This window comes from Ovis aries, chromosome 24, assembly GCF_016772045.2.
Source record: "Ovis aries strain OAR_USU_Benz2616 breed Rambouillet chromosome 24, ARS-UI_Ramb_v3.0, whole genome shotgun sequence".
NCBI classification, from domain to species: Eukaryota; Metazoa; Chordata; class Mammalia; order Artiodactyla; family Bovidae; genus Ovis; species Ovis aries.
Genome location: NC_056077.1, coordinates 36,871,686 through 37,142,680, shown reverse-complemented (window position 1 = coordinate 37,142,680; position 270,995 = coordinate 36,871,686). Strand labels below are relative to the sequence as shown.

At 43.0% G+C, this 270,995-nt stretch overlaps 6 protein-coding genes, 1 non-coding gene and 1 pseudogene across 14 annotated transcripts; 4 read left to right on the top strand and 4 right to left on the bottom strand.

The window, feature by feature from the left end:
• The first annotated feature begins 13,494 nt into the window (after positions 1-13,494).
• On the top strand, positions 13,495-53,399 carry LOC114108597 (cytochrome P450 3A24-like). 4 transcript variants are annotated; one of them, XM_004021288.5, is made up of 13 exons: positions 13,495-13,664; positions 17,782-17,875; positions 19,732-19,784; positions 22,111-22,210; positions 26,051-26,164; positions 26,410-26,498; positions 31,744-31,892; positions 39,529-39,656; positions 40,715-40,781; positions 45,685-45,845; positions 48,240-48,466; positions 50,732-50,894; positions 53,191-53,399. In XM_004021288.5, the coding sequence occupies exons 1-13, from the start codon at positions 13,594-13,596 to the stop codon at positions 53,284-53,286; spliced, it is 1,512 nt and encodes a 503-aa protein (XP_004021337.4). In that variant the 5' UTR covers positions 13,495-13,593; the 3' UTR covers positions 53,287-53,399. The 4 variants fall into 4 exon arrangements, with proteins under 4 accessions (XP_004021337.4, XP_042096185.1, XP_042096187.1 ...); XM_042240251.1 differs by lacking the exon at positions 13,495-13,664 and having other exon boundaries at positions 17,814-19,520; XM_042240253.1 differs by lacking the exons at positions 13,495-13,664; positions 22,111-22,210 and having other exon boundaries at positions 17,814-17,875.
• A 13,763-nt stretch (positions 53,400-67,162) lies between these two features.
• LOC101110202 (cytochrome P450 3A24-like) lies at positions 67,163-127,122 on the top strand. The gene is made up of 13 exons (XM_004021036.5): positions 67,163-67,326; positions 73,378-73,471; positions 77,606-77,658; positions 87,025-87,124; positions 91,088-91,201; positions 91,449-91,537; positions 95,086-95,234; positions 109,874-110,001; positions 111,084-111,150; positions 117,437-117,597; positions 120,787-121,013; positions 123,363-123,525; positions 126,914-127,122. Exons 1-13 carry the CDS (start codon positions 67,256-67,258, stop codon positions 127,007-127,009), a joined length of 1,512 nt encoding a protein of 503 aa, XP_004021085.2. The 5' UTR covers positions 67,163-67,255; the 3' UTR covers positions 127,010-127,122.
• A 12,491-nt stretch (positions 127,123-139,613) lies between these two features.
• LOC101110727 (cytochrome P450 3A28) lies at positions 139,614-172,285 on the top strand. Of its 5 annotated transcripts, none has more exons than XM_060405684.1 (14): positions 139,614-139,816; positions 142,932-143,020; positions 144,481-144,574; positions 146,399-146,451; positions 148,704-148,803; positions 152,117-152,230; positions 152,493-152,581; positions 153,887-154,035; positions 160,524-160,651; positions 161,747-161,813; positions 164,877-165,037; positions 167,448-167,674; positions 170,006-170,168; positions 171,763-172,285. In XM_060405684.1, exons 1-14 carry the CDS (start codon positions 139,814-139,816, stop codon positions 171,868-171,870), a joined length of 1,545 nt encoding a protein of 514 aa, XP_060261667.1. In that variant the 5' UTR covers positions 139,614-139,813; the 3' UTR covers positions 171,871-172,285. The 5 variants fall into 5 exon arrangements, with proteins under 5 accessions (XP_060261667.1, XP_060261666.1, XP_011959957.3 ...); XM_060405683.1 differs by having other exon boundaries at positions 142,728-143,020; XM_012104567.5 differs by lacking the exon at positions 142,932-143,020 and having other exon boundaries at positions 139,614-139,768.
• LOC114110699 (small nucleolar RNA SNORA70) lies at positions 143,814-143,913 on the bottom strand (annotated as a pseudogene).
• A 23,443-nt stretch (positions 172,286-195,728) lies between the features above and the next one.
• LOC101104468 (olfactory receptor 2AE1) lies at positions 195,729-197,393 on the bottom strand. The gene has a single exon (XM_027961545.3). The coding sequence runs from the start codon at positions 197,264-197,266 to the stop codon at positions 196,400-196,402; it is 867 nt and encodes a 288-aa protein (XP_027817346.2). The 5' UTR covers positions 197,267-197,393; the 3' UTR covers positions 195,729-196,399.
• A 10,498-nt stretch (positions 197,394-207,891) lies between these two features.
• On the bottom strand, positions 207,892-226,296 carry TRIM4 (tripartite motif containing 4). The gene is made up of 6 exons (XM_004021042.6): positions 225,706-226,296; positions 220,405-220,500; positions 219,497-219,727; positions 218,468-218,490; positions 218,115-218,212; positions 207,892-212,330 (listed from the first exon to the last, which is right to left on the bottom strand). The coding sequence occupies exons 1-6, from the start codon at positions 226,096-226,098 to the stop codon at positions 211,744-211,746; spliced, it is 1,428 nt and encodes a 475-aa protein (XP_004021091.1). The 5' UTR covers positions 226,099-226,296; the 3' UTR covers positions 207,892-211,743.
• TRNAV-CAC (transfer RNA valine (anticodon CAC)) lies at positions 223,637-223,709 on the top strand. Its single transcript has one exon. It is a non-coding gene; the product is annotated as a tRNA-Val (tRNA).
• Positions 226,297-228,553: 2,257 nt separating the features above from the next.
• GJC3 (gap junction protein gamma 3) lies at positions 228,554-237,275 on the bottom strand. Its single transcript, XM_012104861.4, has 2 exons — positions 237,194-237,275; positions 228,554-232,200 (listed from the first exon to the last, which is right to left on the bottom strand). The coding sequence occupies exon 2, from the start codon at positions 232,197-232,199 to the stop codon at positions 231,369-231,371; it is 831 nt and encodes a 276-aa protein (XP_011960251.3). The 5' UTR covers position 232,200; positions 237,194-237,275; the 3' UTR covers positions 228,554-231,368.
• Positions 237,276-270,995: the final 33,720 nt, after the last annotated feature.

Below are 270,995 nucleotides of genomic sequence, written 5' to 3'. Positions count from 1 at the left end.
ATCTCTTGAGAAAATCATATGGTTTTTATCTTTCAATTTGTTAATGTGGTGTATCACATTGATTGATTTGCAAATGTTGAAGAATCCTTGCATCCCTGGAATAAAGCCCACTTGGTCATGATGTATGATCTTTTAAATATGTTGTTGGATTCTGTTTGCTAGAATTTTGTTAAGGATTTTTGCATCTATGTTCATCAGTGATATTGGCCTGTAGTTTTCTTTTTTTGTGTGGCATCTTTGTCTGGTTTTGGTATTAGGGTGATGGTGGCCTCATAGAATGAGTTTGGAAGTTTACCTTCCTCTGCAATTTTCTGGAAGAGTTTGAGTAGGATAGGTGTTAGCTCTTCTCTAAATTTCTGGTAGAATTCAGCTGTGAAGCCATCTGGACTTGGGCTTTTGTTTGTTGGAAGATTTCTGATTATGGTTTTGATTTCCATGCTTGTGGTGGGTCTGTTAAGATTTTCTATTTCTTCCTGGTTCAGTTTTGGAAAGTTATACTTTTCTAAGAATTTGTCCATTTCTTCCAAGTTGGAAAGACATAATTATTAACCCTCATTCTACATATCAGGCAACTGAGGCTGAGCGGGTTTAAATAATCCATCTAAGGCCTGCACATCAGTCACATACTATGGATGCCTTCTAGGCAGCTGTGTACACACTAGAGAGAATAGGTATCTTGGAGCCCAGAGAAACCTCCGGGACCTGGTGGACCAGGTTCCCAACTACACCCTTTGCTTGCCCTCTCCACTTCTGGCAAATTATCACAGATTATTAACTAACAGTGGTAGCACAAAGTCAAAATCCCAGAAATTTTACTACATCACAACAACTGGGATGGTTTTTTTTTTTTTTTTTTTAAGTAAAACAAAAGAGGACGTAGAGGAACAGTTTGGCAGCTCTTCAGGTCATTGAGCATAGAACTACCAGCAACTGCACTCCTGGGTAGATTCCTAAGAGAACTGAACACAATTTGTCAAGCAAAGACACACACCTGCATGTTCATAACACCACTATTCACAATAGCTAAAGGGTAGAAATAAGGCAAACTGTGGTTGAATGGATAAACAGATTGTGATGTATCCATAGAATAGTTTTTTCTTCAGTCATCAAATATGTGAAGTACTAATACAGGGTACAAGAGAGATTAACTTTAAAAATGCATAAATGAAAGAATTCACACACACGAGACCACACATTACATGATTCCATTTATACGAAATATTTGGAAGAGGCAAATCCATGAAGTCAGAATGTACATGAGTGGTGGCTAGGGGCTGGGAGAGGACAGAGTGGGGAGGAGCTGCTTATGGACTCAGGAGTGCACTCTGGTGGAATGGGAGCGTGCTGGAACTAGAGGAGGTGGTGGCATGACACTGTGAATGTGCTAAATGGCCCTGAATGGTTGATGTTATGCCGTGTCAGTGTGACCTCAGTAAATGTGTTTAATCTCACGACTGTACCCTAATGAATTCAAGACAGGTCACTGTAATACCAGAAAGCCATGTGGCTTTTTTCCCCAGATGTCCTGCACACCCTTCACGTCCCTGCTGAGCTGTCCAGGCTGGAACCTTGATCCTAGAATTACAGGATCCCTAACTTGGCCTGTAATCTGATCACTTCATTATTAGCAGTAATAAAATTTGGTTGATTTAGACACTGTGTTTTGCAACCAACAAATAAACATACTCAGCAATGATAATGATAAGATGAACTATTCTCACAGCCTAGAATGCCCTCTCACCTTCTCTCCTTAGGCAAATTTTGCTCTGTCCCTAGTACTTCAAGCAATGTCACCTCCTCTGGAAAGCCCACCCATCCCTACAGAGGCTCTGGATTCCACTCCTCTCCACCTTTCCCATCCTCCCAATGCCTTTGGAGGTGTCTGCATGCATGGAGCACCCCACTTAGGTAAGTGCCCTTTGTGACAGTCTTGTTCACACTTTGTCCCCATGGTGCTTCTTCATAGCTCCAGACACAGCAAAGACCAGTTCAGACTGACACACAGGGCATACTACTGCTACTACTACTAAGTCGCTTCAGTCGTGTCCGACTCTGTGCGACTCCATAGACGGCAGCCTACCAGGCTCCACGTCCCTGGGATTCTCCAGGCAAGAACACTGGAGTGGGTTGCCATTTCCTTGCAGATAACTGTGTGCCCAATCAGAATAGGGTATCTGCTGGGATCCAGCCCTGGTGGATACAGGGTAATTTGAAGCGGGGATGGAGTCAGCGATTGATTTAGAGGGTGGGATGATTTGGGAGAATGACATTCTAACATGTATACTATCATGTAAGAATTGAATCGCCAGTCTATGTCTGATGCAGGATGCAGCATGCTTGGGGCTGGTGCATGGGGATGACCCAAAGAGATGTTATGGGGAGGGAGGTGGGAGGGGGGGTTCATGTTTGGGAACGCATGTAAGAATTAAAGATATTAAAATTAAAAAAAAATAGAGAGAGATAAGGAAAGAATGTTGTAGATAAGAAAATAGAGGAGAGAAAGAGGCTTATATTCCTTGGTTTACATAGAAAGCCAACAAAACCCCCAGACAAGGAATTTGCCCTGTTCACGGAGGCCACAGGTGCCCTCCCCGTCTCCCCAGGGAGTGAAGATGCAGAACATCTTCCCATTCAGGTCTTAAAAACCTGGGCAGATACGTGAACACAGGGAGCCTCTATGCTCCAAGGGATCAGCCTGAAAAAGAGAGAGAGAGAGAAAATGATTGACACGGGGTGACCAAGCTTCTTTGAGCAAGGCCCATTACTTTTATTTTCAAAAAGACTTTTATACCTTTCCCACAAATGATGTTGTGTACATTATCTTCTGGCCTTGGAGGCCTGTGAAACATTTTATGACCCTCCTTTGATAAACGCTGCTCAACCAGAAAATTTATTTTCCCTTAAAGTGTTTTTTCTTTATATTTCTAATCTATGTTTGCCTCAGAAAGTATCAAACAGTTACATTTTCACGAAGCAAAGGTACAGCAAGTTACAACAAAGAAAGAACCAATTAGCTCAAAGGTCTGATGTAGTTAGTTTCAAGGCTACAATTATTTTTCTTACATTCTAACTATGTTAACAAATGTACTCCCAAGTGCACAGTGGATAAGGGATATGGGAACTTGGCAGCAAGCACTGGCTCAACAGTGAAATCTTACACCAGCACTATTCTAACAGCTTTTAACTCTTTGAAAAGCTCTATGTTTTAGGCTTTCCATGCCTCTCACAGTTGGGGGTCTGTAAACAATCACATGCGTAGTTGTAGAAGTCTGGGTAAGGCAAGTTAGAGATCCATCAGAGGGGTTCGAGCTGAAACACTCCTTTTATATGCAGGAGGCTGTTAACTGGAACTCTAAGTTAACCTTTTCCAGAGAAAGGTGGTCGGGGATAGCCCCCCTGTAATGTCAGAAGAATAGGTGGAAAGCATAATGCAGTAAGGCAGGCAGACTCTGGTTTTGGGGGTAGATGCTCAAGAAAGCCCAGGGGGTTTTCCTCAAGGCCTGATCTCGCCTTTGCATTTTGTCAGGCCCCTTTCCTCATGACCTTTGCCACGGGTGGGATTCCCCACACTGGCTCCCGGCAGGTATCTTGTGTTGGAGTCCAGTTGTGGGCTTGAATTGGCTGGGCTAGGCCCCTGGAAAAAGTCACTTGACTTGGCAGGCACATGGTGACTTATCTACTTAGAAATCTCTTGGAACTGCATGCAGTAATGAGGATTTGTTTATTTTTGGGGGATTTGGTTTATTTTTTCCATCTGATTATCACAGGACCTGATGTTGTAACCAAAGGTGAAGAACTCAGCATTTGAACTTAGTTGATCTCAGTTGAATGAACCCACTGAATGAACCCATGTTGGTCAGTTCAAACAGCCTCAAATGTTCAAAAATATTTAATTTATGCAGTGATGTTTTCAATTGTTCACCTGGGATCTGCAAGCTGGGTTTCTGACAAAAACAAGTATTGACATTCTTTTTGTTTCCAGCATAAAATTAATTGATGGGAGTTTATATACTTAAAGAGTGTTACAACTTTTGAAAAGGCTGTATGTGCTTGTGGTAAAATAGCATAAGCAGATAATGCTTTTATACTATGAATGATGTTTTGTTAGGTGATTTTGGTAGATACTTTTATCACATTAAGGAAATTCCTTGCTATAGTAGTTTGCATTCTTCTTCTATCATAAATGATATATTGAATATTAACAAATGCATTTTCTGAAGCTAGTGGGATGATAAGACGTTTTTCTTTTAATCAATTAACCTGATAACTAATATTTATATTAATTCTCTGTTAACCACCCTTGAGTTCCAGGGTAAAATCCAACTTGGTCATGGTGTATCATTGTTGCTGGACTTGACTGGCTTTGTTTTGCTCAGGTAAGTGAGTGAGACTGTCTCACTCATGAAATGCAGTCTTTCTTTCTTGTCCCATTTTTATCCTATTTGGATCAAGTCCATACTGTCCTCATAAAGTGATCCGGGCATGGTTGAATTGATTTTATGTGACAACTCAGAATCTTAGCTTCACCTCTGCGATGACATCCTCTCAGCTGGCCGCCAATGGCTCTGCCTGCTAGCACTTATGCCCCATTTAACCCCCTCCCACTGGTGAGGCTGGGATAGGTGACTCGCTTCTGATGAGTAGAATATTAATTGGGTGCCCCCCTCACTCCCTCCCTCTGGGGGAAGCGACTGCCACGTTGGGAGCTGCTCTGTGGAGAGACCGGTGGCAGAGATCTGAGGGGCTTCTGGGCCACAGCCAGTGAGGAACTGAATCCTCGAGCTTGTGAGGATCTGAACCCTGCCAGACCACCTGGAGGACCTGAAAGTGGGTCCTTCTCCAGTGAAACTTTGGATGAGAGGCAGCCCAGCCTGATAGCAGGAGAAAGCTTGAGCCAGAGATACCCAGGTAAGCCACATCTGAACTCAGCCCAAGGAGCTGTGACACAGTCAATGCTTGTTGTTTCAAGGGGTTGCATTTGGGAATAATCTGCTAGACAGCATAGAGAACTAGTGTACATGCCCTGATCTCTGGCCCTGCCACACTACAGGGGCCATCTTTATACAGATTCCAACTGAATTTGTGCAGTGAAGCCTGACTGTGCCTCTCAACCTAGCAATTCTGTAATACAGAAGTTTTAGAGAATTACTTTTCTGTAGGAGGAACATTTTCCCAAAGGGAGAGGGAAACCAATGAATACCCTCTTCCCCCTTCCTTCCCTTGGATGGGCTGCATCTTCTGAGTGGTCATATGGCCTCTCAGAAGAGGTCAGTTGATCAAAGATTTGGTTACTTTTGACACGAAGTGTTGACCAGGTTGGTTAATGAATCTTGTATTGATTCTCCTTTCTTGCTTTGTTCCTATTTTCCTTCACTCTTCCTCCCCTGGATCAAATTCCCCAGAAGTAGTAGCATGGAAGCCTGCATTTCAGGCTCTCCTTTCTTGGGAAAGCAGGCTAAGATATACGTTTTCCTTGAAGGTTACCATAAAACTATCTGGATGTGATTTTTCTTTGTGGGAAGGTAACTTCCACTTATTTTTAAAGGAGTTTTGGGACTATTTAACTTTATATTTCTGTTTGGCTGGTGTTGGTCAATTATATTTCCCTAGGAGCCAACCTATTGCTTTTAATGTTTCAACTAATATTTTCTACAATTCTTAGCAACAATTGAATTCATAGATAAGATTTTTCTTGAGTTTTACTTCAACCTATCAATTTCAGGTATGCAGGTGGGCCCAGGCATATGTAGTTTTTAACATTCCCCTGCATTTGAAATATAATGAATCTCATGGTCTGATAGTCACTATGTTTCTACATGAGAACTGGGATCATGTAGAAGTGGGACCCTCCCCACCACCTACCTGTTAAGGACAAGGCTCAGTGGGGAAGATGGTGGCCTGGCTGACTCCCAGAGGAAGTCCAGGAATTCACCAGATGAAAAATGGATTGGATCCATTCTAGATGAAAGAAGAGTTGTGCAGACTCAAAAAAACCCCAGTCATCTGAGGAGCTTGGGTATGGCATATCATACCATTTTCTTAAAACATCATGTTTACACTGGACGTGGACTGAGACAAGACTGTAGAAGTCAGCTGTGGCCAGATGCACACGGGTCTTTTTTCACCTTTTATTTATTAATTTATTTTTAAATTATTTTAAGAAATTGAGTTCTAATTAACATTGTTTCTGATCAGTCGCTCAGTCACGTCTGAGTCTTTACAACCTCATGAACTGCTGAACGCCAGACTTTCCTGTACATCATGAACTCCCGGAGCTTGCTCAAACTCATGTCCATTTAGTCGGTGATGCCATCGAACCATCTCATCCTCTGTCACCCACTTCTCCTGCCTTCAATCTTTCCCAGCATTAGGGTATTTTTTAATGAGTCAACTCTTCTTATCAGGTGGCCAAAGTATTGGGGCTTCAATTTCACTGTCAGTCCTTCCAATGAATATTGAGGGTTGATTTCCTTTATTATTGACTGGTTTGATCTCTTCATAGTCCAAGGGACTCTCAGGAGTCTTCTCTAGCACCACAGTTGAAAAGGATCAATTCTTTCATACATGACTACTGGAAAAACCATAGCTTTGACTATATGGACCTTTGTTGGCAAAGTAATGTCTATGCTTTTTAATACACTGTCTAGGTTTATCATATCTCTTCTTCCAAGAAGCAACCATCTTTTAATTTCATATCTGCAGTCACCATGTGCCGTGATTTTGGAGCCCAAGAAAATAAAGTCTGTCACTGTTTCCATTGTTTCCCCATCTATTAACATATAATGTTGTGTTTGTTTCAGGCATACAGAAAACAAATAGGTGGTTGCCCCAGGGAAGGAGGGTTGAGGGACAAAGAAAATAGGTGAAGGGAATTAAGAGGCACCAACTTCCATACATGTTATATTAGTTTCAGGTATACAACATAGTGATTCCATATTGTAATACATTACAATTTCATCACCTCAGTAAGACCAGCAAGCATCTGTCACCATGTACATTTGTGACTGTATTATTGACTGTATTCCCTATGTGAACATTACATCCTAGTGACTTATGTATTTTCAATCTGGAAGTTTGTACCTCTAATTCTGTTTACGTATTTGGTCTATGAATATTTATTAGAAGGATTGATGCTGAAGCTGAAGCTCCAATAATTTGTCCACCTGATTCAATGAGCTGACTCATTAGAAAAGACCCTGATGCTGAGAAAGACTGTAGACAGGAGGAGATAGGGATGACAGAGGATGAGATGGTTGTATGGCATAACTGACTCGGTGGACATGAGTTTGACAAGCTCCAGGAGATGGTGAAGGACAGGGGAGCCTGGCATGCCGCAGTCCATGAGGTTGCAAAGCGTCAGACATGACTGAGCTACTTAATTAACTAATTCCCTTCCTTGTGGTCTTCTGAAACAACAAATAAATGAAATTATACAGTAATTGTTTTTTTAAATCTGACTTATTTCACTTAGCATAATGCCCCAGGTCAATGTTTAAAAACCAAACACTTTATTAAAAAGTGGGCAGAAAACCTGAATAGACATTTTAAAGATGGCATGCAGATTGCAACAGGCACGTGAAAATATGTTCAGAGTCAACTCATCATCAGGAAATGCAAGTCAAACCCTTAATGAGACACCACCTCACACCCATCCAAGTGACAAATCATCAAGGAGACAAGAAACAATAAATGTGGGCGATGATGTGGAGAAAGGGGAACTTTCCTGCACTGTTGCTGGGAATGTAACTTGGTGCAGCCATAGCAGAAGACAGCGTGGAGATTTCTCAAAAAGCCGAAAGAGAGCTACCATAAAATCCAGCAGTTCTACCTCTGGCCACTTATCTCAAGCAAGGGCTACTTTGAATATGTGACGCTATGCTCAATGCAGCACTGTTTATAATAACCAAGATATGAAAGTAACCTATATGTCCAACATGGGTCTTGAATTGCTGTCCCACGGCATTTGGGTTTAATTCTGCAGATGATGGATGTTGGTTAGAGAGATTTGAGCAACAGAGGAATAATGCATGACTTGTGTTTTACCAGGCTCTGTCTGGTGGCAGAGTAGGGAATTTCCTGGGTGAGGCCAGTCTAGGGTTGAATAAAACTCCTTAGCAGGTTGCTGCACTGATTAGGAGAGACGGCCAACACTTTGCTCCTCTTTTGCAGCTAATCTGTGATGCTCATCTATTCCCTAATTTTACACCTCCTGTGTCATTAATTCCCTTCATTATGGTCTTCTGAAACTTGTCCCCCTCCTCTGATTCCTCCTTCACTCCTTGGTTTCATTCATCGTTTACTTCCTACTTTCTCGGAAACCCAGATGGTTCTGATTGTGACATGTCAGGACTATTTGCAACATCCTTTATCTGCTGACACCATGAGTTCATGAATACATAAAATTTAGTCTGGTGCTCTATTTTTTTTTGTGGCCACTAACAATTTTAGCACTAACTACAAGAATAGTAGCATGATGAATAGTGTGGAAGGAGATATTTATCCCATAAGAGGTTGACACAACCTGCCAGGTTATTTCAGGAGGCCTCTTGGAATCCAGGCAAGCATGTCTCTGGCACAATTTAGAATGATGAAATCTTGTTCCATGCCCTGCATTCATGGTTTAATGTTTGGGCAAGATTCTTCCCCACCCTGAGCTTCTGTTTTTACATCTGTAAAGTGGGAATCAAACAACCCCAGCACTGCTTATCTCAGAGTTTTAGAGAAATCAGTTAAGAGAGATGTGAAAGAACTTTCTTGGCTTCCCTGGTGGCTCAGACCATAAAGAGTCTGCTTGCAGTGTGGGAGACAAGGGTTTAATTCCTGGTTTGGGAGGATCCCCTGGAGAAGGACATGGCACCCACTCCAGTATTCTTGCCTGGAAAATCCCATGGATGGAGGAGCCTGGCAGGCTACAGTCCATGGGGTCTCAAAGAGTCAGACACAACAGAGTAACTTCACTTTCCTTTTCCTGAAAGAACTTTCTAAGGTGTACTGTGCAGTAGAAATGTTAGTGATTCATTTATCAAGAAAGAGAAACTCAGAAATGGAGTCGAAAGTGAGTAGCCATGAGGTCCTTCTCATCCCTTTGCTGTGAAGTCCATGGAAGTGCATCTGCTTAAGGGCACGAGTGTGTGTTTCTTCATGGTGGGATGTGTGTGGGTCAGGAAGAACATCCCCGTACCTCACCCCAGCCCCTACTGACTGGCTTGCTAGGGGCTCTCACCTTGTCTCTGTGTTGGGGCAGTGCTCTGGTCACAGACCCGTGATCTGTGAGACTGGGATCTAACACACAACATTATTCCAGAGCAACACGGCCTCCCCATACTGTGAGCAATTCTCTCAGCCAGTGGACAGGCTTCCCAGAAGAGGAGTCACCTCTAAAAGGAGAGGAATAGCAGACTGACGGGGCCTTTTGCATCACTGAGGCCCTGACACCCTGCTCACCTCTCCTGATATCTGAGCTTAATGCGCAACTCCATGAGTGTTCTTTGATTTCCATCTCTGACTGATTGCTACAGTCTGAAAAGATAAGCCATGTATCTCTGATGAGGACACTGTGTTTTCAAAACATGTATAATTAGTTTACTTTGGCTGTACTATAACTATTTCTCTCTATTTTCCACCTGAGTAATATCTGGCTCTTAGTCACATCTGCACATGAAGCAGTTGGGAGAGAGCTTTGACCATGCCGAGGCCGTCGGTACACAAATGACCAGATGAGAGATGTGAGGTGTGGGGTGCTCTTCAGGCACACACGTCTTCCTTCACAGTTTTCGTATGTGAGGTTTTTCAAGTCAAGTGTGTCTGGCTGTGGAATGAAGGGTACAAAGATCATGCCTTTTGTTACTTTCCCTTGCAGAGCAGGCCATTTGCCTTTGCTAAGACGTGGCTCTGGCTACACATTTTCCCCAGGAATGGCTAGACTATTGACACTAGAGACTCCAACCAGCTGGACCAGGCCCTGAGGTGAATTGGGAAGGTGATGGCATGTAAGGCTTAGTGAGAAAACCATCATATCGGCATATGCATTTTGGAGGAAGGTGAAAGTATGTAGTTTCCACAAGGATTTTGTTTCCAAGAAGAATAAGAAAGGCTGTGGGTTTAGCTGAGTGAATTAAGTTGTCAGTAGTTATCAGATGATGTATTTTGTGTTCCTCTCAGTGAGGAATATAGACAGGTGGGTCCTCAGGACAAGCACCTGTCCTTGTTCCTACTGAGGTGCAATGAAGTTCAGGGTCTGCAGACCCATGGGGGAGCCCCTGGGCAGGGGTAGACATGGAGACAGAAGCCAGAATTGTAACCAAATTGCTGCTTTAGCCTTGAGTCTCACTGTTTCACACAGTGACTCTCATCATGAAACAGCAAACGCTGAATATTGGCATTTCAGAGCAGAAGATTTGCCATATTTCTTCACATTATTTATAACATGTTTTGATCAATAGCTGTTGGGAAGCCACTTGCAATCACTAAGCCTCACTTTCTATATCTGTAACTAGAGGATTGTAGCATGACCCTCTTTAAAACTATGCCATGTGTGCGTGTGCTTAATCATTCAATCATGTCCCACTCTTTGCAGCACCTTGGCAGTAGTCCATCAGGCTCCTCTGGCCATGGGATAATCCAGGCAGGAATGCTGGAGTGGGTAGCCATTCCCTGCTCCAGGGGACCTTCCTGACCCAGGGATCGAGCCTGGGTCTCCTTGTACTGGAGGCAGATTGTTTATAGTTGGGCCACCAGGGAAGCCCTAAAGGTACCCAGGGAAGGTACCAAAAGGGAGCAGAAATGTACCAAAATTCCTCGGACTTTCTGACTTTCCTTGAAGATCCTCTTCCAGCTTCCCAGGTCTGTCCTTTGTTGATACTCAAGCTGCCATCCATTTCTCTCCTTTGCTGCCTCTCTCTAGGGCTCCATTTCCTCAAGGATTCCAGAGGCATGCCCCATACTGAGCTCAGTTGTGTGTCTCACTCCCTCCACCCAGAGGCTGCTCCCCAGGGAGGGGACTGTATGGCTTCTAGCCCACAGTGCAGCACAATACTGACTCCTGAATTAACTCACTTGGATTGAAGCAATGGACAGATAAATGTGTTCAGACATTTCAATTCTCATTGGAATTGTGGATTTTAGCAGAGGCCTCCTGGAAGAAGTGAACCCTAAGATGACAGACTCTGATGGTAGAAACTTCATGCTCCATGAGAAGCTCCCAAGGAAATAGAAGAGTGCAGGAGAGGTAGTTTGGACTTACTGCATTTTACTAATGAGACTTCCACCCACTCTGGCCAGTATGGGACAGGCAGGGAACTCTCAGGCCAGATTGAGGGATGTGTGTGTGTTTCTTCATGGTGAGATGTGTGTGCATCATAAAGAACACCCCTCTACCTGACCCTAGAGGTTGCAAGAGATGAGTATCACTTTCTGCAAAGGAGTGAAAGTGAGAAAGGACAAAGGGAGAAGGAAGTGCACAAACACACGTCTTGTGTTTCTATTAAGTTTTAAGAACATTTGAGATTTTGTTTTTCACATAATCCATGGCTATTCAGGTCTCGCAGACACAGGACATGATTTAAAGTACTGATAATGAGCCAATGTAATTTCTTGATGCTCAGCCCTCATCCTGCTCCCATCAGGAATTCCACACGGGTAGAGGGAGGCCTGGGCTTCCCAGGTGCTCCTAGTAGTTAAGAACTTGTCTGCCATTGCAGGAGACATAAGAGACATTGGCTTGATCCCTGCATTGGGAAAATTCCCTGGAGGAGGGCATGGCAACCCACTCCAGTATCCTTGCCTGGAGAATCCCATGGGCAGAGGAGCCTGGAAGGCTACAGCCCATGGGTCACAGAGTCAGATATGATTGAAGTGATTTCAGTGCACAGGGGTGGCCTACCAGCAGGTGATGCCAACTGCTACTATAGGCCTCCTCAGTATCAGCTCCTTGTTATCCAACAAAAATTCCCTGTCTGTGCATGCTAAGTTGCCTCAGTAGTGTCCAACTCTTTGCGATGCTGTGGACTGTAGCCCTCTAGGTTCCTCTGCCATGGATTTCTCCAGGCAAGAATACTGGAGTTGGTTGCCTTTTCCTCCTCCAGGGGATCTTCCCATTCTAGGGATTGAACCTGTGTCTCTTAGGTCTCCTATATTGGCAAGTGGGTTTTTTTTCTTTTACCACCAGTGCCACCTGGGAAGCCCCCAAATCCTCTATGTGTCCAGAAGTGGGAACCCATCTGCTCTGACCCATCAACATCCCACATACCCCACAGATAACATGCCCTCACGTGATCTTTTTGGAATCCTATTGCTGTACGTGCCACATTACTGGTGGCTAAGCACATTGGGGTCCTCTTGGCCATTGGGCTGCTTTTTTCTCTCTCTTTTACACCCTTTGATCTTGGATTGCAGCCTTTCCAGAGAGAGGTGAGCATTCTTTGATCTAGAATCTGACTTGCAGGATACTCTGAGGATGGGACAGGAATCATCCTGAATTGATACCATTGGTGCAGCCATCACCCTCTCCTCCATGTCCTGCCTCTCCTTCTGGGGCCCTCTTGTCAACAGGATCCTGGTGGATCCTCCTGAAAACACAGAGACAGTGACCAAGACCCAGCCAGGCCCTCTTGGTGTGTCAACAATTCGGGAAGATGGCATGGCCACCAAAGAGCCACAGGGAGAGGGCACACAGGTGCCCAGTGGTCTCACCTCTACCAATTCAGTCCATCTACCTTTCGGGATGTGCACTCTGCAGAAAGCAGTCTGCTAGGTACCTGGTACATGACTTGGGCATGTGCCCAAGCTCTTGATCCACTGAGGGGACTAGGTGTGGAAACTGACTGTGGTGTGGGAGATAGTAGGATTGTGTGCAGGGGACAGTTCCCCAGAGGACGAAATTGTTATATCTGCTCGAGGAGGCTGGTTTGGGAAATCTCTAACACAGATGTTCTGTCTGAGCTTTATTTGGACGAATAGTTAAGAGCCTACAAGGGACACAGGAACATTTCTAGGCAGAAGAAAGAATTGTATGAGTAACAGTCAGCACAGCTATCTTGTTTGACTCCGTGGAGGAGGAGATGGCGCCTGACTCCAGCATTCTTGCCTGGAAATCCCATGGACAGAGGAGCCTGTTAGACTGCTTCCATGGGGTCACAAAGAGTGGGACATGAGTTAGCAACTAAACCACCACCACCATCTTGTTTGAAGGATTTCAAACATTTTGGACTGCAGGCAACCATAGAGATGGGGCAGTTTAGAGGAAAATTAAAGCCAGTGGCTTTATTTGAGTTTCTATAACCTTTGGGCTTGCTGATAACATTGATTGAGTTGTTTATTGATTTCCTACAGAATATGAACTCAAGGGAGGTCAAACTGTAATGTGTATGATGCTCGGCCAACTACTAAGGCAGAGAGGGCTCCTGCAGGTGGAGCGCAGGTGGCCTTTCTGTTGGTTGCAGCTCCACCTCCACCTCCTTTCTAAGCACATAAATCTCCCAACTGCACTAAATCTCCACATGAAGTGAACAGAAGCTCCACACTCAGAGGCAGGCAGAGAGCAGCACACGCAGCTGAAAGGAAACTCAGAGGAGGGAATCGCCAAGAAAAGTGGCCATGGAGCTAATCCCAAGCTTTTCCCTGGAAACCTGGGTTCTCCTGGCTACCGGCCTGGTGCTCCTCTATCTGTGAGTAACCATCAGGCTCATCTCCTCTATAACCTGGGTCTTGGGGTGCTTAGCAGGAAAGGGGGTTCCCTTAGTTTTTTAAAGTTCAAAGTAAATGGAGGGGAAGTTGCTCAAGCATTGGGTGCTATGGGCACCAAATGGGTTATTATTGATCTTACCCACATCTGTTGAAGGAGTTAGCTTTACTCCCGAGTTGCTGTTAGCATAATTAGGAGGGGTTGTGATATTATTTGCTCCTGAGAATGACCCTCTGCCTGACTACCAGTTTGCATGGACCTAGAGTAGTCAACCAGAGTCCATCAAGGGCAAATTAAAAACAACTGGCCCATGTGCAGCATAGTCCTCACTGATTCCCATGGCTGGGAATCCTGGAGGCAAGGAGCAACGTGGGTTTTTGTTTCATTCTCTCCGACTTGGATTCTGTACCTGCTGCAAGAATCATGAGGAATGTTTGGCCCCTTTGTCACTCAGGAGTTCCTGCTCCAGACCCTCTTTCCAGGTGTCATTTACACAAGGCACGGGGTACACTCTGACTTTGTTTGGAGGCCTGAGACCGAGCACCCTTTTTTTCATACTCATCCCTCCTCCTTTTCTGCGCCCCTCCTCAGGGCATCCATTCCTAAGACTCAATTCCTGCACCCTGTACTCTGCAGAAATTATCTAGTTTCCAAATGAGAAAGCTTAAGATTGGAGGAGAGTTTGTAGAAACTTTGAAATTATATTCATTTTTTTCACCTTTTCTTTCAATCTCTGGATGAGTTAGAATCGGTGTACAAATTTATTTTCCCTGTGATTTGAAATCTACTAAGCCTACAAGTCCATTCTGAAGGAGATCAGCCCTGGGATTCCTTTGGAAGGAATGATGCTAAAGCTGAAACTCCAGTACTTTGGCCACCTCATGTGAAGAGTTGACTCATTGGAAAAGACTCTGATGCTGGGGGGGGATTGGGGGCAGGAGGAGAAGGGGACGACAGAGGATGAGATGGCTGGATGGCATCACTGACTCAATGGACGTGAGTCTGAGTGAACTCCGGGAGTTGGTGATGGACAGGGAGGCCTGGGGTGCTGCGATTCATGGAGTCGCAAAGAGTCAGACACGACTGAGTGACTGAACTGAACTGAAGCCTACAAGAGGCACAAGCCCGAGTCCAGTTTGGATTTTAAGTGATTTTTCCCTAATAAGTATGGCACAGGAGGTTGAATCAAAACCATCTAGCAGAAAAATTCCTTTCAATGTTGAGATTCTGTTATCATGCATTAGGTTGGGACAGGAGTTACTTCCAATGAGTGGTTAGAGATACCCCTACAAATCACATTTGGATTCTGTCAATTTCATTTTCACTAAGTGTAGGGAATCATGATGACATGAACGTGGGTAATATTAACCTCATTTTAATTACTTTAAAGAAATATTAGGAAATTAAGGTATTGCAGCAATATATTTTCTGTCTGATATTATAAAATAATGTGGAACAGTTTAATTTCATTCTATTTAGGACTAGATTTTAAAAATTGATGTGAGTATTTCCAGCATGTGTTTCTTCCCTGAAGGATAAATGAGGACTGTTGTCCAGTACCTAGAAAGGTATGTAAATAAATTCACCCTCTAGAATAATGCCTTGAATATGAATCTAGTGTAATAAAATATTCCTGTGATATATCTTTTTAAATATACATGTCCAGCAAGCTATTTTAATCTTCAGGGCAGATGAGTATACAGGCCTGGGAGCCGGTGATGATATGAGAGGGATCCAGAAAGAGATTGGGATGGAGGGGAGAATATTCCTCTTTCCTCAGAGCAGACCCCCCTCCCCCTCCTCCCAGAGATTCTCCTCAGACCCGGTCCCACAGGAGGTCAGCAGGGTTGCTGTCACATCTGCTTGAAGCCTGGGGTGAAGACACAATCTCAGTCACACTGTGTGTGGTCCATCTGACAGTGTGGCTGGTACTAGCTAGTGTCCCCACCAGGCAAACATCCCTGTAGTCTGAGAAGGTACTGGTGCAGCCAGGAATCAGTCGCTGCAGGCAATGCTCTCGTTATGCCGACACAATGTAAAGGCTATAAAAATGTTGGCTTTATCTTTAGCCCCTTCCTTTTTACCCAAAATAGCATTATTGCATGAACCAAAAAGTGAACAGCTAGAAAGAAGCCAAATAATTCACTCAGTCCACCTGCTACCTTGGTGGAACCACGTGAGTTTAGACACTAGACCAGAGCTTTCTGTGGGACCAGTGTTGCCAACATGGTTACTCAACTGCTTGGCATCGCTTTTGAGTTCGTGTAGCACACTGAAGGTTCAGAAGCAGACATTGACTTGCCCTGTTTGTGAAGAGAAACAGGAAAGGAAGACAAACAAAAGGGGAAGCAACTGGGGTGGGAATAGCCAAGGCCACCCCTTTTGTGGCAGTTGGTGCCCACACCTCAACCACTTGCCTTGGAGGAGAGAGAGAGAAGCCAACTGCGCTTGGTCAAGGTACCTCTGTGTGCGCTTCCAGCATAGGTCCGTCCATGAAATTTTGGGGGTTTCTCTTATCACATATTGTAAAATTGCTGGATTTGTGCAGAAATTTGAACCTGTGCTACCTTAAAGGTTACCTTCCAAAAAGGAGAGACAAGATCTTCATTTAATATTCTGAAGTTTTTTATGGTCACTCATTTTTTGTCACACAAAGTGTCTTTTGCTCTACATGGGAAGGTAACAGAAGACTGGGAACCCCGATATCTCTCTGCTGAAGTGCCTGTAGGGCATTATGAACACACACAGCATGTTTTCAACCATACCTTACTAATTTAACTCTACAGAGTTAGCCTCGGAGGCCTAGCAGGTTCACATTTAAACCATAGATGGCAGTCTCTTCCTTCAGCCTCTCTTTTCCTACACTTTGTCATCTCTTAGCAACACCAGAATGAGCAGGCTTGCAAAGATCTAGAACCTTGAGTTGTGGGCTTGCACACATAATACATGAAGGATAACCTTCAGGCAGGCCTGTGATAGGGAGCACCAGCTTGATTGGTTTTTAAGATAGTTGAAGTACAGAGGCTTTGTGATTGAGCATCTTTAGAAAAATGAATGTAAATCAGGCACTGGGCTTAGCAGGTGGTTGGAGGACCTAATGCCATGAGTTGGGGAGTGGTCTGGAGACAGATCCTTTAGTCATTGATTCATTTATACAGTTTCAGGGAACAAAAGAGTCAATCACTGCAACTTATTTGTAGTTCAAGTCAACCAAATTGAACACAGAGCCATGGGTGTAGCTGAAAGGTGCTCAATTTCTATGATGGCAATGGAAGCCTTGAATGCAGTTTTCATTCTACAGACAGGAACACTGTGCTTGCTTTAAATCCTGCTCTTGAAGACAGAATTAAGAAGAATCAGATCTTAAAATGAGGTCAGATCATGGAGGGAGCTCTGATGCATTGGCCACTTGATGGGAAGAGCTTACTCATTCAAAAAGAACCTGATACTGGAAAAGATTGAGGACAGGAGAAGAGGGCACAGAGGATGAGATTATTGGATAGCATCACTGACTCAATGAACATGGGTTTGAGCACACTCCAGGAGACAGTGAAGGACAGGGAAGCCTGGCATGTTGCAGTCCATAGGGTCACAATGAGTCGGAAATGACTGAGTGACTAAACAAGAAAACATCAGAGGAAAGGAGAAGGATGAGAACAAGGCCAAGGCAGAGCCTAGGAACTCTGTCATTGAGTGGATGTAGAAAACCAAAATCTCAGGTTTGATACAGAAAGAGAAAGTTTCCCTTTGTATCTAGAATGAGAATCTCTAAACCATGGAAGAATCAACTTACTAATTACATATGAATGTTTTTTGGGGGAGAAATTATAGCATAAACCTCTCAGGAGCTCCAAAATTATAACATTTATCAAGCATCCACTCTAGGATTGGGACCATCAAGATTTCAGCTGCTATTTATGGTCTCACTGTGGAGGAGGGAAAGAAGATGAATGAACGTAATTATTGCTTTTGGAATTGCTGGTATTTATTGCCTACATGTTTCTTCTCTAGGCTGATGGTTCCAGTTCTGAATCACTGACTAGCCAGCTCCAGCACTTATTCCACAATCCCTGACCTGGATTTTCTCTTTCACTTCATAGATATGGAACTTATTCACATGGACTGTTTAAGAAGCTAGGGGTTCCTGGCCCAAGACCTCTGCCTCTTTTTGGAAACATTCTGTCCTACCGAAAGGTGTGTGTTGTTTGATGTCCCTTTTTTGCTTCTTATGGTTGCAAATCCCAGCTGAGTTGCATAGTAAAAATTCTCCTCCTCAGTAGGCAGTTGTCAGTTTTCATATTTCCCAGAAATGGCATCGTAGGCCCCACACACACATGCCCTCTTTATCCCAGGCCTCTATTGTCAGCTGTTAAGAGCCTCAGGTTTGCCTCCTCAGACAGTCAAGCTCTCTTGGCTGAGTCAGCATAGGACTTGAAGTTCCATCTTATAAGCTTTGTGAAGAGGATCTTCTCTCTGCCAGGTGCAGATTCCCAGCAAGGCAAAGTCTTACTAATTATCAGGAGAAAACCATGAAGGGATGCCTGGTCGTGGCTCACTAAGCAGTGTACAATATAGTTAGATGAGTCCTGTTGGTAGCATCAGCTCTGGGTTCCCTTTTTTCTCCTTTCTCCTGAATTACTTGGATGCTTCAGTTCTAATGTATCAGGTAATTTGCACATACTTGGATTTTCTCAAGAACTGCTAATGCCTGCAGGGTTTGTTTGTTTGTTTGTTTTTGCATTTTCTGCTCTACCTCTTGCTACACATGACATCTTTTGGGATAAGAAAAATGGAACAAAAGCTTTCTTCTTTTCTGTGCCTTCAAAGCAGGCAACTCATGGATGAATTTGAGCAGGGAATGAGTGTAACTGCGGCAAGGTTGTCTATTTACTTCAGATATTTAACCACTAAATAAGTTGTGGAGGTTTTTAAAAATAAGGCAGAATCACATATACAAAAATCACTAAAAAGGATATGATTTGACAAAATTATTAGCAGTTTAATTTAACTGAAAGGAATGTACCAGGTGGCAGATGGACTGTGAATTCTGATATTCATTCCTCTCTGATGCCTCCCCAGGGCCCTGCCCCTGAACTGGAGGTTGTGAGCTGTGTTCAGATGTGCAGGGGCAGAGCCCTGTGTGCAGGCTGCTCTCTGGCTCAGATTTCCTGTCCTGCAGACATGAGGCTTGTTTCTCAGATCCTGATTCTCCCAACTGAGGTCTTCACTGTCTCATTACTGCCTCAGAATTTCCTGAATGTTTTTCCATCTGAAGAAGCAGTGATTTCCTCTCCACCTTTCCCAGGTGAACTCCTTAGGAGATGCGCCCCAACCCACAGTTCTTGAGACCTCCATTTACTTGTTAAAGCATTAAATATCATGATAGAAACTTAGGGACAGGCTTTTTTTAAGTTACAGAAGTAAAACCTCAGGCCAGATGTTTAAAACGCACTGTTCTTTATATATCTGTGGCATCGCCCCATCTTTTCTGTGTTGAGCTGGAAAACTAGAAGGTGAGTCCACTTTATCATGCATTCACTCACTCACTCACTTTCTCACGGAGCACACACCCCTTAGACGTCTTTTAAATCTGCAGGATTAGAAGACATTACTGGTGCTTTAACTTCCTTATTCTGCTGAAATTCTAGAAAGAGCTCATGAGATAAATGAAAAGGCTGTTAAACTAGGAGATAAAAGTGTGTGTAGGAAACCCTTACTTCCCTCATTTCCAGTTTTGTCACGTGTCCATGGTGGATTAGAGATTAAGAGATTTTAGACAACACACGCACAAGCAAAAAGCCTTCAGAAGATAAGAAGTAATTGGTATTCACTGTCAGGGGTAAGTGCTTAGTATCTATAATATTCAAAGAAAATTCAAGAGTGGTTTTAAATTGTCAGTTACAAATATCTCCTCTATTTTCTCTCCTTTCCCTTAAGACATTTGTGAATAAGGACTTCCCTCCAACTGCCAGTGAAAAGTAGTAGTTTTGTGAATTAGAGATAGAGTTCAATACAGGATGTTAATAACATAATATTGTTTTTCCTTATAGGGTGTTTGTGAATTTGATGAAGAATGTTTTAAAAAGTATGGGAAAATGTGGGGGTGAGTATTCTGAAAACTCCATCGGACACACTTGTTGTAATAATCCTGCCCTCCCCTGATGGTGTGGAGGGCACTCTCAGTCCAGAGCTTCTTGGAATGAAGTCATTTGCTGTAAAGCTTGCAGGCTTGTTCTACCAGAGATCCCAGAGGCCGCAGGTATCCAGGTCCACAGTCTGAACAGGCCTGGGGGGTCACAGGTCGTCACTTTTCTCCAGACTTTGAGGCCCAGTGACTCCTAGCATCACTTTCTGTCCAGGATCTCACTCTTCCTCCCCTTTTCCATTTTTCTCTCTTTAGGTTACCTTTAATTGCATAAAATGCATTATCTCAGAACATTCTAATATGTGCTCATAAATGTATCTTATGACCCTTTTCCACATGATTCTCTTTTAATTTAAACCCAATATCCTTTATTTAAATTCTGGATTTAATATGTCCTTTTGGAAAAAGAGATGAGGGTTATAGGTTAACATAATGGGAAATCATTTCTGCTCAGCTTTTTGCTTTCTCTACATCTATGGAGTTGCTTTGTTTGTTTAATTTTCAGGTAAGATTTTCCAATAGAATTGTACTCAATGATTGTTTTATCTACTGTTTTTCTCCGATTGTGAGGAGATGTAGGGTATATATATCTAACCCAGAGTGTGTCAGGTGGGCTTTAGGAGCTGTTGGAGGTTTGGTGAGAGCAGAGGGAGAAGTGTCTTGTGGTGCTTCTTTGCCAACAGCAAGTGGCAGAGGCTCTACCTGTCCAGACCTCTTCCTCTTCTCTCATGAGGCCCTCAGAAACTGTAGGAATCTGTGAGTTGCCATCGCCCCAAATGTCAACCTGGTTGAGTGGAAATAATACATAGCACTGGGACACTACTGGCCCAGCTCCAACTGCCCCGCCAACAGTTAGTACCTGTGAGCTCTGGATGCAGTCTCTTTTTCATGGTGGATCCCAGTTCTCTTTTAGAAAATGGTTCTCATGCTTGGATGTATGAGGAGCACCTGGGAAAGCTTGTTATAGAGTTTGACCCCATTCATCAGTACACAGAATCACTATGATCTGAAGTGAGTTCAAATATCTGAATTGTGATTGTTACTGAGAGAAATTATTAAGGCGGGAGTGACATCATGAATATAAAGGGTCACCTGAAACCACTGTCTCTTCTCCACCCAAGTGTTGTTGCAAAACTGTGATGGGAAGAAGGGAATCGTCCAAGTAATATGGTCAGTCAGGTGGAAGAGCAGATTAAGCGCCTCCCCAATCTCTCCTGTCACTGCTTCAGCACTAAGTGCTCTTGACACCCACTTACACCCTCTGAGTTTTATAACAGCCTTTAGAAATGGGCAAAAGTAAGTGCAGTGTTTCTCTGCAATTTTTTATGTGATCACAAAACGATTTGGAATTCTCCTGTGGAGTTAAAGGAGGAACAGGGAACATGTGGAAAATCTTCCAATTTGTTCTAGCCATTGCAAGTGATTGACAGTGAAACCAAAATGTCAGAAGACAGTAAATAACTCAGAGTAAACCTCATGCCAGCGGCCCATTCCCATGAAGGGACATCCTGACAGTCAGGAGATGAGGTCAAACGGTGACGTGCCACATCTGAGGAGTCAGCTTTGTGTGAGAGGTGGGTCAGACGTGGGCCTGCCGAGCTGGTGATGGATGTCATCTACATGGAGCCTGAGGCCCGTGGGACCCATATAATGAAAACAAAATACTTAAAAGATGAATTGTACATGCTTTTCTGATTTTTTTCATTCTCTTTTTCCTTTTGTTCAAATTATCTTGAACTTGATGCTACCAAGGAGAGATCACTATTTAAATTTTTTCCTTTAAAAAATATAAACTAACAAGCAAATTTTAGAAAATAGGACAGAAAAGAAAATCTTTCATAATCTCACTGTCAGTTGTGGAGCATTCCAAATCTTCTTCCATTTGCAGATATATTGTTACATATTTATGATAGATGTGTCTACAGTTTTCATCTAATATTATATGCATTTTCATGCTTTGGGTATATCTTCAAAAATGACTGAGTAGATGGTCTCTCCTTAATTATTTTTAAATTATCAGATAATCTACTTTCTTCAGTTATTTACTAACCTAACTTCCTTCTTGATAATGAAATACATTAAACCTACAAAAATTATGGAAAATGATATAGGAAATACCCATATACCTACCGCCTAGAATTCGCAGTGTTTTCATGGTACTTTTAATGATGACCTTAGAAGGATGGATTATGTAATGTTAAGATAAATATCTGGACTTCTAGGTATGGCTCCAGCTGCAGAAAATGGCTCCTTAAATTTAATCAGCTCTATTTTCCCTACACAGGATTTTTGAAGGTAAACATCCTCTTTTGGTTATCACAGATCCAGACATGATCAAAACAGTACTAGTGAAAGAATGTTACTCTGTCTTCACAAACCGGAGGGTAGGCATCCATTTTTTAAATTTGCAATTTGCTTATTAGATATGCATTTTGAAATATGTTATAAATTAACAAGATGTTGTCAAAAAAGAAAAACACAGAGAGGCTGGATGTCATGTACCTTTCATCCTGATTCCTCCAATGGCAATACACTGATTAATTAGACTACAACTTCAAAGCAGAAAATTGACATTCATACTATCCACAGAGCTTATTGTGATTTCTTCAGTTTCATGCTCACTTATTGTGTATGCTTTGCTCTATGAAAATGAGTCCTAGATGTAGATTTTGTAGCTACCACGACAATCAATGTACAGAACTGTTCCATCCCTAAAGGCTCCTTCTTACTGTTTTTTTATATTTGCGGCAAGTAGCTTGTTTTTTCCTCTTATCAGGATCTTTAGCATAGCAAATACTGCTCTTTAAATTTTGATGAGAGATTTATCAGTTTTCCCTTTTATGGATTTTGCCTTTGTTGTCAAGTCCAAAATATCTTAGGCATTGCAGATTTTCTCCTATTTTGTCCCTAAGCATTAAATCATTTTATGTTTTACCTTTAAGTCTATAATCCATTTTGTATTAGTTTCTGTGTAACATGTGAGGTTAAGTTTTTGTTTTTTTGGCATCTAAATGTCTGATTTGCTCCAGCACCATTTATGGAAAGACTATCCATTTAAAATAATTTATTTATTTAATATTTATTTATTATATTTTTAGCTGTGCTGGGTCTTCATTGCTGTGCTCAGGCTTGAGCCTGGCAGTGTGCAGGTGTGTGGCTGCAGAGGTTAGCTGTGGACGGGTGTGTCAGTGCAGTCAAGTGACAGTAGTAAGGACTGGCTTTAGGCATCTGAGCATCTGCAGGGGCCTCTGATGGTGTTTTGCACATGCGCATCAAAAAAGATTGGCTGCTGGTGTGGACCCTGGGTCTTGTAGCATCAGTGGTGGCACTAACTGGGCAGCTCTAGTGGGGCTGGAGGCAGTAGGGTAGAGCTCATGTAACTGCCTTAACATCATGAGTGTTGAATTAAAGGTGGCTAGTTGATCAGTTCATTGGGAGAAAGGCTACAAGCACTGGTCAGTTTCAGTGGGATCAGAAGCTGCACATGGCTCTTCCTTTCCCTTTCCTGCCCCTTCCCTCCCCTCTCCTTCCCCTGCCTGACATCTCTTCCTAGACATTCCAGTCCTAAACCCAAAGAGGGGCCACAGTAGGTGGGGAGCCTCACACATCAAGGGGTGGGGCCAGAGAAGGAGGACAGTGGCTCCAAGTCAGAGCCTGAGTGGGGAGGGGAGGGTGTCCACAGGGATGGCAGCCGGGCACTGAAGTGAGAGTGCAAGTAGCTCAGTCATGTCCGACATGCTGAGACCCCATGGACTATAGAGCCCATAGAATTCTTCAGGCCAAAGTACTGGAGTGGGTAGCTTTTTCCTACTCCAGGAGATCTTCCCAACCCAGGAATTCAACCCAGGTCTCCTGCATTGCAGGCAGATTCTTTACTAGCTGAGCCACAGAGAAGCCCAAGAATCCTGGAGTGGGTAGCCTTTCCCTTCTTCAGGGGATCTTCCTGACCCAGAAATCGAACCAAGGTCTACTGCATTGCAGGCGGATTCTTTACCAACTGAGCTATCAGGGAAGCCCCTTTCACTTTCACTGGTAAGGGAACCCAAAATACTCACTTGTGGTGGTGGCTCATAGGGTGAGAGGGCATTGTGAGTGGAAAGGGATGGATTGTGGATTCGCTCCATAAAGGAGGATTGATCAAGTAATAATACAGAAAGGATGATGGAAGCCGGCATTCTCACCATTGGAGAAGAAGTCACAGGTTCAGAGACTGAGAAACTTGACTAAACCTTGACTAAACCTTGTGGAGTCACCGACTGAATTATCAGTGTAAATCCACACTTTTGTATGTAGATAGATGATAACAGGCCAGATGATATAGACAGATGACAGATAGATAAAGTGTGTGTGTGTGTGTGTGTGTGTGTGTAGCTACGGAAGCACATTATACGTGCTGCTTTCCACTGATGTAGTGTAGACACCTGAGCAGCTGCAGGGGTCTGGGATGGGGTTTTGCACGTGTCCAGCCCAAAAGATCAGGGCTGGCAGCTGGTGTGGATCCTGGGTCTCAGGACGTCACTGGCTGGAGCAGCTCTTTTGGGGGTTGAGGGGAAAGGCAGGACTTAGGCAATTGGAGTCTGCTAATGTAGAACCCGGGAGAGTGATCAGCACCAAAATTGTCAGAGGTTTTCCAGTGACTATGCTGGCACTTGGTTTCATCATAGCAAAGTTTCTGGGGTTTTCTGCAGAGCAGGGTACAAAGAACCATAGTCACCCCTGCTGCGTGGTTGACACTGGTAGTCCCTGCCCTTCTTCTTTGTTCCTAGTTGTCTCTAGATGTCTTGGCTCTGCCCATCTCTGGGTGGGGTGAAAGCAAAGCAGGTCATTTGTGCAATGTTCTGAAAGGCTGGAGAAACTGGTCACTGATCCTGTTGTCTCTTTTAGTCTTTTTTTTCCCAGCAAGGGAAAATGTCTCAGGCTGCAGAATTTCCTCTTGCTGCTGAGCAGTGCTGGCCTAGGCGAAGGGATGATGCAAACAAAATGTAACTCTTCTTACTCTTTTTGTGAGCTATTTTCAAGTGTGCTCTGTTGCATTGCTGATGCTTCTTAGACCTATTTTCATTTATTGTGAGCTGTCTAATTGTGAGACAACAAAATCTGGAGTCTCCACTCTGGTGCTGAGTCTCCTGTCTTGGAGATGTCACTTTGGTATTTCATCATTAAAGTGATATTAGCTGTAGGTCTTTTTGTAGATGCTCTTTATCAAGTTGAGGAAATTTCTTTGTCTTCTTGTTTTGTGAGTTTTATCATGAATGAGTATTGGAGCAATCTATTTTAAAACAAAATATAAATTTGAAAGATTGAGGAAGTTTTCAAACAGGCTGGCTTCATACGTCTGTCCCAAGCTGAGAAATAGAATTGTCTTCTCCTTTCCATTCCTGGGGGAAAATGTAGGGGAAAATATTTTCCATGTCATTGTGCAATTTTTTTCAGAATATGAAGTAGATTCATAAAATTTTGCATAATTAGTACTTCTTAAAAAGCCCCGACCATATCAGCACATTCCTTTCTCCAGTTGATCAGGCTGTTGCTGCTGCTAAGTCGCGTCAGTCGTGTCCAAGTCTGTGTGACCCCATAGACGGCAGCCCACCAGGCTCCACCATCCCTGGTATTCTCCAGGCAAGAACACTGGAGTGGGTTGCCATTTCCTTCTCCAAAGCATGAAAGTGAAAAGTGAAAGTGAAGTCACTCAGTCGTGTTCGACTCTTAGCGACCCCATGGACTGCAGCCCACCAGGCTCCTCCGTCCATGGGATTTTCCAGGCAAGAGTACTGGAGTGGGGTGCCATTGCCATCTCCATGATCAGGCTGTAAATATATGTAAAGACAGAAGTAATCTGAGGCAAAATGCAGTCTGTCAAGGTTATCTGGGTGGCTGTCACCAATCCCTTTCTTCTCTGCATAGCCCAGGAAGATGAACTAGATGTTATTCCCTTCTATCCCCCTGGAAGAACCCTTTCTGTACTACATAGGTCATTTGCATTTAAAAAGAGATTAGAATATGAAGGCTGGAAACCATATCAAGTGGCTGAATGTCTCTTCCACATTCATAGGAACCTAGACATTCAGGATAAATGTTTATTGTGCATCTAGCATAGGGCCTGGTACTACACAGATAGTCACTAAAGATTTGTTGAATACATTGTTCCCAAATTATTAACACATTTTCCACAACTGTTGAGACTTCCAACACTTAGGTAGGGTTAAATTTGCTTTCAACTCTAGGTTTTTGGTCCAATGGGAATTATGAAAAATTCTGTTTCTGCGGCTGAGGATGAACAATGGAAGAGAATACGGACATTGCTGTCTCCAACCTTCACCAGTGGGAAGCTCAAGGAGGTAAGAAAAGAGAGTTTTCCATTAGTAGCTTAAATATTAGGATAGAAAATAAATTCATATCCCTGTCCAAGAGTGGTATGCCAAATTTGAGTTTCCTAAAATGGTTCTTATCTTCACATCCTAAAGGAGACATCGTCAGATTCATAATAAAATGTCACTTATGGCTGCATGCCCCTGAAAACCAGGTTCTTCTAAAACTTTAGTCTCCACATTTAACTTCCAGTGCTGTTGTGTTTTGTGTCTAGATGTTTCCTATCATTGGGAAGTATGGAGACGTGTTGGTGAGGAACCTGAGGAAGGAAGCAGAGAAAGGCACGTCCGTCAACATGAAAGAGTAAGTAGGGGTGAAGCTGCTGGTCCTCTGAGCTCCATGGAGACCCTTGTGTTTCCTGCCTTGGAGCCAACTTCCTACTGCTGAGTTACTCTAGTGACCAGACAGAAGTAGGTGTATGGTGTTACAACTCCGACTGGCCGGCCAGGCGTATGAGTGTTGGCTCATCAAAATATCAGAAGGTATCTTCTGTGTACATGAGCCAGGATTAATTTATCTGATTAAGTGTCACCTTGGGTATTCCGGGAGACAAAAATACAGTTTGGTCTGAAGTCAGGGGGCTTGATGCCTCCATCTCTGTTGGTTTTTTCCAAGATTGCTTTGGCTATTTATAGTCTTGTATGGTTCCATATAAATATGAGGATTATTTGTTCTAGTTCTATGTAAAGTAACACAGGTATTTTGATAGGGATCATGCTAGATCTATAGATTGCTTTGGGTAACATGAACATTTAGGCAACATTAATTGTCCCAATCCATGTACACGTGATATCTTCCCATTTCTTTGTATCACCTTCAATTTCCTTCATTGTTGTATAGTTTTCATAGTATAGGTCTTTTACCTCCCTGGTTAAGTTTATCCCTCAGTTTCTTATTCTTTTTAATGTAATTTTAAACAGAAATGTTTTATTATTTTCTGTTTCTGATAGTTCTTTATTACTATATAGAAAAGTCCCAGATGTCTACAAATTAATCATGTACCTGTCACTTTACTGAATTTATTTATTGTAGATTTTTGGTGGAACTTCCGGGTTGCCTATATAAAATATTATTTCATCTGCAAATAGTAATAGTTTCACATGTTCCCTTCCAATTAGGATGCCCTTTATTTCTTTTTCTCGTCTGATTCCTGTGGCTAGGACTTCCCGTAGTATATTGAATAGAAGTGGAAAGAGTGGGCATCCATGTCTTGTTCCTGATTTTAGAGAGTACTGGCACAAAAGAGACACATATCAATTGAATAAAATTGATAGGCCCAAAATAAACTCATATACTTAGAGTCAATTAACCTATGATAAAGAAAGCAAGAATATACAATGGAGAAAAGACAGTCTCTTCAATAAGTGTACTGGGAAAACTGGACAACTACATGTAAAGAATGAAAATAGAACATTTTCTCATACCCAATAGAAAAACTAACTCAAAATGAATTAAAGATCTAAGTGTAAGTCTGGAAACCATAAAAACATAGAAGAAACAATAGGCAGAATGCTCTTTGACATAAATCACAACAGCATGTTTTCGGATTTAACTCTTAAGGCAAAGAAAACAAGAGCAAAAGTAAACAAATGACCTAAATTTTTCAGTTCAGTTCAGTCGCTCAGTCATGTCCAATTCTTTGCAACCTCATGAATTGCAGCACGCCAGGCCTTCCTGTCCATCACCAACTCCCAGAGTTCACTCAAACTCATGTCCATCGAGTCGGTGATGCCATCCAGCCATCTCATCCTCGGTCGTTCCCTTCTCCTCCTGCCCCCCAATCCCTCCCAGCATCAGAGTCTTTTCCAATGAGTCAACTCTTCGCATGAGGTGGCCAAAGTACTGGAGTTTCAGCTTCAGCATCATTCCTTCCAAAGAAATCCCAGGGTTGATCTCGTTCAGAATGGACTGGTTGGATCTCCTTGGAGTCCGAGGGACTCTCAAGAGTCTTCTCCAACACCACAGTTAAAAAGCATCAGTTCTTCAGTGCTCAGCTTTCTTCACAGTCCAACTCTCACATCCATACATGACCACTGGAAAAACCATAGCCTTGACTAGATGGACCTTTGTTGGCAAAGTAATGTCTCTGCTTTTGAATATGCTATCTAGGTTGCTCATAACTTTCCTTCCAAGGAGTAAGCGTCTTTTAATTTCATGGCTGCAATCACCATCTGCAGTGGTTTTGGAGCCCCCAAAATAAATCTGACATTGTTTCCACTGTTTCCCATCTATTTCCCATGAAGTGATAGGACCAGATGCCATGATCTTAGTTTTCTGAATGTTGAGCTTTAAGCCAACTTTTTCACTCTCCTCTTTCACTTTCATCAAGAGGCTTTTTAGTTCCTCTTCACTTTGTGCCATAAGGGTGGTGTCATCTGCACATCTGAGGTTATTGATATTTCTCCCGGCAATCTTGATTCCAGCTTGTGCTTCTTCCAGCCCAGCGTTTCTCATGATGTACTCTGCATATAAGTTAAATAAGCTGGGTGACAATATACAGACTTGACGTACTCCTTTTCCTATTTGGAACCAGTCTGTTGTTCCATGTCCAGTTCTAACTGTTGCTTCCTGACCTGCATATAGGTTTCTCAAGAGGCAGGTCAGGTGGTCTGTATTCCCACCTCTTGAAGAAAATTCCACGGTTTATTGTGATCCACAGAGTCAAAGGCTTTGGCATAGTCAATCAAGCAGAAATAGATGTTTTCTGGAACTCTCTTGCTTTTTCCATGATCCAGCGGATGTTGGCAATTTGATCTCTGGTTCCTCTGCCTTTTCTAAAACCAGCTTGAATATCTGGAAGTTCACGGTTCACGTATTGCTGAAGGCTGGCTTGGAGAATTTTGAGCATTACTTTACTAGCGTGTGAGATGAGTGCAATTGTGTGGTAGTCTGAGCATTCTTTGACATTGCCTTTCTTTGGGACTGGAATGAAAACGGACCTTTTCCAGTCCTGTGGCCACTGCTGAGTTTTCCAAATTTGCTGGCATATTGAGTGCAGCACTTTCACAGCATTATCTTTCAGGATTTGAAATAGCTCAACTGGAATTCCATCATCTCCACTAGCTTTGTTCGTAGTGATGCTTTCTAAGGCCCACTTGACTTCACATTCCAGGATGTCTGGCTCTAGATGATTGATCACACCATCATGATTATCTGAGTCATGAAGATCTTTTTTTTACATTTCTTCTGTGTATTCTTGCCACCTCTTCTTTTTTTTTTCCCTAATACTATGCATTTATTTATTTATTATTATTATTATTTTTTAAATCTTTAATTCTTACATGCGTTCCCAAACATGAACCCCCCTCATGCCACCTCTTCTTAATATTTTCTGCTTCTGTTAGGTCCATATCATTTCTGTCCTTTATTAAGCCCATCTTTGCATGAAATGTTCCCTTGGTATCTCTAATTTTCTTGAAGAGATCTCTAGTCTTTCCCATTCTGTTCTTTTCCTCTATTTCTTTGCATTGATCGCTGAGGAAGGCTTTCTTATCTCTTCTTGCTATTCTTTGGAACTCTGCATTCAGATGCTTATATCTTTCCTTTTCTCCTTTGTTTTTCACTTCTCTTCTTTTCACAGCTATTTGTAAGGCCTATTGTCTATTTGTAAGCAAAATAGATAGCTATTTTGCTCTTTTGCATTTCTTTTCCATGGGATTGGTCTTGATCCCTGTCTCCTGTACAATGTCACAAACCTCCGTCCATAGTTCATCAGGCACTCTATCTATCAGATCTAGTCCCTTAAACCTATTTCTCACTTCCACTGTATAATCATAAGGGATTTGATTTAGGTCATACTTGAATGATCTAGTGGTTTTCCCTACTTTCCTAATTTTTTACTTTTATCTAATTGAACTTAAAATTCTTTTACACAGTAAAGTAAAATATTGATAAGATGAAAAGACAGCCTTGTAAATGGATGGGAGAAGTAATTTGCAAATGATGTGATGATAAGAGATTAGTATCCAAAATATGTAAATGTCTCATACAACTCAATATCTAAATAACAAACAACCCAATGAAAAAAATGGGCAGAAGATCTTAATAGACATTGTTTCAAGGGAAGATATACAGTTGAAAAGATGTTCAACATTGCAAATCATCAGAGAAATGCATATCAAAATCACAAAATCATCCAAAACCTGTAAGTTTGGGTGAGGATGTGGAGGAAAGGAAACCCTGGTACAAGGTTGGTGGACTGTCGATTGATGCAGCCACTGTGGGAAACCGTATGGAGGTTTCTCCAAAAGCTTAAAGAGAACTATTGTCTGTGTTCCATCATGTCCCACTCTCTGTGACCCCACAGACTGTAGCCCACCAGGCTCCTGTGTCCATGGGACTTCCCAGGCAAGAATACTGGATTGGGTAGCCGTTCCCTTCTGCAGGGGATCTTCCTGACCCAGGGATCGAACCCAATCTCCTGCATTGCAGGCAGTTTCTTTACCACTGAGCCACCCAGGAAGCTGAGAATTGTCATATGATCCAGCAATTCCACCCTGGGTATACATCCAGTGAAAATGAATACACTAATTTGAAAAGGTACATGCACCCCAGTGTTTATATCAGCTTTACTTACAGCAGCCAAGATACGGAAGCAACATAAGTATCTGTCAGTGGATGAACGCTTAAAGATGTGCTGCATGGCTGTATACACACACACCCACCAGAGATATTACTGAGCCATAAAAAGAATGAGACTGTGCCGTTTACAACATGCATGGACCTAGAGGGTATTATGCCTAATGAAGTAAGTTAGACAGAGAATGACAAATGTGGTATGTTATCATTTATACATGGAATCTAAACATGAAATGAATAAATATCAATATAACAAAACAGAAACAGACTCACAGTGTGGAAAACAAAGTGGTGGTTACCAGTGGGAAGTAGGAAGGGGAGTGCACGATAGGACAGAGGATTAAAAGGCACAAACAACAATGTATGACATAATTGTGCCACAGGGATAGATACATAACAAGGAATCTATTCAGTATTTAATAATAACTTTAAATGGAGTATTTAAAATCGCTCTTCTACACCTGTAATTAATGAGATATTGTATATCAACTCTGGTTTTGCTCTAAAAGGGAATCAGCTCTGAGCACAGGTTCTGCGGTGAGCTGAGACCCAGATCAATGTCCCCTTTCTTGACTCCCCAGGAAGAGTGAATTTACTCCCTTTGCTCTGCTCAGACACAGTCCTTATACACCTTTTATTGCCCATAGTCAAAGCACACTACTGTCCTTTGTCTGATTGTGGGTTCTATCCTTCTATGACTGAGCTCCTTGAGTTTGGCAGTGGGGGCGTCTAACTTGCCTTAGTGTCCCCATCCCCCCAGCACAGGGGCAGTTGCATCATTCACACCTCAGGAGTGAGTGATAGTGGCAGGCAGTCTTCCGTGATCCAGCAGGTGGTTCTCAGAGAGTGTGGCTCTTGACCTGTCTTGCCTGGGCATCTGATTTTATATGATTTTATTGTTGACTCTGTTGGATATGGATAGTCAGCTGGTCCCGATTGTAATTGTCTGTGTTTATCTTTCTCTACTCAGCGTCTTTGGGGCCTACAGCATGGATGTGATTACTAGCACATCATTTGGAGTGAATATTGATTCCCTTGGCAACCCACAAGATCCCTTTGTGGAGAATGCCAAGAAGCTCTTAAGATTTAATATCCTCGATCCATTTCTTCTCTCAGTAGGTGAGTGTCCTACTACATTTCTTTTTCTGTATTTCTTCCTCCGTCCCTTCTTCCCTCTTGTTCTTTCTTCCCCCCCTTCCTCCTTCCCTCCCTCCCTTCCTTCTTTTTCACAAGTTTATTGAGATATAATTGAATACATCAATTCACTGATTTAAAATATACAATAGAATGGTTTTTACAACCTAAGTGTCCACGGATGGATAAATGTAGAGGGAAAATGTAGTGTGTACACACACACACACACACACACACACACACACACACACACACACACACACACACACCAGAATACTATTCAGCCATGAAAAGGAAGGAAATCCTGCCATTTGCAGCAATGTGTCTGGACCTCAATGGAGGGTATTATGCTTAGTGAGATAAGTCAGACAGAGAAAGACAAACACATGTTGAATCAAAGGAAGAAATCCAAACACATAGAAAACAATGTCAGAGTTTTGGTTACCAAAGATAGGGTTTGGGAGATAGAATTGGATGATGGTGGTCAAAAGGTACAAATTTCAGTTATTACTTAAATCAATACTCCTGGTGTAATTTGCTTATAGCTATCCTGTTGTCTCAGCACCACTTATTGAAAAGACTGTTTTGTCTCCATTGAGTGGTCTTAGAAACATTTTCAGTGTTCAGTTGATCATAGGCATGTGGGCTTATTTCTGTACTCAAAACTCTGTTCCATGAATCTGTATATCCATCCTTAGGCCAGAACCACTTTGCCTTGATTAATGTAGCTTTATGGTAAGTCTTAAAATCAGGAAATGTGAGTCTTTATAACTTTTTTTTTTTTTCAGGAATGTTTCATCTTCTATGAGCCCCTTGCAATTTCATATAAATTTAATCTAAGATAGTTAATTTCTTCAAAGAGGTCAGCTAGAGTTCTGAAAGGAAATGCCTTGTATCAGTCAATTTGCCATCTCGACAATGTAAATGTTCTGATTCACGAACATGGCATGTTTTTTATTTACTTACATCTTTAATTTAGTTCAACGAGGTTTTGTGGTCTTCAGAGTGTAAATTTTACATCTTTTATTTTATTCCTACTTATTCTATTCTTTTTGATGTTATAAATGAAGTGTTTTTTCAATGTGACTTTCATATTATTTTTTTGCAATGTACAGAAATACAATTGATTTTGTATTTTGATCTTGTATCTTGAGACCTGGCTAAACTTGTTTATTAGTTCTAATAGGTTTTTAGTGACTTCCTTAGGATTCACTGTGTGCAAGATCATGTTATCTGATGATAGAATTTTAGTCTTCATTTCCTATATGGATATATTTTATTTAATTTTCTTGATTAATTCTTCTGGTTAGAATGTCAGGTACAGTTTTGAGAGAAGTGGTGAAAAGCCTTCCTTGTCCTATTCTTTTTTTAAATATAAATTTATTTATTTTAATTGGAGGTTAATTACTTTACAATATTGTATTGGTTTTGCCATATATCAACATGAATCTGCTAGTTTTGGGTAGAAGTGGTGAAAAAGGCTTCCTTGTCTTACACTTAATGTTAGAGAAACCATCCAGTTTTTCATATTAAGTATTAGTGTTAACTATGGGTTTACTTAAGTTGTTAACTATGGGTTTTTCATAGATTCCTTTTATCAAGTTGTTGAAAGACCCTTCTGTTCCTGTTTTCTGAGAGTTTTTTTAATCACAAGTATGTATTGGATTTTTGTCACATGCTTCTTATGCACATATTAGATAATTGTGCGGTCATTGTTTTTAACTCTGTTGAAAAGGCATATTATATAACCTTGCATTCCTGGGATAAAGTGTACTTATATATGAGTATACATCTTTGTATATATTAGTAGGTTCAGTTTGCTAGTATTTTCTTGAGGATTTGTGTACCCATGGTCGTAAGATACATTGATCTGTTGTTGTTTTTTTTCCTCTAGTATCTTACTCTGTTTCTCACACCAGGTTAATACTGATCCTGAAGAATGACTTTCAAAGTATTCTGTCATCTTCTATTTGTTAGATGAGTTAGTGAAAAATTGATATTAATTCTTTAAATATTTGAGTAGTATTCAGCATTGAAACCATCTGCACCTGAGCTTTTCATTGTCAAATTGTGGGTAGCTTCTTGATTATCAAATCAAACTTTGTATTTCTTATAGGTCTATTCACATTGTCTATTTCTTTTTGAGTAGTTTCTGTTTAATATTTTTTCCAATTAATTAATTAATTTTAATTGGAGGATAACTAGTTTACAATATTGTGAGGTTTTTGTCATCCATCAATATGAATCGGCCACAGGGATACATGTGTCCACCCCATACTGAATCCTCCTCCTACACCTCCCTGTACCCTATCTTTTTGTACACTCAGCTTTGGGTGCCTTGATTCATGTACCAAACATGCACTGGTCATCTGTTTTACATATGATAATGTACATGTTTCAGTGCTGTTCTCTCAAATCATCCCACCCTTGCCTTCTCCCACTGGGTCCTAAAGTCTCTTCTCTACATCTGCCTCCTTTGCCGACCTGCACGTAAAATTGTCGGTACCTTCTTTCTAAATTCCATATATATGCGTTAATATACAGTATTTTTCTTTCTCTTCATGACTTATTTCACTTTGTATAATAGGTTCCAGGATCATCCACCTCATTATAACTGACTCAAATGAATTTCTTTTTATAGTAAGTAATATTCCATTGTGTATATGTACCATAATTTCCTTATCCATTCTTCTGCCGATGGACATCTAGGTTACTTCCATGTCCCAGCTATTGTAAATAGTGCTGCCATGAACATTGGGGTAGTTCTTGTTTCTTTGGGTTGTATGCCAAGCAGTGGGATTGCTGGGTGGTATGGCAATTCTATTTTCAGTTTTAAAGGAATCTCCACACTGTTCTCCACAGTGGCTTAGACCAGTTTGCATTCCCACCAACAGTTTATGACAGTTTCCTTTTCTCCACACCCTCTCCAACTTTATTGTTTGTAGACTTTTTGATAATGGATATTCTGACTGGTGTAAGATGATACCTCATTGTGGTTTTGATTTACAGTTCTCTAATAATGAGTGAAGTTCAACATCCTTTCATGTTTTATTAGCCATCTGTATGTCTTCTTTGGAGAAGTGTCTGTTTAGGTCTTTTGCCCAGTTTTTGATTGGGTTCTTCATTTTTCTGATGTTGAGCTGCATGAGCTGCTTGTATATTTTGGAGATTAATTATTTGTCAGTTGCTTCATTTGTTTTTATTATATTCTCCCATTCTGAGGGCTGTCTTTTCACCTTCATTATAGTTTCCTTCATTTGCAAAAGTTTTTAAGTTTAATTAAGTTCCATTTGTTAATTTTTGGTTTTATTTCCATTACTCTTGGAGGCCAGTCATAGAGGATCTTGGAGTGATTTATGTCAGAGAGTGTTCTGTCTTTGTTTTCCTCTACTTATAGTTTCTGGTCTTTTATTTAGGCCTTTCATACATTTTTAGTTTATTTTTGTGTATGGTGTTAGAAAGTGTTCTAGTTTCATTCTTTTACACATAGTGAACCAGTTTTCCCACCACCAGTTGTTGAAGAGACTGTCTTTTATCCATGATATATTTTTGCCTCCTTTGTCAAAGATAAGTTGTCCATGCTGCTGCTGCTGCTGCTAAGTCGCTTCAGTCGTGTCTGACTCTGTGTGACCCCATAGATGGCAGCCCACCAGGCTCCGCCGTCCCTGGGATTCTCCAGGCAAGAACACTGGAGTGGGTTGCCATTTCCTTCTCCAATGCATGAAAGTGAAAGTGAAAGTGAAGTCACTCAGTCGTGTCCGACTCTTCACGACCCCATGGACTGTAGCCTACCAGACTCCTCCATCCATGGGGTTTTCCAGGCAAGAGTACTGGAGTGGGGTGCCATTGCCTTCTCCTAAGTTGTTCATAGGTGCATGGATAAGTTGTCCATAGGTGCATGGATATATCTCTGGACTTTCTAATTTGTTCCATTGATCTACATTGATTTCTATCTTTGTGTCAGTATCATACTGTCTTGATGACTGTAGCTTTGTAGTATAGTCTTCTCTGGTGGCTTAGACAAGGACTCTGCATACAATGCAGGAGACCTGGGTTCAGTTCCTGGGTTGGGAAGATCCCATGGTGAAAGAAATGGCTACCCACTCCAGTATTCTTGCCTGGAGAATCCCATGGACAGAGAAGCCTAGCAAAACTATATACCATGGGGCCACAAAAAGTCAGACAGGACTGAGCAACTAATACTCTCACCTTCTTTCAGTATAGTCTGAAGTCAGGAAGGTTGATTCCTTCAGTTCCATTCTTCTTTCTCAAGATTGCTTTGAAAGCGTTTCCTTTAAAATCAGGAGCAAGACAAGGGTCTCTACTTTCACCACTACTATTCAACACAGTTTTGGAAGTCCTAGCTGCAGCAATCAGAGAAGAAAAAGAAATAAAAGGAATCCAGATTGGAAAAGAAGAAGTAAAATTCACACTGTTTGCAGAAGACATAATCCTCGACATACAAAACCCTAAAGATGCCACCAGAAATTAATATAGTAAAGTCTCAGGATATAAAATTAATTCGCAGAAATCCCTTGCATTCCTATATACTAACAATGAAAAATCAGAAAGGGAAATTAAGGAAACAATCCTATTCACCTTGAAACGAAAAGAATAAAATAGTTAGGAATAAATTTACCTAAAGCAACAAAAGTCCTGTATACAGAAAACTATAAAACACTGATGATGTTGAAAAGATGCTCAACATCACTCATTATCAGAGAAATGCAAATCAAAACCACAATGAGGTACTATTTCACGGCAGTCAGAATGGCTGCTATCCAAAAGTCTACAAGCAATAAATGCTGGAGAGGGTGTGGAGAAAAGGGAACCCTCTTACACTGTTGGTGGGAATGCAAACTAGTACAGCCACTATGGAGAACAGCGTGGAGATTCCTTAAAAAAACTGGAAATAGAACTGCCATACGACCCAGCAATCCCACTTCTGGGCATACACACCGAGGAAATCAGAAGTGAAAGAGACATCTGTACCCCAATGTTCATCACAGCACTGTTTACAATAGCCAAGACGTGGAAGCAACCTAGATGTCCATCATCAGATGAATGGATAAGAAAGCTGTGGTACATATACACAATGGAGAATTACTCAGCCATTAAAAAGAATACATTTGAGTCAGTTCTAATGAGGTGGATGAAAATAGAGCCTATTATACAGAGTGAAGTAAGCCAGAAAGAAAAACACCAATACAGTATACTAATGCATATATATGGAATTTAGAAAGATGGTAACAATAACCCTGTATGCGAGACAGCAAAAGAGACACAGATGTATAGAACAGTCTTTTGGACTCTGTGGGAGAGGGCAAGGGTGGGATGATTTGGGAGAATGGCACTGAAACATGTATATTATCATATGTGAAACGAATCACCAGTCCAGGTTCAATGCATGATACAGGATGCTCGGGGCTGGTGCGCTAGGATGACCCAGAGGGATGGGATGGGGAGGGAGGTGAGAAGGGGGGTTCAGGATGGGGAACACATGTACACCCATGGCAGATTCATGTCAATGTATGGCAAAACAATGCAATGTTGTAATTAGCCTCCAATTAAAATAAAATAAATTTATATAAAAAAAACTAAAATCAGAGTCAGCTAAAGTAAAGAAAAAATTTAAAAAACAGTGATGAAAGAAATCAAAGATGACACAAATAGAGGGAGAAATATACTATGTTCTTGAATTATAAGAATCTGTATAGTAAAAATGAGTATACTACCCAAAGAATGCTCAAACTATTGCACAACTGCACTCATCTCACATGCTAGTAAAGTAATGCTCAAAATTCTCCAAGCCAGGCTTCAGCAATACGGGAACCATGAACTTCCTGATGTTCAAGCTGGTTTTAGAAAAGGCAGAGGAACCAGAGATCAAATTGCCAACATCCGCTGGATCATGGAAAAAGCAAGAGAGTTCCAGAAAACATCTATTTCTGCTTTATTGACTATGCCAAAGCCTTTGACTGTGTGGATCACAATAAACTGTGGAATTTTCTGCAAGAGGTGGGAATAACAGACCACCTGACCTGCCTCTTGAGAAACCTATATGCAGGTCAGGAAGCAACAGTTAGAACTGGACATGGAACAACAGACTGGTTCCAAATAGGAAAAGGAGTACGTCAAGGCTGTATATTGTCACCCTGCTTATTTAACTTATATGCAGGGTACATCATGAGAAACACTGGACTGGAAGAAACACAAGCTGGAATCAAGATTGCCGGGACATACCACCTTTATGGCAGAAAGTGAAGAGGAACTAAAAAGCCTCTTGATGAAAGTGAAAGAGGAGAGTGAAAAAGTTGGCTTAAAGCTCAACATTCAGAAAACGAAGATCATGGCATCTGGTCCTATCACTTCATGGGAAATAGATGGGGAAACAGTGGAAAGAGTGTCAAACTTTATTTTTGGGGGCCCCAAAATCACTGCAGATGGTGGTTGCAGGCCTGAAATTAAAAGATTAAAAGGTTTCTCAAGAGGCAGATCAGGTGGTCTGTTATTCCCATCTCCTGAAGAAAATTCCACAGTTTATTGTGATCCACACAGTCAAAGGCTTTGGCATAGTCAATAAAGCAGAAATAGATGTTTTTCTGGAACTCTCTCGCTTTTTTCATGATCCAGTGGATGTTGGCAATTTGATCTCTGGTTCCTCTGCCTTTTCTAAAACCAGCCTGAACATCAGGAAGTTCATGGTTCCCGTATTGCTGAAGCCTGGCTTGGAGAATTTTGAGCATTACTTTACCAGCGTGTGAGATGAGTGCAATTGTGAGGTATTTTGAGCATTCTTTGGCATTGCCTTTTTTTGGGATTGGAATGAAAACTGACCTTTTCCAGTCCTGTGGCCACTGCTGAGTTTTCCAAATTTGCTTATTGTCTCTATTTCATTAGTTTCTGCTCTTGTCTTTATTACTTTCTTCTTTCATCTAGATTTAGGTTGAATTTGCTCTTCTTTTTTCAGTGAGTTAGGGTGGAAAGTTAGGTTCATGACTTGAGATCTTTGTTCTTTTTAAAATGTAGACATTTATAGCTTTAAACTTTTCCATGAGCAATGTTTTTCCTATATTCCATTCATTTTCATAAGTAATAGTTTCATCTTTCTTTATTTCAAAGTAATTCCTGGTTTCATTTTTTATATAGTATACAGCTCATTGGTTATTTAGGAGTATATTAATTTCCATTATTTGTGAATTTCCCAATTTTTGTTATTGATTTTTAATTTAATTCCATTATGGCTGAAAGACACATACTGTTTTATTTCTATTCTGAATTGTTATCTTGAATTGTTGTTTGAATGAAATGGTTAATTAGAGTAGCAGATTATTGTGGTTTATCCAAAGAGACTCTAATCAAATAGATAAAAAAACTACCAATTTAAGCAATATAATTCTATTTCCTTGATCATTCCAAAAGGCAGAAGGGACTACTGATTTCACTAGTATAGTGAAGGCCCCATAAGTGGACTTGGCCTTGCTCAGTCACTGGCTTGGAAGTCTGAGCAAAGGTCACAATGGGAGTGATTCTGATCTTTCTCTGATAGATAGAGCAAATTATACTTGCTGTGTAAATTTTGATTTTTTTACTATGCTTTTCTTTTATGTTTTCTCTTCAGCACTCTTTCCATCCCTTATCCCAGTCTTTGAAGTATTAAATATCAGCATGTTTCCAAAAAGTGCTGTGGATTTTTTGGCAACATCCGTAAAAAAGATAAAAGAAAGTCGCCTCAAAGATATTCAAAAGGTAAAATCTGGTGGTGGTTACATGAGGGTGTTCACTTTTTGAAAATTTATTTACCTCCACACATATGATTTGTGTACTTCTCTGCAGTTTTAAAAAGATAGGTAGAGAAGTATAGATTTTAGAACTGGGGAGTTATTAATATATTATTGTGGAGTGATGAGGAAGGTGGAGGTTGGGGAAGAAATAAGAACATGAGCCAGAGAGTGTTGTTTAAATTTAATTATATGCATGCATATTAGTATGTCATTGCATGAATATTGTTGAGATAAAAGTTTTACCACTTACATTCAATAAACTGTTGAAGGATAAGAATTAAAAATGACTTTACTGATATTGTAATTTCCCCAGTGTTACACTGGTAAAGAATCCACTTTGATTCCAAGACTCCTATTTTATAGATTGTGCAATGGAAAGCGCCATCAGTCAGTTGGTGGAGTGACTTCTGTGTTAAATTGCAGCCCTCTCCTAGTCTGGCATGGGCAGGGGTTTTCTCTGGGCTGTGAGGCTGCAAGCTGTTTAACCCACCTTTGCCTCCATGAGGCCTGAGACACAAGCTTGTCTGCAGGTCAGGGGAACAGAGGGTTCTGTACCTAGGATGTCACTGAAAAGGATCAAGGCCTTGAAGATGCTTCTATAACAGCTGCCAATATACTTTGCACCTGTGAGGGGATTGATTTGTGTGGTAATTCATTAGGAATTAAAATTGGAAGGAAAAGAAGGATCCAAGTTATGGACTTTCTCCTGAACAAACAGGTGTGACAGGAGAGACAGCAGGCAACTCTTTGGCAAGGACGCTATTTCAAAAGCCAGAGAAACCAAAGATCAGAGAGAGTGAGGACCAGAAAGCACTGACATGATGGCGGGTTTCTCTCTGGGAAACGTCATATTCTCCAAGGTCTGTAGGTGAATAGTAGTTCACTGAAGACTCAGGCAATACTAGTCAGACTTCTGCTCTATAAGGGGCCATACTCTCAGGAAAGAGGTTAAATACTGCACTCCTGATTTGTCTATGACTTCACAAGTAACTTTCTTTTATAGAAATTTCTTTCTGCTTACAGCCACGTGTGGATTTTCTTCAGCTGATGATTAACTCCCAGAATTTCAAAGAAACAGACAATCATAAAGGTAATCAAGGAGAGCTTCAGAGGGGCCATAGTGGGGAGATGCAGAGGTAGGGGGCAGTTCTGAAAATGTGCAGGAAGTTTTCCAGGCAGATGGGAATTTAGGCCAAATTGAAGAAGGACACTTGTGCAGAAAGAAAGAGTAGACCGTGGCATTTCCCAGAAGTTTGCAGGCACAACTTTGTTCAGAGCTTGAAGGGCAAGTATAACAAGGATGTCATGCCCAAAAGTCAGTTATGGTGTGGATCACTTCAGCTGAACCTCTGGGGAGCTTAGTTCCAATATCAATTCTCAGGCTCCTCCAGACCCACCAGGTCAGAACCTCTGTCTGAATATTTGCATCAAGGCTTTATCCCTTCATTCATCAGGGGGCACATTGCCCCAGTGTTGGTGACCTTAACTGGGAACACTTTTAAACTTGTTTTCACCAGCTTACTCTACTGTAAAGTATTATTTTTTCCCCTTTGTTGTTAACACGTAATTTCTGGGAGAAGACTTTGAGACTGTAAATATTCTATTCCTCTTCAAGTTGTCACCCACTGGACATTCATGGATGGCACCCATTCGTGGATGGCTTTTGACCGAAACCATTGTTACTATGATGATTAAAACATGCCTTTCTAAACCCATCATTCTTCTGTATTTATGAGCTGATGTTGTTTCATAGGGAGAGCTCTCCATTCTCCCGCAATCATTTATTTGTTTATGTTAGTATATCTCATGAATAGCTAACTTACTCTCTCACATCACTCTTCATTGTGATTACAAATTTGCTCAGGTTTGTCCACTGGAGCCCTTTCAAGTGGGCTCCTATATACATACTACTTTTTTCTCCTGAAAAATGTTTTCAATAGGCCATTTTATTTTGGCAGAAATTAAAAAAATCTTAGTTGAAGAGTACAGAGTTTCCCAATATTCATTCTGCCCCCACCTACATATAGCCTTCCTCAATATCTGAAGCCCATACTGGAGTGATACACTTGTTATAATCAATGAACCTACACTGATACATTATTATCACCCAAAGACAATAGTTCACACCTGGATCCAATCTTGATATTGTACATTCTATGGGTCTTGATAAATGTATGATGATGTGTGTCCACCACTGTGGTATACAGAGTATCCTGTATCCTTTTCATTTATCATTTTCCAAGAACTTCTTCACTTCCTAATGCAAGGCATTCCAGCTTTCTCTTCTATTTCCCCTGGAATCAGCCATTTCTTTAAGAAGTTCTGGTTCCATTTAGTGAGAAATGGTATTTAGAACCCAAAATTTGGATTCTCGAAATGCTCATTGCTACTAGGGTTTCTTTGCTTCTAGATCATCGGTGGACAACTTTCAGAACATCATCTATTTTTTACCCAGGTGTAAAAATAAAAAAGATTTCTATATCTACCTCAAATCACTGATATAAACATGTTCTCTCTCTCTCAAACAAAAAGACCCTGGTGTGTTTTAATTCCATGACATGAATACTCATATATGATTAATTTGAAGCTACCAATGGATTGATGATAACCTCACAAAATTTGTGATAACTTGTGATAACCTCACAAAATTATTAATTTTATAAAATTGGTTCTTGAAAGCAGGGATAAACTGACTCCAGCCCATTCTCAATATGTCTATTCCTGTATGTACACCTACTTATATCTACCTATTATTATCATTTATCATTTTTCCAAGTACATAGTTCAGTACAACGTTCTGTGATGAAGGATATATTCTACATCTGCTCTGTTCAATATAGTAATCACTAGACATAAGTTTCTGTTGAGGATTTGATATGAGACTGAGTGAGTGAATGTGAAGTCACTCAGTTGTGTCCTACTCTTTGCAACCCATGGACTGTAGCCTACCAGGCTCCTCTGTCCGTGGGATTTTCCAGGCAAGAATACTGGATTGGGTTGCCATTTCCTTCTCTAGGAGATCCTTCCAACCTGGGGATGGAACCTGGGTCTCCTGCATTGTAGGCAAACGCTTTACTATCTGAGCCACCAGGGAAGTCCAGTGACATGTGACTAGCACTACTGTAACCTAAATGATAAGTTGTATTTAATTTTAATCAATTAAAACTTGAAGACTCATATGTTAGACAGCACAACTCTAAACTTTGAGTATTTTGTGGTTTATGCCAACTGGAGAATGAATTTGATGGTTGAATTTATCCATGATAACATCACACATAACATCATTGGGGAACTAGAACTGTCTAAATCTTTATTACACTCATTTTATTGTTAGTCAGTTGGTTGGGGCAGGTACCACATTGAGCTGAGTGCTCTAAGTAACAAAGGTCCTACTTCAGTCCCATCAAATAGCTGAGAGCCTGAGCATGTTTGGTCTCTCGGGAGAAAATAAAAATGGGGACCAGTGTATAATCACAGGGCTGTTTGATAAGAATAAAGAAGAGCAGAAAGAGGGGGTGTATACTGAGAGGATGACCTTCAGGCTGGAGTTGAATCAGCATTGCTAATTCTACTCCCTGGACCTAATTTTTCTGTATTTCACACTGGCCTATGTCCTTATAGGCACACATTCTTTCTTCTGCTATTTTAACGCCACTGATTAGACTAGGATCATCACAACTCTTTAAGCTTTTTGTTGATTTCTGTAGCTTCTATACATATCTTGATCATCCTCTTGAAGGCTTGTGCCCCAGGTCTTGTATTACCTGATGATTCTCAAGGGCATAATCCATACTTCTCAGGCTACATTGTGTTCATACATCTCCACATCTCATGATTGGAGTTCATATGTTGTTTCCATAGTTCTGAATTTGTATTAGGCTTCTGGATCCTGCTCATGCTGCTGGTCCATGGACCACTCTGTGAGTACCAAGAGTTTAACTGTAGCCCAGTATTGTACTCTCATGTTCCTGGAAATGTTTTGATAAAATATAATTCAATTTCCCCTATCATATAGCCTTAGTATCATAAATCTCTTAAATCAAGCTGCACCTTAACTAGAATAATTTAAAGTATTCTAGAAGGCCAAAAGTCCTCTCTACACATCTGTGTCTCTTTTGCTGTCTTGCATACAGGGTCATCATTACCATCTTTCTAAATTCCATATATATGTGTTAGTATATTGTATTGGTGTTTTTCTTTCTGGCTTATTTCACTCTGTATAATCGGCTCCAGTTTCATCCATCTTGTTAGAACTGATTCAAATATATTCTTTTTAATAGCTGAGTAATACTGCATTGTGTATATGTACCACAGCTTTCTTATCCATTCATCTGCTGATGGACATCTAGGTTGTTTCCATATCCTTCCTATTATAAACAGTGCTGAGATGAACATTGGGGTACACATGTCTCTTTCTATTCTGGTTTCCTCGGTGTGTATGCCCAGCAGTGGGATTGCTGGATCATAAGGCAGTTCTACCTGCAATTTTTAAAGGAATCTCCATACTGTTCTCATAGTGGCTGTACTAGTTTGCATTTCCACCAGCAGTGTAGGAGGGTTCCCTTTTCTCCACACCCTCTCCAGCATTTATTGCTAATAGACTTTTGGATCGCAGCCATTCTGACTGGTGTGAAGTGGTACCTCATTGTGGTCTTGATTTACATTTCTCTAATAATGAGTGACGTTGAGCATCTTTTCATGTGTTTGTTAGCCATCCGTATGTCTTCTTTGGAGAAATGTCTATTTAGTTCTTTGGCCCATTTTTTGATTGGGTCATTTATTTTTCTGGAGTTGAGCTGCATAAGTTGCTTGTATATTTTTGAGATTAGTTGTTTGTCAGTTGCTTCATTTGCTATTATTTTCTCCCATTCCGAAGGCTGTCTTTTCACCTTGCTTATATTTTCCTTTGTTGTGCAGAAGCTTTTAATTAAGATGGTAATGATGACCCTGTATGCAAGACAGCAAAAGAGACACAGATGTGTAGAGTGGACTTTTGGACTCTGAGGGAGAGGGAGAGGGTGTGATGATTTGGGAGAATGGCATTGAAACATGTATACTATCATGTAAAAAACGAATCTATGTTCGATGCAGGATACAGGATGCTTGGGGCTGGTGCATGGGGATGATCCAGAGGGATAATGTGGGATGGGAGGTGGGAGGGGGGTTCATGTTTGGGAGCTCATGTACACCCGTGGCGGATTCATGTCAATGTATGCCAAAACCAACACAGTATTGTAAAGTAAAATAAAGTGAAAATAAAAATTAAAAAAATTAATAAATAAAAATAAAAGCAAAAAAATAAAGTTCTTATACATCAATTGATATTCAAGTTCTTCATGACTTAAAAAAACCTATAACATTCATTCTCTGTGTATGAGCTATTAAGTGACAGTCACCTTAAGACTAGCTTTCTTTTCTTTAAAAAAAAAAAAGGATGTAAAAGACACTAAGAATGAAACTTGCATGACCACCTTTGATTAAGAAACACTGTCTTGATGGGGAACACGTGTATACCTGTGGTGGATTCATGTTGATGTATGGCAAAACCAATACAATATTGTAAAGTAATTAACCTCCAATTAAAATAAATAAATTTATATTAAAAAAATAAAATATTCTAGAAGGGAATGCTGCTCCATTTTACTTAGAGCTAAAGTTCTTTTACAGCTCTCTGAGGGACACGCCGATAACACTGTAAATGTTAGAAGTGCTATCTCTTGAAATACCCAGCTGTGTTGGTGGGGGTGTGGAATTGCCAGGAACAGAGGGCCAAGAATAGTATAGACCCGGGAAAAGCTCAATTAAGACAGTTCTTGGCTTTTTCTCGACTCTGTGAGGCAGACACAGAGTAGAAATCACTCTCAGTTTGAGTCTAAATTACTTTTACTTGATCTCCCCTAAGGGTTTGGGAGTTTCACTGGAATGTCTCATCATCTAAACTGTGATTTTTACATTGCCATGCTTTACCTAAAATGTCTTGACTTTCTTTTTAGCGCTCTCTGACCAAGAACTCATGGCCCAAAGTATTAGCTTTATTTTTGGCGGCTATGAGACCACTAGCAGTATTCTTTCCTTCATTATATATGAACTGGCCACTCACCCTGAGGTCCAGCAGAAGCTGCAGGAGGAGATTGACGCGACTTTCCCCAATAAGGTGGGTGATGATACCTGGAGAGAGAGGGGGAGGGTGAAGCCTTCGCATGATTGTCTTCTCTCCACTTCTCAGGAGGTTTTGCCCAAAGCATAAGCACCAAATCATTTACCTCCATTCCCAGGTGGTGCAGTGGAAAAGAATCCAAACTAACAGCAAGCACTTATTTCTCTGGCGTCTGCATTTGTTGTTGTTCTGTCGCTAAGTCATTTTGGAATATTTGCGACTCCATGGACTATAGCACACCAGGCCTCCCTGTCCCTCACTATCTCCTAGAGCTTGCCCAAGTTCACGGTGTCTGCATATTTATCTATTGATATTGGCTGGACTTGCTGTGATCTGGGTGTTGACTGATCTAGGCTGGCCTTAGATAAGCGGCTGGACAGACTCAACTCCACACATGCTCCTCACGTGTCTCAGTCTCCGTATGTCTGCTTCTCGAGGCAGTGGTAGATATCATGAGCAAGAGGCCTAATCCCATGGGTGACTTTCAAAACTCTGCTAGCATTACATTTGGTGAATATTCCACAGGTTCAAAGTGAGCCGCCTGACCAACCCGAGTCAGAATGGGAGGGCACCGTAGAGTTAATGGCAAAGGGAATGGACAGAGGAAACAGTGGAGAATTGGGACCATTAATTCACTCTACTGCCCTGTGTAAACTTTAGACTAGGTGAAGCCTGCTGTACAAGAAAGGATATACGGTAGGAAACAGAGGACATGAGTAAGAGACCTGACTGGTTTTGGACAAGTCTTATGACCTTTCAAATCCTAGGTCCTTCAAATACTTCGTAGGGCCTGCATAAATTAGAGATGATATTTCTTCTCTGGTAAACCCCATATTGGGAATCTTCTGATTACAAGAAGATTGAAAGGTCGCTAACAGACCAAGGCTAGCTAAGGCATTGCATTCTCTCCTTTACACCTACGGCTGATTCATGTGAATGTATGGCAAAAACCACCACAATATTGTAAAGTAATTCGCCTCCAAGTAAAATTTAAAAATTAAAAAAAGAATACTTATAATACTAGTACTGTCGGCTGATATGTGCTTCTTACTTTATATGTTGGTTCTAAATACTTTCTATTTATAAATGCATTTAATTTTCAAGAAATTCTTTACGAGTCATGAGAGGCTAGCTTACTCAGTAACAGACAAGCCTGGAATCTTGGGGCTTTCATAGCAAAGTTTTCCATGAACCCATGTGCACACATTGAACATGGATTGTTAGTGGAGGATGGAGTGGACAGCTCTGCTTCGCAGAGTCACTCAGGAAAACTGAATCAGAGCCTCTACCTTATTGTAATTGCCTTGTCAGAAACATGAGGCCTTCTTGTCTTCTGTGGAATAAGGAATTCAAGAGCTGTTTACTGGGTTTTTAACTGATTTGTCTCTGAACTGAGATAATCACCTCAGTTCACAGCCTGTTGGCAAGGATGATTTGGCCATAACCTCAAGTGGATGGGATACATGGGGCCGACATGGATGCTGGGTGAGCAGTGTCTCTGCCACACAACCCTCTGGAGGGTCAGCTCCATCTGTCTCCATGTAACATATGAGAAACCTGAGCTACGGGGAGATGAAATACTTCCAGACACTAGTCATGTATGTGGTGCTGATCTAGTCAAGCTGTGATCCAGGGTGTTGGCTCCTGAGCCACTCTTACCCTCTACAATGTTTCCCCTTAACTATAACCCCACGTGACAGCCATGTATCACCTCCAGTGGTTTCAGATCTCAGCCCAAACTGGAATTATTTGTGATGTGTGGAGACCTGGACAATGGGGCTTCAATGGCTTGTTTAGACCTTCAGACCTTAGAGTCACACCGGTAGGGATAAGAAGAGACCCTTCTAGCAGCAGAGGGTGGGGTTCTGATCCTCTTTAACCTCCCTGCATCTGAAATTGTGTTCCCAATCGTACTCTTCATTTGCAGATTTGGTTTAGAAAGGAACTTGTTTCTCCCCAAATTATTTATAGAGTTTTCATATATTGTTTCCAGACTGTATATGTGTGATGAAGAGAATGAGCAGTCAGGAGTCTTCAACTAAGAATAGGGGATTTGCTCTTTTACACGTTCTTGCCTTGGTACCGTTGTGTGGCCTCACTTTTTAAAAGAAATGCTGACTTTGGACTTTTTCACTTAAGAGTAAGGGTCCTAGTCTGTCAGTCATGGTTGTTTTCATGAGAGAGAAAATACGCTCCTTGATAACCTATGGTGTTTCATCTCAATGGGCATTGAGAGGTCAAAGGACATGATAGTAATGTATGTAAATGCTAAGGTCCTTTACCAATTTAAATTATTCCCTGGAGCTCCTAACATTTCAATAGGTCTATATAGATGGAGTTGAAGGTTGATCTGATATCTTAATTTATCAAAATCTATTTCTTTCTTCCTAGGCGCCTCCAACCTACGAAGTCCTGGCACAGATGGAGTATCTTGACATGGTGGTGAATGAGACTCTCAGAATGTTTCCAATTGCTGTTAGACTTGAGAGGTTCTGTAAGAAGGATGTGGAAATCCATGGGGTGTCCATTCCCAAAGGCACAACAGTGATGGTGCCAATCTCCGTGCTTCACAGAGACCCACAGCTCTGGCCAGAGCCTGAGGAATTTCGTCCCGAAAGGTACAAGACCCCAGAGAAGGGGACCCTCTCTGCTCTAGTTGCTCAGAGCGTATTCTGACGACTCTCATTGTGGGTGACAAATATGTGACTATACAATCATTTTATTTTACATCTTTTTATTGTTAAATGTCTTTACTTTTTCCAAGAATGATATTATTTGATTAAAAACTTTACCAACCATAAACTAAAAAAGAAAAAAAAAAAAAACAGAAAATTTTAGTTGTGTGCATTCCTAAAACCTTAAGCTTTGTTGTTGTTTAGTCACTAAGTCATTTCCGACTCTTTGTGACTTCATAAACTGTAGCCCACCAGTCTCCTCTGTCCGTGGGATTTTCCAGGCAAGGAGACTGGAGTGGGTTGCTATTTTCTTCTCCAGGGGATGTTCCCAACCCAGGGATCGAACCCATGTCTCCTGCATTGGCAGGTGGATACTTTACCACTGAGCCATCAGGGAGGTCCAACAGCTTAAGATAGGCCTCATTAATAGTGCAATGTAAGTCCTGAGGACATTTTTCTATGCATATACAGATTGTTAAAACTTAGAATGACATTATATGTAGTTTTATTTTTCAATTGCTTACTATATTTAACAGTAAAGTACAAATGGAAATCTGTGTTTTTAATATATATATATATATGATTGTTACACCTGCTATAATTTACTTAACAGCTATATTATTTTAAGTGTTTTGGTTTTTATTTCCTATAAGTCTTTCTTTCTATTCTCTTTAGCTCTTTGAATTCATCACTAACGTTCCCACGTTTCCATTTCTTTAAACATTGGCTGCTGTTTCCTCTATTATTATTGTGGGACTGTAGGTTGAGGACCTAGTAGTCTCATCCCAGGTGGTTCCAGCAGCCTCAGTGAGGATGGAGGAGACATAGGTGGCCTGGTTCTGTCTGTGGCTGTAGACCTGGGCCAGCTCCTTTTTGCCTCCATGTTTTTTGACCTTCCAAAGAGAAGTCCTGTGCTCTCTAGACATCTAGATAGTCCCGTTGGAGAAGTTAAGCGTTGTCTCTGGGAATTCAGAGCAAGGTTCTGCTTTGGGCACAGATGGGACTCTGGAAATAATTGATGCTCTCCCATTTATTTTATGGTGAACAAAATTTGGACTGAATTTTAGAGCACTATCTGGGATCTAGCATTTTATGAGCCCCTGACTATAAGCTCCCTGATGGCAGGGACTGTGTCTCGTTCACCCTTTTGTCCCTAGTACTAGCATAACCTGTACACTTAGCATTGTTGAAAGAAGAGTCAGAGTCCACCAAGTCCTCTGTTCTGGACCAGGGAACCTCTGTGTCTCCCTCAAGCTCAGCAACTTCAGCTTCCCCTCCTGCAGCATCAGAAACCTAAAACCAGAGACCACTCACTGTACTTCCCTTTGATTCACTCAGCTGTCAAGCAGAGAGTTAGTGCTCACTTGTGTGTGTCAGGGTCTGGTCGAGGGAGTGAGAAATCCAAATGTTAAAGCCGATTATAAAGAGTTTTTGACATATACACAGTATAGTTTATAGGCACAAGTTTTATGAATCATGTTTAATGTATTCTTCCAGAATATTCTTCCAGAATATTTTGTATAATAGGGACTCTTTAAAATATATACAACCACAGGGTCATTATCACTTCTCCAAATCCAAATTTGAGGAGTCGAATTTGAATAAAGCAGAGGTCTGGCCATCAAGGACTTTATTGGTTTGTGGAACAGACAAGGAAATCAGTGATTGAAACAGAGTAGAGTTGAGTCATACGCCCTCATCAATCTACTGACCTCAGCAACCTCTGTGTATGGGAGAGAGAGACATACCCACACAAGAGGAAGCAAAGGGAAAATAATAGAAAACTAACAACTGAAATATTCAGAGACATTTTCCCTGCTTCCTTTGTCTCTGAACACATGACCAATGTCAGTGTTCGTGGAGGCAGGAACCCACTCTTCCTGCAGTCAGTCTCATTTCCTAACTGCCTTTCAGAGCCTGAGCATCTCACCACCCTGAATGTCAATTTCATATTTAAAGATACATTTTCTTTAAACAGCCTTCATCTCATCTGCTCACCAGAACTGAAAGCTCCTGTGGGGTCCGGGGAATGGGAAGGCCCAGGGGCTTACCTTTCTCACAGCAAAATCAGCACAACAGGATTCAGTCACCCGCCCACAGGAGTCTCCCTTATGCTACTGGTTGAGGGTTTAAGTTAAAATCTCACACCTGGAGCTCCTGTGATTTTTCTGTTTCATTCACTTGTTTCATCTACTGTTGTGGATTCAGGTTCAGTAAGAAGAACAAGGACAGCATAAATCCTTACGTCTACCTGCCTTTTGGAACTGGACCCCGAAACTGCATTGGCATGAGGTTTGCAATAATGAACATGAAACTTGCTATCGTCAGAATCCTACAGAACTTCTCTTTCAAACCTTGTAAAGAAACACAGGTTAGCAGTTCATTATTTGCATAAATAATGTTTTATTGTGAATTTTTTAATGAGGTGTATCTCTCTGTGTCTATAAGGTTGTGATCTATTCAAATAATAATTTAGCTTACTAGAAAGAGAATCTGTCTGGATCCATCTGTGACCTCTAACTGTCTTTCATCCCTGGGGGGCTAAGTCTGTGGCTTCATAAAGACCCAACTGTAAAGTCATCTAGAGTCAAGGCAGTTAGCATGAAATGACTATACAAAGTCAGTGAATGTGAGCAACTTTTACAATTTGGTGTCACATCCACTGGAAGGAAGGAAAATGTTGTACGAAGTTGTGAGAGCAGTGATGACATGTCATGACTTTTCAGTGATGCCCCTCTCCACTGGAACTTACAGAAGCTCTCCTGACAGCGATTCTCAGCCACTATTTGTATAAAGAAATTACTGGGGAGCAATATCCCTATGCCGAGGTCACCTCAGACTCTCTAAAATAATTTCCCCAGAGTGTAGTGTCCTGAGCACCCCCACTGATCCTCCTGTGCAGCCACAGTGATCCCTGAGTGAAAGCATTTCTGCCGGATGGGAAGGGCTCCCACAGCCCCTCACCTGCCAGGGATCCTGCTGCCATCCAGCTGGGCTCCCTTTGCATTCTCAGAATGACTGTGTGTCCTTCCTGTCCACCCTACAGTCCATCCTCCCCCTTCGAGTTCCAGTTCAGTCCCGAGCCCCTCCATGCAGCCTGCCCATCCAGGCCAGAGCCCACTCTCCCCTCTGCTGTGTTTACAGGTACCACAGGCTGGCATCATGGGTCCTACCACCTAACAATACTTTGTCACTGAACCAACCAGTTTGGTTCCTTTATTTCCTTGTACCTGAAAAGGTCTTTAACTCTATCCCCTCATTTATTCCTTCCATAAATGCCCAGTGGTGCCTTGACGTCATCGGGCAAATGTTTAAGGAGTGACTTGCAGCTGATTAGAGCTCTGGGATGCAAATTTGGAACAGTTTGAATTTTAAAAATTTATCAAATGTCATTTGTGTTCTTGCTTGTTTTATGTGTGTCTACCTGCAGGGAAAATACATACCATTTGAAAGTTTAAAAAAACAATTTGTTACAGTTATAAAAAGACCTGGAATCTCTGTCTGAGGAGCACACAGAACAGTTGGCATTGATTCATCTGAAGCATGGCCCTAAAATAAGGCTTATTTCTAGGAGTCATACATTTAATAAGCAGCTCCTCCCTTTGAGTAGTTTTCTCAGGGAAGAGGAGGATAGAGATGTTTCCATTTTACTTGTGGGTGTCCTGTAAGTGTGTACACACAGGGGACTCAGCCCTGAGAGAAAGGGGGCCTCGGGCACCCCTGGGAAGGGGAGATGCCCCTGCAAGCTCCACCCAGTCCCCCATGGGCTGGGGCTTCTCCCTCCACAGCTCCTTGCTTGTCCTTCAGTCAACTGAGGTTAGAAGGTCACTCTGTTGGTTCCCCAACCCAGAAGGAGTGACTGGGTGAGAACGGGGCTAAAAATCTCAGACAAACCACTGTAGGTCTTAAGAAGTTCACCATTTGCCCTGCACTTGGCACCAGGGGATGTTTAAAAAAAACAGGCAAAATGCTTCATAGGCATAGTGCTCAAATAATATTTTGTGCAAGAATAATAGATGAATGCTTTCACTATCCAGTCTTTCCAGAAATTACAGAGTAAGTACAGAGAATCAAAGATAGAGAAGGGAAACTGGATGCAAGTGATCGAAAGGTACAAACTTCTGGTTATGGATAAATAAGTACAGGGATATCATGTAAAACTCAATGCTTATAGTTGACATTTTTATATAGTAGAAGACAGTAGATCCTAAAAGTGCTCAAAAGAGGAAAACAGTTATTTTTTCCTTTTCTGTCTCTTATGAGTGGTGGATGTTAACTAAACTTATTGTGGTAGTAATTTCACATATATGTAAGTCAAATGTTTTTACCATTAATCATTTATATCTCAGTAAAAGAGGAATTAAAACAACTTTTAAAAGTGAATCGTGAGCACTAGAAATGACTTTCTGCCCATATATTTTATAACAATGGTTAAATAGACCAATTTTCTGAAAGTCATAAAGTGTTAAAGTTTAATCAAGGAAACATTGACAGCCTGTCTGTCCCTATAGCTTTCAAACACATTGAATTGGTAGTTTAAAAAAAACCGAAGATGCATGATGCTAAAAGTAGCTTGTATATCGTAAAGCATTGTTGTCTATAATGGATCTTGACTATTTTGCTTCTATTGGCGGTACTTCATTCATTGGTTCTCTTAACTGTTGCAGATCCCCTTGAAGATAAACAGTCAAGGACTTCTAAGACCGGAAAAACCCATTTTTCTGAAGGTTGTGCTCAGAGATGAGACCATAAGTGGAGCTTGACTTCCCTTAAGGACCTGGGCTTTGTTCTTCATGGAGCTGTGTCCCACAATTTCAGGGGACTTGATTTACTTTGTGGTAAAACTCAGAAATAAAGATGGGCTTCATCTATTGCACTTGCTGGATGACTAGGGTATCTGTACATTTGTTTAGCTTTCTCAGTGTCTGTGTTTTTATATATCGTGTAACATGAAAGAGGTGACTAATGAGGACTGGATATGTACACTCAGCTTATCTGATTCTCAAAGGACCATCTCCACCCATCCCCAGTTAGTAACATCTACTCCTTCAGAGCAATGATCAAGAAAGAAAGTGTCTCAACAGTTTTATCAGTGAATTAATGAAAACAAGAAGTATTGTGGTGACTAACGTTCTGACATGTTTTAATATATCACAGGTTTTATTTTATATATTTCAAATCTAATATTCTGTTGAGGAACTTGGTAAACATCTCTTTACAAAAGTATTAGGATACCATCCTACACTCTAGGGGGAATGTGTACAACTGAATCAGGGAGAGCCAGTGACTAAACACGGCCATCACAGTTCCTGGTGGGTGGGGCCTTTTTCAAAACTGCTGTTTGATATATTACATAGGTAAGAATTATTCCACAGTGTTTTGCCCATTTCTCAGAAAGTATGAAAGTGAAAGTTGCTCAGTCATGTCCAACTCTTTGTGACCCCATGGACTGTACAGTTCAGGGAATTCTCCAGGCCAGAACACCAGAGTGGGTAGCCTTTCCCTTCTCCAGGGGATCTTCACAAACCAGGGACTGAACCCAGGTCTCCCGCATTGAAGGCAGATTCTTTACCAGCTGAGCCACAAGGGAAGCCCAAGAGTACTGGAATGGGTAGTCTATCCCTTCTCAAGAGGATCTTCCCAACCAGGGTCTCCTTCATTGCAGGTGGATTCTTTAACAACTGAGCTATCTTTCATGGTTTAAATCTACTTTTTTTGAGCACATATTTTGTATCACAACAAATGCGCATATAATTATGTTATTAGTTTTGATGACAAGTTTTCATCTCATCTCCCCTGATATTTCATGAAGGCAGGAAGCAGGTTTTCTTGAAGTGTGTTTGTTTTCTACCCTTAATTCCCATCTGTCTCAACATACTGAACGTGGAATAAAAGATGGTTGATTGGTCAGTTGATTGGGGAGAAAGGCTACAGTCACTGGTCAGTTTCAGTAGATATCAGAAGCTGCACACAGCCCTTCCTTTCCCTTTTCTGCCCCTCCCATCCACAACCCCTTCCTTGCTAGGGATTTCCTGGATAGTCCAGTCCTAAAGCCACTGGGGGCACACAGAAGGCTGACAGCCTTACCCTTCAGGGTGTGGGCAGGGAAGGGGGGCTCAGTGGCTCCAAGTTGGAGATTGAGGAGGGACGGTGTCCACAGAACAGCAGCCCAGCCTGGGTATGGGTGTCCAGCCAAGGAGCAAAGAGTGTCTGCTCAGAAGGGTGGCCTGGCCAGGGCATCCAGAGCCTAAACAGGGTGTGGAGAACCACGGAGGGTGAGGGGTATACCAGGACTGGAAAAAGGCTGAGTGGCAGTAGCTACACAAAGGGAGATTTATTAAGCAAAACATGTTTTTCCCTATTAGAGAAGGAAACCAGAAGAAACCCCGTGGAGTCAGAGATTGGAACTGCATGTATCAGTGAACATCCTGCTTTTCTTTGTAGACAGATGACAGCTAGTTAGTTGGATGATACACTACAGATAGATAGCTGACATAGATAGATAGATGACAGATATAGATAGGTAACATGCATCTGTGTGGTCGGTGGGGAAGGTAGGGTTGGAGGTCCTGCTCAGGGCCCTAAGCTCGTACAGCTGGACAGACCCCTCGCCCCAGCCCCAGTTAGAATCCAGGACATAATGTCCTGAACATTTATGACTCAGTGGCTCCTCACATAGCAGGTGGAAAAGGAGGCATTTAAACATGATTAGAAGGAAAAGGTAAAGATTCAGAGTCAGCAAACTCCCAACCTTTTATTTATTTTTCAACTACAACTTGAACTCATGTCTCCTTTTGCTAACAAACAACACAGTTCGTAACTTGTGCTTACTCTATAATGCTTGCCCCTTTTGGCTACTCCTTGCATTCATATGAGCTCTTGTGAGTGAACATTTCTAGAGGGTTTGCTAAGGATCAGGTGTGTGACGGGCAAGGTCACATGTTCTCTTCCCCCAGTGACACCAGAACTCTTATCGCAGGTTCAGGCCCCAAGCTCCTCAAGTCTCTGATCTGGGCTCCTATAGGAAGGGGAAGACATAATCATTAACCTTGTTTCTAAAGATCAGGCAACTGAGGCTGAGTACGTTTAAATAACCCACCTAGGGCCTACACATCAGTCACATTCTATGGATGCCTTCTAGGCAGCTGTGTACACAGTAGAGAGAATAGGTGTCCTGGGAGCCCAGAGAAGCCTCCGGGACCTGGTGGACCAGGTTCCCAACCACACCCTTCACTTGCCCTCTCTGCCTCTGGTTGAATTCTCACAGATTATTAACTAATGTTGGTAGCACAAAGTCAAAATCCCAGAAATTTTACTACATCACAACCACCGGGATGGTTATTTTGTAAAAAGGGGAAACTGAAGTGTTGGTGAGGATGTAGAGGAAATGTGGAAACCTCAGCTGTTGCTGCCTGGTGAAGATGTAACCAAGCAGCCAGTGTGTGGAGCAGTTTGGCAGCTCCTCAGGTCGTTGAGCATAGAATTACCAGCAATCGCACACCAGGGGAGATGCCTAAGAGAACTGAACACAATTTCTCAAACAAAGACATATGCCTGCATGTTCATAACACTACTCTCCACAACAGCTAAAGGGTAGACACAAGGCAAACCAGTGGATGAATGGATAAACCGACTGTGATGTATCCATACAATAGTTGCTTCTTCAGTTATCACAGATGTGAAATACTAATACATGGTACAAGAGAGATTAACTTTAAAAATGCATAAATGAAAGAATTCAGAGACAAGAGACCACACATTACATGATTCCATTTATAGGAAGCATTTGGAAGAGGCAAATCCATGAAGTCAGAATGTACATGAGTGGTGGCCAGGGGCTGGGAGAGGACAGAGTGGGGAGGAGCTGCTTATGGACTCAGGAGTGCCCTCTGGTGGAATGGGAGCGCGCTGGAACTAGAGGACGTGGTGGCACGACACTGTGAAATGTGCGAAATGGCCCCGAATGGTTGATTTATGCCGAGTCAGTGTCACCTTGGTAAACGTTTTTAATCTCAGGACTGGACCCTAGCAAATTCAAGACAGGTCACTGTCATGCCAGAAAGCCCTGTCGCTTTTCCCAGACATCCTGCACAGCCTTCAGCTCCCTGCTGAGCTGTCCAGGGTGGGACCTTGGCCCTAGAATTACAGAATCTCTAACTTGGCCTGTGATCTGATCACTTCCTTATTAACAGTAATAAAAATTGGTTGATTTAGACATTTTGCCTGCAACCAAGAAATAACAAACATACTCAGCAATGATAATTTTGATAAGATGAACCATTCTCACAGCCTGAATGCCCTCTCTCCTTCTCTCCTTAGGCAAATTCTGCTCTGTCCATGGTACTGCAGCAGTGTCACCTCCTCTAGGAAGCCCACCCATCCCTACAGAGGCTCTGGATCCCACCTAACTCTGCCTTTCCCAGCCTCCCAATGCCTTTGGAGGTGTCTGCATGCATGGAGCACCCCACCTAGGCAAGCGCCCTTTGTGACAGTCTTGTTCACACTTTGTCCCCATGTTTTGTCATAGTACCAGGCATAGCTCAGACTGATACACAGGGCATATGACCATGGAGATAACTGTGTGACCAATCAGAATAGGGCATCTTGTATTGAATTCAAGGTGTGGCCTGGAATTGGCTGGGCAGGGTCCCTGGAAAAAATCACTGGGCTTGGCAGGCATGTGCTGACATGTCTACTTAGAAAACTCTTGGTACTGCATGCACTAATGAGGAGCATTTGTTTATTTTCTGGGGAGGTGGTTTATTTTTTCTATCTGATTATCATAAGAGCCTATGTTCTAACTAAAGGTGAAGAACTCAGCTTTTGAACCCAGCTGATCTCAGTTGAATGAACCCACTGAATGAACCCATGTTGGTCAGTTCTCAAAGGGTAAAAAAATATTTAATTTATTCAGTGATCTTTTTGAATTGTTCACCTGGGATCTACAGACTGGGTTTCTGACAAAAACAAGTAATGACGTTCTTTTTGGTTCCAGCATAGAATTAATTGATGGCATTTTAGGTGCTTAGAGAGGCTACGAATGCTGAAAAGGCTGTATGTGCATGTGGTAGAATGGCATGAGCAGACAATGCTTTCATACTATGAAGAATGAGGTTTCGTTGGGTGGTTTTGGTAGATACTTTTATTACATTAAGGAAATTCTTTGCTATTAGTAGTGCATTCTTTTATCATAAATGATATATTGAATATTAATAAATGTGTTTTCTGAAGCTATTGGGATGATAAGACCTTTCTCTTTTAATCAATTAACCTGATAACTAATACTAATATTTATTCTTTGTTAGTCACCCCTGAGTTTCAGGGTAAAATCCAACTCAGTTCGGTTGCTCAGTCATGTCCGACTCTTTGCAACCCCATGGACTGCAGCACACCAGGCTCCCCTGTCCATCTCCAACTCCTGGAGCCTACTCAAACTCATGTCCATAGCATCAGTGATGTCATCCAACCATCTCATCCTCTGTTGTCCTCTTCTCCTCCAGCCTTCAATCTTTCCCAGCATCAGGGTCTTTTTTCCCCCAGTGAGTTGGTTCTTCACATCAGGTGGTCAAAGTATTAGAGTTTCAGCTTCAGCATCAGTCCTTCCAATGAATATTCAGGACTGATTCCCTTTAGGATTGACTGGTTGGATCTCCTTGCAGTCCAAGGGACTCTCAAGAGTCTTCCAACACCACAGTTCAAAAGTATCAATTCTTCGGTGCTCAGCTTTCTTTATAGTCCAACTCTCACATCCATACATGACTACTGGAAAAAACATAGCTTTGACTAGCGGACCTTTTGTGGTAAAGCAGTGTCTGTGCTTTTTAATATGCTGTCTAGGTTGTTCATAGCTTTTCTTCCAAGGAGTAAGTGTCTTTTAATTTCATGGCTGCAGTCACCATCTGCAGTGATTTTGGAGCCAAAGAAAATAAAGTCTCTCACTGTTTCCATTGTTTCCCATCTATTTGCCATGAAGTGATGGGACTGGATGCCATGATCTTGGTTTTCTGAATGTTGAGTTTTAATACAGCTTTCGCACTTTCCTCTTTCACTTTCACTAAAAGGCTCTTTAGTTCTTCACTTTCTGCCATAAGGGTGGTGTCATCTGCATATCAGAGGTTATTGATATTTCTCCTGGCAATTTTGATGCCAGTTTGTGCTTCATCCAGCCTGGCATTTTGCATGATGTACTCTACAATATGTTAAATAAGCAGGATGACAATATATAGCCTTGACCTACTCCTTTCCTGATTTGGAACCAGTCTGTAGTTCCATGTCCAGTTCTAACTGTTGCTTCTTGACCTGCATAGAAATTTCTCAGGAGGCAGGTCAGATGATCTGGTATTCCCATCCCTTGAAGATCCAACTTGGTCATGGTGTATCATTGTTGCTGGATTTGACTGGCTTTATTTTGCTCAGAAATTTTGTGCTGAAGCCTGTGAGTGGGAGTGAAATGTAGTCTTTCTTGTCTCACTTTTGTCCTATTTGGATCAAGTTCATACTGTCCTCATAGAGTGATCCGGGCATGGTTGAATTGATTTTATGTGACAACTCAGAATCTTAGCTTCACCTCTGCGATGACATCCTCTCAGCTGGCCGCCAATGGCTCTGCCTGCTAGCACTTATGCCCCATTTAATCCCCTCCCACTGATGAGGCTGGGATAAGCGACTTGCTTCTGATGAGTAGAATATTAATTGGGTGCCCCCTCTCACTCCCTCACTCTGGGGGAAGTGACTGCCATGTTGAGAGCTGCTCTGTGGAGATACCTGGTGGCAGAGATCTGAGGGGCTTCTGGGCCACAGCCAGTGAGGAACTGAATCCTCGAGCTTGTGAGGATCTGAACCCTGCCAGACCACCTGGAGGACCTGAAAGTGGGTCCTTCCCCAGTGAAACTTTGGATGAGAGGCAGCCCAGCCTGATAGCAAGAGAGAGCTTAAGCCAGAGATACCCAGGTAAGTCACACCTGGACTCTCAGCCCAAGGAACTGTGATGCAGTAAATGCTTGTTTCAAGGGGTTGTATTTGGGGATAATCTGCTAGACAGCATAGAGAACTAGTGTAGCTGCCCTGGTCCCTGTTTGTGCCACAAGTGCAGGGACCATCATTGCCCAGATTCCAACTGAATTTGTGCAGTGAAGCCTGACTGTGCCTCTCAACGTAGCAATTCTTCTGTAATACAGAAGTTTCAGAGAATTACTTCCCTGTGGGAAGAACATTTTCCCAAAAGGAAAGGGAAACCAGTGAGTACCCTCTTCCCTCTTCAATCCCCTGGATGGGCTGCATCTTCTGAGTGGTCGTATGGCCTCTCAGAAGATGGTCAGTTGATCGAAGAGTTGGTTGCTTTTGATATCAAATGTTGACCAGATTGGTATTTTCCTTCACTCTTTCTCCCCTGGATCAAATTCCCCAGAAGATAGTACCACGAAAGCCTGTATTTCAAGCTCTTCTTTCTTGGGAAAGCAGGCTAAGACATATGTGTTTCTTGAAGATTACCTTAAAAGTCTCTGAATGTGATGTTTCCTTGCAAGAAGATTTGACTTCCATTTACTTTTTTAATGAATTTTGAGACTGTTTAGCTTTCTATTCTTTGGCTGGTTTTGCTCAGTTATGTTCCCTAGGATCTAGGCTATTTCTTTTAATATTTCAGCTAATGTTTTTCACAATTCTTAGCAACAATTAAAGTAATAGATGCAATTTTCTTGTATTTGACTTCATCCCATGAATTTCAGATGTTCAGGTGCACCCAGGCTTGTGTAGTTTTTAACATTCCCCCTGCACATGAATTACAATGGATATCATGGTCTGAGAGTTAGTATGTTTCCACGTGATAACTGTGAGAACTGTGATCATGCAGAAGTGGGACCCTCCCCACCACCTACATGTTCAGGACAAGGGTCACTGGGGAAGATGGTGCCCTGGCTGACTCCCAGAGGAAGTCTAGGAATTCACGATGGAAAATGGATTGGACCCATTTCAGATGGAAGAATGGTTGCGTAGACACAAGACCAGTCGTCTGGGGGGCTTGGGAACAGTACATCATACCATTTTCTTAAAACATCATATTTGCACGGGAAGTGAACTGAGACAAGCCTGAAGAAGTCAGCAGTGGCCAGATGCACACAGATCTTTTTTTCACTGTTTATTTGTTCATTTATTTTTAAATTATTTTAAGAAATTGAGTTCTTATTAACATACAATGTTACTTAGTTTCAGGCATGCAATATAATGATTCTATATTTTAATACATTGCAATTTGATCAGCTTAGTAAGACCAGCAAGCATCTGGCACCGTATAAATTTGTGACAATATTATTGACTATATTCCTTGTGTGAACATCATACCCCAGTGACTTCTGTGTTCTCTACGTGGAGTCTCTGCCTCTGAATTCCCTTCACCCATTTTGTTTATCCTTCAGCCTGCCCCCCCACCCCCGTGGCAACCACCTGTTTGTTCTCTGTATCTGTGCGTCTTTTTCTGTATTTTTTTTTGTATTTTTGTAATAGTCTTTTTCTGTATTCTACTTTGTGTTTTAGATTCCATATATAAGTGAAGTCATACAGTATTTGTTTCTTTTTTTTTTTTTCCTTCTGACTATTTCTCTTAGTGTAATACCCCAGGTCAATATTAAAAAACCAAACAGCTTGATTAAAAAGTGGGCAGAAAACCTGAATAGACATTTTAAAGATGACAGACAGATGGCAACAGGCACATGAAAATGTGCTCAGCATCACTCCTAATGAGACACCACCTCACACCTGTCCAAACGACAAACTGTCAAGGAGACAAGAAACAACAAATGTGGGCGATGACGTGGAGAAAGGGGAACTTTCCTGCACTGTTGCTGGGAATGTAACTTGGTGCAGCCAGAGTAGAAGGCAGCATGGAGATTCCTCAAAAAGCTGAAAGAAAACTACCATAAAATCCAAAAGTTCTACCTCTAGCCATTAATCTCAAGAAAGGGCTACTTTGAAGCCCTTTACTCATTGCAGAACTGTTTGCAATAACCAAGGTATGAAAGTGACCTAAACATCCAACATGGGTCTTGAATAACTGCCTCATGGCATTTGGGTTTAATTCTGTGGATGATGGAAGTGGTTGGAAAGATTTGAGTAATATAGGAATGGTGCATGACTCATGTTTTACCGGGCTCTGTCTGGTGGCAGAGTAGGGAATTTCCTGGGTGAGGCCAGTCTAGGGTCAGATAAAACTCCTTAGAAGGTTACTGTACTGATTAGGAGAGACGGCCAACACTTTGCTCCTCTTTTGCAGCTAACCTGTGATGCTGATCTTTTCTTTCATTTTACACCTCCTGTGTCATTAGTTCCCTTCCTCGTGGTCTTCTGAAACTTGCCCACCTCCTCTGATTCCTCTTTCACTCCTTGGTTTCATTCATCTTTCATTTCCTGCTTTCTTGGAAACCCAGATGATCCTGATTGTGACACGTCAGGACTTTTTGCAACATCCTTTATCTGCTGACACCATGAGTTCATGAATACATAAGATTTAGTCATCTGCTCTCTCTCTTGTGGCCACAAACAGCTCTAGCATTTATAACAACAGTAGAAGCATGATGGAGATATTTATCCCATACGAGGTTGACACAATCTGCCAAGTTATTTCAGGAGGCCTCTTGGAATCCAGGCAAGCATGTCACTGGCACAATTTAGAATTACAAGATCTAGCTCCACACCCTACATTTATTGTTCAATATTTGGGCAAGATTCTTCCCCACCCTGAGCTTCTGTTTTTACATCTGTAAAATGGGAATCAAATAACCCCAACACTGCTTATCTCACATAGTTTTCAGGGTAATCAAATGAGAGATGTGAAAGAACTTTCTAAGGTGTACAGTGTGGTAGAGATGTTAGTGATTCATTTGTCAAGAAAGAGAAATTCAGGAATAGAGTAGAATGTGAGCGGCCATGATGAGGTCTTTCTCTTCTCTTTGCTGTGAAGTCCATGGAAGTGCTTCTGCTTAAGGGCACATGTGTGTGTGTGTGTTTCTTCATGGTGGGATATGTGTGGGTCAGAAAGAACATCCCACTACCTCGTTCCAGCCCCTACTGACTGGCTTGCTTATCTGTGTTGGGGCAGAGCTCTGGTTACAGACCCGTGATCTGTGAAATTGGAAACTAACACACACATCAATCCAGAGAAATACGGCCTCCTCATACCCTGAGCAATTCTCTCAGCCAGTGAAAGTCAGGACAGGCTTCCCAGAAGAGGAGTCACCTCTAAAAGGAGAGGAATAGCAGACTGATGGGGCCTCTTGCATCACTAAGGTCCTGACACCCTGCTCACCTCTCCTGATACCTGAGCCTAATGCCCGATTCCATGAGTGTTCTTTGATTTCCATCTCTGACTGATTGCTAAGGTCTGAAAAGATAAGCCATGCATCGTTGATGAGGACACTGTGTTTCTAAAACATGTATAATTAGTTTATCTTGGCAGTACTGTAATTGTCTATTTCTCTCTATTTTCCACCTGAGTAATATGTGGCTCTTAGTCCCATCTGCACATGAAGTACTCGGGACAGAGCTTTGACCATGCCGAGGCCGCCGGTACACAAATGACCAGATGAGAGACGTGAGGTGTGGGGTGCTCTTCAGGCACACACGTCTTCCTTCACGGTCTTCGTAAGTGAGATTTTTCAAGCCAAGTGTGTCTGGTTGTGGAATGAAGGGCACAAAGATCACGCCTTCTGTTATTTCCCTTTGCAGAGCAGGCCATTTGCCTTTGCTAGGACGTGGCTCTGGCTACACACTTTTCTCAGGACTTGACTAGACTGTTGCCCCTGGGATAGATTCCAACCAGCTGGACCAGGCCCTGAGGTGAATTGGGAAGGTGATGGTGTGTAAGGCTTAATGAGAAAACCATCATATTGGCATATGCATTTTGGAGGAAGGTGAAAGTATGTAGTTTCCATAAGGAATTTGTTTCCAAGAAGAATAAGAAAGGCTGTGGGTTTAGCTGAGTGAATCAAGTTGTCAGTAGTTACCAGAGAACACTGTAATCTCTTCCTGGGGGATGTACTTTGTGTTCCTCTTAGTGGGGAGTATACACATGTGACAAGCACCTGTCATGACAAACATCTGTCCTTGTTTCTCCTGAGGTGAGATGAAGTCCTTGATTCTGGAGACCCATGGAGGGAGCCCCTGGGCAGGGTTAGACATGGAGATAGGAGCCGAACTTTTAACCAAATTGCTGCTTCAGCCTTGAGTCTCACTATTTCACAGTGACCCTCATCATGAAACTGCAGACTTTGAATATTGACATTTCAGAGCAGAACACTTGCCATCTTTCTTCATATTATTTATAACATGTTTTGATCAATAGCTGTTGGGAAGCCATTTGCAGTCACTGAGTTTCACTTTCTATATACGTACATGGGAGATGTTAGCATGACCCTCCTTAAAGGTACCCAGTGTGTGTACGTGCTTAGTTGCTCAATTGTACCCCACTCTTTGCGACACCATGGACAGGAGTCTATCAATCTCCTCTGTCCATGGGATTCTCCAGGCAGGAATACTGGAGTGGGTAGCCATTCCTTTCTCTAGGGGATCTTCCTGACCCAGGGATCAAACCTGGGTCTCCTGCATTGCTGGCAGATTGTTTACAGTTGAGCCACCAGGGAAAACCCAAAGGTACCCAGAGAAGGCACCAAAAGGGGCAGAAATGTATCAAAATCACTCAGGCTTTCTATCTGACTTGCTTCCTTGATAGCTCAGTTGGTAAAGAATCCGCCTACAATGCAGCAGATCCTGGTTCAATTCCTGGGTTGGGAAGATCCCCTGGAGAAGGGATAGGCTACCCACTCCAGTATTCTTGGGCTTCCCTGGTGGCTCAGACAGTAAAGAATTCACCTGCAATGCGGGAGATCAGGGTTCTATCCCTGGGTTGGGAAGATCCCCTGGAGAAGGGAAAGGCTACCCACTCCAGTATTCTGGCCTGGAGAATTTCATGGACTGTGTATAGCCCATGGGGTGGCAAAGAGACACGACTGGGCAACTTTCACTTTCACTTCGTTTTCCCTGGGGATCCTCTTCCAGCTTCCCAGGTCTGTCCTTTGTTGATACTCAAGCTTTCATCCATTTCTCTCCTTTGCTGCCTCTCTCTAGGGCTCCATTTCCCCCAAAGACTCCAAAAGGTATGCCCCATACTGAGCTCAGCTGTGTGTCTCACTTCCTCTACTGAGAGGCTGCCCCCAAGGGACAGGACTGTATAGCTTCTAGGCCACAGCACAGTACCAGCACCTGACAGTCACCCGCTTGAACTGAAGCAATGGACAGATAAACAGATGTGTTCAAACATTATAATTCTCAGTGGAAGCTGTGGATTTTAACAGGGGCCTCCTGGAGGAAGCCTGAAACCAAAGATGAAAAACTATGATGACAGAAATTTCATGCTCCATGACAAGCTCCCAAGGAAGTAAAATAGGGCAGGAGGCATAGTTGGGACTTACTGCACTTTACTAATAAGACTTCCACCCACACGGGCTAATTAGGACAGCCCTGGGGACTCTCAGGCCAAAGTTAGCAAGAGATGAGTATCGCTTTCTGCAGGAGAGAAAGTGAGACAGGATAAAGGGAGAAGGAAGCGCACAAACACAGCTTACATGCCTTGTGTTTCTATTAAGTTTTAAGAACCTTTGAGATTTTGTTTTTCACATTATCCATGGTTACCGAGGCCAAGCAGACACAGGACTTGGCTCAGAGTGCTGATAATGAGCCATTGTAATTTCTTGATGCTCAGCCCTCATATTGGTCCCATCAGGAATTCAGCAGGGTTACGTGGATGCCTGGGCTTCCCAGGTGCCCCTTGTGGTAAAGAACCAGCTTGCCAATGCAGGAGACATAAGAGACGCTGGCTGGATGCCTGGGTTGGGAAGATCTCCTGAAGAAGGGCATGGCAACCCACTCCAGTACCCTTGCCTGGAGAATCCCATAGACAGAGGAGCCTGGCGGGCTACAGCCCATGGGTCACAGAGTCAGATATGATTAAAGCAACTTAAGTGCAGCAGGGGGAGGCCTCCAGCAGGTGATAGCAACTGCTACTCTAGGCCTCCTCTGTATCAGCTCCTTGTTATCCAATAAAATGTCCCTGTGCTCTGCATGCTAAGTTTCTTCAGTCGTGTCCAACTCTCTGTGACCCTGTGGACTGTAGCCCTCCAGGCTCCTCTGCCATGGGATTCTCCAGGCAAGAATACTGGAGCTGGTTGCCATTTCCTCCTCCAGGGGATCTTCCCATCCCAGGGATCGAATCTGTGTCTCTCAGGTCTCCTATATTGGCAAGTGGGTTCTTTACCACCAGCAACACTTCGGAAGCCCCCAAATTCCCTATGCGTCCACAAGTGGGAACCCCTCTGTTCTGACCCACCCACACCCCACACTCCCCAGAGATAACATGCCCTCATGGGGTCTTTTTGGAGTCCTGTTGCTGTATGTGCCACATAGCTGGTGGCTAATGATGTTGGGGTCGTCTTGGCCATTGGACAGCTTTTTCCTCTCACTCTCTTTACACCCTTTGATCTTGGATTGTGGCCTTTCCAGAGAGGTGACCATTCTTTGATCTAGAATCTGACTTGCAGGAGCTTTTGAGGTGGGTCCAGAATCAGCTGAATTGATGCCATTGGTGCAGCCATCACCCTCTCCTATATGTTCTGCCTCTCCTTCTGGGCCCTCTTGTCAACGAGATCCTAATGGAGCCTCCTGAAAGTCCAGAGGCAGTGACCAAGGCCCAGCCAGGCCCTCTTGTTGTGTTAACCATTCAGGAAGATGCTGTGGTCACCAAAGAGCCACAGGGAGAGGGCACACAGGTGCCTAGTGCCCTTACCTCTACCAACTCAATTCCATCTACATTTCTGGATACCCACTCTGCAGAAAGCACTCTGCTAGGTACCTGGGGCATGACCCTGGCTAGTACCCAGTAGGTGCCCAAGTCTCCATCCACTGAAGGCACTAGGTGTGAAAACCAAACATGGCGCAGGAGATGGATTTTCAGGGGACAGAAATCCCCAGAGAAGGAAATGGTTATATCTGCTCAAGGAGGTTGGTTAGGGAAGAGTCTAACACAGATGTTCTGTCTGAGCTTCATTTTGAAGGATAATGAAGAGCCTAAAAGGGACACAGGGGCATTTCCAGGCAGGAAAACAGTTGTATGAGTAACAATCAGCACAGCTATCTTGTTTGACCCCATGGAGGAGGAGATGGCACCCGACTCCAATATTCTTGCCTGGGAATTCCCATGGACAGAGGAGCCTGGTGGGCTGCAGTCCATGGGGTCCCAAAAGAGTTGGACACAACTTAGCGACTAAACCACCAGCATCTTGTCTGAAGAGTTTCAAATATTTTGGACTACCGGCAGCCATAGAGACAGGGAGGTTTAGAGGAGAATTAAAGCCAGTGGCTTTATTTGAGTTTCTGTAACCTTTGGGCTTACTGATAACACTGATTGAGTTGTTTATTGATGTCCTACAGAATATGAACTCAAAGGAGGTCAAACTGAAGTGCGTGTGATGCTTGGCCAACTACCAAGGCAGAGAGGGCTCCTGCAGGTGGAGCCCAGGTCGCCTTTCTGTTGGTTGCAGCTCCAGCTCCACCTCCTTTCTAAGCACATAAATCTCCCAGCCGCACTGAATCTCCACCTAATGTGAACAGAAGCTCCAGAGGCAGGCAGAGAGCAGCACACACAGCTGAAAGGAAACTCAGAGGAGGGAATCGCCAAGAAAAGTGGCCATGGAGCTAATCCCAAGCTTTTCCGTGGAAACCTGGGTTCTCCTGGCTACCGGCCTGGTGCTCCTCTATCTGTGAGTAACCATCAGGCTTATCTCCTCTATAACCTGGGTCTTGGGGTGCTAAGCAGGAAAGGGGGTTCCCTTAGTTTTTTTAAGTTCAAAGTAAATGGAGGGGAAGTTGCTCAAGCATTGGGTGCTATGGGCACCAAATGGGTTATTATTGATCTTACCCACATCTGTTGAAGGAGTTAGCTTTACTCCCGAGTTGCTGTTAGCATAGTTAGGAGGGTTTGTGACATTCTTTGCTCCTGTAAATGACCCTCTGATTGACTACCAGTTTGCATGGACCTAGAGTAGTCAACCAGAGTCCATCAAGGGCAAATTAAAAACAACTGGCCCATGTGCAGCATAGTCCTCACTGATCCCCATGGCTGGGAATCCTGGAGGCAAGGAGCAATGAGAGTTTTTGTTTCATTCTCTCTGACTTGGATTCTGTACCTGCTGTAAGAGACATGAGGAAGTATCGTCCCCTTTGTCACTCAGGAGTTCCTTCTCCGGAACCTCCTTTCCTGGTGTTATGTACACAAGGCACTGGGTGCACCCAGACTTTAGTAGGGACCTGAAGACCAGTCACCCTTCTTGTCATGCTCAGCCCTTCTGCCTTTCTGCGCCCCTCCTCAGGGCATCCTTTCCTAAGACTCAATTCCCCCACCCTGTACTCTGCAGAACTATGGAGCCCCAAATGAGAAATCTTAAGATCTAGGGATACTTGGCAGAAGTCTTGAGATTATATTCATTTCTTTCACCTTTTAATCTCTGGAAGGGTTAGCATCAGTGTACTAATTTATTTTCCCTGTGATAAAAATCTGCTAAGCCTATGCTGTCACAAATCCCAGAGTCCAATTTGGATTTTAAGCACTTTTTCCTCTTTAAGTATGGCACAGGAGGATGCATCAAAACCATCTAGCAGAAGAATTCCTTTAAGTGGTGGGCTATCTGGTATCATGGATTAGGTTGGGAGAGGAGTTATTTTCAACAAGTGCTTAGAGATACCCCTCCGAATCACATATGAGCCCTATGTCAAATTCACTTTCCTTTAGTATAGGAAATCATGATGACCTCCACATGAATAATATTAACCTCATTTTAATTCTTTGAAAGAAATATTAGTAATTCAAAGTATTGCAGCAACATATTTTCTGTCTGATATTATAGAGTTAATTGGTAGAGTTTAATTTCATTCTATATAGTTGAATCTAGTACTAAATAGAATGAAATTAAACTGCCAAAATTGGGGCTTCCCTGATAGCTCAGTTGGTAAAGAAGCTGCCGGCAATGTGGGAGACTGGGGTTCAATCCCTGGGTTGGGAAGATCCCTTAGAGAAGGGAACAGCTGTACAGTCCAGTACTCTGGCCTGGAGAATTCCATGGACTGTCTAGTTGGGGATCCCAAAGAGTTGGACATGACTGAGCAACTTTCACTTCACTTAAAAAATTGATATGAGTATTTCCAGCATGTTTTTTTCCCCTGAAGGATAAAAAGAGGACTGTTGTCCAGTACCTAGAAAGGTATGTAAATAAACTCACCCTCTAGAATAATGCCTGGAATATGAATCTAGTGTATAAATATATTCCTGTGATATAGCTTTTTCAATATGCATGTCCAGCAAGCTATTTTAGTCTTCAGGGCAGATGAGTATACATGGCTGGGAGCCAGTGATGGTGTGAGAGGCATCCAGAAAGAGATTGGAATGGAGGGGAGAATATCCCTCATTCCTCAGAGCAGACCTCTCAGAGATACTTCTCAGAGCTGATCCCACACAAGGTCCATAAGGTTGGCATCTCATCTGCTTGAAGCCTGGGGACAAGATACAATCTAAGTCACACTGTGTGTGGTCTGTCTGACAGTGGGGCTGGTACTAGCTAGTGTCCCCACCAAGCAAACATCCCTGTAGCCTGAGAAGGTACTGGTGCAGCCAGGAATCAGTCACTGCAGGCGAGGCTGTCGTTATGGTGATGCAGTGCAAAAACTATGCAAATGATTGGCTTTATCTTTAGCCTCTTCCTTTTTACCCAAAGAAGCATCAGTGTACCAAAAAGTGGGGAGCTAGAAAGAAACCAAAGCATTCACTCAGTTCACCTGCTGCCTTGGTGGAACCATGTGAGGTTAGACACTACATCAGATCTTTCTGTGGGACCAGTGTTGCCAACATGATCACTCAATGGCTTGGCATCACTTTTGGGTTCATGTAGCAAACTGAAGGTTCGGAAGCAGAAACCAGTTTTGCCTTGGTTGTGAAGACAGAGAAAGGAACTGGGGTGGGAATTGCACAGGCCACCCCTTGGTTGTGGCAGCTGGTGCCCACACCTCTACCACTTGCTCTGGAGGAAAGAGAGATATTGCCAACACGGCTTGGCCAAAGTACGTCCATGGGCACTTCAAACGTAGGTCCTGCCACGAAATTTTTTGGGTTTCTCTTATCACATATTGTAAGATTGCTGGATTTATACAGAAATTTGAACCTCTGCTACCTTAAAGGCTAGCTTCAAAAGAAGGAGAGACAGGAGCTTAATCCAATATTCTGGAACAGTCTATGGCCACTCATTTTTGGTCATACAAAGTGTCTTTTGCCTCCATGGGAAAGTTACTGAAGACTGGTAAAAGTGCCTTTCGGGCATTTTGAATCATTTATACACAGCCTGCTTTTCAGCCATACCTTACTAATTTGCCTCTACAGAGTTAGCCTTGGAGGTCTAGCAAGTTCATGGTTAAACCATTGATGGCGGCCTCTTCCCTCAGCCTCTCTTTTCCCATGCTCTATCATCTCTCAGTAACACTAGAGTGAGCAGACTTGTAAAGATCTAGAACCCTGAGTCATGGGCTTGCACACATAATACACGAAGGATAACCTACAGGCAGGCCTGCTATGGGGAGTGCCAGCCTCAGTTGGTTTATAAGATAGTTGAAGTCAGAGGCAGTAATCTAGCTGCTTTGTGATTGAGCATCTTCAGGAAAATGAGTGTACCTGGGGCACTGTTCTTAGCTGGTGAGTATCACTGGTTGGAGGACCAGATGCCATGAGGTGGGGAATGGTCTGGAAATGGATCCTTTAGTCATTGGGTCATTTCTACAGTTTCAGGGAACATAAGGGTCAATCATCCTTCTTTGTAGTCCAAATCAACCAAACTGCCTGACGACAGAGCCATGGGTGTAGCTGAAAGGTACTCAGTTTCTATGATGGTAATGGAAGACTTGAGCACAGTTTTCATTCTACAGATAAGAACACTGTGCTTCAAGAATTCAACCATCACAGCATAAGAGTTGAACACAAGCACTGATGATGCCATGACAGTTGATCTGATGATTAAGTCAGCTACTAAGTGACTAACAGGCATGACGCACTGAAGAAAGGGATGGTTCACATTTTGTCAGATGGAGCAAAATCTCATCATGCTGCTCAGAACAATGCACAATTTAAAACTTATAAATTATTTCTGGAATCTTCCACTTAATATTTTTAGACCAATATGTTAACCACATAGACCATGGGTAACAAACCATAGACTGCAAAGCTGTACCTGGGTGTGTGTGTATGTGTTGGGTTACTGTATAGTTTTTAAAGATGTCTCCACTGGGTGGAACTGGGTTAAGAGTAAATGAGATCTTTCTGTACTATTTCTTATAAATTCTTATGAATGTACTGTTATCTCAAAATAAAAAATAAAGAGAGAATTCCCTGGTGGTACAAAGGTTAGGACTTTTCACTCTCACTGCCAAGAGCCCAAGTCTGATCCCTTGGTCTGGGAACAAAGATAATGCATGTCCTGCATACTGTTCAGTGCAGTAAAAAAAAAAAATGGTAGAGAGTAAATAAAAGCATCTGCACATGAGGCATGATTATATATTTTCTAAGAACACATACAGAAAATAGACACTGAGCATATTAAGCTGATCACTTACTGATAGGAAAGATGATAAGAATGGAGTGAAAAATGAGTATAAAGAATATATTTTGTTAACGGGTGAAAAAGTTTTAAATTTAAAAAAAAATACTCTTAATTCAGTTGATTCGCACTTGGCTTGTGTGTCCTTGTTAAGTTGCTTCAGTCATGTCTGACTATTGGCAACCCTATGGACTGTAGCCAACCAGGCTCCTCTGTCCATGGGATTCTCCAGGCAAGAGTATTGGAGTGGGTTGCCATTTTCTCCTCCAGGGACCTTCCTATGCCAGGGATCAAACCAGTATCTCCCAGGTCTCTTGCATTGGTCAGAAGATTATTTGTGACTGAGCTGCCTTGGAAGCCCAGATATACTCATAGATATCATATAATTGACTCAGGTAGGTAGGCAAAATATAGTTCCTTTTTTAGCTCCAGGTGTTAAGCATTTACACAACCACTGATGTAATTCAAATCTATGTGTACTATAATAACCATTAAGTTTGCATTTCCCATGTTTGGGGCAGTGATGCTAACTGGCTCATTTTAATTGTTTAGATAATTAATTTGTAAAAACATATTGCCACCCTTATGACACCACCTTTATGGCAGAAAGCAAAGAAGAACTAAAGAGCCTCTTGATGAAAGTGAAAGAGGAGAGTGAAAAAGCTGACTTAAAACTCAACATTCAGAAACTAAGATCATGGCATCTGGTCTCATCACTTCATGGCAAATAGATGGGGAAACAATGGATCTCTTTGGACTCCAAAATCACTGCAGATGGTGACTGCAGCCATGAAATTAAAAGATGCTTGTTCCTTGGAAGAAAAGCTATGAACAACCTAGACAGCATATTAAAAAGCAGACACATTACTTTACCAACAAAGGTCCATCTAGTCAAAGCTATTGTTTTTCCAGTAGTCATGTGGGGATGTGAGAGTTGGACTATAAAGAAAGCTGAGCACCAAAGAATTGATGCTTTTGAACTGTCGTGTTGGACTCTTGAGAGTCCCTTGGACTTCAAGGAGATCCAACCAGACAATCCTAAAGGAAATCAGTCCTGAATATTCATTGGAAGGACTGATGCTGAAGCTGAAACTCCAATAATTTGGCCACCTGATGCAAAGAACTGACTCATTGGAAAAGACCCTGAAGCTGGGAAAGATTGAAGGCGAGAGAAGAAGGGGACAACAGAAGATGAGATGGTTGGATGGCATCACTGACTCAATGTGCATGAGTTTGAGTAAACTCCGGAAGTTGGTGATGGACAGGGAAGGCCTGATATGCTGCAGTCCATGGGGTTGCAAAGAGTCGGACAGGACTGAGTGGCTGAACTGAACTGAATTGCAATTAAATAATAAAGCAAGTTATGCTTAATAAACTAATATTATTTTAATTAAAATAAAAAGCAGTGCTTGTTTTAATGCCTGCTTGTGAAGACAGAGTTAAGAAGAATCAGATCTTAAAATGAGGTCAGATCGTGGCGGGAGCTCCAATGCAAAGAACTGACTCCTTGGAAAACACCCTGATGCTGGGAAAGATTGAGGGCAGGAGGAGAAGAGGGTGACAGAGGATGAGATGGTTGGATGGCATCACTGACTGAATGGACATGAATTTGAGCAAATTCCAGGAGATGGTGAAGGACAGGGAAGCCTGGCATGCTTCAGTCCATGGGGTCACAAAGAGTCAGACATGACTGAGTGACTAAACAACAACAACAGCATAAAGGGAAGGAAAAGGATAAGTATAAGAACAATGCCATGTTATGCTCGGGTGAATGCAGTTATCCAAAATCTCATGTTTGAGACAGGAAAAAAAAAATTCCCCTGTGTACTTAGAATGAGAATTTCTAAGTCATGAAAGAGTCAACTTACTAAATACATATGAATGAATTTTTTGGAGGAATTATAGCCTAAACCTCCCAGGAGCTCTCAAATTGTAAATATTTATCAAGCATCCACTCTAGGATTGGGACCATCAAGATTTCAGCTGCTATTTGTGGTCTCACTATGGAGGAGGGAAAGAAGATGAGTGAAAGTAATTATTGCTTTTGGAATTGCTGTTATTATTTATTACCTATATATTACCTCTCTAGGCTGATGGTTCCAGTTTCGAGTTAGTGACTGGGCAGCTCCAGCACTTATTCCACAATCCGTGACCTGGATTTTCTCTCTCAATTCATAGATATGGAACGTATTCCTATGGGCTTTTCAAGAAGTTGGGAGTTCCTGGGCCAAGACCTCTACCTTATTTGGGAAACGTTCTGTCCTACCGAAAGGTGCGTGTTGCTTGATGTCCCTTTTTTTGCTTCTTATGGTTGCAAATCCCAGCTGAGTTCCATAGTAAAAATTATCCTCAGGAGGCAGTTGAGAGTTTTCTTACTTCCCAGAAATGGCATCATAGACCCCACCGCACATGACCTTTTTACCCGAGGCCTCTATTGTCAGCTTTCAGGAGCCTCAAGTTTGCCTCCTCAGACAGTCGAGCTCTCTTGGCTGAGTCAGCACAGGACTTGAAGTTCCATCTTGTAAGCTTTGTGGAGAGGATCTTCTTTCTGCCAGGTGCAGACTCCCAGCAAGGCCCAGCCCTACTAATTGTCAGGAGGAAAGCATGAAGGGATGCCTGGTTTTGGCTCATTATGCTGCGTACACTAGTGTTGGATGTGCCTTGTTGGTAGCATAAGCTCTGGGTACCCTTTTGTCCCTTTCCTCCTTAATTGCTTGGACACTGCTGGGGTCCAGCCCTGGTGGATCTAGGGTAATTTGAAGGGGAGACAGAATCAGTGTCCTAGGAAAAAGCTATTTAATTAGAAATATAAAGAGAGATTAGAAAAGAATAGTGTAGTAGGAAAATTAGTGGAGAAAAAGAGGCTGAATAACTTGGTTTACGTGGAATACCAATAAAACCTCGAGACAAGAGGTTTGCACCACTTACGTAGGCCACTGGCACCCACTTGAGTAGCGGAGGGTGCCCTGCCTTGGGCTCTCTCTTGCATGGGTCTTAGAAGCCAGGGCAAAATTAGCAGACTTGGCAAGTACCCACGCTACAGATGGGAATTTAGCCAGGAAAACGGAGAACAAGAAAGAACGACACGGGGGAATCAGTCTTTCCAGAAACTGATCCGTTTTCTTTATTTTCAGGTTTGCTTATATACTTTTTGTTACACATAGAGATAGAATACAGAGTCACACAGGGTCAGCAGAACTGACCCTTGTCAAAATCAGGTGCTTCATATAAATGTATACAAAGGTTTTAGGGGTTTTACATCATCTTCTGGCCATGAGGCCTGCTGACATTTTATACCCCTTTCTGATAATGGTCAGTCAACCAGAAAACTTATTTTTTCCAGGGGTGATTTTTTCTTAAACCAGGCGCCACCCTCCGAAGGTACCAGATAAAGTTGGATTCCTATAGGGTGAGAGTGTAGTGGGTTACAATTAAGAAAGGAATTTACTTAGCGTAAGGTTTAACATGATTAATCTTAAAGGTTAATACTTTTTTTTGATTACATAAAAATATTATTTCTAAATATTTTAAACATAAAGTAAAAATCAAATAAAGGAGAAATAATTGGCATCAGATTAAGAAGAGCTGTTATTTAAAAACATCTTACAGTCAAAGAGCAAAAATCACTAAGGCTTAAATAAAAAATGGACAAAGAATATAACCAGACAAAGGCTAATACTTATTTATCCTATATGCTAGTTATATTCATTATAAGGGCAGGGAATATGGAGATTTAGCAGCAAATATTGGCTCAACAAATGAAAAACCCTTCACCAATATAATTCCTAATCAACCCACTATACTATACTAATAATTTTCTAACTTCTCAAAAGAATCTGTATTTAGAAAGTTTAAAGCATCTCGTGCCTCTCACGGTTGGGAGGCTGTGAATAATCACATGTGGCCGGATGAACCTGTTCAGGCAGGCTAGAGAACCTTCAGAGGAGTTTGTAAGTTGAAACACTCTTGTCACGCCCAGGAATTTTTATTGACTGGAGCTGTAAGTTAGCTCCTTCCTGAGAGAGGTGGTGGAGGACAGCCCCCTGTAAAGTCAGAGGTGTAGGTGAGAGCATAAAGCAGTAAAGTAGGCAGACTCTGGTTTTGGGGGTAGATGCTCGGGAACAGGGGGTCTCCTGAGGCTCGATCCCGCCTTTGTGTAATGCCAAGCCACGGGCGGAGTTCCTCACGCTGGCTCCTGGCAGGACACTTTAGTTTTTAACATATCAGGTAATTTGCACATACTTGGATTCTCTCAGGAACTGCTAATGCCTGCAGTTTTTTTTTTTTTTTTTTTTCCATTTTCTGCTCTACCTCTTGCTACACATGACATCTTTTGGGATTTGAGAGATGGAACAAAAGCTTTCTACTTTTTCTGTGCCTTCAGAGCAGGCACCTCACAGGTTAGTTTGAGCAGGGAATGAGTGTAACTGAGGCAACGTGGTGGTTGTCTATTTGCTTCAGATATTTAATGACCAAACAAGTTGTGGAGTTTTTAAAAATAAGACAGAATCACATATGCAAATTCACTAGAAAGGATATGATTTGAAAAAATTATTAAAAATTTAATTTAATGTTTAATTTAACTGGAGGGAATGTACCAGATAGCAGATGGACTGTGAATTCTGGCTGAATCTTAATATTCATCATGCTCTGATAATTCCCCCAGGGCCTGGTCCCTCAGCTGAAGGTCGTGAACTATGTCCAGCTGTCCACAGGCAGAGCCCTGTGTGCCAGCTGCTGTCTGACTCAGATTTCCTTTCCAGCAGACATAAGGATTGTTTCTTAGATCCCAATTCTCCCAACTGAGATTGTCATTATCTCATTACTGCCTAATAACTTCCTGAATATTTTTCCATCTGAAGAAGCAGCAATTTCCTATCAACCTTTCTGAGATGAACTTCTTAGTAGATGCACCTAAAAACCCCACATTTCTGAGAACTTCGTTTGCTTCGTTGTTTGTTGTTCAGTCGCTCAATTGTGTCCCCATGGACTGAAGCACACCAGGGTTCCCTGTCCTTCACCATCTCCTGGAGTTTGCTCAAACTGATGTATTGAGTCAGTGATGCCATCCAACCATCTCATCATCTGTTGCCCACTTCTCCAGTATCGGTTCTTTTCCAATGAGTCAGCTTGTTGCATCAGGTGACCAAAGCATTGGAGCTTCAACTTCAGCATCAGCCCTTCCAATGAATACTCATGGTTGATTTCCTTTAGGATTGACTGGTTTGATCTCCTTGCAGTCCAAGGGACTCTCAACAGTCCTCTCCAACACCACAGTTCGAATATCACAATAGAAACTTAGCAAAAGGCTTTTTTTTTTCTTTTAAGTTATAGAAGGAAAAACTCAGGCCAGGCATGTAAACCGCATTGTCCTTTGTGTAGTTGTGGCATCTTCCCATTTTTTCTGGGTTGAGCTGGAAAACTAGAAGGCAAGTCCACTTTGTCATTCACTCACTCACTCACTCACTCTCTCATTCAGCACACACTCCTTAGACTTATTTAAATCTGTGAGATTAAAAAACATCACTGGCGCTTTAACTTCCTTATTCTGTTAGAATTCGCATGAGATAAATGAAAAGGCTGCTTAACTAGGAGATGAAAGAGTGTGTAGGAAACTCTTACGTCTCTCAGCTTCAGTTTTCTCACATGTCCATGGGGGATTAGAGATGAAAGGATTTTAGACAACACATGCACAAGGAAAAGCCTTCAGAAAGACAAGGAGTAAGTAGTATTCATTGACAGGGGTAAGTGTTTTAGTATCTATAATATTCAAAGAATATTTAGGAGTGATTTTATTTATTTTTTAATATAAATTTATTTATTTTAATTGGAGGTTAATTATTTTATAATATTGTATTGGTTTTGCCCTACATCAACATGAATCCGCCACAGGTATACACATGTTCCCCATCCTGAACCCCTCTCCCACCTCCCTCCCCGTACCATCCCTCTGGGTCATCCCAGTGCACCAGCCCCAAGGATCCAGTATCATGCATCAAACCTGGACTGGCGATTCATTTCATATATGATATTATACATGTTTCAATGCCATTCTCCCAAATCATCCCACCCTCTCCCTCTCCCACAGAGTCCAAAAGACTGTTCTATACATCTGTGTCTCTTTCGCTGTCTCGCATACAGGCTTATCATTACCATCTTTCTAAATTCCATATATATGCATTAGTATACTGTATTGGTGTTTTTCTTTCTGGCTTACTTCACTCTGTATAATAGGAGTGATTTTAAATTATCAGTTTCAAATATCTCCTCTATTTTCTCTCCTTTCCCTTAAGACATTTGTGAATAAGAACTCCCCTCCAACTGCCAGTGAAAAATGATAGTTTTGTGAGTTAGAGGTAGGGTTCAATACAGTATATTAATAACATAATTTTGTTTTTCCTTGCAGGGTATGTGTGAGTTTGATGAAGAATGTTTTAAAAAGTATGGGAAAATTTGGGGGTGAGTATTCTGGAAACTTCTGTTGGATACATTTGGTATAATTATCCACTCTCCCTCTCCTCTTGGTATAGAGGACAGTCTCACTCCAGAGCTTCTTGGAGTGAAGTCATTTGTTGTAAAGCTTTGGAGACTTTTTTGCCCAGAGATCCTAGAAGACACCAGGTATGCAGGTCCACAGTCTGAATCAAGCCTGGAGAGTCACAGGTCATCATTTTTCTCCAGACTTTGACACCCAGGGACTCCTAGCATCACTTTCTGTCAGTGTCTCACTCTTTCCCCCCTTTTCCACTTTTTCTCTCCTTAGGTTGCCTTTAATTGCATAAAATGCATTATTCCAGAACATTCTAATATGTGCCTATAAATGCATTTTATGACCCTTTCCCACATGTTTCTCTCTCTTTTTAAAATGTATATATTTTATTGAAGTAGAGTTGACTTACAATGTGCACACAAAGTGATTTGGTTATACAAATACACATATATTATTTTCAAAATTATTTCCCATCATATGTTATTATAAGATATTGACTATAGTTCCCTATTTCATACCATAAACCTTTGTCACTTGTTGCATGTCTATTTTTTAATTAGAAATCTAGTATTCTGCTCATACTAAGTCAAACAAGTAAAATTGAAATGTCATAATTTTTTTAGTTAGGCAAAAATTCATGTTTTTTAAAATATATATATTATACATATTTATATGTAGTATACAAATGCCTTTCTACTACACTTGATAAAGGTTCAAGAAAGAACATCAAAGGGAAAAAAAGAAGAAAAGATGGAAAAACTGGAGAACATAAACTAAACCAAATGGGAGCACTGAATATGAAATAGAAAAAGTGAAGTAAACTAGATAAAAGTAAAAGATCATCATATAGTCCAGTTGTTTTTAAACATGACTGCTCATTAGAAACATGTGGAGCTCTGGAGGAAAAAAAGCAATACCAGAGCATTTGTATTTTGCAGAAAGTTTCAAGATAATTCTGATATGCATCTGGATTTTAAAAAGTGATTACAGGTTTTCCTATTAGATCCTAGTTTTGGTGATATAGACTTCTATTATTTTTCTGTTGGCCAGTCAAGATATAGTGTTATTAAGTGAGTAATAGTATCATAATCACAATAGTAAAAGATGTTTATCAGTTTTCACAATCAACAGTCAGACAAAAATAAAAGATAATTACAATTGCCATAATGGAAACATGATTAAATAAACAATATAAAACAATTACATACAATTTGGGGGGGAGTGTGTCAAGCAGAGTGATGCAGTAAGTGGAAGTGCATACATGCACCTGTTTTCATCCAACCAGCCAGTCTATGTCTTTTGGTTAGTGTCTTTAATCTATTTACATTTAAGGTAATCCATTACCTTTAAGATAATGATTGATATGAATGATTCTATTACCATTTTCTTAATTGTTTGGGGGTTATTTTCTGTAGGTCTTTTCCTTCTCTTGTGTTTCCTGCCTAGAGAAATTCATTTAGCGTTTGTTGTAAAGCTGGTTTGGTGGTGCTGAATTCTCTTAACTTTTGCTTGACTGGAAAGCTTTTGATTTCTCCATAAAGTCTGAAGGAGAGTCTTTCTGGGTAGAGTATTCTTGGTTGTAATTTCTTCCCTTTCATCACTTTAAATATATCATGCCATTCCCTTCAGCTTGTAGAGTTTCTGTTGAGAAATCTACTCATAGCCTGATGAGAGTTCGCTTGTGTGTTAGTTGTCATTTTCCCCTTGTTCTTTTAATGTTTTATCTCTGTCTTTAATTTTTGTCAGTTTGATTACTGTGTGTCTTGGTGTGTTCCTCCTTGGGTTTATCCTGACTGGGACTCTCTGTGCTTCCTGGACTTGGTTGATTATTTCCTTTCCCATGTTAGGGAAGTTTTCAGCTGTTTTCTATTCATATATTTGCTCATGCCCTTTCTTTCTCTCTTCTCTTTCTGGGACCCCTATAATATGAATGTTGGTGTGTTTAATGTTGTCCCAGAGGTATCTTAGGCTGTCTTCATTTCTTTCCATTCTTTTTCCTATGTTCTGTTCTACAGCAGAGATTTCTACCATTCTGTCCTCCAGGTCATTTATCTGTTCTTCTGCCTCAGTCATTCTGCTATTAATTCCTTCTAGTGTGTTATTCTGGAGAAGGCGATGGCACCCTACTCCAGTACTCTTGCCTGGAAAATCTCATGGATGGAGGAGCCTGGTAGGCTACAGTCCATGGGGTCGTGAAGAGTCGGACACGACTGAGCGACTTCCCTTTCACCTTTCACTTTCATGCACTGGAGGAGGAAATGGCAACCCACTCCAGTGTTCTTGCCTGGAGAATCCCAGGGATGGGGGAGCCTGGTGGGCTGCCATCTATGGGGTCACACAGAGTCGGACACGACTGAAGTGACTTAGCAGCAGCAGCAGCAGCAGTGTGTTATTCACCTGTGTTTGTTTGTTTGTTCTTCAATTCTTACAGGTCTTTAGTAAGCATTTCTTGCATCTTCTCAATCTTTGCCTCCATTCTTTTCCCAAGATCCTGGATCATTTTCACTATCACTGTTCTGAATTCTTTTTCTGGAAGGTTGCCTATCTCCACTTCACTTAGTTGTTTTTCTGGGGTTTTATCTTGTCCCTTCATCTAGGATATAAGTTTCTGCTTTTTCATCATGATTAACTTTCTTTCTTTCTTTCTTTTGAAGAAAGGGAGAATCACTTTTTATTTGCTCCTGGTAGAGTCTCAGGGAACAATAATTGAGAAAGACAAGCACAGACAACTAGCTATCTGTTGAAGCAGCACTAGTACAAGAAATCATGGCATCAGTCACTCCAATAGCTTCCCAGCAGCTCAACACAGATGCAGACAGTCACTGTGCACACAGCAGCTGTGAGCATGCTCTCAGTCTCCATGGCAAGATGTCAGAGGCTCTGGCTCTGTCCTGAGTAGCAATATGGATGGATGTCTGCAGTTCCAGAGGTTATTTAGCATTATGCCTTCCCTGGTAGCATCCTTGGTGGTGGTTCCTTAGGCAAGTTCAGTAGCATAGCTGTCCTGGACTCCCAGTTAAATTAATTAAAAATTCTTTTTTCTATTGAAGGATAATTGCTTTACAGAATTTTGTTGTTTTCTGTCAAACCTCAACATGAATCAGCCATAAGTATGGGGTCTCTAAGAGTCAGACACGACTGAATGACTTCACTTTCACTTTTCACTTTCATGCATTGGAGAAGGAAATGGCAACTCACTCCAGTGTTCTTACCTGGAGAATCCCAGGGACAGAGGAGCCTGGTGGGCTGCCATCTATGGGGTCACACAGAGTCAGACACAGTTGACGCAACTTAGCAGCAGCAACAGCATACATATATCCCCTCTCTCCTGAACCCCTCTCCCATTTCCCTCCCCATCCCACCCCTTTAGATTGATACAGAGACCCTATTTGAGTTTCCTGAGCCATATAGAAAATTCCTGTTGGCCATCTATTTTACATGTGGTATGTAAGTTTCCATGTTACTCTTTTCATACATCTCACCCTCTCCTCCTCTTTCCCCATGTCCATAAGTCTATTCTCTATATCTTTTTCTCCATTGCTGCCCTATGAATAAATTCTTCAGTATCATTTTTCTAGATTCTGTATATATGCATTAGTGTACGATATTTATCTTTCTCTTTCTGACTTACTTCACTCTGTATGATAAATTCTAGTTCAACCACCTCATTACATCTGACTCAAAGGCATTCCTTTTTATGGCCAAGTAATATTCCATTGTGTATACGTACCACAACTTCTTTATCCAATCATCTGTCGATGGACATCTAGGTTGCTTTCATGTTCTAGACATTGTAAATAGTGCTGCAATGAAAATGAGATACATGTGTCTTTTTCAATTTTGGTTTCCTCAGGGTATATGCCTAGGAGTGAGATTGCTGGGTCATGTTTTATTCCTAGTTTTTAAAGGAATCTCCATACTGTCTTTCATAGTGACTGTATCAATTTACATTCCCACCAACAGTGCGAGAGTGTTCCCCTTTCTCCACACCGTCTCCAGCATTTGTTGTTTGAAGACTTTTTGATGAGGGCCATTCTGACCTGTGTGAGGTGATATCTCATTGTAGTTTTGATTGGCATTTCTCTAATAATGAGTGATACTGAGCATCTTTTCACATCATGATTAACTTTCTGTAATATGGTTTTTGTTTTAGCTGCTGCATTGTGCTTCTTGCTTCTGTCTTCCCTCTGATGGCTGAGGCCAAGAGGCTTGTGTAAGCTTCTTCATGTGAGGGACTGGCAGTGGGAAAAACTGGGTCTTTCTCTGGTGGGCAAGGCCTTGCTCAGGTGGTTGTTTGGTTTGAGGTGACCCAGCCCTGGGGTCTACAGGCTCTATGGTAGGGTTAATGGTGACCCCACAGAGCTGACTGTGGCTCAGATTATGAACTTATTGCCAAATTCAGACTTAAATTGAAGAAAGTAGAGAAAACCACTAGACCATTCAGGTATGACCTAAATCAAATCCCTTATGATTATACAGTGGAAGAGAGAAATAGATTTAAGGGACTAGATCTGATAGATAGAGTGCCTGATGAACTATGGACGGAGGTTCGTGACATTGTACCCGGAGACAGGGGTCAAGACCATCCCCATGGAAAAGAAATGCAAAAAAGCATCTGAATGCAGAGTTCCAAAGAATAGCAAGAAGAGATAAGAAAGCCTTCCTCAGCGATCAATGCAAAGAAATAGAGAAACCAACAGAACGGGAAATACTAGAGATCTCTTCAAGAAAATTAGAGATACCAAGGGAACATTTCATGCAAAGATGGGCTCGATAAAGGACAGAAATGGCATGGACCTAAAAGAAGCAGAAAATATTAAGAAGAGGTGGCAAGAATACACAGAATAACTGTAAAAAAAAGATCTTCATGACCAAGATAATCACAATGGTATGATCACTCACCTAGAGCCAGACATCCTGGAATGTGAAGTCAAGTGGGCCTTAAAAATCATCACTATGAACAAAGTTAGTGGAGGTGATGGAATTGCAGTTGAGCTATTTCAAATCCTGAAAGATGGTGCTGTGAAAGTGCTGCACTCAATTTGCCAGAAAATTTGGAAAACTCAGCAGTGGCCACAGGAATGGAAAAGGTCAGTTTTCATTCCAATCCCAAAGAAAGGCAATGCCAAAGAATGCTCAAACTATTGCACAATTGCACTCATCTCACATGCTAGTAATGTTCAAAATTCTCCAAGCCAGGCTTCAGCAATACGTGAACCATGAACTTCCAGATATTCAAGCTGATTTTAGAAAAGGCAGAAGAACCAGAGATCAAATTGCCAACATCTTGCTGGATCATGGAAAAAACAAGAGAGTTCCAGAAAAACATCTATTTCTGCTTTATTGACTATGCCAAAGCCTTTGACTGTGTGGATCACAATAAACTGTGGAAAATTCTGAGAGAGATGGGAATGCCAGACCACCTGACCTGCCTCTTGAGAAACCTATATGCAGGTCAGGAAGCAACAGTTAGAACTGGACATGGACAACAGACTGGTTCCAAACAGGAAAAGAAGTACGTCAAGGCTGTATATTGTCACCCTGCTTATTTAACTTCTATGCAGAGTACATCATGAGAAACGCTTGGCTGGAAGAAGCACAAGCTGGAATCAAGATTGCTGGAAGAAATATCAATAACCTCAGATATGCAGATGACACCACCCTTATGGTAAAAAGTGAAGAGGAACTAAAAAACCTCTTAATGAAAGTGCAAGAGGAGAGTGGAAAAAGTTGGCTTAAAGCTCAACATTCAGAAAACGAAGATCATGGCATCCAGTCCCATCACTTCATGGGAAATAGTTGGGGAAACAGTGGAAACAGTGTCAGACTTTATTTTGGGGGGCTCTAAGATCACTGCAGATGGTGATTGCAGCCATGAAATTAAAAGATGCTTACTCCTTGGAAGAAAAGTTATGACCAACCTAGACAGCATATTGAAAAGCAGAGACATTACTTTGCCAACAAAGATCTGTCTAGTCAAGGCTATGGTTTTTCCTGTGGTCATGTATGGATGTGAGAGTTGGACTGTAAAGAAAGCTGAGCGCCAAAGAATTGATGCTTTTGAACTGTGGTGTTGGAGAAGACTCTTGAGAGTCCCTTGGACTGCCAGGAGATCCAGCCAGTCCATTCTGAAGGAGATCAGCCCTGGGATTTCTTTGGAAGGAATGATGCTAAAGCTGAAACTCCAGTACTTTGGCCACCTGATGCGAAGGGCTAACTCATTGGAAAAGACTCTAATGCTGGGAGGGATTGGGGTCAGGAGGAGAAGGGGACGACAGAGGATGAGATGGCTGGATGACATCACTGACTCGATGGACGTGAGTCTGAGTGAACTCCAGGAGTTGGTGATGGACAGGGAGGCCTGGCGTGCTGCGATTCATGGGGTCACAAAGAGTCAGACACGACTGAGCGACTGAACTGAAGAGGGTTTATGCCACAGAGGAACTTCCAGTGCCCCCGTCCCTGTGGTGAGCCCCTGCTAACCCACTCCTCCACAGGAAGCTCTCTGACACTAGCAGATAGTTTTGGTTCAGTCTCCTGTGGGGTCACTGCTTCTCTCTGGGTCTTGATGAGCACAAAATTTTGTTTGTGCCCTCCCAAACTGGAGTCTCTGTGTCTCCTGGTCCTCTGGAAGTCCTATAATCAAATCTCACTAGCACTCCAGGCCAGATTCCCTGGGGATTCCCAGTCCCTTTGTCAGATCCCCAGGCTGGGAAGCCTGATGTTGGGTTCAGAACCTTGGCAACAGTGTGAGAACTTCTTTGGTATTACTGTTCTCCTGTCTGTGGGTCACCCACCTGGCAGGTACAGGATTTGATTTTATTGTAATTGTGTCCCTCCTACCTTCTCGCTGTGGCTTCTTCTTTGTCTTTGGAAGTGGGTTTTGTTTTTTTCTTTTTTTGGTGGGTCCCAGTATCCTCCTGCCAATGGTTTGCCAACAGCTACCTGCACACTTGGTGCTCTCGCAGGAGGAGATAAGCACACGTCCTTCTACTCCACCATCCTGAACTGGAAGCCTGCACTTCTCTTTTGACCTAGTTATTCCATTGCTGAGAATTTATTTCATGGATATACTTGCACACATGCATAAGTAAATCTGTATAATGACATTTATTCCTGCTCCAGAAAAATGAGGCAGCTCTATGAGTACTCCTATGGGTTTGTAAAATAAGGGCTAAAACCCCCCCTGTATGATCACATGCTTCTCTTCTAATTAAAACCCAAAGTCCTTTATTTAAATTTTGGCTTTAATATGTCCTTTGGGAAAAGAGATGAGGGTTATAGGTAAACATAATTGGAAATCATTTCTGCTCAGTTTTTTACTTTCTCTACACATACGAAGTTTTTGTTTTTTTTTTTAATTTTCAGGTTAGATTTTCTGATAGAATTGTATTCAATTATTGTTTTATCTACTGGTTTTCTCTGACTTTGAGGAGATGTAGGGTATATATATCTAACCTGAGTGTGTCAGGCGGGCTTTAGGAGCTGTTGGAGGTTTAATGAGAACAGAGTGAGAGATATCATGTGGTGCTTCTTTGCCAAAAGCAAATGGCAGAGGCCCTACCTGTCCAGACCTCTTCATCTTCTCTTATCAGATCCTCGGAAACCATAGGACCCTGCCAAGTTGTTATGGCCCCAAAACTCAACCTGGTTGAGTGGAAAGAATATATAGCCCTAGGACACTACTGGCCCAGCTCCAACTGCCCCTCCATTTAGTACTTATGAGCTCTGGATGGAGTCACGTTTTCATGGTGGACCCCAGGTCTCTCTTTAGAAAACGATTCTCATGTTGGACATGAATGAGGACCACCTGGGAGAGCTTGTTATAAATACAGACTTTGACCCCACTCATCAGTACAGCAAATCAGTATGATCTGAGGAGGGTTCAAAAATCTGAATCGTAACTGGTAGTGAGAGAAATTATTAAGGCTGGAGTGACATCATGAATATAAAGGGTCACCCCAAACCACTATCTCTTCTCCACCCAAGTGTTGTTGCAAAACTGTGATGGGAAGAAGGGAATCATCCAAGTAATATGGTCAGTCGGGTGGAAGAGCAGATTAAGTGCCTCCTCAATCCCTCCTATCACTGCTTCAGCACTAGGTGCTCTTGACACCCACTTACACCCTCTGAGTTTTAGAACAGCTTTTGGAAATGGGCAGAAGTAAGTGCAGTGTTTCTCTGCAGTCTTTACATGTGATCACAAAACCATTTGAAAGTCTTCTGTGGAGTTAAAGGAGGAATAGGGAACATGGAGAAAATCTTCCAATTCGCTATAGCCATTGCAAGTGATTGACAGTGAAACCAAAATGTCAGAAGACAGTGTAAATAACTCAGAGTAAATCTCATGCCAGTGGCCCATTCCCATGGACGGGCATCCTGACAGTCAGGAGATGAGGTCAAACGGCGACGTGTCACATCTGAGGAGTCAGCTTTGTGTGAGGGGTGGGTCAGATGTGGGCCTGCCGAGCTGGTGATGGATGTCACCTACATGGAGCCCAAGGCCCACAGGACCCATGTAATGAAAGAAAATATTTAGAAAATGAATTAAATAGACTCCTCTGAAAGTTTTTTTCTCTTTTTCCTTTTGTTCAAATTACCCTAAACTTGATGCTACCAAGAATAGCTCATTATTTAAAATATTTCCTTAAAATTATAAACTAACAAACAAATTTTAGACAATAGAGCAAGAAAACTTTTATAATCCCACTGTCACTTGTAGAGCATTCCAAATTTCCCTCCATTTGCAGATACTTTGTTACATATTTATAATCAATGTGTCAACAGTTTTCGTCTAATATTATATGCATTTTCATGCTTTGGGTATATCTTCAAAAATGACTGAGTAGATTGACTCTCCTTAATTATTTTTTAATTTTCAAATAATTTACTTCAACTATTTGCTAAAATAACTTCCTTTTTGATAGAATGGTATAGGAAATACCCATGTCCCTACAACCTACAATTAACAATGTTTTCATGGTAGTTTTAACTATGACCTCCTGGGTTTCCCTAGTGGCTCAGAGGTTAAAGCGTCTGCCTGCAATGCAAGAGATCGGGTTCGATCCCTGGATTGGGAAGATCCCCTGGAGAAGGAAATGGCAACCCGCTCCAGTATTCTTGCCTGGAGAATCCCATGGACGGAGGAGCCTGGCCAGCTACAGTCCACAGGGTCGCAAAGAGTCGGACACGACTGAGCGACTTTGCTTTGCTTCACTTCACTTCACTTAGAAGGATAGATGACATAATGTTAGGATGGAGATCTGGACTTCCAGGTGTGGTTTCACCTGCAAAATGGCTCATTAAGTTTAATAAACTCTGTTTTTCCTACACAGGATTTTTGAAGGTAAACAACCTCTGTTGGTTATCACAGATCCAGCCGTGATCAAAACAGTACTAGTGAAAGAATGTTATTCTGTCTTCACAAACCGGAGGGTAGGCATCCATTTTTATTTTAATTTAAAATGTATTTGTTTCTTAGATATGCATTTTGAAATATATTATAAATTCATAGGATGTTGTCAAAAGAGAAAAATACAAAGAGACTGCATGTCATGTAACTTTTGTCCTGATTTCTCCAACAGCAATACATCAATTAATTAAAATATAATTTCAAAGCAGAAAATTGACATTCATACTGTTCATGGAGCTTATTCTGATTTCATCAGTTTCATGTTCACTCATTTGTGTATGTTTTGCTCTATGGAAATGTGTCCTACATGTAGATTTGTGTAGTTACCACGACAATCAATGTATAGAACTGTTCCATCCCTACAAGACTCCCTCTTGCTATTCTTTTCTTTTTTTTTTAATTTTTATTTTTACTTTATTTTACTTTACAATACTGTATTGGTTTTGCCATACACTGACATGAATCCACCACAGGTGTAACCTGTGTTCCCAAACATGAACCCCCCTCCCCCCTCCCACCCCATATCATCTCTCTGGATCATCCCTGTGCACCAGCCCCAAGCATCCTGTATCCTGTATCGAACATAGACTGACGATTCATTTCTTACATGATAGTATACATGTTTTAATGCCATTCTCCAAAATCATCCCACCCTCTCCCTCTCCCTCAGAGTCCAAAAGTCCGCTCTAGACATCTGTGTCTCTTTTGCTGTCTTGCATACAGGGTCTTTTATAGTCATGGCTTGCAGCTTGCTTTTTCCTCTTATCAAGGTCTTTAGCAAACATTGTTCTTTAAATTTTGATAAATGATTTATCAATTTTCTCTTTTATGGATTTTGCCTTTGTTGTCAAGTCCAAAATATCTTGACCTAGCCCCAGGCCCTGAAGATTATCTCTTATTTTTTCCTAAACATTAAATCATTTTATGTTTTACATTTAAGTCTACGATCCATTTTATCTTAGGTTTTGTGTAATGTATGAGGTTGTCTTTTTTTTTCTTTTGCATCTAAATGTTTGATTTGCTCCAGCACCATTTATGGAAAGACTATCCATTAAAAGTAATTTATTTATTACATTTTTAGCTGTGCTGGGTCTTCATTGCTGTGCTCAGGCTTGAGCCTGGCAGTGTGCAGGTGTGTGGCTGCAGAGGTTAGCTGTGGACAGGTGTGTCAGTGCAGTCGAGTGACAGTAGTAAGGACTGGCTTTAGGCATCTGAGCATCTGCAGGGGCCTCTGATGGTGTTTTGCACATGCGCATCAAAAAAGATTGGCTGCTGGTGTGGATCCTGGGTCTTATAGCATCAGCGGTGGCACTAACTGGGCAGCTCTAGTGGGGCTGGAGGCAGTAGAGTAGGGCTCATGCAACTGCCTTAACACCATGAATGTGAAATTAAAGGTGGCTAATTGATCAGTTGATTGGGAGAAAGGCTACAGGCACTGGTCAGTTTCAGTGGGATCAGAAGCTGCACATGGCTCTTCCTTTCCCTTTCCTGCTCCTTCCTTCCCCTCTCCTTCCCCTGCCTGCCATCTCTTCCTGGACAGTCCAGTCCTAAACCCGAAGGTGGACCACAGAAGGTGGGCAGCCCCACAGGTCAGGGTGGAGCCAGAGATGGAGGACAGTGGCTCCAAGTCAGAGACTGAGCAGGGAGGGGAGGGTGTCCACAGGGATGGCAGCCGGGCATGGGTGAGGGAACCCAAAATGCTCACTTGCGGGGGTGGCCTGTAGGGTGAGGGGGCATCATGAGTGGAAAGGGATGGTTCATGGATTGGGTCCATAAAGGAGGATTGATCAAGTAATACAGAAAGGATGATGGGAGCCAGCATTTTCACTGTTGGAGAAAAAGTCATAGGTTCAGAGACTGAGAAACTAGACTAAACCCCGTGAAGTCACTGACTGAACTATCCATGTAAATCCATGCTTTTCTGTGTAGATAGATGATAGCAGGCCAGATGATATAGACCGATGACAGATAGATGCAGATACAGACAGGTAGATGTGTGTGTGTGTAGCTACAAAAGCACATAATACCTACTGCTTTCCACTGATGTAGTATAAACACCTGAGCAGCTGCAGGGGTCTGGGATGGGTTTTTTTCACATGCCCAGCCCAAAAGATTGGGGCTGGCAGCCGGTGTGGATCCTGAGTCTCAGGGCATCAGTGGCTGGAGCAGCTCTGTTGGAGTTGAGGGGGAAGACAGGACTCAGGAAATCGGAGTCTGCTAAGGTAGAACCCTGGGAAGTGATCAGCACCAAAATTTTCAGAGGTTTTCCAATGACTATGCTGGCAGTTGGTTTCGTCATAGCAAAGTTTCTGGGGCTTTCTGCAGAGCAGGGTACAGAGAACCAAGGTCACTCCTGCTGTGTGGTTGACACTGGTAGTCCCTGCCCTTCTTCTTTGTTTCTAGTTGTCTCTGGTTGTCTCAGCTCTGCTCGTCTCTGGGTGGGGTGAAAGCAAAGCAGGTCATTTGTGCAATGTTCTGAAAGTCTGGAGAAACTGGTCACTCTTCATGTCGTCTCTTTTAGTTGTTTTTTTTTTTTTTCCAGCAAGGGAAAATGTCTCAGGCTGGGGACTTCCTTGTTGATGCTGAGCAGTGCTGGCCTAGGGGAAGGGATGATGCAAACAAAATGTAACTATTCTCCTTACTCTTTCTGCGAGTTATTTTCAAGTGTGGTCTGTTATATTGCTGACACCTTTTAGACCGAATTTCATTTACTGTGAGCTGTCCAATTGTGAGACAACAAAGGCTGTAGTCTCCTACTCTGCTATCTTGGTGATGTCACCTTAGTATTTCATCATTAAAGTGATGTTAGCTGTAGGTTTTTTTTGTAGATACTCTTTATCAAGCTAAGGAAATTTGTCTTTCTTGTTTGTGAGCTTTGTCAAAAACAAGGGTTGGAGGTATCCATTTTAAAACAAAATATAAATTTGAAAGATTGAGGAAATTTTAAAACAGGTTGGCTTCATAAGCCTGTTCCAAGATGAGAAATAGAGTTATCTTCTTTACCCTTCTACTCCTTGGGGGGAAATGTAGGGGAAAATATTTTCCATATCCCTGCGTAATTTTTCCAGAATAGCAAGTAGATTCCTAATCTTTTGTGTAGGTAGTACTAAAAAACCCCCACCATATCAGCACATTCCTTTTCAAGTTGGTCAGCCTGTAAATATATGTAAATACAGAAGTAATCTGAGGCAAAATGCAGTCTGCCAAGGTTATCTGGCTGGCTATCACCAATCCCTTCTCTGCATAGCCCAGGAAGATGAACTAGACCTTATTCCCTTCTATCCCCCTGGAAGAACCCTTTCTGCACTACATGGGTCATTTGCGTTTAAACTCATGTACATTCATGGCTGATTCATGTCAATGTATGGCAAAACCAATACAGTATCGTAAAGCAAAATAAAGTAAAAATAAAAATTAAAAAAAAGAAAGAAAATAAATAAATAAATAAAAGGAGATTGGAATATGAAGGCTGGAAACCACATGAAGTGTCCAAATGTCTACCACCTTCGCAGGAACCTAGAGACTCAGGATAAATGTTTATTGTGCATCTAGCATAGGGCCTGGTACTATGTAGATAGTCACTAAAGATTTATTGAATACATTGTCCCCAAATTATTAACAAATTTTCCACAACTGTTGAGATTTCCAAAACTTCAGTTCAGTTCAGTTCAGTCACTCAGTCGTGTCCGACTCTTCGCGACCCCATGAATTGCAGCACGCCAGGCCTCCCTATCCATCACCAACTCCCGGAGTTCACTCAGATTCACATCCATCGAGTCAGTGATGCCATCCAGCCATCTCATTCTCTGTCGTCCCCTTCTTCTCCTGCCCCCAATCCCTCCCAGCATCAGAGTCTTTTCCAATGAGTCAACTCTTCGCATGAGGTGGCCAAAGTACTGGAGCTTCAGTTTTAGCATTATTCCTTCCAAAGAAATCCCAGGGTTAAAACTTAGGTAGGGTAAAATGTGTTTTGCTTTCAACTCTAGGTTTTTGGTCCATTGGGAATTATGAAAAATGCCATCACTGTGGCTGAGGATGAACATTGGAAGAGAATACGGACATTGCTGTCTCCAACCTTCACCAGTGGGAAGCTCAAAGAGGTAAAAGAAGAGGGTTTTCCATGAGCAACTTAAAGAATAAGGTAGAAAATCAATTCATAGTCCCTGTTCAAGGAATGGTGTGCCAAATTTGAGTTTCCTAAAATGGTTTTTATCTTCATATCCTAAAAGAGACCTCATCAGATTCATAATAAAATGTCACTTATGGCTGCATGCCAGTGAAAATCAGGTTCTTCTAAAACTTGAGTCTCCACATTTAACTTCCAGTGCTGTTGTGTTTTGTGTCTAGATGTTTCCTATCATTGGGAAGTATGGAGATGTGTTGGTGAGGAACCTGAGGAAGGAAGCAGAGAAAGGCACGTCCGTCAACATGAAAGAGTAAGTAGGGGTGAAGTTGTTTGTACCTGAGCTCCACTGAGACCCTTGTGTTTCCTGCCTTGGAGCTAAATTCCTACTGCTGAGTTACTCTAGTGACCAAACAGAAGTAAGTATATGGTTTACAACTCTGACTGGCCACCTGAGAATGAGTGGTGGCTCATGAAAATATCAGAAGTTATCTTCTGTGTACATGAGCCAGGGTTAACTTATCTGTTTAACTGTCACCTTGGGTATTCTGGGAAACAAAAATATACAGTTTGGTCTTAAGTCAGGGAGCATGATGCCTCCATCTCTGTTGTTTTTTTCAAGATTGCTTTGGCTATTTATGGTCTTATATGGTTCCATATAAATTTGAGGATTATTTGTTCTAGTTCTGTGAAAAGTAACATGGGCATTTTGATAGGGATTGCATTAGATCTACAGATTGGTTTGGGTAATATGGACATTTTAGCAACGTTAATTGTTCCTTCCCATGTACAGGAGATATCTTTCCATTTCTTTGTGTCATCTTCAATTCCCTTCACTGTTTTATAGTTTTCATAGTATAGGTCTTTCACCTCCCTGGTTAAGTTTATTCCTAGGTATTTTATTCTTTTTTATGTGATTTTAACAGGATTGTTTTATCATTTTCTCTTTCTGGTAGTTCTTTATTATTGTATAGAAAAGCAACAGATATCTGCATATTAACCATGTACCTGCCACTTTACTGAATTCATTTATTCTAGTTTTTTGGTAGAAGTTTCTATGTAAAAGTATTATTTCATCTGCAAATAGTGATAGTTTTACGTGTTCCCTTCCAATTTGGATGCCTTTTATTTCTTTTTCTTGTCTGATTCATGTGGCTAGGACTTCTAATACTACATTGAATAGAAGGGGTGAGAGTGGGCATCCTTATCTTGCTCCTGATTTTAAAGAGTATGGGCTTTTATAAACAGTGCTGCGATGAACATGAACCTGTATGCGAGACAGCAAAAGAGACACAGATGTATAGAATAGTCTTTTGGACTCTGTGGGAGAGGGAGAAGGTGGGATGATTTGGGGGAATGGCATGGAAACATGTGTATAATATAAGAAACAAATCACCAGTCCAGGTTTGATACAGGATCCTTGGGGCTGGTGCACTGGGATGACCCAGAGGGATGGTATGGGGAGGGAGGTGGGAGGGGGGTTCAGGATGGGGAACACGTGTACAACCGTGGCGAATTCATGTTGATGTGTGGCAGAACCAATACAATATTGTAAAGTAATTAGCCTCCAATTAAAATAAATAAATTTAAATTTAAAAAAAAGTATGGATTAAAAAAGAGAGAGAGTATGGGCACAAAAACAGACACAAAGATCAACTGAATAAAATTTAGAGCCCCAAAATAAACCTGTACACTTATAGTCAATTAATCTATGATAAAGGAGGCAAGAATAAACAATGGATTAAAGACAGTCTTTTCAATAAGTGTGTTGGGAAAACTGGACAGCTACATGCAAAAGAATGAAATTAAAACATTTTCTCACACTCTATACAAAAACAAACTCAAAATGGATTAAAAACCTGACTGTAAGACTGGAAACCATAAAAACATGGAAGAAACAATAGGGAGAATGAATGCTGTTTGACATAATCATAACTGTACATTTTTAGATTTGACTCTTAAGGCAAAAAAAACAAGAGCAAAAATAAACAAATGGTGCCCAGTTAAACTTAAAAATCTTTTGCACAACAAAGTAAAATTTTAATAAGATGAAAAGACAACCTGGTGAATGGATGGGAGAAAATATTTGCAAATGATATGATAAGAGGTTAATATCAAAAATATATAAATGTCTCATACAACTCAAAATCTGAAAAACAAACAACCCAATGAAAAATGAGCAGAAGATCTTAATAGATATTTCTTCCATGGAAGATATACAGTTGAAAAGATGCTCAACATTGCATATTATCAGAGAAATGGAAACCAAAATCACAAAATCACCCACCACCTGTAAGAATTACTATCATTAGAAAGTTTACAAATAGCAAATGTTGGTGAGGATGTGGAGAAAAGGGAACCCTGGTATAAGGTCAGTAGACATGTAAATTGATGTAGCCACTGGGGAAACATGGAGGTTTCTCCAAAAACTAAAAAGACAACTGTTCTGTGTGTGCTCAGTTGCTCAGTCATGTCCAACTCTTCTCAACCCCATGGACTGTAGTCCACCAGGCTCCTCTGTCCATGGGATTTCCCAGGCAAGAGTACTAGAGTGGGTAGCCATTTCCTTCTCCAGGGGATCTTCCTGATCCAGGGATCAAACCCAAATCTCCTGCATTGCAGGCATATTCCTTACTACTCAGAGGCCTGGGAAGCCCAAGAACTTTCATATGATACAGCAATTCCACCCTGGGTATAAATCCAATGAACATGAATACACGAATTTGAAAATGTACGTGTTTACATCAGCATTATTTACAATAGCTAAGATATGGAAACAATGTAAGTATCCACCAACAGATGGATGGATGAAGAAGATGTGGCACATGTACAAGTATACACGTGCGCACACACACACACACACACACAAGAAATGTTCAGTTCAGTTGCTCAGTCGTGTCTGACTCTTTGCAACCCCATGAATTGCAGCACACCAGGCCTCACTGTCCATCACCAACTCCCAGAGTTCACTCAAACTCAAGAAATATTACTGAGTCATAAAAAAGAATGAAATTCTACCGTTTACAATAACATACATGGACCTAGAGGGTATTATGCTAAGTGAAATAAGTTAGAGAATGAAAAGTATTGCATGTTATCATGTATATGTAGAATCTAAAAATAAAATGAATAAATATCAATATATAAAACCAAAACAGACTCACAGATGTAGAAAACAAACTGATGGTCATCAGCGGGGAGCAGGAAGGGGAGTGCAAGATAGGATAGAGGATTAAAAGGTACAAATTGCAATGTATAACATAATTGTGCTACAAGGATAGATTGTACATAACAGGAAGGTAGCCAATATTTAATAATAACTTTAAATGAAGTATTTAAAATCGCTGTTCTACACCTGAAACTAATGTGATATTGTATATCAACTCTGGTTTATGTGCTAAAGGAGAATGAGCTCTGAGTATAGGTTCTGTGGTAAGCTGAGACCCAGATCAATGTCCCCTTTCTTGACTCCCCAGGAAGAGTGAATTTACTCCCTTTGCTCTGCTCAGACACAGTCCTTATACACCTTTTATTGCCCATAGTCAAAGCACACTACTGTCCTTTGTCTGATTGTGGGTTCTATCCTTCTATGACTGAGCTCCTTGAGTTTGGCGGTGGGGGGGTCTAACTTGCCTTAGTGTCCCCATCCCCCCAGCACAGGGGCAGTTGCATCATTCACACCTCAGGAGTGAGTGATAGTAGCAGACAGTCTTCTGTGATCCAGCAGGTGGTTCTCAGAGAGTGTGGCTCTTGACCTGTCTTGCCTGGGCATCTGATTTTATATGATTTTCTTGTTGACTGTGTTGGATATGGATAGTCAGCTGGTCCTGATTTTAACTGTGTCTGTCTTTCTCTACTCAGCATCTTTGGGGCCTACAGCATGGATGTGATTACTAGCACATCATTTGGAGTGAATATTGATTCCCTCGGCAACCCACAAGATCCATTTGTGGAGAATGTCCAGAAGCTCTTAAGATTTAGTATCCTTGATCCATTTCTTCTCTCAATAGGTAAGTGTCCTACTATGTTTCTTTTTCTGTATTCCTCCCTCCATCCCTCCTTCCCTCTCATTCTTTCTTTCTCCCTTCCTTCCTTCTTTTTCAGAGGTTTATTGAGATATAATTCAGATACCATCAATTCACCCACTTAAAATGTACAGTTCAATGGTTTTTACAACTAAGTGTCCATCGATGGATAAGTGAATTTGGAAAATGTGGTGTACACACACACACACACACACACACACCCCAGAATACTATTCAGCCATTAAAAGGAAGGAAATCCTGCCATTTGCAGCAATGTGGCTGGATCTCAGTGGAGGGCATTGTGCTCAGTGAGATAAGTCAGACAGAGAAAGGCAAATACTTACATGATGAATCAAAAAAAAGGAATCCAAATTCATTGAAAAACAATGTCAGGTTTTTGGTTTCCAGAGACAGGGTTTGGGAGATAGGAGAATTGGATGATGGTAGTCAAAAGGTACAAATTTCAGTTATTACTTAAATAAATACCCCTGGTGTAATATGCTTATAGCTATCCAGTTGTCTCAGCACCACTTGTTGAAAAGCCTGTTTTGTCTCCATTAAATGGTCTTGGAAACATTTTCACTGTTCAGTTGACCATAGCCATGTGGGTTTATTTCCGGACTTGAAATTCTATTCCATGAATCCATATGTTCATCCTTAGGCCAGTACCACATTGCCTTGATTAATGTAGCTTTAAGGTAAGTCTTAAAATCAGGAAAGGTGTGTCTTATAACTTTATTATTTTTTTCAGGAATATTTTGTCTTCTATGAGCCCCTTGCAATTTCATATGAATTTAATCTAAGATAGTCAGTTTCTTCAAAGAGGCCAGCTAAGGTTCTGATAGGGAAAGTCTTATATCTGTTGATGTGCCATCTTGACAATGAAAATGTTCTGATTTATGAACATGGAATGTTTTCATTTACATCTTCTTTAATTTAGTTCAACAAGGTTTTGTGGTTTTCAGAGTGTAAATTTTACATATCTTTTATTTTATTCCTACTTATTTATTCTTTTTGATGTTACCATAAGTGGAATTGTTTTCTTAATGTCACTTTCATTTTATTTATTGCAATGTATAGAAATACAATTAATTTTGTATTTTGATCTCATATTTTGAAACCCTGCTGAACTTCTTTATTTTTTCTAATAGGTTTTTAGTGGTATCCTTCGGATTCCCTGTATACGTGATCATGTTATCTGATGAGTTTTAGTCTTCATTTCCTTTTTTTAAATTTTATGTTATTTATTTACTTATTAAATATAAAGGATGTGTACCCCAATGTTAATCACAGCACTGTTTACTTATTTATTTTTAATTTATTTATTTTAATTAGAGGCTAATTACTTTCCAATATTGTATTGGTTCTGCCACACATCAACATGAATCCACTACGGGCGTACATGTATTCCCCATCCTGAACCCCCCTCCCATCTCCCTCCCCATACCATCCCTCTGGGTCATCCCAGTGCACCAGTCCCAAGGATCCTGTATCAAACCTGGACTGGCGATTTGTTTCTTATATGATATTATACATGTTTCCATGCCATTCCCCCAAATCATCCCACCCTCGCCCTCTCCCACAGAGTCCAAAAGACTGTTCTATATATCTGTGTCTCTTTTGCTGTCTCGCATACACAGTTATTGTTACCATCTTTCTAAATTCCATATATATGTGTTAGTATACTATATTGGTGTTTTTCTTTCTGGCTTATTTCACTCTGTATAACAGGCTCCAGTTTCATCCACCTCATTAGAACTGATTCAAATGTATTCTTTTTAATGGCCGAGTAATACTCCATTTGTATATGTACCACAGCTTTCTTATCCATTCATCTGATGATGGACATCTAGGTTGCTTCCATGTCCTGGCTATTATAAACAGTGATGTGATGAACATTGGGGTACACACATCTCTTTCAATTCTGGTTTCCTCGATGGGTATGCCCAGCAGTGGGATTGCTGGGTCATAAGGCAGGTCTATTTCCAGTTTTTTAAGGAATCTCCACACTGTTCTCCATAGTAGCCGTAGTAGTTTGCATTCCCACCAACAGTGTAAGAGGGTTCCCTATTCTCCACACCCTCTCCAGCATTTATTGCTTATAGACTTTTGGATCGCAGCCATTCTGACTGGCGTGAAATAGTACCTCATTGTGGTTTTGATTTGCATTTCTCTGATAATGAATGATGTCGAGCATCTTTTCATGTGTTTGTTAGCCATCTGTATGTCTTCTCTGGAGAAATGTCTATCTAGTTCTTTGGCCCATTTTTTGATTGGGTCGTTTATTTTCCTGGAATTGAGCTGTAGGTGTTGCTTGTATATTTTTGAGGTTAATTCTTTGTCAGTTGCTTCATTTGCTATAATTTTCTCCCATTCTGAAGGCTGTATTTTCACCTTGCTTTCCTTTGTTGTGCAGAAGCTTTTAAGTTTAATTAGGTCACATTTGTTTATTTTTGCTTTTATTTCCAATATCCTGGGAGGTGGGTTATAGAGGATCCTGCTGTGATGTATGTCAGAGAGTGTTTTGCCTATGTTCTCCTCTAAGAGTTTTATAGTTTCTGGTCTTACATTTAGATCTTTAATCCATTTTGAGTTTATTTTTGTGTATGGTGTTAGAAAGTGTTCTAGTTTCATTCTTTTACAAGTGGTTGACCAGTTTTCCCAGCACCACTTGTTAAAGAGATTGTCTTTAATCCATTGTATATTCTTGCCTCCTTTGTCAAAGATAAGGTGTCCATAGGTGCGTGGATTTATCTCTGGGCTTTCAATTTTGTTCCATTGATCTATATTTCTGTGTTTGTGCCAGTACCATACTGTCTTGATGACTGTGGCTTTGTAGTAGAGCCTGAGGTCAGGCAGGTTGATTCCTCCAGTTCCATTCTTCTTTCTCAAAATTGCTTTGGCTATTTGAGGTTTTTTGTACTTCCATACAAATTGTGAAATTATTTGTTTTAGCTCTGTGAAAAATACTGTTGGTAGCTAGATAGGGATTGCATTGAATCTATAGATTGCTTTGGGTAGCACATTCATTTTCACTATATTGATTCTTCCAATCCATGAACATGCTATATTTCTCCATCTATTAGTGTTCTCTTTGATTTCTTTCACCAGTGTTGTATAGTTTTCTATATATAGGTCTTTTGTTTCTTTAGGTAGATATATTCCTAAGTGTTTTATTCTTTTTGTTGCAATGGTGAATGGAATTGTTTCCTTAATTTCTCTTTCCATTTTCTCATTATTAGTGTATAGGAATGCAAGGGATTTCTGTGTGTTGATTTTATATCCTGCAACTTTACTATATGCATTGATTAGCTCTAGTAATTTTCTGGTGGAGTCTTTAGGATTTTCTGTGTAGAGGATCATGTCATCTGCAAACAGTGAGTTTTACTTCTTCTTTTCCAATTTGGATTCCTTTAATTTCTTTTTCCGCTCTGATTGCTGTGGCCAAAACTTCCAAAACTATGTTGAATAGTAGTGGTGAAAGTGGGCACCCTTGTCTTATTCCTGACTTTAGGGGAAATGATTTCAATTTTTCACCATTGAGGATAATGTTTGCTGTGGGTTTGTCATATATAGCTTTTATTATGTTGAGGTATGTTCCTTCTATTCCTGCTTTCTGGAGAGTTTTTATCATAAATGGATGTTGAATTTTGTCAAAGGTTTTCTCTACATCTATTGAGATAATCATATGGCTTTTTTTAAAATTTGTTAATGTGGTGTATTACATTGATTGATCTGCAGATATTGAAGAATCCTGCATCCCTGGGATAAAACCCACTTGGTCATGGTGTATAAGCTTTTTAATGTGTTGTTGGATTCTGTTTGCTAGAATTTTGTTAAGGATTTTTGCATCTATGTTCATCAGTGATATTAGCCTGTAGTTTTCTTTTTTTGTGGCATCTTTGTCAGGTTTTGGTATTAGGGTGATGGTGGCCTCATAGAATGAGTTTGGAAGTTTACCTTCCTCTGCAATTTTCTGGAAGAGTTTAAGTAGGATAGGTGTTAGCTCTTCTCTATATTTTTGGTAGAATTCAGCTGTGAAGCCTTCTGGACCTGGGCTTTTGTTTGCTGGAAGATTTCTGATTACAGTTTCAATTTCCGTGCTTGTGATGGGTCTGTTAAGATTTTCTATTTCTTCCTGGTTCAGTTTTGGAAAGTTGTACTTTTCTAAGAATTTGTCCATTTCTTCCACATTGTCCATTTTATTGGCATATAGTTGCTGATAGTAGTCTCTTATGATCCTTTGTATTTCTGTGTTGTCTGTTGTGATCTCTCCATTTTTGTTTCTAATTTTATTGATTTGATTTTTCTCTCTTTGCTTCTTGATGAGTCTGGCTAATGGTTTGTCAATTTTATTTATCTTCTCAAAGAACCAGCTTTTGACTTTGTTGATTTTTGCTATGGTCTCTTTTGTTTCTTTTGCATTTATTTCTGCCCTAATTTTTAAGATTTCTTTCCTTCTACTAACCCTGGGGTTCTTCATTTCTTCCTTTTCTAGTTGCTTTAGGTGTAGAGTTAGGTTATTTATTTGACTTTTTTCTTGTTTCTTGAGGTATGCCTGTATTGCTATGAGCCTTCCCCTTAGCACTGCTTTTACAGTGTCCCATAGGTTTTGGGTTGCTGTGTTTTCATTTTCATTCGTTTCTATGCATATTTTGATTTCCTTTTGATTTCTTCTGTGATTTCTTGGTTATTCAGCAGTGTGTTGTTCAGCCTCCATATGTTGGAATTTTTAATAGTTTTTCTCCTGTAATTGAGATCTAATCTTACTGCATTGTGGTCAGAAAAGATGCTTGGAATGATTTCAATTTTTTTTAATTTACTAAGGCTAGATTTATGTCCCAGGATGTGATCTATCCTGGAGAAGGTTCCGTGTGCACTTGAGAAAAGGTGAAATTCATTGTTTGGGGGTTAAATGTCCTATAGATATCAATTCGGTCTAGCTGGTCTATTGTATCATTTGTGTTTCCTTGTGAATTTTCTGTTTAGTTGATCTATCCATAGGTGTGAGAGGGGTATTAAAGTCTCCCACTATTATTGTGTTATTGTTAATTTCCCCTTTCATACTTGTTAGCATTTGTCTTACATATTGTGGTGCTCCTATGTTGGGTGCATATATATTTATAATTGTTATATCTTCTTCTTGGATTGATCCTTTAATCATTATGTAGTGTCCTTCTTTGTCTCCTTTCACAGCCTTTGTTTTAAAGTCTATTTTATCTGATATGAGTATTACTACTCCTGCTTTCTTTTGGTCTCTGTTTGCGTGGAATATCTTTTTCTAGCCCTTCACTTTCAGTCTGTATGTGTCTCCTGTTTTGAGGTGGGTCTCTTGTACACAACATATATAGGGGTCTTGTTTTGTATCCATTCAGCCAGTCTTTGTCTTTTGGTTGGGGCATTCAACCTATTTACATTTAAGGTAATTGTTGATAAGAATGACTCCGTTGCCATTTACTTTATTGTTTTGGGTGTGAGTTTATACACCCTTTCTGTGTTTCCTGTCTAGAGAAGATCCTTTAGCATTTGTTGGAGAGTTGGTTTGGTGGTGCTGAATTCTCTCAGCTTTTGCTTGTCTGTAAAGCTTTTGATTTCTCCTTCATATTTGAATGAGATCCTTGCTGGGTACAGTAATCTGGGCTGTAGGTTATTTTCTTTCATCACTTTAAGTATGTCCTGCCATTCCCTCCTGGCCTGAAGGGTTTCTATTGAAAGATCAGCTATTATCCTTATGTGAATCCCCTTGTGTGTTATTTGTTGTTTCTCCCTTTCTGCTTTTAATATTTGTTCTTTGTGTTTGATCTTTGTTAATTTGATTAATATGTGTCTTGGGGTGTTTAGCCTTGGGTTTATCCTGTCTGGGACTCTCTGGGTTTCTTGGACTTGGGAGATTATTTCCTTCCCCATTTTAGGGAAGTTTTCAACTATTATCTCCTTAAGTATTTTCTCATGGTCTTTCTTTTTGTCTTCTTCTTCTGGGACTCCTTTGATTCGAATGTTGGAGCATTTCATATTGTCCTGGAGGTCTCTGAGATTGTCCTCATTTCTTTTAATTCATTTTTCTTTTTTCCTCTGATTCATTTATTTCTACCATTCTATCTTCTACCTCACTAATCCTATCTTCTGCAAATACAAATAGTTATTCTACTATTTGTTGCCTCCAGAGTGTTTTTGGTCTTGTTTATTCCATTATTCATTATATATTGACTCTTTTTTATTTTGTCTAGGTCCTTATTAAACCTTTCTTGCATCTTCTCAATCCTTGTCTCCAGGCTATTTATCTGTGATTCCATTTTTATTTCAAGATTTTGGATCATTTTCACTATCATTATTTGGAATTCTTTATCAGATAGATTCCTTGTCTCTTCCTCTTTTGTTTGGTTTAGTGGGCATTTATCCTGTTCCTTTACCTGCTGGGTATTCCTCTGTCTCTTCATCTTGTTTATATTGCTGTGTTTGGGGTGGCCTTTCTGTATTCTGGCAGTTGTGGAGTTCTCTTTATTGTGGAGTTTCCTCGCTGTGGGTGGGGTTGTACAGATGGCTTGTCAAGGTTTCCTGGTTAGGAAAGCTTGTTTCAATGTTCTGGTGGGTGGAGCTGGATTTCTTCTCTCTGGAGTGCAATGAAGTGTCCAGTAATGAGTTATGAGATGTCAATGGGTTTGGAGTAACTTTGGGCAGCCTGTATATTGAAGCTCAGGGCTGTGTTCCTGTGTTGCTGGAGAATTTGCCTGGTATGTCTTGTTCTGGAACTTGTTGGCCCTTGGGTGGTGCTTGGTTTCAGGGTAGGTATGGAGGCATTTGATGAGCTCCTGTTGATTAATGTTCCCTGTAGTCAGGAGTTCTCTGGTGTTCTCAGGCTTTGGACTTAAGCCTCCTGCTTCTGGTTTTCAGTCTTATTTTTACAGTAGTCTCAAGACTTCTCCATCTATACAGCACCAGTGATAAAACATCTAGGTTAAAGATGAAAGTTTCTCCACATTGAGGGACACCCAGAGAGGTTCACAGAGTTACATGGAGAAGAGAAGATGGAGGAGGGAGTTAGAGGTGACCCGAATCAGATGAGAAGACAGTAAGCTGGCCAGTAATCATTTCCTTATGTGCGCTCCAGTCTGGACCACTCAGAGATGTTCACAGAGTTATACAGAGAAGAGAAGAGGGAGGAAGGAGGTAGAGATGGCCAGGAGGATAAAGGGGGGAATCAAAAGGAGAGAGACAGATCCAGCCAGTAATCAGTTCCCTTACTGTTCTCCACCGTCTGGAACACATAGAGATTCACAGAGTTGGGTAGAGAAGAGAAGGGGGAGAGGGAGACAGAGGCGACCTGGTGGAGAAAAAGGAGAGTCCAAAGTGGGAGAGAGCAGTCAAGTCAGTAATCTCACTCCCAAGTAAAAATAGGTACTGAAGATTCGGTTCTTAAAGGTACAAAATTGATAACAAATACCCAAAAGCAAAGATTAAAAATCTAGAGTAGAGGTTGGATTTTCAAAAATACAATATTCAAGAAAAGAAAAAATAAACAAAATCACAAAAATTATAAAAATATATATATGAAGTTTGATTTTAAAAATAGGGTCTCTTTTTATGCAAAATAATAGTAGATTATAAAAATGAAAATTAAAGGAGTAATAGAGGACTTAAAATTTAAAAAAAATTTTTTAAAGAATGATAATAAAAATAGTAAAAAATATATCTAGGACTTTCTCTGGTGTTGTGGGCAGTATGGGGTCAGTTCATTTTCAGATAATTCCTTGGTCCAGCTTATATTTCTCAAGGTCTATAGGCCCCTTCCTATGTAGTGGGTGCTAACTACAGGGTTTTAATCTATTGCACCTGTCACTTCCAAGGCAGCTCCCTCTGTTTTAGCTTCTTCTGTTTGGTGGTCTCTTCAGTGCCTGATTTCTGCCCTGACACAAGGGGGCGGTGGCGGGCATTTTTTTAGGCTCACTTGTTCAGTCTCACTGTGGGGAGGGAGGGATGCTGCAAGCAAATAACACTGGCGTGTGCTCACAGTGTCTCAGCCACACTGGGCCTGCCCCGCTCACAGCGTGTGTGCCCTCCCTGTCCACACTGCTCAGCCTCTAGGTTGCTCCGCCAGGAACCGTCGGAGGCCGGCCCTGGGCTGCATGCACCTGCCAGGTCTAAGCCACTCAGGTTCAGGTACTCAGGTAGTCTTCAGAGGTGCAGACTCGGTTGGGCCTGCGTTTTGTGCCCTTCCCAGGTCCGAGCAGCTCAGGTGATGTGTTTGGCAAGCACGGTCACTGCGACTTATTGCCTCCCCCGTCCCTGCCACTCGATTTTCTGGGTGTACAACTGGCGCACCTTCTCAGGCGGATGTTGACGTCTGGAACCCCAAGAAGTCTTAGTCAGCAAAGAAGCCTGCTTGCAGTTTGGTAGATAATGTCTCTCTGGGGCTGCGGTTGCCCCCTTCTGGCTCTGGCTCCCTGTCACCGGAGGGGGATGGTCTGCAGCGGGCTAGCTCTGTTCAGTGCTTTGTTCTGTGAGTGGCCTGGCGGTGTCTTAGGTTAGGGCTTTTCACGTGGTAGCTATCCCACAGTCTGGTTTGCTAGCCCAAATTAGTTCCCTCAGATTGCCCTCAGGGCATTCAGGCCCGGTCCTTACTCTAAGCAATGCAGCCCGCACCTCCCTGCACAGCCCCTGCTTGCTAGCGTGGGGTGCAGGCGTCCGCGCTGCTTCTCCACTGGGGGAGTTACTGTTGGGCACGTAATCTGTGGGTTTTAATTATTTATTTTCCCTCCCAGTTATGTTGCCCTCTGTGGTTCCAAGGCTCGCCACAGACTCGCCAGTGAGAGTGTTTCCTGGTGTTTGGAAACTTCTCTCTTTTTAAGACTCCCTTCCTGGGACAGAGCTCTGTCCCTACCTTTTTTGTCTCTTTATTTTTGTCTTTTATATTTTTTCCTACCTCCTTTCGAAGACACTGGGCTGCTTTTCTGGGTGCCTGATGTCCTCTGCCAGCATTCAGAAGTTGTTTTGTGGAATTTACTCAGCGTTTAAATGTTCTTTTGATGAATTTGTGGGGGAGAAAGTGGTCTCCCTGTCCTATTCCTCCGCCATCTTAGGACTGCCCCTTCATTCCTATATTATATCCATAGGATACATTGTGTTTAATTTTCTTGTCTAATTACTTCTTGTTAGAATCTCAGGTACAGTTTTGGATAGAAGTGGTGAAAAAGGCTTCCTTGTCTTATTCTTAACTTTAGAGAAAAGCATCCAGTTTTTCACTATTAAATATTAGTGTTAACTATGTTTTTTTCATAGATTCCTTTTATCAGGTTGATGAAAGTCCCTCTGTTCCTGTTTGCTGAGAGCTTTTATCACAAGCGGGTATTGGATTTTGTCACATGGCTCTTATGCATCTATCAGATCATCGTGTAGTCATTATTTATTATTCTATTGAAATGGCATATTATACAACCTGGCATTCCTGGAATAAAGTGCACTTATATATGATGTATACATCTTTTTCTATATTAGTAGACTCAGTGTGCTGGTATTTTGTTGAGGATTTGTGTATCCATGGTCATAGGATATATTGGTCTATAGTTTTCTTTTCCTGTTATATCTTAGTCTGTTTCTCACTCTGGGTTAATACTGGCCCTGCGGAATAACTTTCAAAGTGTTCTATCATTTTCTATTTGCTGGATGAGTTAGTGAAAATTTGGTATTAATTCTGTAATTATTTGAGTAGTATTCAGCATTAAAGCCATCTGGACCTAAGCTTTTCATTGTCAAATTGGGTTGTTCCTTGATTATCAAATCAAACTTTGTATTTCATATAGGTCTGTTCACATTGTCTCTTTCTTTTTGAGTAGTTTCTTTTTAATAATTTTTCCAATTAATTAATTTATTTTAATTGGAAGATAAATCCTTTACAATATTGTGATGGTTTTTGCCATACATCAACTTGAATCGGCCACAGGTATACATGTGTCCCCTCCATGCTGAACCCCCTCCCACCACCCTCCCCCTTTGTCCCTATGGATTATCCCCAAGTACTGGCTTTGGGTTCCCTGCTTCATGCATTGAACTCGCACTGATCATCTATTTTACATATGGTAATGTACATGTTTCAATGCTATTCTCTCAAATCATCCCACTCTCGCCTTTTCCCACTGAGTCCAAAAGTCTTCATTTTAGATCTGTGTCTCTTTGCTGTGCTGCAGTAGGATCATTGGTACCATCTTTCTAAATTCAATATATATGCATTAATATACAGTATTTGTCTTTTCTTTCTGACTTACTTCACTGTGCATAATAGGCTCCAGGTTCATCCATCTCACTAGAACTGACTCAAATGTATTCCTTTCTTATAACTAAGTAATATTCCATTGTATATATGTACCGTGACTTGCTTATCTGTTCATCTGCCAATGGACATCTAGGTTGCTTCCATGTCCTAGCTATTGTCAATTGTGCAGCAGTACATTGGATATATGTGTTTATTTCAATTCTGGATTCCTTGGGGTGTATGCCCAGCAGTGGGTTTGCTGGGTCATATGGCAGTTTTATTCCCAGGTTTTTAAGGAATCACCACACTGTTCTCCACAGTGGCTGTACCAGTTTGCATTCTCACCAACCGTGTAAGAGGTTTCTCCTTTCTCCACACCCTCTCCGGCATTTATTGTTTGTAAACATTTTGATGATGGCCATTCTGACTAGTAGGAGATGATACACTAGTGTGAGTGTGGTTTTTATTTGCATTTCTCTAATAATGTGTGAAATTGAACATCTTTTCATGTGTTTATTAGCCATCTGTGTATCTTCTTTGGATAAAAAGTCTGTTCAGGTCTATTGTGCACTTTTTGATTGGGTGTTTATTTTTCTGATATTGAACTGCATGAGCTGCTTATATATTTTGGAAATTAATTCTTTGTCAGTTGTTTTGTTTGCTATTATTTTCTCCCATTCTGAGGGCTGTCTTTTCACCTTGCTTGTAGTTTCCTTCATTGTGCAAAAGCTTTTAAGTTTAATTAAATCTCATTCATTTATTTTAGTTTTTATTTCCATTACTCTGGGAGGTAGATCATAGAGGATCTTGATGTGATTTATGTCAGAGTATGTTCTGCCTGAGTTTTCTTCTAGGAGTTTTATAGTTTCTGGTCTAGGCTTAATCCATCTTATTTTTATGTATAGTGTTAGAAAGTGTTCTAGTTTCATTCTTTTACATGTAGTTGACCAGTTTTCCCAGCACCACTTGTTGAAGAGACTGACTTTTCTCCATTGTATATTTTTGTTTCCTTTGTCAAGGATAATGTGTCTATAGGTGCATGGATTTGTCTCTAGACTTTCTATTTTGTTCAGTTCATCTATATTTCTGTCTTTGTGCCAGTACCATACTGTCTTGATGACTGTAGCTTTGTAGTATAGTTTGAAGTCAGGAATGTTGATTCCTCCAGTTCCATTCTTCTTTCTCAAGATTGCTTTGAAAGCATTTCCTCTAAAATCAGGAACAAGACAAGGGTTCCCCTTCTTACCACTACTATTCAACATAGTTTTGAAAGTCCTAGCAACAGCAATCAGAGAAAAAGAGATAAAAGGAATCCAGACTGGGAAAGAAAAAGTACAACTCTCACTGTTGGCAGATGACATCATCCTCTACATAGAAAACCCTAAAGATACCATCAGAAAAGTACTAGAGTTAATCAATGAATATAGTAAAGTTGCAGGATATAAAATTAATACACAGAAATCCCTTGCATTACTATTACTCAGCTATTAAAAAGAATGTATTGGAATCAGTTCTAGTGAGGTAGATGAAACTGGAGCCTATTAGACAGAGTGAAGTAAGTCAGAAAGAAAAACACCAATACAGTATATTAATGCATATACATACGGAATTTAGAAAGATGGTGTCAATGACCCTATATGTGAGACAGCAAAAGAGACACAAATGTATAGAACAGACTTTTGGACTCTGTGGGAGAAGGTGAGGGTGGGATGATTTGAAAGAATAGCAATGAAACATGTATATTATCATATGTGAAACAGATCGCCAGTCCAGGTTCAACACATGAGACAGGGTGCTCAGGGCTGGTCCACTGGGATGATCCTGAGGGTGGGATGGGGAGGGAGGTGGGTGGGGAGCTCAGGGTGGGAAACACATGTACACCCATGGCTGATTCATGTCAATGTATGGCAAAAACCACTACAATATTGTAAAGTGCTGCTACTGCTAAGTCACTTCAGTCGTGTCTGACTCTGTGCGATCCCATAGACGGCAGCCCACCAGGCTCCCCCGTCCCTGGGATTCTCCAGGCAAGAACACTGGAGTGGGTTGCCATTTCCTTCTCCAACGCATGAAAGTGAAAAGTGAAAGGGAAGTCGCTCAGTAGTGCCCGACTCTTAGTGACCCCATGGACTGCAGCCTACCAGTCTCCTCCATCCATGGGGATTTTCCAGGCAAGAGTACTGGAGTGGGGTGCCATTAATTAACCTCTAATTAAAATAAATTAATTAATTTTTTAGAAAATAAAAAAATATAACCATCTGGAATATTTTCACATCTCCACCTTTATTATAGCTAAACAATAATAAAACTCAACACAGTGAAGTACTTTTCAAATGTTAATTTTCATAGTTTGCCAAACATGTAATAATAATGCTCCACCCTTAATGTTCCTACCATTTCATTTTACTTGTTCTAACAAGGACAGAGAATGATGAGTCTAACTAAGAATGATTTCAGGTTAACTTCTCTAACATAAAGCACTCAACTTTAATAATATATGTAGAGCAAGTATAATAAGCACTGAAATATGTAATTGCTTTTTAGGAAATATTTGTTTCCAATTTAGGTTTCAGAGTAATGTGGAAGACTAAATTATATCATCTTTAATGGCTGTCAGGTAAAGCTCTCAGAAGCAGTAGTATATTAAGAAATAGAAGCACAATTATAGAAAAAAAGGAAAAATAAACTTTAAAAGGACTGGACCTTAGGCGCTACCATTATTCCATAAACTACAAGAAGACCACACCGTTATTACTGAAGTAATATTATCAGTCATGCTTTATAATATTCCTGTATACAGCTAATTGTTCTCTGTTATAACATTTGTAAGTGTAGATTTTAATTCCAGGTTTTCATTTTTATAATCAACAAATAAATGCATATATGTTCATGTTGGAAAAAAAAAAAGAAATCCCTTGCATTCCTATACACTAACAATGAAAGATCAGAAAGAGAAATTAAGGAAACAATCCCATTCACCATTGCAATGAAAATAATGAAATACTTAGGAATAAATTTACCAAAAGAAACAAGAGATATACAGAAAACTATAAAACACTGATGAGAGAAATCAGAGATGACACAAATAGAGGGAGAACTATACCACATTCTTGGATTGGAAGAATCAATATAATAAAAATGAGTACACTACCCAAAGCAATCTATAGATTCAACACAATTCCTATCAAACTACCAATGATATTTTTCACAGAACTAGAACAAATAATTTCACAATTTGTATGGAAACACAAAAGACCCTGAATAGCCAAAGCAATGTTGAGAAAGAAGTATGGAATCAGAGGAATCAATCTTCCTGTTCAACCATTTAAAATAGAGAAATTCAGATTGTCTGTTTCTTTTTGAGTTAGTTTCTGTACTTCGTGTCTTTTAAGGAATTTGTGTACTTCCTCTAACTTATCTAATTTATTGATGAACATTGTTCCTTGTATTCCATTATGCTCTTTCTCACTTTAGTGTCAATAGTAATTTCTCCTCTGCCGTTGTGACGATGCTAGACATTTGAGCTTTTTTCCTCTCTCTTTTTTATTTTTTGGTCAATCTAGCTTAAAAGTTCTTTTCAAAGAATCAGCTTTTGGTTTCATTGAATTTTTGTATTGTTTTTATTCCCTATTTCATTCGTTTCTGCTCTTGTCTTTATTACTTTCTTCTTTGTTCTAGCTTTAGGTTTAGTTTGCTCTTCTTTCACTGAGTTAGGGTGGGAAGTTAGGTTCATGACTTGAGACTTTTGTTCTTTTTAAAAGTAGACATTTATAGCCTTAAACTTTTCCATGAGCACTGTTTTTCCTATATCCCATTCATTTTGGTAAGTAATGGCTTCATTTTTATTTATCTCAAAGTCATTTCTGGTTGTATTTTTGATATAGTATACTACTCTTCGTTTATTTAGGAGTGCATTGTTTATTTCCATGTATTGTTTAATTTCCATGTATTTGTGAGTTTCCCAATTTTATTATTGATTTTTAATTTAATGCCATTGTGATTGAAAGACATACACTGTTTTATTTATATCTTGAGTTGTTTTTTGCAGAAAATGGTTAATTAGAGTAGCAGACTTTAGTGTGGTTTATCCAAAGAGACTCTAATCCAATGATTAAAGACTATGAAGTTCAGGAATGTAATTCTGTTTCCTTGATCATTCCAAAAGTCAGAAGGGACCACTGATCTCACTACCATAGTGATGGCCTCTGTAAGTGGACTTGGCCTTGCTCAGTCATTGGCTAGGAAGTCTGAACAAAGGTCATAGAGGGAGTGATTCTGGTATCTGACCCTGGTATCTTTCCTGATCGATAGAGAAAATTATACTTGCTGTGTAATTTTTGAATTTTTACTGTGCTTTTCTTTTATCTTCTCTCTACAGTACTCTTTCCATTCATTATCCCAATCCTTGAAGTATTAAATATCACCGTATTTCCAAAAAGTGCTCTGAATTTTTTGACAAAATCTGTAAAAAGGATAAAAGAAAGTCGCCTCAAAGATAATCAAAAGGTAAAATCTGGTGGTGGTTACATGAGGGTGTTCATGTTTTGAAAATTTGTTAACCTGTACACATATGATTTGTGTAGTTCTCTGCATTTTTTTAAAAATTAGGTAGAGAAGTATAGATTTTAGAACTCAGAAGTTATTAATATATCATTTTGGAGGGATGAGGAAGGTGGAGTCTGGGGAAGAAATAAGAAAATGAGCCAGAGAGGGATGTTTAAATTTAATAGTAGGCATGCATATTAGTGTGTCATTGCATAAATAGTGTTGAGATAAAAGTTTTATCACCTCCATTCAATAAACTGTTAAAGGATAACAATTACTATTTGAGAATGATTTTACCAATATTATAATTTTCCCATATGTTATACTGGTAAAGAATCACTTTGATTCCAAGACTCCTATTTTATAGATTGTGCAATGAATGGAAAGCCCCATTAGGCAGTTGGTGGAGAGACTTCTGTGTTAAATTGGAGCCCTCTCCTAGTCTGGCATGGGCCATGAGGCTGAAAGCTCATTAACCCAGGTTTGCCTCCATGAAGACTGGAGGCCAGCACAAGGATGTCTGCAGGTCAGGGGGACAAGGGTTTTGTACCCAAGATGTCACTGAAGATTGTATAAGGTTTTGAGAGGGTCAAGGCATTGAACATGCTTCCAAAAACACTGCCAATGAACTTTGCAAATGTGAGGGGATTAATTTGTGTGATCATTCATTAAGAATTAAAATTGGAAGGAAAAAAAGGAACAAAATCATGGACTTTTCCTGAGCAAACAAGTGTGACAGGAGAGACAACAGGCAACTCTTTGGCAAAAAAAAGCTGTTTCAAAAGACAGAGAAACCAAAGGTGAGGACCAGAGAGTGAGGACCAGAAAGCAGTTGGATTGATGGCTGGGTTTCTGTCTGGGAAACATCATGTTTTCCAAGGTCTGTAGGTGAATGTTAGTTCACTGAGGACTCAGGCAATACTAATCAGACTTCTGCTCTTTAAGGGGCCATACTCTCAGGAAAGAGGTTAAATACTGCACTCCTGATTTGTCTATGACTTCACAAGTAACTTTCTTTCATAGAAATTTCTTTCTGCTTACAGCCACATGTGGACTTTCTTCAGCTGATGATTAACTCCCAGAATTCCAAAGAAACAGACAACCATAAAGGTAACCAAGGAGAGCTTCAGAGGGGCCACAGTGGGGAGATGCACAGGTAGGGGGCAGTTCTGAAAATGTGCAGGAAATTTTCCAGGCAGATGGGAATTTAGGCCAAATTGAAGAAAGACACTTGTGCAGAAAAAAAGAGTAGACCATGGTACTTCCTAGAAGTTTGCATGCACAACTATTCAGAGCTCAAAGGGCAAGTATAACAAGGATGTCATGCCCAGAAGTCAGTTATGAAATGGATCACTACAGCTGAACCTTTGGGGAGCTTGGTTCCGATATCAGTTCTCAGACTCCTCCAGAACCACCAAGTCAGAACCTCTGTCTGAATATTTGCATCAAGGCTTCATCCATTCATTCTTCAGGGGGCACATTGCCCCAGTGTTAGTGACCTTAACTTGGAATACTTTTAAACTTGTGTTCACCAGCTTATTCTACTGTTAAGTGTAATTCCCACCCCACTTTGTTATTAATACATAACTTCTGGGAGAAGCCTTTGTGACTGTAAATATTCTGTTCCTCTTCCAATCATCACCCACTGGTTTTATTATTCATGAATGGTTTTTGACTGAAACCGTTGTTATTATGATTACATGATGTCTTTCTAAACCCATCATTCTTCTGTATTTATGAGCTGATGTTCTTTCATAGGGAGAGCTCTCCATTCTCCCCCAGTCATTTATTTATTTATATCAGTATATCTCGTGTACAGCTAACTTACTCTCTCATATCACTCTTCATTTTGATTTTCAAATTCTCTCAGGTTTGTCCACTGGAGCTCTTTCAAGTGGGCTCCTATATATATATATATTACTTTTTTCTCCTGAAAATTTTTTTCAATAGGCTATTTTTTAGCAGAAATTAAAAAACAAAACTGAGTGAATACATTCTGCCCCCCAGCTATATATAGCCTTCCTCAAATCAGAAGTCCATACTGGAGTGATACACTTGTTATAATCAATGAACCTAAACTGATACATTATTATCACCCAAAGACAATAGTTCACACCTGGGTCCAATCTTGGCATTGTACATTCTTATGGCTTTTGATAAATGTATAATGATGTGTGTCCACCACTGTTGTATACAGAGTATCCTGTATCCTTTTCATTTGTCATTTTCCAAGAACTTCCTCACTTCCTAATGCAAGGCATTCCAGCTTTCTGTTCTATTTCCCCTGGAATAAGCCATTTCTCTAAGAAGTTCAGGTTCCGTCTACTGAGAAATGATGTTTAGAATCCAAAATCTGGGTTCTAGGAATGCTCATTGTTACCACGTTTTTTTGTTTGTTTGTTTGTTTGTTTTGCTTCCAGATCCTCTCAGTGGACAATTTTCAGAACATCAACTATTTTTACACAGTAATGTAAAAATTAAAAAAAAAAAAAAAGTCTGTATCTACTCCAAAACACTGATGCAAATCAGCTCTCTCTCACTCACAAAAAGACCCTGGTGTGCTTTAATTCCATTACATGAATACTCCTAAATGGTTAATTTGAAGCCACCAATGGATTGATAACCATCTCACAAAAGTCTGGAATTTTATAAAACTGGTTCTTGAAAGCAGGTATAAACCTACTTCAGCACACTCTAAATATGTCTATAACTGTGTGGACACCTACTTTTATCATTCTATCTATCTATCTATTATCATCTATCATTTCTTCAAGTACATGATTCAATACAACTTCCTGTGATGAAGGAAATAATCTCTATCTGTTCGGTTCAATATAGTAATCACTAGATGTCAGTATCTCCTGAGGACATGACATGTGGCCAGTGCCCCAGGAACCTGAATGCTAAATTGTATTTCATTCTAATCAATTAAAATTTGAGTAGTCACATATTAGACAGCACAACTCTAAACTTTGAGTATTATGGAGTTTATGTTAACTGGGGAAAAAATTTGATGGTTGAATTTATCCGCAATAGCATCACAGATATCATCATTGGAGATATCATCATCTACAATCTTGTAGACCTTTATTACACTCATTTTATGTTACTTTTATTATTTATTTCTTGGTTGGAACAGGTACCACATAGAGTTGAGTGCTCTAAGTAACAAAGGTCCTACTACACCCATCAAATAGCTGAGAGCCTGAGCATGCTTTGTCTCTTTGGAGAAAATAAAATTGGAGACTAGTGTATAATCACAGGGCTGTTTGATAAGCATAGAGAAGTGCAGAGAGAGGGGATGTGTACTTAGAGGATGACCTTCAGGCTAGAATGAATCAGCATTGCTAATTCTACTCTCTGGATCTTATTTTTCTAATTTTCACATTGGGCTATATCTTTCCATGGATGCATTCTTTCTTTTGCTATTTTAATGCGAATGATTAGCCTAGGATCATCACAACTCTTCAAGATTTTTGTTGATTTCCGTAGCTTCTATATGTATCTTGAACATCCCCTTGAAGACATGTGCCCCAGGTCTTGTATTCCCTGATGCCTCTCAAGGGCATAATCCATGCTTCTCAGGCTACATTGTGCACATGCATCTCCACATCTCATGAATGTTCAGATGTTGTATCCATAGTTCTAGGATGGGATTTGAAAATCTGAATTTGTATTAGGCTTCCAAATCCTGCTCATGCTGCTAGTCCATGGACCACACTTTCAGTTCCAAGAGTTTATCTGTAGCCCATATTGTACTGTTATGTTCCTCTAAACAAGTTTTGATAAAATATAATTTAATTTCCCCTACCATATGGTATCCCAAAGAAAGACAATGCCAAAGAATGCTCAAACTACTGCACAATTGCAGTCATCTCACACGCTAGTAAAGTAATGCTCAAAATTCTCCAAGCCAGGCTTCAGCAATATGTGAACTGTGAACTTCCAGATGTTCAAGCTGGTTTTAGAAAAGGCAGATATCAAACTACCAACATCTGCTGGATCTTGGAAAAAGCAAGAGAGTTCCAGAAAAACATCTACTTCTGCTTTATTGACTATGCCAAAGCCTTTGACTGTGTAGATCACAATAAACTGTGGAAAATTCTGAAAGAGTTGGGAATACCAGACCACCTGACCTGCCTCTTGAGAAATCTGTATGCAGGTCAGGAAGCAACAGTTAGAACTGGACATGGAACAACAGACTGGTTCCAGATAGGAAAAGGAGTACGTCAAGGCTGCATATTGTCACCCTGCTTATTTAACTTATATGCAGAGTACATCATGAGAAACGCTGGGCTGGAAGAAGCACAAGCTGGAATCAAGATTGCTGGGAGAAATATCAATAACCTCAGATATGCAGATGACACCACCCGTATGGCAGAAAGTGAAGAGGAACTAAAAGCCTCTTGATGAAAGTGAAAGAGGAGAGTGAAAAAGTTGGCTTAAAGCTCAACATTCAGAAAACGAAGAGCATGGCATCTGGTCCCATCACTTCATGGGAAATAGATGGGGAAACAGTGGAAACAGTGTCAGACTTTATTTTGGGGGGGCTCCAAAATCACTGCAGATGGTGACAGCAGCCATGAAATTAAAAGATGCTTACTCCTTGGAAGGAAAGTTGTGACCAACCTAGACGGCATATTCAAAAGCAGAGACATTACTTTGCCAACAAAGGTCCATCTAGTCAAGGCTATGGTTTTTCCAGTAGTCATGTATGGATGTGAGAGTTGGACTGTGAAGAAAGGTGAGCACTGAAGAATTGATGCTTTTGAACTGTGGTGTTGGAGAAGACTCTTGAGAGTCCCTTGGACTGCAAGGAGATCCAACCAGTCCATCCTAAAGGAGACCAGTCCTGGGTGTACTTTGGAAGGACTGATGCTAAAGCTGAAACTCCAATACTTTGGCCACCTCATGAGAAGAGTTGACTCATTGGAAGAGACTCTGATGCTGTGAGGGATTGGGGGCAGGACGGGAAGCAGACGACAGAGGATGAGATGGCTGGATGGCATCACCAACCCGATGGACGTGAGTTTGAGTGAACTCCGGAAGTTAGTGATGGACAGGGAGGCCTGGAATGCTGCAGTTCATGGGATCACAAAGAGTCAGACACCACTGAGTGACTGAACTGAACTGAACTGACCATATGGTCTGACTGGAAAAGGGAATGGCAAACCACTTCAGTATTCTTGCCTTGAGAACTCCATTAACAGTATGAAAAAGCAAAAAGATATGACACTGAAATAGAGGAAAACAATAGAAAGGGAAAGGCTAGAGATCTCTTCAAGAAAATTAGGGATACGAGGGAATATTTTATGCAAAGATGGGCACAATAAAGGACAGAAATGGCATGGACCTAACAGAAAAAAAAGAAGATATTAAGAAGAGATGGCAAGAATACACCGAAGAACTATACAAAAAAGATTTTCTAGACCCAGATAACCACGATGGTGAGATCACTCACCAGGAACCAGACATCCTGGAGTGTGATATCAAGTGGGCCTTAGGAAGCATCACTATGAATAAAGCTAGTGGAAATGACAGAATTCCAGTTGAGCTATTTCAAATCTTCAAAGAGTATGCTATTAAAATGATACACTCAATATGCCAGCAAATTTGGAAAACTCAGCAGTGGCCACAGGACTGGAAAAGGTCAGTTTTCATTCCAATCCCAAAGAAAGGCAATGCAAAAGAATGCTCAAACTACCGCACAATTACACTCATCTCACATACTAGCCAAGTGATGCTCAAAATTCTCCAAGCCAGGCTTCAACTGTACGTGAATTGTGAACTTCCAGATGTTCAAGCTGGATTTAGAAAGGGCAGAGGAACCAGAAATCAAATTGCCATCATCTGTTGGATCATAGAAAACTCTAGAGAGTCCCAGAAAAACATCTGCTTTATTGATTACACCAAAGCCTTTGACTGTGTGGATCACAACAAACTGAGGAAAATTCTTAAAGAGATGGGAATTACCAGACCACCTGACCTGTCTCCTGAGAAATCTGTATGCAGGTCAAGAAGCAACAGTTAGAACTGGACATGGAACAACAGACTGGTTCCAAACTGAGAAAGGAGTATATCACAGCTGTATTTTGTCACCCTGCTTATTTAACTTTTATGCAGAGTACATCATGCGAAATGCCGGGCTGGATGAAGCATAAGCTGAAATCAGGATATGCTGGGAGGAATCTCAGTAACCTCAGATATGCAGGTGACACCACCCTTGTGGCAGAAAGTGAAGAGAAACTAAAGAACCTCTAGAAAAAAGTAAAAGAGGAGTGAAAAAGCTGTCTTAAAACTCAACATTCAAAAAATGAAGATCATGACATTTAGACTCATCACTTCATGGCAAATAGAAACAATGGAAATAGTGAGAGACTTTATTTTCTTTGGCTCCAGAATCACTGCAGATGGTGACTGCAGCCATGAAATTAAAAGACGCTTGCACCTTGGAAGAAAAGCTATGACCAACCTAGACAGCATATTAAAAAGCAGAGACATTACTTTCCCAACAAAGGTCCATCTAGTCAAAGCTGTGTTTTTTCCAGTAGTCATGTATGGATGTGAGAGTTGGACTATAAAGAAAGCTGAGCACCGAAGAACTGATGCTTTTGAACTGTGGTGTTGGAGAAGCCTCTTGAGAGTCCCTTGGACTGCAGTGAGATCAAACCAGTCATCCCAAAGGAAATCAGTCCTGAATATTCATTGGAAGGACTGATGCTGAAGCTGAAGCTCCAATAAATTGGCCACCTGATGCAAAGAACTGACTCTTTAGAAAAGACCCTGATGCCGGGAAAGATTGAAGGCAGGAGTCACCGACTCGATGGGCATGAGTTTGAGCAAGCTCCAGGAGTTGGTGGTGGACAGGGAGGCGTGGCGTGCTGCAGTCCATGGGGTTGCAAAGAGTCAGACATGATTGAGCGATTGAACTAAACTGACCATGTAGCTTTATTATTGTATCCTTCAAAAAAAAAAATCAAGCTGTGCCTTAACTAAAATAATTTGAAATATTCTAGAAGGAAATGCTGCTCCATTTTACTTGGAGCTAAAGTTCTTTTACAGTTCTCTAAAGGCCACAATGATAATACTGTAGACGTTAGACAGAAGTGCTGTCTCTTGAAATTACCCAGCTGTGTTGGTGGGGGGTGGCATTGCAGGAACAGAGGGCCAAAAATAGTAGAGACTTGGGAAAAACTGGATCAAGACAGTTCTTGGCTTTTTCTTGGCTCTGTGAGAGACACAGGGTGGAAATCACTCTCAGTTTGATTCTGAATTACTTTTACATGATTTCCCCTGGGGGTTTGGGAGTTTCACTGGAATGTCTCATCATTTAAGCTATGGTTTTTACAATGCCGTGCTTTACCTAAAATGTCTTTTTTTTTTTTTTTTTTTTTAGCTCTCTCTGACCAAGAACTCATAGCCCAAAGTGTTATCTTTATTTTTGCCGGCTATGAGACCACTAGCAGTACTCTTTCCTTCCTTCTGTATATTTTGGCCACTCACCCTGATGTCCAGCAGAAGCTGCAGGAGGAGATTGATGCGACTTTCCCCAATAAGGTGAGTGATGATACCCAGAGATGGGGAAGGTGAAGCCTTAGCATGATTGTCTTCTCACCACTTCTTAGGAGATTTCTGCCCAAAGCATAAGCATCAAATCATTTACCTCCTTTCCCAGGTGATGCAGTGGAAAAAAAATCCAATTCTTCCAATGCAGGAGATGTGGGTTTGATACGTGCGTTGAGAAGATCCCCTGGAGTCGGAAATGGCAACCCAATCCAGTATTCTTGCCATAGAAATCCCATGGACAGAGGAGCTTGGTGGGCTACAGTTCATGGGATTGCAAAGAGTCACAGAAGACTGGGATTGAACACAGCACATTTAGGAAAGATCTAAAAGATACAAAGCAAAGGGAGAGAACATAAGTACTTCGCGCTACTCACAGCAATATAAGTGCTTTGAAAAAAGTGCTGGTCTTGAGGTATCAGTTATCAGAATAATACCAAGTAACATGCACAGAACTTCAGTGGCATCTAGCAGGAACAATTTATTTCTCTGGTGTCTGCATTTGTTGTTCAGGCACCACATTGTGTCGGACTCTTTGTGACCCCATGGACTGCAGCATGCCAGGCTTCCCTGTCCCTCATTATCTCCCAGAGTTTACCCAAGTTTATGGTGTCTGCATAGTTATCTGTTGATATTGGCTGGACTTGCTGTGGTCTGGGCTGTGGTCTGTGGCAGAGCTAGGCTGGCCTTAGCTAAGTGGTTGTGTTGCAGGAAAGGGGATCCCTTCCAGGGCCCAAAACTGGGCTCTTGTCTAACACTCAGAAATGAATTGTCTGAGGAGATACATGTGCTAACAAAGCAAGAGATTTTATTGGGAGAGGGCACCCAGGTGGAGAGCAGGAGGGTAAGGGAACCCAGGAGAACAGCTCTGCCAGTCTTGCAGTCTCGGGTTTTACAGTGATGGGATTAGTTCCCGGGTTGTCTTTAGCCAATCATTCTGACTCAGTCCTTCCTGGTGGTACATGCCTTATTCAGCCAAGATGGGTGCCAGAGAGAAGGATTCTGGGAGGTGGTTGGACATGTGATGTCTCCTTTTGACCTTTTCTGAACTGTTCCAGTTGGTGGTGGCTTATTAGTTCTGTGTTCCTAACCAGGACCTTCTGTCATAAAACAACTCATGCAAACGATTACTACGGCACCTGGCCAGGGTGGGCGGTTTCAGTCAGTGTGTTTCCCTAACAGTTGGACTGACTCGGCTCCACACATGCTCCTCACGTGTCTCAGTCTCTACCTGTCTGCTTCTCAGGGCAGCAGTAGATGTCATGAGCAAGAGGCCTAATCCTATGGGTGACTTTCAAAACTCTGCTAGCATCACACATAGCAATATTCCACTGGCTCAAACCACTGAGCCACCTGACCAACCTGAGTCAGGATGGGAGGGCATCACAGAGGTAATGGCGAAGGGAATGGACACAAATAATGGTGGAGAATTGGGACCATTAATTCAGTCTGCTGCCCAGTGTAAACTTTAGACTAGGTGAAGCTTGCTGTACAAGAAAGGACATACGGTAGGAAGCAGAGGACACAAGTATGAGATCTGACTGCTTTTGGACAAGTCTTATGTCCTTTCGAATCCTAGGTCCTTCAAATACTTTGTAGGGCCTGCATAAATTAGAGATGACTTTCTTCTCTGGTAAACCCCATATTGGGATTCTTTTGATTACAAGAAGATTGAAAGGCTGCTAACAGACCAAGGCTAGCTAAGGCATTGCATTCTCTCCTTTTATAAGAATACTAATAATACTAGTATTATTGGCTAATATGTGCTTCTTACTTTATATGTCTGTTCTAAATACTTTCTATTTAAAAATGTGTTTAATTTTCAAGAAATTCTTTATTAGTCAGGAGAGGCTAGCTTATGCCTCAGTAACAGACAAGCCCTGGAATCTCAGGGGCTTTCATAGCAAAGTTTTCCATCACCCACGTGTACACACTGAACATGGATTGTTAGTGGAGGATGGAGTGGACAGCTCTGCTTCACAGAGTCACTCAGGAAAACTGACTCAGAGCATTTACCATCTTATAATTGCCTTATCTGAAACATAAGGCCTTCTTGTCTTCTGTGGAATAAGGAACTCTAGAGTTGCTTACTGCGTTTTCAACTGATTTGTCTCTGAACTGACATAATTGCCTCAGTTCACAGCCTGTTGGCAAAGCTGGTTTTCCATAACTTCAAGTGGGCTGGGAAACATGTGGACTACATGGATGCTGGGTGAGCAGTGAGTGTCTCTGCCACGCTACCCTCTGGAGGGTCAGCTCCATCTGTCTCCATGTAACGTATGAGAAACCTGAGCTACGGGGAGATGAGATACTTCCAGGCACTAGTCGTGTGCGTGGTGCTGATCTAGTCAAGCTGTGATCCGGGGTGTTGGCTCCTGAGCCACTCTTACCCTCTACAGTGTTTCTCCTTAAATATAACCCCACGTGACAGCCATGTATCACCCCCACTGGTCTCAGATCTCAGCCCAAACCAGAGTTCTTTGTGGCGTGCAGATAGCTGGACCATGGAGCTGGAGTTGCTTGTTTAGACCTTCAGACCTTAGGGTCACACTTGTAGGGATAATAGGGACCCTTCTAGCAGCAGACGGTGGGGTTCTGATCCTCTTGTAACCTCCCTGCATCTGAAATTGTGTTCTCATCCATACTCTTCATTTGCGGATTTGGTTTAGAAAGGAACTTGTTTCTCCCCAATTATTTATGGAGTTTTCATATATTGTTTCCAGACTGTATGTGTATAATGAAGAGAATGAGCGGTCAGGAGTCTTCAACTAAGAGCCTTCACGTTGAATAGGGGATTTGCTCTGTTATACGCTCTTTCCTTGGTAGAGATGTGTGGCCTCACTTTGGAAAAGAAACTGACTGTGGCCCATTTCACTTAAGAGTAAGGGTCCTAACCCTTGGTCACATTTGTTCTCATGAGAGAAAAGATATGCTCCACGATAACCTGTGGTGTTTCACAAACTATTTAGAGACCTGTTCCAATGTTCTTCCATTGCCATGACTACTGCCCATCTCAAGGGGCGCTGAGAGGTCAAATGACATGTAAAATGTCTCTAAATGCTAACGTTCTTTACCAATTTAAATTATCCCCTGGAGTTCCTAACATTTCAATAGGCCTACATAGATGGAGTTGAAGGTTGATCTGATATCTTAATTTATCAAAATCTATTTCTTTCTTCCTAGGCGCCTCCAACCTACGATGTCCTGGCACAGATGGAGTATCTTGACATGGTGGTGAATGAAACTCTCAGATTGTTTCCAATTGCTGTTAGACTTGATAGGTTCTGTAAGAAGGATGTGGAAATCCATGGGGTGTCCATTCCCAAAGGGACAACAGTGATGGTGCCAATCTCCGTGCTTCACAGAGACCCACAGCTCTGGCCAGAGCCTGAGGAGTTCCGTCCTGAAAGGTACAAGACCCCAGGGAAGGGGACCCTCCTGATCTAGTTGCTCAGAGCGTATTCTAACGACTCTCATTATGGATAACAAATGTGTGACTATATAATTGCTTTATTTTATACCTTTTTATTGTTAAATGTCTTTTCGTATTCCAAGAATATTATTTGATTAAATAATAATTAAAATTAAAAATTTTACCAACCGTGAACTAGAGCAAAAGTATTTAGCTCTGTACACTCTCAACACCTTAAGCTTTGCTGTTGTTTAGACACTAAGTTGTGTCTGACTCTTTGAAACCTCATGGACTGTGTCCCACCAGGCTCCTCTGTCTGTGGGATTTTCCAGGCAAGAATACTGGAGTGGGTTGCCATTTTCTTCTCTAGGAGATATTCCTGACCCAGGGATTGAACCCATATCTTGTGCATTGGCAAGTGGATTTTTTACCATTGAGCCACCCTGGAAGCCCAATAACTTAAGATAGGTCTCACTAATAGTGAAATGTAAATCCTGTGGACATTTTTCTATGCGTATACCCACTGTTAAAACTTGGAATGGCATTACATATAGTCTGATTTTCAATTGCTTTCTTTATTTAACAGTAAATTATAAACAACATTCTATGTTTTTAAAATATATTTATATATCTTGCATCTGCTATAATTTACTTAACAGCTATATTATTTTAGTTGCATTGGTTTTTATTCCTTAAAGTCTGTCTGTCTGTTCTCCTTAGTTCTTTGAATTCATCACCAACATTCCCATATTTCCATTGCTTTAAACATTGGCTACTGTTTCCTCTATTATTATTGTGGGACTGTAGGCTGAGGACCTAGCGGTCTCATCCCAGGTGATTCCAGCAGCCTCAGTGAGGATGGAGACACAGGTGCCCTCATTCAGTCTGTGGCTGCAGACCTGAGCAGCTCCCTTCTGCCTCAGTGTTTGGTGACCTTTCGGAGAGAAGTCCTCTGGTCTCTAGACATCTAGACTTTCTCCTTGGAGGGGTTAATATTGTCTTCTGGGAATTCAGAGTCAGGATCTGGTTTGGGCACAGATTGGACTCTGGAAAGAGCTGATGCTCTCCCATTTATTTTATGGTGAGCAAAATTTGATTGAAGATTTTAGCACCCTAGCTGGGATCTAGCCCTTTATGAGCCCCTGACTATAAGCTCCCTGATGGCAGGGACTGTGTCTTCTTCACCCCGGTGTCCTTAGTGCTAGCATAACCTGTACATGTAACATTGTTGAAAGAAGACTCAGAGTCCACCAAGTCCTCCGTCCTGGACCAGCGAACCTCAGTGTCTCTCTAGAGTTCAGTAGCTCCCCCTCCTGCAACCTCAGAAACCTGAAATCAGAGACCACTCACTGTACTTCCCTTTGATTCATTCAGCCATCATGCAGAGAGATAGTGCTCACCTGGCAGGGACTGGGCCAGGGAGTGAGAAATCCAAATGTTAAAGCCTATTATTAAGAGTTTTGAACATATACACTATATATTCTATAGGCAAATGTCTATGAATCATGTTTAATGTATCCGTTTGTGTCCATTCCCTGCTCAACAGCCATCAGCCAGGTCTGCACGACTCACATGATGCCCTTCGACTAATTCTCCATGCATCTGAAATCACATTGTCTGTAAATAGTCCAGAGTAGTCTCCAAAATAGGGACTCTTTAAAATACACAGAACCACAATGCCATTATTACTTACCCCAAATCCACATATTTCCTTAATATATTCAAATATTAAGGAGTCAAATTTGAATTGAGCAGAGGTCTAACCATCAAGGACTTTAAAGGTTTGTGGAAATGACAGACACAGAAATCAGTGATTGAACCAGAGTAGAGTCATATGCCCACATAAATCTACTGACCTCAACATTCTCTGTATGTGAGAGGAAGAGACACACATACACAAGAGGAGGGGAAGGGGAAGCAATTGAAAACTAACAATTAAAATGTTCAGAGACTTTTCTCCTGCTTCCTTCGTCTCTGAGCACATGACCAATGTTAGTGTTCGTGGAGGCAGGAACCCACTCTTCCTACAATCATTCTCATTGCCTGTCTTTCAGAGCCTGAGCATGTCACCAATCTGAATGTAAATTTCATATTTAAAGATGCATTTTCTTTAAACATCCTTCATCTCATCTGCTCGCCAGGACTGAACTCTCCTGTGGGGTCTGGAAAATGGGAAGGCCCTGGGGCTTACCTTTCTCACAGCAAAATCACCACAGCAGGATTCAGTCATCTGCCCACAGGAGTCTCCCTTATGCTACTGGTTGAGGGTTTAAGTTAAAACCTCAGACCTGGAATTTCTGTGACTTTTCTGTTCCATTGACTTTTTCATCTACGGTTGTGGATCCAGGTTCAGTAAGAAGAACAAGGACAACATAAATCCTTACGTCTACCTGCCTTTTGGAACTGGACCCCGAAACTGCATTGGCATGAGGTTTGCTATCATGAACATGAAACTTGCTGTCGTCAGAGTCCTGCAGAACTTCTCCTTCAAACCTTGTAAAGAAACACAGGTTAGCAGTTCACTCTGCATAGCGTTTTACTGAGAATTTTTTTAAGTGAGATGTATCTCTCTGTGTCTATAAGATTGTGATCTATTCAAACAACAATTTAGTTTAGAGACAGAGAATCTGTTTGAAGCCATCTGTGACCTTTGATTGTCAACCAGCCTTGGAGGGCTAAGTCTTCATAAAGACCCAACTGTAAAGGTCATCTAGAGTCGGTGCAATAGCACGACATGACTACACCAAGTCCAGTGAACGTGAGCAACTTTTACAATTTGGTGTCACGTCCACTAGAAGGGAGGAAAATGTCGTACAAAGTTGTGAGAGCAGAGATGACCATGTCATGATTTTTCACTGATGCCCTTCTCCATGGGAACTTACAGAAGCTCTCCTGACAGCGATTCTCAGCCACTGTTTGTATAAAGAAGTAAATTACTGGGGACCAATATCCCTATGCCGAGGTCACCTCAGACTCTCTAAAATAATTTCCCCAGAGTGTGGCATTGAGGGCACCCCCACTGATCCTTCTGTGCAGCCACAGTGATCCCTGAGTGAAAGCATTTCTGCCGGATGGGAAGGGCTCCCACAGCCCCTCACCTGCCAGGGATCCTGCTGCCATCCAGCTGGGCTCCCTTTGCATTCTCAGAATGACTGTGTGTCCTTCCTGTCCACCCTACAGTCCATCCTCCCCCTTCGAGTTCCAGTTCAGTCCTGAGTCCCTCCATGCAGCCTGCGCATCCAGGCCAGAGCCCACTGCCCCCTCTGCTGTGTGTACAGGTATCACAGGCTGGCGTCATGGGTCCTACCACCTAGCAATACTTTGACCCTGAACCAGCCAGCTTGGTTCCTTTATTTCCTTTATACCTAAGAAGGTCTTCAACTCTGTCCCCTCATTTTATTGCTTTCATAAACGCTCAGTGGTGTCTTGACGTCATTGGGCAAATGTTTAAGGAGTGACTTGCAGTTGATCAGAGCTCTTGGACACAAATATGGAATTTTGTGGAAGTTTGAATTTTAAAATTTATCAAATGTCATTTGTGTTCTTGCTTGTTTTATGTGTGTCTGTGTGTCTGTCTGCAGGGAAAATGCATACTGTTTGAAAGTTTGTTTCTTTTTTTTTATTTTTTTTTAACTTTATTTTACTTTATAATACTGTACTATTTTTTTTTAATTTTAAAATCTTTAATTCTTACATGCGTTCCCAAACATGAACCCCCCACCCACCTCCCTCCCCATAACATCTCTGTGGGTCATCCCCATGCACCAGCCCCAAGCATGCTGTATCCTGTGTCAGACATAGACTGGCAATTCGATTCTTACATGATAGTATACATGTTAGAATGCCATTCTCCCAAATCATCCCACCCTCTCCCTCTCCCTCTGAGTCCAAAAGTCCATTATACACATCTGTGTCTTTTTTGCTGTCTTGCATACAGGGTCGTCATTGCCATCTGTCTAAATTCCATATATATGTGTTAGTATACTGTATTGGTGTTTTTCTTTCTGGCTTACTTCACTCTGTATAATCGGCTCCAGTTTCATCCATCTCATCAGAACTGATTCAAATGAATTCTTTTTAACAGCTGAGTAATACTCCATTGTGTATATGTACCACAGCTTTCTTATCCATTCATCTGCTGATGGACATCTAGGTTGTTTCCATGTCCTGGCTATTATAAACAGTGCTGCGATGAACATTGGGGTACATGTGTCTCTTTCAATTCTGGTTTCCTCGGTGTGTATGCCCAGCAGTGGGATTGCTGGGTCATAAGGTAGTTCTATTTGCAATTTTTTAAGGAATCTCCACACTGTTCTCCATAGTGGCTGTACTAGTTTGCATTCCCACCAACAGTGTAGGAGGGTAAATGTTTGAAAGTTTAAAATAACAATTTGTTGCAGTTGTAGCAAGACCTGGAATCACTCTCTGAGGCACACACAGAACAATTGGCATTGATTCATCTCAAGCATGGCCCTAAAATAAGGCTTATTTCTAGGAGTCATACATTTAATAAGCAGCTCCTCCCTTTGAGTAGCTTTCTCAGGGAAAGTGAAAGTGAAGTTGCTCAGTCGTGTCCGACACTTTGCGACCCCATGGACTGTAGCCTACAACACTCCTCCATCCATGGGATTATCCAGGCAAGAGTATTGGAGTGGGTTGCTATTTCCTTCTCCAGAGGATCTTCCCAACTCAGGGATTGAACCTGGGTCTCCCGCATTGTAGGCAGATGCTTTACCATCTGAGCCACCAGGGAAGTCTTTCTCAGGGAAGAGGAGGATAAAGATGTTTCCATTTCACTTGCAGGCATCTGTGTGGGCGTCCTGTAAGTGTACACACACAGGGGACTCAGCCCTGAGAGAAAGGGGGCCTCGGGCACCCCTGGGAAGGGAAGATGCCCCTGCAAGCTCCACCCAATCCCCCATGGGCTGGGGCTTCTCCCTCCACAGCTCCTTGCTTGTCCTTCAGTCAGCTGAGGTTAGAAGGTCACTCTGTTGGTTCCCCAACCCAGAAGGAGTGACTGGGAAAGGGGCTAAAAATCTCAGACAGAACACTGTAGGTTATCAGAACTTCACCCTTTGCCCTGCACTTGGAACCAGGGGATGTTTTAAAAAACAGGCATAATGCTTCATAGGCATAGTGCTCAGTCGATATTTTTGTGCAGTGAATGATGAATGAATGCTTTCACTATCTAGTCTTGACATAACTTATGGAGTAAGTACAGAGAATCAAAGATAAAGAAGGGAAACTGGATGCAAGTGATCAAAAGGTACAAACTTCTGGTTATAGATAAATAAGTACAGGGATGTCACATAAAATGTGATGATTATAGTTTGTAGACATTTTTAATACAATTAAAATAAAAATATAAAATTTTAAGCATAAATTTTAACGTAAAATTATAGACATTTTTATGTAGTAGAAGAGAATAGATCCTAAAAGTGCTCATGAGAGAAAAATATTATTTTTTATTTTTCTATCTCTATGAGTTGATGGATGTTAACTAAACTTATTGTGGCTGTAATTTCATTATATATGTAAGTCAAATATTTATACCATAAATCATTTATATCTCAATAAATTGGAATTTTAAAAAATTTTAAGTGAATAATAAGGGAGTACTAGAAATGACTTTGTGCCCATATATTTTATAACACGTTAAACAGACCAATTTTCTGAAAGTCATAATGTATTAAAATTGAATCAAGGAAATATTGGCAGCTTGCCCCTCCCTATAGCTGTTGAACACATTGAATTGGTAGTTTAAAAAAAAAATAAAAAAATACACGATGCTACAAGTAGCTTGTATATTGCTGTAAAGTGTTATTGTCTGAAATGCATCGTCTACTTGGCTTCTCTTGTTGGCGGTGCTTCATTCATTGGTTCTCTGAACTGTTGCAGATCCCCTTGAAGATAAGCAGCCAAGGACTTTTAAGACCGGAAAAACCTGTTGTTCTAAAGGTTGTGCTCAGAGATGGAACCATAAGTGGAGCCTGACTTTCCCTAAAGACCTGAGCTTTGTTCTTCAAGGAGCTGTGTCCCAGAATTTCAGGGGACTTGATTTACTTTGTGGTAAAACTCAGAAATAAAGATGGGCTTCTTCTATTGTACTTGCTGGATGACTAGGGTATCTACACATTTGTTTAGCTTTCTCAGTGTCTGTGTTTTTATATACTGTGTAACATGAAAGAGGTGACTAATGAGGGCTGGGTATGTACACTCAGCTTATCTGATTCTCAAAGGACCATCTCCACCCACCTGCAATTAGTAACATCTACTCCAGAGCACTGATCAAGAAAGAGAATGTCTCAACAGTTTTATCAGCAAATTAATGAAAACAAGAATTATTGTGGTGACTGAAGTTCTGACATTTATTTCTATATCACAGGTTTTATTTTATATATTCCAAATCAAATATTCTATTGAGCAGCTCTATAAACAACTCTTTACAAAAGTATTATTTGATACTTTTAATACATCCTGCCCTTTAGGGGGAATGTGTACAATGGAATCAGGGAGAGCCAGTGACTAAATACTTTTGACCATCACAATCCCTGGTGGGTGGGACCTTTTTCAAAACTGCTCTTTGATGTATTACATAGGTAAGAATTAATCCACAGTGATTTTGCCCATTTCTTACAGAGTATGTTCATAGTTTAAATCTATGTTTTTTGAGCTCATATTTTATATAACAACAGATACATGTATACTATTAGCTTTGATTAACAATTTTCATCTCATCTCCCCTGATATTTCTGGAAGGCAGGAAACAGATTTTTTTTTGAAGCGTCTTTGTTTTCCACCCTCAACTCCCAACTGTCTTAACACAATGAACATGGAATATAAGATGGTTGATTGGTCAGTTGATTGGAGAGAAAGGCTACAGCCACTGGTCAGTTTCAGTTGATATCAGAAGCTGCACACAGCCCTTCCTTCCCCTTTTCTGCCCCTCCCATCCACAACCCCTTCCTTGCTAGGGATTTCCTGGATAGTCCAGTCCTAAAGCCATTAGGGGGCACACAGAAGGCTGACAGCCTTAACCTCCAGGGTGTGGGCCAAGAAGGGGGGCTCAGTGGCTCCGAGTTGGAGACTGCATAGAGTGGGGAAAGTATCCACAGAAACAGCAGCCTGGCATGGGTGTGGGAACATAGGCTAGGAGAAAGGAGTGTCCACCCTGAAGAGCGGCCTGGCCAGGGCAGCCAGAGCCTAAAGAGGGTGTGGAGGTCCGAGGAGGATGAGGAGGGCACCATGAGTAGAAAGGGGTTTGAGTGGCAATAGCTACATAAAGGGGGATTGATCGAGTAAATAAATATATTATGGATAATGCTACTATAGAAGAGCAAATAGCTCCAGAAGGAATGAAGAGGCTGAGCAAAAGCAGAAATAACACCCAGTTGTGTATGTGTTTGGTGGTGGAAGTAAAGTCCAATGGTATAAAGAACAATATTGCATAGGAACCTGGATTGTTAGATCCATGAATCAAGGTAAATTGAAAGCGGTCAAACAGGAAATGGCAAGAGTGAACATCAACATTTTAGGAATCAGTGAACTAAAACAGACAGGAATGGGCAAATTTAATTCAGATGATCATTGTATCTACTACTGTGGGCAAGAATGCCTTAGAAGAAATGAAATAGCCATCATAGTCAACAGAAGAGTCCAAAATGCAGTACTTTGGTAAAATCTCAAAAACGGTGGAATTATTTCAGTTTATTTCCAAGGCAAACCATTCAGTATCACAGTAATCCAAGTCTCTGACCCAACCACTAATGCCAAAGAAGTTGAATGTTCTATGAAGACCTATAAGACTAGACCTAGAAAGAATTCCAAAACACCAGTCCTTTTCATCATAGGGGACTGGAATGCAAAATTAGAAGGTCAGGACATATCTGGAGTAACAGGCAAGTTTAGCCTTGGAGTACAAAATGAAGCAGGACAAAGTCTGACAAAGTTTTACCAAGAGAACCCACTGTTCACAGCAAAGACCCTTTTCCAACAACAGGAGAGACGACTCTACACGTGGACATCACCAGATGGTCAATATTAAAATCAGATTGACTATATTCTTTGTAGCCAAAGATGGAGAAGCTCTATACAGTCAGCAAAAACAAGACTGGAAGCTGATTGTGGCTCAGATCATGAACTCCTTATTGCCAAATTCAGACTTAAATTGAAGAACGTAGGGAAAACCACTAGGCCATTCAGGTATTACCTAAATCAAATCCTTTTTGATTATACAATGGAAGTGACAAGTAGATTCAAGGGATTAGATCTGATAGAGTGCCTGAAGAACTATGGACCAAGGTTTGTAACATTGTACAGGAGGCAGTGATCAAAACCATCCCCAAGAAAAAGAAATGTAAAAAGGCAAAATGGTTGTCTGAGGAGGCTTTACAAAATAGCTGAGGAAAAAGAAGCAAAAGGCAAGGGGGAAAAAGAAAGATATACCCAATACCCATCTTAATGCAGATTTCCAGAGAATAGCAAGGAGAGATAAGAAATGCTTTTTAAGTGAACAATGCAAAGAAATAGGAGAAAAAATAGAATGGGAAAGACAAGAGACCTCTTCAAGAAAATTAGAGATACCAAGGGAATATTTCATGCAAAGATAGGCAAAATAAAGGACAGAAATGGTATGGACCTAATAGAAACAGAAGATATTAAGAAGAGGTAACAAAATACACAGAAGAGCTATACAAAAAAGATCTTCATGACCCAGATAAGCACGATGGTTTTATCACTCACCTAAGCCAGACATCCTGAGGTGTGAAGTCGCAAGTAGGCCTTAGGAAGCATCACTACAAACAAAGCTAGTGGAGCTGACGGAATTCCAGCTGAGTTATTTCAAATCTTAAAAGATGATGCTGTGAAAGTGCTGTGCTCAACATGCCAGCAAATTTGGAAAACTCAGCAGTGGCCATAAGACTGGAAAAAGTGTTTCATCCCAACCCCAAAGAAGAGCAATGCCAAAGAATGTTCAAACTACCACACAATTGCACTCATTCCGCATGCTAGGAAAATAATGCTCAAAATTCTTCAAGCTAGACTTCAACAGTATGTGAACCAAGAACTTCCAGATATACAAGCTGGGTTTAGAAGAGGCAGAGGAACCAGAGATCAAATTGCCAACATCCGTTGGATCACAGAAAAAGCTTGAGAATCCCAGAAAAACATCTACTTTGGCTTCATTGAGTACACTAAAGTGTTTGACTGTGTAGATCACAAGGAACTGTGGAAAATTCTTCAAGAGATGGGAATACCAAACCACTTTACCTGCTCCCTGAGAAATCTGTATGCAAGTCAAGAAGCCACAGTTAAAACCATACATGGAACAATGGGCTGGTTCAAAATTGAGAAAGGATTATGTCAGGGCTGTATATCGTCACCCTGCTTATTTAACTTATATGTAGACTACATCATGTGCAATGCCAGGCCGGAAGAAACACAAGCTGAAATCAAGATTGCCGGGAGAAATATCAATAACCTCAGATATGCAGATGACACCACCCTTATGGCAGAAAGTGAAGAGGAACTAAAGAGCCTCTTGATGAAGGTGAAAGAGGAGAGTGAAAAAGCTGGCTTAAAACTCAACATTCAAAAAGCCAAGATCATGGCATCTGTCCCATCACCTCGTGGCAAATAGATAGAGAAACAATGGAAATAGTGGATACTTTATTTCCTATCTTTTTTTATTTTTTAATTTTATTTATTATTATTATTTTTTTTTTTACAATATTGTATTGGTTTTGCCATACACCAACATGAATCCGCCACAGGTGTATACTCCAAAATCACTGCAGATGGTGACTGCATCCATGAAATTAAAAGACGTTTTCTCCTTGGAAGAAAAGCTACAACAAACCTAGACAACATTTTAAAAAGCAGAGGCATGGCTTTGGCAACAAAGCTTCATCTAGTCAAAGCTATGGTTTTCCCAGTAATCATGTATGGATGTGAGAGCTGGAGAATAACAAAGGCTGAGGGCCGAAGAATTGATGGCTTTGCACTGTGGTGCCGGAGAAGACTCCTGAGAGTCCCTTGCAGAGCAAGAAGATCAAACCAGTCAATCCTAAAGGAAATCAACCCTGAATATTTAGTGGAAGGACTGATGCTGAAGCTGAAGCTCCAATACTTTGGCCACCTGACGCCCAGAGCCCACTCACTGGAAAAGACCCTGATGCTGGGAAAGATTGAAGGCAAGAGGAGAAGGGGACAACAGAGGATAAGATGGTTGGATGGTATCACCATCTCAATGGACATGAGTTTGAGCAAACTCCCAAAGATGGTAAATGACACGGAAGTCTGGTATGCTGCAGTCCATGTGGTCACAGAGAGTCAGACACAACTGAGCTATTCAACAGCAGCAACGGACAACAGAAGACAGGTTTCTCCCTGTCAGAGAAGTGAGTCCCTGGCCCAGGAAAGGGGAAAACAGCAGAAACCCCGCGGAGCCAGAGACTGGAACTGCATGTATCAGTGAACATCCTGCTTTTCTTTGTAGACAGATGACAGCTAGTTAGTTGGATGATGCACTACAGATAGACAGCTGATATAGATGGAGAGATGACAGGTAGATGCAGATAGATCCATGCGTCTGTGTGGTGGGTGGAGAATCTGCCGCTGGAGTCCTGCTCAGGGACCTGAGCTCATACAGCTGGACAGACCTGCCCAGCCCCGATCCAGGAAATAATAATCCAAATGTTTATGACTCAGCAGCCCCTCACACAGCAGAGGGGAAAGGAGACATTTAAACACAGTCAATAAGAATGAAAAAGGTGAAGATTCAGAGTCAGAAAACTCCCAGCCTTTTTTTAAAATTAATTTTTCAACTACAACTTGAACTCATGTCTCCTTTTGCTAACAAACAACACAGTTCCTAACCTTGCTTACTCTATAATGCTTGTCCTTTTTGGCTACTCCTTGAATTCATATGAGCTCTTGTGAGTGAACATTTCTAGAGGGTTTGCTAAGGAACAGGCGTGTGATGGGCAAGGTCACATGTTCTCGTCCCCCAGTGACACCAGGACTCTGACCTGCAGGTTTAGGCCCCAAGCCCCTCAGGTCATGGATCAGGGTCTGGTCTGACTGAGCTCCTATAGGAAGGGAAAGACGTAATTATTAACCCTCATTCTACAGATTAAGCAACTGAGCAGGTTTAAATAATCCGCCCACAGCCTGCACATCAGTCACACTCTGTGGATGCCTTCTAGGCAGCTGTGTACACAGTACAGAGAATAGGTGTCCCGGAGCCCAGAGAAGCCTCCGGGACCTGATGGACCAGGTTCCCAGCCACACCCTTCATTTGCCCTCTCTGCCTCTGGCAAATTCTCAGATTATTAACTAACATTGTTACAAAAAGTCAAAATCCCAGAAATTTTACTATGTCACAACCACTAACATGCTTATGTTAAAAAAAAAAGGGAAAACAAAAGTGTTGGTGACAATGTAGAGGGAATGTGGAACCTTCGTCTATTGCTGGAGAAGGCAATGACACCCAGCTCCAGTGCTCTTGCCTGGAAAATCCCATGGACGGAGGAGCCTGGTGGGCTGCAGTCCATGGGGTCTCAAGGAGTCAGACACCACTGAGCGACTCCCCTTCCACTTTTCACTTTCATGCATTGGAGAAGGAAATGGTAACCCACTCCAGTGTTCTTGCCTGGAGAATCCCAGGGACGGGGGAGCCTGCTGGGCTGCCATCTGCGGGGTCGCACAGAGTCGGACATGACTGAAGTGACTTAGCAGCAGCAGCAGTAGCATCTATTGTTAGTGGGGATGTAAAGGTACAGCAGCTCTGTGGAACAGTTTGGCAGCTCCTCAGGTATTTAAGCATAGAATTATGGACTGTGCTATTAGTTGTATGACTGCACAACTGCACTCCTGGGTAGATGCCTAAGAGAACTGAACACAATTTCTCAAACAAATACATACACCTGCATGTTCGTAACAGCACTCTTCACAAAAGCTAAAGGGCAGAAAAAGGCAAACCAGTGGATGAATGGATAAACAGATTGTGATATATCCATACAATAGTTGTTTCTTCAGTTATCAAAGATATGAAATACTAATACATGGTACAAGAGAGATTAACTTTAAAAACATGTAAATGAAAGAGACCACACATTACGTGATTCCATTTATAGGAAGCATTTGGAAGAGGCAAATCCATGAAGTCAGAATGTGCATGAGTGGTGGCCAGGGGCTGGGAGAGGACAGAGTGGGGAGGAGCTGCTTATGGGCTCAGGAGTGCCCTCTGGTGGAATGGGAGCGCGCTGGAACTAGAGGACGTGGTGGCACGACACTGTGAATGTGCGAAATGGCCCCGAATGGTTGATTTATGCCGAGTCAGTGTCACCTTGGTAAACATTTTTAATCTCAGGACTGTACCCTAACAAATTCAAGACAGGTCACTGTCATGCCAGAAAGCCCTGTCACTTTTCCCAGACATCCTGCACATCCTTCAGCTCCCTGCTGAGCTGTCCAGGGTGGAACTTTGGCCCTAGAATTACAGGATCTCTAACTTGGCCTGTGATCTGATTAGCAGTAATAAAAATTGGTTGATTTAGACATTGTGCTTTGCAACCAAGAAATGACAAACACACTCAGCAATGGTAATGATGACAAGATGGACCATTCTCACAGCCTGAATACCCTCTCTGCTTCTCCTCTTAGGCAAACTCTGCTCTGTCCCTGGTACTGCAAGCAGTGTCACCTCCGCTGGGAAGCCCACCCATCCCTACAGTGGCTCCAGATCCCACTTATCTCCGCCTTTCCCATCCTCCTGATGCCTTTGGAGGTGTCTGCATGCATAGAGCACCCCACCTAGGTAAGCGCCTTTGTAGTAGTTATATACCTGTTTAACCCCCTCTCACTGGTGAGGCTGGGACAACTCACTGGTGAGCAACTCACAGTGAGCAACTCACTGGTGAGTTGCTTCTAATAAATAGAATATGGCCAAAGAGACGGGATGCCACTCCTGGGATTAGGATATAAAAAGACTGTGACTTCCATCTCGGGCACCCCCTCTTGCTCCCTCACTCTGGGGAAAATGGCTGCCATGTTTTGAGCTGTCCTGTGGAGAGCCCCCAGTGGCCAAGATCTGAGGGGGCTGCTGGGCCACAGTCAGCAAGGAACTGAGTCCTTGAACTGAGGATCTGAACTCTGTGAGACCACCTGGAGGACCTGAAAGTAGGGCCTTCCCCGGTTGAGACTTTGGATGAGACTCATCCCAGCCTGCCTGATGGCAGGACTGTAACATCATGAGAGCTTGAGCCAGAGGTTCCCAGTGTAGCCACACCTGGCCTCCAACCCAAGGAGCTGTGACATGGCAAATGCTCATTGTCTCAAGGGGTTATATTTGGGGATAATCTGCTAAACATTGTAGACAGGTAGTGTGCCTGCTCTGGTCTCTGTTCTTGCAACAACTGCAGGGACCATCTTTGCATGAATTCCAACTGAGTTTGTGCAGGGAAGCCTGACTGTGCCTCTCAACGTAGCAATTCATCTGTAATACAGAAGTTTTAGAGAATTACTTCCCTGTGGGAGGAAAATTTTCCCAAAGGGAAAGGAAAACCAGTGGATACCCTCTTCTCCCTTCCTTCCCTTGGATGGGCTGCTCTGTAGATAGTGGTCATATGGCCTCTCAGAAAATGGTCTGTTGATCAAAAAGTTGATTGCCTTTGATCTCAAGTGTTGGCCAGGTTGGTTAATGAATTGTATAGACTCTTCTTCCTTGCTTTGTTCCTATTTTCCTTCACCCTCCACCCCTGGATCAAATTTGTCATAAGGTAGTAGCACAAAAGTCTATATCTCAGGCTTCCCTTTTATGGGAAAGCAAGTTAAAGCACATGTGTTCCTTGAAAGTTACTGTAAAACTCGCTGGATGTGAAGTTTCCTTTGGGGTAGATCTTGACTTCCATGTAATTTTATTTTATTATTTTATTTTTTTACTATTTAACTTTCTATTGTTCTCGGATTGATTTTGATCAGTTATGTTTTCCTAGGAACTAGCCTATTGCTTGTGATATTTGAACTAATGTTATTCACAGTTCTTGAAAGGGAAAGAAAGTGAAAGTCGCTAAGTTGTGTCCAACTCTTTGCGACCCCATGGACTCTATAGTCTTTGGAATTATCCAGGCCAGAATACTGGAGTGGGTAGCCATTCCCTTCTTCAGGGGATCTTCCCAACCCAGGATTGAACTGGCATCTCCTGCATTTCAGGTGGATTCTTTACCAGCTTAGCTACCAGGGAAGCCCACAGTTCTTCAGTCAGTCAGTTCAGTCGCTCACTCATGTCCGACTCTTTACAACCCCATGAACTGCTGCACGCCAGGCCTCCCTGTCCATCACCAACTCCCAGAGTTCACCCAAACTCATGTCCATCGAGTCAGTGATGCCATTCAGCCATCTCATCCTCTGTCGTCCCCTTCCCCTCCTGCCCCCAATCCCTCTCAGCATCAGAGTCTTTTCCAATGAGTCAACTCTTCTCATGAGGTGGCCAAAGTATTGGAGTTTCAGCTTGAGCATCAGTCCTTCCAAAGAACACCCAGGACTGATCTCCTTTAGAATGGACTGGTTGGATCTCCTTGCAGTCCAAGAGACTCTCAAGAGTCTTCTCCAACACCACAGTTCAAAAGCATCAATTCTTTGGCACTCAGCTTTCTTCACAGTCCAACTCTCACATCCATACATGACCACTGGAAAACCATAGCCTTGACTAGATGGACCTTTGTTGGCAAAGTAATGTCTCTGCTTTTGAATATGCCATCGAGGTTGGTCACAACTTTCCTTCCAAGGAGTAAGTGTCTTTCAATTTCATGGCTGCAATCACCATCTGCAGTGATTTTGGAGCCCCAAAAAATAAAAAGTCTGACACTGTTTCCACTTTTTCCCTATCTATTTCCCATGAAGTGATGGGACCGGATGCCATGATCTTAGTTTTCTGAATGTTGAGCTTTTTTTTTTTTTTTTTGAATGTTGAGCTTTAAGCCAACTTTTTCACTCTCCTCTTTCACTTTCATCAAGAGGCTTTTTAGTTCCTGAAGACTTTCTGCCATAAGAGTGGTGTCATCTGCATATCTGAGGTTATTGATATTTCTTCCGGCAATCTTGATTCCAGCTTGTGCTTCTTCCAGCCCAGTGTTTTTCATGATGTACTCTGCATATAAGTTAAATAAGCAGGGTGACAATATACAGCCTTGACGTACTCCTTTTCCTATTTGGAACCAGTCTGTTGTTCCATGTCCAGTTCTAACTGTTGCTTCCTGACCTGCATACAGGTTTCTCAAGAGGCAGGTCAGGTGGTCTGGTATTCCCATCTCTTTCAGAATTTTCCACAGTTTATTGTGATCCACACCATTCTTGGCAGCAATTAACTTAATAGGTATGAATAGATTACCATGAAGTGTGGCATGTTCTTCAGGCACATGTCTCTTCCTTAACAATCTTAGTATATGAGAATTTTAAAGTTAGGTGTTCCTTGCTGTGGAATGAAGGGGCACAAGTATGCCCTGTGTTACTCCCCCTTGCGGATCAAGGTCATTTGCATTGATTAGAACACTGTTGTTGTCCCTCAGTCATGTCTGACTCTTTGCGACTCCATGGACTGCAGCACGCCAGGCTTCCCTATCCCTCCCTGTCTTCCAAAGTCTGCTCAAACTCATGTCCATTGAGTCAATGATGTCATCCAACCATCTCAACCTCTGCCGCCCCCTTCTCCTTTTGCCTTCAATATTTCCCAGCATCAGGATCTTTGCCAGTGAGTTGGCTCTTTGTATCAGATTGCCAAAGAACTGGAGCTTCAGCTTCAGCATCAGACCTTCCAATGAACATTCAGGGTTGATTTCCTTTAGGATTAGCTGGTTTGATCTCCTTGCTGTCCAAGGAATTAGAACATGACACTGCCTAAATTTCAGTCCTCAACAATAACTAGCCTGTCACCACTGGGATAGACTCCAATCAGCTGGACCAGGCCCTGAGGTAAACAGAGCAGCATATGGTCCTATTTGGGTTAGTGAGAAAAGTCACTGTAACTGAGAATGTGTTTCGGGGAAGATGAAGGCATATAGGTTCCACAATGATTTTGTTTCCAGAAGAATAAGAAAGGCTTTTAGCTTCATTGAGTCAGTTAAGTGGTCAGTACTTAATTGACACCCCAACGTGCCATGTTTGTGTACCTCTCAGTCGAGGGCATGGAGAGGTGGATCCTCATGGCCTGCACCTGTCCTGTCCTTGCTGCAATGAGATGGAGTCCCTGGTTCTCAAGACCCATTGGGGAGCACCTGGGCAGGGGTAGTCATGGAGGTAGGAGCCAGAACCTTAACCAATTTCTGCTGCAGCCTGGGGTCTCACTATTACACATGGTGACCCTCATCATGAAACAGCAAGCCTTGAATACTGGCGTTTTTGAGCAGCAGTAGACCTGCCAATCTTTCTCTACATTAGTGTCTTTACAACATATTTTGTTTGGAAGTTTTGTGGAAACCACTTGCAGTCTCCAGGCCTCAGTTTCTACATGTGTAAACTGGAGATTAAGTCTTGACCCTATTTAACAGGCCCAAAAAAGGCGCCAGAAGAAGGAAGTAATGTATCAGAATTCCTGGGACTTTTGACCCTACCTTTCCTGGGGATCATCTTCCGGCTTCCCATGTCTATCTTTTGTTGGTACTAAGCTTGCATCCACTTCTCTCCTTTGCTACCTGTCTGTAGGGCTCCGTTATCCGAGATTCCAAAGGTATGCCCCATACTGAGGCTGCTTGTGTGTCTCACTTCCTCCTCTGGGAGGCTTCCCCCAAGGGAGGGGACTATAAAGGTTTCTGGCCCACAGTCCAGCACAATACCTGCATCTGACATTCACAAATTAGCCTTGCATCAATGAATGAATGAATAGATATATTCAGGTATTGATTGTATTTCCAGTGGTAGCTACGGATTTTAATAGGGGCCTCCGGGAAAAAGTCTAAACCAAAAGTTGATAAGCTATGATGGTAGAAACATCATGCTGCATGACAAGGTCCCATGGAAATCCAAAGGGCAGGTGCCAGAGGTGGGACTTACTGCAATTCACCAGTGAGACATCCACCCACTCAGGCCAGTGTTGGGCAGCCTGGGGACTTTCAGGCCAGAAGGATGTAAAGTATCAGTGAAAGTTGAATATCACTTTCTCCAGAAGGACTGAAAATGAGAAAAGATGAAGGGAGAAGGAAGTGTGCAAACACAGGTGAAATGTTCTTTGTTTCCATTGAGTTTTAAGAACGTTTGAAGTTTTATTTTTCATATGATTCAGAGCTTCTCAGGCCAAAGAGATACAGGATTTGATCAGAGTGAAGACAATGGACCAGTGTATATTTCAGACCCCCAGTCCTATTGTTCCTCCCATTAGAATGGGTGGGGTCACAGATGCCACTGACCTCTACTCTAGCCCTCCTCCTTACTAACTCTTTGCTTCCCGTTAATAATTTTCAATCTAATCAATGAAAGGTAAGCAACTGCTCTGACCACCCCCTTTGCCCTGTAGAAAACCATCATGTCATCTTTGTGGACTCCTGTGCGTCTATATGCCGCATCCCTGGTGGATAAGGAGGTTGGAGGTCCACTTGGTCATTGGCGGCTTCCTCCACTTCACTCTCCTCATACCCATTGATCTTGGACTTGTGGCCTTTCCAGAGAGAGGGGATCATTCTTTGGTCAGGAATCTGTGTAACTGCTGTACACTGAAGACCCTGAATCGATGCCATTGGTGCAGCCGTCACCACATGGTCCATGTCCTGCCTCTCCTTCTGGGGCCCTCTTGTCGACAGCATCCTGATGGATCCACCTGGATGTGCAAGGATGCTGGCCAAGGCCAGCCAGCTCCTCTTGTTTGGTTACTGATCCTGGGAGATGGTGTGGTCACCAAACAGCCACGGGAAACAGATACACAGAGGCCCAGGGCTCTCACTACACCAACTCAAGTCCACCAACATTTCACTCTGCAGAAAGCACTCTGCTACCAACCAGGAACCCATGGCCACTTTACTCAGGCTGTAACCAAGGTCTCAATACGTTAGGGGAACAGATGTGCAAGTCGACAGTGGTTCTGGAGAATGTTAGAACCATAATAGAATTGTGTGCAGGGGATACAGTTGCCCAGAAGAGGAAGTGGTTATTCTTGTTTAAGGAGCTTGGTTAGCAGAGTCTCAAAACCATGTTCTTTCTGAGCTGGAATTTGAAGGATGAGTCGGTGCCTCATAGGGAAACAAGGGTATCAAGGTTGAGGAAGGTATTTGGGTGAATAGACCTAGCTTATTTGGTTGATTTGGATGATTTCAAGTATTAAAGTTCAGGCAGTTACAGAGATAAGGAGAGTTTAGAGGATATTTATCGCTAATGGTTTTATTTGAGTTTTCCTAACCTTTGAACTTACTGATAACACTGATTGAGTTGTTATTGAATTCCCAGAGAACATGAACACAAGGGAGGTCAAAGTGTAATGTCCATAATGCTTTCTCAACTATCAAGGCAGAAAGGGGTCTGCAGGTGGAGCCCAGGTATTCCTTCACTGGCTGAAGCTTCAGCTCCACCCACTTCCCAGCACATAAACATTTCATTGCAGCATTGAATCATCACAGAGTGTGAAAGGAAGCAAGTGAAGAGTAGTACACAGAGCTGAAAAGAAACTCAGAGGAGGGAATCACAGCGGAAAGGGGCCATGGAGCTGATCCCAAGCTTTTCCGTGGAAACCTGGGTTCTCCTGGCTACCAGCCTGGTGCTCCTCTATGTGTGAGTAACTGTCAAGTCTGATCTCCTCTGCAACCTTGGACTTGCATGGTAATGAGGTCCCACTTTCCCCTTAGTGTTTTGAGGATTATTTTATGGAGCAAAAGTAGCTTAAGCTATGGATGCTACAGATACCAATGGGGTTATTATGGATCTTAACTCAGTTCTGTTGAAGGAGCAACCAACCAACCCTCGCCCCCAGCCCTGGCAGTTACAGTTACAGTCTTTTCTATAACTACAAAGACTCAGCCACAATGGAGCAACTAAGCATTCACACAGAGAATTTAGTGATTTTATTTGTTCCCAGGGATGATAGACTACTAATTTTCATAGACCCAGACTAATCAACCAGAATCCACCTGGGGAAGATTTAAAGAAACTAGTCCCGGTGCAGTGGGATACTCTCTCCTTCTCTAGTTCTGGGGATCCTGGAGACATAAAGTAACTTGGGATTTGTCTCCTTATCTTCACCTTCTGGGTTCAGTATCTGCTGCAAAGTGTTGAAGGAATGGCCCCTGTGTCACTCAAGGGGTTCCTGCTCCCTTCCTTCCCTCCCCAGATGTCATTTACACAAGGCACCTGGTCACCCAGAGCTGGAGACTGATCACCCTTCAGATCAGCTCTTCCCCTTTTTATATGCCCTTCTGCAGGGGGCCACTGTGAGGAACTCCGCCCATGGCAAAGGTCATGAGGAAGGAGGCTTGGCATACGCAAAGGCGTGATCAAGCCTCAGGAAACCCCCTGTTCCCGAGCATCTAACCCCAAAACCAGAGTCTGTTTTATGCTCTCACCTACACCTCTGACTTTACGGGGGTCTCTCCCCCATCACCATTTCTCTCGGAGAAGGAGTTAACTTGCAGCTCCAAGTCAATAAAAATTCCTGGGCATGACAAGAGTGTTTCAGCTTACGGACTCCTCTGAAGGTTATCTAGCCCGCCTATATAGGTTCTTCCAGCCACATGTGATTGTTTACAGCCTCTCAACCTGAGAGGCACAAGATGTTTTAGACTTACTAAAGGCAAATTCCTTTGGGAAGTTGGAAATTGTCAGTATAGTGGGTTGGTTAGGAATTATATTGGTGAAGGGTTTTTCATTTGTTGTGCCAATAATTGCTGCTAATTCCCTGCCCTGGGGGTGACAAGGGTGTCTCAGGTCAAACCTCTCTGCTGACAGACTAGCTTGTGTGACAGGATTATCCATACTCCTGCCACTACACAAAGGATTGTTTACTACCTCTCAACCATAAATAGCACAGAGAGTTTGGAGTATTTTGAAAGTCTTAATTAGCATAGGGCTTTTCTCATTGTTGAGTCAATGATTGCTGCCAGGCCTCCATATCCTTAGGCACCTGGGAATATATTAATCAATGTATTTGGAATATAGAAAAGGAAATATAGTAGTTTTTAAGGTTAGCAATACTACACTTTTTGAGTTAATGAATTTTCTCTTTTGTAATAGATCACTGTACTTTGTTATAAATCACTGTGTCCTTGCTATGTAAAAATGTAACTTTATCACTATCTTAAGACTAAATAGATCTTAAGGGGAACATTGGGGAAAGGATTTTCATTTGTTGGGCTGATGTTTGCTGCTAAATCTCCATATTCCCTGCCCTTATAACAAATATAACTAGCATATAGGAGAAATAAGTATTAACCTTTAAGCATATAGGAGAAATAAGTATTAACCTTTAAGATTAATCACGTTAACCTTGGGTTAAATGAATTCCTTTCTTGATTGTAACTCACTACACCCTCACCCTATAGGAATGCAACTTTATTTGGAGGGTGGTGCCTGGCTTAAGAAAAATAACCCTTGGAAAAAATAAGTTTTTTGGTTATCAGAAAGAAAGGGTCATAAAATGTCAGCAGGTCTCATGGCCATAAAATGATGTAAAACCCCTAAAACCTTTTTTTTAATACATTTATGTGAAGCACCTGATTTTGATAAAGGGTAGGACTGCTGACCCCTGCGTGACTCTGTATTCATCCCTATGTGTAACAAAAGGTATATAAGCAAACCCGAAAATAAAGAAATCGGATCAGTTTCCGGAAAGACTGGTTCCCCCATGTCGTTCTTTCTTTCCCCTTCTGGCTGAATTTCCATCTGGAATGTGGGTACTCACCAAGCCTGCTAATTTTGCCTGGGCTTCTAAGATTGGATCAGGGGGGCCTCAGTGCCTCCTCTCCTTCGGGAGAATGGAAAGATGCCTGTGGCCTGTGTAGGTGGTGATTGGTATTCCTTGTGAATCAAGTTATTCAGCCTCTTTTTCTCTGCTAATTTTCGAATCCCTCTCTATCTGTAATTAAATAAGTTATTTCCAAGAACGCCAACTCCGTCCCCACCTTTGAATCACCCTGGATCCACCGGGGCTGGACCCTGGCACCCTTCCCATGACACTCCCTGCCAAGACTCAATTCCCTCAACCTGCACTATGTAGAACCACCTACCCCCAAATGAGCAATCTCTAGTGGAGAGGAGACTTGGCAGAAACCTTGAGATTATATTCATTTCTTTCAGCTATTCCTCCCCTCTCTGAGAGCTTTAACATCAGCATAAATTTGAGAGTTTATGTAACACATTGAAAGTACAGAAGGAAAATTGATTCGCTCTTGTTGTGATGGCAAAGGAAGGAACTGGGGTGGAAATAGCTCGTCAACCCCATTTTGAGAGTAAGTGTCCATACCCGCCCCACCTGCCCTGGAGGACGGATCCAAACATCCGGCTGGGCTTGGCCAAGAGGCACCTGCTGCGTCTTCAAGCAGAGTCTCCTTCAGGCAGTTTCGGGGTTTCCTTTATCACACTTATTACCACATTATCATATAAGATTTGGTGGATTTGAACAGAATATTTGGAACTTGTAAGACCTTAAATGGTAAACTTCATAGAGGAAATTAAACATTCTGGGACATTTTCTGTTTATTTATTCTGTGTTACACAATACCTCTTTTCTTCACTGCAGGAAAGTACCTGAAATTTGGAAGGCCCACATTTCGCTAAAAGCGCTTGGACGGGAATGTTGGACCATTTATACACACCACGCTTTTCAGTCATACCTTTCTAATTTGCCTCTACAGAGTTAGCCTGGGAGGCCTAGCAAACTTGAGCATTAAAACCATTTTCAGCAACTTTTCCCCTCAACCCCTCTTCTCCTCCACTCTGCCAGTTCTCAGAAACAGCAGATTGGAAAGACCTGCAAGATTCCACACCCCGTGTTGTGAGATTCCACACAGGACACGGGAAGATGAGTTTCAGGTATACCAGTCATAGAAAGCACCAGGCTTTATGGCTTTTTGAGAGTTGATATACAGAGGAGTAAACAAAGTAATCTGTGATTGAGCATCTCAAAACAAAACCCCCAAAAAAAGAATGTGCCTTGCACTAAGTTTACAGGTGAGTGTCACAGGTTGGAGGACCAGATACCGTTTGAGTAAAAATGGTCTGAAATGGATCCTTTAGTCATTGTTTCACTTATACAGTTCTATTCAGTGGTGGGAAAGTCAATCACCTTTGTCTGTAGGGCATGTCCACCAAATTGCCTGACGAGAGAGACTTGAGTGTAACTGAAAGTTGCTTATATTTCCATGATGCCAAAGGAAGTCTTGATAGGTTTCTCCTTTTTTTTTTTTAATAAGACAGTAGGATTTATTGATGGATATGAGTAAGGAGAGGACAGCACCAAGGCTCTGATAAGTGCAGGGCCTGTCATTTATCCAGACGGCCAGGGTTAGGGATGTGTTTGACCTCACAGCCACCCTGGATGAACTGCTTTTCCGCCACCAAATTTTCAGATTCATCTGTAGTTAACTTAGGAAAAAGCCCACCTCTTGGAGATATGGGTCTCTTGGTGACCAGTGAACTTGAATTTGGCCCTGCAGAGAGCCTCACTCACATGCTCATTGTTCTGCAGCTTGATGTGGATGGACACTATGACTCGGCCAATGTGGACCCTGGCCACTGTGCCCTGGGCTTTCCAAAGACATGATACATACCTGTCTGGAGCTTAGACTGAAGCCAGCATGTCAGTCATGAAATGTCCACTGGAAAAGTCTGGCTCCAAGGTCCCTTAGGGCAACCAGGCTGTTACACTACTGAGGAAGCTGCTGTTTACAGCCATTCCACAGGGCACAGTTCGTACTTTACAGAAATAAGAACACTATTATTCTCTAAGACTTGATTAGATTTAAGACGAATTAAGTCCTAAAATGTGGTCAGGACACAGAGGGAAAGAAAAGAGTAAAAATCTCCACGCAGATGTTAAGAACAATGTCACAATGGGCTTGCAGTAAGAGTTATACTGTGGATGAATTTAAGCAAAATCTCATTATTGAAATGCATAAATTTCTGCTTTCTACATAAAATGAGAATCTCCAAATCATCTAAAAGTCAAGTTACTAAATAAATATGAGTGAATAGCAGCCTGAACCCCTCAGGACCACTGAAATTGGAAACATTTATCAAGTAATCACTCTAGGATTAGAACCATGAAGACTTCAGCTGCTTTTAGCTAATCGCCATTACCTTTTATGGGTTATATAGTCGTGGTGGGCAAGAATAAGATGAGTGAAAGTAATATCACTTTTGAAGTTGCTAATATTATTATCACCTACATGTTACCTCCCTAGTTTTTCGATTCCAGTTCTCAGTCAGTGACTGACCAGCTCCAGGACTTATTTCACAATTCCTGTGATCTGGCTTCCTCTTTCCCTTTATAGATATGGGACTTATTCATATGGACTTTTTAAGAAGCTGGGGATTCCTGGGCCAAGACCTGTGCCCTATTTTGGAAGTATTCTGGCCTACCGCAAGGTATGTGTCGTTTAAACTCCCTCTTTTGATTCTTGTGGTTGCAAACCTCAGCTGAGTTTCACGGTAACACTGTCCCTCCTCAGAAGGAAGTTCTGAGGCTTTATACTTTCGAGAAGTGATATCATGTGCCCCACCTATCACATGGCCAAGTGTACCACACACCTCTCTTTTTAGCTGTCAGGATCCTCAGATTTTGTCTCAGTCGGATAGACAGGTTCTTCGGCTGATTCAGCAGAGGACTGTGTTCCATCTTGTGCGGACTGCGAAGAGTTTGCATCCTGCCAGGTGAGGTTTCCCATGAAGACACAGGCTTCACTGTATTAGGAGGGAGGCTTGAACAAGGTGCCCAGGCATGACTCATTAGGCTGCACACACTCGAGTCAGAACTTTCCTAATGGTCGCAGAAGCTCTTGGTTGCATTTTTTTCTTCCTCCTCGACTGTTTGGTAACTTCAGTTTTTCAGGCAGCCTGTGTATTCAATGGGGCTTCTCTGGTGGCTCTGATGGTTAAAAAAAAAAATTCATGATCAGGTAATTTGCACATACTTGAATTATCCGGTAGTTCCTGCAGTTACCTCCCTGGCTCTCCCCAACTTTTGCTCGCCCTGATGTCATCTGCATTTCGAGGAATGTAACAAGAGCTTTTTGCTTTACCTCTGTGTATCCAGAGGAAGCACTTTGGGGATATATCTGAACCATGAGTAGGTTTAACAGAGACAAGATGGTAGTTGTCTAGTTACTTCAGATATTTAACCACTAAATATATTATGGAGTTTAAAAAAAAAAGACAGAATCACATAAACAAAATCACTAGAAAGTATATGACTTGACAAAATTATTGAAATTTAGTTTAACTCAGTGGAATATACTAGGTAGTACATGGATTGTGAATTCTAACTGAGCCTTGATATTAGCTGAAGGTCGTGAGCTATGTACAGATGTCCAGGGGCAGAGCTCTGTTGCAGGCTACTCTCTGCCTCAGATTTCCTTTCCTGCAGACAAGAGGCTTGTTTCTCAGATACTGATTCTCCAAACAGAGGCCTTCATTGTCGCATTACTGCGTAAGAACTCTTGAACTTGTCTCCTTCTAAAAAAGCAATAATTTATTTTCTATCTTTCCCAATGACTCCTTAGTAGATGTACTCCATGCCCAATGTTTCTGAGACCTTCATTACCATAGTTAAACCATCAAACATCATAGCAGAAACTTAATGACAGGAAGGTGACTTTTTTTTTTTAGTTGCAGAAGGGACAATTCAGGGCAGGTTGTTTAGTTGGTGTTGTCATTTTTGTAATTGTGACCTCTCCCCATCTTTTCTGTGTTAGCTGGAAAACTAGAAGGTGAGTCCACTTGTCATCTGTTCATTCATTCACTTATTTTCTCACTCAACACACATGCCTTAGAGTTATTTAAATGTGCTGGATGAAAAAGGTTACTGGTGTCTTTAACTTGTAATTCTGCTAAAACTCTAGAGAGGGCTCATGAGATAAATGAAAAGTATGCTTAACTAGGAGATGCAAGTATGTACAGGCCACTCTAACTTTCCCTCAGCTTCAGTTTTCTCACCAAAGACAAGGAAGTACTTAGTATCCACAGGCAAGTTAAGCAATTAGTATCTATAGTAGTTAGAGAAGATGCAGGAGTCATTTTTATTTCTATTTCCAATATCCACTCTATTTCCTCTGAGACGTCTCTGAGTAAGAACTTCCCTCCAACTACCCAAGAAAATAATAAGCCTGAGTAAATGTTTCAAACATTTTTATCCCCAAAGAGGTAGGTTTCAATGCATTTAGATTAATAATCAAATTTTGTTTCTTTTTGCAGGGTATTCCAGAGTTTGACAATCAGTGTTTTAAAAAGTATGGGAAAATGTGGGGGTGAGTTTTCTGGAAGCTTCCATTGAATAAACTTGTTATAATGAGGCACCCCCTGTGGTGTGGAGGACAGGCTCAGTCCAGAGCCTCTTGGGATGAATTCATTTATTTTAAAGCTTTTGGAGGTTTGTTCTACCAGGGATCCCAGATGTCACCAGGCCCATAGGCTGAATCTGGTCTGCAGAATCACAGGTCATCGCTTTTCTCCAGACTTTGAGGCCCAGAGACTCCTAGCATCACTTTCTGTCCAGTATCTCACTCTTCTCCCCTTTTATATTTTCCTTTCTAATGTTACCTTTAATTGCATAATATGCATTATTCCAGAACATTCTAATATATGCCATAAATGCATTTTATAACCCTTTTCCATAGGATTCACTTTAAATTGAAAGACAAAATCTTTTTTTTTTTTTAATTTTGGATCTAATATGTTCTCTTGGGGAAAGAGCTGGAGGTTACAGGTAATATGAATGGGATACCATCTCTTCTCATCTTTTTCTTTTCTGTACGAGTATGGAGGGTATTTTTTGTTTCGTTTTTAATTTTCAGCCAAGACGTTCCAATAGCATTGCAGTTATTGTTTTATCTAGTATTTTTCTCTGACTTTGAAGAGATGTGGGGTATATCTAAGCCAGAGTGGGTCACATGGGCTGATGTACTTTAGGATCTGTTGGAGGTTTGGTGGGAGCAGCAGGAGAGGTGTCATTGGTGCTTCTTTGCCAAAAGCAAGTTGAAGAAGGCCCTCCCTCTCTGGACCTCTTCATCTTCTCTGATCAGGTCCTCAGAAACCATAGGGCCCTACTGAGTTGCCATGATGCCGAACGGTAATGTGGTTGAATGAGAAGCATATATAGCACTGGGCCACCACTGGCCCAGCTCCAGCTGCCCCTTCAGCCTTTACCGCTTGTGAGCTCTGGGTGGAGTCACTTTTTCATGATAGATCCCAGATCTCTCCTTAGAAAAATTTTCTCATGCTTGGATTTAAATGAGGACCACCTGGGAGAGCTTGTTATAAATACAGACTTTGAGCCCCCTCATCAGTACAGCAAATCAATATGACCTGGGGTGAGGCCCAGGAATCTAAACTGTAACTGGTAGTGAAAGAAATACTAAGGCTGGAGTGACATCATGAATATAAAGGGTCACCCAAAACACTAGCCCTTCTCCACCCAGGTGTTGTTTAAAAAGCATGATGGGAAGAAGGGAATCATCCAAGTAATAGGGTCAGTTAGGTGGAAGAGCAGATTAAGTGCCTCCTCAATCCCTTCTGTCACTGCTTGAGCACTAAATGCTCTTGACACCCACTTAGACCCTCTGGGTTTTAGAATGGTTTTTGGAAATGGGCAGAAAAAAGTGCAGTGGTTCTCAGCGATTTTTACATCTGATCACAAAACCATTTGAAATTCATCTGTGAAGTCAAGGGAGGACTAGGAGACTTGTAGAAAATGTTCCAATTTGTTCTAGCCATTGCAAATGATTGATAGTGGAAGGAAAATGCCAGAAGATAGTGTAAATAACTCAGAGTAAACCTCATGCCAGTGGCCCATTCCCATGAACAGGCATCCTGACAGTCAGGGGATCAGGCCAAATTGGGACGTGTCATATCTGAGGACTCAGCTTTGTGTGGTAGGTGGGTCAAACGTGGGCCTGCCGAGCTGCTGATAGATATCATCTACATGGAGCCTGAGGCCCATGAGACCCATGCAGAAGAATAAATATAAGTAATGGAAAGAAAATTTTTTCTTTTTTAAAATTAATTAAAAATTAATAATTTCCTTTAAAGTAAACTATAAAGTAAGCAAATTTTGGAGAATAGAAAAATCTTTTACAATCCTATTATCACTTGTGGAGCAGTCCAAATCTGTTTGCAGACGATTGTCACATAGTTAGGATCAATGTGTCTACAAGTTTCCTATGCCTTTTTCATGCTTTTGATATGTCTTCAAAAATTAATGGGTAGGCTCTCCCTAATTAATTGTTTTTTCATTCTTAAACAGTTTTCTTGGCTTATTTACTAAGCTAACTTCCTCACTAATACTGAAATATTTTAAACTTAGAAAAGTGAGACTAGTATAGGAAATACCCACGTACATAACACTTAGACCAAACAAATGTTCTAATGTTATTTCTAACGACAATTTCTAGAAGTAAGGATTATCTATAATAATATCAGAATGATAGTCTGGACTTACAGTGTGGCTCCAGCTGGGGAATCTGTATCAGTAAATTTAATTAGATCTCCTTTCCTTGCACAGGTTTTATGAAGGTCGACAACCTATGTTGGTTATCACAGATCCAGATATAATCAAAACAGTACTAGTGAAAGAGTGTTATTCTGTCTTCACAAACCGGAGGGTAAGCATCCATTTCTTTAGCTTTAAATTTTATTTGCTTATTAAATGCTTATTCTGTAATAATTTTAAGTCTACAAGATGCTGTCGAGAGAAAAAATACAGGAAGGCACTATGTTCTATTCCCTTCATCCTGTTTCCCTCGGTGGTTAGCACTTGCATAATTAGAGTACATCGGAGCAGGAAGTCGACACTGATACTATCCACAGTGCTTATGCAGATTTCATCAGTTTTATGTGGATTCATTTGATGCGAGAGAAGGTGTCTGTGTGTGTGTTGCTCTATGGAAGTTTATCATAGAGGTAGATTTGTGTAACCACCACCACAGTAAATGTGCAGAAACCTTCCATCCCCATATGCTCCCTCTGTGTGTATGTGTATGCTCAGTTCTGTCTGACTCTTTGTGACTCCATGGGCTGTAGGCCGTGGAATAGAATCTTCCTGGCAAAAGTACTGGAGTGAGTTGTCCTTTCCTCCTGCAGGGGTTCTTCCTGACCCAGTGACTGAACCCTCGTCTCTTGTGTCTCCTGCATTCTCAGGCAGATTCTTTTTTTTTTTTTTTAATCTTTTTTTTTTTTTTTTCAGGCAGATTCTTTACTACTGTGCCACTTGAGAATCCCAAGGTTCCCTGTTTAACTATTCATTTATAGCCACAGTGAGTGGCTTGTCTTTTCCTCTTATCAGGGTCTTAGAAGAGCAAAAAATTTATTTTCATGAGGTCAATTTATTCCTTTATTTATTTATTCTGTTTTTCTCTTTGAGTCTGCTTTTGTAACTGTTGCATTTTTTAGTTCATTTATCATTATATTATAAAGTTTCAAATTTTCTACACTTCAAATTTAATATCTCTTTGGTGAACATCTCACTTCATTTTTGTACTTGGAAAATTTGAGTATATTGTTATCCTTTGGGCTTCCCAGGTGGCGCTAGTGATGAAGAACCTACCTGCCAATACAGAATACATAAGAGGCAAGGGTTCAATCCCTGGTTTGGGAAGATCCTCTGGAAGAGAGCCTGGAAACCCACTCCAGTATTCTTGCCTAGAGAATCCCATGAACAGAGGAGCCTGGCAGGCTACAGCCTATAGGGTCTCAAAGACTCAGACACGACCGAAGCGACTTAGCACGCGTAGCACACATGTTGTGTTTCCTGTGGCTCTGAATTTCTTTAGAACAATTATTTTGAATTCCTTTTCAGGCAGTTCGTAGATGTTCACTTCTTTGGGATGACTTACTGGACAGTTATTATCTCCCTTTGGTCGTTTCGTGTTTCCTTGATTCTTGGTGATCCCTTATCTTTCAATGGTGTCTATGTCTTTGGAGAAGCAGTTACTCTTTCTAGGCTTAATCAACCAAGTTTGATAAGGAAGACCTTTACTTGTGATGGGACACACAGTGTGCTGAAGCCATCAGTCTAGTGGCATTGGGTGCCAAGTGTGGAGGATGGGGCGTGGTGGGTCCAGTTCCAAGGGGAAATGATTGGCTTTGGCACCTGGGTCCAGAACACCACCAACTACATGATATTTGACACCAATAACTGAGAGTCCGAGGTGGTTCTAGGGATGTTGAGGTCTTCAGCAACACAGCCAAGCCCAGTGTTGAGGGATCAGGGCCAGCAAAGTGGTAGCCAGAATTGGGGGGCATGCTCCTCTGTGTGAGCTGACTACAGGCACATGCCCAACATGAGGACTGGGGTCAGTGGCTGGGACTGGGTCAAGTGTGGGTACAGGAGCAGCTTTGAGTGCTGCGCTGTCAGTGTGCGCTCATGTAGCTGCAGGGACGAGCTACACGCACGTGTGGCATTGCCCGCCAGTGACAGGAGTCAAGACTGGCTCCAGGCGCCTGAGCAGCTACTCACGTGTTACTGTGGGTCCTGGATCTCAGGATGTCACTGGCTGGAGCAGCTCTGTTGGGGGCGGAGGGAAAAGACAGGACTCAGGCAATTGGAGTCTGCTAATGTAGAACCTTGGGGAGTGATCAGCAGCAAAATTTTCAGGGGTCTTCAGTGACTGTGCTGGCAGTTGGTTTCCTCATAGTAAAGGTTCTGGGGTTTTTTGCAGAGCAGGATACAGAGAACCCCAGTCACTCCTGCTGTGTGGTTGACATTGACAGCCCTTACCCTTCTTTCTTTGCTCCTAGTTGTCTCTGGATGTCTCAGCTTTGCCAGTCTCTGGGTGCGGTGAATCCAAAGCAGGTCATTTGTTCAGTGTTCTGAAAGGCTAGGGAATCTAATAACTCATCCTGCTGTCCTCTTTCCAGTAAGGAGAACTGTTTCAGGCTGAGGAGGGGTTCCTCTTGGCACTGAGCAGTCTGGCCTGGGGGACAGGCTGATGCAGGCAAAATGAAGCTATTTTCTTTACCAGTCTGTGGGTTATTCTCAATTTTTTTTCACTGCTATGTTGCTGAAGCTTCTGGACTCCTGAGGTCTCTTAGACCTGTTTTCATTTATTTAGCACTAATTGTTATTTGTGGGGTGAGAGAAACTGGAGTCTCCTCTGCCATCTCGGTGACATGACTCCAGATTTCCTCATTAGTGTGCTTTTAGCTATAAGATTTTTTTTTGTAGATGCTTTTTATCATGTTGTGTAAGTTTCCTTCTCTACCTACCTAGTTTGTAAATTTCTATCATGAATGGGTGTTGGAGGTTTCAATTTTAAAACAGAATATTTGGAATATGGAAAAATGTCTCAAGCAATTTGGCTTGATAAGCCTGTCCCAAGCTGAGAAACAAAATTATATCTTTCCTTTTTCCTTCTATTCCTGGGGGGTAAACAGAAGAAAAAAGTATTTTCGTACAATTGTAACATTTCTTCAGAATAGCAAATAGACTCCTTATTTTTGATGTATTCTATTTTTATTTTTAAAAAGTCTCATATCAAGAAATGTTTTGAATCCACATGCTGTAGACATGTAAAGAAAGAACTGGTCTGAGACAACATATGTTTGTCAAAGCTATCAGCTCTCTGTCACTAGTTAGTTCCCTTGTATTCTGCACAGACCAGGAGGATGAACTAGGTCTTATTCCTGCCTATTCCCTTGGAAAAACCCTTTCTATACTACATGGGTCATTTGCACTTAATAGGATACTGAAATATGAAATTTGGAAACCACATCAAGTGGCTGGATGTCTTTCCTCCACACTCACAGAAACCTAGATATTTGGGATAAATATTTATTAAGCATCTAGCATAGGATCTGCTACTAAGTAGATAGTCACTAAATATTCGTTGAATAATTGGTCCTTATTTAAGAAATCTTCCACAACTGCTGAGACTTCTAAAACTTATACAGGGTAAATATGTTTTGCTTTTGACCTAGATTTTTGGTCCAATGGGAATCATGAAAAATGCCATCTCTCTGGCTTGGGATGAACAATGGAAGAGAATACGGACGTTGCTGTCTCCAGCCTTCACCAGCGGAAAGCTCAAGGAGGTAAGAAAAGAAGAGGACTTTCAACTAGAAACTTACGGAATGACTCTAGGGACAGGTAGAAAGTGAGGTCATAGTCTCTTTTCAAAGAGGAGTCTGCTGAGTTTGAGTTTTCCGACGTTGGTCTTTTATCTTTACACCCTAGAGAGACATTTTTAAGATTTTTATAAAATGTCAGTTACTACTCCATGCTTAGGAAAGCCAGGTCCTCCTAGGACTTGAGTCTCCACATTTGACTTCATGTGATGACATATTTCATGTCTAGATGCTCCCCATCGTTGGCCAGTATGCAGATGTGTTGGTGAGGAACCTGAGGAAGGAAGCAGAGAAAGGCAATCCTGTCAACATGAAAGAGTAAGTAGGGCTGAGGCTACTGGTCCTCTGAGCTCCACTGAGAACTTCTCGCTGCCTACCATGGAGTCCAATTCCACCTGCTGTGTCGATCTAGTGAACAGACACAAGTAGGTCGTGTTACAAATCTAATGGGCCACTCCAGAACGAATGGTGTTTCATCAAAGAAAGCTGGGTAGCCAGGAGAGAAAGTGTCTTTTTTGTGCCATAAAGGGCTTACCTTCTTAACTATGACTTTATGGATATTCCAGAAGACTGAAATAAACAGTTTTGAAAGGAGAACATTATCATCCCAAAGTATTGAGTGTAGAGGGTGTGGCAGAGGAAGGCTCTTGGCATATATTGGCAGGTAGTGCATTGGGCAGTAAATTTACAGTATTGAACTTGAAACAGCTTAAATCTCTTCACACTTTTCCTACAGAAAATACTAAATATTAATTCTTAATCACTATTTGTTCTTCTTTCATCCTCAAAAGAGAGAAGGCCCTGTACAGGCTATGGGTGGGGTAACCATAGTTTTTGTTGTCTAAACTGAGATTTTTAAAAAAAACCAAAACTATACTATAATAACAGATAGAAAGGAAGACTGTCCCAGGGAAGCTGAGGACATATGCTCACTTAGCCATGGGATTTCCTAAATCAGTTTGGAAGGATTTTTGTTAAACTCAGAACATTTTTAGTTCTTATGGTTCACAGAAATGATTCTTCCCTCAGGGCAACCACAGACCACTGGGGTTGAGGAAGACAGGTCTTTCAGGAGCCTTAGCCAGGAGTGTAAGACAAGGAGGGATGATGTTCCTGGCAACTCAGGGCACTGCTGTTACGTAATGCGCTAAAGGGAAATCAGCCCTGAGTACAGATTTTATGGTGAAGCAAGACCGAGGTCAATGTCCCCTCTCTTGACTCCCCAGGAAAAGTTGATTATTCCACACTTTGTCTTACTCAAACACAGTCCTTACACACTCATTATTGTCCACAGTCAAAACACATTACTGTACTTACAGTCTGATTGTGTGTGTTTTTCCCTCTATGACAAGATCCCCGAATTCAGGGGCTGGGGGTCTAGGTTGCCTTAGTGTCCCCAACTCCCTAACGGAGGGCCAGCTGCACCACTCACATGTCATACACACCTCAGGAGTGAGTGATAGTAGCAGAGACTCTTCTATGATCCAGCAGGTGGTTCTGAGAGAGTGTGGCTCTTTTTCTGTCCGCCTGGGCATCAGATTTTACATGCGTTTCTTGTTGCACATGTTGGACAAGGATAAAGAGGTGTTGACTTTACCTGAACATGTCTCTCTCTCCACTCAGCATGTTTGGGGCCTACAGCATGGATGTGATCACTGGCACAGCATTTGGAGTGAATATTGATTCCCTCAACAACCCACACGATCCCTTTGTGGAATACAGCAAGAACCTCTTAAAATTTAGACCCTTCGATCCATTCATTCTTTCAATAAGTATGTGAACTACTTTATTTCTTATTCTTTATTCCTTCTTTCATCCCTCCTTTCCTTCCTCCCTCCCTTCCTTCTTTCAATCCTTCCTTCACCTTTCTTTTTTTAAATAATAGGTGTCAGTTCAGTTCAGTCACTCAGTCATGTGCTGCTCTTTGCAACTCCATGAATCGCAGCACGCCAGGCCTCCCTGTCCATCACCAACTCCCAGAGTTCACTCAGACTCACGTCCATTGAGTCCGTGATGCCATCCAGCCATCTCATCCTCTGTCGTCCCTTCTCCTCCTGCCCCCAATCCCTCCCAGCATCAGAGTCTCTTCCAATGAGTCAACTCTTCACACGAGGTGGCCAAAGTACTGGAGTTTCAGCTTCAGCATCATTCCTTCCAAAGAAATCCCAGGGCTGATTTTCAGAATGGACTGGTTGGATCTCCTTGCAGTCCAAGGGACTCTCAAGAGTCTTCTCCAACACCACAGTTCAAAAGCATCATTTCTTCGGCTCTCAGCCTTCTTCACAGTCCAACTCTCACATCCATACGTGACATGCAATTCACATACCACGTAATATACCAGTGTGAAATGTATAATTCATTCATTTTTACATCTTACCTTTACATCAACAAATGAAATGGACATGGAAGTTATAAACAACATTCAGTATATACATTGACTATTATATCTATGTGTGTGTGTGTGTATTCACAGAACTGAATATTATTCAACCAGGAGAGGAAGAAAATCCTGCCATTTGCAACAAGGTGGAAGGACCTTGAGGGTATTATGTTATGTGAAATAAGTCAAACAGAAAAAGGTGGATGCTTATATAGAATTAAATTTTTAAAAAAAAGACAAAAACCTAGGTCTTCCCTGGTAGTCCAGTGGTGAAGAATCTGCTTCCAATTCAGGTAATGAGTTCAATCACTGGTTGCAAAACTAAGATCCCACATGCCACAGAGAAAACTGAGCCCACAGGCCGCAGCAAAAACACAGTCAACCAAAATTTTAAAAAATAAATTAATTTTAAAAATCCAAAACTAAAAAACAAGAAGAAGAAAACCAAACTCATATAAAAGCAAGATCAGATTGTTTTTAGGAGAGGAGTGGCTTGGATTGGTGGGAAATTGAATAAAGGTATTCAAAAGAGGCAATTTTTCAGCAACAGCATAAAAGTATTGCCAGTGTAATGTACAATGTAAGTATACTTAACACTACTGTGATTTACTATATTTGTGATTTACTAAAGAATGAAGGGATGGAGCCAAAGTAAAAACAATACCCAGTTGTGGATGTGACTGGTGATAGAAGCAAGGTCCAATGCTGTAAAGAGCAATATCGCATAGGAACCTGGAATATCAGGTCCATGAATCAAGGCAAATTGGAAGTGGTCAAACAAGAGATGGCAAGAGTGAGCGTCGACATTCTAGGAATCAGCAAACTAAAATGGACTGGAATGGGTGAATTTAACTCAGATGACCATTACATCTACTACTGTGGGCAGGAATCCCTTAGAAGAAAAGGAGTAGCCATCATGGTCAACAAAAGAATCCGAAATGCAGTACTTGGATGTAATCTCAAAAATGACAGAATGATCTCTGTTCATTTCCAGGGCAAACCGTTCAATTTCACAGTTATCCAAGTCTATGCCCCAACCAGTAACGCTGAAGAAGCTGAAGTTGAACGGTTCTATGAAAACCTACAAGACCTTTTAGAAATAACACCCAAAAAAGATGTCCTTTTCATTATAGGAGACTGGAATGCAAAAGTAGGAAGTCAAGAAACACCTGGATTAACAGGCAAATTTGGCCTTGGAATACAGAATGAAGCAGGGCAAAGACTAATAGAGTTCTGCCAAGAAAATGCACTGGTCATAGCAAACACTCTCTCCCAACAACACAAGAGAAGACTCTACATATGGACATCACCAGATGGTCAACACCGAAATCAGATTGATTATATTCTTTGCAGCCAAAGATGGAGAAGCTCTATACAGTCAACAAAAACAAGACCAGGAGCTGACTGTGGCTCAGATCATGAACTCCTTATTGCCAAATTCAGACTTAAATTGAAGAAAGTGGGAAAACCACTAGACCATTCAGGTATGACCTAAATCAAATCCCTTATGATTATACTGCGGAAGTGAGAAATAAGTTTAAGGGACTAGATCTGATAGATAGAGTGCCTGATGAACTATGGACGGAGGTTCGTGACATTGTACAGGAGACAGGGATCAAGACCATCCCCATGGAAAAGAAATGCAAAGAGGCAAAATGGCTGTCTGGGGAGGCCTTACAAAGAGCTGTGAAAAGAAGAGAAGTGAAAAGCAAAGGAGAAAAGGAAAGATATAAGCATCTGAATGCAGAGTTCCAAAGAATAGCAAGAGATAAGAAAGCCTTCCTCAGTGATCAATGCAAAGAAATAGAGGAAACCAAAAGAATGGGAAAGACTAGAGATCTCTTCAAGAAAATTAGAGATACCAAGGGAACATTTCATGCAAAGATGGGCTCAAGAAAGGACAGAAATGATATGGACCTAGCAGAAGCAGAAGATATTAAGAAGAGGTGGCAAGAATACACAGAAGAACTGTACAAAAAAGATCTTCAAGACCAAGATAATCACGATGGTATGATCACTCACCTAGAGCCAGACATCTTGGAATGTGAAGTCAAGTGGACCTTAGAAAGCATCACTACGAACAAAGCTAGTGGAGGTGATGAGCTATTTCAAATCCTGAAAGATGATGCTGTGAAAATAATGCACTCAATTTGCCAGCAAATTTGGAAAACTCAGCAGTGGCCACAGGACTGGAAAAGGTCAGTTTTCATTCCAATCCCAAAGAAAGGCAATGCCAAAGAATGTTCAAACTACCGCACAATTGCACTCATCCCACATGCTAGTAAAGTAATGCTCAAAATTCTCCAAGCCAGCCTTCAGCAATACGTGAACCATGAGCTTCCAGATGTTCAAGCTGGTTTTAGAAAAGGCAGAGGAACCAGAGATCAAATTGCCAATATCCACTGGATCATGGAAAAAGCAAGAGAGTTCCAGAAAACATCTATTTCTGCTTTATTGACTATGCCAAAGCCATTGACTGTGTGGATCACAATAAACTGTGGAAAATTCTGAAAGAGATGGGAATACCAGACTACCTGACCTGCCTCTTGAGAAACCTATATGCAGGTCAGGAAGCAACAGTTAGAACTGGACATGGAATAACAGACTGGTTCCAAATAGGAAAAGGCATACGTTAGGATTGTATATTGTCACCCTGCTTATTTAACTTATATGCAGAGTACATCATGAGAAACCCTGGGCTGGAAGAAGCACAAGCTGGAATCAAGATTGCCAGGAGAAATATCAATAACCTCAGATATGCAGATGACACCACCTTTATGGCAGAAAGTGAAGAGGAACTAAAAAGCCTTTTGATGAAAGTGAAAGCGGAGAGTGAAAAAGTTGGCTTAAAGCTCAACATTCAGAAAACGAAGAGCATGGCATCTGGTCCCATCACTTCATGGGAAATAGATGGGGAAACAGTGGAAACAGTGTCAGACTGTATTTTTGGGGGCTCCAAAATCACTGCAGATGGTGACTGCAGCCATGAAATTAAAAGACGCTTACTCCTTGGAAGGAAAGTTATGACCAACATAGACAGCATATTCTAAAGCAGAGACATTACTTTGCCAACAAAGGTCGGTCTAGTCAAGGCTATGATTTTTCCAGTGGTCATGTATGGATGTGAGAGTTGGACTGTGAAGAAGGCTGAGTGCCGAAGTATTGATGCTTTTGAACTGTGGTGTTGGAGAAGACTCTTGAGAGTCCCTTGGACTGCAAGGAGATCCAACCAGTCCATTCTGAAGGAGATCAGCCCTGGGATTTCTTTGGAAGGAATGATGCTAAAGCTGAAATTCCAGTACTTTGGCCACCTCATGCAAAGAGTTGACTCATTGGAAGAGATTCTGATGCTGGGAGGGATTGGGGACAGGAGGGGAAGGGGACGACAGAGGATGAGATGGCTGGATGGCATCACGGACTCGATGGACGTGAGTCTGAGTGAACTCCGGGAGTTGATGATGGACAGGGAGGCCTGGCGTGCTGTGATTCATGGGGTCGCAGAGTCGAACACGACTGAGCGACTGAACTGAACTGACAGAACTGAAGAAAGTAGATCCTAAAGGTTCTCATCACAAGGGGAATAAAAGCTTGTAACTATATCAGGTGAGGAATGTTAAGCAAACTTATGGGGTAATTTTAAAATACATGTATGTTAAGTCATTAGTCATTACGCTGTGCCCAAATTAATACAGTGCTGTATCTCAACTATAATACAATTGAAAAAGAAAGGTTTTTAGTACTCTCAGAGATATATATACAACCATCACTACTGTCAATTTTTGTCAGCTCTCAAGCCCTGTACCTATCACCTTCCACCCCCGCTTAGCTTTAAGCACTCCCTTGGGCTTCCCTGGTGGCTCAGCTGGTAAAGAATCCGCCTGCAATGCGGGAGACCTGGCTTCAATCCCTGGGTTGGGAAGATCCTCTGGAGAAGGGAACGGCTACCTCCTCCAGTAATATGGCTTGGAGAATTCCATGGACAGTCCATGGGGTTGCAAAGAGTCGGACACAACTGAGCGACTTTCACTTTCTCAATCTATGTTCTGTCACTTCAAATTTGCTTATTTTAGACACTGGATATGATGGAATCATACAATATGTGGTCTTTTGTGGCTGACTTCTTTCACCTATCATGAGTAATCTAAAATTGTAGCACGTATCAGTGCTTCATTTCTTTGTACGCCAAATAGTATTTCATTATATGGACAGTCTGCACTTTGTTTACGCATTCATCAGCTGATGAACGTTTCGGTCATTCACTATTAAGTATGGTGTTAGCTTAGTTTTTCGTAGACGACTTTCAAGTTGAGGAAATTCCCTTCTGTTCCAGTTTGTTGAGTGTTTTTATCACAAGAGAGTGTTAGGTTGGTCACATGCTTTTTATGCATCTGTTAGGTGACTGCATTGTTTCTTAATTTCTTTGGTATGGTTTATCGTACAACTTGGCATTCCTAGGATGAACCCCGCTTGGTCATGGTGTGTGTCACTTCCTATGTGTTGCTAGATTCAATTCGCTAGTATTTTGTTGAGGATTTGTGCCTCCATGGGATAAGGTATTTTGGTCTGTACCTTCTTGGGCTGTTTTTGTCTGGTTTTAGTATCAAACTCATACACTTTGGAAGTGCTCCAATGTCTTCTATTTTTTGGAAGAGTTTGTTTAAAAATGGGGCTAATCCTTTAAATATTTGGTAGTATTCACCATTGAAACCACCTCTACCTGAGCTTTTCTTCGCCAAGCTGTGGGCTGTTTCTTGATAACTAACTCAAACTTTGTCCATTTTAATAGATATATCAGATTGTCTGTTTCTTTTTGGATCACTTTCTGCAGTTTGTGTCTTTCTGAGAATCTGTCCATTTTATCTAAATGATCTAATTTATCCTCATACTGTTGTTCATAGATTACTTTTTTATTGAAGTAAAGTTGGTTTACAATGTTAGTTTCAAGTGTACAGCAGAGTAATTCAGCTGTGTATACACATTCTTTTCCAAGTCCTTCTCCAGTATAGGTTATTATAAGATATTGAGTATACAAAGATTTCTTTATAGTCTCTGTACTTTTTAAAATGTCATTTGTAATCTCCCTTCTTTTATTTTCGATGCTAGCAATTTGAGTATTTTCTCTTTTTTCTTGGCCAGTCTAGCTAAAAAAATCTTTCAAAGCATCAACTTTTGGTTTCACTGGTTTTCTCCACTGTTTTTTAATCTCCTACTCATTACAGTGTCTTCACTTCTCTTTACCATTTTCTGCCTTCTACTTACTTTAAGTGTTGTTTGTGCTTCTCCTTTCAGAGTGTAAAGGTGGAAATTTAGGTTCTTGATTTAGGATCTTTGTTCTTTTAATATCGATTGCCCTTTTTATGTCTTCTACAACCCATTGGTTATTTAGGAGTGTGTTATTTAATTTCCACATATTTGTGTATCTCTTAATTGTCTTTCCATTATTGATTTCTAATTCTATTCCATTGTGGCAGAAAAACACATACTGTATTATTTTGATCATGATTATTTTTCTTTAAACTTCACAATTAATTGAAGTAACAGAATTTGGTCTGGTTTATCCAAAGAGATGCTAGTCCAAGAATTAAAGGCCATGAGGTGCCGGAATGTAATCCTGTTCTTTGGTCAGTCCAAGGATGCAGAGGGAACCACTGATCTCACTACTATAGTGATGGTCCCTAGATGTGGACTTGGCCTTGATCAGTCATTGACTTGGAAGTCTGAGCAAAGGTCTAGAGGCAATGGGTCATGATTGAGTATCCTGGTAGTTTTACTCTTTTGATTGATAGAGCAAATTATATTTGCTAAAGGTAAACTATATTTGCTAAATGCAAAGTAAAATTTGCATTTTCACTGAGCTTCCTTTTATCTTATTCCCTGCAGTATTATTTCCGTTTCTCAACCCAGTTTTTGAACTATTAAACATTACTATATTTCCAAAAAGTACTGTGGACTTTTTCACAAAATCTGTAAAGAAGATTAAAGAAAGTCGCCTCACAGATAAACAAACGGTAAAGTCTGGTGGTGGTTACAAGTGGGTGTTCACTTTTTGATAATTTTTTGCGCTGTGTACATCTGACTTATATGCATCTTTGCATTTTTAAAAGATAGGTAGAAAACTATGGAGTATAGAATAGGATGGTTCTATAAATTTGGGGGGCAATGGAAGAGGAAAAGGATGGGGAAGAAAATGAGAGTATGACCAGAGAGCAGTTTAAATACAGTGAAAAGCATGCTAATTAGTATATGAGAGACAAGAGTTACCGATTAAAAATAATTTTACTGATATTTCACCAAATATTAGCTTGGTAAAGAATTACTTCAATGCCAAGCCTCACATTTTATAGGTTGTCTGATGAAAGACTCCATCAGCTGCCTGATACATTGCAGTCTTTTAAAAAGTTGAGCCCTGTCATAGTCTGAAGCAAGCGGGTGTCTTCTCTGGCCAATGAAGCCGCAAGTGGGTTAACCCAATTTGGCCTTCATGAGGCCGTGAGGCCAGCACAAAGTTGTCTGCAGGTTAGGAGAGATGGGCTGCTTATAGGATGTCACTGAAGAATGTGTAGAGTCCTGGGAGGGTCAAGAGTTTGTAGATGCTTCTGCAAAATCTGCTGGTGACCTATGCAATGTGAGGGAGTTGATTTGTGTGTCCATTCATTAAGAGTTAAAGTTGAAGGGGAAAAAAGGATTGAAGTCATGGACCTGTTCCTGAGCAAACAGGTGTGACAGGAGAGACAGCAGATAACTATCTGGTTAAGAAGCTGTTTCAAATCATCCCACCCTCTCCCTCAATATTGTAAAGTAATTAAATAAATAAATTTATATTTTTTAAAAAAGAAGCTGTTTCAAAAGTCAAAGAAACCAAAGATCAGAGAGAGTGAGGACAAAAAACCGGTTGGACGTGATGGCTGGGTTTCTCTCAGGGAAGCATCATGGTCTCTAAGATTTGTAGGTGGGTGGCTGTGTTCACTGAGGACTCAGGCAATATTAGTTAGATCTTGCTCTTTAAGGGGCCATACTTTCAGGAAAGAAGTTAAATATACACTCCTGATTTATTTCCATCTTCACAAGTAATTTCTAAAATTGATTTCTCTTTCTGTTTCCAGAATCGAGTGGATTTACTTCAGCTAATGATTAACTCTCAGAATTCCAAAGAAATTGATACCCATAAAGGTAACCATGGAGAGCTTCACAGGGGCCACCATGGGAAGGCACATAGGTAGGGTGCGGTTCTCAAAATGTGCAGGAAGTTTTCCAAGCATGTGAGAATTTCTGCCAAATTGAAGAAAGACACTTGTGCAGAAAGTAGACTGTGGCACTTCCTGGAAGTTTTCAGGCACAACTTTGTTCAGAGCTCGAAAGGGCAACTATAGCAAGGATGTCAGGCCCGGAAGTGAGTCATGCTCAGCGGATCGCCTGCCGCTGAACCTCTGGGGAGCTTTGTTCTAATATCGATTCTCAGGCTGCTCCAGATCCACATTGCCCCACTGTTGGTGCCCTTAACTTGGAACTCTTGGTTAAGGTTGTATAGAGCTTACTCTACTCTAGAGATTATTTTTTCCCTTTTGTAATTAATAAATGACTTGTGAGAGAAGCCTTTGAGACTGGAAATACACTGTTTCTCTTCAAATTGTCACCTATTTATTTTATGACACATGGATGGTTTCTGGCTGAAACCATTGTTGCCATGACGGGTATAACATGATGACTTTCTGATCCCATCATTCTTCCGTATTCATCAGTTGATGTTCTTTTGTAGGGAAGCTCTCCGTTCTCTCTTGCTGGCTTACTTGTTCATTTGTATTTATATAGCATGATCTCATGTACTCTCTTACATCACTTCTCATTCTGATTCTCCAGTTCTTTCTGGTTTGTCCACTGGAGCTTTTTCAAGTAGGATCTTATATTCTTTTTTCTTTTCTCCTTGCTTCATTTTAAATCTTTTTTTAATGGACTATTTTTAGAATAGTTAGTTTTATAAGAAAATTGAGTGCAAAGTATAGAGATTTCCAATATACGTCCTGCCCCAACTACACACAATCTTCCCCCCACTATCAAAAGACCACACCAGAGTTGTGCATTTGTTAGAATCAATGAACCTACATTAATACATCATTATCATCCAAAGTGTATAGTTGACCTTAGGGTTCATTCTTAGTATTACACATTCCATGGGTTTTGACAAATGTATAAGGATGTACTGTCAGTGCATACAGAGTTTCCACTGTCCTTTAAATTATCTTTTTCTAAGAACTTCTTCACTTTCTGATGTAAGATAATCCAGGTTTCTCTTACCCCTGAGTAGCTCTGGAATCAGCTGTTTTTTCAAAAAACAGCTGGTTCCCTTTATTTTTTTTTTAACTTTTCAACATGGTTTTATTATTAATAGACTATAGGAGATGCATGCTGGAATAGCCAGCACCCTCCACAAACTGAATTGAGGCAGCATCAATGTTTTCCTTCTACCTGCAACTCAGAGTTTCCTTCTCTTTCTTTGCCTCTTCTTTTTTTTTTTTTTTTTTTTTTACTTTACAATATAGTATTGGTTCTGCCACACATCAACATGAATCCACCACGGGCATACACGTGTTCCCCATCCTGAACCCCCCTCCCACCTCCCTCCCCGTACCATCCCTCCAGGTCATCCCAGTGCACCAGCCCCAAGGATCCTGTATCGAACCTGGACTGGCGATTCATTTCTTATATGATATTATACATGTTTCCATGCCATTCCCCCAAATCATCCCACCCTCGCCCTCTCCCATAGAGTCCAAAAGACTGTTCTGTACATCTGTGTCTCTTTTGCTGTCTCGCATACAGGGTTATCATTACCACCTTTCTAAATTCCATATATATGTGTTAGTATACTGTATTGGGCTTCTCTGGTGGCTCAGAGGTTAAAGTGTCTGTCTGCAATATGGGAGACCCGGGTTCGATCCCTGGGTCGGGAAGATCCCCTGGAGAAGGAAATGGCAACCCACTACAGGATTCTTGCCTGGAGAATCCCATGAACAGAGAAGCCTGGTGGGCTACAGTCCATGGGGTCTCAAAGAGTTGGACACAACTGAGCGACTTCACTTACTTACTTATACTGTATTGGTGTTTTTCTTTCTGGCTTACTTCACTCTGTATAATAGGCTCCAGTTTCATCCACCTCGTCAATTCATGCTGATGTATGGCAAAACCAATACAATATTGTAAAGTAATTAACCTCCAATTAAAATAAATACATTTATATTTTTTAAAAGAAAGAACTGATTCAAATGTATTCTTTTTAATGGCTGAGTAATACTCCATTGTGTATATGTACCACAGCTTTCTTATCCATTCATATGCTGATGGACATCTAGGTTGCTTCCATGTCCTGGATATTATAAACAGTGCTACAATGAACATTGGGGTACACATGTCTCTTTCTCTTTTTTTAATTTTTATTTTTACTTTATTTTACTTTACAATACTGTGTTGATTTTGCCATACATTAACATGAATCCACCACGGGTGTACATGAGTTCCCAATCCTGAACCCCTCTCCCACCTCCCACCCCATATCATCTCTCTGAATCATCCCTGTGCACCAGCCCCAAACATCCTGTATCCTGTATTGAACATAGACTGGTGATTCGTTTCTTACATGATAGTATACATGTTTCAGTGCCATTCTCCCAAATCATCCCACCCTCTCCCTCTCCCCCAGAGTCCAAAAGTCCATTCTATACATCTTTGTCTCTTTTGCTGGCTTGCATACAGGATTATCATTACCATCTTTCTAAATTCCATATATATGTGTTAGTATACTGTATTGGTGTTTTTCTTTCCAGCTTACTTCACTCTGTATAATCGGCTCCAGTTTCATCCATCTCATTAGAACTGATTCAAATGTATACTTTTTAATGGCTGAGTAATACTCCATTGTGTATATGTACCACAGCTTCCTTATCCGTTCATCTGCTGATGGACATCTAGGTTGCTTCCATGTCCTGGCTATTATAAACAGTAATTTTTTTTACAATATTATTGGGTTCTGCCATACAACAACGTGAATCGGCCATAGGTATACGTATTTCCCCTCCCTTGGAAGACTGAGAATACAAAACACTCCCAGTTTGACTCTAATTGCTTTCAAATTTTCCCCATTTGCATTTGGCAGTTTCATTTGATTTCTCATCATCTAAACTGTGATGTTTTATATTGATGTGTTTTATATACTATAAAATGTCTCTTGTCTCCTTTTAGCTCTGTCTGATGTAGAACTCGTGGCCCAAACTACTATCTTTATTTTTGGTGGCTATGAGACCACTAGCACTTCTCTTTCCTTCATTATATATGAATTGGCCACTCACCCTGATGTCCAGCAGAAGCTGCAGGAGGAGATTGATGCGACTTTCCCCAATAAGGTGAGTGATGATACCTGCAGAGAGAGGGGGAAGGTGAAGCCTTAGCAAAAATGCCTTCTTGCTGCTTCTTGAACATATTTGCAGAAAGCATAAGCCTCAAATTTTTTACCTGCGCTATTTAAGAAGGATCTAGGTGTACAAAACAAAGGGGAAACATAGATAATGCATTGCACACACAGGAATGTGGGTACTGTGAAAAAAATGCTGGTACTGGCATATCACATATTACTGTATGCCACGTTAAAAAATCACAGAATCTTGGTGGCATCTAACAGTGAACATCTATTGCTCTAGTGTCTGCTTGCAGGCATGCTGCATGCTAATTTGCTTGTCATGTCTGACTCTTTGCAACCCTGTGGACTGTAGCCCGCCAGTCTCCTCTCTCCATAGGATTCTCCAGGCAAGAATACTGGAGTGGGTTGCCAAGACCTCTTCCAGGGGATCTTCCCAACCCAAGCATCGATCCTGTGTCTCCTGCGGCTCCTGCACAGCAGGCAGATACTTTGCCACTACGGCTGGACTTGCTATGGCCTGGGTGTTGGCTGATCTAGGCTAGCCATGGCTAACTAGCTGGGCTGACTCAGCTCCACACATGGTCTACACATGTCTCATATTCCACATGTCTGCAACTCAGGGCAATAGTAGGTGTCAAGATCAAGAAGCCCAGTCTTGTGGGTGACTTTCAAACAGGCTGCTCACATCACACTAGCCAGCTTTCCACTAATTCAAGGTGAGCCACCTGAGCAACCTGAATGAGAATGGGAGGGAATCGCAGAGTTAGATACAAGAAAAGGATAGATAGTCGCGCCTACCTAAGTTACAGATGCTGTGTCTTCTCTGGTAAATCTTATTTTGGGATTATCTTGGTGCGATAAGACGAAAAAGTCACTAAGAGACAGAGAGTAGTTAAAGCTTTGTGCTCTCCTCTTTTTATAATAATACTTATAATAACAATACCACTATTGGCTAATACTTACTTCTTACTATCTATGTCTATCTAAACACTTTCCATTTATGAATGAATCTAACCTTCATAAAATTAGTCTTAGTCAGGAGAGTCTAGGTTATGCCTCAGTAACAGATTAGCCTAAAAATCTCAGGGGCTTTCATAGCAAAGGTTTACTTTTAACCCACATCTATACATCCAACATGGATTGTTAGTGGAGGAATGAGTACACCATTCTGCTCCACAGAGTCACTAGGGGATACAGGATGAGGCTCCACCTTCTTGTAAATGCCTTATCTGAAACATTCTTGTTATCTGGGGAATAGAAACCTGAGAGTTGCTCACTGACTTTTCAAATATTTTGTCTCTGAACTGACATAACCACCTCAGTTCACAGCCCTTTGGCAAAGTTGGTTTCCCGTAACTTCAGATGGCCTGGGAAATACGGGGACTACATGGATGCTGGGTGAGCAGTGAGTGTCTCTGCCACACAGCCCTCTGGACGGTCAGCTCCATCTGTCTCCATGTAACGTATGAGATACCTGAGCTACAGGGAGATGAAATACTTCCAGGCACTAGTCGTGTACCTGGTGGTGATCAAGTCAAGCTGTGATCCAGGGTGTTGGCTCTTGAGCCACTCTTATCCTCCACAATGTTGCCCCTTAAATATAACCCCATGTGACAGCCACATACCAGCCTCACTAGTCTCAGATATCTGCAAAAACTGTTCTTTGTGGTATAAGGAGAGCTGGCCCCTGGGGCTGGAGTGGCTTATTTAGACCTTCAAACCTTCTGGTCACACCTACAGGGACAATAGAGGACTCTTGCAGCAACAGAGGGTGGAGTTGAGGGTTCTGATTCTCTTGTAACTTCCTCTAGGACTGAAACTGTGTTGCTGGTAGCACTCTGTCTTATTCTTCACTTGCGGATTTGGTTTAGAAAGGAATTCGTTTCTCCCCAAATTATTTATAGACTTTTCATTTAATGTAGTCTTTCCAAACTGTATACATATAATGAAAAGAATGAGCAGTCAGGAGCCTTCAACTGAGAACCTTCATGTTGAATAGGGGATTTGCTCTTTCACACATTGTCTTTCCTTGGTACTTACACGTGGCCTCACTGTCAAAAAGAAACAGTGATTTTGGCCTATTTCACTTAAGAGTAAGGGTTTTAGTCTATTGCTCACTTTTGTTCTCCTGAGAAAGAAATACACTGCATGACAATGTGCAGGACTTCAAGCCCTGGTTAGGGCACTGTCCCAGCATCTTCCAAGTCCTCACAATTCCACATCTCAATGGGCCCTTGAGAGGTCAAAGGACATGATAGATACTAAGATGTCCATAAATGTCCTTGATCGATTTAAATTATTCCCTGGAGCACCTGACATTTCAATAGGACTACATCGATGGAGTTGAAAGTTGATCCAAAATCTTAATTTATCAAAATCTGTTATTCTCTTCCAAGGCCCCTCCCACCTATGATGCCCTGGTACAGATGGAGTATCTTGACATGGTGGTGAATGAAACTCTGAGAATGTTTCCAATTGCCGGGAGACTTGAGAGGCTCTGTAAGAAGGATGTGGAAATCCGCGGGGTGTCCATTCCCAAAGGGACAACAGTGATGGTGCCGCTCTTCGTGCTTCACAACAACCCAGAGTTCTGGCCAGAGCCTGAGGAGTTCCGTCCCGAAAGGTACAGACCCTGGAGAAGAGACACCCACCCTCATCCTTCTTGGTGCCTGCATGTTTTGACAACTCTTATTATAGGTGTCAAATGGGTAACCAGGCAACCATTTTCTTGTATATCTTTTTATTGTTTAAAAGATTTTTCTCTTTAACTGTGTTCATTGTTTGAGTTGAATTATTCAAACTAGATTAGAAAAAAGAAAATTATTAGCTGTCTTTATTCCTAATACAGTAAGATAGGCCTCATTAATAATGTATGTCCTTGTGGACAGTTTTCTATGCATATATAGATTTTTGAAACTTTGGGTGGTATTCTTATATATTAGTTCTAAATGGCTTAATTTATGTAATAATAAACTATAAACAATATTCTATGTACATATGTTTGTATGCATATTCCATAAGTTACCTTCAGTTCAGTTCAGTTCAGTTCAGTCACTCACTCAGTCGTGTCCAACTCTTTGCAACCCCATGAATTGCAGCACGCCAGGCTTCCCTATCTATCACCACCTCCTGGAGTTCACCCAAACTCTTGTCCAAGTTGCTGATGCCATCCAGCTTACTACTGTCTTATTTCAGGTGTATAGGCTTTTTATTTCCTTTAAGCCTTTCTATTCTCTCCTAGCTCTCTGAATTCACACATGTTCCCACATTCCTAATTTTTAGACACTGGCTGCTGTTTCCTCTTATTATTGTGGGAGCACAGGCTGGAGACCAGTGGTCTCATCCCTGTGGCTCAAGCATCCTCGCTGAGGATGGAGGAGCACCCAGGGGCCCTGGTTCTGTCTTGGCTGCAGGCCTGGGCCAGCTCCCTTCTGTCTCAGTCTTTGGTGACTTTCCAAAGAGAAGTCCTCTGCTCTCTAGACGTCTAGACTTCCTCCTTGGAGAGCTGTTGAGTATCCTTTTCAGGAATTAAGAGCGAAGGTCTGGTTTGGGCACAGCTTGAACTCTGGATAGAGTTGATTCTCTCCCATTTCGTGTGCAGGGATCAAGGTTTGGAATGAACTTTTCAGGCACTGGCTGGGATCTGGACTTTCATTTCACCCTGACTATGGGTTGTCATTTCATTTCACCCTGATGGCCACAGGTGGTCTTGTTTGCCCTGACGTCCAAGTTCTACCATAGCGGTGACACACAGTACTTGTTGATAGAAGAGTCAGAGTCCACCGAGTCCTCTGTTCCGGACCAGGGGTGCTGTTTCTCCCTCAAACTCAGCAGCGCCCCCTCCTGCAGCATCAGGAAACTAAAACCAGAGACCACTCACTGTACTTCCCTTTCATTCACTCAGCCGTCAAGCAGAGATTTAGCGCTTACCTGTGTATGTCAGGGACTGGGCCACGGAGTGGGGAACCAAATATTTACAAAGGCCTATTATGGAGAATTTTACAAACATATACAAGTATGGGTGTATTTGAAACATATACAAATATGTTCTATAGGCACAAGCCTATGAGATACATTTTTACTGCAGTATATCGCTAGTTGTGCTGGTTTCTGCTGTACAGTGTATATCTGTGCGGGTCTCTTCCCTGCTTAAGAAGCATCAACCCATGTGTGCACCATTCACATGACACCGCTGCCCTTCTCTCTCCATATTATTTCGTCACATTGTCTGTAAATATTACATAATGTTTTTCAAAATAAGGACTCTTTTAAATATATGTCACCACAATGCTATTATCACTTTCCCCAAATATACATTTCTCCTTGACATATTAAAATACTGAGGAGTCAAATTTGTATAAAACAGAGATCTAACCATCAAGGAATTTATAGGCTAGTGGAACAGATAGACAAGGAAATCAGTGGTTATCTAGAGTAGCCTGGCATCACGTGCTGACATAACTCTACTGACCTAAGCATTTTGTGTGTGGCAGAGAGAGGCAGAGAGACAATGACACATGGAGATTGGAAGGGAAAAGAGGGAAAGCAGATGAAATATAACAATTTAAATCCTCAGAGATGTTTCTCCTGCTTCCTTCCCCCATGAGCACATGAGCGACGTAAGTGTGCTTGGAGATAGGAACCCATGTTTCCTTCAGTCACATTCATTTCCTAACTACCTTTCAGACAGTGAACATGTCACCACCCTGAACGTAAATTTAGAGTTTAAAGATACATTTTCTTTAAATAACCATTACCTCAACTCAACAGGAGTGAAAGCTTCTGTAGGGTCCAGACAGTGGAACTTATCTTTCTCCCCACAGCAGTATTCGGTCACCAGCCCACAGAAATCTCTTTATGCTACTGGTCCAAGAGTTAAGTTAAAACCTCAGACCTGCAGCTCTTCTGGTTTTTCTGTTTCATTCACTTGTTTCGTCTACTGTTGTGGATCCAGGTTCAGTAAGAAGAACAAGGACAGCATAAATCCTTACGTCTACCTGCCTTTTGGAACTGGACCCCGAAACTGCCTTGGCATGAGGTTCGCTTTAATGAACATAAAACTCGCTCTCGTCAGAATCCTTCAGAACTTCTCCTTCATACCTTGTAAAGAAACACAGGTCAGCAATTCACTTTCTGCATTAATAACATTTTATTGGGAGTTGCTTTTTAACTGATGGATCTCTATATATCCAGGCATGTTATCAATTCAAAAGATAACTTTTTCTATCAGCCAGAGAATCTGTTTGGAGTCACCTGAAACCTTTACTTGTCAATCATCACTGGAGGGCTAAATCAGCAGCTCCATGAAGACCTAACTATAAAGGTCATCTGGAGTCAATGCAGATAGTGGGGCAGGACTGCACACCATGCAGTGAATGGAAGAAAGATTTTAAATTTGGTTTCAAATTCACTGGATGGAAGTGTGTGCACAGTCACGAGAGCAGTGACTTTTCATCGTGACTTTTCAGTGATGCTCTTCCCACCAGAACTTAGACAGGCTCTTCTGACAGCACGTCTCAGCCACTGCTTGCATAGTAAAATTGATGGAAAAATTTTGCCATAATGCCTAAGAATCTGGTACATTTTAAATACTCGGTATTTTTACTTAAAATTTAAATCAAGAAGAACACAGGCCAGCCTGACTTTGTATCAAGCCTGATACAGAATAGGTGCTCAAATAGGTATTTTGTGGAATGAATGAGGGATGAATGTTATCACTATCCCTCTTGACATAGCTCAGAATAAATATAAAGAATCAAAGATAGACAAGCAAAATTGAATGAAGGCGGTCAAAAGGTACAAACTTTCAGTTATAAATGAGTACTAGGGCTGTCATCGGAGAAGGCAATGGCACCCCGCTCCAGTACTCTTGCCTGGAAAATCCCATGGCTGGAGGAGCCTGGTGGGCTGCAGTCCATGGGGTCGCTAAGAGTCGGACACGACTGAGCGACTTCACTTTCCCTTTTCACTTTCATGCATTGGAGAAGGAAATGGCAACCCACTCCAGTGTTCTTGCCTGGAGAATCCCAGGGATGACGGAGCCTGGTGGGCTGCCGTCTATGGGGTCGCTCAGAGTCAGACATGACTTACGCGACTTAGCAGCAGCAGCAGCAGGGCTGTCGTGCAAAGCACAGTGACTGTTGTTACCATTTCCGTATGATGTAAGTGAGTGCATCCTAAGACTTCTCTCACAGGGGAAACAACATTTTTATTTCTTTTTCTTTTCTTTCTATATGAGATGATGAGTGTTAACGAAACTTACCATGGTAACAATTTTATGACCTATATAAATAAATAATTATGCTGTATACTTTAAATATATGCACTGCTATAAATCAATTATATCTCAATAAAAGCGGAAGTTAAATTCTGATAGGACATGATAAGGGAATACTGTGAGCAACTTTCTTCCCACGTTTTATAAATATGTTAAATAAACCAACTCTCTCGAAGATGTAAACTATTAAAATTCATTTAAGGAAATACAGACAGCTTAGCTGTCCCCTTATCTGCCCTTGTATCTACTAAACATATAGAACTAGTAGTTTAAAATAATCCAATATATATCATGCTGAAAGCTTTGTTGTTGTTTTTGTCACTAAGTCATGCCCGATATTTGTAAAGCAGTTTCTCGTCGACTTTGCTTTTTTTTGTTTGTTTGTTAGCAGGGCTTCATTAATCGGTTCTCATGTGCTTGTTTAACTGTTGCAGATCCCCCTGAAATTATACACTCAAGGACTTACGCAGCCAGAACAACCTGTTATTCTAAAGGTTGTGCCCAGAGGCCTGGGACCACAAGTGGAGCCTGACTTTCTCTAAGGATTTTCACTTTGGTTTGGAAGAAAGCTGCATCTCAGAATACCAGAGACGTGACCTGCTTTGATAAAACCAATAAATGAAGATGGACTTCGCCTGCTGTACTTGATGGCGAGCAGGGATTCTGCATAATCATTCAGCTTTCTCACTGCCTGCCTGGATCATTATATACTATGTGCCATACAAAGGAGGCGATTAGTAAGTGCCACTCAGCTTCACGGGTTCTCATAGGACACGCTCCATCCACCCCAGTTAGTACCATCTACTCCTCCTGAGCACTGGTCAGAATGAAGATTTCTCAACAATCTTATCGACAGACTTTAATGAAAATAAGAATTAAAATGGTGACTGGAATGATATTTCTATCACAAATTTTATTTTGAATATGCTAAATAAAACATTATATTGAGCAAGACAATAAGCATCTGTTTACAAGAGTATTACCTGATGCCTTTGTGCGCATTAGGGTGGAAGTGTACAGCTCAGTCTGGGGATGCAGTGACCAAATACTTTTTGACTATCACAATTGCTGGTGGGCGGGGCCATTTTCAAAACTCCATCTTAACATATTAAATAGGTAAGAGTTAATTGACTACGACTTTGCCCAGTGTTTAGAAATCTACCTTTTAAATCTACCCTTTTAGTTTAAATCTACCTTTTTTTGGAGCACATATTTTTCCATACCTCTTTGTATTCCACCCTCAACCCCCAACCATCTTAACACAGTAAACATGGAATAAAAGATGGTTGACTGGGGAGACAGGCTACGTGCACTGGTCAGTTTCAGTGGGGTCAGAAGCTGCACACAGCCCTTCCTTTCCCTTTCCTGCCCCTTCCCTCCCCTCTCCTTCCCCTGCCTGCCATCTCTTCCTGGACAATCCAGTCCTAAACCCGAAGGTGGGCCACAGAAAGTGGGCAGCCTCACACGTCTGGGTGGGGCCAGAGAGGAGGACAGTGGCTCCAAATCAGAGACCGAGTAGGGAGGGGAGGGTGTTCGCAGGGATGGCAGCCGGGCACGGGTGAGGGAACCCAAAATGCTCACTTGTCAGGGTGGCCTGTAGGGTGAGGGGGCATCATGAGTGGAAAGGGATGGATCATGGATTGGGCTCATAGCGAAGGACTGATCAAGTAATACATATGAAAGATGTTGGAGGCCAGCATTCTCACTGTCAGAGAAGGAGTCACTGGTTCAGAGGCGGAGAAACTAGAAGAAACCCTGTTGGTCAGGGGTTGAAACTGAATTATCAGGTAAATACCTGCTTTTCCATACAGATGGATACAGATATAGACAAGTAGGTATGTGTTCATGTTTGTGTAACTACGAAACACGTAATACCTACTGCTTTTCACTAATGTGTGTTAGAAACAGGGACACCTTCTTAGCCATAAGCACACTTTGTGCCCAGACCTTGGATTAGAAATATCGTTTTCCACTGAAATGAACCAGGGATCCTTAAAGAAAAGGCTGATTCCGGGGTTCGGAAAGTATGTGATGACGATGGACCATCTTGGGCTAGAAAGCAGGGAAATGTAAACATTGAGGGGGACGTGTTGAAAGGACACTGAGCCAAGCTGAGGGGACTATGTATATACATATGTATATGTATGTACGAATATACATATATATTGCAATTTCATGAGGAAACTCACAGCTTCAAAGTACTGCTGCTCCAAATGCCCACTAATTATAGAGGGAAAGGGGAGCATCAGAGCAGAGAAATCTGGCAGACACCCCTTTCATCAAGGGATCAGACAGCGGCATCAGGAATGGGATAAATAGCTGGCGCTTCGCCTGATGGGACACACTGAGAACTCACTTCACCTGTGTGATAATCCTGCCAAGGAGGCAGGAAATCTGAAGAGTCAGACAAACTCAAGTAGGGGAGCATCCTCCTCCTGGTTTGTGACTGGTTTGGAATCTTTGAAAGAGGTGACATCATGGAAACCAGAGATGGACTGAACACGTTGCAGATGAAAGAGACCACAAAGAGGTGATGTCCTAATGTAGCTCAGGAGGTGGTCCCTTCTGCTACAAGGACGTGGTTGGGCAGGTGGGGGTCTGGGGCTCTGAGTTTAGCTGCTAGTGATGTGCATTAACCTCCGGACTTGTAGGTCGTATTGTGGTCACATAGGAGATGTTGTTTGTGGGTAATACGGGGGTATGAATTATCAGGTTGGCAATTTGCTCTGAGATGAATAAGAAAAATAGATCTTTCAACAGACTCTTCCATAGGTTTGTGATTATTTGTTCAGGCTCGTGGTCACAAGGGCTCCTTTTGGCTTACATAGCTCTCTCCATCTCTCACCCTGGTCTTCTTTGTTTGGCTTTCTTATAAGGAGGCAGCACCACACTCTGACTGAGAGATGGGTGCCTCTGAAGCTGGAGCTCCTAAGTTTAAAATCCCAGCACTGTCCAGGACTGAGTCTAGACTCATCAGCAGCTTTGGGCAAATGAGGACAAGTGGCTTTGGGTAAATGTGGTCTTTGCATTGCTTAGACCAAAGACTTTGCGCTGAATTTCAACACCTCTATGTCCCTCAGCTGAATGTCACTGTACACACATTGGCTTGGACTCAGTCTCTGTCTTAGGTTGGGTTCCTTAAAAGCAGAACCTGATACAGGGGTTCTGGCACAAATACTGAGAGAGCGATCTCAAGTAAAGGGATGCGGGGACCTGAGTAGGGCAGAAGGGAAAGCTGAGTTGAAGATGTGGTTTCTGCAGAGCCCAGTCCCACAGGGAATCTGAGACAGACTTGTAATCCAGAGTGGATCCCAGTTGGGGGCAGAACCAGCTTTCTGCACCCCATCATAGACTGGCCCTATCTCCCAGGATGTACAAACTCCCAGGTGAATAAGCTTTAGTTTGGCCCAGGGAGATTATCCAGAGTTTGGGTGGCCTGTTATGAGTAGCATCCAATACTCCCAGTGACTCAGGGTGGGAATGAATGACTCAGCCCAGGAAAAGGAATCTGGTAACTGCCTGGAAGTCTTGACTGAATCTTATAAATACTCTGTGTCTGTAAGTAGGGAATGTGCTCTTCTTACTCCTGTTTGTTCCTTTGGGATTTTATCTTTTCCTTACCAACAGTGGACTCAAGTTTGGGAACTTTCTAGAAACAATTGCTACCCCAAGCCAGGAGGAGGAGAGTGGGAGGGATTTCAACCCAGGGGTATTTGGCACCTATAGGGTTGGGGAACGTGGGGCTGGAGGTCCCACTCAGGGCCCTGAACTCACACAGCAGGACAGACACCCCTAACCCCAATTAGAATCCAGGAAATACTGTCCTAAACATTTTTGATTCAGTATCTCCATACACAGCAGGTGGTAAATGAGCCATTTAAACACAACCAATAAGGAATGAAAAAATGAAGAGTTCACACTCAGCAAACTCCTAATAATTTTAATTATTTTTCACTGTAATTTGCTGACAAAAGACATTCAATAGTTTGTATTTACTCTAGAAGTCTTGATACTAATTAACGGTTTATGAACTCATATGAGTGCACCTTTCTAGAGGGTCTGCTAAGGATCAGGTATCTGATGGGTGAGGTCACATGTTCTCTTTAGTCAAAGCCACCAGAAGGCCAGCTTGGAGATCCAGGACCCAAGCCCTTTAGGTCATGGATCAGGGACTTGTTTGGTCTGGTATGCACTCCTTTAGGAGGAAAGCTGTTAACTCTCATTATATAGTTTAGGCAACTGAGGTTGAGAAGGTTTAAATAACTCACCCAAGGCCTTCGTATCAGTCATGCTCTGTGGATCCCTACTAGCCAACCGTCTATATAGCAGAGAGCATAGGTGTCCCTGGAGCACGTAGAAGGCTCAGGGGCCTCCTGAAGTAGGTTCCCTCCACACTCTTTCCTCTCCTTTCTCCCCCTCTATCTCTGGCAATCAAACCAATTGATCCTAAAGGAATTCAACCCTGAATATTCATTGGAGGGACTGATGCTGAAGCTGAAGCTCCAATACTTTGGCCACCTGATGCAAACAGCCATGCATTGGAAAAGACCCTGATGCTGGGAAAGATTGAAGGCAGGAGGAAAATGGGATGACAGAGGATGAGATGGTTAGATGGCATCACCGACTCAATGGACATGAGTTTGAGCAAACTCTAGGAAATGGTGAAGGACAGGAGAGCCTGGCATGCTGCAGTCCATGGGGTCACAAAGAGTTGGACATGACTGAGCAACTGAACAACAACAATCTCTGGCAAATTCTTATAGATTCTTAACCACTTGGATTTTTTATTTTAGTTACAGAAAATCAAAGTTTCAGAAATCTTGTTGCATCACAAGCACTACGATGGTTATAAATAAAAAAGGTAAAAAGCAAGTATTGGTGAGAATGTGTACAAATTGGATGGCTCGTTCATGCTGGTGGGATTGTAAAGTGGTACAGCCATCATGGAAAATGTTTGGCAGCTCCTCTGCAAGGTTGGCATAGAATTACCACATGACTCAAGAATTGCGCTTTTGGATAGATGTCTAAGAGAACTGAAAACAGTTTCTCAAATACACGTATCTTCATATCCATTGCAGTGCTATTCCCCAAAGCAAAAGGGTGGAAACAAAATCAGTGGATGAATGGATAAACAAATTGTTGTGTATCCATACAGAATGATACAAACTTCTTTTTAAGGCAAAACAAAAAAAAAATTTTTTTAATTGGAGTATAGTTGCTTTACAATGTATATCCCCTCCCTCTTGGGCCTCCATCCCACCCATCTAGATCACCGCAGAGCACCAAGCTGAGCTCCCTATGCTAAACATAATATTATAAAGCAACTATATCCCGATTTTTTTTAATAAAAGGGTTGAACAAAAAAGGTTGACAACAACAAAAAAAGAAAAAATTTTCATACATAAAATTCCTTCTCTACATTTGGGCCACCCTCTCCTTTAGGGTACCTCGTGCACATGCATTAACCAGCCCTCTTAGAAGACATAAGAATGCCTGCTTCATGTCAAGAGCAGTTTTCTCTGGTGACAGCAAGATGACTCCCTAGAGACAACAATCCCTTTCATCTTGTAAGGGTGCAGATCTGGGTCGCATAAACTGTCAATATGTCATTTGATACACAACGTTTTCACTCAAAAACTTACCTAACTTTGCTTTGACCTCAAATGTTTAGAACAGTCCTCAGAACTTTCTGAAAGATTGTCTCTTGGGTTATAATTCTCAGATTGGCTCAAAGAAAATTTTCTGTTTCTTTCTTGGATGGACCATTAATTTTTTCATCCACAAATAGAATAGTATTCAGCCATTGCAAGAGTGAAGTACTGAATGCACGCTGTAAGAGGAATGAACCTTGAAAACCTGAATGAAAGAATCCAGACACAAAAGGCCACATATTACCTGCATCCATTTATGTGAAACATCAGAAATAGACAAATCTGTGAAGAGAGAATTTACATTGGTGGTTATCAGGGCCTAGGGAGAGGAGAGAGTGGGGAGAAAGTGTTTAATGGGCACAAATTTTACTGTGGTATAATGGAAATATTTTGGAACAAGATAGAGCTGTTGGTAGCACAGCTTTGTGAATGTGGTAAGTGACACTGAATTGTTCACTTTAAAATGCTTGATTTTGTGTCATATGAATTTTACCTCAACGAAAATTTTCAAATCCCAGTGATGTACCCTAACAAGTATAAGATAGGTCACTATGGTGCCTGCAAAGCCCAGTGGCTTTTTCCAGAGGCCCTGCACACTGGCCAGCCCTGTTGACCAGACCAGGGTGAAACCTTGACCTTACAAGAGGAGGGTCCCTAGTTGGGTCTGGGATTCAATCATTTCCTTATTATTAATAGCAGTAAAAAGTTGGCTTGATTTAGACCCTGTGTTTTGCAACTAAGAAATGAGAAGCACACTCAACAATGATAATGATGGATAAGATCAGCCATTCTCACAGCCTGAAATGCCCTCTCTCCTGTTCTCCCTCTGGCCAAATGCATGACGAGATGGGTCAAGCCAAGTTGAAGAAGCCACTCTTAGCCAGATGAAGAAGAGTCTTGAGATTCTACCCTGAGGCACTAAGATTTTATCTTGGGGATGATGAAGGTGGTTGTAAGGATTTGAACCACAGAGGAATGTTACAAGATCCATGCATTAGCAGGCTCGGTCTGTGGTTTAAGAAGAGAATCACCAGGAGGGAGGTGGGAGGGGGGTCGGGACAGGGGGACACACGTACACTTGTGGCTGGTTCATGTCAATGTATGGCAAAAAAAAAAAAACACACACACACACACAATATTGTAAAGTAATTAGCCTCCAATTATAATAAATAAATTAATTTTTTAGAAAAAAAGAATCACCTGGGTGAGGCCAGCATAGAGTCAAGCAAAACTTGTTAGTAGTCACTGAAGCAATGAGGAGAGGCCAGTGCTTTGCCTTTCTTCTGCAATGTACCCCAGGACACTTGTTTTTTCCCTTCATCTCACACTTCTTGTTTCATTAATTCCCTTCTATATGATTGTCTGATATATCCCTCTCTTCTTTGATTCCTCTTTTACTCCTTTTCATCACTTTCTGCTCTTCTGGAAACCCAAATGATTCCGATAGTGACATGTTTGAACCATCTGCAACATCCCCTAATATCTGACACCAAAAGTTCAGTGAATACCCAACATAGTCATGGGTCGAAGGAAGTACATATCATCTTTGTGGTCATAACTGGCTTTGTAGCATTTGCAACAAGAGTGGGAGCATGATGGGAAGTATGGAAGGAAATATTTATCCCACAGGAAGATGACACCACCTGCAGAGTTATTTCAGAAGGCCCCTTGAATCTAAGCAAACAGGCAGAATTTAGAATCCCAAGTTCTGGCTCTGTGTTCTGGATTCATAGTTTAACTGCTTGGGTGGGACTCTTCTCCAGCCTGTCAAGCGGGAATTAAATAACCCCAACACTGTTTATCTCACAGAGTTTTCACAAGGATCAGTTAAGAGAGACACGAAGGAACTTTATATGATGTAGTTGAGAAGATGTTTAGTTGCTAAAATGTGTCCAATTCTTTGCAACCCCATGGACTATACACTACCAGGCTCCTGTGTCCATAGAGTTACCCAAGTAAGAATATTGGAAAAGTGAAAGAAAGAAAGTGAAGTCACTCAATGGTCTGTAGCCTACCAGGCTCCTCAGTCCATGGGATTTTCCAGGCAAGAATACTGGAGTGGGGTGCCATTTCCTTCTCCAGGGGATCTTCCTGACCCAGGGATTGAACGTGGGGCTCCAGCATTGCAGATAGACGCTTTACCCTCTGAGTCACCAGGAAAGCCCAAGAATACTGGAGTGGGTAGCTATTTCCTTCTGCAGAGGATCTTCCTGGCCCCAGGGGAAGATCCCCGGCATTGGCAGGCAGATTCTTTACCACTGAGCCACCAGGGAAGCCCTTGGTAGAGATGTTAGTGGTTAGTTTATTAGGAAAGAGATTCAGGGATAGAGGAGAGAGTGAGCAAACTCTAAGGAAGTCCTCCTCCTCCTCTTTACTATAAAGTCTATAAAAGTGCCTCTGCTTCTGGGAGGGGGAGGGGATTTCTCTATGGGGCAATGTGTGTGGGTCTGAAAAACAATTCTCCTACTTCAACCCAGCCATCTTGTCTCTGGTTTGGGTGCCTACCCTCTCAAAAGATCCAGGCTTTAGTGACAGTCCCACCCCCCTCTACCCCACCCCCTCACGCCCCCCGCTCCCACACACACACACACACATGCACTATATTCCTGGGCAAGGCTGAGCCTGGTTAACACCTTGGGCTCTAAAGCTAGATGATCTAAATTTGAATCTCAACTGCTTGAGTAGTTAGGGATGCATACTTGAGCGGTCACTTCACCTTTATGTGTCCCTTCTTGCTAATTTGTAGAAGAGGGGATATAACAACACTTAACTCACAGGGTTATGGGGTAGGCTGAATATCTTAATGCAGACTAAGTGCTCAGAACAGGAATTATTAGCTTTCCTTGCCTGAGGATAGGTCTTTCAGGGAGCAGGGGTGGGGGGCGGTGGTAGGTGGTGTGCCCCTATCTCTGCAATCTCAGTTGAGAAACTGAAGCAAAGCAGGTCTGTATAGTCCTTGCCGCCCCTCCATGTCTTCAGCCTGCCTTTTCTCTGTGGAAAAACTTTAGCTAAAGAATAAGCTTAATCAGAGAACTGAGAAAATGCAGAAACAAAGGAAATCAGTGAAAGGAAACCAAATAATAATAGTGTAGTTATTATGCATTGTCTTTTCATGCTGTTCATGGGGTTCTCAAGCCAAGGATAAAGTGGTTTGCCATTCCCTTCTCCGGTGAACCATGTTTTGTCAGAACTCTCCTCCATGACCTGTCCATCTTGGGTGGCCCTACATGGCATGGCTCATAGTTTCATTGAACTACACAAGGCTGATGGTGTGATCACTAACCTAGAGCCAGACATCCTGGAATGTGAAGTCAAGTGGGCCTTAGGAAGCATCACTATGAAAAAAGCTAGTGGAGATGACGGAATTCCAGTTGAGCTATTTCAAATCCTAAAAGATGATGCTGTGAAAGTGCTGCACTCAGTATGCCAGCAAATTTGGAAAACTCAGCAGTGGCCACAGGACTGGAAAAGATCAGTTTTCATTCCAATCCCAAAGAAAGGCAATGCCAAAGAATGTTCAAACTACCGCACAATTGCCCTCATCTCACACACAAGCAAAGCAATATTCAAAATTCCCCAAGCCAGGCTTCAACAGTACATGAACCATGAACTTCCACATGTTCAAGCTGGATTTAGGAAAGGCAGAGGAACCAGAGACCAAATTGCCAACATCTACTGGATCATTGAAAAAGCAAGAGAGTTCCAGAAAAATGTCTACTTTTGCTTTATTGACTACACCAAAGCCTTAGACTGTGTGGATCATAACAAAGTGTGGAAAATTCTGAAAGAGATGGGAATACCAGACCACCTGACCTGCCTCCTGAGAAATCTGTATGCAGGTCAAGAAGCAACAGTTAGACATGGACACAGAACAACAGATTGGTTCCAAATCGGGAAAGGAGTACATCAAGGCTGTATATTGTCACCCTGCTTGTTTAACTTCTATGCACAGTACATCATAAGAAATGCTGGGCTGGATGAAGCACATGCTGGAATCAAGATTGCCTGGAGAAATATCAGTAACCCCATATATGCAGATGACACCACCCTTATGGCAGAAAGCAAAGAAGAACTAAAGAGCCTCTTGATAAAAGTGAAAGAGGAGAGTGAAAAAGTTGGCTTAAAGCTCAACATTCAGAAAACTAAGATCATGGCATCTGGTCCCATCACTTCATGGCAAATAGATGGGAAAACAATGGAAATAGTGAGAGACTTTATTTTCTTGGGCTCCAAAATCACTGCAGATGGTGAGTGCAGCCATGAAATTAAAAGACACTTGCTCCTTGGAAGAAAAGCTATGACCAACCTAAACAGCATATTAAAAAGCAGAGACATTACTTTACCAACAAAGGTGCATCTAGTCAAAGTTATGGTTTTTCCAGTGGTCATGTATGGATGTGAGAGTTGGACACTAAGGAAAACTGAACACCGAAGGATTGATGCTTTTGAACTGTGGTGTTAGAGAAGACTCTTGAGAGTCCCTTGGACAGCAAAGAGATCCAACCAGTCAATCCTAAAGGAAATCAGTCCTGAATATTCACTGGAAGGACTGATGCTGAGGCTGAAGCTCCAATTATTTGGCCACCTAATGAGAAGAACAGACTCATTGAAAAAGACCCTGATGCTGGGAAAGATTGAAGGCAGAAGGAGAAGGGGACGACAGAGGGTGAGATGGTTGGATGAAATCACTGACATGATGGACATGAGTTTGAGTAAGCTCCGGGAGTTGGTGATGGACAGAAAAGCCTGGCGTGTTGCAGTCCATGGAGTCGCAAAGAGTCGGACGTGACTGAGCGACTGAACTGATTATGCATTGTCAAGGACCTTTAGTTCCTTTTCAAGGACTATAGATACAATTCTGAGCCATATCTTGTGAGCTGTGTTGTAGATACTGAAGCCTCACCAGGTGGAAGAATTTACGTACATGATGACTGTGATGTAGCCACAACATAAGCTGCCACAATTCTGAGAGTTGGCCTCAAAGAAATGGAAACAAACAGCCCCTGGATCTGAAGAGTAACTATATTTAAAACAATCAAGATGGGACTTCTCTGGTGGCCCCATGGTTAAGAATCTGCCTTGCGATGCTAAGGATGTGGGTCCAGTCTCTGGTAGGGAACTAAGAACCTACATGCTGTGGAGCAACTAAGCCCGAACACCACAACTACTGAGCCTGAGAGCCACAACTAGAGAGTCCATGCACGGCAATGAAAGATCACACATGAGGCCACAAAATCCTACATGTTGCAACTAAGACCCCCCCACACACAAAAACAATCGAGATGACATTGATCAGACCAGACCACCAATGACTAATTCAAGATGACTCTCAGAGCCAACTGTGCTGTTCCTGCAGGTGAAGCTTTTGTGCCCTGATTGCCCAAAGATTGGGGGCGAGGGGAAGGAGTCAGCCTTTGGACAGGCATCTGCCTTCCCCTCCACCCCCCACCCCCAGTTACCAGCATCCAAAATAAAGCAAGGCATACTTTCCATCAGCCTGGCCTCTTTATTGGATTGGAGAAGGAAATGGCAACCCACTCCAGTACTCATGCCTGGAAAACCCCATGGACGGAGGAGCCTGGTAGGTTGCAGTCCATGGGGTCTCGAAGAGTTCGACAGGACTGAGCAACTTCACTTTCACTTTTCACTTTCATGCATTGCAGAAGGAAATGGCAACTCACTCCAGTGTTCTTGCCTGGAGAAGCTCAGGGACGGGGGAGCCTGGTGGGCTGCCATCTATGGGGTCGCACAGAGTCGGACATGACTGAAGCAGCCGCAGCAGCTTTATTGAATTTTGAGTAGGTAGCAGCTGGACTCCACTTTCAGTAACAAGGAGACCCAGAAAGTTTGTCTATTTCCATCTCCCAGCCACCAAAACTTAGCTATCACTTATTACCTCAAATGGCAAGATCAAGTTTTGCTGTCCTGAGAGAAATGAGGATATGGGAGCAGAGATATATCACAAGTCTATCATCTTGCTTTCATTGTTTGCACACTCCAGAGTGTAACCTGTGAAATTTGAATCTAACACATAAATCACTCCAGACCAACACTGCCTCTCATATTGTGGGCGATTCTCTCAGCCAGTGGAAATCAGGACTGACTTCCCAGAAGAGGAACCAACTGAGCTAACAAAATAGAAGGATGGGAATAGCAGGCTGATGGGGCCTCTTGTGTCTCCGAGTCTTCCCTGAGTGTGGTTTTTTTTTTCCTGAGTGTTATTTGATTTTCAACTTTGATTGCTGACTTGTGAGAAAGAAGATAATCTGCTTAGAGCTGCTGAGGATACTGTGTTCTCATGCCTGCGTAGTAAGTTTTCCTTGGCTGTACTGTAACTGCCTGTTTATTTGTCTCTGAATAATGTCTGGATCTTAGTCGCATCTGCACCCTAAGCACTGCGAACAGAGCTTTGAAAGTACGTGCCGAGGCCGTTCATACACAAATGACTACGCAAGAGGGTGCTCTTGGTGCACACGTCTTTCTTCGCAGTCAGAACGTGAGTCTCTTCCCGTGAGGTCTTAGCAGCTGTGGAATGAAGGAACACAAAGATCATGCCTTCTATTATTTCCCCTTGCAGAGCAAGGCCATTTGCCTTTGCTAGGATGTGGCTCTGGCTACATTTTATTCCCAAGAAATGACTAGTCTACCTCTTTGGGTTAGACCCCAACCAGCTAGACTGGCCCTGCGGTGAATAGGGCAGGTGATGGTTGTATAAGGCTTAGTGAGAAAGTCATCAGAGCTGAGTATATGCTCTGTAAGAAGATAAAAGCATATACTTCCTACAAGAGTTTTATTCTCAAGAAGAAGAAAGGCTGTGGGTTAGTTGAGTGAATTAAGTTGTCAGTAGTTATCAGATATCACCCCAGTTGTCCCTGTGGGAGGTAGTTTGGGTATCTCTCAGTCAGGAACATAGTGAGGTGAGTCCTCATGACTTGTGCTTGTCCTTGCTCCTGCTGAGGTGAGATGGAGTCCTTGGTTCTGGAGACCCATGGAGGAGCCTCTGGGCAGGGGTAGCTGTGGAGACAGAGGCCAGAATTTTATCCAATTTGCAGTTGTAGCCTTGGGTCTCACTATTTCCCAAACTGACCCTTATCACGAAACAGCAGACATGAAATACTGGCATTTCAGAGCAAATGACTTGCCACCTTTCTCAAGAATATTGAAGTGAGTGTTGTGTGTGTTAGTCATTCAGTGAGTAGCCATTCCCCTTTCCAGGGGATCTTTCCAACCCAGGCATCAAACCCAGGTCTTCTGCATTGCAGGCAGATTCTTTACCATCTGAGCTACCAGGGAAGCCATTTCTCATATTAGCTTATTTATAACATGTTGTTTTGATCAATATTTGTTGGGAAGGCATTTGCAGTCACTGAGCCTCAGTTTCTACATCTATAACTGGGAATATTAGCATTAAGCTACTTAACAGTGCCCAGAGAAGGCACCAAGAGGCAGCAAAAACACATCAGAATTCTTGGGACTTTCTATCCTACTTTTCCTGAGGATCATCTTCCAGCTTCCCAGGTCTGTCCTTCATTGATACTCAGGCTTGCTTCCATTTCTCTCCTTTGTTACCCCTCTGTAGGGCTCCATTTTCCCAGAAATTTCAGAGGTATGCCCCATACTGACCTTGGCTGTGTGTCTCACTCCCTCCACCGGGAGGCCACTCCCAAGGGAGGGACTATATGGATTTCTAGCCCACAGCCCAACACAGTGTCTGTACCTAATATTCACCTACTTGTCCTTGAGTCAATGGACAAACGAATAGATATATTCAGGCATTGTATTTACAGTGGCAGCTGTGGATTATAACAGGTGCCTCTGGGAGAAAGTCTGAACCAAAAGTTGACAGGCTATGATGGTAGAAATTTCATGCTGTGTGATAAGTTCCCAAGTAAATGAAAGAGGGCAGGAGACATAGTTGGGACTTACTGCAATTTACCAGTGAAATATCCACACACTCAGGCTGCCATCCAACAGCCCTGCAAACTCTCAGGCCAGAATGAGGGAAAGAGTAGGTGAAAGGTGAGTGCTGCCTTCTGCAGATGAACTGAAAGTGAGAAAGGATAAACAGAGAAGAAGTCCACAAACACAGCTTACACGTCTTGTGTTTCCATTAATTTTAAGAGTCTTATAGATTTAGTTTTTCACATAATTCATGATTTCCCAGACCAAGAAGTCCCAGGACATATGGGGTCAGAGTAATGCCAATAAGGCCTTGCAATTTCCAGACCCTCAGTCCTTGGGCTTCTCTCATCAGGAATGGAGTGAAGGCTGACTGACGACACCGACTTCTAATATAATCCTCCTCCTTGCCATGTCCTCATGCCCCATTATAGAGTCCCTATTTGTCACAAAGCAGGAGACTATCTGCTCTGACCTGATTTTGCCCCCTAGAAAAGCTTCATGCCCTCTTTCTGGAGTCGCGTACGTGTACTGTATGTGCCCTGTCACTTGTGGATAAAGAGGTGGGGTCCACGTGATGATCAGGCTGCTTTCTCCTCTTTATACCCATTGATCTTGGACTTGCAGCCTTTTCAGAGAGAGAGGCAACCGCTATTTGGTCTAGAATCTGTGTAACTTGCTGTCTACTGCAGGCCCCTCTGAGGGCAGGACAGAAATCAGCCTGAATTGATAACCGTTGGTGCCGCCATCACCACCTCCTCCATGTCCTGTGTCTCCTTCAGGAGCCCTCTCATTAACAGAATCCTGGTGGATCCTCCTAAATGTACGGGGACAGTAACCAAAGGCCCAGCCAGGCCCTCTGATTGTGTTAACAATTCAAGAAGATGGTGTGATCACGAAGAACCACTTGAAAAGGACATGCCGCCGCCCAGTGGTCTTACCTCCACCCAACTCAAGTCCACCAACCTTTCTCATTCCTGCTTGGCAGGAAGCACTCTCTTGGTGCCAGGGACAAGTGTGTTGTGTTAGCCACTCAGTCATGTGACTGAGTAGCCCACCAGGCTCCTCTGTCCATGGAATTCTCCAAGCAAGTATACTGCAGTGGGTTGCCATTTCCTACTCCAAGGGATCTTCCCAACCCAGGGATCAAGCCTGGGTCTCCCACATTGTGGGTAGATTCTTTGCCATCTTAGCCACCAGGGAAGCCCATGGACACGACGGTGACAAATACCCACCTATGTCCACAATATAAGTGTGGCAGGGGAACTAGGTGAGGAATCCCGCAATGGTGCTGGAGATAATAGAACTGTATGCAGAGGACAGAAGTTTGCCAGGAGAGGAAGGGGTTATATCTGTTCAAGGGAGTTGGTCAGGAAAATCTAAAACAGGGGTTTCTGTCTGCGCTGGGATTTGAAGGATGAGCAGGAGACTTATGAAAAAGGGGAGGCGTTTCTAGGCAGGGGGAGCTGCATGGGCAAAGATCTTCAGACCTAGCTCACTGGGAGAATTTCAGGTATTTTAAAGCATGAGCACAGGGTAACTGAGCACAAATTATGAAGATAAGAATAATTTAGAAGAGACACGGCCAATAGTTTTATGAGAGTTTCTGTAATGGTTGGGCTTACTGATGACACTGATTGAGCTGTTATTGAATTCCCACAGAACACAAAACCAAATGAGTGTCTGTGATGCTCTGCCACCTGTCAAAGCAGAGAGGGCTCCTGCAGGTGGAGCCAGGTGGCCCTTCTACTGGCTGCAGCTCCAGCCCCACCCCCTTCTCAGCGCTTAAACCTCCCAGCCTCACTGGTCTCCACTATCCAGGAAAGGAAGCTCCACATTCAAAGGCCTGCAAAGAATAGCACACACAGCTGAGAGGAAACTCAGAGGAGAGGCTCTCAGCAAAAAGTTTCCATGGACTTGATCCCGTACTTTTCCACGGAATCCTGGGTTCTCCTGGTTACCAGTCTGGTGCTCCTCTATTTGTGAGTAACTGTTCAGACTCCTCTCCTCTGGAATCTTGGACTTGGGGTGGTAATCAGGTCTCCCTTTCCCTATCTGTTTTGAAGATCAAAGTTAACAGATAGGATGTTATTAAAGTTTTAGGAACTACCAAAAATATTTCCCCTTTCTACCTAGAATGAGAATCTCAAAATCATGAGTCAAGTAATACATGTTTTTGTTCGATCTCTAAGTTGTGTCCGACTCTTTGCAGCCCCATGAACTGCAGCACACCAGGCAGGCTTCCCTGTCCTTCACCATCTGAGTTTGCTGAAACTCATGTCCAATGAGTCAGTGATGCCATCCAATCATCTCATCCTCTTTCTTCCTCTTCTCCTCCTTCCCTCAATCTTTCCCACCATGAGAGTCTTTTCCAACGAGTCAACCCTTACCATCACATGGCCAAAGTACTGGAGCTTCAGCTTCAACATCAGTCCTTCCAATGAATATTCAGGGTTGATTTCTTTTAGGATTGACTGGTTTGATCTCCTGGCAGTCCAAGGGACTCTCAAGAGTCTTCTCCAACACCACAGTTCGAAAGCATCCATTCTTTGGCACTCGGCTTCTTTATGGTTCAAGACTCACATCCATACATGACTACTGGGAAAACCATAGCGTTGACTACATGGACCTTTATTGGCAAAGTGATGTCTCAAGTACGTGCATGCTTAGTCACTCAGTCATGTCTGACTCTGAAACCCCGTGGACTGTAGCCCACCAGGCTCCTCTGTCCATAGGAATTCTCCAGGCAAGAATCCTGGAGTGGGTTGCCATGCCCTGGTCCAACAGGTCCTCCCAACCCATGGATCAAACCCAGGTCTCCCACATTGCAGGTGGATTCTTTACTCATAAACATGAGTAATTCCCTGAAAGGATTCCTGCCTGAACCTCTCAGGACCACTCAAATTGGAAATATTTATCAAGTATCCATTTTAGGATTGGTCCCATGAAGACTTCAGCTGCTTTTAACTAATGATCATCACTTCCTGTGAGTCTCACAGTGGAGGTGGGAAAGGAGGTGATGAGTGAATGTAATATCACTTTTGGAGTTGCTGATATTATTTATTGCCTACAGTCCCAGTTCTGAATCAGCGACTGGCAGCTCCGGCACCAACAGTCCACAATTTCTGTGACCTGGTTTTCTGTTTCACTTTATAGATACGGGACTTATTCACACGGATTTTTTAAGAAGCTGGGGATTCCTGGACCAAAACCTCTGCCTTATTTTGGAAATATTCTGTCCTACAAAAAGGTGCGTGCTACTTGAGCTCCAGCTTTGCTTCTTATGGTTGCCAATCTCAGGTGAGTTCCATAATAAAAATTCCCCTGCTTAGGACGAAGGTATGAGGTTTCAAGCTCTCTAGAAGTGGCATCATAGGCTCTACTCAGCACACGGCCAAGGTTATCCCGTGGCCCCACTGCCAACTGCTAAGAGCTCAGGTTTGCCTCCCCAGACAGCTGAGTTCTCTAACTGATTCAATACAGGACTTGATGTTCCATCTTGTGAGTATTGTGAAGAGGATTTTCTTTCTGCCAGATTCAGATTCTCAGGAAGGCACAATCCCCCTTAGGAGAAAAGAATGAGGGGGGTGCCCGGTCACGACTCGTTAAGCTAGAGTCAGACTTTCCTGTTGCCAGCATATGCTGTGGGTTCCCCCTTTTTAAAAATTTCTTCTGGATTGATTGGAAACTTCACTTTCTAAGACAACCCTCATATTCACCCTTGAGTAATTGGCACATACGTGAGCTCCCTCAAGAACTGCAAACACCGACAGTTATTTCCATACACCTCTTGTAACTGGTGACCACTGAGGGGATTTGAGAGCTGAAACAAGAACTTCCTGCTTTACTTCTGTGCCTTCAAAGCAGGCACCTCTTGTGTGGGTCTTTGCAGAGTGAGTGAGTGAACTTCTAACAGAAACAAGATGATGGCTGTCTTCGACTTCAGATATTTATCTATGAAATTAATTGGTTTTAAAAAATAAGGCAGAATCACTTATATAAAATCACTAGAGAGGATGTGATTTGGCAAAATTATTAAAATTTTAACTGAAAGGAATGTACCAGGTGGCAAATGGACTGTGAATTCTAACCAAGCCTTGATATTCATCCAGCTCTGATGCCTCCCCCAGGGCCCAGGCCCTGAACTGAAGGTTGTAAGTTATGTCCAGATGTTCAGAGGCAAAGCCCTGTGTGCAGGCTGCTCTCTGGCTCAGATTTCCTGTCCTGCAGACATGAGGCTTATTTCTCAGATCCTGATTCTCCCAACAGAGCTCTTCACTGTCTCATTACTGCCTCAGAACTTCCTGAACTTTCTTTCCCTCTGAAGAAGCCCTAATTTCCTCTCCACCTTTCCCAGATGAACTCCTATAGTAGACGCACCCCAAACCCACATTGCTGGAACTTTTTTTTGCATGGGTAAACCATCAGATATCCCAGCAGAAACTTAGCTACAGGAGGTTTTGTTTGGGGTTTTTTTTTTTTTCACTTTCTACTTTATATTTTTTATTCTTTTAAATATAAATTTATTTATTTTAATTGGAGGCTAATTACTTTACAATATTGTAGTGGTTTTGCCATACATGGACATGAATCCGCCACGGTGTACATGTGTTCCTCATCCTGGACCCCCCCCACCTCCCACCCCCTCCCATCCCTCTGGGTCATGCCATTGCACCAGCCCCGAGCACCCTGTCTCATGCATCGAACCTGGACTGGCGATCCGTTTCACATATGATAATATACATGTTTCAATGCCTTTCTCCCAAATCATCCCACCCTCGCTCTCTCCCACAGAGTCCAAAAGACTGTTCTATACGATAGGCTCCAGTTGCATCCACCTCATTAGAACTGATTCAGATGTATTCTTTTTAATGGCTGAGTAATATTCCATTGTGTGTATGTACCACAGCTTTCTTATCCATTCGTCTACTGATGGACATCTAGGTTGCTTACAGAAGTGAAAACTCAGGGCACGTGTTTTCATTGCACTGTCCTTTGTTCTTTCTGTAGTTGTGGCATCTCCCCATCTTTTCCATGTTGAGCTGGAAAACTAGAAAGTGAGCCCACTTTGAAATTCATTCATTTACTCTCTCCCTCTCTCATTCAACATATGCTCTCAGTTCAGTTCAGTTCAGTTCCGTCGCTCAGTTGCGTTCGACTCTTTGCGACTTTATTCACTTTTAACTGAAAGCCAAAATCCCTTTATATAAACTTTGGATTTAATATATCCTTTTCAAAGAAGGACTAGGGATAATGCGTGGCAAGAAAAGGAAACCATTTCTGATCAGCTTTTAAAACATTTCTCTGGTTTTTGTTGTTTTTAAGTCAAAACTTTTCAATCTAAGTGTATAGAAGTATTGCTTTAATGACTCTGTCCTTCTGACTTTGAAGAGATGTGGGATATTTCTAACCCAGAGTGTTTCCAGTGGGCTGATAGACTTGATTTTATAGAGTGGCCCCAGCTGATTGCAGTGGCTGGTCCCTTTTACAGCTGATGGAGGTTTGGTGAGAGCAGAGGAGAGTTACCATGGAGAAAGGCAATGGCACCCCACTCCAGTACTCTTGCCTGGAAAATCCCATGGCTGGAGGAGCCTGGTAGGCTGCAGTCCATGGGGTCGCTACGAGTCGGACACGACTGAGTGACTTCACTTTCACTGTTCACTTTCTTGCATTGGAGAAGGAAATGGCAACCCACTCCAGTGTTCTTGCCTGGAGAATCCCAGGGGCAGGGGAGCCTGGTGGGCTTCCATCTATGGGGTCGCACAGAGTCAGACATGACTGAAGCGTCTTAGCAGCAGCAGCAGCAGCAACAAGGTACAAAAAATAGTGTAAAGATTCTTTCTGCTCAGGATAACTTAACTCTTTCCTAATGTATAGGCAGCATTCTTTACTACAATGCTTAGTGGTAGCAGTAATTGTGAGGTTTGTATCTTTAGTTTTGGAAATGTTTCTAATGGTTTTTTTCCCATTAAAATGTATGTTTGTGGTACATTTGGGGATTATAGCTTTTTAAAAATCATTAACGATGAGAGTACCCTGTATTCAATCCAGCGTACAGTTCAATACAGCGTACAGTTCAATACAGCATACAGTTCAATCCAATTATGTAAAAAGTTTTTACATAATTTTTTAATTGAGATAAAATACCCATAACATAAAACTTACCATGTTTACTATTTTAAAATATATAGTTCAGTAGCATTAAGTACTTTCATATTGTGTGCAACAAATCTCCAAAACTCTTTTTATCTTCCCAAACTACACCTCTACACCCATGAAAGAATTTCCCATCACCTGGCATTCATCATTTTAGGTTCTGTCTCTGAACTTGACTCTTCTAGGCATTTGTATTTTAATAAATGGTTTAGTTCTCATAGAATAATGTCCTCAAGTTTCATCCATATTGTAGTACATGTCAAAATTTCCTTCCTCTTCAAGGATGAATAAGATTCCATTGTATATATATTTGCCACATTTGTTAATCCATTCATTCATCAATCTTGAATTGCTTCCACTTTGGGGCTCTTGTGAATTATGCTGCTGTGAACAGGGTGTATAAATACTGCCTTGAGATCCTGCTTTCAGTTCTTTTGGCCATACACCCAGAAATAGAATTGCTGTAATTGTCTTTCTTTTTTTAATCTTTTGAGGAACCATCAAATTATTGAGTGGCTGCACCATTTTATATTCCACCAACAGTGCACAAGCTTTCCAGTTTCCCCACATCTTTGCCAATAGTTGCTCATCTCTGCTGTTTTAGTAGTAACCATCTTAATGAGCACGATGTGGTATCTCATCATGGCTTTTGTTTGCTTTTATTAAAGAGTGAGATTCATTTCTCCTACTGCTGTTAAGATGTGAATGACATTTGACATTGTGTTAGTTCAAGGTGTACAAGACAATGATTCAATGTATGTATATATTCCAAAATGATTACCAAAATGAGTTTTGTTAATTTGCCTCAAGTAGTTATAGCTTTTTCTTTTTTCTTTTTTTTTAAATTTACTTTATTTTACTTTATAATACTGTATTGGTTTTGCCATACATCAACATGAATCCACCACGGGTGTACACATGAGTTCCCAATCCTGAACCCCCCTCCCACCTCCTTCCCCATACCATCTCTCTGGGTCATCCCAGAGCACCAGCCCCAAACATCCTGTATCCTGCATCGAACCTAGATGTAATCTCTTGGCAACTTTCAAATATACAATTCATACTGTTAACTATAGTCACCATGCTGTATATTATACCCTTCAAACTAATTTATCTTACTACTGGAAATTTTTAAATTTTGATCACCTTTTCCTGTTTTCCCCACCCCTAGCCCCAGCTCTGGCAATCACTAATCTGTTTTCTGTATCTAAAAGTGGAGGGTCTTTTTTGATCCTACACACAAGCGATATCATAGAGTATTTGTCTTTCTCTGTCTGACTTATTTCACTTAGCACAATGCCCTCAAGGTCCACCCATGTTGTCACAAATGACAAGAATTCTTTATTTTTTATAGAACTAACATTCCATTGTATATATATGCCACATTTTCTTTATCCATTCATCCTTAGACAGACACTGAGGTTGTTTCCATATTTTGACTACTATTAATAATACTGCAGCGAACATGGGGAAAGATAACTTTTCAAGACAGAGATTTCATTTACTTGGATTTCTACCCAGAACTGGAATTCCTAGATCATAATGTGGTTCTATTTTTAATTATTGAGGAACCTGAATATTTTTTCAATAGTAACGCTACCAATTTACATTCCCAAGATCCTGATGCTGGGAAAGATTGAGGGCAGGAGGAGAAGGGGGCAGCAGAGGAAGAGATGGTTGGATGGCATCACCAGCTCAATGGACGTGAGTTTGAACAAACTCCAGGAGATAGGGAAGCCTGGCATGCTGCAGTCCATGGGATTGAAAGAGTCAGATTCAACTTAGTGACTAAACAGCAACAACAACAGGGCACAAGGATTCTCTTTTTTCCAAATCCTCCTCAGCAATTGTCTCTGTTCTTTTTGAGAAGAGCCATTCTCACAGGTGTGAGGTGATACCACTGTGGTTTTGACTTGCATTTCCCTGATGATTAGGGATATTGAGCACATTTTCATATTCCTGTTAGCCATTTGTGTGTCTTCTTTGGAAAAAGTCTTTTCAGTTCTTCAGCCTATTTTTTAATCTGATTTGTGTGTGTGTGTTTTGGCTATTGAGTTGTATGGGTTTCTGATATATTTTGGACATTAAGCCCATAATCACATAAATGATTTGTAACTATTTCCCCCATTCTCTAGGTTGACTTGATGTTTTTTTGATGATTTCCCTTTCTGTGAAGGGCTTCCCTGATAGCTCAGTTGGTAAAGAATCTGCCTGCAATGTAGGAAACCCCAGTTCGATTCCTGGATTGGAAAGATCCGCCGGAGAAGGGATAGGCTACCCACGCCTATATTCTTGGACTTCCCTAGTGGCTCAACTGGTGAAGAATCCACCTGCAATGTGGGAGACCTGGGTTCGATCCCTGGGTTGGGAAGATCCCCTAGAGAAGGGAAAGTCTACCCACTCCAGTATGGCCTGGAGAATTTCATGGACTATGGGGTCACAAAGAGTTGGACACGACTGAGCGACTTTCACTTCACTTCACTTGCTGTGAAAATCTTTTGCTTTTTAGTTTAACATGGTCCCACTTGTTTATTTTTGCTCTCGTTCTTTTTGCTTTTGGTGCCATATCTAAAAAATATTGTCAAGACTAATGTCAAGGAGCTTGTCCCTTATGTTTTCTTCCAGGAGTTTTGCGGTTTCAGGTCTTACTTTCAAGCCATTAATCCTGTTTGAGATGATTTTCATAAATTATACACCAAATGATTTGTGAGGTTGAGCATCCTTTCATGTGCTTGTTGACCATTTGTATAACTTGTTTGGAAAAATGTCTTTTCAAGTCCTTTGCCCATGTTTAGGTTATTTTATTGTGACCGTCTTTGAATTGTAGTCATTTTTGTATATTCTGGATGTTAACCTCTTATCAGGATGCTTTTCCCTTATGTTTTCTTCTAAGAAGAAAATAATAGTTTAATGGTTTTAATTCTTACATTTAGATAGTTGATACATTTTCACTTAATGCTTTGTATAGCGTAAGGTAAGGGTCTAGCTTTATGCTTTTGCATGTGGATATCCAGTTTTCACAGCACAGTTATTGAAAAGATTGTCCTTTTCCCATTGAATGATCTTAGTATCCTTGATGATAATAATCTCATTGTATATATGAGGATCTTTTTCTGTGGTGTCTATTCCATTCCATTGGTCTATACATCCCTTTATATGGTAGTATCACACTTTTTTGATTACTATAAATTTGTAGTAAGTTTTGAAATCAGAAAGTGTGAGTTTTCTAGTTTTAGTCTTTTCCAGGATTGCATTGGCTATTTGAGGTCCCTTAATTCCATATACATTTTAGGATAGATATTTCTTTTTTTGAAAACAAAATGCCACTGAGATTTTGGTAGGTTTTGCCTTGGCTCTGTAGATCAGTTTGGGTAATAAAGAGGTCTTAACAATGTAAATATTTCCAATCCATAAACATAGGATATCTTTCCATTTATTTACATATCTTTACCTTCTTTCAGCAGTGTTTGTTAGTTTTCAGTGTACAGATCTTTCACTTTCTTGGATAAGTTAATTCCTAAGTATTTTATTCTATTTGATTTCTATAGTAAGTGGAAAAAAATTGGACCCTTACCTTACACCATTTTCAAAATTTAACTGGAAATATATCAAAAACCTAATGTAAGAGCTAAAACTATGAAACTCTTAGAAGAAAGCACAGAGAGAAAATTTCATGACATTGCATTTACAGTGTTTTCTTGGATATGACACAGAAATCCCAGGCAACAAAAGTAAAAATAAATAAATGGGAATATATCAAAGTTTTAAAACATGTTCATCAAATGACACAATCAACAGAGTAAAAGGCAACCAATGGAATGACAGAGATATTTGTAAGCCCTATATAAGATAAAGGGTTAATATCTAGAATATATCAAAAATAATTACAGTTATAGAGTTAGACGGCATCATCAACTCAATGGACATGAGTCTGAGCAAACTCTAGGAGATAATGAAGGACAGGGAAGCCTGGCATGCTGCAGTCTGCAGGGTCGCAAAGAGTTAGATACGACTAAGCAACTGAACAATGAACAACAGTAACTCTTCTCAAAGTGAGGTCACAATGCGCTATACTATTTACCTTTGGCAGATGTTAGCATTACATGAATAACCATCCATCAGCTTAGCTCAGACTGTTTCATTCCCAAATAATCCTATAGCATCCTGGACAAGGTCGTAGTTGTACGTGTATGTGTATAGAGAGTAGGGGTGGGCGTAGCAGAAGAACAACCACTCTCGGTAACTAGGCTTGTGAGCTCGCTGTTTATATCAGACCATTGTGCCTTCAGGAATAACGCATGCACCACATCTCTGAAAATTCTGTCTACTTGATATTGGAGTGTTACAACACAAATCCAACCTTAAGGCTTTGTGTATAACATAGCACCCTACTCAGGATGGGCAGCTCATCTTATTATAGAATGGTGAAAAGCTGTTTCTCAAAGAGAAAATACTTACGCATCAAAGAAAGCAGAACTTTGCTCTCAAGCATCAAGTATTTTTCTTCTGAAGATGGTCCCGAGCCTGAATAACTAGTAGGAAAAGCAAGAGCTAGATATTTGGCTGTGGCTTTGGTGTCCCTGGGCTTCCCTGGTGGCTCAGATGGTAAAGCTTCTGCCTGCAATGCGGGAGACCCAGGTTTGATTCCTGGGTCGGGAAGATTCCCTGGCATCCCTCAGCCCACTAGACTCCAGGAAAGTTCACTGATATGTCAAGTCTCTGCATCTACGTAGGATTAATATGTGGCTATCTTTCATGTCACGTGAGATAGTAAGAAAATGTAGGTCCCTTTCATTTATTAATCCATAAACAAGTAGTTATTGAGTACTTGTTTCATGTCAGACTCTTTTCTTGGCATTGGTGAGACAACAGGAAACAAAGCAAAACTCCTTACCCTCTTGAAAATTTCACCCTAGGAAGCAGACAATAAGAACAGAATGTTATGCAATATCAGAGAAGTATGATCACAAGGTAGGATCAGGGGACAAAGAGTGAAGAGGCTGCTTTAAATAGGCTCATCAGGGAGGCAAGTTTGGGCAAGATTCCATTTGAAAAGAGATCAAAAGGAAATGAAAGAGTGTCTAGCACCGTGAAGACTTGATCTTTGTACTTCTCAGCCTCCAAAACTGTGAGAAATAATGTCTGTTGTCTAAGTCACCAAGTCTTGGTACTGTTGTTATAGCAGCCCAAATGGACTAAGATGGTACTGTACGGAGCTTCGATGCCTGACAGCAAGTGAGAATACTGGAAATGTGTGTTAACCACTTCAATTTTGCAGTAGTCATCAAGGCTCTGGACCCTTGAAAATATCATTGCAGTTTACAGAGAACAATTTAAGGAGCTGATGGGAATTCCACTAATGTGCTCAGGACAACCGCACTCGCGATCTTTTAGTGATACGGTCTCTCCCCAGCACCCTCCTCAGAGCCTTAGCTACATCTTTATTCCGGAGAGTATAAATCAATGGATTCAATGTGGGAGTGATGATGCTGTAGAACACAGAACCCACTTTGTCTTGCAGTGGAGTGCGCTGGGCCCTGGGCCTCATATATGAGAAGATGCAAGCGCCAAACCATAGGGAAACCACAGTGAGGTGAGAGCTGCAAGTGGCAAAGGCATTTCTCTTACTCCCAGCTGCACGCATCCGAATGACCCTGTGGAGGATGAAGACATAGGATGCAGAAATCAAGAGGATGGGGAGAAGGAGGAGGAGGAGGGTGCTGATGTACACTGTGGCCTCATACACAGCGATGTCTCCACACACCAACTTCACAACAGCTGGAAACTCACAGTAGAAGTGGTGGATTTGTCGAGGCCCACAGAAAGGGAAACGCATCAAGCTTGCCGTGTAAATTAGGGAGTTCAGGGATGCTCCCAGCCAAGACATGGCGGCCATCATTAGCATCACCTTTCCGTTCATGAGAACAGTGTAGCGCAGTGGATGACAGATGGCAACATAGCGGTCATAGGACATGAAAGCTAGGAGAAGACACTCCGCACCTCCCAGAGTCAGATAGAGGAAGTGCTGGGTCGCACAGCCCACAAAGGAGATGGACTTCTGGCCAGATAGGTAGTTGGTCGCCATCTTGGGCATGGTGGTAGAGACGTGCATCAGATCCACGAGGGAGAGCTGGCTGAGGAGGAGGTACATGGGGGTGTGAAGCCGGGGGTCCGCGCAGATGAGGAGCAGGGTGAGGGTGTTGCCGCTCACAGCAATGAGGAAGACCACCATGGTCAAGCAGAAAAGGAAAAGGTGGGCGAGAGAGTCAGCAAAGAGCCCTTCCAGGACGAAGTCTACCAGAGAGGACTGATTCCTTTGCCACGTCTCCCCGTCCTCAGCCCCTGGGAAACAGGAAGTGGAGATGAAATGTGGTATCAGGAATACTGGGGTTCATCCACCCTGACGATAAGCCTCTTTCGATCCACAGAAGAATTTTGAAGAATAATATTTTTCTGGTTCTAATTATTCAACAGCTCTGATTATTGAAATTTCTCTTTTTTTAAATAAGAGAACTTCAGATCTCTGCTCACAAATATGAATGATCACTCTGAAATTTCAGAATACCTAGACTCTATTAGTGGTAGACTTCTAAACAAGTCTCTCCTCAATAAGGAAGATATATACATTTATATGTGTATATATACATATATTCTTTTTGAAGTATATACACTTTATAGATACACTCTAAATGTTATATATGATATAAATATAATATTTATATACAGATCTTTTCTTACATCAGTCAGGGTTTAACCAGAAAAGCTGAACCACCAAGAGATTTACATACATACACATTTAATGTCTTGTATAGAAATTTGGCCTTACTTGACTGTGAAAGCTGGTTAAGCAGTCTATGTAAAGCTATCACCTTTCTATCTGATTCTAGAACTTGAACTCCATGAGGCAAGCAATCAGAAAGGGAAGATGGGTATAAAAGCGTGGTAGCTCAAGGTCAGGCTGGAACCCACAAACATGACATAAATCCCACAAGGGCAGACTGAGACCCATGTCATTATTGTTGCCTCTGAAACTGGTGGCATAGTTTCTCTTGCACAAGCTGGAGCTGCTTAACAAGGCTAAATGCACAGTCCTGGCCCCGGAGTCAGAGAAACTAGAGGAAGATCCAGGGGAAGGCAGAGTAACTGCCGGTTCACGGCCACCTCACACCAGTGAGGGGAGTCAGCCCATCAGCAACAACGGATGCTTCCCCCTGCCCTCTCAATCTTCCTGAGAATCTCTCAGGTGGCCCACCTTAACCAGAAACTCACGGCAATGGGAATTCTAGTAAATGTAGTTCATCCTAGCCAAGATGACATATTAAAAAACTCCAGAGTTCATCTTCAGTATATTTGGCAAACATACACTTAACACATCTCCTTAAATGACACATCGCCCCCAAATAAACACAACACAGCCATCCTTCTGCTCATGTAACTATCCTGCACACCACCAAAAATATGCAAATATTCACAGCAAAGAAAGGAAGAAAGATCCACTACTGTGGTCCACAAAATGAGTCATCCTTTCCAACCGCTAACCTCTTCTGTGGATGCCGGCCTTCTTTCTCAGTGCTGTTCATGCCAATGGACTCCCAGAGTTGCTATAGCAGCATGGATAGAGGCTCTACATGGCTCAACAACATGGACTTGTAGTCACCACGGCCAGTCTAGCCACCACTGAGTGCCCATCTGCCAACAGAGCCCCAGCTCTGAGCCCCTGATATGACATCATCCCATAGTGCTTTCAGACACTTGGTGGTAGACTGATGATACTGGATAGCTTCCATTATTGAAGGGACTTTACTTTTTTCTTATTGGAGTTGACACTTTGGATACAGATTTGCCTCCTTTCCCTAGAGCACTGCTGCCAAAAGGACCACCTATGAACATCCACAATGCTCTGTTCACCATGTTATTCCGTGAAGTAATGTTATTACTGCTGAATAAGGAGCTCATTTCACAGCAAATGAAATGTGGGGATGGGCCCACGCTGAAGGAATCCATTAGTGTATTCCATATTCTCCAGCATCCAGAGACAATTGACCAGACAGACTTCTGAAGACTCAGTTACAGCAACTGGTAGTTGACAACACCTCATATTGCTGGGGCATTGTCCTCTAAGATGTGGTATATGTTCTAAATTTCTCTATCAACTTATGGTGCTGTTTCTTCTATTGCAACAGTTCATGGGACAGAAATCAAGAGGTGGAAGTGGGAATGAGTCCCCCACTGTACCATTTATAACTAGGATCCACTGCCAAATTTTTTACCCTCACACTTTTAGGCTCTGCTAGTTACAAAGGAAGAAATTCCTTCATCAGGCAACACAATTTCATTTACTGAGAGCTGAGACTGCCACTTTGGACTCTTCTTATCACTGAATCAACAGGCAAAGAAAGTTACTCTGCTAGTGGTTGTGATAGATCCTGACTAGCAAGGGAAAACTGAGTTGCTACTACATGGGAATAAGGAGGAACAAGTCTGGAATTCAGATTTTCTGGGGTGCACTCTGTATTCAAATGTCCAGTGATGAAAATCAGTGGAAAATCACAACAACCCAATTCAGACAAGACTGCTAATGGCCCAGATCCTTCAGGAGTGAAAGTTAGGGCTGCTCCCCACCCAACAAGTAACCACGACCCACTGAAAACAAAGGGAATATGGAATGGGTTGTGAAAGAAGGTATTTAGAAAAACCAGTCATGACTGTGTGAGCAGCTGCAGAATGAAAACTCACAATATTATAGGCATTTCTTACTTATTGATATGTGAATATCTTATGCATAGATATATTTACTAAATATTTCTGTTTATTCCACTCAGTCATCCCTTTGTCTACCATGAGATATATTAATATGGTTGGCTTCATATCTCAGTATTTAAGTTACAGGACATAAAAGGAGAGTAAGAATTAGGAGTAAAATTAATTTCACCTTTTTTATGGGAAAAAGGTTAGTGTGTTTTATTTGTTCCTCTTTGGAGAGGGTTACATGGTTTTTAGCTGTACATGGGATAGTTGTATCCAGGTAGGTGGAAGGGTATGTTGATATTGTCTTTGTTTGAAGATTAAGTATAGTTTAAAGAGAGGTGCATGGGTGCCAAGGCGACACATAACAAACCTACCATAATTATGTATCTGAAAACAGGAAAGATAAGACCTAGGAAGACCTGAGAGCATGAAAATTACAAATCAGGCTGATAAAGCCAGGATCACAACATTTAATCTGCCAGATTTCCCAATAGGCCCTTTATCTAATTCTCACATAAATACTGATCAGAATAAGAACTCAATCTCCACGGTGAAAGTGAACTTTAAAAAAAAAAATAGTCTAAATTAATCCCCAAATACCCACCCTATCCCTCTTTGTGTTTTTCCTTCTAAGCATCTTCCTGGATCTTCATGTATTCCAGATTACTTACTTTTTAGAGTGAAGAACTCGGGATTGGATGTATTCTTCAGGGTGTAATTTGACCAGTAATCTCTCTCCATTTCATGCAGCAGAGGAGCATCTTTAGGGCCTTACACTGTTATTTCAAACTTAGCTTCCTGTGGTCTGACAGCCCAGTGTTCCCCACATTCTCTCTGGTCATTCCAGCCCCATCAGCACATCCATACATTTCCCTTTACTTAAGGATCCATATACTTCCCTCTTTCCTCATTAGTTTCTGTATTTCTCTGTAAATCTCCATAGCATCATAAATTTTCCCATTGTCTGATTCATGTCTCTCTTCCTCCCATAGGAACTTCACTAATGATTTCCCTAGTCTGATTTATGTCCCTCAAGAGACTTTCCTCTGCCTTCTCAGACTGCTTTCCTCACGGAATCACCAATCGTCACCCTGTAACTTGAGGGTTCCAGTAATATGCTGACAACGCCAGAGGATGCCTTAGTTTCAAGGAAAAGTTTCTTGTGGGGAACACAAGTGCAGTAGTGAAATAGAGGGTGCAGAATAGTTCCACACTGCCACACACATTAGCTACTGAACATCCAAACAGGGCCTTTCTGAGATGTTGATCAGATTCCCATCATAACTCTTAACACTGCCGTTTACTGAGGAACAGCATAGAGGATATCATCTACACAGTCTTTGTTGTTTACACTGAATCTTTGAATGACAGAGCGTCAGCAGGAGCAAGACAGTCTGTAATTCCGGAACACTCTTGCAAAATGTGTTCAGATTTTGAACTCCATCATCATGCATCAGCACAAATTAAGTAACTAAACTTTTCTTTAATCTGTTAGTTGAAACTTTGAATCATGCATATGCTTTCTCTGCCCCCAAACATATCAGCCACCTCTCCATCCAAAGATAGCAATGAGCACTCGAATCATAACAATTTACATTAATGTTTCCTGGTTAACAAGCTATACTTAATACCAGCGTCATCATCAGTGAGTCCAAAGTCAAAAGAAAAATGTTTTGGATTTCATGTTCTATTGGATCTTTCAAGGCACTCTCTTCTTAGCTTTACACCTCCTTTCCCATTTAATGAAGTAAAAATCTGGCTCTAGCACTGGTGTTTTGAGAATAAGCCCCTTCCTGATGACATTACATTTCCTCAGCAGGAATCATAACAGCTAGAACAAGGAAAGACTTGGCCTGATGTGAGCCAATCGTGAAAAAAGAGGAGCATCATCTGTGAGAAATAAAACTTCCCTAAACCCAGAGGATCTATGTCAGCTGAGGCAAATAGGGGACACTAAGTACATGGCATCAGGGATTCCCACCCAAAGGACACATCCTAAATCTCTTCTGGAAACCATTACTTAGGCTTGCATTGTGCATGAGATAAGCATTCCCAAAGGGCTTTGCTTGAAGTTTGTTTGTAGGGGTCAGGGGACTGCGATATTTTGAGGACTGTGGCTCAGAAGATAACATGGGAATTTCATCTCCAAGGGCTAGTTAACTGTGGAGAGAAACAGTTCCTAGAGTCCCTGGTTTATTTTACCATCTTGAAACCCAGACTCTCTTGCCCCTTTCCATCCAACCGTTTGGAGAAAACAATCTGAGAAAGATCGAGTCCCTGTTGCCCACAGGACCCAGTGGAGGGTTTCCCCATGTGCCATCGCACAGGAGAAAAGGTAAGGAATGGAGAGTGGTGATTACCAGTAACACTTCCCATCCTTGCTGTTGGTTATTCTCCAGTTTCTTAGACTACATCGGTATAACATGTGGAAAGACCAGATACAGAATTTTTTAAAGTGGTGTAGATATACATCTCCTCATTTACTCCCATCTCAGTTATGCTCGGCTCTTCCTCTCCATTGTGTTAGTCGCTCAGTCATGCCTGACTCTTTGCGACCCCATGAACTGCAATCCACTAGGTTCCTCTGTCCATGAGATTTTCCAGTCAAGGATACTGGAGTGGGTTGCCATTTCCTTCTCCAGGGGATCTTCCTAACCCAGGGATCGAACCCGGGTCTCCTGTACTGCAGGCAGATTCTTTACCGACTGAGCTACAAGGGAAGCCCTCCTCTCCATTACCGTTACCATTAGAGGTGAAGGATCTATTGAGATATCCTTTGTTTCTCTTTCTCAACTCAGATACTGAAATGTCTTATTTCACCGAGCTTATTTTGTTTATTCTTTGAGTAGATTCACTGTATCACCACTTTCTTCAAAACTTCTAAGGATTTACTTGGTGCTCTCATTCTTACGAGCGTATAATATCCTTCTAGCTAAAGTGGTTACAGCATTTATGTATTGATTTATTGACCAGTATTCGGTGATCATCTGCTAAGTCCCAAGCATTGTATTGTGTACAGTAACGAACAAGCAAGCATGCGCTCTTCCCCCATAAGACCGAGAGAGAGAACAAGTAAACAGACACACTACATCATGTTGGCTTACCGGTTTATATTAGTCAACATTCTTCAAATGCCAATGACATTTAACAAAACTTACACTATCTTAAGGGAAGGTTGTGGGATCACAGCAGTGAATGGGGTAGAACTCATCTGTGCACCAGCTAGAGCCAATTACTTGAATCATGTCAATGCCTTCTTTTCCCATCTTTCATCTTGGCTTGGGTCTCTGATCTCATTCTCTCAGACATTTTTCGATGGAGAGTACCCATACAGCTGGAAGCTCTCATGCCATATTTTTAGCTTGAAATACAATACTCCTCCACCTCCAATTGAGAAAACTCCAGGGAAGAAATCTGTCCAGCAGTTTAGCCCTGTGGCCACCCTCTTGGAGCCATCGCTCTGTGTCAGAGCCTGCAGTAAAAGGACAGACCTCCCTGGCACAGGTGCCTGTCTCTTGCAGTGGTTGGAGAGGTGGGGTGGTGATAGAACAAGGGAAACAGATTTGGAATGGAGTAGTATTACAAAGAAAGTGTGGTTGTGAAGGGGTGACGTTAGAAGTAGGCAAGGAGAGCGTGAAAGACGAAACAATGCATATCCATTGCTAAATGATGATAAAGAAGAATTTACTATGCTACGGTAAAACAGGGAAGTCACTGTCACCAACTGGGTCACAAAGGAAAGCCTCTTTTTAAACTGCCATCTAAGCTGAGATCTCTAAATTGAGATAAGGATTATCCAGAAAATTGAAAGTAAAAAGAGATCCAGATAAAGTCAAAGATGTACAAAAATCCTTAAGTTGAAAAAAAAAAAAAATCTTGATGTAATTAAGGAGCTGAAAAGAAGGCAGTATGACAGTGGATGCAATTGCAGAGCGAAGTAGGAGAGGCCAGGATGGATATAAGCATGAGGAGAAGTGGGAAGAAAGAGGGCGGGGAGGAAGAGGGGGAGGGAGAGGTAAGGAAGGAAGGAAGCTAGAAAAACCAAAGAAATGGAGGAGGAGGAAGGGAAAGGAGAAAGGAAGGGAAAAAAGCAAAGTCCAGTAAATTGTATTCAAAGAAAAATGTGAGCTCTTAGAAAGTTTTAAAATAAGGAAGCATCAAGATACAACCACTCGAAGCTAGGGAAAAGAATTTCCTTGACCTGGACCCAAGCCAGGCCAGGAAGAGTGCCTATTCCCACCAGCCAAACTGGAAAACCAGTTTGGAGTGCTGGGTGTAATCCTCAGAAGAGCCTCGCCTCAATGGTGAGGAATAATTCTACCTAGACTAAACCCTGTTGTGGTTCTACTTAACAAATCCCAAAAGCAAAACCCAAAAGGATCAGATTCCCAATAACTGCATTCCAAAAAAAAAAAAAAAAAAAGCTCAAGAATATTTTTAGGAATACAAAAATATCTAACACACAAGATAAATTTTACAATGTCTAGCATTCAATAAAAAATAATAATAATAACCAGGCTTGCAATTAAACAAAGTGAATAGAAAAATCAGTGACTTAAAGTCTACTCAGAACTGATACTCAATAGACAATTTGCAATCTTCTATTGACTATATTGATTAGATCAGACAGAACCCTGGTGGTCTAGTGGTTAGGATTCCAGGCTTTCACTGCTATGGCCCCAGGTTCAATCCCTGGTAGGGGAACTGAGATCCTGCAGGCCACAGGACACAGCCAAAAGCAAAAAAAGACAAAGACATTAAATAATTTATTATAACATATTCCATACTTTCAAAATGATAGAGGAAAGATTAAATATGTTAATAAAGACATTTTAAAAAAGGTAAAACAGAAGCACGCACACACAAGTTGCTAGCGTTGATGGCTACAATGTCAGAAATGAAAAACACATTAGAGGATCAGCAGCAGACAGGACATTGCAAAAGGAAACATTGATGCATAAAGACTTAGCAATAGAAGCTGCAAGAAATGAAATAAGACAGAAAACTAAAAAATTAATGAACAGAGTATCTGTGAACTTTAGGACAACCTCAAATGGCCTAATAAATATATGCATAATTGGAGCATTGAAAGAGAGGAAAAAGGACAGAGAAAATATTTGAAGAAATAATAAGCGCTATTCACTAACTAGACCTAATTGAGAACATCCCATTCAACAAAAGAATAATACACATCTTTCAAGTGCATATGAAACATTTATCAAGATACATCCTGTCACAAATGGCAGGATTTCCTGTGAGGCTGAATAACATTTTTTTGTATGTACACACCAGGCTTTCTTTATCCACTCGCCTGATAACGGACGTTTGGGCTGCTCCCGTGTCTCAGCTATTGTCAGTAATGCTGCGGTGAACATGTGAGTGCAGGTCCATCTTTGAGGTACTGATTTCAGGTCCTTTGGACATGGAGTCAGGAGTGGAATTGCTAGATCACATGGTAGTTCAGTGTTTACTTTTTTGAGGAACCTCTGTTCTGTTTGTCGTAATCTTTTATTCTCTTGATAAGAGCCATCCAAACAGGTGTGAGCTTAGTGGTTTTGACGTGCATTTCCCTGATGATTGTTCATGTTGAGCATTTTCTTGTAAATGATTTTTGGGAAAATGTCTTCTTCAGAAAAATGTCTCTTCAGGTCTTTTGCCCATCCTTAACAAGATCATTTAATTTGGGGTATTGAGTTGTAGGAATCCCTTATATATTTTGATATTACCTGGTGGGCTACAGTCTTTGGGGTCACAAAGAATTGGACATGACTGAGTGACTGAGCACAATCCTTTATCAGATTGAGGTTTAAAAATATTCTTTGGAAAAATGTCTCTTCAGACCTTTTGCCTATCCTTAATAAGGTCATTTATTTAATCTTGTTTTTGAGTTGTAGGAATTTCTTATATATTTTGGTTATTAATCCTTTATCAGATTATGGTTCAAAAATATTTTCTCTCACTCTGCACGTTGCCCGTTCATTTTGTTGATTAATTCCTTTGCTGTGCAGAAGCTTTTTATTTTGATATAATCTTTCTTGTTTGTTTTTGCTCTTGTTGCCTGTGCTTTTTGGAGTCATATTCAAGAAGTCATTACCAAAGCCAATTTTAAGCTTTTTCTCTATTCTTCTAGAATTTTTATCTTTGGGGTCTTACATTTAACTACTTAACCATTTTTAGTTGATTTTTGTGTGTGGTCTATGATAAGGACTTGATTTCTTCTTTTTTATGTGTATATCCAGTTTTCCAAAAACCACTTATTGAAAAGGCTTATAAATTTCCCCACTGTATTGAAAAGTAATTAACCAAAATGCCAAATTTAAAATTACTTTTAAACTTGGTATAGCTCTTTAAAGATCCAATCGCTGAAATAAAGTAAAACTTTAAAATATTTTATTAAACCAAAAGAAGGCAGGAAAATAGTAACAAAGGAAAAAACAGAAAGGAAAAACTTGTTTTTAATTTTTCTTTTTGGCTGCACTGCACAGCATGTAGGATCTTAGTTTCCCAACCAGGGGCTGAACCCACGCCCCCTGCACTGGGAAGCCGAGTCTTAACCACTGAACCACCAGCGAAGTCCCGGATTGGGGGGGGGGGGGGGGGGGGGGGGGGGGGGGGGGGGGGGGGGGGCGGGGATTTAAGCAAATTCCAAAATCTCCATTTTCATTAAGTGAAGACATGCATTGCAGAAGGAAATGGCAACCCACTCCAGTATTCTTGCCTAGAAAATCCCAGGGATGGGGGAGCCCGGTGGGCTGCCATCTATGGGGTCAAACAGAGTCGGACAAGACTGAAGCAACTTAGCAGCAGCAGCAGCAAAAAGTCTTTCACTACCCACAAAGTGACAACTTGTTTGAAAGTGGTCTGACAACCTCAGACCAAAAGCCAGAGGTTTTTACAATGGATAAAGAAGCATGACTTGAAAGTGTGTGCATCGTGCTGAATGAGAAACCAAGAATGAGACCTGTCTACAAGCATTCTGCGGGCCTGCGCCACGACACCAGTAACGGCAGAACTGGAGAAGAACGGGTTCATTCAGAGGACCACGGTCCCCTTGACTCAGGAGATCTTTCCCACTGCAGAATCACCCATCTCCTGCATTCTTTCTTTCAGCCCTGAAAGGAGCCCAGTTCAGTTCAGTTCAGTTCAGTCATTCAGTCATGTCCAACTCTTTGCAACCCCATGAATCGCAGCACGCCAGGCCTCCCTGTCCATCACCATCTCCCGGAGTTCACTCAGACTCGCATCCATCGAGTCCGTGATGCCATCCAGCCATCTCATCCTCGGTCGTCCCCTTCTCCTCCTGCCCCCAATCCCTCCCAGCATCAGAGTCTTTTCCAATGAGTCAGCTCTTTGCATGAAGTGGCCAAAGTACTGGAGCTTCAGCTTTAGCATCATTCCTTCCAAAGAAATCCCAGGGTTGATCTCCTTCAGAATGGACTGGCTGGATCTCCTTGCAGTCCAAGGGACTCTCAAGAGTCTTCTCCAACACCACAGTTCAAACGCATCAATTCTTCGGTGCTCAGCCTTCTTCACAGTCCAACTCTCACATCCATACATGACCACTGGAAAAACCATAGCCTTGACTAGACAGACCTTAGTTGGCAAAGTAATGTCTCTGCTTTTCAATACTATCTAGGTCACCAAGAATGAAGGGCTGGACTCTCAGCATCCAGACTCCAGAGGAGCTCTGATTTTCTTTCTTTCCTGAGAGTCTCTACTGGCTGCCTGAATGCTGATAACTTCTAGGTCATCAGGATGGGTATTCTATTACAAACATCTTTCCAAAATTTCTTATGATTCTTCAGTTACCTGGATTTCTTCTACTCTTTTTGGTCATTTCATACCACCTTAACATTTTTCAGCATACCAAAGGAAGATGTTTAAAGCAAGTCTTTAAAGCATTAATAGTAACAATGTATTGGGTGGTTATTGCACACCTAAGAGTGAATCTATAATGACAAGGGAACAAGGACCGGGAACCAACAGTTTCCAAGTCTTTCAGCACACAGGAAATAACACTATTGGAAGGTAGATTCAGATTTTTCAAAATGTATATTGTAAACTCTATGGCCTGACTCAAAAGCTTTTAAAAGAAGTACAAAAAATAAGTGAGATAAAATCAACTTTATTTTTTAAATAATAAAACTAGAGAAGGCAGAAAGGGGAAGAAATAGAAGAAACTAACAGAAAACAGCTAGCAAAATGGTATATTTTAATCCAACTATACATAGTAACTTTAAAGGTGAGTGGATTAAAAGTAACAGTTAAGAATTGACAGACTGTTTAGGAAAAAAAGCAAGACTCGACTATATGAGGATGTATTAGTCACAGTTCTTCAGTAAAACAGAACTAATAGAATAGATCACTGGCCACTGGCTCCTGTGCTCGTGGAGGACAAGAAGTTCCACAACCTGCTGAGAGCTAAAAAACAGGAAAGCTGGTGGTTTAATTCTGTCCACGTCCAGAAGCCTGAGAACCAGGAGAGCTGATGGCATAAGTTCCAGTTGAGGTCCAGAGGCCCACGAATCAGAGGGTTGATGATGTAAGTCCCAGCCCAAGTCTGAAGGTCTGAGAACCAGGAGCACTGATGTCCAAGGGCAAAAAAAGATGAATGTCCCAGTTTAAAACAGAGAATAAATTGGCCCTTCCTCTGACTTTTTGTTCGGGTGTCAACTGACTGGGCGATGCCTACCTGCCATGGTGACTGCAATCTTCTTCAATCAGTCTGTGGATTCAAATGTTAATCTCTTCTGGAAACACCCTCACAGACACACCAAAAGATGTTTTACCAATGGATAATGTTTTCTGGGCATCCCTTAACTCAGTTGACACATAAAACTAACCATTACAGTGCTCTATGAGCCACCTATTTTAATATCATAAAAGAATACTTCCAGTTTCAGCTCTGACATGTAAAGAATTTGGAAATCATAACACATCATTATGATGTGAAAAAGATGAAAAGACTGAAAATCATTGGCTTTTGGGGGGCCCATCAGAGAACTGAGGTTGCATGGCAAACTTGCACCCCCAAATCTGGAAAGACAGACAAATCCACAGACTCGAAGCTGAGATCTGCTTAACAGAGAACCAAAATCCACCGGAGCCATCACCTAGTGGGCATACTTAAATGACAGTTTTGACAGATTGCTGGTAGCGCAGTGTGGTCTAGCTTAAAAGTAAGAAGCTTTGGGGGAGCTGCAGTATTGGGAGAGCTGCCTATTTTCCTGGATTTTGCCTCCAGGCACCCCACCAGATTCTCAGAGTGAAAAGCTGAGAACAATCCCCTCCTGGCTTTAGGCAGGGGGGGAACGGAGAAGGCGATGGCACCCCACTCCAGTACCCTTGCCTGGAAAATCCCATGGACAGAGGAGCCTGGTAGGCTGCAGTCCATGGGATCGCTACGAGTCAGACATGGCTGAGCGACTTCCCTTTCACTTTTCACTTTCATGCATTGGAGGAGGAAATGGCAACCCACTCCAGTGTTCTTGCCTGGAGAATCCCAGGGACGGGGGAGCCTGGTGGGCTGCCTGCCATCTATGGGGTCGCACAGAGTTGGATACAACTGAAGTGACTTAGCAGCTTAGCAGCAGAGGAGCAGAAAGCCCAGGAAATCTGTGCGCAGTGCTTTCCACAACAAAGGCTGGCCTCCGGAGGAAAAGGCTTTGGCAGAACTTTATCCAGGGCCCCACCGAGTGGGCAGCTTACAGCACCAGTGCATGTACCCACCGATTCTGGGGGGGCAGGGGAAAAGGCTCGGTTAGCATCGGAGATGGTCAACAGCACCTCGAGGGAGTTCCCTGGCAGTCCAGTGGTTAAGACTCCATCCTCTCACTGCCAAGGGCCTGGGTTCAATCCCTGGTGGGGGAACTAAGCTCCCACAAGCTGAGAGCACAGCCAGAAAAAAAAAAAAAAAAATCACTTTGAGAAAGCACAGGATAAACAGTGGTTGCCAAACTGTCTTCTGGGGAGGCTTCACTGCTACTCCCAGAGCTACTTTCCCCGGTGAAGAAGTGTGTTTACTGTCTTACAATTCTGGAGGCTGAAAGTCTGAGATCAAGATGTTGGCAGGGCCAAGCTCCCTCAGAAGCTTCAAGGCGAGGATTCTTCGCCTTTTCCAGCTTCTGGCAGCCCTAGGCTTTCCCTGCCTTGGGACAGCATGACTCCGGCCTCTTCCACGGCCATCTTCCCTCTGTGTCCCGTGGCATTTCCACGTGCGAGCATCTGTGTTTACGAGATTCCCTCTAAGGATATCAGTCATATTGGATTAGGACCCACCCTAACAGCCTCATCTTTTTAATTAATTTTTATTGGAGTATAATTGCTTTACACTGTTAAGTTTCTGCTGTACAACAAAGGGAACCAGCTATATGTATATGTATGTCCCCTCTTTTTTGGATTTCCTTCCCATGCAGGCCATCACACTAATGGCCTCATCTTAATTTCCAAATAAGGTCATACTCACAGCTAGGACTGTGTGAGTCCTAGCTGTGATATCCTTTTCTTTGGAGGACGGAAATCAACTCATAAGAGCAAGTATCTTGGAGAGTTAAGGAGAACTCAGCAGAGATCACTGAATGAGGGGGACTGCTCAGACTGAAAAGGAAGACAAGCCAGGATGGGCTGGGACATAGGAGGGGAGAGGGGTTAGGGAGGGGGCTGGAAGTTTTGTTAAGAAGCTGTGTTAAATTACTGCCAGAACATCAATTCAAAGTTGAGAAGGAAACACATTAAAATGGTTAATAGCGGTGGTTATTAGCAGTACTTTTAATTTTCCATCTCTGCTGTGAAAGTCACATGGGGGCATTACATGAAAAGGCTGCTGCTGCTGCTGCTAAGTCGCTTCAGTCGTGTCCGACTCTGTGCGACCCTGTAGAAGACAGCCCGCCAGGCTCTGCCGTCCCCGGGATTCTCCAGGCAAGAACACTGGCGTGGGTTGCCATTTCCTTCTCCAAGGCATGAAAGTGAAAGTGAAGTGGCTCAGTCGCGACCCCATGGACTGCAGCCCACCAGGCCCCTCCATCCATGGGATTTTCCAGGCAAGAGTGCTGGAGTGGGGTTAGCCCAGCGCAAATACTTAACAAGTGTTTCCCAACATTTGCCAGATGATGTTAATAACCTTGTGCACACAGTATACGAATCTGACGAAGGGAAAGCACAGTGAACGCTTGGAGGCAGAGACGTGGCTGGGTGAAGAGACAGCCCAGGCAGAGGAGGGGCAAGCTGCCTCAGTTTTCCAATCCAGGAGAAGGCGAGATACCGGTACTTACTGGAAAGAAAAGGAAGTATATGACTGAACAGAAAGAGAGTCTATAAATCTATCAACTTTCAGCAAAAAAGTGAGATAAACCTACACTGTGGGATATCCGCGCTATGTAAGCACCGGTTAGGACACGTCAGCCGGCAAATGACCAAAATGCAACTGAAACTGCCTCACACAAGGAGCAACAGTCCCATGTAACAAGCAACTCAGGATTCGGGAGATTCCAGCTGCTGCATGGAGCCAACAAAGACCACATTTCTCCTTCCGAGTCCACGGTTACCATGCTCCTCTCACTCCAGTACAGCTGCTGATGCCGGATGAGCTATGTCTTCCCAAACACCTCTTTCTAAAAGCTAAAGAGCTTTCCCCAGAAGCACCCTGGAGGATTTCTCACCCGACCTCACTGGCCAGGATTCCCTCCCATGGGCCTGCCTCTCCTGGAGCACGTGGAGTGCACATCCCGAACAGTTCAATTAGGAGGAAGCAGAAGAGAGGGAGGGAAAAGTGCTCAAAGTGGCTACCGGAAAGGTACCCCACGGGGTCTTCCACATCTGCCTACACACAGGACATGCAGGGGGCTGAACAGAACATGAGGCTGGCATCTGAATGAACCACCCAGGATGGAAACGCATGAAGTCAAAGATGAGGGCCAAGCAATGAGTGTCCCCAGCCTGGGGTACAAGGCGAAGAGAATCACCTCATTTCCCACCAGTCACTGGGGGGATGACTACAGATGCTAATGGACTCAACCAGAAAAACGGCCGGAGGCGCGAGCTGGAAGAGCAGGGGAACGAGTGCAGGTGCTCCCCGTCCACGGCGTTGTAGAAGGAGACCTCCCCAGCCCCGTGATCCAGGAAAATTCCCACCCGCTGGAGAGCGGGCTCTCGCTTGCTAGGACTCACGGAGGTGCCTGACAGGGGCCGACAGCCAGCAGAACTCCAGCAAACAGCCCAGATTCCCGCCTTGGGGCACATTGTGGAGCCACCAGGGGTCCCCATGATGTCCTCCCGACACACCCCCGCCGCCACCTCCAGGCTGCCTCGGTTCTCAACTTCCCAGTAATGTCTCCCTGAAGTGAAAACATTTTTCCCCAAAACGCAGGGTAAGTGCTGAAATCGCTCCACAAAGCCTGTGGTCCTCTGCGGATTCCTCCATCCAGTGGCGTAGCTCCATGCTGTAAAAAATAGTGGCCAAGAACTGGCTGATGCCCCGTTTTTCACGTATCTCCCTTCCTGGGAGAAGACAAGTTTGGAATGAGCGGTGTCCTCAGCCAGAGTTACAGCCACTGCAGAGAAAATGAGAGCTGAGATCAGTGATGAAGAGCTGACCACGAACCCTGCTCCAGAAATGCCCATCTGTCCCAGCTTCAGTTCCATCCTTCTCCTCCTATCAAGGATGTTAGGAATGAGACACCTCACTGCCCCCTCAACTGCTCCTCAGCTGGACCTAGCAAGCCACAGTTTGCATTAGCAACCTGAAGTCTTCATTTCCCTTCGGCTCTCAGACTACAGCCTAGAAAATGGGAGCTTATTATTCCTCGGCCCCAAGTATTCACCATCAACATAAAATTTGAAGAAACGATAATACTGACTTGCTGAATCTGTACCAGAACCAAGGCTGTCACCTGGCTGGTTCTTTGTACAGGAACACACAGGTGTCATCCCAGGTCTCTCTCTACTGGTTCTAGTGGCTTGCTGACCATCTCTACAAGCCCCCGGCAGGTAACTCAAAACCGAATTCAGAGCCTCAAAATCCCCCTCCCTTCTCTTGAGACTAATCCTCCCTCACAAGCACACATCTTGTTTTCTCTGTTCTCTAAGGCTTAAGGACATGACCTTCACCCAAATGCTCATACTTGGAAATCTTAACCTTATTTGATTCTTCTTCCCCTCTGACCCTCGTTGGCTAATGAATCACCAAGTCCTATCAATTCTGCCTCTGAGATGGTCCCTCGGGTTCTTCCCTTCCTCTCCCATCGCCATTGTCTGCCTTCAGACCTTCAGCAACTGTGTCTGTAACTTCCTCCCTGGCCTGCCTCCTAATTCTCTTCCCTCCCAAACCTTCCATATCTCTTCAGTTTGCTGAGAGCTGTGTTTTGTTTTGTTTTTCTTAATCGACATAGATGTTAGATTTTGACAAAGGTTTCTTTTTCCTGCATCTACTGAGGTGATCAAATTGATCTTTTTTAAAGTGCTAATGTGGTGAATTACACTGATTTGCAAATATTAAACCAAACCTGCTTTTCTGCAATAAATCCCATTTGGTTGTGATGTATTATACATAATTGAATTCAACTTGCTAAAATTTTCTTTCAAATTCCTCTGTCATGAGGGACATTGACCTATAGTTCACTTTACTTGTAATATCTTTGATTTTAGTATCATGGTAATGCAGGTCTTATAGAACAAGTTGGGAATAGTCTCTTCAATTTTTTGTTAAGAGTTTGTATAGAATAAATATTTCTTAAATGTTTGGTGAAATCACCAGTGAAGCCATTTGGGAAGGTTTCTAACTGTAACATGAATAAAACTATTCCAGTTATCTATTTTCTCTTGAGTCAGCTTTGGTCATTTGAGTCTTTTAAGGACTTTGTCCATTTCTTCCATGCTGTCAGATTTATCAGCATAAAGTTGCTCATAATATTTCCTTATTATCCTTTTAGCATCTACAGAAGCTGTAGTGATGATGCCCCTCTCATTCTTGATACTAGTAATATGTCTTTTTTTCTTCCAGTCATTCTGTTTAAAATATATTTCAATAAGATTTAAATTCTCAAACAGACAACTTTTGGTTCCACTAATTTTTCTGCTGTTTTTCTGTATTCTATTGCAATAATTTCTGCTCTGATTTTTAATTGTTTCTTTAGGGCTTTATCTGCTCTTCTTTTTCTAATGTCTTATGGTAGAAACTGGTATCACTGGTTGAAGAAATTCCTTTGTGTTACATGTGACTAGTGCTATAAATTCCCTCTTAAGTATTGCTTTAGTGGTACCCCACAAATTCCTTTTCATTCAAAGTACTTCCTAACTTGCCTTTTGATTCACCTTTAGCTCATGGATTATTGAGAAGTGAGTCATTTAGCTTCCTAACATTTGGGGACTTATCAAAGCTTTTTATTTTTGTTTTTACTGATTTCAAAATGCACTGTAGTCAAAGAACATATTTTGCACGGCCTGAATCCTTTTGAATGCTGTAGCCCACAGGCTCCTCTGTCAATGGGGATTCTCCAGGCAAGAATACTGGTGTGGGTTACATGTCCTCCTCCAGGGGATCCTCCCAACCCAGGAACTGAACGCAGGTCTCCCACATTGCAGGTGTATTGTTTACCATCTGAACCACCAAGGAAGCCCTTTGAATACTGATGTCTTATGGCCCACCTTGTTCTATCCTGGGAAATGTTCCATGTACATGCAAAAAGAATGTGTATTCTGCTGTTGTTTGGGGCAGTATTCTATAAATAACAGAGTGGTCAAGTTGACTGATAGTTTTATTCCATCTGTCTTTGATGATTTTCTGCCTACTTGTTCTAAAATTTATTTTTAAAAGATATTGAAAATTCCAACTGCAATCGTGAATGTGTCTATTTCTCCTTGCAGCTCTATTAGTTTTTGCTTAATATATTTTGAAGCTCTGTTGTTAACTGTATAAATGTTTAGAACTGTTATATCCTCCTGATAAACTGACCCATTTATCATTAGGAAATGACTTTCTTCATCTCTGGTAATATTCCTTGCTCTGAAATCTATTTGATAATAACATAACCAATAGACTTTTGACTAATGTTAGCATGATGTATCTTTTCTCGTAACATGTATGGGTCTTTGTATTTAATATGTGTTTCTAGCAGCATAGTTAGTTGGGTCTTGCATTTTTTATCCAGTCCAATCAGTCTCTCCCTTTGAATTAGGATATCCAGACCATTTATACTTAATATGATTAGGTTTGTACCCATCATCTTGCTATATTTTCTGCTTGTCCTTTTTTCCTCTTTTTTGCCTTCTGTCTGATTAACCAAGTATTTTTTTTAATAATGATTCCACCTTATCTACTTTGTTGACTTATTAGCTATAACTTTGTTTCTAGTGGCTGCCATAAAGTTTACAAAGGTACATCTTTCACTTAACAACCTACCTTCAAGTGATATTGTACCACTTCACATGTAAGAATGTATAACAGTATACCTTCATTTCTCCCCTTCCAACATGCATGTTCTTGTTGTTATAAAATAAAAGAATATATTACTTTCTGCTTGTTTAAACAACTACTGTATTTGTCAAGCTTCTCCACAGAAATAGAACCAATAGGATATGTGGGTACTTGTAGAGATTAGAAGGAACTGGCCCATGTGATCATGCTGACTGCCAAGTCCAAAGCCATGGTGTGTAACAGCAGAAAGACTCAGGGAAAATTAATGTTCCAGTTCCTTCCACAGGAAGGAACCAAAGGCAGGAAGAACCAAAGCTGCAGATGGAGTCTGAAGGCAGTCTGCTGTAAAAGTCCCTTGTTCATGGGGGAAAGTCAGCCCTTTTGTTCTACTCAGGCCTTTAACTGACTACATTAGGCTTGCCAACATCATGGAAAGCAATCTGCTTTCCTCCAGTTTCCTGATTTATATGTTAACCTCATCTAAAAACACTCTCACAGCAATACCCAAAACAATGTCTGACCAAATATCTGAGCACCCAATCAAATTACCACAGGCATTAGCCATCCCTATCACCTTTAATGAGACTTAAATAATGACAAAAATAGATATTTCTTTAGATCATTACCACTTTGGAAGACCTTTTATTCCTTTGTATAGATCTGACTTCTATCCAGTATCATTTTCCTTCTGCTTGAAGGACTTCTGCTAACATTTCTTACAGTGCTGGTCTGATAAACGCCTTCAGTTTCTGGATATCTGCAAACATCTTTATCTCACCTTTGTTTCTGAAGTGTATTTTTGCCAGGAATAAAATTCTAGGTAAACAGTCTTTTTCTTTCAGTCTTTTAAAGTTCTTGCTCACTAGCACTGCTTCCAATGAGCACTGGGATGTCATCTTTATCTTTGTTCCTCCTTGTTCCACAGTATGTAACATGTCCTTTTCTAGTTGTTGCATCTAAAATTTCACCTTTGTCACTGGTTTTGGTGTGGTTTTCATCATCTTCCTCATTTAGAACTTGCTAAATTTCTTAGATGTGTGTGCTTACAGTTTTCATCAAATTTGGAAAGCTGAGTCACTGTTTCTCCAGCTGTTTTTCTGGCTCACCCCTAGTCTTCTGCTCTCCCTGAGGGATCCCAGTTACCAGACAAAAGGCTGCATAAAGGTGGCCCACAGCTCACTGAGGAGGCTTTCATTTTTTTTTTTTTCCTCTGTTTCATTTTGCATAGTTTTGACTGCTCCATCTTTTCAAGTTCGTGTCCAATCACCTATTAGCCCCAACCAGCTTATTTTTCATCTCAGAGTTTTCATCTCCAGAAGTCAGACCTGGGTTGTTTTTCTCTTTTTAATATCTCCCCTGTCCATAATATGCATCTTTACAAAATAGTTGCAATAACTGCATTAATGTTCTTCTATGTTTATGCTACCATCTTGGTCAATCTTGAGTCAATTTCAATTGATTATTCTCCTCACCACGTCATGTTTCCTACCTTTTTGCCTGCCTGGTGATTTCTGATGGGATGCCAGACATTGTGACTGTACATTGCTGGAGACTCATTTTTAAAATACCTATCCACCTTCTTGAGCTTTGTCCTGGGATGCAGTTACTTGGAAATAATTTCATCCTTTTGGGTCTTGCTTTCCTGACATGTAAAGTGGGTCCAGAGCAGTGCTCAGCGAAGGGTTAATTATCCCCACTGATGAGGCAAGATTTTCCTGAGTGCTCTACCCAGTGCCCCATGAATTAAGAGCTTTCCAGGGGCTGGTAGGCACAGACGTTGCTCCTGGCCCTCTGCGAGCACCAGGAACTGTTTCTTCTAACCAATTTGAAAATTTCCTTCAACCTCGGGTAGCTCTTCACAAGCACGTGCTGATCAGTCCTCTCCTGAATGTTCACAGGACGTCTCTGTAAACCACCAGGGTTCTCCCTGTCCAGCTCTCTCCTCTCCAGCACTCTGGAAACTCCCACTGCTTTGTTCTGGACCCTCAGCACCACTCCTCAACTCAGGCAGTCCACCTGGCTCCCCCTGTGTTACCTTCCCTGAGGTCACCTGGAAACCCTCAAGGCTGGAGGCTGGGGCCGTCGTAGGACTCGGCTCATTCGGTGCACATTCCCCGTGTATCACTGTCCTTCATTGCCTGCTGTTCAGTGTTTTAAAAACTGTGGTTTCATGTATTGCCTATTTTGGATATCTTTGGTCAACTACATCTCAGGAGTAAGTCCAGTGCCCTGTCGCTTCATTTCATCTGGAAGTGGGCATCTACAGCGTGGCTCCTGATCAGGGATGGGCACTTGAGAATGCAGCTTCGTGTCACGCACAGGCCTTGGCGCTTCTCTGAGAGCTGGTCAGGTTACCTCCGGTCATTCTTACCCTCCCCTTCTCAACCTCGTTCCTGCCTTTCCCCGTATGCCCCTTACGCTGAGTCTTATCAGACACCCTCCCCTCTATCTTCTCCACGTCTCAGCTCATGCTGCCACCTCTGCTTGGAAGCCGCCTCTCACTTTCTGCTTGGCAAACTCCTACTTATCCTTCAAAGTCCCAAACAACTGACACCTGTGCCGTGAAAACCTCCTCACTCTGCCCCAACAGAGAGGCTGTCATCTGCACTTCCGGGATATTTCACTCGCCACTGGCACACGCGGGGCCCCGCTGTTCTGCACTAAGCGGTATGTCTGTCTCCCCAGCTTGCTTGTGTTCTTAGAAAGAACAGGTCCCTTGCTTTTTGTGTAACTAGCACCTTTAACATCCTAACATCCTTTGCCTTTACACGGATGGCTCTTCAGGGAAGCGCATATTCTTTCATCCCTAAGTGCTTATTTACCGTTCTCTTGGCCCTCCTGTTGGCTGCGCGCTCTGCTCCCTCCTCCCTCTGCAGACCCCTCTCGTTCCTTCTCCGAGCTCCAGCTCCCTGAAACTGCTCACCTTGGAATCGCTTCAGCATCTCCTTCATCATCGGAAGCCGGCACACAGTCTTCACCGTGAGGTCTTCAGAGGAATAGCTCACGTCCTGATTCTCACACCTAGGAAAAGCGCAGAAGGCTGCTCTTCTCAGGAGACAAACAGGACGGCCAAGACCCCCCAGCCCGCACCCGAAGGCTCCAGCCCAGAGCTCAGACTGCCCTCCCATTCCTCCTGGTGCAGGCACGCAGGCTTCCTCCCCTTCGGCCCCTCACGTCGGTGCCCACGGACCCTCTGCTTGGTGCCTCCTTTCCCCTCTGCTTGGCCTGTATCTTTACAATCTGCTCAACCACCCGTAAGAAGGAAAGTGCTCACACCTGGTCAACACCTCTGCTGGATTCTGTGAAGAGAAGAAAGAAAGGAGTTATGTGCCCTCCTGTGAGATCTGCTACTCCACTTGGTGAGCAGGGATTTTCCTGTCAGTTGCTCTTGTGAGCATCACACATGATCACCTGCTGCCAAGCCCAACAGGGTTAACACGAGGCAGTCTTTTTTTCGTGTGAGCCCTCTGCCCTATTTAACAATGTGGACCCATCCTTTCCTCGAAACCCTCCCCTTCCTCCTTTGGCACCAAGACATGAGCTGTCTCCTGGCTCTCCGTCTACTTCTCCATCTACACTCTTTCAATCACAGACAAGTGTTAGTGAGGATGTGGTGGGAATACAAAATGGTTCAGCCACTTTGGAAAAAGGCAGTTTCTTAAAAAGTTAAATATAAATATACCATATCGCCTAACAATTCTGCTCCTACTACTTAGCCAAGAGAAATGGAAACATATGTCCACACAAAGAATGGCACACAAATATTAAGGCAGAACCCTTCATAATAACATTTGGGTTATGTCCATCAGCTGCTGAACAGGTATACAAAATGTGGTATATTCTGCAATGGAATACTATTTGGGAATAAAAAGGGAATGCAAATATGATACGATGCTCCAACATGAATGAACCTCAAGATCATCATGCTAAATGAAAGAATTCACATACAAAAGAAATGTGTTATTTCAAAAGACTCTGCTGTGATATATGTTTGGATATGGAATTGGAGCTCCACTGCTCAAGCAAGTTGTAAACGTTCTGGACAGTTCTTGGAATTTAAGTATCTCATATTACCTGAGCTCATCGAACCTAAACTTCACATTAATTTCCTTTGGAAAGTAAATCTTTGACTCTTTAATTATATAATAAAAATAGTAACACAATTAGCAAAAGAGAAAAAAACATGTCTTCTACTAAACCCACTCACCAGGAAGGACACTCAGCTCTAAAGACAAGAGGGAGATGAGTTAGTGATGTGGGCAATTCCATCAAGACAGAGACTATGCCCTTCCCTGCTGGTCTCACCTGGAGCAGCTCCAGGGTGGAGCTCTGGCTCTTCTCCTTCACCTCTAGGATGAGCTTCTTCAAAGAAGTGATCATTTGGTTGAGCCTAGATATGTTCTCACTTTGCCTCTTCTTTGTCTCCTCTTCTTCCTGCCTCAGTCCCTGAAGAAACAATTGCTCTTCTTCAGTCAGGAGGACGTGCAGCTTTGCAAACTCCGCGATGACTCTCATTCGCTGATTCTTCATCTTCTCCTGCAGCCACAAGAGACTGGCTCAGTCCTTTCTCTGCCTGGTCCTTCCTCCTAAATTCCCTGCATGTGACTCCCCAATAGTCCAGGATCCTTTCATCCAAATCACCTCCTCCAGAAAAGCTCCTGCTCACGGCCTACAAATTTCCTCCACTCCTTTCTCTACGCCTGCTTACTATCTTTGTACTAGCCTTTACAGTACTAACTCATTCTTTGTAGTATCTGAGTTTCTACTACTGATCGTCAGGCCTTGTTCATATAGTTTTTAAACTAAAATGCACTTTCACACCTATTATTTAATTTAGCCCTCAGAACACCTAGGGTTTAGTGGTGGTAAATCTTAGACATACAGGTGCGTACCCACATCATACCTCCCAACTGGGGACAACAGCTCTGGGGGGAAAGTTCATTTGCTTTCCACAATGCCATAGACCCAAATCAACACCCACCTCAGAAGCCAACCCAGAAGGACTGCAGGAAGGAAGGGGGCACCACCCTTGAGGTCCGAGGATGAAGGGTGTGGAACGCGTGTGGTCCAAAGCCACGGCAGAGATCAATGCTTCCTGTTCTATCAGCCTGACACCTGGTAAGACCCTGTGAGCTCTTCCCAGCCAAAGCCCTTGAGCAGCCTCAGGCTGAAAGGACCAAGGGCAAGAAATACCCAGCTCCTTCTGCTATTACCTTCCACTCTGCAGCATTCTTCACTTCCATGTCCTGAAAATGTATGACTTTCTTCATCTTGGCTGTCAGACTAGACTGAGTCTTCAGAAGTTTCTCCTGCCAGCAGAAGAAGCATGCCTAAGTAAGAAATCATCTCTTCCAGCACCTTGCTTGTTCAAGAGCTAAAAGTCACCTCGGCTAAACATGGGATGAGACTGAGAAGATGCTGAAGAGCCACAGGCTAATGCAGAGAACTAGGCTGCTCTCAAGTCATCAAAACACTACATCAAGTTTGGTCGTTAAGTAGACAAAAATTAATGAGTACCCAGCGCCAGCAAGGGAGAAGGCCTCTGGCACCATACTAGTAGGAAAACAGAAAGATCCCATCTAGTAAAGAAATTATCCTCCAATTAAAATAAAGAAATAAAATTTTTTTAAAGTTCCCACCTTTTTGAAGGGCAATTGGCAAGATTTAACAGTATTTAAAATATGCAATAATCCTATTTCTAATAATAATATCCAATAAAACACTAGTAAAAATAATATATATAGGAATGTTTATTGCAGCACTCTTCATTATCCAGCAGTGGGGAATTATGATGCACTGATACTCCACATCAATTTCAGCTCTTGCTATAATTCTGTTTTGAAAAAAACAAATATACACGTGTCTGTGTAACTGTGTATGTTTATAATTGAATAGAAGACAATCTGGAAAGAAATATAACTAGGTATTATTAACATTGCTTATTTCTAGGGAATAGGAATGGTGGAGGGAGTCGGAGGGAGAACTAGAAATTTAATAAACTTGTTTTGTTTGGATTTCTACAAGCATATATCCTTTTGTAATTTAAAAAACCCAAATAAGCTATAAAAAAAAATCGAGCCAATTAGAATCAACAGAGTAAGCTGCAGGGCAGCTAGTAGCAGAATGTCAGGCAGGACCTTAGAGGCAGAGGCAGACAGGTTAGAGACGGCACATATCAGGGTCAAACCTCACGTGCGTGTGAAGCCTCTAATGAGATAAACAGCTCCTCTGAATGTGACTAAGAACATTTTTTAAATTTTCACTTTTGTTTGCTAATGAAAATATATTTGAAACAGAATTTTTCCATTTTTAAAAGCCCTTAGCAACTCCAGTGTGCGTGAATTATGCTGTCCCCTTACCCAAGACTCTGCCTATGCATGTGTGTATCCTGCCACAGCTGGGCTCTAAAGAGGTCCCCTGAGAAAACCCTTTGGGGAGATTAGAAAACTTCTTCCCTGCAGTAACAGAAATTGCCACAAGGTGGCGGGAGGGCAACACCGAGCATTTCAAAGCTGGGTAGCCCCACAAGTCCAAAAAAATCACTTTTTCTTCATTTAACTTCAGACTTTTGTGTTTATACAGAACTACAACAAAAGAACATACATTTATAGAATGAAGACATTTTCTGACTTGTGATCATGTAGTTTAAATGACACGAAACTTCAAATCAGATCTGAGTTTCAGTCTAGGCCTTCACCAACTAGCTATGGATCTGTGGTTAAGTCAGTCTCACACATTTCCTGGGCTGCAGCTTCCTTACCTAGAAGATGAAGGCAACCACAGTAGATGGTCTTCTCTTACACACCATGCCAGCTCTGAGGTTCTGTGAATTTCAATCATTGTAACCTCTGCATCCAATCCAAGAAAGTAGGTCTTACCTCCAAAATACATGTCAAATCTGCCCATCTGCCTATTTGCCACCCCCAGCCACCTCCTTGTTCAAACCACCTCTTGTCCAGACAGCTATCAATACAACAGCCTCATGACCGGTCTCCCTATTTCCAGTCTTGCTCATCTCTCAGCCAATGTCCTCAGAGTAGCCAGAATCTTCTAAGACCAGCCACGTCACGTCAGTCCCCTGCTGAGCTTCTCCACTGGCTTCCCTCATCACCGAGAAATTCAGCCGCCCCGCGGTCCGACAGAACGCCACCCTTGCCTGCATCTCCCAACTCATCTCGCGCTACTTTTCCCCTTGCTGATCATGCTTCGGGGGCATCGCTCTTGCTTCCGTGTCATGGGGATGTCCCGCTCTTCCCAGCCTCAGGGTCTGAATTTGCTGTCCACTGCCTGGGATGCGCTTCCCGCAGTTCCTCTGATAGCTGATCACCAAGCCTCAGCTGAAAGGCCACCTCTTCAGAGAAGACTGCCTGTGCCCTTATTGAGCCCTCGTCTCGTCTCTGGCGTGGCACACTATTCATGGCACATATCATCATCTGTGATTGTCTGTCTACTGTTTACCTCCTGCCCCAACCCCAGGCAGACTGCACGCCCCATGGTCTTTTCAGCACTGTTCCTTTCCTGGGTCTGGTACTATAGTACCCCATCTGACACAAAACGGGCGGCTCAAGAAGTATTTCTTAAATGAGTTAATAGCAATGAAGGGATTAGTTCCCAGGGTCAACAGACCAAATGTGGGCTTGAAGTAAAGAGGTGCTGGGCTTGGAAGCCGTTTCCAAAAAAACACTTTGCTCCCTGAAGTTTATGAAGCTATTTCTCTCTATGTGTTCTCTCGTTCTCGCCCACCATCAACGACTCCATGAAAGGCAACTTCTGCTCTGGAATACTTCCCTCTGTGAAGGTACTAAGATGTAGGTCCATGGTCTCTATCCTATCTGTATATCAGAATGTCTTAAAAGTGCTTCCAGGTGGCTCTAATGTGTATCCTGAGCCACTGGTGTGGCCCCAAGAGAGCAAGCAGAGTGGGCTAGGAATTCATCAAAGCAGGTTTCCTGGATGCGGTGCTTAGGGGCTCAGACCCTAAGAGAAAGCACTGTTTGCAGGGCTCAGGTGTGGGCACAGATGGGGGTATTTTCCACAGACTTAGGGAGCTCCAAACATTTATGACACAGTGCACGTGCTGAGAATGGGATGGTGGAAACAGGGCAGCTTTACCCAAGAGCAACCCAATGTTTTTCAAGTTAACTCGGGGTGAGGATGTGTATGTGCTGAGTCACTTCAGTCGTGTCTGACTCTTTGAGACCCTACTGACTGTAGCCCACCAGGCTCCTCTGTCCATGGGGTACTCCAAGCAAGAATACTGGAGTGTGTTGTCATGCTCTCCTCCAGGGGCTCTTCTCCACCCAGGGATCCAACCCATATCTCTTCCATCTCCTGCACTGGCAGGCGGGTTCTTTACCACGAGCACCAGCTGGGGTGGGGATGAATGTGGGTTGACGGCAGTGATTACGCAGAAGAAGGTGCAGAAAAGGACCAATCCTGGGAATTTCCCTGATGGTCCAGTGGCTAAGACTCTGTGTTCACAATGTAGGGGGCCCGGGTTCAATCCCTGGTCAGGGAACTAGATCAAACATGCCACAAATAAAAGATCCAGCATGCCACAACCAAGATCAAGGATCCCATGTGCCAGAGCTGAGACCTGGCACAGCCAATTAAACAACAATAAATAAAATTTTTTTTAAAGCAAAAGCTTAAAAATATATAATCTAATATATATATATATATATAATCTAAAATAAAATAATCTAAGAAAAAAAAAGGATAGACTGATAATTCTAAAATGCTGTGTTTCTAGTCTCCTATGTCCTCTGTCTCCTGTCCCTCCTCCCTGGATTTCATGTCACAGTTACTTCACTCTCACCGTGTCCCCAATGAGCACCAGACATCCGGACTGAGGTCCTAGACTCCTCTCTCTGCCTGAGCCATCACTACAATTAGTCACAATGTTACTCAGTCCAGCTCATAATTAATTCACACCCTCCTCTTCTCCAGGACCCCTGTCCTGCACTGGTTCAGGCCGTACGGCCTCCTGCTTCAAATGGTGCAACAACAACCTACCTGGGTCTTTCGCATTCATCCCCCGTGGATGCCACAATGAACTTGGTAAAACAAAAGAACTGAGAGCCGATCATAGCTTCCCTTGCCTTAAAATCCTTCAGTGATCCCGATTTGGTGGAAGAGAAACTCAGGCTTTTCAGTGTGGTGAACAAGATCCTCCACAATGCAGACCCTGTCTCTTTCTTCAGCTTCAAGTCCCACCAGCCTCCCTCCCATGTGCCACCCTCCTAGAGCAAAGAGCAACCTCATCCATCAAGAGCGGGCTCATGTTTCACTCCTCTGTAAAGGTGATCCTCACTCTTGTCTGATGCCTCTTAATCTCAGACCTTCTGTGTGTTGATAACTCACACTGAAATGACTGGTCTACATGCTTACATCCCCTACAAGACAAGACCCATGTGTTTCTCATCCATTTATGCCCAGAGTCTAGAACAACGCCCAGCATACAGGAAGCACCAATAAAGGCTACTGAATAAAGAAATGAATATATACTTTCTAGCCTAATTTTGCATGTTTCCTGTTTATAGTCAGCTGATAAAAATGAACAGCATTTGACAGTTTACAATACACTTTAACTTATATCATTACATTCATGTTTTCAACGAGTACTTACTAGATACCAATTCAGATGGAGACCACTGGAGTGACACCTTCAGTAATGGAAGGGGGTGGGGCTAGTCTGGAAAGGATGATCAAGGAAGGTCTTCAAGCTAAAATCTAAAAGGATCTAAAGCACAGACGGTATGGGTAGAGAGAGAGAACAGGCTTGAAACAAAAGCAGGAAGGCCAGGGTGGCTGGAACAGAGTATGATAAACTGATTTATTTAACTGAAGCTTCTTAACCCATAAGATAGGTAGAACAGGGAATCTCCAAATTCAAACATTAAGTGATCTTCCCAACTGATAAAGCTAGTAACAAAATCTAGACTTATCCCTCCAAGCCAGGCTTTTCCCAAATCATCAGCTGTTGATGACATCTGTAGGCACAAACCTGTACCGTCCAATACAGCATCCACTAGCCATGTGAGTTCCTGATATATGGAGAGCCCAAACTGATGTGTGTAAATGTAAAGCACACACAGATTCAAAGGCCCATCATGAAAAAATTAAAATATCTCATTGATAATTTTCATATCGATGTTGGACATTTCGGATAAATGAGTTTAAAATTAGCATCACCTGTTTCTTTTCACCACTAGAAAAACTTTGAATAACAGATGTGCCTGGTTCCTTTTGTTTCTACTGGACAGCACTGGTGTATAACCTCTCAGGATGACCGAGCTGCCGGGGAGGCCAGTCCCTGGAAAGTTTTTCGGTGATGACTGAGCCCCCACCGCCCTCCCGATTCCAGTTTTAAACTCCAGCTCTGATCTGTGAGTCTCTTAACTTTTTTGAGCCTGTCAGGGTTGGGGGTGAGGGTAGGTTTATGCCTCCAGTGCAGACAGTAAAGGTTCCCAGGGCATATACCAGCAGCCCAGCCCCGTAAACGGCCGGCTCACCCGGTAGCTCTTGCAGGCCTCGTCGGCTGGGGCCATGGTGTGGGCCTGGTGCTCCTGCGACTCCCTGCACACCAAGCACACGAGCCGCTGATCATCCTCGCAGAAAAGCCGCAGCGGCTCCCAGTGGCGGCCGCACAGGCCCGCGGGCACGGGGCCCAGGCGCCGGCGCCGCATCCTCTCGGTCAGCCGGGCCAGGGCCCAGTTGGGCCTCATCGAGGCGGGCGCCGACGGCCGCCGACACTCGGGGCAGCGGACGGGGCTGCCGCCCGGCGCCCAAGTGCGGCACAGGCAGCCGCGGCAGAAGTTGTGGCCGCACTCGATGGACACCGGGTCCGCGAAATAGTCCAGGCAGATGGCGCAGGTCAGCTCCTCCTGGAAGTCCTCGGCCTCCATGCCGCCCCTCTGTCGCGGATGAGACGCCTGCGGGCGGCGGGCGGTGGCCTTCGGACCCGCGGCCGCCGAATCTCCTCCGGGGTTCGCGATCCAGCGGGGGCGCGGGGCTGCGGGGCTGCGCGGGGGCGGCGGCCCTTTCCGCGCGCCCCGGAGCGCGCGAACGACCGGGTTTCCGCACGAAGACGGCCGGTGGGAAGTGACAGGACGGCGGGCTGCGACGGGACCAACAAGAGCGAAGCGGAAGTCCCCCGGGAAGCCTAGAGAGGCTTCGAGGCGCGCGTCGGTTTGCGGGGCGCGCGGGAGGATGGTGGTGCTACCGCAGCTGCAGCTGCTGCTGGTGGAACCAAACTGGGAGGCGCTAATGAACTTGTCCTTCCGGTTCGCCGGCTGCTCCCAGAAGATTTAGGGTCTAGAATCCTAGGCTAGCTGCTGCCCAGAAGGGCGTTCCGGGCGAGGTACACCCTAGCGGCGTGGCGGGCCAGGCGAAGGACCTGGGGCTGGGGGCGTCTGTGCAGCCCCGCTGAAAGTGGGGCTAAGGAGGCGCCCTGCCCCACAGGCTGGCTTTTTCTGAAGTTGTCCTTTTTTGTTCAGCTTCATTCTGTCAATACAAAGACAGACGTACAGAAACACAGACACAGGGAAGGAACCCGCTCTTGACCTCCAACCCCGAGGTCTAGTTGAGATGCTCAAAAGGCAGGATTTCTTGCTACTCCCACAAAACCCACCCACTCAAAGCTCAACTCTCCTGGAGTCTCCTGGGCCGACTGGAGAGCCAGCTTTCTGGGAGGCGAGCAGGAAAGGGAATATTTAGCCCCCACGACCTAGTGGGGAGCCATCTGATCACCCTACCACCCTGATTTTTCTTTCTTCCCCAGCACAGGGGACACACCAGGAAGAGGAAGCCCAACCTCAGGGCATGGGCACACTCAGCAGTGCAGATAGTGGTTCTAATAATTAAGTTAGGGGGAAGAACCTAGGGTTAGATGGTTTCCTCCAGGTTTGAGACTTCCAAGCAGTATTTTAGGTGGTTCGATGCAGAGGAAGTCTGTAGGCTGAGGATGCTCTGTGTCAGCTTGTGGGTGATCTGTGAGCCGCTGTTGTCTAAGATGCTAGGAAGGAGTAGCTGCTGGTGCTAGAGCTGTTCCTGACCCTCCCACCTGAGAAGGTCAAGACCAGGGTGTGAGAGCAGTACCTGGAGAGTGGAGCTGAAGCTGTAGCTGTGGTGAGGATGTTGTGAAAGACCTAATGGGACCGGGAGAGTGGAAAGAAATCAGGTGTTTAAATGGGAGCGCTTACGATTCAGAAGCATGGGGGGCTTCCCTGGTGGCTCACTGGTAAAGAATCCGCCTGCCAATGCAGGAGACATGGGTTTGATCCCTGGTCTGGGAAGATCCCACGTACTTCAGAGCCACTAAGCCGGTGCGCCACAGCTATGCTCTGGAGCCTGGGGCCCACCACTGCTGAGCCCATGCACCGCCGCCACTGAAGCTGGCACTCTAGAGCCGCTGGCACTCTAGAGCCCGTGCTCTGTCATAAGAGAAGCCGCCACATTGAGAAGCCTGGGCACCACGACTAGAGAGTAATACCCGCTCTTCACAACTAGAGGAAAGCTCACGCAGCAGCCAAGACCTAGCACAGCCAAAAATGAAATAAATAATTTTTTAAAAAAAGATTCAGAAGCACAAATGAATTGACTTTTGGTACCCAACGTGAAGACAGCAACCATTTTGCTCTCCAAAGGAGCATCCATTGAGGCTTTCAACAAGCAAGATGCTTGCCTGTCTCAGGGAACTATTTGTTTCTCCTCGATGGAGTTTTGATCTTGTGTTTCTGAGGTGCTCAGTTGTTTATTCTTCCCACTCTATTCCTTTTCTTACGGAAGAAATGTCTCATTCTTCTTGTGTCCCAAAATCAGACACTGCCTTTCCTGTAATATGCTCCATAAGCGGTTACTGACGGTATGATCAGATGATTTGGAAAGGGGGTTCCCGTGATCACTGTTTTGGGGCTTTGATGGAAGTTCTACAGAATGTCTTAAATGTTTAAATTATAAAATGCATAGCTGCATTTTCTTTGTGAATTGGAATACCATATTGAGAAGGAATCTGCGAGAATTCCCTGGTTGCCCAGTGGTTAGGACTCTGCACCTGCATTATGGAGCCCAAGTTCCATTCCTGGTCCCTGGTGGGGGGACTGAGATCCTGAGTCCCACACGCTACACAGTGCAGCCAAAAAAAAAAAAGAAGGAAAAAAAGAGAGAAGGAATCTGAGTCTTAAATATGAGCCAACCAAGAAGAGGTGCTCTTATCTGTTACTGATGCAAACACGAGTATCTGTGGTGTGAGTGTCTGTGTATCTGTATGTCTCCCTTTGTATTGAACTATATCTCCTTAATGTTTCTGTGTCTTCAATCCTGCCATACTTCTGAAATAAACATCCTTCTTTACTGAAAATATTGAGGCTCCCTAATTTACAGTTTTATTCATATGGAATTTCAGGGGATCTCAATTGGCTAAACAATCTTAACAAAGAAGAACAAAGCAGGAAGATTGACACTTCCCAATTTCAAACATTATTACAAAGCTACAGTAATCAAAACGTGGTGCTGCCATAAGAATAGATATATAGATCAATGGAATCGAATTGAGAGTACAGAAACAATGCCATACATCCCCAAGCAATTGATTTTCAACAATGGTGCCGAAAACTATTATATGTAGGGAAAATAAACTTTTCAACGAATAGTGCTGGGACCGCTGGATATCTACATGGACAAGAATGAAGCTGGACCCTGTCTCATAACATATACAAAAATTAATTCAAAATCAAAGACCTAAATGTAAAGCTAAAACTATAAAACTTTTAGAAGGAAAGGTAGATGTAATCTTCATAGTCATGAATTAGGCAATAGCAACCCACTCCAGTATTCTTGCCTGGAGAATCCCATGGACTGAGGAGCCTGGTGGGCTGCAGTCCACAGGATCACAAAGAGTCGGACACGACTGAGTGACTTTACTTACTTACTTACTTGTTAGCTATAACACCAAAATCATAAGCAACAAAAGAAAAAAATTGATAAACTGGGTTTCATCAAAATTAAAAACCTGCGCATCAAAGGATGCTGTCAGTTAAGTGAAAGACCACCCACTGAATGGAGAGAATATTTGGAATCATACTTGTGATGAGGATCACACAAGAAGAACTCAACAACAAAATTACAAACAACCCAATTTTTTTTAAATAGGCAAAGGATTTAAATAAACATTCCTCCAAAGCAGCTGTACAACATTAGTCATTAGGAAAATGCAAATCAAAACCACAATGAAATATCATTTCACCCACTAGGATGGCTAGAATTTAAAAATCAAACAGGGAAAAAAGATAATATGAAATGTTAGCAAGGATGTGGATAAATTGGAACCCATTTATACATTGCTACTGGGAATATAAAAGAGTAACTGGTACAGCTGCTGTGGAAAAAAAGTCAGACAGTTCCTTTACAGGTTAAACAAGTGTTACCATAGGCCCCAGCAACTTCACTCCCAGGTATTTACCAAAGAGACCTGAAAGTATGTGTTCACACAGGAGCTAGTACATGAATGTTCATGGCACCATTTTTCATAATAGCCCCAAAGTGGAAACAATCCAAATGTCCACTGCCTCAAAAATGAATAAATAAAATGTCGTATAGCCATACAATGAAATAATACTCAGTCATAAAAGGAATGAAGTACATGATGTTAAGTGAAAGATGCCCGGCACAAAAGACCACATACTGTATGATTCCATTTGTATGTAAAGCCCACCCTAAGAAAATCTGTAGAGACAGAATGTAGATTAGTGATTGCTTATGTCTGATGGGTATGGGGATTTGGGGGTAAAAGCTAAGTATTTTGGAGTTTCTTTTTGAGTTGATGAAATGTTCTTAAACTGTTGGCATTATGGATACACAGCTCTGTAGCTATACTAAAAGTCATTGAATTGTATACTTCAAATGGGTGAATTATATGATATGTAACCTACATCTCAATAAAGCTATTTAAAAAGGGACACCATCGAGGAGAGATTCAGAATGATGCCAGTTGCTTTTTTCTGTCCTTGGTCACTTGGCTGGGCTCTGACTCTACTAGATACTGATTCTTTATGAAACACTGTGTAGCAGAAAGAAAACATTATTATTTTGCTAGCTGTTGCCAGAGTGTCTTTGGGGAACCAGATGTCTTTCCTTTGGAATAAACCTTCCTAATTTACTGGAGGATCCTTTGAGATTCCATTTCCAAACCTGGAAACCGCTCTTTGTTGAGAATTTGAGGACAAGGAAGAACTGAGAAAGGAGGTGTTTCTGCAAAATGGTGGAAGACTGGGAAGCTTTTAGACCAAAATGACTGAGAGACTCGAGAAAAAAGCAGCCTGATACTCAGCATTAGATTACCTACTGAATCATACTGTGATATAAATGTCCCTTACGATTAGCCCTGAATCAGCAGTAATGATTTCTGTGTTATATTGAGGATTATGAATTTTTATAAGTAGTCATATAATCTTCCAAAAGAGTATAGCCAAGTGTTTGAATACATCAAATCTACATATCAAAGGACCCTGGGTTATGTTTGTGTGAAAAGCCAGGGACTGGGGGCATTTTTGGTTACAGGACTTCGAAGGTGGGGGGAGCAGAGGACGTGGACGGAAAGAGGAGGAGACCCATTGAGACAGGAAAGAGGACTGTCCTCAGCAACAGGAATGCCAGCTCAGTGGTCAGTATTTATTGTGCAGGATGGGGAAAGGCGCTGTCTTATGGAGGCTTCTGCTGGCCAACTCTGGAAACAAGCCTGTGAAAGCTGTGATGCTGACACCCGGGAATTCTCATGAGAAGGCACGACAGGACTCTCCAAGGAAAAGCTTCTGACACCAGGTCTCACTACCCACCCCACCACGGCTCCTGGATTCGCAGCCACAGCCTTTAATTTGCCATGGAGATAAACCCCCACTCACTGGATGTCTGGACCAAGAGCTGATCACAGGGTTTCCTTCACAGGGGAGCCAGGTGTCTTCATAACTCTGCAGAAGCTGAGACTTTTTCTAAGTGGGAAGAGACCTAAACGGAAGGGCAGGAGGTAAAATGGGCTGAGCACTCTGGCCCTGATTCATTGGAAGGAACCATCCAGCTGTTGGGTGGTCAGGACACATTTGCTGAGAACCTGCTTTTCTATTTTATAGCTTATGGGGGCATTGTGCTCCCCAGAGGGTGAGGGACCTTCAGGATCCATACATCAGGGGCGGGCAGAAAGAGGGACCTCAGACCCCCTCTCGCCTGCTCCTCCGGGCCGTTCTCTTATTTCTACCACTGGGAAATTATCAGTGGGTGCCTTGCGTCTTTTGGCACTCTCTGAAGTCGGGGAGTAATTAGAAGAGGGGGATTTGTGCCTCCAGATCCTCCACCATCTCCCCAGGCCCAGGAGGACAAGCTCCAAAAGCGTGAACAAGAGACAGAGCCCCGTGACCCCAAACATGGTCTTCAAGAAGATGGTCTTCTCAGAGGGGCGAGAGAGGTAACAGTTGGTACTACCAAGGCAGGGCTCTAGACGACACACAAAGGAGCTGGGCATCCTGAACCCGTACAGGTGGTACTGGCCCCCCAAGGCTGCCCCCTCAAGGGCCAGTCGCACCCCGAGCTGTGCCACGTAGGCCCAGAGCAGCCTGGAGCTGCCAGCCCCTGAGGCCTCTCTGCCCTTCTCCCCTGGGCGGCTCAGCATCTCCTCTTCCGTCTTCACCTTTTCCGATGCCTCCCAGTGCCAGATGACGTGATACAGAATGAAACCCATGTAGAGGGCGCTGGGCACCGCCACCAGCGTGACCTGGAAGGCCCAGAAGCGCAGGGGGGAGAGGGGGTGGAAGGCATCGTAGCACACGGCCTTGCAGCCCGCCTGCTGGGTGTGACACACGAACTCGCTCTGCTCCTCACCGCCGCCGAACACCCCCGTCCCGCCGGCGGCCAGCAGCACCAGGCGGAGCCCCAGGAGCGCGGGAAGCAGGAGGCGGCCCACGGGGGTGGGGTGCCGGCTCTCCTCCGCCGCCACCCGCCTCAGGAAGCTGCCGCACATCCTGTTAGGAAGCAGAGGCAGCGGTGAGCGTCGGTGCGCTGCGCGCCGGGCCCCAGGAGAAGCGCTGGGCCCCCTCTTTACTCCCGATCCAAGGATGGGTAGGGCAGGCTTGCTTGCTCCTCCCCGAGAACCTGGTAGATCAGATACCACGACGTGACTGCACCTCTTTATAGTTAAGGAGTCATCTCTCTAAGATACTAATAGGGAGTGAGTGTGGCTGTGGCTTTCTCTTCTCGCCCCTTCCAGTGCTGCTGGGAATTCCGGTGAGAAGCCACGACAGGACTCTCCAAGGAAAAGCTTCGGACGCCAGTCCCGCCCCCCACCCCCCACCATGGCTCTTGGATTCGCAGCCACAGCCTTTAATTTGCCATGGAGATAAACCCCCACTCACTGGATGTCTGGACCAAGAGCTGATCACAGGGTTTCCTTCACAGGGGAGCCAGGTATCCATAACTCTGCAGAAGCTGAGACTTTCTAAGTGGGAAGAGACCTAAACCGAAGGGCTGGAGGGGCAAAGAACTGTGGACCTGCAGGGAAAGCAGAGCCTGTCTTTGTCTCTCTCTTGCCCTCCCCTCCTCTCTAGCTTCTCAAAGGCTGAATAGTCAGAGTCCTCTGAAAACCGCTGCCTCCCCAGGCCCCCGTGCTCACAGGCTGCCCGTCTAGCCTCTGCTCCACTGACAGTGGGGAGACCGAGATGAGGTTAGGTCGGGGAGGGGGGCGGGGGTCAGTGGGGGTCCAGTGAACAGAGTGAGCGTTGAGGTTTGTCTGGTCTGATGTTCCAAGCAGCTTAGGAAAGGAGAACACTTGGCGGAAGACCCGGCAGAACCTACTAGTTCAATGTCACGGGGTTTGGGCCAAAGCCAGAGCTGACTGGACAAAATTCGAAACTCGACCCTGCCTTGTCATTGCTCCTTGGGCTTGTATCTCCCTCGTGGTGAGACGTGCCTGGAGTCAAGGACAGGCTGCAGAACTCCTTCAGTTCTCGGGACAGAATGCCATCACACCGTGAGGCCAGCTTGCCACCTTTCGTCTCTGTCCTCTGAGCAGCCCTCAACATCCAACTGCTCTTCCTAACTCTCCTCCATCAGCCCGAACTCTCACACACCTGGTTCCCCTGACTCACAGAAGACCATGCGAAGCTCTTATTCCAGAGAAAATAGAGACTAACATGAAACCCTGCAGCTACTTATCTTCACAGTCACGTCCTGCTGTAGCATCTTCGAGAAACAAGTGTCTTTCCACTTGTCCAAGGCAACCCTCCCTTTCAAATCTGTGTCCCTGGGGCACTCCTTCCAGCTTCTTTGAGGATTTGACCCCCAAATTACCTTTCCTGTAATTCCGACCATCCTTGTTTCCTCTCTGACTTTGAACTGGCTTCAGTTTCTTCCAGTTAAGTCCAATATTAGTAACCTGAATTTCTAAGTTAATATGGCAGCAAGTGCAACATGGCTAGTTGCTCTCATATCAGCTATTATAATACCCAGGGAGATGCGCAAAACAATCTTAAATGATTATTTGTGTTATAAACTATAGATAAGAATGGGCCATATGCCAGAACCTAGGGAGAATGGTCACTTCTGTGCAATCAAAAGAGACATTGAGATGCCTCCAAGACACAGTTCTGAGGGCTTCAATTGACCAAAGAATTATGTCACCATCCACCAAATGTGCAAAGCCATATTTTGAGCCACTCAGAATCCAAGTTTGAACCTCTGCCTGCCCCCTCAGTCCCTGTCTTCCTTCTTCGTCACACGCTGTGAAAACTCCAAGCATATCAGGCTGCTGAAAATTCTTTTCGGTAAAAGTGGGTTAAAATTTTAAGAGAAATTTATTCCAGTCTCTAGAAAGGTGCGAAACTGGTCCCGTGATTAAAGATGGCAGATTGAAGATAAAAGGTTATCCCCTCTCATCCCTAACACTCCTCAAAAATGAGAGTAAATGGATCTTTATGAGTGCACCCACTACAAAGAGAGTAGAAGAGCATCAGATTGGTCCTTGAAGGAAATAGGAAAGATTCTGGAGAAAACTAAGTCAGCATGCTAGAAAGCACCCTGGATAATCCTTTCAGAATTCAGAGGAAGAAGATGAATAAATAAAAAAAATAAAAGGTACATAGATATGGATCAGAAGCAACAGAACTGGACATGGAACAACAGACTGGTTCCAAATAGGAAAAGGAGTGCATCAAGACTGTATATTGTCACCTGCTTATTCAACTTCTATGCAGAGTACATCATGAGAAACGCTGGGCTGGAAGAAGCACAAGCTGGAGTCAAGATTGCCGGGAGAAATATCAATAACCTCAGATATGCAGATGACACCACCATTATGGCAGAAAGTGAAGAAGAACTAAAGAGCCTCTTGATGAAAGTGAAAGAGGAGAGTGAAAAAGTTGGCTTAAAGCTCAACATTCAGAAAACTAAGATCATGGCATCCGGTCCCATCACTTCATGGCAGATAGATGGGGAAACAGTGGAAATAGTGGCCAACTTTATTTTTCTGGACTCCAAAATCACTGCAGATGGTGATTGCAGCCATGAAATTTAAAAGACGCTTACTCCTTGGAAGGAAAGTTATGACCAACCTAGACAGCATATTCAAAAGCAGAGAGATTACTTTGCCAACAAAGGTCCATCTAGTCAAGGCTATGGTTTTTCCAGTGGTTGTGTATGGATGTGAAAGTTGGACTAAAAAGAAAGCTGAGCACCAAAGAATTGATGCTTTTGAACTGTGGTGTTGGAGAAGACTCCTGAGAGTCCCTTGGACTGCAAGGAGATCCAACCAGTCCATCCTAAAGGAGATCAGTCCTGGGTGTTCATTGGAAGGACTGATGTTGAAGCTGAAACTCCAATACTGCCACTTGATGCGAAGAGCTGACTCATTGGAAAAGACCCTGATGCTGGGAAATATTGAGGGCAGGAAGAGAAGGGGACGACAGAGGATGAGATGGTTGGATGGCATCATCGACTCGATGGACATGGGTTTGGGTAGACTCCGGGAGTTGGTGATGCTGTGGTTCATGGGGTTGCAAAGAGTCAGACGCAACTGAGCAACTGAACTGAAAATCTGTTTATAATTTGGAAATCAAGACAACAATAAAGTTGCTAGATGTATTAGACGGGAAAGCTTAGTGGAAGCTTTCCTTAGAAAGGAGTGATTTCTCCATAAATGTTTCAGTTTTGTTTGGTGACTGAGCTCCACAGCGGACCAAAAGTGAGGTCAAGTTTCAAGGCTGGTCCTGGGTTTCTCAGCCTCAGCACTGTTGACATTTGGGGCCTGTGTCTTTAATGTGCAGCCTGTCAAAGGAGAGCTGGCCCATGAGCTGTAAGACCTTTAGCAGCGCCCCTGACTTCTGTCCACTAGATGCCAGCAGTGCACACACACAACCCACAATGGTCTCCAGTCATTGCTAAGTGTCCCCTGGGGCGCAAATCGCTCCCGGCTGAACCACTGCTTTCAGGTAGCACTGATCCATCACCTGTCCACTCTTGGCTTCAGTTACCAGCTCGTAAAGCAAGACATCTGTACCAGAGCATCTCCAAGGGCTTTTGCAGGGCAGATCATCGGCCCATTTCTAGGTCGGTCGTACACCCTCCTGTGACAATGCCTCCAGCCCCTCCCACTACTGAGTTCAAAGGGTCCCAGCACTTGCAGGGGTGGGCAGCACTGAGCTCTAAGGGTTTCTGCCTCATCTCTCCCGGCAAGTCACCAGACTAAAGGCTAATTTAGTAAACTCTCAGCCTCGTCTCATTTCAAAGTGCAGCTCCAAACACACATCTCCCCAGCAGACCTGGGATTTAACAGAAAGCAGCCCTGGCATGTTCCAAGCATCAGGAGTTTGAGTGGTTTCCAGAAGCCCTGTCTCTGTTCTTCTCTCTCGCCCATGCCCACCCCAGAGCTGTAGCCAGAGACCCAGATGTTCTCTGGGAGCTCTCAGAACTGAGCTGAGGTCTCCAGGTTTCCGCACAGAGGGAGAGAACAGGAAAAAGCAGGACAAGCGGGCTTGCTTGAGAACCCCTGGTTTGGAGCACCTTCCATGTCCTTTACGCCACGGCTGTTACCGCCAGCACAGGGCTTATTCCACATGCATTCCAGGGCCTAGAGGGTGTAGGCAGTAAATATCCTGCCCCATCTTTCTAAGTCTGCAGACCAGGGGAAGTTTCTGATAAACTGAAGCCCAAATATAGCCATCCCTCCTCCCCTGCTTTCCTGGGACCCCCTGCTTTCCCCATCTATTCCAGCCATCCCCTGCCCACCCCTCTCATTCTCTGAGACCCTCTGCCTCCTCCCAGAAACATATCTTTGCCCACAGCGGGTCAGAGACCCCAGGCCAAACTATGGGACCCAGGGAGCTGAGGACTCAGCACTGTTGAGACAGCTCGAGAGACCACTCTGTTACTGGAAGGGGAGAAATAGTTGGCAAATCAATTTATTCAAGAGGGGGTTGGCAGAATCTAAACCCTGTCAAGATATTAGAAGTAGTTCCTATGAGCTCAAGAGTTGGGAGAAAGAGGAAAGCCCAGAGTTTGAGGAGATTTTCAAATATATAAACATATTTTTTTAATTCCATCATGATTTTGTTTAGAATTTTTCTGAGCATCTCTTTTTTTGTGGGGGGAGAAAAATTCCAGGATTCCACAGGTGGCAGAAGCCACCTCTGGAGAGAATTAAGACTCAACATGGCCGTGAGGGAAAGATGTCCACTGAGGCCAGTGCTGGGCCCAGCCCCCTGCCACCAGCTCACCCCACCTGGCCTTGAAAACATTCTAGATCTTTTGCTAAAGGGTGGTGAAGGGTGCAGCGGCCCTGGCATCACCAGGTATGCAGAACCTCAGGCCACGTCCCAGGCTTAGCGAGTCAAGTCTGAATGTTAATGATATCCCAGAGTGGGTGTGTGCATTAGAATTGCAACTGTGCAGCCCAGAGCCTAGGGTGGCTCCCTCCGCCACCCTAGGCCCTGGGTGAGCCCAGCCTTGTGCTGCCCCAGCACTCACCTGGCAGCTTGGAGCCAAAGCACCCGCAGCAGAGGAAAGAGGCAGACAGAAGCGTCCTCCGGGCCGAGCCTGCAGGGTCCTCGCTCTCCCCCAGGCCCTGCCTCCCTCCACCACCCACTCCTTCCCCCACCCCTTGTCATTCCTGGCAGCCTTCTGCAGGGTCAAAGAAATGCAGCCAGAGGCCAAGGCAGCCCAGCTGCTAAAGAATGGACTCCGGAGAACAACCCTCTGTTGTCGAGGGTCGGGGTACATCGTCTATGTGAACTGAAATGGGGAGATCATCCAAAAGGAGGCAGAGGCTTTGGCATCTTTTCAGTGCAGGGGCTGGCAGGCAACAACAGAGAGCATTCGCTAGGGTTGTCTTGGCTGGGAGAAATAGCACGGGCCTCCCCCATAGCCTGATGGGCATCTGCCTGCTCCTCGTCCTCTCAGCAGCTCAGGGAGCCCAAACCCTGGGAGAATTCCAACACCCGAGTTCCACATACCGCGCCTGTGGAGATGCGGGCATCGTGCCACTATTTTCTAGCATTTAATATTATTACAGAGAACTTCAAGTCCAGCTTGATAATCTTCACCTTTTAAGTCATTTGATCTTTTTACAGTTTGCCAGATGAATGTTTTTTTTTGTGGGGGTGGTGCCCACACTGCATGGTTTTCGGGATCTCAGTTCCCGGACCAGGGATTGAACCCTCTGCAGTGCGAGCATGGCAGCCTAACCACTAGACCGCCAGAGAATTCTCAAATGAGTGTTTTACTTTGGAAGCCTGTTCACTCCTCCAGGGGATACTATTCAGCAGGACTTCAGAAACCTCTCACTGGCTCTCTTCTGTTCACATCTGGTCCACAGGAAATACTGATGCATCTCTAGGGCCCAAAGACTCTGGGCACATAGGCCATATCCAGCGCAACCACACTGCCTTCCGTTCATCTGCTGGACATCCTGTCTCTTGCCTCTCTGATTTATCAGTCTGGGGCCCACACATTGGACTCTCACTGGGCATGAGATGCAGGCGGGAGGGAGCATCCTCTCCCAGCCCTTTCCATTGGGAAGAACTAAAAGCACATCTCTTTCCCAAGTAGCTTCCCTCCAGGGTCTTCCCTCGTGGCCCAGTGGTTAAGACTCCGTGCTTCTACTGCAGGGGCTGCAGGTTCAGTCCCTGACTGGGGAACTGCTAAGATCCCACATGCCTCGCAGTGTGGCCAAAATAAAAATTTAAACTGAAGATAACAACAACAAAAACAAAGTAGCTTCTCTCCAGAGTTAGCCCTCTTTGCCTTTAATTTCCAACAATTCAGCCAAACTTAGATGTGGGCATAGAGTTTGAGTGACATAACTGCTGTTCATTTGGTTTTCCTTTGAAATACTGCATCACAGACTAGCAATCTCTTTAGAATGTCCTACATATTATATTTTCCAAAACACTGCATCTTGAAATCCCAGTCCAAATTTCCAATATCTTCTTACACCAACATTTATTCAGTGCATAATAAGTGATGGATATTATAAGTGCTAAATGGTTATTAACTCATACTTCATAACAACTTTATGAAGTACATACTACTACTACCCTCTTATAGAGGAGAGTAATAAAGAACTGAGAAGTTAAATAACTTATAAAAGGTCAACCAACTAGTGAATGGAGAAGCTGGGATTTGGATAAGCAATCTGGCTGTAGATAGCAAACCCCTAAACTCTACTATGCTGCTAGCCTGCTTATATTTCAAATTACCAGCCTTTAAAGACCTGTAGATGAGAGTGAAAGAGGAGAGTGAAAAAGTTGGCTTAAAGCTCAATGTTCAGAAAACGAAGATCATGGCATCTGGTCCCATCACTTCATGGAAATAGATGGGGAAACAGTGGAAACAGTGTCAGACTTTATTTTTGGGGGCTCCAAAATCACTGCAGATGGTGACTGCAGCCATTAAATTAAAAGACGCTTACTCCTTGGAAGAAAAGTTATGACCAACCTAGATAGCATATTCAAAAGCAGAGACTTTACTTTGCCAACAAAGGTCCGTCTAGTCAAGACTATGGTTTTCCAGTGGTCATGTATGGATGCGAGAGTTGGACTGTGAAGAAAGCTGAGCACCAAAGAACTGATGCTTTTGAACTGTGGTGTTGGAGAAGGTTCTTGAGAGTCCCTTGGACTGCAAGGAGATCCAACCAGTCCATTCTAAAAGAGATCAGCCCTGGGTGTTCTTTGGAAGAAATGATGCTGAAGGTGAAACTCCAATACTTTGGCCACCTCATGAGAAGAGTTGACTCACTGGAAAAGACTCTGATGCTGGGAGGGACTAGGGGCAGGAGAAGAAGGGGACGACCGAGGATGAGATGGCTGGATGGCATCACTGACTCGATGGATGTGAGTCTGAGTGAACTCCGGGAGATGGTGATGGACAGGGAGGCCTGGCGTGCTGCAATTCATGGGGTCGCAAAGAGTCGGACACGACTAAGCAATTGAACTGAACTGAACTGAACTGAAAGACCTATTAATGGTAAATCCACTATAATTTCATATCCTCATGAAAATAAAAATCATCTGCTTACATTTTCCACATCTTAATGACTAATTCTGCCACCCACCCTGGTCCCAACCAAAACCTTTGATGTCATCACCGACAGCTTCTCCTTCATTGAGCACATCTTATTAGTCTACTGGTTGTGGAGATTCTGTCCCTTGAATTAAGAAGATGCCTTAGTTCAAGACTGAATTACTGAAATGGCTTCTGTTTTTAGACTTGTCTACCCCTAATCCATTCTCAGCATTGTAGACAGAATATTTAACTCAATTCTTATTTAAATTTAACAACATCTTTACCAGTTTCTTTGCTCCAGTTGCTTCTTGAATATCATAACTTCCTTCTGGATTAAATCTTATTCTCCTTTTACGTGTGTGTGTGTGTGTGTGTGTGTTCATCTTAACTATTTTGTGTTCAGTTCAATCATGTGAAATATATATTCACATTATGGTTCAGTGGATTTCCAAGACTCTTTCATCACGCAAAACTGGAATTTTGTCCCCATTTCGCCCTCCCGACGCCATTCTGTTTTCTATTCCTATGAATTTGACTGCTTTAGACTCTTCACATCAGTAGAATCCTATAGCATTTGTGACTGGCTTATTTTCAGTTCAGTTCAGTTCAGTTCAGTCGCTCAGTCATGTTGGACTCTTTGCGACCCCATGAACCACAGCATGCCAGGCCTCCCTGTCCATCACCAACTCCCAGAGTCCACCCAAACCCATGTCCATTGAGTCAGTGATACCATCCAACCATCTCATCCTCTGTCATCCCCTTCTCCTGCTGCCCCCAATCTTTCCCAGCATCAGGGTCTTTTCAAATGAGTCAGCTCTTTGTATCAGGTGGCCAAAGTATTGGAGTTTCAGCTTCAACATCAGTCCTTCCAATGAATAGTCAGGACTGATCTCCTTTAGAATGGACTGGGTGGATCTCCTTGCAGTCCAAGGGACTCTCAAGAGTCTTCTCCAACACCACAGTTCAAAAGCATCAATTCTTCGGTGCTCAGCTTTCTTTATAGTCCAACTCTCTGTCTCCCAGGTCCATTCATGTTGTAACATCTATCAGAACTTCAGTCCTTTCTAAGGTTGGATGGTATTCCACTGTATGTATGTATGTGCGACATTTTGTTTATCCATTCATCCATTCATGGATTCTTGGGTTGTTTCCACCTCTTGGTTATTGTGAGTAATGCTGCTATGAACATCAGTTCAGTTCAGTTCAGTTCAGTTGCTCAGTCGTGTCTGACTCTTTGCGACCCCATGAATTGCAGCACGCCAGGCCTCCCTGTCCATCACCAACTCCCGGAGTTCACTCAGACTCACGTCCATCGAGTCAGTGATGCCATCCAGCCATCTCATCCTCTGTCGTCCCCTTCTTCTCCTGCCCCCAATCCCTCCCAGCATCAAAGTCTTTTCCAGTGAGTCAACTCTTCGCATGAGGTGGCCAAAGTACTGGAGTTTCAGCTTTAGCATCATTCCTTCCAAAGAAATCCCAGGGCTGATCTCCTTCAGAATGGACTGGTTGGATCTCCTTGCAGTCCAAGGGACTCTCAAGAATCTTCTCCAACACCACAGTTCAAAAGCATCAATTCTTTGGCGCTCAGCTTTCTTCACAGTCCAACTCTCACATCCATACATGACCACTGGAAAAATCATAGTCTTGACTAGACGGACCTTAGTCGGCAAAGTAATGTCTCTGCTTTTGAATATGCTATCTAGGTTGGTCATAACTTTTCTTCCAAGGAGTGAGCATCTTTTAATTCCATGGCTGCAGTCACCATCTGCAGTGATTTTGGAGCCCAAAAAAATAAAGTCTGACACTGTTTCCACTGTTTCTCCATCTATTTCCCATGGAGTGATGGGACCAGATGCCATGATCTTCGTTTTCTGAATGTTGAGCTTTAAGCCAACGTTTTCACTCTGCTCTTTTACTTTCATCAAGAGGCTTTTTAGTTCCTCTACACTTTCTGTCATAAGGGTGGTGTCATCTGCATATCTGAGGTTATTGATATTTCTCCCAGCAATCTTGATTCCAGCTTGTGCTTCTTCCAGCCCAGTGTTTCTCATGATGTACTCTGCATAGAAGATAAATAAGCAGGGTGACAATATACAGCCTTGATATACTCCTTTTCCTATTTGGAACCAGTCTGTTGTTCCATGTCCAGTTCTAACTGTTGCTTCCTGGCCTGCATACAGATTTCTCAAGAGGCAGGTCAGGTGGTCTGGCATTCCCATCTCTTTCAGAATTTTCCACAGTTTATTGTGATCCACACAGTCAAAGGCTTTGGCATAGTCAATAAAGCAGAAATAGATGTTTTTCTGGAATTCTCTTGCTTTTTCGAAGATCCAGCGGATGTTGACAATTTGATCTCTGGTTCCTCTGCCTTTTCTAAAACCAGCTTGGACATCTGGAAGTTCATGGTTCACGTATTGCTGAAGCCTGGCTTGGAGAATTTTGAGCATTACTTTACTAGCATGTGACATGAGTGCAATTGTGCAGTAGTTTGAGCATTCTTTGGCATTGCCTTTCTTTTGGGATTGGAATGAAAACTGACCTTTTCCAGTCCTGTGGCCACTGCTGAGTTTTCCAAATTTGCTGGCATATTGAGTGCAGCACTTTCACAGCATCATCTTTCAGGATTTGAAATAGCTCTACTGGAATTCCATCACCTCCACTAGCTTTGTTCGTAGTGATGCTTTCTAAGGCCCACTTGACTTCACATTCCAAGATGTCTCGTTCTAGATGATTGATCACAGCATCATGATTATCTGGGTCATGAAGATCCTTTTGTACAGTTCTTCTGTATATTCTTGCCATCTCTTCTTAATATCTTCTGCTTCTGTTAGGTCCATACCATTTCTGTCCTTTATTGAGCCCATCTTTGCATGAAATGTTCCCTTTTTTTTCTTGAAGAGATCTCTAGTCTTTCCCATTCTGTTCTTTTCCTCTATTTCTTTGCATTGATCGCTGAAGAAGGCTTTCTTATCTCTTCTTGCTATTCTTTGGAACTCTGCATTCAGATGCTTATATCTTTCCTTTTCTCCTTGGCTTTTCGCTTCTCTTCTTTTCACAGCTATTTGTAAGGCCTCCCCAGACAGCCATTTTGCTTTTTTGCATTTCTTTTCCACGGGGATGGTCTTGATCCCTGTCTCCTGTACAATGTCACGAACATAGGTGTGCTAAATTTTTTTCTTCTTGAAGTACAACCTTTGGTAGCTGTACCAGGGAAGTGTTTAGGGTTAAACTCTTTCCTTTCTTCCTTTTTTTCTTGAAGTATAGTTGCTGTACATTATTATATGTTTCAGGTGTATAACATAGGGGCCATGAAGCCGGGAATTCAAGAGTTCCCTCCTTTTCCAGACTTTATAGACTGACTTTGGTAAGTCTATAGATTTACTTTATAGATTTCACCTGTGGAGAGAGCATGGCAGAGTATGCCGTGACCCCGTGTTGCATACAGGCCAGGAGGAGAAAAATCAGAGTATGTTTTCTGAGATTCTTATACTGTGTGTGATGGTCTGACATCCCTTGCAGGTAAACTGCAATAAGGTGAAAATGTAAAATGTACAGTATTATACAGCCAAGAAAGGATTGTAGCTAATGGGCAACCAAGGAGACAAAGTAGAATAATAAACATGATCAGTTCATCCAAAAGAAGGCGGAAGAGGAGAGAAAGGGAACAAATAAAGCAGGTGAGACAAATAGCAAACAGATGGCAACATGGGAGGTTTGAATTTAACCATGTGAATAACCACGTGAGGTGTAAATGGTCAAGCCACTTCAATTTACAGGCAGAGAGACAGACTGAGTAAAGCAAGGCCTACTCATATGCTAAGTGCAAATAACCCGCTCTTTAACTTTCTTTCTTATTTGTGGCCGTGCTGGGCCTCCGCCGCTGTGCAGGCTTTTCTCTAGTGGCAGCGAGTGGGGGCTGCTCTCGAGTTGCGGTGCTCGGGTTTCTCACCGCAGTAGCTGCCCTTGTGGCGGTGCACAGCCTCAGCTGCTCTGCGGCAGGTGAGAACGTCCTGGATCAGGGATCGAACCCGGGTCTCCTGCACTGGCAGGCAGATTCTTTACCTCTGAGCCACGAGGGAAGTCCTTAACCCACTTTTTAATTTCACATGTGAATTAGAAGTAAAAGGATGGAAACATATACTATGCTGACACAAAGCAAAAGAAATCCGGGGGGGGGGGGCGTTATTAATATCAATTAATATTAATGGTAATAGCAAAAATATTACCAGGGATAAAGTGGCCATTCCATTATTATAAAGGGACCAGTTCATCAAACCCTAAACATTTACACTCCTAATAACAGAGTTAGGTGACTAGCAAGGAAACCAAGGTCCAGACAGTTTGAATCACTTGTGAAGGTCACTCAGGCAGCAAGTGGAAGAGGCAGGGTGGGAACCAAGGGTGGCTCTAGAGTCTGACGTCCCCCTCCGCTAAGCCGCGTCTCAAGAAGGAGCCTCTGCGTCAGGGGCCTTCAGCTCGTCTTTGCTGATGGCATGCGGTCACCTCCTGGGAAAATCAGAACTGGAAGCCCACCTTTCGGGGCCTCGCAGATGGTCCAGACCCAGTGACCAAAGTCCTTGTCTAACTGAAGTGGGGGTGGAAGGTGGGGAGAAACACAGGACTCGGGGAACAGGCACACTTTTCAAAGTTGCCTGGATTTCTCCCGATTCCTCAATGGCTCCATTTATAAATGTCCACAGTGCCCCGGGCAGTGTGGGTATCAGGGGAGGAGGTTAAGGTTGGTGCTGGAGGTTGGGGGAGGGGGCTTCTGCCCAATTCTTTCTAAGCTTCTGACAGGACCCTAAAGCACCAAGACAAACTGCTCTTTCACAGTAAGTTCTGAGGATTGGTGCCAGGAAGGGAGCCCCCAGGGGTGCCGAGAAGTCATCCCCCTTCTTTATTCCACCAGACAAGGCCTTCTTTGTCTCCCTCCTCCCACCAGATGAGACCGGCCTCCTCCCACAGCTGTATGTTGACAAAACGTGCCAAGCCCTGGAGCAGCAGGGTGCCCAGGGTGCAGGGGTCACCCAAGGGTGGGGGGTAGAAGGAGGCCTAGCCTCTCTGCCCCCTCCCAGTGGTGGGAGGAGAAAGCTTTCTTCTTTCTCTCTCTCCCTCCCTCCCTCTCTCCACAGCTGGATGGACCTGTCTGCTTGGGGGGAGAGTGAGAGAGACCACCAGGAACGAGGGTGGAGGGGGAGTCAGGAGAAGAAAAGAATCGTATTCCACGGCGCCGGGCCTGGGAGACTACGTGACCTAGAGAGAAGACAGATGGGCTGGTCCTGGGAAGGTGTATATGATCTCTGGGACATAGAAGGTACCACGCAGGTACGAGGTGGAGTTCCCAGGGTGACGAGGATGAAGGGAGATCCCAGGTGTGGAGAGCAACCTGTCTAAACCCAAGATTCCTGAATGTCTTGTGATGAGATTCATGTGACTGGTGAGGCAATTGAATAAGAACATAGAAAAGTAATAACCATCAGCTCCATTAAAAATAAAAAGTTGTGTGAGAAAGTAAAATGATTATAGCTCACTACACAGCAGAGCTGTGAATGTATTAACAGTCATAATAATGAAAATAATGAAGATCTATAAGGTTTTTTTTTCATATAAGGTATTTTATTGGGGAGATGGATGATGGGAAATGGAGGTGTGTGGTGAAGGCTAGGAAAGGATGAAGGAGAATCATCATTTTCCAGGATGTTGACTTAATAATGAAACGTCAAGAAAGCATTGAGAGACAAGGAGGTAAATGTCTTCAAAGCAACCAGCTAGAAGATACGAAAAATCACTGTGTGAAAAATAAGGGGGAAAAATTTTTTAAAACCATATGACTTTGCACAAACCAAACACTGAAAAAAATGCTTATGGTCTTAAGCAAAGAATTTTGACTGAAAAATAATTAACGGGAAAAGGGAAGAATTGCAAAAAGATCATGTATTTGGAAGTAACAGTGTGGACGTTTATTTAAATCAAAAAAATGTGCGGGAATTCCCCGGCGGTTCAGTGATTAGAACCCCGTGCTCTCACTGCTGTGGGCACAGGTTCAATCCCTGGTCGGAGAACTAAGATCCCACATGCCGAGGAACGACGAAGCCCCCATACAGCTACCGAGCCCCCTGCCACAACTAGAGTCCGTGCGCCACAACAAAAGATCTCGGGTGCCACGAATAAGACCCAACTCAGCCAAACAAACAAATGTTTTTTAAAAAGAAGAAGAAGTCCTACATCTGGATTTGGTCCCTGTCCTGAGCTCCCCAGGGAGACACTGGCCTGGATAAACACCGCGGTCCTCTAAGTCTGTCTCATAGCAGTGTTCATTCTCAACCCGTACTCGGTAGACAATACATGGAAATGCCATCCTTAATAATTAGTCATGGGGGTTCCCTGGTGGTCCAGGGGTAAGACTCCATGCTCCCAAGGCAGGGGGCCTGAGTTCAATCCCCAGTTAGGGATCTAGATCCCACATGCCGCAACTAAGAGTTTGCATACAGAGACTAAAGATCCCGCGTGCTGCATGCAGACCCAATGCAGCCAAATAAAGAAAGAAATTTTTTATTTATTTATTTTAATTGGAGGCTACTTACTTTACAATATTGTAGTGGTTTTGCCATGCATTGAAACATGTATATTATCATATGTGAAACAAACCGCCAGTCCAGGTTCATTGCATGAGACAGGGTGCTCAGGGCTGGTGCACTGAGAAATGTTTAGAATAACAATAATTAGTCATGGAAGAGGAACCAAGTAACTCAGAAGGAAATAACACAGCGAGTGATATTTCAAAGCAATATTTGTTCTGACCTTTGAACAAACGAAGTATAACATGACAGGAGGAAATTTTTAGATCAGTGAGAAGATCCAGGGCCCCCGTGAACAGGCCAGGGCTGAGGCCAATTGGAATGTGAGACCCACGCCACCTATACAACAGGAGACTCGGGCCGGGGTGCAAGGGGAGGAAACCTCAGAAGACCTGAGTCCTGGCCAGGGGTGGGGACAAGGAAAGGGCACACAGCCACTCAGCCAGAGAAACTTCCTGGAGGGGTTCAGATTTCAGGGGAAGCCTAAGACAGCTTGCCAAGATGAGGCAAAAGATTGTTCCTGACCAGCCAACTGTGAGACAGCCGAGATATGAGGGCAGCAAGATGCTGACAAAGGGAAGCAACCTGAGGACGGGGCAGGACCATCGGCAGTGACTGGGCACTGCAGGGAAGAGCGAGGGGTCCAGAGAGCCAAGTGTGGTCCTGCCGCAGCCACCTCATGCCCACCCAGCAAAGACCCACCAACGGATTCTCCAGCAGGTGGGACCATCGTCAAGTGCAGCTGAGGATGCCTAACCCCAGGAGGGGCTCGTTGCCACAAATTACCTCCTTCTCAATAGTTTCTCAGCCTTTTTAGAAGAGCGTGTTGCTCTGTATTTGAGGGACCCCACTGCAGACAGCCCATCAACCCCGAGGAGTGCATGGGAAAACCTGCCTTTGCATGTGATGGGCTTTCTCTGTATCCTATGTTTTATTTTATGCATTAAACATTATCTTGCGAATTCTCTGGCAGTCCAGTGGTTAGGGCTCTGTGCTCTTGCTGCTGAGAGCTCAGGTTCAATCCCTCGTTGGGGAATTAATATCTGCATGGAGCAGCCAAAAAAAAAAATTTACCGTGAAGGAAATTTTTTAATTTATTTTATCAGTCAGTAGAGTCACTCAGTCGTGTCCGACTCTTTGTGATCCCATGGACTGCAGCACACCAAGCTTCCCTGTCCATCACCAACTCCCAGAGTTTACTCAAACTCCTGTCCATCAAGTGGTGATGCCATCTAACCATCTCATCCTCTCTCGTCCCCTTTTCCTCCTGCCTTCAATCTTTCCCAGCATCAGGGTCTTTTCGCATCAGGTGGCCAAAGCATTGGAGTTTCAGCTTTAGCATCATAAAATTTCTTTTATAAATAAATAAAATTTTAACATTAAAAAATAATAATTATCTTGAGAATAACTAGCAAGGGAGTAGGTGGCTGTGCGGTGCTGTGCGGTACTCTGCTTCATCACTCAGCCGTGTCTGACTCTTTGCGACCCCAAGAACTGTAGCCCACCAGCCTCCTCTGTCCATGGGGACAGGACTAGGCAAGAATACTGGAGTGGGTTGCCATGCCCTCAACCAGGGGAAGCTTCCCAACCCAGGGATCAAACCCAGGTCTCCCGTGTTGTGTGTGGATTCTTTACCATCTGAGCCACCAGGGAAGCCTGAGTAGACGGCATAAAAGGCTAAGAACTACTGACCTAGAGGGACGGGTGTGCAGAGAACACAGACGGAGACTGAAAAGACACGATCAAGGAATGTGCCTCATTCCTTGGACACTGGGCGCCCACAGGACTGTGCCCCAAAACTCTGACTCAAGCCTCCCTTTTGCACTTACCATCCCACTGCCCAACTGCTCGATCCGTTTCCACCAAGTCGGCCTCAGTGCCCCGCAAGTAGGTCTGGTGCCTTCTCTTTTTGTCTTCGCTCACGGATCCATTGATCTGTTTTCCTAAATGTTCATTGATTGTCCTCTTGCTGCCAGGCACTGCACTATGCAACTGGTCCTGGGTACACCTGTCCTGCCACCAGACACCACAGGGAAACCTGGACGCCCCCGGGGCTACTGCTGCCCCACTGCCCCCGGGAGCCACCAAGACCCCCAGGACGGGTCGTCTGCTGCGGCTGCTTCTCTGATTCACTGACCCCTGAGTCGGTGTCCAGGGAGAGAGCAGCTGCTCCCCTGAGCCTGGGCCACGTGCGCCTGTTCTGCTGCTGGGGGTGCTGCACAAGGGGCCTCTGGCTGTGCCCGCTTCCCCGATGGAAATGCTGGGGTTCCCCCAGGCATAGAAGGCCAGGAGGCAGAGCTCTGGCAGAGTAGCGGGGGTGGGTGGGGTGGGGAGGGGGTTACACCCGGGCTGGGGTCTACCCAGGGCCACCAATGGGGAGGGGTGAAGCAGGAAAGGGTGAAGCGCAGCTTGACAATACCCAGCTCCCCCTGTGAACCCCGGGGTGGGGAGGTCAGAGAGGCTGGAAGGATGACACACGCCCTAGTCATCTGCCACTTGCCACACACACACCCAGCCCACTGGCATTCTTCCACACTGGGGTGCCCAAAGCCCTGGTCCCCAGATCAGCCGTCTCAGCTCTCGTGTTCAGGTGGTCTGCAGACTCGCTGAGCACAGACCCTCCCAGCCAGGCCTGTGCACCCTCTTCTCTCACTCGCAGCCCTCTCTGACACCTCTCATTGGCCTGTGGATTCCCGCCCCTCCCTGGCCCCACCCCTGACCAGGCTCAAAGCCCAGCCATTCCCATAGCTACACCTGGCTCTACTCTCCATGTTGTCTGCTGTCTGCTCCAGGACCGGGGGAAGTCCAGAACCTTCCAGCTGGACGGTGAGCACGATGGTGCCTGTCCTGCTGTCCCTGCTGCTACTTCTGGGCCCTGCAGCCCCCGAGGAGACCCAGGCTGGTGAGTGGGGAAGCAGGGGTAGGTTTGGAGAAGAATGGAGGGGAGGCAATGAACTGGACAGATGGGCTCAAGAAGGCCCCCAGGTGGCCAGGACTCTCAAGGGTACATAGGAACGGGTGTCCCAGGCTGCTCACTAGTTCAACTCACACACTTCCAAAAGCACTCAGGGAGCCTCTGCACTCAGGCAAAGTAAGACCTTAAGGAATCAGAATCTAAAACTCTTAATTTACAGGATAAACAAAACTAAGACCCAGAGATGTGGAGTGACCTGCCCAGGGTCACATAGCCCGAACCGAGCAGGAGCCACACCAGCAGAACTTCTCATCCCTTTCCTCGCTCTGACCACTGGATGGACCTGTCTGAGACTCAAGGGAGAGAGCGCGACCCCAAGGGGCAGATGTGAAGGCAGATTAACTGGAGAGATGGTTCCAGAAGAAAATTCATCTCTCACTCCACGGTTCAGATATTACTCCTCTGGGCCAGGCAGGCAGGTGACTAGGAAAGAAGCCGGCTGGAGCTTGGAAGGAATAAGGGCCTATTCCAGGACAGCAAAATGAGTCTGGCCCTGGCATATAGAATTTCAGGATTAATAAACGTCACATAAAACCGTGCAAGTTTAAAATCCATTACATTGTATGAGCTGCCAGAAATATGTTTTATGTTAACTTTATAACAATCAATCACCTTTAAAATGTTAATCACCCTCTACACCAAACTCTGTATCAGTCAGGGTTCTCCAGAGAAACAAAACTAATAGGACTCTGGAGAAAAAGACTTATTTTAAGGAATTGGCTCACACAGCTGTGGGGCTGGGCTGGCAAGTCAGACACCTGCAGGACAGGTCGGGAGGCTGGAGACCCAGAGAAGAGCTGATGCTGCTGTCTTGAGTCTGAAGGCAACCTGAGGCAGAATTTCTACTTTAGGGGATTTCAGTCTTTCCCCTTGGGTCCTTCAACTGATTAGATGAGACCCACCCACGTTATGGAGGGTAATCTATTTTACTTGAGGTCTATTGAGCTAAACAGTCATCACATTTAGAAACTAATTAGCAAAAATAATAGTTGAACTAGGATTCTGCCATACGACCTCCAACATGATTAACACCCGTGTAAGTTATAAAGGATGAATCAATTATGGAATCGATCGTGGGAATGCTCCCCATCTCCCAGTCTCCACCTCACACCAAAAGGCGAGTTACAGCCCTGGGAATTCTGAGATCCATCCTGGTCTTACCCTGTACCAAGCTACTCTAGGTCATTCCCTGAGTTTTCTAGCAAATTCTCCTTCTGACACTTTCTAGCTACATGTATTTGTCAGGTTAGACTAGGCTATGCTCCAGTAACAAAGTTCGGGGTGGCTTAATCCATGAGATATTTATTTCTTGCTCATGTGAAGTTGAATACAGATCAGACACGTCCTCGTGTAAAACTGAAGACAGATCAGGCAGTCTCCTCCATAGGATGACTCTGGGATCCAGCCCGTTTACATCTTGGGATTCTTCTGTCTCATCCTGTGGCCTCCACAGCCATCGCCTAAAGGGGGAGAGACAGATGGAGCAAACCAGCCCCTGGGGCCTTGGACCAAAAGATATCACGCCCACTCACACTTCCTTTCGACAGAACTCAACCACCTGGTCCCAATACACCTACAAGGAGGCTGAGAGATACAATCTGCTTATTTGTCAAGAAGACAAGATGCAGTGAAGGCCCACAATGGGCTCTGAACTGTCATCCCCGGGACATAAGGCTGCCCCTTCTCTTGGGGGAGGCTCCGGCGGTCTGCGGCGGACAGCGGGTGGACAGAGCTGAGGAGGGGAGGCCCGGTGCCCTCCCTTCCTGGCGCCCTGCTGCCCCGCACCAGACTCACCTGCAGGGACGCTCCTCCTCAAAGTCCTCCTCGTCTTTCACAGGGAATTACTCTCTGAGCTTCCTCTACACCGGGCTGTCCAAGCCCCGTGAGGGCTTCCCCAGCTTCCAGGCCATTGCCTACCTCAATGACCAGCCCTTCTTCCACTACGATAGCGAAGGCAGGAGGGCCGAGCCCCTGGCGCCGTGGAGCCAGGTGGAAGGAATGGAGGACTGGGAGAAGGAGAGCGCCCTTCAGAGGGCCAGGGAGGACATCTTCATGGAGACCCTGAGCGACATCATGGACTACTACAAGGACAGAGAAGGTGAGTGGACCACGGGCTGCAGGGGTGCAGGGGCTCCGCTCAAGAGGCAGCCCCGCAACTGTGAGCGGGATGGAAGCAGGCCCTCCCAAAGGAGGATCAGGAAGCACAAGCGGAAACACACAGTTTCTGCGTGCCTCTCCCGCATCCCACACTCACCTGCCTGCCTGCGCTCCCCATCCTCACTCCCAGGGCCGAGTCAGGACAAATCCGGCCACCTCTGAGCTCTCCCTTCCACACCCCCATCCATCCAAGGCGGGTCCCTCTTTGTGTGCCAGATTCACCCTTGCCCAGGGATGTGGGGTGGAGAGTGAGGCAGCCTGTGGTGCGTCCTGGGTTCACGCGGTGGCTCCCCCAGTCAGGAGCTACTCGACCATGGACACATTGCTCGGTTGCCTAGTCTTATTGTTGTTGTTTAGACCCTAAGTCCAGCCTGACCCTTTGCGACCCCCGTGGACCGTAGCCCACCAGGCTCCTCTGTCCATGGGATTTCCCAGGCAAGAATACTGGAGTGGGGTTGCAATTTCCTTCTCCAGGGAATCTTCCCAACCCAGGGATCAAACCTGTGTCTCCTGCATTGGCAGGCGAGTTCTTTACTGCTGTGCTACCAGGGAAGCCCCTGCTATCTAGGCTATTGGTGGCAGATCGTGCAAGACGAAGAGCTCTTTAGGCATTGATGCCTGGTTGGCCGGCTGACTTTCACGGGGCTGGGGGAGGGCGCAGGGTCTCACACCTTTCAGGGAGCATTCGGCTGTGAGCTCCGGAATAACAAAAGCAGTGGAGCGTTCTGGGGGTACGCCTACGATGGCCGGGACTTCATCAAGTTCGACAAAGAAATCCCAGCCTGGGTCCCTCTGGACCCAGCAGCTCAGAACACCAAGCGGAAGTGGGAAGCAGAGGCAGTCTACGTGCAGCGGGCCAAGGCCTACCTGGAAGAGGAGTGCCCAGGCATGCTGCAGAGGTACCTGCCCTACAGCAGGACCCACCTGGACCGACGAGGTACCCGCTGCTGCCTACGCCCCGCCCTCCCTCGCCCCAACCTCCCCTTGCTCTGCTGGGAAAGACCAGGGCAACCGCAGGTGGGTGCCCAGGAAACTATCCCAGGCAGACCCTGCAGTCCCTTCTCCCGGTGACGCCACCGCCCAGCTTGGCCGTGGAGAGAAGGCAGGTGTGTGCAATGCCTGCCCCGCAAGGATGGAAACAGGGTACCAGGATCGGCTGGCATGAGCTGAGGCTGACTGGAGAAGCAATGAGGAAGAGGGTCGCGGCCCTGAGCAGGGAAGGGTCGGAAGGATGATGAGGTGGATGGATGGAGCCTGAGACAGAACTAAGAGGCAGGGCTGAGGCCGGGGGTGGGGGGCACAGAGCCCGTTTTGGATGTCTGGGGGGAGAGAACAGAAAAACGTTTGGCCCGTTCACAACTTCTTGACCTTGGAAGTCACACATGCTGCAAGCTGGGCGGGGAAGAGCGTGGCCACAGAGGGCCCTTGGCGCAGTGGGGAAGGGTCTCGGGAAGGGTGGCGGGGGACCCTGGCCTTCGAGGAGAAGCCCTGCTCACCCCTGATGCCGGGGTGGGGAGCCGTGGGCAGGGAGACTCCGGGCCCTCGGCACCCACACCCTGTCTCTCCACAGAGTCTCCCTCTGTGTCGGTCACCGGGCACGCGGCTCCGGGGCACAAGAGGACACTCAAGTGCCTGGCCTACGACTTCTACCCACGAAGCATCGGGCTGCACTGGACTCGGGCAGGCGACGCCAAGGAGGCTGAGTTAGGGGGCGACGTGCTCCCCAGCGGCAACGGCACTTACCAGTCCTGGGTGGTGGTGGAGGTCCCCTCTGAGGACCAAGCCCCCTACTCCTGCCACGTGGAGCACAGAAGCCTGGCCCAGCCCCTCCCTGTCCTGTGGGACCCACGGCAGCAAGCCAAATAGTCACCCTTTCTGCGCCATGAGAGAGGTGGGCGCTACGAGCCGCTGTCAACATCGTGGGCCAAGCCCAGGGGACGGACGGCACTGGATTCCGGGTGGTGGATTTGAGAGGGAAGACTTGAATGTGGAGCGCTGAGCCAACTCACGGCCAACCATCCTTGCAAATACCCCATTATGTAATCTGCAAAATCAAATCAGCATCATCGCCTTATAGAATGATTATTTTTAAACTGCAAAGTGCTCTAGAAATGTGAGAGTTTGTCATTAGTCCTGCCTCTCCGAGCACTGGATTCATCTGATATTCTTAGTGTTTACTGGGTGTCTCACCACCATAGCATGGCCTGGACCACTGGTCCCAGGGGCACTGTTCACGCATGCCCACTGCGGATGTCGCCAGTGGTCACAAGGCCGTGGAACTCTACAGTCTCTTTAATACAAATCCAAGCCTCTTCCGTACCTGTTTCCCCAGCAGTCCAGCTCCCGGACCTTCCCCACACCTTGTTGGCCTGGGACCACATACTCCATCCAGGACACAGAATCGGCCCTCTTGCTCTTGGACTCCCTCCCTCCTTTTATTTTTTTTAACTGTGTCACCCACCCCCACCCACAGGTTTAAGACCCAAAGACAGAGCAGAACTCACCTGATCTTATTACCAGGCCTCCCCTGCCCAGGCAGGACCTTCCCTCACAGCCCCGCCTCAGCCTCCCACTTCCTACTGAGTCAGTCCTCCAAGCTGAGCTCCTTAGACAGATCCTTCCCTGCCTGCAGAATTCTGAGCCCACTTGCTTACCTCTCCTTCTTGACCTAACCTAAAATTAAGGACCATTCTCCTTTTTTTTTTTTTCTTAATTCTTTGATCCAATTTGAAAATCAATGCCAAGAAGTAGCTTTTTTAGTCTATGTGATACCACACACCCCCACACACACCCCCCCCCCACACACCCCCCCCCCCCCCCCCCCCCCCCACCCCTGTGCAAAAAAAAAAAAAGGCCAGTCTGACCAATAGGAGGGCTACAAAGAAAATCCAACTAGTCAAAAGGGTAAAAATGTAGCAATTGATATTGCAACACATTATGAGACTGGAACAAAGCATAACATGTGATAGGAAGAAATATTTAGATCAAGGAGGAGACCCAGGGTCCACTGAACAGCCCAGGGCTGAGGCCAACTGGAATGTGAGACCCACCCCACCTATGGCAGGACCAATGGGCCAGGCTGGACAAGGGGGAGGAAACCTCAGAAGACTTGAGTCCTGGCCAAGTGTGGGGACAAGAAGAGGGCACAGAGCTGCTGATAAACCCAGAGAAACCTGCTGGAGGGGTTCAGATTTCAGGGGAAATCTAAGACAGCTTACCAAGAAGAGGCAAAAGATTGTCTCATACCAGTTGGGTATGAGACAGCCAAGATATAAGGGTGGCAAGATCCTGACAAAGGGAAGCAACCCAAGGGCAGGGCATGGCCATTGGCAGCGACTGGGCACTGCAGGGAGGAAGGAGGGGTCCAGAGAGCCAAGCGTGGTCCTGCCACAGCCACCTCCTGCCCACCCAGCAAAGACCTACCAACGGATTCTCCAGCAGGTGGGACCATCTTCAAGTGCAGTTTGAGGATGTCCCACCCCAGGAGGGGCTCGTTGCCACAAGCTATCTCCTTCTCAGCAGTTCCTCAGTCCCTAAGTACCACTTTACCCCTCTCTGGAGGACTCTTCTGGGGCTAGCTCCTCCGCTGGAGTGAAGGGATGGCATGCTCCGAGTTAGGCAGGAGACACCAACTGGATATAGGGCTGAAATACCTTCTCTGCTAATGCCCTTTTCCATCTGGCTGAACAAGGCTAGAACTTGCAGTTCCAGCCAATCAGACTTTATGGCTTATCATCAGACATATCGAAGCTATTTCCTTTTAGTATCCTCTCCTTACCCGCCCTGACCCAGCCTGCAAACCCTCTGACAAGATCAGGAGGTTGAGTTCTGAGTGCAAGTTGGTACCCGCGTGGCTGGAGCAATGGGGCAGAGGATGCTGTGTCCCAGGAGAACGGAGGGAGGAGAGGAAGGAGGAAAGGCTGCTTGGGCTCCATCTGTGCAGAGGACTCAGCCGGAGACCCGGAGCTCTGAGAACCAGGCCACCGTTTACTCAAAGCCATGGGAGGCCCCTCCCCATCAGGAAAAGATGGTGGTTTGTTGTGCCTAACAGGACAGGGGAGAGTGCTGAGGATTCATGAGCAAAGCTCAGTGGAGCCCACCTCCCTGGGTTCTGTTGTGCTGCCTTCTTCCCCTTCTTTCCTCTGCTCCGCATCCCCAGGCTGTGCAGCCAGCTCTGGGCACCTCAGAACTCACATACCAGAGATCAGGATGGACACAGCACTTTTCCTAATTGGTGGAGGAGGGCGGGGGTGGGGAGGGAATCAGAGCTCCTGGGAGTGCTGCTCAGATTTCCCACACTCATAAGAGGCCAGGCCTGCTCAGTGTTAAATCCCAGGCCTCAAAAATGGGTGTGATTGGGAGGCAGGGGTCTCAGAAAGAGCCGGGGCTATGGAAGGGGCCTGGCGGAGAAAGATAATAGAATCACGATGTTGGCCTTGCCACCCTCAAGGGACCACAGGGATAAAGGAACCCTCACTGCCTTGTGTTTAGGAGGCTCCCTCTATGTGAATGCTTTCCAATAAACAATAATATTTATACCAAAAGCATAGGACTCCTCTAAGTTAGATGTGAACCTCCCATTATTGGTCTCCTCTGCTGTCCCACACTGCCTCCTAGGCTCACGGCACATGTTGAGGGGGCAGTTAGCTTCTCTGGACCTTTGAGTACCCAGTCCTTACGTGCAGGATCTTAAAATCCATCATGAGGGTCAGAGTTCCTTCTTAGGCTAATGGGCCACAACTGCAGCTTTCAGGATGTGCAGGCTCAGTTGCAGCTGCATGTAATGGCCACGAGAGGGCACTATATGTCCAGCTAAGAGGCTGGGAGAGGTTCTCCCAGCAGCTTTAAGAACCTGCGGGGCTTGGCAGAGAGTTCTGGGTGAGAGGAGAAAGGAGGACATTTCTCTTCCACCGTATCTGTTGGTCCCTTTTATAATTATGAGGTCACCTTACTCCATTTTCACTCCTATCCTCAAACATTGCACCCTGGATGTCTCAATTTCAGCATTATCTTCCCTGCTCCCAATTCCAGCATTATCTTCCCTGCTCCACCCTATCCCCAAAGAAAAGCAAAACCGCTTCCCTTCACCATCCTTCTCTCCTCCTTCTGCTCCTTCTTCTCTGAGTGTCTCCTCCCAACTTCCCAAACTAAGACCCTGGGCTCCTGTCCCCTCTCTTTCATTCCAATGGATGAAAGGTTGTCACCTGTGCGGAGTCCAGCCCTTTCCTCCCCACAGACTGTACCTGTCTTGCTGCACCTCCGTCGGGAACTCACAGTCCTCCCAAGTCTGCCTCCTTTCTGACCATCCTCAGTGCTCTGACCACACAGCAAGATCATGTCATTTCCCTCTTAAAGATGAGGTGGAAAGAACCCAAAGGTCCATCACAGGATGAACAGATCAACAAAATGTGATCTACCCAGTGGAATATTACTCAACTTTAAAAAGGAAGGAAATCCTTACTCAAGATGAACGAACCTGAGGACAGCAGCTGAGCTGAGCTTAATCCAGGACTGGCTGTTGACTCCAGAAACTTCTGCCTTACTTCACTTAGCATAATATCCTCAAGGCCCATCTGTATGGTCAAAAATAGCAGGATGTCTTTTCTCGTGGCTGAATGATCCCACGTCTTAGAAGAAGATGCGTTTTTATCGTTTTTATCCATATTCATCCCTAAGTGGACACTTAGGCTGCTTCCATACTTGGCTGTTGCAAATAATCCGGCAACGAACAGGAACTCAGGTGTCTCTTCAAGACCCTGATTTCATTTCGACTGGATATCTACCCAGAAGTGGGATTATTGGATCATATTGTAGTTTTAATTTTTAAAAAAACACCTCCATACTGCTCTACATGGTCACCATGCCAATTTACAGCTTCCCTGGTGGCCCCAACAGTAAAGCGTCTGCCTGCAATGCAGGAGACACAGGTTCAATCCCTGGATCGGGAAGATCCCTGGAGAAGTAAACGGCTACCTACCGCAGGATTCCTGCCTGGGAAATCCCATGGACACAGAAGCCTGGACTGCTACAGTCCATGGGGCCCCAAAGAGTAGGACACGACTAACACACCAACAGTGCGCCAGGGTTACCTTTCCTCTGCTTCCTCACCAGCATTTGTTATCTCTTGTCTTTTATATATATTCCTAATATATATAATATATAATTAATATATATTATATATAATATTTATAATATATTAAATATATGTATATATAATAGCCATTATAACAAATGTGAGGCGATATCTCATTGTGGTTTTGATCTGCATTTTCCTGACGATTGGTGATGCTGAGCATCTCTTCACGTACCTGTTGGCGATTTGTCTGTCTTCCTTAGGAAAATATCTATTCAGGTCCTCTGTCCAATATACAGTAAACAGGTTACTAGGTTTTTTGCTCTTAAGTTGTATGAGTTTCTTACAAATGCTTTTCTCCCATTCCCTAAGTTGCCTTTTCATTTTGTAGACTCTGTTTTCCCCTGAGCAGAAGTTCTCTCATTTAATTCAGTCCTACTTGTTTATTTTTGCTTTTGTTGCTTGTGCTTTTGGTATCATCCTCAAAAAATCATTGCCAAGACCAGTGTTGTCTTGTGTATTCTTCATTAGGTTTATGGTTTCGGGTCCTATATTTAAGTCTTTAAACCATTTCGAGTTATTGATAGTTTTGTGAGTGGTGTAAGACAGGGGTCCAGTTTCATTCTTCTGCGGGTGGAAACTCAGTTTCCCAGCACCATTTACTGGGGAGACTTCTGTTCCCATTGACCCTTCCTGGCAACCGTGTTGCAGATCAATTGATTTTATCTGTGGGCTCTTGATTCTGTTCCATTGGATTATGGGTCTCTGTAGGATTTTTTCTATTTCTGTGAAAAAATGCCTCTTGGAATCTTGGTAGGGAATGCATTGATTCAAAGATGCTTTTTGTGTAATAGGGACATTTTAATGTTAATTCTCCCAGTTCATGAGCACAGGATATCTTTCCATTTATTTGTGACTTCTTCAGTTTCTTTCATCAGTCTTATAGTTTTCAGCGTACAGATCTTTCATCTCTTCAATAAATCTATCCCTAATATTTTATTGTTTTTGATGCTATTGTGAATGTGATTGTTTTTTCTCTTTCTTTTTCAGATATTTTGTTGTTCGTGTATACAGTCTTCCGCAGGGGCTGCACCATTGCACAAAGGCACACCAGCCATGCACAAGGGTTCCAATTTCTCCACATGCTTGCTAACATTTGTTCTTTTGTGTTGGGGGAGAGGGGTGGTTTATAGGAGCCATCGTATTGGGGTATGTCTTCTCTGAGTTCTCACACACGCCATCAACAGCTTTGAAACTGTTCCGTGTTTCCTACCATGTTGAAAGCAGTAAGTTTTTGTTTTAATAGGAGTCATTTCTGTTAAGAGGCAGATCCTGGCAGCAGAAAGTGCACCAACCGTGTGGCACACACAAGTCCGCGTTATGACCCATTCAGTCACTGAAAGACCCTGAGCTCTGCTCCGCTTTCTGCAGGCCTGTTTATCCTCGTCCTTTGAGGGAGCTAGGATATTAATCCTCTGTGCTCAAAGCCCTTAGCTGAAACAAGCCGGGATACATTTAAGTGGAGTTTCTCTTCCACACGTAAATTGTGGATTCGATTTCCGAACGTGTTCCTGCGAGCCACTTTGCCGTCCCTGGGGGCACACACCCTGGGTATCCCCAGGTCAGATCCCTCCGCCCACCAGCTTCGGGTCTGGAGAACCACTGAGCTGTGGGACCTCCACGGTCCTAGAGAGGGCGCCAGGCCAGGCTGACGCTGACGTACTTCCGGTCTTTGTGTTTCGCAGTCGACGGCAGCCCCAGGGGGTCAGTTCTCCTTGCACGCCTCTGCGGCCGAGCGCGGTGAGGTGCGGTGTCCCTGCGCCCGGGAGGATGAAGGTGTGGGTTTCCCGGTCCCACAGGGCGAGTCTCGGCCTGTGGGGCTCAAGAAACCCCGGCGGCCAGTCGCAGTCGCCACATCTCCCCTCCCACTCCGGCATTTTGGGTCCTGCGCTCCTTTTGTGCCCCTCGCTGGCATTAACTTACAAAGACTGCGTCGGGGAGAGGGAGGTCCGCGCTGTGACGCCCTCATTCAAGCCTCCTTGGAACCTGCCTAGTTGCGGGGTTCAGGCCGACTCCGCCAGCTCTTAAGTCCTTGGCACTGTCCATGGGAGCTCGTTTTGAAAAGACCTTGTGGAAAGTCGGGTTGTTGAACCAAAGAACGCACGCTGGATCCCTCGACTTTCCGTGTTCTTTTTTTCCACTACACTTAATCAGCCGGGCATTGAGCTGAGTGTGCTACTGCTAAGTCACTTTAGTCGTGTCCGACTCTGTGTGACCCCATAGACGACAGCCCACCAGGCTCCCCCGTCCCTGGGATTCTCCAGGCAAGAACACTGGAGTGGGTTGCCATTTCCTTCTCCAATGCGTGAAAGTGAAAAGTGAAGGGAAGTCGCTCAGTCGTGTCCGACTCTTCGCGACCCCATGGACTGCAGCCTACCAGGCTCCTCCGTCTATGGGATTTTCCAGGCATGAGTACTGGAGTGGGGTGCCCTCGCCTTCTCCTGTGTAGGGGAAATAAAAATCAGGCTAGAGTCTTGCGTTTCTCGACCTGGGATGCTCCTGGCAAGGGAACTGACGTGTTGTTGATACAAGGTGAGATCATAACCCAGAGATGGAGAGGGACAGAGCTTGGGGGCAGAGATCAAATCCGAAGGACTTTGCAGAGGGGGTGGTATTCGAAGGAGGAGCTGTGGAAATGCCCCACCAGCCAAGAGCATTCCAGATAGAGCTGGTGCAAAAGCACAAAGGTGGAAGGGTGGGGAGAGTGGCAGAGAGACTGGTAAATATTTCCACACCCGTTCTTGTAAATGTTTGTTCTGTGCTAGGTAGTGGAGATTAAAGAATGTGTGGCCAGAAATCCTGTTCTAGAGATTTCTAAAAATAGTGAAAGTGGTCCAAAGGTACAAACTTTGGGTTATAAGGTAACAAATTCTGGGCATATAATGTATAGCATGGTGACTATAGTTAATACTATACTGTATATTTGAAAATTGCTAGGAGAGTGGGTCTTAAAAGTTTGCATCGCAAGAAAAAAAAATTAACTGAGGTGAGAGGTGTTAATTAAACTAATTGTAGTAATTTCACAATATGTACCTAAATCATTATGTTGTACACCTGAAACTAATATAACACTGATAATTATATCTCAGTCAAACTAGGGGAAATTTTTTAAATAAAAGGGAAAGGTAGCCTGATGGAAGGGCTATGAGGAAAGATGAGGCTATAGCGTTAGGCTGACACGGGCAGATACACAAAGACAGGGACAAGTGTGCATAAGCCTTAAACCAAAGCGTGTGGCCTCAGGAGCTGACGGGAGGGAGGAAGGGCCGCGCCCTGTTCCTGGCTGGCCCTTAGCTGCCGAGTTCAGCTTCCTCAGAGTGCTTTGTTTGCAGGTGCTGGTGCTTTAGCAACTCAAAGCAGCAACATGCTGAGAAAACTTGGATTTGAAACAATAGGGCTTCACCTTATACTAACATATTAATAGTTCCACTGTTTACCAAGCGCACATAAGCAAATTCGCAGTCCAGAAACACGTAGTCTAGCTAAAGCTGTCTGTCATGGTCTAGCTAAGACTATCGGGTCACTGTTCCCCTCTGGTCCTTTTGTAATGTCTCAAGCTACGTTTTGCTGAATTTCTCAGGAGAGGATATGATGGATGATAGTTGTGGTTCTGTTGCAGAGATGAACAAGTATCAGAAACTAGGCTGCCGTATGGATGAGATCAAAGTATACACAAATCGGGTCGCTCTCAGGTTACCAGGGTTCAGTTTCCAGATGTTGTGTATGGACAATGGCTGGACGCACCCTGCCGCCTCCTCTCTTCACCCTCCACCACCCAGCCCCACCCCCGGAATCCACCCTCCCTGTGGATTGTGTAGCAACTAAGAGTTAAGGCTGCAGGGCACGTCTGATGAGGCTTCACCATCTCAGGGAACTGTGCGCTCACTGTCTTTGCCTGCCATCACTGTTTCCCATTAAATTATGCCACATTAGACCCTTTCACAAGGGTGCACAAGCTCCCACTTTATGTCCTTGCTACAGGTCCCTATCTTTCATCACTAGCCTTTTACCTTAAAATGGCATTCTTGACACGATCCTTCCCATTCACCACTTTAAAGACATGGTTTGGTACAAATATTTATTTACTTAGTTATGTTTGAAGAGGAACTTGAAGCTTGCTTAAAAAGAAAAACTACATTTACTACATCAGTCAGTTCATTTCAGTCGCTGAGTCATCTCGACTCTTTGTGACCCCATGGTCTACAGCACATCAGGCCTCTCTGTCCATCACCAACTCCCAGAGCTTGCTCAAACTCATGTCCATCGAGTCGGTGATGTCATCCAACCATCTCATCCTCTGTCACCCCCTTCTCCTCCTGCCTTCAGTCTTTCCCAACATCAGGGTCTTTTCCAGTGAGTCAGTTCTTTGCATCAAGTGGTGCTGGCGACGGAATGAAACACCAACACTGCAGAGTGGTTTGAATCTTTTTACTTTAACTCTTTGCTTCTTACAGCTGCTTTACTTTATATCTTTTGCACAACAGTCTACAGGGCAAGTTGCCAAACACCATAATTCAGCGACTATACAGTGCGCAGGCGCAGGGCGAGATAACCTTTACCTTAACTTATTTACTGCAGCTAAGACTTTGTTTGGGGGAACTTCCTTATCAACTTAGAATCCGTTTTGTCCCTGGGTCTGTTCCTTTTGAGGAATCAGAGAAACATCCTTGTGTGCAAGAATTGTTCTTTTCCCACAGGAACAAACAGAGGATTCTTAGCTGAACAGCTCGTTTGCAAGAATGTTCAGCCCTGGTTGAGAGTCTCGTTTGCAAGCACTTCTCAACCTTCCTTATACCTTGTTCCCTACATCTCCCCCTTTCTTTTCTTGCAGGTGCTGAATAAGCGCTTGAATACGCAAAGCTTCTTCTTTCAATTGTTTCCCTTTTCGCCAGTGCCGGTAGACTATAAAAGCAATAAAACATGAAGCAACAATTAACAAAGTATTTACAAAGGATGTTGTTAACAATGTAGATATATGCCCTAAAGGATTAAGGTTATCTAATCCTTCTTGAAGACTCTTCAGTATATCAGAACCAAGAATATCAGGCAGCATCTTACTAAAACTTGACAACATAGTTTGTTCCAATTCCATAATTTCAGCAGTTAAATTCTGATGTCCCACCAAAGACCTTTTCATTTTTTCCCAACCCTCACTCATATTAAAAGGAACAGGGGTTACACATAGGTGAGATGAGTTCCAACCACATTTTAACACACTCTTTGTAGCTAACACAGTCACTTGATCTCCTAACCAGGAAACAGTATGTTGTAAATTCAATACATCAGTAGCCAATTGAGCATCCAAATCATGCTGTTGTTGCCACAATAAATGAGCATCCTTATGCCATTCCCTGACAAAATCAGCAGTCTGTATGCCCTGATGCAAAGCAAGACCTGCTACAGTTGCTGTTGCTGTTACTGAAGCCACGGCGAGAATTGATTCGATGACAATGCCAAGCATTCTTCGAGATCGATGGAGAAGAGTTTGCACAGCATTCACAAGATGAGTGACAGCAAAAGAGTCCGACCAAGGTCGAGTAAGATTAACAGGCAACCAGAGTTCAGTCCGTGCTTTCACAATGACCAAAGAGTAATTACTTGTTTTCAACATTTTCCCACCAGGGACGGTTCATACATTGAGTCAAGTTACAGTCAGAACATGATATAACTCCCAAAATTTCATTCCAAATCCATTGCCCATACAGTAAAGAATAAGGAAATTTTACACATGCTATAGCAGAGTAAGATTTATTAATATGCAAATGAACTTGAAATGGCCCTTTAGGATTATTAATATTCAAAGTAAAATTTCCCGTCCATATAGTAAGGTTACCCGACACTGCCCATGATTATACACTGGAATAGTAAAAGCAAATTTATTTCTAACTTTTATTTGCAAAGGAATAGTAAAAAAGCAATCCTTTAAATCTAAAACCATCAAAGACCAATACTGTGGAATCAAAGCAGAAGGGAGACCTAATTGCAAAGCCCCCATAGGTTTTATACATTTGTTAACTTCCCTTAAATCAGTTGACATTCTCCATTTACCAGATTTTTTCTTAATGACAAAAACAGAATTCCAAGGAGACGTGGAAGGTTTGATATGGCCAGATTGAAGCTGTTCTACTAATTGTTCTAAAGCCTCACGCTTCACTTTTGGAAGCGGCCACTGCTCAACACATTTAGGGACATCAGTTAACCATTTCAATGGGAGAGCTCGAGGAATCTGAGCAGTGGCTACAAGTTTTCCAACGAGATGGTGAGCGTTGTTCCTAAAGAAAATAAAAGATCTCTTCCCCAGATATTAATAGGTATATTAACAATGTAAAAAGAAATAAATACTTTCTTTCCATTAGACAATTGGCATGACAAAGGTTGAGCGCTTCTCCACACATCTGCTATAGATCCTAAGCCTGTTAAAACAAGAGGACTTTTTTCTTTTTTTTTAGTCATTAGGCCACTGCTGGGGAGAAATAACCGAAACATCTGCTCCTGTATCCACTAATCCTTCAAACTGTCTATCTTCAATAATCAGTGACATTAAAGAACGAGAGTCATTAATAAGCATTTCCCAAAATATACTTTGTCCCGTACTTCCAAAACCACCGACTGTCTCATTTGAATATGAAGAAAATGGGTGATAAGGTAGCAAGAGAAGTTGTGCAATCCGTTCCCCTGCCAGTAAAGAAAGAGTTTGTGATGTAGAGACCATAATTAAAATTTCCCCGACATGGTCAGAATCAATTACTCCTGGGAATACAATCAATCCTCTTAATGTTGTACTGCTTCGTCCCAAAATTAACCCAAAATTTCCTCTTGGCAATGGGCCAAAAACATTAGTCCGTAATTTATAAACACCTCCTCCTGGGGATAAAATAACATTTTCAGCTAATGGAAGATCTGCAGCTGCGCTACCTAATGTAGCAGCCTTCAAATCTGAAATCATCATTTGAGCACCATTCGAGGAAATTGGCTGTCGAGATTGGCATTGACCTGTTGCAGGAAACTGGTAAGGAGCTCCCGGTACTGTTCCTGGGCCCCCGGAGCTCAGGCCCACTGGGAAGTTTCCCGACGAAGGGGCACTTAAGGGATTCCCTTCCCGATCAGTTTGGGATCTACACTCCTGAGTCCAGTGCTTTCCCTTGCCACATCTCCTACAAAGACCTGGGGGCTGTCGCTTTTCTGGCAATCGCTCATTTTTGGGCTCATCTTTTCGTTTCTTGCAATCTTTTCGAAAATGTCCTGGCTTCCCGCAATTAAAACAGTTTCCTCCCCTCTGAGGTTTCACAACCTTTGCCAAAGCTGCTGCAAAAACAGAGGCTTGATGTTCAGCTCCTCCAACCCCAGAGCATGCTCTTATGAACTCAGCCACAGAAGCCCCTTGTCCTTTTAAAGGTCCCAAAATCCTTTTACATTCTGGATTAGCATTTTCATATGCCAATGTATCAAGTAAAATTTTTGAGATCTCATCTCGACCGACTGTCCGTTCAACAGCCACCCGAAGGCGGGCCAAAAAATCTGTATAAGGCTCATTGGGACCTTGTATAGTTTTCACAAAAGACGGTTGAGCCTGTCCAGTAGGTACCACTCTACGCCACGCCCTTAAGAAAACCTGACGCACCTGTTGTAATTCCTGATCGGTGTACTGAGCTTGTTCCCTCAAGGCTCGATACTGCCCTTCTCCCATCAACTTATCTTCTAAGGGACCGTGTGGATTTTGTCCCTCATTAATCCTAGCTTGTTTTCGGGCTTCTTCTTCCCACCAACTACGAAGCTGTAACCATTGAGATCCTTCTAAAACATCTTGAGCTATGGATTCCCAATCAAGAGGAAGAATTAATTTAGAAGTTCCCACATTCTCTAACATTGATAACACAAAAGGAGACTGGGGACCATATTGAGAAACAGCGGCCTTAAGATCCTTGAAAAATTTATACTCCAAAGGCATATATTGAACATTAATCATTCCCGCCGGTGCATCTTGCTGACGTGTAATGGGAAAGAGGCGAGGTGGATCCACAAAACCTCCAGGGGGCGCTGGAAGATCATCATCATCATCATAGAACACAGTAGCAGGAACTGTAAATCGCTGCTTCTCTCTCCCTACCTCAGCCTTGTCGGCAGCCACCGGAAACAGGGATTCGTAAGGTGGTGCAGAAGATTTAACAGCCTTGGAAGTTCGTTTTTTATTTGATAAAACCTTCCGAAAGGCAGTAGTCATTGCCTCTACAGAATCTGAATCCTCCCCAGAACTCACATCTCTATCTGTCTCGATGGATGAATCTTTACTATTATCCGGAGGTTTGGGCAGAGGCCGAGATGAAGCCCCCCCTTCACCTTCGCCTTCCTTCTCCTCACTCACAGGCACATCTTCATACAGGAGATCTTCCTTCTTAAGAGAACATGAGACGGCCTCACTATCAGCAGCCATTAATTTTAGAGCCTGCGTTACAGCGCTACATAGAGTCCACAGCCTTAAAGGAATCACGTTTCCTTTTTGATGCTGCCTTCTTAACTCTTTCTGCACCACTTTCCATTCCTTCAAATTCAGCTGTACTTCTGTTTGATATTGAAACCAATAGCAATGCTGCTCTATAAGACACAACAACTCACTCAAGCGGCGAGGAGACGTTTTAATTCCTACAGAATGCAGGAGCCCCTTAACCAGCTCCATATATTGTGACTTTAAAGATGGGGAATTCCCCATAGTTTTTTCTTTTTCTTTTCTCTTTTTTCTGTTCTTTTTCTCTTATTTTTCTTTTTCTCGGAAGTTCCCCTTTCAGCGTTTCGCCCCGGGGTGCTTACCCTTTCGGTTCCGTCGTGCCCCGCGCTGGGCGCCAGATGCTAGCGACAGAATGAAACACCAACACTGCAGAGTGGTTTGAATCTTTTTACTTTAACTCTTTGCTTCTTACAGCTGCTTTACTTTATATCTTTTGCACAACAATCTACAGGGCAAGTTGCCAAACACCATAACTCAGCGACTATCCAGTGCGCAGGCGCAGGGCGAGATAACCTTTACCTTAACTTATTTACTGCAGCTAAGACTTTGTTTTGGGGAACTTCCTTATCAACTTAGAATCCGTTTTGTCCCTGGGTCTGTTCCTTTTGAGGAATCAGAGAAACATCCTTGTGTGCAAGAATTGTTCTTTTCCCACGGGAACAAATAGAGGATTCTTAGCTGAACAGCTCGTTTGCAAGAATGTTCAGCCCTGGTTGAGAGTCTCGTTTGCAAGCACTTCTCAACCTTCCTTATACCTTGTTCCCTACAAGTGGCCAAAGTATTGGAGTTTCAGATTCAGCATCAGTCCTTCCAATGAACACTCGGGACTGATTTCCTTTAGGATAGACTGGTTGTATCTCCTTGCAGTCCAAGGGACACTCAAGAGTCTTCAACACCACAGTTCAAAAGCATCAATTCTTCTGCACTCAGCTTTCTTCACAGTCCAACTCTCATATCCCCACATGACTACTGGAAAAACCATGGCTTTGACTAGATGGGCTTTTGTCAGCAAAGTAATGTCTCTGCTTTTTAATATGCTGTCTAGGTTGGTCATAACTTTTCTTCCAAGGAGTAAACATCTTTTAATTTCATGGCTGCAGTCACCATCTACAGTGATTTTGGAGCCCAAGAAAATAAAGTCTGTCACTGTTTCCCCATCTATTTGCCATGAAGTGATGGGACCGGATGCCATGATCTTCGTTTTCTGAAGGTTGAGTTTTAAGCCAGATTTTTCACTCTCCTCTTTCACTTTCATCAAGAGGTTCTTCAGTTCCTCTTCACTTTCTGCCATAAGGGTGGTGTCATCTGTGTATCCGAGGTTATTGATATTTCTCCTGGCAATCTTGCACATAGATGGGATAAAAAATATCACAGCAGTCTGCAGTAATAATAAGGACAAAGCCCCAAGCAAAGGATGATGTTTTTATTTCTATGCAGGCTTCAAGTTCCTCTTCGAACATAACTAAAGTTTCATCAAACTTTGTCTTTAAAGGGGCTTCCCTGGTGGCTCAGTGGTAAAGAATCTGCCTGCCAAGCAGGAGATGGGTTCAATCCCTGGGTCAGGAAGATTCCCTGGAGGAGGAAATGGCAACCATCTCCAGCATTCTTGCTTGGGAAATCCCATGGACAGAGGAACCTGGTGGGCTACAGTCCATGGGGTCGCAAAAGAGTCAAACACCACTTAGCAACTAAACAACCACAATATGTCTTTAAAATGACGAATGGGAAGGATTGTGCCAAGAATGCCATTTTTAAAACTCTATCCTTTGCTTGGGATTTTGTCCTTACTGTAGACTGCCCTGATATTTCTTACCCCATCTATGGAATAAACGTATTTACAAGAGTGAAGTGATTCATACACGCTGTTTTCCAATTTCCTTTGAGGCAATGGATAGAGAAACATTATTTCCTGGATCTGCTCTGTCCTGCTATCACTTATCTCTCCTGGTCCGACTGGAACATGAAAACACCCTCTTTCTGGAAGCAGCTCTGTAATCACGGTCTGTTCTTGACCACGTGGTCCTTCTGTTGGACGGGTAAGACCGGAAGTAAAACTAAGGCGGGAATGGTTGCTCTTTCAAGTAAGTTCCCTTCCCAACGGCTCTATCTGTGGTACAGCATTGTCCAGGGACCAGAAATGCCCCGCCCCCAAGGGCGTCCATCCTAGAGGACTAAGCTGTGCTCAGTGTCAGTTTTATCTGTTTTTAAATAGAGGCATCAAACTTGCCCTCCCACCTCATTGAAGATTCAATGAGAAAAGACAGATGAAAGCACCGTGGAAACTGCCAAACATTAACACCTGTCACAGCCCCTAGGCGTTAAGCATCTCCAAGGAAACATGCATGGTACCAGATGCTTTGCAGCCACGATAGGATCATTTTTAAAACTCAGAACTTTTGCCAAAATTCATCAGCTATAGAGTGGGGGAGGCAAGTAATTTCAGGTTCAAAGCTCAGGCTGTCTTCACTAAAATCCTCCAGATATAGGCTCGTATTTTCAGCCATACCCACGATGAAGAGCTGTTTAAAGTTCTTAACAACGGCAGATGGGACTACAGTGACTAACCACAACTTCAGAACAGCTGGCTGAGAAGCACAAGGCTCTGTGCTCCATTTTAGAACAGGCCCCAAGCTGCCTGGAAAATCCACGGGCCCCTTCATTAGGAGGAATGTTGCTACATAATATAAAAGAGGAAGACGGAAGCGTTTAAGACGACAGAGCAGTATCTCACATTCCGGACACAGCCAGAGATGCTGCAATATTCTTTACCTAAAATTCTGTCTTCATATTATTGCATAAATGCACAAATGACAAACAATGTGGAAAAATAGGACTTGATTGTTTGTTGAAAACTGCTAAACAGCAACAGAAGAAAAAAAATGTAAGAAATGCAAAGAATTCTTTTTTCCATTGGGGCTAAAAAGTTTTCTTTAGATTTTGAAAACAGTTCTATTTATCACCTGAGTACAGTCATGTGTCTGACTCTTTAGAAAAATTCTGAAACTCTTGCTTCCTGCCCAAGAAAGGTCCGGCTGCTTCTCAGCTCTCGCACTGCAGTCATCCTGGGATCTCCTTTCTGCAGCCCCCTGGGGAGCCCTTAATCCCGTCCCCTCCCATCTGTTGGGTTTCCTGCTTCTGGGTCCTAGTTCTATCTTGATTACTCCTCCTTTGCGTACGTACTAAGTTGCTTCAGTCCTGTCTGACTCTTTGTGACCCCATGGACTGCAGCACACCAGGCTTCCCTGTCCATCCCCAACTCCCCCGAAGCTTGCTCAAACTTGTGTCCATTGAGTCGGTGATGCCAACCAGCCATCTCATCCTCCATCGTCCCCTCTTCCTCCTGCCTTAAATCTTTCCCAGCATCAGGGCCTTTACCAAAGAGTCAGTTCTTCACGTCAAGTGGCCAGAGTATTGGAGTTTCAGCTTCAGCATCAGTCCTTCCAATGAATATTCAGGACTGATTTCCTTTAAGATTGACAAAGCTCCTCCTTTGGGTGATGCATATACTTCTGTAAGCATCCTGAGATAACATGCATGTTGGAGTAAATATTTTGAGACCTTGCTTATCTAAAAATGTCTTGCACACCACTCTAGTACTCTTGCCTGGCAAATCCCATGGATGGAGGAGCCTGGTGGGCTGTAGTCCATGGGGTCGCTAAAAGTCAGGCACGACTGAGCGACTTCACTTTCACTTTTCACTTTCATGCATTGGAAAAGGAAATGGCAACACACTCCAGTGTTCTTGCCTGGAGAATCCCAGGGATGGGGGAGCCTGGTGGGCTGCCATCTATGGGGTCACACAGAGTCGGACACGACTGAAGCGACTTAGCAGCAGCTCCCCTTTAAAAATAACTTTTTATAGTTTGGGTGTAAAATTCTAGTTTGGAAACTATATTCCTTTGGAATTTTGTTTCCTGGCTTCCAATATTGCTATTAAGCCACCCAGGAGCATTCTGATTCTTCATCCTTTACATGAGACCGCTTTTTTATTTCTGGTTTCTGGAAATCTTTAGGCTCAAAATTTTCTCATCCATGTGTCGATTTTGTTTCTTTCACATTCGTTTTGCTAAGCATTCAGTGGGCTGTGAATGTCCTACATTTCTGAGAAACTACCTTCAATTGTCTTACTCATAATTCCCTCCCCCCTTCATTTCCTCTGTTCTTGCCTCCCCAAACTCTTAAAATTCAGATGTGGGACCTCCTGGGTTGATATTCTAATTTTCGTGGTTTTTACTCATTTTTGAAAATGTGTTTGTCTTTTCTGCTCTGTTTGCTATCATACTTCCTTAACCTTCCCTGCTATTGAGTGTCTCATTTTTGCTCCAGTACTTCCCATTCCAAAGATACTCCTCGTGTCTCCTGAGCGTTCCATTTGTAGGGCGCCCTGCAGTTCCTTCTGTCGCTGAGGCTGTTACCAGCAGAGACTTCTGGTCACTGTTTCCTTCCGCTCCCTGCATTATCATGGTTTCTCTTGTTGTAGCCACAGTCATTTCATGAGCTAGAGATGACCTCGGTGTGATTTACTTCTTCACAGGCGGCTCCAAGCCCACCAGCCCTTAACACAAATCCTCACAAATCCCATTGCTTTAAATATAGCCCCAAGAAGGATATATTTAGCCACCTGAGCCTGCCTGCTTTGCAAAAGAGCACTCGACATCAGCTCCCAGTAGATAAGACAAAGCCCAGGGCAATAAAAACCCCAAGCCTGCTGCTGCCCTTAAGGGTTCTCTGACCCCGAAACTCCCCACTGGACTCCTGAGTGACATCACCGAGACACACCAGTCCCTCTCTCCTGGAAGCTCCCCCGCCCTGTTCCCTCTCTGTGTGCTGCAGCTGTCCCTGCAAGGTCTCCTGCTAGGCCTTCAGCTGTCTGTAAGGTCCTTTTCAAGCAGTCGTGACCAAGCCCTTCCCAGTAAAGCCTG

Coding starts and splice junctions, on each gene's coding strand:
- TRIM4 (XM_004021042.6), bottom strand. CDS start 226,098: ATGGAGGCCGAGGACTTCCAGGAGGAGCTGACCTGCGCCATCTGCCTG. Junction 219,728..220,404: donor AGAATGCTGCAGAGTGGAAG/GTAATAGCAGAA, acceptor TTGTGGCTGCAG/GAGAAGATGAAGAATCAGCG. Junction 218,491..219,496: donor CCACCCTGGAGCTGCTCCAG/GTGAGACCAGCA, acceptor TTCTCTTCACAG/AATCCAGCAGAGGTGTTGAC.
- GJC3 (XM_012104861.4), bottom strand. CDS start 232,199: ATGTGCGGCAGCTTCCTGAGGCGGGTGGCGGCGGAGGAGAGCCGGCAC.
- LOC114108597 (XM_004021288.5), top strand. CDS start 13,594: ATGGAGCTAATCCCAAGCTTTTCCCTGGAAACCTGGGTTCTCCTGGCT. Junction 17,876..19,731: donor ACATTCTGTCCTACCGAAAG/GTGTGTGTTGTT, acceptor TTTTCCTTATAG/GGTGTTTGTGAATTTGATGA. Junction 50,895..53,190: donor AACCTTGTAAAGAAACACAG/GTTAGCAGTTCA, acceptor TAACTGTTGCAG/ATCCCCTTGAAGATAAACAG.
- LOC101104468 (XM_027961545.3), bottom strand. CDS start 197,266: ATGGTGGTCTTCCTCATTGCTGTGAGCGGCAACACCCTCACCCTGCTC.
- LOC101110727 (XM_060405684.1), top strand. Junction 161,814..164,876: donor AGAAATTGATACCCATAAAG/GTAACCATGGAG, acceptor GTCTCCTTTTAG/CTCTGTCTGATGTAGAACTC. Junction 170,169..171,762: donor TACCTTGTAAAGAAACACAG/GTCAGCAATTCA, acceptor TAACTGTTGCAG/ATCCCCCTGAAATTATACAC.
- LOC101110202 (XM_004021036.5), top strand. CDS start 67,256: ATGGAGCTAATCCCAAGCTTTTCCGTGGAAACCTGGGTTCTCCTGGCT. Junction 87,125..91,087: donor CTGTCTTCACAAACCGGAGG/GTAGGCATCCAT, acceptor TTTCAACTCTAG/GTTTTTGGTCCATTGGGAAT. Junction 117,598..120,786: donor ATGCGACTTTCCCCAATAAG/GTGAGTGATGAT, acceptor CTTTCTTCCTAG/GCGCCTCCAACCTACGATGT.